General features: G+C 46.7%; 3 protein-coding genes across 3 annotated transcripts; 2 read left to right on the forward strand and 1 right to left on the reverse strand.

Moving 5' to 3' along the window:
- Window positions 1–46,346: 46,346 nt before the first annotated feature.
- On the reverse strand, window positions 46,347–55,032 carry LOC132569138 (autocrine proliferation repressor protein A-like). Its single transcript, XM_060235322.1, has 9 exons — window positions 54,726–55,032; window positions 51,834–52,008; window positions 50,140–50,188; window positions 49,813–49,932; window positions 48,566–48,658; window positions 48,322–48,411; window positions 47,609–47,738; window positions 47,254–47,374; window positions 46,347–46,458 (listed from the first exon to the last, which is right to left on the reverse strand). The coding sequence occupies exons 1-9, from the start codon at window positions 54,925–54,927 to the stop codon at window positions 46,347–46,349; spliced, it is 1,092 nt and encodes a 363-aa protein (XP_060091305.1). The 5' UTR covers window positions 54,928–55,032.
- A 46,890-nt stretch (window positions 55,033–101,922) lies between these two features.
- On the forward strand, window positions 101,923–153,011 carry LOC132569139 (autocrine proliferation repressor protein A-like). Its single transcript, XM_060235323.1, has 12 exons — window positions 101,923–102,218; window positions 114,995–115,172; window positions 118,141–118,189; window positions 118,367–118,486; window positions 120,723–120,815; window positions 120,966–121,055; window positions 134,456–134,585; window positions 134,812–134,932; window positions 135,970–136,096; window positions 140,813–140,901; window positions 141,420–141,482; window positions 152,849–153,011. Exons 1-12 carry the CDS (start codon window positions 102,017–102,019, stop codon window positions 153,009–153,011), a joined length of 1,425 nt encoding a protein of 474 aa, XP_060091306.1. The 5' UTR covers window positions 101,923–102,016.
- A 21,685-nt stretch (window positions 153,012–174,696) lies between these two features.
- On the forward strand, window positions 174,697–222,421 carry LOC132569140 (autocrine proliferation repressor protein A-like). The gene is made up of 13 exons (XM_060235324.1): window positions 174,697–174,898; window positions 182,018–182,195; window positions 185,117–185,165; window positions 185,343–185,462; window positions 187,687–187,779; window positions 187,930–188,019; window positions 203,760–203,889; window positions 204,116–204,236; window positions 206,754–206,880; window positions 216,864–216,952; window positions 217,057–217,141; window positions 221,977–222,042; window positions 222,299–222,421. The coding sequence occupies exons 1-13, from the start codon at window positions 174,697–174,699 to the stop codon at window positions 222,419–222,421; spliced, it is 1,473 nt and encodes a 490-aa protein (XP_060091307.1).
- Window positions 222,422–251,124: the final 28,703 nt, after the last annotated feature.

Genomic DNA, 251,124 nt, shown 5'->3' on the forward strand with positions numbered 1-251,124 from the left:
ATCCACGCTTGGCCTGGGCCGGACCCATAGCCACCCGAAATGACTTAACGAGGGGGGGGTGACTCTGTACCATCCCCCCTACAGCACATAGCGTTGACGCTTACGCCGTAACTCCCGGCCCCACACAGGGACGAATAAACGACAAGTGCCCAGTAACCATTGATCCGGTAGATCGGCATACCGGCAGCCCAACTCTTAGGAAATTTGACGTCGCCATGTGCCGTCCAGAGCACCAATCGATTCCGGGCAGCCAACACGGCCTCCACCCAAAGAATGTCAAAACAAAAGCAGGCGCGACTGCCGAAAATCGTGCCGTCACATGGCCTAAGCCGTATCAGGCAAACCCGATTAAACCTCCTAGTATGAACGGCGAGGAGGCTCGCCCTGCGCATCCTGCGCACCCAGCTCATGCAACAACCTTTCGACCACTTGGGACCCTAAATCCCGGACTGGATTTGAAACGCTAATCATCTTGCCAGAAGCCTCGGCGGCCAACTATGTCAGATAAGCCTAACCTTCAGGCCCGATATTATTCCGAAGCGCACAGAATGACATACAACCACCGCAACATAGGGCCGACTATCCCGGCAGCGCATATGTCTACCCGTCCTGCCTTGTCGAGTAATAAGTTCAGCACCCTCCATGTACCTGGGGACAAGGTAACAGAAATGCCCAGCCACTATCGCCTGGCGAGCTACCATGACTCCCCAGGAATTGGATCCAGCAGAAAATCTGCCTTCAACCACCGACATGAAGCTCGTCCCTTCAGACCGATTACCCACAATGGCAGATGAATTTCACCTGGCCGGCACTGTACCCCCATGCCCTTCCTGCCAGGAGAAAGAAGAAATGTACCCAGACCTTCGACAAGACCGCTACAGGGCCAGATTCGCCTTCCGTCCAGCCCGCCCGACCCCGCCGGGTCTCGAGCGACCAGCCAGACCAGTAGAATAGGCGCCCGGTTAGTCAGACTCCAGGCCACCACCACACGGTGGCCGGGGGCTCCGCCACCGACTTCACTGACAAGCAAAAAAGGGGGGGGCTGCCCCACCAACCGCGATCATTCCCTCCGAGGAGAATGCAAACAAAGGAAGGTACCCCGACCCCCCCAGGTCACCGCAGGACCGGTAAGCCAACAGACTGGCACGCTCGACTAAACCCGGCCCAAGCAGACAGCCGAACACTAAAGTGGCAGCCAGGTGAGTCGGACCCCAGGCCACCCCCACACGATGGCCCGGAGCTCCGCCACCGGCTTCAGACAAAATTGGGGGGGGGGGGGGAGGCTGTCCTTCCCGCCCCGCTCATTCCCACTGAGGTGAATGCTGACAAAGGAAGGTACCCAGACCGACCATCAAGGCCCATAATTGATGGCCAGAGGGGTCGGACTCCAGGCCACCCCCACACGATGGCCCGGAGCTCAGCTACCGCCTTCGGTAAAGGCGGAAGCTGCGGCCCGCTCATGAAAATGGTTGCAGGCCCTATACCAAGTCACCCGCACTTAACCCAGGCCAGGCCCATAACCGCCCGAAATGACTTAACGAGGGGGGGGGTGACTCTGCACACTCCCCCCCCTTCGGCCCTTAGAGTTGACGCTTACACCGTCACCCCCAGGCCCGTTCTGGGACGATTAAGCAACAAATGCCCAAAACCACTGCTCTGGTGGATCACCATACCTGCAGCCGAATTCTTCCAAATTTGGCGTCGCCATGTGGTGCACAGACCACCAAACGTTCCGGGCCGCCAAATTGTCCTCCACCCGACGGCCACTGAAAACAGAATTCGGTGCAAACCAGAAAAATTGTGTCGACTCCTGGCCTGAGCCGTCTCTGGCAACCCGGTCTGACACCCTAGTATGGACGGCGAGGAGGCTCACCGCGTGCATCGTTTAAAATGCCATCATTTTGCTAAAAGATAAGGTGGCCCACTGCGCCATATCATCTTCACCTTTAGGCCCCATATCCTACTGATGAGCCCAGAACGCCATACAGACCATAGCACCATTGGCCAACTATCACAAAGTCACATAAGAACATAAGAGAAACCGTGCTGGATCAGACCCATGGCCCATCCAAATCATCACTCTGTGTCACACAAGAACATAAGAGAAACCATGTGTCACATAAGAACATGAGCGAAGCCATGCTGGAGCAGGCCAATGGCCCATCCAAACCACCACTCCGTGTCACACAAGAACACAAGAGAAACCATGCTGGACCAGGCCAACAGCCCACCCAGTCCACCACTCCGTGTCACACAAGAACACAAGAGAAAACGTGCTGGACCAGACAAATGGCCCATCCAATCCATCACCCGTCGTCACAAGAACATACGAGAAACCATGCCGGATCAGACCAATGGCCCGTCCAAACCAGCACTCGGTGTCAAATAAGAACATAAGCGAAACCATGCTGGATCAGACCAATGGCCCCTCCAAACCATCACTCTGTGCCACAGGGGAACATAAGCAAAACCATGCTGGATCAGACCAATGGCCCATCCGATCCGTCACTCTGTGTCACACAAAAACACAAGAGAAACCATGCTGGATCAGACAATGTCCCCTCCAATCCAACACTCAGCATCACATAAGAACGTAAGCGAAACCATGCTGGATCCGACCAGTGGCCCATCCAAACCATCACTCTGTGTCACCCAATAACAAAAGCGAAATCCTGCTGGAGCAGACCAATGGCCCATCCAATCCATCACTCTATGTCACCCAAGAACATAAGAGAAACCATGCTGGATCAGACCAATGGCCACCCAATCCATCACTCAGCATCTCATAAGAGAAACCATGCTGGATCAGACCAATGGCCCATCCAACCCTCACTCTGTTTCACATAAGAACATAAGAAAAACCATGCTGGATCAGACCAATGGCCCATCCAACCCTCACTCTGTTTCACATAAGAACATAAGAGAAACCATGCTGGATCAGACCAATGGCCCATCGAACCCCCACTCTGTTTCACATAAGAGCAACTATGCGGGATCATACCAATGGCCCATCCAAACCATCACCCTGTTTCACATAAAAATATAAACGAGAACATGCAGGATCAGCCCAAAGGCCCATCCAATCCATCACTCTACGCCACAGAAAATCAAGATACGTCATGTCGGACCAGGCCAAAACCCCTCCAGTACATAACCGTTGACGGAGGGAGGTGGGGGGGGGAACCGTCCCCGACGAGCCGCGGCACGAAGCCACGGCCACCCGCCTGTATCGACAAGGGGGGGGAGCGGGCAAAAGCCTCGCCTAACCCCCCTGCAAGCCGGCCGCAGCTCGGCTCAGGCACGCCCACCCAGAGGCCCCCGGCCTACAAGCCGGAAGCCCCGCGGTCTGCTCCCGCGGGAGCGCGCCAACCAGACCGCCACGGCCGCCGCAGAGCCGGCCAGACCGACGCGGCCTGCCTCCGCTCCTGGCCCAAGAGGCCAGGCCAACACCCCGCAGCCGGCCGCCCTGGGAGCTCACCGGCCCGGCCGCACCGCGGCCGCCGCTGAGCCGGCCGGCCCGACGCGGCCCGACTACGCCCGCAGCCAAAGCCGCTGGCCAAACGCCCGGCAGTCCGCTCCCCCGGAGCTCACCGGCCCGACCGCGCCGCTGCTGCCGCAGAGCCGGCCAGCCCGACGCGGCCCGCCTCCGCTCTCGGCCCCAGGGGCCAAGAAACATCCGCCCTGGCCGAGAGCGGCAACGCAACTGAGCTGGGAGGGCGGGGCCGAGGCTACAAAGAGCCCCGACGCTCCGCCCCACTGCCACTCCCGGATGGAGGGAAGCTCAAAGGCAGCCTCCCCTCCTTCCAGGGAGGCAAAAGGCGGCCCCGTGGCGCGCAGCCGCTTTGCGGCGCGGCCTTTGCGGGTCCGAATTCCGGTGGTGGTTGTAGATCAGCTCAATAGCTTAAGTGGTGTATTGTAGATGGAATAATAAGAAAAAGGGTATGAGATGGAGACCTGTTCATTATGTAGCTCTAGAGGTTGTGAGGATTAAATTCATGGAGGATAAGTGTATCTGTGGCTATTAACTGTGGTGACTGAGGGAAATCTCCACATTCAAAGGCACTAATCCTCTGAATCCCAAAGCCAGGAGAGAATATCAAGGGAAATTTTCAGCCTGTATGTTCAGTTGTTAGCCCTCCAGAATAACTGGTTGGTCACTGTGTGAGACAGGATGCTGGACTAGAGGGGGTCACTGATCTGATCCAGCATGGCTCTTCTTATATTGGTGTGATAACCAGCTTCAGGGATGGAATTCTAGCAGGAGCTCCTTTGCATATTAGGCCACACCCACTGATGTAGCCAATCCTTCAAGAGTTTACTAATATTCAAAGGAGCTCCTGCTAGTATTCCACCTCTGACCAGCTTCATTGTAAAAGTTGTGTAAGCATGTGTGTTATTGTGGTTTGGATATTGGACTGAGGCTGGGGAAAACTTGGTTCAAGTCCCTACTTGACCATGAATCTTAGCTTGGGGACACTCTTTTGTCTCAATTTGATGTATTTTAAAGGGTTGTCAGAAGTACAAAAATTGCAAGTTGGATCTTGTATACTTCTCTGAGTTCATTGGAGAAGAGGTGAGATTAAAAAAATATACAACTGAATAAGAGTAAAGATGCTAATGACATAGATACCCATATTCCCCTTGAACTCCAGCCTCCATCTTCTCTCTGCCTTGTGTGGTAAATGATACTAAGAAAGACAGAGAGATGGAAAATGCTCCAGAAGGTCAGTCAACATCACCAGTGCACAGGGATCTGGACCTGAATTTCTTACTTCTCAATTCATCTCTCTGGTCAGTGCTCTTTACTTGCTCTTAACAAAGTCCTTTTCTGCCTTCTTTGGCTCTGCTGTTGGTTCTTGAAGTAGATGGGATGCTGACCTAGCTTCTTCGATTTGCAAATAGCACTCATGCAAGGAGAAGTTTCACACTTCCCCCCTGCCGTATCTCAATCCTACCTTCTCCATGTTTGCAAATCACTCTGCTGAGGGAAACATGCAGGATGTAGCCCTTGGGAGAAAATAGAAATTAAATTAATGGAGGATAAGTCTATCTGTGGCTACTAGCTGTGGTGACTGAGGGAAATCTCCACATTCAAAGGCACTAATCCTTTGAATCCCAAAGCCAGGAGAGAATATCAAGGGAAATTTTCAGCCTCTAATGTTCAGTTGTTGGCCCTCCAGAGGAACTGGTTGGTCACTGTGTGAGACAGGATGCTGGACTAGAGGGGGTCACTGATCTGATCCAGCATGGCTCTTCTTATATTGGTGTGATAACCAGACCACTAACAGGTGGTCCATACATGGCCACAATTTGCAAGCAATCATGGAAACCCACCTTGAAGTCACCACCAGTCTGTTCTTCAGTTGCCTTGACTGATATATATTGATTTGAAGTCATACGTGTGTGTTCCTTTAATTCTTGGTAAGTTGCAGAAGGACAAGGCAGGTGGGTGAAAGAGGGGGGTGAGTGAGGTGATTGGTAGGGGACTAAGAGAGTATGGGCGGAGCTAAGAAGTGTATGTGTGTGGAGAGAAAGCAGTTTTGAGTGTCAAACAGCAGCATTCTATAGAGCAGGGGTCCTCAAACTACGGCCCGCAGGCCAGATGCGGCCCGCTGAGGACGTTTATGCGGCCCGCCGGGTTATGGCAAAATCAGACCGGAAGTGATGTTCGACCTAAACTCGCATTAGCAACGCACACTTCCGGCACTGGGCTGAGGCGGCGGAGACAGAGTGTGAGGTGATACCGAGGTGAGGTGAGTTCCCAGGCCGGGGTGTGTGGTGTAGGGAAGGGAGAGAGATGCAGAAGACGGAGAACTGACGGCCCGCGGCCTTCTACAGTAACGGCAGTCCGGCCCTCCAACAGTCTGAGGGACAGTGAACTGGCCCCCTATTTAAAAAGTTTGAGGACCCCTGCTATAGAGTCTGAAACCACAGTCTTCTGGTTAGAAGCCCATTAAGTGCTGTGAAAGGCATTAAAGTTTCTAAAGAAGACATTGATAATGCTAAAAGGCAGGGGTCATTTCATAGAAAAAGAGGTGCCGGAGCTCATTAGCAGAACTCATTGAACATATGACGCTACCTTATACTGAATCAGACCCTTGGTCCATCAAAGTCAGTATTGTCTTCTCAGACTGGCAGCGGCTCTCCAGGGTCTCAAGCTGAGGTTTTTCACACCTATTTGCCCGGACCCTTTTTTGGAGATGCCGGGGATTGAACCTGGGACCTTCTGCTTCCCAAGCAGATGCTCTACCACTGAACCACCGTCCCTCACCATCCCTCATTTGCATATGCCACACATCCCTGACATCTCCAGAAGATGTAATAAATTATATGAGCCCAACATCTTCCTTAAAATGCTTCTTGAATTAGAATTGTCATAATGAAACCTGACTCCTGCTATACTTTTTAAATTACTTTCTCCCATGTGGCCACAGTGGCATGATGAAGATTTCCATCGGTCTGCTTTATATGCTGTGGATATTTTCCCATTTTTGATGGGGAAAAATATTAGGAAGTTTGTCAAATCGTAGAGTTCAGCAAAATTCTTACAGATGGGTTGAACTATGGAGCCCAGAAACAAGTACTTTTTATTTTGGAGCGGGGGTGGGGGGCTTAAGAAAGAAAAAGCACAATAAAATTCAGAAGTTCTAGAGCTTCTGCCCAAAATGAGACCTGCTAAGAGGACATATTAGTGGCTAAGGAGAGTCAACCCTAATACTGTCGAAGTATTCTAAGACTGTGAGAGAAGGAAGTTGACAGAAACTTGAGTTTAAGAAGGAAAGATTATACAAAGCAAAAATAAATTAAAAACTTTCAAAGTACATTCTGTAGAGAAAGCAAGAATTCAGAGTAAGGAGTGTTAGTGAAGTGATTGAATGTGACTCCTCAGTTAAAAAGGTAAAGGTAGTCCCCTGTGCAAGCACCAGTCATTTCCAACTCTGGGGTGACGCTGCTTTCACAACGTTTTCACAGCAGACTTTTTACGAGGTGGTTTGCCATTGCCTTCCCCAGTCATCTACACTTCCCCCCCCCAGCAAGCTGGGTACTCATTTTACCAACCTCGGAAGGATGGAAGGCTGAGTCAACCTGAGCCGGCTACCTGAAACCAGCTTCCGCTGGGATCGAACTCAGGTCATGAGCAAAGAGTTCAGACTGCAGTACTGCAGCTTTACCACTCTTCGCCACGGGGCTCTTTTGACTCCTCAGTTAATAGTTACTAATTTCCACTGTTTTGTCCACTGAAATTATAAACAGCGATACATCCTGAAACCAGTACACTTCATATACAAATAAAGTTTTATTTTGTTTTATGAAAACCTGGATTCATACATTAGCAGGGGTGGAATTCTCGCAGAAGCTTCTTTGCATATTAGGCCACACACCCCTGATGTAGCCAATCCTCCAAGAGCTTACAAGGCTCTTTTTTGTAAGGTCTTGGAGGATTGGCTACATCAGGGGTGTGCGACCTAATATGCAAAGGAGCTCCTGCTAGAATTCCATCCTATATTTTAGAATAACATTGGAGACTCATTATCAGAGCCACATTGTCCAATGAAGAAGAGCTTGGGCACAATTCAGCGAGGAACATTAAAGAAAGTATTTGGAATTAAATTCCTGGTGGCAGCATTATAGACATGAAGAGAGAAGACATGACAGACATGGTCTATCAAGCAGAGCAGGGGTAGCCCATCCCAAGCTTCACAAATGGGTCAAAGTTCAAATTCCAGCTCGGCCACTGATGCCCTAGGAAATTGGTGGATTTTGGCATCAGTTTAGTCAAACGCAACATCTGTCTTTATTGGCATGTTATGTGAAGAACCTACAAGGGTTCCCTTTATAGGACTGCTCCTGTCATCTTTTCATCTCCTGTACTCTTATGTATTCTTATAATAAATAAAGATTTTCTTTGAATGATATTGTAGTCATTGCCATTCATGCCATTGGACATGGTTGAAGAGGATACAGCAATGAGACAAAGAAAGACATGGGCTGGACAACAGGAGTGAAGGGCTTCCTGCCCATGCCCCACATCCCCAAACTGGGAAAAGACACCCCCCCCCCAAAGCTTTGATGGTCTGCTTGAAACAGAGCCATTTCAGACAGGGGAAATCCCACAACCATTTAGAACTATTACTCTTCCTTTTCCCAATCGGTAGAGACTGAACCATTTTGACAAGAACTCAAGCTCTAAGAAGCTCCTATCTGTCCATGCATAGAGAAATTGATTAAATGTAGCATGAATGGGAGCAGAGAAGGTGTTTCTTAACATCCAACCCAATGAAAAGTTCAGAAAACCCAAAGACTTGAAAACAATTTTCTGTTATTTGGCCTGGTCCAAGTAACAAGTTTTATGTGGCTTTTGGAGCTCAGCAATTGCTCTTGTGGGTATAGGGACTGGGCTTTTGTGTTTCGCTACAACTCAGTGGTAGAGAGATAGAAAGAGAGAGCTTAGCACAGAGACATTTTGAATCTGACCCCTAACGGAAGACTTGATCTTTGAGTCTCCAACTGCAACTGTCTATACAACAATTGTAAAAGCTGGAGAGTGTCTACATATAAATTTGAAGGAAACACTGAGTATTCCATTATTGAATTCAAGGCTTTACCTAATGTACTGCAGCCTGAAGAAGGCGAATGAAATGGATGGTTACTTAGGCAATCCATTGCTGCTGCTGCTGCTGCTGCTGTAACATCAATTCTCTATTGTAATTTTGCCAGTGTTGTTAAAATCTGGCATCTAATGTGTAGTGTTTTTCTGTCAATAATATGGATAATAAATTGTTTGTTTAAAAAAGTATAGCGTAGCAAGCCAAGACCCCTATCGACAGTTGTTACTTTCATACAGGTTTTTTTTTTCCCCCTTTTGTTACAATACAACTCAGTGGTCGGCTATCTCCCTTACATGCAAAAGGAACCAAAGGCCAAATGAAGACTGTTGGCAGAGAAATTAGCACAGCAAAGGTATAGAAACAGATTAAAGCAGGGTGCCAAATCAGGACCCTGGAGAGCTCCTATCAGGCCTGCAAGTAACTCAGACTGTCATCTGCTTCCTTCTCTCGCTTGCTTCCTTCTGCATCGCGTCAAACAATGCCAGGACCACAGAGGTTCAACAATCAGGAAATGACAGAAAAAAATACTCTCCGTGTTATAAAACAATATCAAAATATAATTACAATACTTTCCATTTACATCATTGTGTTACAATATAAATTCCAGTGATGGATGGTATTTGTCACTGGGATTTATATTGTAACACAATGTTGTAAATGGAAAGTATTGTAATTATGTTTTGATATTGTTTTGTAACACCGAGAGTATTTTTTCTGTCATTTCCTTCTGCATCACAGCTTGCTTTGCCAGGGCTTTTCAATTTCAGAGGAGCTACAGAGCAAAGCCTCTATTTTCTCCTTTGGCTGACCAGCACACAAAACAACTTACATAAAAAAGCTTGCAATGCCCAGTCATTTCATGTTTTCCCCTGGGTCTTAGACTAAAAACACTGCCCATGAGATTTCTGTAATGAATGTCAATAAATCAAAAGCAGATTTGCAACTGATGCCACACCTGAATGACACCTGAATAGCATACTGAAGATCGTTACAGCACAGACAGGGCCTCCAGATTTTGATGCAATAATTCAGAGCAAGAGGTGTCAGTTATCAGAAGTTGTTAAAGAAACAGAATATTGCAAGAGTGCTAATATTTTAAGCATAATTTTAAGTTTTCAAAAAATCTTTAATGTGTTTGTGTCCTTTATAAAGTTTAAATCTCTGCTGTCTGGCATTGCATTTTATGGCACACATGGCCCAGTCCGACAAGGGCTCATTTATGTTGGATCCACCCCTGGATTAAAGTGTAGCTAAAGACCAATTTCACACTAGACTTTTAATCCTGGTTTAGTGCTGTCCCCAAGCTGACATTCTACACTAAAATCAAAGAATCTTAGACTTGGTTTCTGTGATTCTATGATTCTAGTGTAGAATGTTAGTTTGGGGACAGAGTTAAACCAGGATTAAAGATCTAGTGCAGGGGTGTTGAACCTATTTGTTATGAGGGCCGAATCTGACAAAAATGAGACCTTGTTGGGCCGAGCCATGTCGCGCCGGGCTGTATGTGTACCTATTTAAGATTAGGTAGCAGAAATACATAAATGTTATAAAGGACGTAGACAAACACAATTAAAGATTTATTTATTTTTTTAAATTAAAACATGCTTTAAACATTAGCACTTGTTGGACTTAAAGGTGCTTTCTTTGTATCTCTCCTGTGGGATTCAGGAAACTGGGCAAAGGAAGACTCTTTCCTTCCTTCCCCAGGGGACCAAGAGGGGGAGGAGCCTCAGCCAACAGAAGGAATTATTTATTTATTTATTTATTTATTTATTTATTACGTTCAACTTATATCCCGCCCTCTCCGCAAGCGGACTGAGGGTGGCTCACAACATCATGTCAATACAATTAAACCAATAAAACATATAAAACCATAATTTACATATTTCATTTTTTAAAAAAACCATTCTATGGTGCTGCATCAGTACAATATAGGCGGCATTGAATTTTCGAACAGCGATCACCAGCATTCTATGTGATGTCCGGTGGCAGCCCTCTTTCAGTTAAGCATCGAAGGCCTGCTTAAACAATTCGATCTTACAGGCCCTGCGGAATGCAGACAGATCCCACAGGGCCCTTATGGCTTCCGGAAGGGTGTTCCAAAGTTCTGGTGCTGCCACTGAAAAAGCCCTAGATCTTGTCACACATAACCTGGCTTCTTTTGGTCTGGGGGCGGACAGTAAGTTTTTTGCCCCTGAACGTAGTGCTCTCTGGGGAATATATGGAGAAAGGTGGTCCCGTAGATAGATACCAACACCTTGAAGCGAACTCAGAACACAACAAGTAGCCAGTGCAGCTCTTTCAGCACTGGCTGAATGTGCTCCCATCGTAGCAGCCTCATTAACAGCCATGCCGCAGCATTCTGCACTAGCTGTAGTCTCCAGTTAGCATCAAGGGTAGCCCCATGTAGAGAGCATTACAGTGATCTATTCTTGAGGTGACCATAGCATGGATTACCATCGCTAAGTCATTGTGCTCCAGGAAAGGAGCCAGCTGCCGCACCCGCCGAAGATGAAAAAAGGCAGATCTAACAGTGGCTGCTACCTGGGCCTCCATTGTAAGGGAGGACTCAAGGAGCACGCCTAAGCTCTTGACCTTAGGGGCCGGTATTAATGGCACCCCATCAAGAGTCGGCAGTTGGATCTCTCCCCTTGGACAACCCCGACTCAGATAGAGAACCTCTAAGATGGAAGAAGAGAGGCTTGGCTCAGTAGCTCTGCTGTACAATTGAGAGAGCTGGGCAAAGCAGGCTCTACCTTCCCCCTTCCTCCCCAAGGGAGGAGCCCCAGCCAATTGTGATAATAGAGACATTGCTCTGTAGTTCCTGTGTGACTGAGCAAACCTTGCAAAACAAGCTGTTATGCAGAAGGAAGTGAGAGAGGAAGAAGATGGCAGCCAATTGCTCAGGGGCCTGATAGGAGCCCTCTGAGGGCCTGATTTGGCCCCTGGGCCGCATGTTTGACACCCCTGGTCTAGTGTGTTAGGGGAATTGCTATGGATCTCCTCTTTTAGATAGGGAATTAGCAGAGGAGATTCGTTGGCAGAGCATAGGAGGGATCTTTACCTATAATATGGAGGTGCAGCTTTCAGAATGAAACTCCAACAGTCAAATATATTTTAAAAAGGAATATGTTTACTTGGAAAAATACATAAAAATACAATCAAATATTAACACACACCAGAACTAAGGAAAAATAGAGATGAAACATATAAGGACATTAGGAATATTTCAGAGGGGAGGGGTGATGAGACCTTTTCCCATGGATCCTTGAAGCAGAAGACATGATGAGGCCTAAGGTCTAACTCATGGCAAGAGGCACTCTTGACAAAGATGTCTGTGAAGATAACACTGAGGGGTAGGGGATCACGGGGTCCCCCCGAGTCAGTGGCTGGGGGTGTCAATGCCGTGGGCAGATTCTGTGTTTTTGGAGGGGCAGGGTGGCATGTCCATTGTTCCAGCCCAAGAGCACCTCTGCTCTATTGAGGAGGGAACCGGGGTTCCGAAGGTGATGCTCCATGCCCCCACATCTGAACCAAACCCAGTGGCCCCCTCTCCTGCTCCTTCACTGGCAGGGGTGGTGCAGAAGCGTCCTCATCAATTTGGCTGGGAGGCTGGGAAGTGCACTCTCCGGTGAGCAAATGAATAGGGTGAAAACAAAAGAACATAAGCGAAGCCATTTTGGATCAGGCCAATGACCCATCCAGTCCAACACTCTGTGTCGCACAGGGGCCAAAAAAGGGGCCAAGTGCCATGAAAATAACCCCCCTTTCTCCTTCTGCCATTTGGTGACCTTGTGCCCTGTGAGGGCACTGAGGCAACTACGGATTCCTGTGGGGCAGACAGCTTGAACCCCTTCCCTACTATCAGGTGCTTGGATCCGCTGACAGGAGTTGGTCCCTTTAAGGCATTGTGGGGCTGCTCCCGACCATGAGTGGAACTCCTGTGTTGTGCCCCTCACTCAACCATGTCTCAGATGGATGCTGGTGTTAGGGAAACTGCTCTCAAAAGGAGATTGGGGAATTAGACTGAGAGACAGCTAGCCCAATAGGAATCTTTGTTATCTGTGTATACCAGGCTCAACCATTCAGATAGTCAATGCTCAATAAAAGGACTCTAATTTAATGAAAACCAATTGTAATTTATTTAGAATAATATTTCTTTCATACAAGGTAAAAATACAAAACAATCACACATTCACACAGGTCTATAGAAATATAGATAGATTGATAGGGGTAACATATATGGGTAGACAAACAGGGTCATATTTACCATCGTAGTCTTCCAGGAAGGTTTCCAATGGCGACTTAAGAGGACAGGGGAAATGGACCCAACACTGTGGCCAGAATTGGGGATGGATCTAGACAGCAGGTAATAGGGGTTGCTGAATAGAAAGCACACATGAGTGGAGTTGGGTCAGAGGTTAAATAGGCTTCCTCAGACCCTAAGGTACTGGGAGGTCTTGGGGAGGAGCAGGGGGAGGCTCTATGATGACCAAGGAGGCTGGACATCCCTTGCTGACACCTAATTGGATGCCAGTTTTGACCAATGAACTTCACCTTAGTCTGGTGAAGCTGGAAATTTCCAAGCTGCAATGCTGCCTGGGGCGGCTCCAAGGTATTAGACTGGGGTGAGAATGGGAATGGCTGGATACTTAAGTTTAAATGGGATTATCTGGGAGGGTGACAATAGGTAATCAAATATTGGCCTAGGTATCCCCGGTGTAGACAAAAGGCTTGATGAAGACAGGAGATGTTCTTCCTCTTATCTCATCTTCTGCTGGGCAAGAGTTATTGTTCTGGTATTGCTGAGCAATTAGGATCAACAGTTGAGCTATTAATCCATTCATAAAACAGATGGGTTGCTTGCAGGCTCAGGGTGTGTACGTGTGACTTTCCCACTAAGAAGGAATGAGTTCAGCCTGGCAGGGTATGCTTGGATCAGGAAAGCAAGATGGATTCTGCTGTTGTTAGCTCTAGGTCCATGGAGCCAGGCTGGAAACATGGTGGCCTGGCTTCTTCCACTGCAGTGGCCAAGACTGGGCACACAAGAAGCAGCTGGAGCAGGTCTGTAGTTCTGGCTAACACTCTTCAGAGATGTAGAATGCAAAGCTGCCATATAAGCCTTAGAAACTGTAAGCAAAGTCCACTTCTTAGAGCAGATGTGTGAGAGTCAAATCTCCAGGCACCCTGGCAACCACACTGGCGATCACGATGTCCACATGTATGAAAAGTAGGGGGCTTTTCCTCACACTGGACTCCACCCCCTTGCCACATGGCCTCTGATTGGTTCTGGCGACCCTGCCCATCATCGTGTCACTGCCTCCATACAATGCCTCTACTGACCACTGTGGTGTGGTTCCTGAATTTGTTTGCTAGCCACTCTTTCAGTTACATCCATAGGAAATACTCTCGTTCATGGGTAGCCAAACTGTGTCTCTTTCACATATATTGTGTGACCGCTGTGGTGTGGTTGCTATAGATGCTTCCCCAGTTATGATCAGAAAACTTCGCAAATCCCCTGAATTTGTCTGCTGGTCACTGTGTATCTTATGCTGATAGGGAATACACACACATACACAATGCAGCCAAAACAATTTGCAACTATAGTGCCACAGTTGCACAATGGCTAGATGCTGTGGTGCAGGGATTGGAACGGATCGCCGTTTAAAACATCCAGACAAGGTGATTCCTGCAGCCTTCAGTGCCTGGAAGGACTAGCTGAACATTTATGAAGATTTCGAGGAAGGATGTTTTCGTTCAGTCGTTTTATCATTTCAGTAAACAGAAGCACTAATTATATATGTTGAGTAATTTCCAGAAACAGGTTTCATCAGTTCCTGAATGAGTGAGTTCCCTGAAACCTTACAACTATTTTCCCTAAATACTTTTGGAATTGCGCCCATTTTAAGACTCTGAGAGGCCCTGGGGCCCTTTGCCCTCATTGTGGCCTAGGGTTGCCAAATCTAACTGATAAAATATCTGGGGACTTTGGGGGTGGAGCCAGGAGACTTTCACATTCCTTTAAAAATTAAATAAAAAGACAGCAGTGTAGTCCCTCCCTGAATAGTCTTCAGTTGCTTATTCCCCACAGCTGCATGTCCTCTCTCTCTCCCTCCCTCCCCCTCCCTCCCTCTCTCTCACCCTCCCTATCTCTTTCTCCTCCCCTCCTCCCCGACTCTCTCTCACACACACACACATACACAATGCAGCCAAAAAGAAACAATTTGCAAGCACACACTTTTGTGATCTTACTATGGCAATTTACTCATGGACTTGTTGAATATAACTGTCTGCTTTATGGTCAACCAAGTTCTTCAGACTAACACAGGGAAACCAAAGATTCTAGTTTATTATTTACTCTCTGTTTTACTGTGCAAACAACTTCTGAAAGGAATATAAAACAAACGGAGGAACTGGGCTAGTTTCTCTTTCTTACAGCTTCGAAGCTCACTGGGTGCAGCCACCGCTGTTCTGCCAGCTTGCCCCGTTCCCATTCTGCCTGGCTCCTACAGATTTAAAGGCACACACACCATCCAAAAAGCAAGCAGTTTCCAAGCTTCTTCCAGCCATTGGTGGTGGAAAGGAACATGGTGGTTGTTGGGGCAGGGCTTCCCCCGCAGGCCAGGGGGCAGGAAGGGGCCTGCAAAATCAGGGGATCTCCCACTGGGACCTGTGCTGATGGCATTTTCTTGGTGTGTGGGGCAGCTGGGGAAGGAGGCTATTTTGGCTCAAATTTCCTCATCTCTTCTCCTTTCCCAAGGTTCAAAATAAGAATTCTTGGCATAACATGCAGATGGCCTCTCTGTGCTGTGCCAGTTTTTAAGCTTTAGTCATCAGTGTACCCATCTAGATGAAAGTAGAAACTGCTACCAATATACTGTTCACCATGGCATACAGGTCACCACTGACAGCTGAATGAAATTTTACTGGTATTGTACTGAGCACCGTAAACGTAAGGAGTCAGCGTGGAAGAGGTGGGACCTGGCAACCTTACCTCTCTTGGAGGCTGGGGCATTGGGTTGTTGCCCCGTTTTCCTGTGCCTAGGATCACCTCTGAGTGCAAGAATCCCTTCTGGATGTTCTCTGTGAATTCTTGAAGTCTGTGGTTTTGAACGGAAAGCCTCAAGCTCAAGTTTCCCAATGTTTACATCCCTCCATGGGATCGTAGCACTGGGGGAAGCTCCAAAACTAGAACCCTCCTAACAGAAGACTGTAAAAAAGGTAAAGGCAGTCCCCTGTGCAAGCACCAGTCGTTTCCGACTCTGAGATGACATCGCATCACGACGTTTTCACGGCAGACTTTTTTACGGGGTGATTTGCCATTGCCTTCCCCAGTCATCTACACTTCCACCCCCCCCCCCCCCAGCAAGCTGGGGACTCATTCTACCAACCTCAGAAGGATGGATGGCTGAGTCAACCTGGAGCCAGCTACCTGAAACCAGCTTCCGCCAGGATCGAACTCAGGTTGTAAGCAGAGAGTTCAGACTGCAGTACTGCAGCTTTACCACTCTGCACCATGGGGCTCTTAACAGAAGGCAGTACACAGGGCTTTTTTGACAGAAAAAGCCCAGCAGGAACTCAATTGCAAATTAGGCCACACCCCCTAATGCCAAACCAGAACTGTGTTCCTGTACGTTCCTGCTCAAAAAAAAGCCCGGGCTGCACAACCTCCACTTGAAGACATCCAATGTGGAAAAGCAATGATCCTATTGTTGAGCTTCTCTTGCCTGTAGGAAATGTCTCTGTATGTTCACCAGAAATTGACCCCCCATTAACTGAAACTTGTTAGAAGATTTTGGGGCAGATGCAATGGGGAGGAGATAGCCTTGTGTTCTGCTCTGAGCTCCTGTAGGGAAGTTGGGGTGAGCATATATCAGATGACGAGACGACGGGTGCTTTCACATACACCAAATAATCCGTTTTGATGAAATTTGCTATTCGATTTTTGATGCGTGAAATGGAAAGATCCGCCTGTAAACCTTCGCTGCGTGAAAGCACCCAGCGATCGTAATAAGGTGTGACAGACATACCAAAAGTCCATGTAGGTTTCATCGAAGCTGTAGAAGCATTAGGAACATATGAACTAAGGTCAACTCAATATTGACCAGTGGTTCTGGGAATGATTCTGTGTCCATTATTGCAAGAAAAAACACATCCGAGGAAGATTCTTCCAATTCTGGCATGAGAAGCCAAACATTGACCAGATTCGTTAGTCATATATTTTGTTTGTGTTGACATCCATTGGAGGATTGTGTTTGAGTTGCTGACATCCATCGGAGGACTCGGATGAATTTTTAAGGCCTCCTGATGACTTGCCAACTTTCAGCTACAACAGAACTCACCGGAGGGACGGTGGCTCAGTGGTAGAGCATCTGCTTGGGAAGCAGAAGGTCCCAGGTTCAATCCCCGGCATCTTCAACTAAAAAGGGTCCAGGCAAGTAGGCGTGGAAAACCTCAGCTTGAGACCTGGGAGAGCTGCTGCCAGTCTGAGTAGACAATACTGACTTTGATGGACCAAGGGTCTGATTCAGTATAAGGCAGCTTCATATGTTCATGGTGGCTCAGTGTTAGAGCATCTGCTTGGTAAGCAGAAGGTCCCAGGTTCAATCCCTGGCATCTCCAACTAAAAAGGCTCCAGGCAAGAAGGTGTGAAAAACCAAACTGATAGCCAGTTTGGTGTATTGGTTAAGTGTACGGACTCTTACCTGGGAGAGTTGGGTTTGATTCCCCACTCCTCCGCTTGCAGCTGCTGGAATGGCCTTGAGTCAGTCTGAGCTTTTGCAGGAGTTGTCCTTGAAAGGGCAGCTGCTGTGAGAGCCCTCTCAGCCCCACCCACCTCACAGGGTGTCTGTTGTGGGGCAGGAAGATAAAGGAGATTGTGAGCTGCTCTGAGACTCTTGAGTGGAGGGCGGAATATAAATCCAATGTCGTCGTCTTCTTCTTTTCAACTTGAGACCCGGGAGAGCTGCTGCCAGTCTGAGTAGACAATACTGACTTTGATGGACCGAGGGTCTGATTCAGGATAAGGCAGCTTCATATGTTCATAATTTGGAATTGGGGCACTTTTGAACTTCTATAGTCTTTTCGGCCTGATTGAACCCAAATACATTGAGGGCAACTCAGGTGTTGTTATTATGTTTGTAACTCCTCATGATACTGTATAATGAGCAGTGGCTGCATGATGCTTTGGCAGCATCTCTTGTTCGGTATAGGTCTGGAAATAACGACACTATAAATCATAAATATTTTATTGTGCTCTAAACAGTTGGTTCTTTTTTGTTTTGTTGTCGGTATTTAAAGTTTGGATAAACATATGGAGCAGAGTTCCATCAGTGGTTATTAGCCACAAGTAAAAGATGGAACTCTGTCTGGGGCACGTGATACTCTTTTTTTCCTTGGTGCCTGCGGGGGGGGGGGGGAGCAGTGGGAAGGCTTCTAGTGTCCTGGTCCCACTGGTGGACATCCTAATGGCATCTGGGTTTTTTGGCCACCGTTTAACAGAGTGTTGGACTGGATGGACCACTGGCCTGATCCAATATGGTTTCTCTTATGTTCTTAAAGTTAGCCAGTTTGGTGTAGTGGTTAAGTGTGCGGACTCTTATCTGGGAGAACCGGGTTTGATTCCCCACTCCTCCACTTGCACCTGCTGGAATGACCTTGGGTTAGCCATTGCTCTGGCAGAGGTTGTCCTTGAAAGGGCAGCTGCTGTGAGAGCCCTCTCCAGCCCCACCCACCTCACAGGGTGTCTGTTGTGGGAGGAGAAGATATAGGAGATTTTAAGCAGCTCTGAGTCTCTGATTCAGGGAGAAGCGCAGGGTATAAATCTGCAATTCTTCTTCTTAACTACTGCAGAAGCACTTCTGCCTTTTGCACAAAGAGCGGCAGCAATCCCTGATGAAGCAACATCAAGAGTGACTGACCTTTTTTGTGAACTGGAGCCGGACTTAGATTTAGGGCACACCCCACTTTTCTTCCCAATGGAAACCCAAAGCAGCTTATATCATTCCCCTCTCCTCCATTTTTGCCCCCATAACAACAACTCTATGAGGCAGGCCTGGCTGAGAGCATGTGAAAGGCCCATCTTCACCCAGCAACTTTCAATGACACATTGTGGATTTGAATCAGGTTGGATCTGAATCCAACGTTCTAACCACTAAACCACACCCACACCCAAAACTCATTTGGTTTGTAAATGAGGGGATATTTTCACCCTCATTGTCTGTGCTACCTGTAACTTCTGGGCTTCTTGTGAGTAAATATTTGCTTGCATTGCAAATAGCAAAGAAAAGCGATAAATCCTGTGAAAGTTGTGAGTATCTTTTTGTTGACATAGCGTAATCAGTGAAGAATATGTGCTTGAAATATAAAAGAAGAATTTAACCTGATCTCTTTAGAACTCAGAAGATAAGAAGATGATATTGGATTTATATCTCGCCCTCCACTCCGAAGAGTCTCAGAGTGGCTCACAATCTCCTTTCCCTTCCTCCCCCACAACAGACACCCTGTGAGGTGGGTGGGGCTGGAGAGGGCTCTCACAGCAGCTGCCCTTTCAAGGACAACCTCTGCCAGAGCTATGGCTGACCCAAGGCCATTCCAGCAGGTGCAAGTGAAGGAGTGGGGAATCAAACCCGGTTCTCCCAGATAAAAATCCACATACTTAACCACTACACCAAACTGGCTCTTCAGGGTTGGCTCTCCAGGGTCGGCTATAGGCCCTCCACCTACACACTTCCCATACCCAAATTTCAGGGTTTAATTATTTTTCTACACAGATAAGGGTTGCCTAATACCCCCCAAATCTGATTAAAAAACACTTGTACTTAATTAGACTTTTATTGAGTAAAATGTGATTAGCGTAAAGGCAAATTGATTTTGAGACCTAATTATCTTGCTTTTACATAGAAAATTTCAGCAAAAAAAAAATCTTAAAACACAAAACAGCAAAAAGCAAACCCAAATGAAGGTATTTTTGAAAAGAATCAGAAAGAACAAGACTCCATCCCTACCCGTTAAACCTACCTGACACCTTACCAACTAAAACCCAAAGAAAAACTTGAAAAATAAATGTTTTATAAACAAAGTGTAAAGCACTCCAGTTCTGGAATGGGGTGGGGGGAAGTGTGAGATGTTCTTCCCAGGCAAGTAGGTAACAGAAGTAATCCAAAGCACAGACAGACCAGAGCAGCCAGAGGCACACCACCAGCACTCCAAAAGCAATGCTTTCTTCTGGAGCTGAGCTGCTATTATTTGCTCAATTCCCAGAATGTCCAAGTGTTTCTTGAGAATTCTAGACACTGCTCTAAGAGCGCCAATGACAGCTGTCACAATGGTAAACTTCTTCTCACAGAGATGGTGTAACTCTGTTTGAAGGTCTTGAGATTTTTGATCTTCTCCTGTTCTTTCTTTTTTTATTCCACTGTCTCTTGGAATTGCCCTGTCAATTATCCAAACTCTATGGCCGTTTTCCCACTTACCTTACCCGGAGCGACGTCCCTCTTCAACGTGCTGCGTCTGCGCGGATTTCGCACAAACTGCTGTGCAGCACCAGGAAGAGCCGCGTAGTCCTGGGGCTTTTGCGTCGCAAATGTAAACCGCCAAAGCAGGTTTACATTTGCGACGCAAAAGCCCCGGGACTACGCGGCTCTTCCTGGTGCTGTGCAGCAGTTTGTGCGAAATCTGCACAGACGCAGCGCGGTGAAGAGGGACGTCGCTCCGGGGTAAGGTAAGTGGGAAAACGGCCTATTTCTCATTTTTCTACACTTGTGATATCAGGGTTGTTATGCTCCAGGTATTTCACTGTTTATAATCAAAGGTTCCAAAGGATCTTTGCTTCCTAATCCTTCATAAACATATGAGGTTTGAGCTCAAATTAGTTTCTGACTGATGGTAACTCATACCTCTTGCAAAGATTCTAGTACAATATAGCTGCCACTCTATTGTGACATTCTTTATAAGCAGTTTCAGTAATTTTTCTACAAGCACTGACCAAGTGGTCGAGTGTTTCATCTTTTGTTTGGCAAAGTCAGTATTTTCTGTTAAAACTGGTCTTCTGAATCTTGGCTTTCATGTAATTGGTTTTGACTGCCTGCTCTTGTACAGCTAGAATGAGTCCTTCCATTTCTTTCAAGTGCCCATTTGAATCCACTTACAGGTACATTTCGCATCAGCTTTGTTTTCTATGTTTTTCAACTATTCCCCTTGCGAGTGCTTTGCCTTCCAGATGTTAAACATGCCCAGCCCATTCAACCGTTCTTCAGAGAACTTGGTCTTCAGAACTCTCACTATCTTATCTAATGAAAACACCAGGGCAGGAATCACCGTATGATTCTTCAGCAACTGAATGAGAGTGAAACGACTTTGAATCTGCTTGATTGGTTGTGCGCATACTCCAAGAAAAGAGCATGATAGCATTCAATACATCTGATAGTTCAACAACAGGACGATATTGGAACGAGTCACATTCTTAGATGCTCATCTGATCGGCCCTGTGTTGAATCAATATTCAGTGGTTCAAATTGGAGTGCTGCATACCCGCTTTTAATGTGACATGTGACTGCACCCTATATGTATTATTAAGCCTTCTATCTGGAAAGAGGAAACTTGGAGTCATAGAATCATAGAGTTGGAAGGGACCCCTAGGGTCATCTAGGCCAACCCCCTGCACAATGCAGGAAACTCACAAATACTCCCCATAAATTCACAAGATCTTCATTGCTGTCAGATGGCCATCTAGCCTCTGTTTAATAACCTCCAAGGAAGGAGAGCCCACCACCTCCTGAGGAAGCATATTCCACTGAGAAACCACTCTAACGGTCAGGAAGTTCTTCCTAATGTTGAGTCGGAAACTCTTTTGATTTAATCTCAACACATTGGTTCTGGTCCTACCTTCTGGGGCCACAGAAAACAATTCCACACCATCCTCTATATGACAGCCCTTCAAGTACTTGAGGATGGTGATCATATCACCTCTCAGCTGCCTCCTCTCCAGGCTAAACATGCCCAGCTCCATCAATCTTTCTTCATAGGACTTGGTCTCCGGACCCCTCATCATCTTTGTCACACTCCTCTGGACCTGTTTCAGCTTGTCTATATCCTTCTTAAAATGTGGTGCCCAAAAATGAACACAATATTCCAGGTGAGGTCTTATCAGAGCAGAGTAAAGAGATACCATCACATCACGTGATCTGGACATTATACTTCTGTTGATACAGCCCAAAATTGCATTTGCCTTTTTAGCCACCACATCACACTGTTGACTCATGTACAGTGTAGGGTTCACTAAGACCCCCTAGATCCTTTTCGTACATACTACTGCTAAGACAAGTCTCCCCCATCCTATAACTATGCATTGGATTTTTCCTACCTAAATGCAGAACTTTACATTTATCCCTGTTAAAATTCATTTTATTGGTTTTAGCCCAGTTTCCCAGCTTGTCAAGGTCTTCCTGTATCCTCTTTTTGTCTTCTACTGTATTTGCAACCCCTCCCAATTTAGTATCTGCAAACTTAATAAGCATTCCAACAAAAGAGGACCCATGACAGATCCTTGAGGGATTCCATGTCACTCCTCTCCAAGTGAATAAGGAACCATTCACAAGCACTCTTTGGGTGTGATCTGTCAACCAGTTACAGCTCCACCTAACAGTAACAGGATCCAAACCACATTTGAACAAAAGAGGACCCAGGACAGATCCTTGAGGGATTCCATGTCACTCCTCTCCAAGTGAATAAGGAACCATTCACAAGCACTCTTTGGGTGCGATCTGTCAACCAGTTACAGCTCCACCTAACAGTAACAGGATCCAAACCACATTTTACCAACTTGTCAACAAGGATAGTATGTGGAACCTTATCAAAAGCCTTACTGAAATCAAGATAAATGATGTCTACAGAATTCCCCTGATCCAGCAAGGTAGTCACTTTCTCAGAAAAAGAGATCAGGTTAGTCTGACATGACTTGTTCTTGAGAAATGCATGCTGGCTCTTAGTAATCACAGCCATCCTTCCTAAATGTTCCAGGACTGTCAGTTTGATGACTTGTTCTAAAACTTTTCCAGGTATAGAAGTCAAGCTGATGGGTTAGTAGTTACCAGGATCCTCCTTTTTCCCCTTCTTGAAGATGGGGACAACATTCGCCCATCTCCAATCTTCTGGCACCTCTCCTGTTCTCCAAGAATTCTCAAAAATAATAGCCAGAGACTCAGAAATTACATCAGCAAGCTCTTTTAGGACCCTTGGATGCAGTTTATCTGGCCCTGAAGACTTAGTTTCATTTAAAGAAACTAGTTGTTTATGTACTACCGCTATGCTGATCCTTAGTTGCAACTCCCTACCCTCATTATGTGTTCTATTTTTGCCATGTTGAGCACTGTTTCCCTCAGAAGAGAAGACTGAGGAAAAGTAAGAATTGAGCAGTTCTGCCCTCTCTTCATTACCTGTTACAATTTCACTTTCCTGCCCTCAAACAGGCCTACCACGTCTTTGCTCTTTTTCTTACTCTGAACATAAGAAAAGAACACTTTTTTGTTGTTTTTAGCATCTTTGGCAAGCCTAAACTCATACTGAGCTTTAGCTTTCCTAACTTTTTCTCTACAAGCACTGGTGATTTGTTTATATTCATCGTTGATTATAAGGGCCTTCTTCCAATGCCTAAAGGAGTCTTTTTTATTTATCAAGTCTTTAGAAAGATGTTTATGGAGCCCCTTAGGATTCTTTAGGCTTTTTCCATTTTTTCTTCTCATGGGAACCATCTGTGATTGCACTTTCAATATTTCACTTCTAAGAAATTCCCACTCCTCTTGAGCCCCCTTCTTCCTAAGTATTTCTGACCGTGGGATTTTACCCAGCATAGTTCTAAGTTAGTTGAAGTTTGCCTTTCTGAAGGCCAAACTATAAATCTGACCATGTATAGCTTTTTCCTTCCCTAAGACTGTAAATTCCAAAATCACATGGTCACTACTGCCCAGGATGCCCACTATTTCACACAGTTCCCTCCAACAGCAACGCTAGGTAATGCTCCTTAGCATTTTTAGAAAAGCAAATCAGCACTCACCTTACCAGCAGTTCTATCCCAGCTCCAAGCACCTTCCTTTAATGCAGCTGAGGCACTTCTGCCTCTGGCAAGGATGAACCTTTCAATTAAAGGCTCAAGCCCCCACCCACCTCTGGCTCAACAGCCAGAGCAACAGTAGAGTGGGGAGCCAGCAACCACCCCCAGGCAAACAAGTTCTCCTCTCTTAGCAACAGCTTACCAGCAGTTCTGTCCCAACTCCAAGCACCTTCCTCTAATGCAGCTGAGCCACTTCTCAATAATAATAAAGCTTATCTGCTATTAAGTGTGTATTAGCCTTCTGATAACTGCGGGTTGTTTTGTATGGGATACTGAAGATACAGTGAGGTGGACATAAGTAATCCCACAACAAGGTCTAACCAGAGCAGGGGTGGCCAAATTTGCTTCATGTAAGAGCCATGTAGACTAAATATCAGATGCTCAAGAGCCACAAGGTGACCACAGAAAAAGAGGTGGGTCTGAGAGTGTGGTCTGAATGTGACATCAAAGGATGAGGGGCTGATGCAGGATGTGACATCATTGCACAGAATACATCTGTTGATGCAGCCCTAATCATGTTTCCATTGTTAGCTATAACATCATACTGCTGACTCATATTCAATGTATGAGCTACTAAGACTCCTAGACCCTGAGTTATTGCAAATGGTTGCAAGTTTGAAGGTTATAGAAGTTATTAGTTTTCTGGACCCTTAACAAAATTGTCTCCTTCCCTCTCTTTTGACCTTTGTGCAGAAAAACTTTCTTTTTAAATTGGAAGTGGAAATACCAGCAAAAGGATGGAGGGGCGTCTTCATTCAGGTAGGTTATTAGTGTCTTCTGCTCTTCATTCCTTGTTCTGATGTCCAGATACAAGGCTGTTTCCTAACATAAAGGTTCATGTTCTTGAATTAGCTCAAAGCTTCTGAGGGCATAGCAAAAGCATAACTTTGTATTTGTGTACGCACAAAGTGCTTGGTCGACTCAGATTGAAGAGCCCTTAGTCCATTTCTCCACAGCCCTACTGTTTGGTGCGGTGGTTAAGTGTGCTGACACTTATCTGGGAGAACAGGATTCCCCACTCCCCTACTTGCAGCTGCTGGAATGGCCTTGGGTCAGCTATAGCTCTCATAGAGGTTGTCCTTGGAAGGGCAGCTTCTGTATGAGAAGTCCAATCTACCTCACCTGCCTCAATCCCACCTACCTCACAGGGTGTTTGTTGTGGGGGAGGAAGGTAAAGGAGATTGTGAGCCACTCTGAGACTTATGTCTTTTACTAGCCTATCAGATCTTTTCAAAGCAGCATTTTGAACAGAACTGCAATTTCTTCACAGACAGTCTTCACCCAAAAAGACAACGTACCCAAGCTAATAGTAACATCAGAGCTTCACTTCCTCCCAGACACTTTCCCATGTGCTGATTGCAACGATGATGGATGCCGTGGAACGTTGGTCTGATGATCACCAAGAAATGTTAATCAAGCAATTAATGTTTAATAATGGAATTCTGGTGGTGGTTGTAGATCACCTCAATATCTTAGGTGGTGTAACAAGGTGTATTGTAGGTGGTGTAACAAGAGAAAGAGTATAAGATGAAAATCTGTTCATTATATATCCCTACTGGTTGTGGGGATTAAATTCATGGAGGATAAGTCTATCTCTGGCTACTAACAGTGTTCAAAGGAACTATACCTCTGAATCTCAAAGCCCTTTAGGATAAAAAGCAGACTTCTGTTGTAGGTGTGAAGTGCCATAAATCTAGGTAACATTCTGGCTTTGTTAGCTTAAATAGAGGGTATGGTTTCTCAAAAGGTTATAAAGCCAGAATGTTACCTAGATTTATGGCACTTCGCACCTACAGTCTGCTTTTATCACCCTCCAGTGTTGTTTCAGCGCTGCTTTGTTCTAACACTAACCCACAGATCCCTATTTGTGATTCTTTTAATCTGCTAAAAGCATTCCCATGATTCTTCAGGCGAACTCACTGCCCACTTATATTAAGAATTGCAGCTTGCCATTCCCATTTTGTCTGATGAAGTCTGCTTGAGAGCATACGAAAGCTTACATTCCGAATAAAACTTAGTTGGTCTTAAAGGTGCACTTGTCTACTGCTTTGTTCTATCGCTTCAGACCAACACGGCTGCCTACTGGGATTTCTTATATTATGTTCATCCAAACTTTCTTTCAGCAACACATGTGCCTTCCTAGCAGGAGACCAGCAGGTGGCAGCAGAGTGCCAGACAGATTGTTTTAACTAAAAGAGACCTCTTCAGTAAATTTTTATACAGCAGCAGCCCTTCCTGGGTGAGGGGAAGGATATCGATGCTGTGCCATGGTCATGGCTTTCTGTGATCGTAACCCACTCTGAGCCCGCTTGCGGGGAGAGCAGGATAGAAATCAAAGCAAACAAATAGACTAGACTGCTGTAATGTGCTCTGTGTGGGGCTGGCTTTGAAGACTGTCCAGAAGCTGGAGTCGGTGCTGAATAACGCAGCCAGAATGTTGATTGAAGTGGGTCATAGGGACCAAATCACTCCAGTCCTGTTCCATTTACTCGCTCTGCATTGGCTTTTTGGGCCCAATTCAAGGTCTGCTGCTGACCTATAAGGCCATATCTGGTTTTGGATCAGCATACCTTATGGGCTATCTTCTCCCATATGAATTTAGTCATCCACTCCAGTCATCTTCAGAGGCCCTGCATTGGATACTCCTGCTATTTAAGGTTGCCAACTCTGGTTTGTAAAATTCCTAGAGGTTTTTTTTTTGAGGGGTGGAGCCTGACGATGGGGCTGTAATGCCATAGACTCCACCCTTTAAAGCAGCCATTTTCTCCAGGTGTACTGATTCGCTTACATCAATACATACTAAGCAGCCCCGTGGCACAGAGTGGTAAGCCGCAGTATTGCAGTCCAAGCTCTGCTCATGACCTGCGTTCGAACCTGGCGGAAGCTGGATTCAAGTAGCCAGCTCGAGGTTGACTCAGCTCTCCATCCTTCTGAGGTTGGTAAAATGAGTACCCAGCTTGCTGGGGGTAAAAGTGCAGATGACTGGGGAAGACAATGGCCATTTTTTGTTGTTGTTCAGTCGCACGGTCGAACAAACCACCCCATTAAAAAAAAGTCTGCCGTGAAAATGTTTTGATGCGATGACACCCCAGAGTTGGAAATGACTGATGCTTGCGCAGGGGGCTACCTTTTTATTGATTCTCTACAGTTTGGAGATCAGTTTTAATTCCGGGAGATTTCCAAGCCCCACCTGGAGGCATGAGACCCTACTGCCTCACAATGGGTGGTAACCCAAGAAAGGGCCTTTATATCACTGCACAAAAAACTTCAGAACACTAAGAACTGCTTCCTGCAAAGTTGATTGAGATGGGTAGCTATGTTTGGAGCAGCAGAAACGAGCAAGACTCCAGTAACATCTTAAAGACTAACAAATTTTGCGGTAGTGGAAGAGCTTTCAGGAGTTCTTGCTCCCTTCTTTTTTTTTGCCAATAGATTTTTATTAGTTTTTTCCTTATATATTACAACATTAAAATGACTAATAGAACCAATTATATTTCTCTTGGTTCTAGTTTGGTGTAGTGGTTAAGTGTGCGGACTCTTATCTGGGAGAACCGGGTTTGATTCCCCACTCCTCCACTTGCACCTGCTGGCATGGCCTTGGGTCAGCCATAGCTCTGGCAGAGGTTGTCTTTGAAAGGGCAGCTGCTGTGAGAGCCCTCTCCAGCCCCACCGACCTCACAGGGTGTCTGTTGTGGGGGAGGAAGTTCAAGGAGATTGTGAGCCGCTCTGAGACTCTTCAGAGTGGAGGGCGGGATATAAATCCAATATCTTCTTCTTCCCATCAGTTTTCTCAAATAGGTCATTTTGTAGAAACCAAATTATATTTACATACAGAGGTAGAGAATAAGCAATCACTCAATATCTTTTGTTGAGAGATAACGCTCCATTCTTCAATACTAGGACCAATTTGAATCCAGAATACATATACAACAAATTTTAAAAATTCTGTAATGATATCAACTAGTAGTTATAAAATCCATTTTATTCTTATTATTCTTATTATTTCCCCCACTCACATATTATATTTAGATGTTCTATGTTACTCTATTTTAGCCAATCAAAGAATTTCTTCCATTTAACGCCTCTTCCTTAGATTTACCATTTACAATATCAGTCAGAACATCTAGTTCTGCAATCTTTACAAATTTTTCAATCAGCTCTTCCTTTGTGGGTACATTGGTCTGTTTCCTGTGAGCTGCATAAAGAATTCTGGCTGCAGTTATAATATGTACCACAATATGTCTATCCTCTTGTTCAACCGTGCTAAGTAAAAAAAAATCTGTGGCGTAAAGGGTATAACTTTTTTCAACACTTTCTGTATCCATTCATGCACCTTCCCCCGATAGTTGCTAGCCCTTTTACATAGCCACCATGCATGAAAAAACGTGCCTGGTTTCTCTTGACATTTCCAACACAAATCAGAGGTTTTAGAATAAATTTTGGATAATCTGCTGGGTATTAAGTGCCAACGGTGAAACATCTTTACCAAATTTTCCTTGAGAGTTACTGATTTTGTCATTTTATAGCTTGTTCTCCCCAATTGAGACCATTGGTTAATGTTTATTTCAACCCCTAAGGAATCACTGCTTCCTTCTTCACACACAGCTTGAATGTGAGTCCATCTGTCTTTATATCTTGGAGAGTGGAATGATTTCAGATGGCAAATAACTATAAAAAGAGGAGGAGTAAAGGCAGGATATCTGACTCCCCCCCCCCCCATTTAACACTCAGATACTTGCTTCTCAACTCCATTGTTCAAATCCACTGTGAAAATTTTGCTGAACTCCTAAGATTCCACAGACTTTCCAATAGTTCCACTGGTGGGCCTCCTGACATCACCTGTTTTTTTGGCCACTATGTGACACAGAGTGTTGGACTGGATGGGCCATTGGCCGGATCCAACAAGGTTTCTCTTATGTTCTTCTTTTTATTTTGGTAATTTATTCTAAATGATATAAATACCAATATGTATTGATGTAAATGTATTTATTTTAACATTGGTCGATTTGATCCCCTGAAGAATCTTATTGCAAAACATGTTGGGACCCAAAAATTCCCCTGCCACCTTTTTTCCTCATCAAAGTTCCTCATCAAAGGCTCCTTAGAAAGCTTGAGAGTCATGGAGTAAAAGGACAGGTCCTCTTGTGGATCAAAAACTGGCTGAGTAATAGGAAGCAGAGAGTGAGTATAAATGGGCAGTCTTCGCAGTGGAGGACGGTAAGCAGTGGGGTGCCGCAGGGCTCTGCACTGGGTCCCATGCTCTTTAAGTTGTTCATAAATGATTTAGAGTTGGAAGTGAGCAGTGAAGTGGCCAAGTTTGCGGATGACACTAAATTGTTCAGGGTGGTGAAAACCAGAGAGGATTGTGAGGAACTCCAAAGGGATCTGTTGAGGCTGGGTGAGTGGGCGTCAACGTAGCAGATGCGGTTCAATGAGGCCAAGTGCAAAGTAATGCACATTGGGGCCAAGAATCCCAGCTACCAATACAAGTTGATGGGGTGTGAACTGGCAGAGACTGACCAAGAGAGAGATCTCGGGGTCGTGGTAGATAACTCACTGAAAATGTCAAGACAGTGTGCGTTTGCAATAAAAAAAGGCCAACGCCATGCTGGGAATTATTAGGAAGGGAATAGAAAACAAATCAGCCAGTATCATAATACCCCTGTAGAAATTGATGGTGCGGTCTCATTTGGAGTACTGTGCGCAGTTCCGGTCGCCGCACCTCAAAAAGGATATTATACCATTGGAGAAAGTCCAGAAAAGGGCAACTAGAATGATTAAAGGGCTGGAACACTTTCCCTATGAAGAAAGGTTGAAACGCTTGGGACTCTTTAGCTTGGAGAAACGTCGACTGCGGGGTGACATGATAGAGGTTTACAAGATAATGCATGGGATGGAGAAAGTAGAGTACTTTTCTCCCTTTCTTACAATACAAGAACTCGTGGGCATTCGATGAAATTGCTGAGCAGACAGGTTAAAACGGATAAAAGGAAGTACTTCTTCACCCAAAGGGTGATTAACATGTGGACTTCACTGCCACAGGAGGTGGTGGCGGCCACAAGCATAGCCACCTTCAAGAGGGGTTCAGATAAAAATATGGAGCAGAGGTCCATCAGTGGCTATTAGCCACAGTGTGTGTGTATATATAAAATTTTTTGCCACTGTGTGACACAGAGTGTTGGACTGGATGGGCCCTTGGCCTGATCCAACATGGCTTCTCTTATGTTCTTATGTTTTTTTTTTTCCCCACTCCTACCTACTGGTGCAGCCTTATTTGCTTCCCACCTCCACTGCAAAGAAAAGAAAAAATATTGTGGAGGGAAAATCTGTCAGGATGTTCCCACTGCCTTCCTTTTTGATGTTGCAGTGTTGAGACTCCAAGAACATAAAAACATAAGAGAAGCCATGTTGGATCAGGCCAATGACCCATCCAGTCCAACACTCTGTGTCACACAGGGGCCCAAAAAATTATATATATATATATATATATATATATATATATATATATATATAAATTTTTGGGCCCCTGTGTGACACAGAGTGCATATACATATATAGACACACTGTAGCTAATAGCCACTGATGGACCTCTGCTCCATATTTTTATCTAACGCCCTCTTGAAGCTGGCTATGCTTGTAGCTGCTACCACCACCTGTGGCAGTGAATGCCACATGATAATCACCCTTTGGGTGAAGAAGTACCTCCTTTCTAACAGCAAGCTTCACTTGCTGATGAGTTACACCTGCCAATGACAGACAGGGACTGATCAAGCATGCTCAGGAGGTTAAACTCATACAGCACAAGTTTTCTAGTCCTCTTTAAGGTTTGTCAAATGTTGAAATCCTAGTTAAATGCCTGGCTGCTGCTCCTGGAGAGATGATTTGCTAACCACCTGTGCCTGTGATTCAGACAAAGGAGATGGGATGATTATTTAAAGGAAGCAAGAGTGTTCAGGGTGGCATTCCTTCCCAAAACATTGTCAGCAAAACTCTCTGCCTTCTTGTCACCAGCAAGAGTCAGCAGACCTCTTGCCCAGGGTCACGCTACCCAGGAAAAACAGGCTAGGTGCTGGGATATGTATTCTCTCCACTGAGAGCCAGTTTGGTGTAGTGGTTAAGTGTGCGGACTCTTATCTGGGAGAACAGGGTTTGATTCCCCACTCCTCCACTTGCACCTGCTGGAATGGCCTTGGGACAGCCACAGCTCTCACAGGAGTTGCCCTTGAAAGAGCCCTCTCAGCCCCACCCACCTCACAGGGTGTCCGTTGTGAGGGGAGAAGATACAGGAGATTGTAAGCCACTCTGAGTCTCTGATTCAGGGAGAAGGGCGGGGTATGAATTTGCAATTCTTTTTCTTCTTCTCCCCAGTGTTCCCTCTAAGCTGAGTTAGTGTAAGCAAGTCCTCCCACTGGCCAGCTAATCGGTGGCCAGGGACAGGACCTGCTGGCAGGGGACCCCCATGGGTGAGGGGGTCTGACAGCCCTACCCTGAAGAACCTAGGAGACAAGGCTCAAAACAGGACCCCCCCTCCCGAGAAACGAAGAACATAATTTCACAGGGATGCACCCTCCTAGTTTTGACATGTCTCAGGTCTTTCCTGTCTTTGAAGGAACAAAACTTTAAGGTCCAAGTTTGCAATAAACTGCCCTGCGAGTTGCTCTAAACCTCAGCTTCAGCGGCTCCCTTTCTGCAGAAAGGCTCCCTCCACAGCTTAATGAGTGGCAGGTTTTTGCTGCCTCTGCAGGCAAGTGTTGCAGTTTTCTTAAGCACCCCTACATAGATTATAGATGTATGTGTATAACTCTTCAGCAAGTGTCACTAGGCAAACTAGACAATTGCCTAGGGCATCGGCACACCCCATGTGACTCAGTGGTGTTATCAGTGCAGGGGGTGGGGCCCTGTCCACTTCATGGTACATTTTATTGACTTCTCCACCCACAGACTGAATGGAGCTTACCAAAGCTTAGGTTCTGATTGTTGTAGCTCAGTTTCTACTGTGTAGAAAAAGGAATGATAATAGTTCTAACAGACTGTGGGTTTAGGGTTGCCAAGTCCAATTCAAGAAATATCTGGAGACTTTGGGGGTGGAGCCAGGAGACATTCGGGGTGGAGCCGGGAACAAGGGTATGACGAGCATAATTGAACTGCAAGAGAGTTCTGGCCATCACATTTAAAGGGACAGCACGCCTTTTTAAATGTCTTCCTTCCATAGGAAATAATGAAGGATAGGGGCACTTTCTTTTGGGGCTCATAGAAATGGACCCCCTGGTCCAATCGTTTTGAAACTTGGGGAGTACTTTGGGGAGAGGCACTAGATACTATACTAAAAATTTGGTGCCTCTACCTCAAACAACAGCTCCCCAGAGCCCCCAAAACCTCCAGATCAATTCCCCATTATACCCTATGAGAATTGATCTCCACATAATAATAATGAATTGTAATGAATAATAATAATAATTGATTAATAATGAATAATAATTGATCTCCACATAATAATAATGAAGTGCTCAGCAGATGTTTTCCTCCCCCCCGCCCCGTTTCTGGCGACTCTGAAACGAGGATTTTGCCTCTCTACTCACGAGTTGCTGCCAACTTCTTCACAGCAACACAAACACACCATCCCAAGAGGAAACCTTTCAATCCAAGACTGAAGCCTCCAGAGGTGGAAAGGCACATGGTCCTCTGGGGGTGGGGCTTCCCCCCACTGGCCAGCTGACTGGCGGCGGGAAGGAGTCTGGGAAAGTGGAAGAACCCCCACTGGGACCTGGGGATTGGCAAGCCTATGTGGGTTTCCCCTCAACGGCTTGAAATGGCTTGGGCCAAGCACAGCATCAGGGCATTTGGGTGGGAGGACTTTTCTTAGTTTGGAGATGTGGGGCAAAGGTAGCAAGAGCTTAACTCCTGCTGTTCAGCCCACTTCTTTCTCTGTCTCATTTCTTCCCCTTGTTCAGCCATGTCCATTTGCATGAACTGCAATTACTGCAATGTCATTCAAAGAAAGTCTTTATTAATTATAACAATAGATAAGAGTAAGCAGATGAAAATGATAACAGGAGCAAACCATATGAAGGGAATATTTGTGGGTTCCTCACACAACATGCCAGTAAGACAGATGTTGCATTTTACCAAACTGATGCCAAAGCCCTCAGGTGGCAAAGTTCACAGACTTCTTAAGGCATCTCTGGCAGAGAAGGAGTTTGAACTTGTACCCCTTTCTGAAGCTTAGAAGAGGCAACCCCTGCCCTGTTTGATGTACCTTCTTATTTTGGCCCCTGTGTGACACAGAGTGTTGGACTGGATGGACCATTGGCCTGATCCAACATGGCTTCTCTTATGTTCTTATGATCATGTCACTCAAGGCAACTCAGAAGTGAACTGGTGGGGGAACTCTGCAAATTGTGACCATGTATGGCTCACTTCAAAGAGCCCCGTGGCACAGAGTGGTGAAGCTGCAGTACTTCAGTCAGAGCCCTCTGCTCACAACCTGAGTTTGATCTCAGCGGAAGCTGGTTCAGATAGCCGGTTCCAGGCTGACTCAGCCTTCCAGCCGGTAAAATGTGTACCCAGGTTGCTGGGGGGAAAGTGTAGCTGGGGAAGGTAAAGGCAAACCACCCCATTAAAAGTCTACCATGAAAATGTTGTGAAAGCAGCATCACCCCAGAGTCGATAATGACTGGTGCTTGCACAGGGGACTTTTTGTTGTTTGTTGTTCTGTCACACAGTTGAGCCCTACTCTTTGAGACCCCATGGACAAAGTCACGCCAGGCCCTCCTGTCTTCCACCATCCTCCGAAATCTGCTCAAATTAGTGTTTGTTACATCAATAACGCTGTCCAGCCATCTCCTCTTTTGCCGTCCCCTTCTTCTTTTGCCTTCTGTCTTTCCCAGCGTCAGGATCTTCTCCAGGGAGTGTTCCCTTCTCATTTGGTGGCCAAAGTATTGGAGCTTCAGCTTCAGCATCTGACCTTCCAGGGAACAGTCTGGGTTGATTTCCCTTAAGACTGACTAATTTAATTTTCTTGCAGTCCAAGGGACTCTCAAGAGTCTTCTCCAGGGAGTGCTCCCTTCTCATTTGGTGGCCAAAGTATTTGAGCTTCAGCTTCAGCATCTGACATTCCAGGGAACAGTCTGGATTGATTTTCCTAGGACTGACTGATTGGATCTTCCACCTTTATGGCTCACTTCAACAAGCCTTTTTGGTAATTTCCATTTTCTCCCAAGGGCCACATCTTGCATGTTTTCCCCAGAGGAGAAAAAATTGAAATGACAGAAATGTCAGGTGAGGAAGCGCTAAGCTCATCCTTGCATGCATCCTATTTGCAAATCAAAAACCCTCAGGCCGCATTGCATTTGCTACAGGAGACAACATGGGAGCCAGAGAAGGCTGAAAATGACTTCATTAAGAGCAAGAGAGATGACTTGAGAGGTAAGAAATCCAGGTCATGATCTTGTGCAGCTGTGATGCTGACTGGCCTGGAAGAAAGTTTTCCCTCTCTCTGTCTCTCTCACTATGTCTTGCCACGCAAGGCTGAAGGAAGATGGAGACCAGAGTTCAAAGGGAATATGGGTATCTAGGCCTAGAAATATGTTAGCAGTGTCTTTGCTCTTATTTGCTCATGGTTTTTAAATCTCATCTATTCTCCAGCAGAATCAGAGTCTAATACAAGGTCCAATCTGCAATTTTTAGGGTTATGACAACCCTTCAAAATAGATCACATAGAGACATAGTAACGTCTCCAAGCTAAGGTTCATGGGATTTGAACCAAGTCTTCTGCAGCCTCAGTCCAATATCCAAACCATGACAGCACACATGTTTACATGACTTTTACAATGAAACTGGTTATCACGCCAATATAAGAAGCGCCCTGCTGGATCAGACCAGTGGCCCATCTAGTCCAGCATCCTGTTTCACACAGTGACCAACCAACTCCTCTGGAATGCATAGAGGTTGAGATCTTCCTTTGATGTTTCCTCCTGGCTTCGAGATTCAGTGCCTTTGAACATGGAGGTTTCCCTCAGTTAACATGGTTAGTAACCCCAGATAGACTTATACTTCATGAATTTAATTCTCACAACCAGTAGGGATATATCAAGAACAGATTCCCATCTCATACCCTTTTTCTCATTATTCCACCTACAATACACCACTTAAGCTATGGAGCTGATCTACAACCTCCACCAGAACTCCATTATTAAACATGAATGGCTTGATTAACATTTCCTGGTGATTATCAGACCAACTTCCCACGGCATCGATGGCATCGATCACTGTTGCAGTCAGGACAGGGGAAAGTGTCGGGGAGGATGAAAAGTTCCGATGTTAACGTCATTTTCATAAAGCTGTCATCGCCCAAGGGGACGGCCTGTGAATAAATTGCAGTTCTATTCAAAAGGTTGCTTAGAAAAGATCTGATAGGCTAGTAGGGCTGTGGAGAAATGGACGAAGGGCTCATCAACCTGAGTTGACCAAGCACTTTGCACGTACACAGATGCAAGGTTATGCGTCTGCTTTGCCCAAAAGGAGTTTTGCAATATATGCATCTGTTAAGAGTCAGCCTTGAATCTGGACAGCAGAAGAACAAAGAAAGAGCAAAACACACCAGGAACCTACCTGAATGAAGAAGCCTCTCCATCCTTTGGTTGGTATTTCCACTTCCAATTTAAAAAGAGCGCTTTCCTGCACAACGATGAAAGGAGAGGGGGATAGGCAACTTTTTTTAGGTTCCAGAAAACTCATAACTTCTATAACCTTTAACATTACAACCATTTGCAATATCTCAGGGTGTAGGAGTCTTAATAGCTCGCACACTGAACCTCAGCCAGCAGTGTGACGCTGTAGCTAAGAATGCAAAAAAATGAGCTAGGCTGCATCAACAGACGTATAATGTCCAAATCCTGGGTAGTGATGCTACCACTTTGCTCTGGTTAGACCTCTCTTAGAATACTATGTTCAGTTTTGTCTCAACTAAAGGCCTGGTGGAAAAGCTGCATCTTGCGGAACTGTAGTAGGTCCCACAGGGCCCTAATCTCTAATGGAAGCTCATTCCACCAGGTGGGGGCCAAGGCTGAAAAAGCCCTGGCCCTAGTTGAGGCAAGTTGGATGTCCCTGGGGCTGAGGACCATGAGAAGATGCTGATTAGTAAATCAACAAGTCCTGCAGCCTGCAGGGCTCCTATGGGGAGAGGTGGTCCTGAACGTATGCTGGCCCCTGGCCATATAGGGCTTTAAAGATATGAGACCAAGAAGAAATTAATTTCAGGAGTCTAATAGGTTAGCAGTGAGACCCTTAGAGAAACATTCTGCATTTTTCGTCCCACCACCCATTACACTTGCGTAGGAATTCGCCCTACGGTCAGTATATCAGGTTAAGGAGAAACAGTATGACTATGAAAGACTATAAAGATGCAAGTGAAAATCTGACAGTCGGTCTTTGTAAGAGGGGCTATCCTGTGGATGTGGTACTGGGGGCTAGATCTAGAGTAAACCAAATGAACAGACAGGAATTGTTTGAGGTTAAAGAACGGAAGGTAGAGAACAGAATCAAACGGGGATTAGAATACACTGGTAAGACCAATGGAATTGCTAACATCATAAGAAAGCATTGGCATGTTATTAGTGATTACACTGTGCAAATTACACCCCATTACTGGGATGAGGAGGTCTAACAGTATAAAGGATAGAGTAGTGAAATCCAGACTAGGAACAGAAGATCAATTTCAATCAATAACTGTTGTTAGCTGCTCTGAGCCCATTTGGGGAGGGCAGGATATAAATGCAATAAAATGAAATAAAAGAGGAAATAAGAGGACATTTCCCATGCAAAAGGTGTTTGATGTGTCCCCAATCTTTAGAAATTCAACAATTCCAATTTAATGATAGGCATCCACTGTTTATTCTTAAACATTTCTCAACATGTGCCACAAATGTTGTAATTTATTTAATTATTTGTGGGTGTGGCCTTTATTACCTGGGAAACACAACACGTCCCCTAAGAGTTCATATCCTGGAACACCGAAGTCGAATCAAAAATAAGGCAACAGATGTGCTGCTGGTGAATCACTTTGTAGAAAAAAAGCATGATGTTTCTGATTTTAATTTCTTTGTATTGTATGAGTATGTTCAAAAACTGTAAGGGAGAATGTACACAAGATTTTGCTACATAAAGAATGCTTTTGGATCCACAAGCTAAATAGAGTAATTTCAGCAGGAAAACTGATTGCTTTTCCCCCACCATTGGGAGAAATGGGCCTTTTTTGATGCCCCCAGAATGAGAACCCCTGGTCCAATCTTTTTGGAACTTGGAGGTTCTATAGGGGAGAGGCCCGTACAGCTGCCCTGCAGATTTGGGGGCTCTACCTCAAGCTGCCTTCCCTCTAGCTGCCTTTCATTACAACCTGTTTTGTCATTTACTTCAATAGTCCTTAGGGGATAATGGAAAAATGGGGGCATCCTCTTTGGGTGCCTACAGAATTGGACCCCCTAGTCTAATCTTTTTGGGACTTGGGGGTTCTGTAGAGGAGAGGCCCCTGCAGCTTCCTTGCAATTTTGGGGGCTCTAACTCAAACCCCTCACCTCCAGCTGCTTTTCATTATACCCTATTTTGCCATTGATTTCAATAGGGTATAATGGGGCTGTATATTTGGGACTAGCCGAACACATCCCGAATCAGATTTGGCTACCGAATCTGCTATTAAGAGATATACAGTATCCCAATTTTTTTAGCCCCAAACACCCCCCTCCAATTTGATTTCTTCCCGATTTTTTTTTCTTTTGCACACCCCTAGACTCCATATCAGGCTTCCCCAAGAAGCTGCCAAGCCATGCAGAACATCACTGCACTCCTGTCCCATTGAAGACAGTCTCTAAATGCAGCCTTAGCCAGAAGCCATGATGGAGGGATCCTGCATCCGTCTTGTTCCTTTAGAGCAGCCATGATGACACAGCAAGAGTAGCAGATACGCTGGGTGTGTCAATGCAGATGCAAATGGAGCAGCCCGCAGTTAAACAAAAGAGCTTGTTGCCACACAAAAGACTGTTCCTGCCAGTCATTAAAGAGATCGCTGGACACGAAGAAGAAGCCTAGGAAGATCACTGGCCAGGACGCAATCTTGTCATGCAGATAGTCCCCGTTGTGTTTGCTCTGGCGTTACAATGAGATAGAAATTTGGCTCCAAATTCCCATCTGTGTTTCTTTGTTTAAGCTGGTTTACGTGGAGAGCCAGTTTGGTGTAGTGGTTAAGTGTGCGGACTCTTATCTGGGAGAGCCGGATTTGATTCCCCACTTCTCCACTTGTACCTGCTGGAATGGCCTTGGGTCAGCCATAGCTCTGGCAGAGGTTGTCCTTGAAAGGGCAGCTGCTGTGAAAGCCCTCTCCAGCCCCACCCACCTCACAGGGTGTCTGTTGTGGGGGAGGAAGGTAAAGGAGATTGTGAGCCGCTCTGACACTCTTCGGAGTGGAGGGCAGGATATAAATCCAATATCTTCTTCTTCTTCTTCTAAACCCATCATGACTCACTAATCCTATCAAGCTTCTGGGAGCCTCCCCCTGTCTGCCCCTTTTTGTGACATAAGGAATCACATGTACTGGTGTCATGCAGTGTCATAAGTCACCTGACCTCTGGTCATGAGTCACTTGGCACTATTGCCTGGAGACACAAATTTGGTGATATGAGGCCATGTAGTCTGCCAGTTCTGTGTGTCTTGTCTTCCCCTCCCACAGACTTGCACCCCAAACTCTGTTAGGGCCACTTTCACATTCATGTCTTCTGCTTCAAGGATCCATGGACTAGGTAGTATCTCCCCCTGCAATAATTCCTAAAAATCTCTATTACTCACCCTTTATTTCCTAGTCTCTTGTTTATGAGTATTTGAATGCTTGAATGTGTAATTATATCTTTGCATATTTTTCTAAGTAAACATTTTATTTTACAAACAATTTTACTGTTGGAATTTTATTCTGAAACTGGACCTCCGTATTATAGACCTAAGATGCCTCCTACACTCTACTAGGGTCCTCCTCTGCTGATTCCCCCATCCACAGGAGATCCACAGCAACTTCCCTTACACCCCTCCTCCTCTGTTTCAGGGTGAGATCTTTTGGAGAAGAAGAAGAAGAAGACCATAGATATATACCCCTCCCTTCTTTCTGAATCGGAGTCTCATTTATCTTCTTCCCCCACAACAGACACCCTGTGAGGTGGGTGGGGCTGAGAGAGGTACCATACAGTTTTCCCTCCCAAGTGGTCAGAGCACCTGGGAAAACCATAGAGTTTTCCCGGAAATGCGAGTGGCAGCGCGGCATGATGACATTACTTCCGAGGTGATGTGTGTGACACTTTCGATTGTGTCGCACACATGCAAAACGCCCCCGCCGGGGAGCAGAGGGGACTTGGCAACCCTAACAGCTCTGCAAGAGCTATGGCTGACCCAGGGCCATTCCAGCAAGTAGAGGAGTGGGGAATCCAACCCGGTTCTCCCAGATAAGAGAGCTATGGCTGACCCAAGGCCATTCCAGCAGCTGCAAGTGGAGGAGTGGGGAATCAAACCCGGTTCTCCCAGATAAAAGAGCTCTGGCTGACCCAAGGCCATTCCAGCAGCTGCCAGTGGAGGAGTGGGGAATCAAACCCAGTTCTCCCAGATAAGAGAGCTATGGCTGACCCATGGCCATTCCAGCAGGTGCAAGTGGAGGAGTGGGGAATCAAACCCAGTTCTCCCAGATAAGAGAGCTATGGCTGACCCATGGCCATTCCAGCAGGTGCAAGTGGAGGAGTGGGGAATCAAACCCAGTTCTCCCAGATAAGAGAGCTATGGCTGACCCAAGGCCATTCCAGCAGCTGACAGTGGAGGAGTGGGGGAATCCAACCCGGTTCTCCCAGATAAGAGAACTATGGCTGACCCAAGGCCATTCCAGCAGCTGCAAGTGGAGGAGTGGGGAATCAAACCCGGTTCTCCCAGATAAGAGTCCGCACACTTAACCACTACACCAAACTGGCTCTCTCATGTGAGAGTGCTGGTAGTGTGCCTCTGGCTGCACTGGTCAACTTTTCCTTGGATTACTTCTGCTGCCGACTTGCCTGGGAAGACCATCACAGTCTTTATTTTCATGCCAGGACTGAAGTGCTTTACACTTTGTTTTAAAAGATTACATTATCATTCAAGTTTTATTTGGGTTTTCATGGGAGGAGCCAGGTGGGTTTTCATGGGTGGGGTGGGACGCTTTTTCTATTTGATTCCTTTCAAAAAAATGCCTTTATTTGGATTTGCTTTTTGCTGCTTTGAACTTTAAGATTTGTGCTGAATTGTTCTATGAAAAAGTAAGATTAGCTTCCAAAACCAATTCTCATTTAAATAATGTTTACCTCTTGCCTTTACACTAACCGCATTTTAATCAATAGATGTCTAATTAAGTACAAGTGTTTTAAAACCAGCTTTGGTGGTATTATGCCACCCTTATCTGTATAGACAAAGGAAGACCCTAGAATTTGAGTATGGGAAGTTCCCAGGTGGAGGACCTATAGCTGACCCTGTTTAGCTTCCAAGATCTAAAGAGATCAGGTTAATTTCTCCTTTAAATTTAAATTCCAAGCACATATGTCAGCAAAAAGATACTCACAATTCTCTCAATTCTCTCACGGTTTATTTTATTCCATTTTACTGGGTTGTTTTTAGTAGAGCTGCCAGATGCTATCCTCATCCTGAAGTCTCGCCTAGGAATATTAAAGGCAGAATGGGATGTGTGTTATCTTCTGAGAAAAACCTATGTCAGAGACCAAATATCTACTGCACTTCAATATGGTGAGAAGAACTCTACCTGGTACCCCCAACGGTGTCAGCATAGTAACCACAAATGTCACTGGCTACTCGATTTAACCTGAAATAGATGCTTCTCGTTGTATTTGTCTAGAAAGAGCAGAAGATGTTAATGAGAAGTGGTCTCAATGATCCCTCCACTTCTAAGAAGACTTGTGCCAGTTTGGTGTAGTGGTTTGACTACTGGACTCTGGGAGGACCAGGTTTAGAGCTTCACTCACCCATAGCATTCATTTGGATACTGTTGGGCCAATAACACTCTAGTGCAGAGGGGCACTTCATTTTCTGAAATTCACCATCATCCTGATGCTGGTGACCAATTTCCAAACACTTCTATTTTCTGATGCCTCATGTCTGCCAAAAAGAGCTGTAGCTTCTACTGTCAATATGGATTCTTAAGCTACTGCAGGTCGGAATGTTAAGAACATGAGCACCTAAGAGCCACGCTGAATCAGACCATCTAGTCCAGCATTCAGCTCACACAGTGGCCAATCAGCTTCCTCTGGAGAGCCCACAAGCAGGAAGACTGCAACAGCATCACCCTGCCTGTGCTCCCCAATAACTGATTTAAAGAAACACAGTCCAAAATAACCATAAGAACATAACAGAAGCCATGTTGGATCAGGCCAATGGCCCATCCAGTCCAACACTCTGTGTCACACAGTGGCCAAAAAAACAGGTGCCATCAGGAGGTCCACCAGTGGGGCTATTGGAAAGTGGCCCAAAAAACCAAAAACCAAAACAAAACAAGTGCCATCAGGAGGTATAAACTATGTCTCTCAGCTTAGTCCTGTCCACATGTTTACTGACACTTTCAATAAACACCGAAATGTTAGTTAGACAGGGCTAATCTTTGCAGAATCCATGCTCTTTTTTATTCAGCAGGGCTTGTCCTTCAATTTGTTTGATAATCTTAATTTTAAGAAGTTGTTCCATCTATTTACTTGGAATAAATGTTAAGCTAACTAGACTTTCTAAAATTAATATTAAATTGTCCACTCTCCAGTCCTCTGGTACAGAGGCTGATCTAGGAACAAGTTGAGTATCTTAGTTAGAATATCAGCAGTTTCACATTTTAGTTCTTTAAGAACTCTAGGGTGAACACTATCTGGTCCTGGTGAGTTTTTAGCTTGTAATTTGCCTGTGCATTCTAGAATGTCTTCCCTTTTCACAGCTATTTGCCTGAAGTCTACATCTTCCCATCCAGAAAACACCCATTCAGGAACAGGTATTTCAACTTTTGTCTGAAGCAGTGAGGGCAGACGAGAAGAACCCATTTAATTCTCAATATTCACCTAGTCCATCTTTAATACTCATTTAACTCCATTGTCATGAAATGGTGTAACCCAGGGGTGGCCGAAATGTGTCTGGGGAGCCACATGTGGCTCTTTCACACAGATTGTGTGGCTCTCAAAGCGGCTCAGAGAATGCATTTAAAGTTAAAAGTTGCTTTCTTTCCACCTCTCCCTCTCTCCCTCCCCATCTTTTTTCCTTCCTTCCTCTCTCAAACATCTGACATTCATGTCTTGAAGCTCTCAAATGCCTGGCATTTATTCTATATGTGGCTTTTACATTAAGCAAGTTTGGCCACCCCTGGTCTAACCACTTCCCTAGCCAGCTTCCTCTCTAATATGTAGATGACCTCTTAGGTATTTGTACTGAGACCGATTTCCCACTCACCTTCTGATGCTCCACTTCTCAGCAGGGCTTCCCTCCGATTTCACACTATCTGCTCTGGGGCTTCAACAAGCGTCAGATTTTTTGCATGGCAAACAGAAACCTCTAAAACTCAGTTTCTGTTTGCTGCACAAAAAAAGTCAACGCTAGTTGAAGCCCCAGGACAGATAGTGTGAAATCGGAGGGAAGCCCTGCTGAGAAGAGGAGCGTCAGAGTGGCGTAAGGCAAGTGAGAAATCAGTCTGACTTCCTGATCTGAGCCTCTACTACTGGGATTTCTCTGGAACTCCCAAGACTGATCAAGAGATCTGACCTTCTTGATTGTTCCTTTCAACTTCTTCTTTTGCCAGATTTGTCATCTTACTGAAGTTTCCATTTCTGAAGACAAATATGATGGCATTGGGAGTTCTTGTTCCCTGTCTCAGAAGGTTGTTATTGTGAGGATAAAATGGGGGACAAGAGAATGATGTGAGCTGTTTTGGATCCATTTTGAGGATACAAGCAGTGCATTCAGGGTAGATGGAAAATATCCCCTCCTGAACTTCCCTGAGCTACCAGAAATGATGGATAGGCAAACATAATTACATGCTTCCAGCTACCACACCAATCACATCAAACAAACCATTGTCTATAGCCAAGCCCTCCACCATAGTGGCATCTGCTCCAACCCCTCAAATACTGATACTGCTTTGAAGGATCTACACGCAGGCAATTTTGGAACAACACTATCCTCCTGATAGAGAGAGAAAGATGATTGGGAAGGCCAGAATGTCAGCCAAGGGACAGCAGGCTACAAGACAAACCCAAAGAAAATGTCCACAGAAGACCATTGGTGGTCACTTACAGCTCACAACTCAAACCAGTTCAATGTGTCATAAACATCCCGTATGGAATAGTGACACTTCCATGGCACGGGTACTGGGAGAGGGCAACTTGTTCTTGCTTACAGTCAGCCTGCTAACCTTAAGCAACTTCTTACCTGTGGTGACAAGCTACTTAACAGTAACATGGACTCTGGTATCAAGGCCTGTTTAACAAGCCAAGATGACAGCTTCGTTCCCATATAGATCCTCAATATAAATTAGTAGCATTCTGTGCTCTATGAAAATTTCTGTTGACTAAATGTACTTAAATATATAAACTTTCAAAAGTACTATAGGCAGACCTCGGATTCAGTGGGAGCTCACAGGAGCACAGCTCCTGAACCTTTCTGAGAGTTCCACCTCCTCCTTCTGAGAGTTCCATCTCCCTGTCCATTGAATAGTAGGTGCAGCTGCATAACATCCCTGGATGAGCTCCACCACCTATTTTTCTACAAAATGACCCCTGACTATAGGCAAGTTCACATTCACAACTACAGTGTTCTATTGGAATGTAAGAGCCCACTCACTTAGAGTCAAAACTATCCCATAACACTGCCAATTTCGCAGAAACAAAGGTCAAAAAAGCAGCAAATGCCTGCAGTTCATGTCTTGCAGGTCTGATGCAAAATTTAGAACAAGGACCCACAGAATATTATACTATACATCTGCCAGGGTTTATTACAGGGGTGGCCAAACTTGCTTAATGTAAGAGCCACATAGAATAAATGTCAGATGTTTGAGAGCCACAAGGAAGGAAGGAGTCATCTATTTCTGGGCTCCTATAAAGAACTTCTAGCTCCTTCCTCCCTATTAGGATTGGACATTGGGTCTCTAGCCCCTCACTACCAGTTTCCTTGGCCAGAATGGGCACATCAGCACAATCCAGTATCCTCCTATTTTTGACTGTGAGACATATTTTTAATACTCAGCAGAGCTCAAACACCATAGTGGTAAGACCTGCATGCTTTCAGGACAGCTTCAAGGTGTCTCAGATACTGAAGGAACTAAGAATTTTACTCAAATGTATAGCAGTGGGGTTTTTTGCAGGGCATTTATGGTTTAGGGGGTCAATTGGCACAATATCAGGAGACTGTGCTGTGGTATGTGATGAACATGCTAGTTTGGCTACAAAGTGATGGGTTTGTTTTGAATGCACAGCTTTCATCTTTAATATAACCTCATACCCTGCTTTCAAGGAGAAATACAATGAGGGTGCCAAAGGCAGCTAAGAGGCAATTCACAGATTGCTCTACAGCAGAGGAGGGGAATCTTTTTTCTGCCAAGGGCCATTTGGATATTTATAACATCATTGGTGGGCCATACAAAATTATCAAATTAAAAAACAGTGCTCTGTCAAGGGAAAACGATTCAGGCTGGCAAAATTAATGCAAATAATTGTTTTTTCTATTTGAAGTTATGTGGAGAGAGTCTAATTTGGCACACACACCTGACCCACCACCCTAGGCAACAGGAACTCATTAGCATATCAGACAACATCCCCTAATATTAGCATATTAGGTCACACACTCATTAGCACATTAGGCCACACCATCCAGGATAATCAAGTGCAAATTGAACTGGTGGTAGCTGGGTAATAAAGGGAAATGAAGACATGGGAGGCACTAAAGGGGAATAAAGGGAAATAAACAAATGGGAAGAAATTGAAAGAATTGAAAATAAAGGGGAGAAGAAAGAGAAATAAAGGAATGGGGGAATAAAATGGGAATAAAGGGAAATAAAGAAAGGTGGAGAAGAAATGGAAATGAAATGGGGGGAAGAAAGAATAATGAAGGAAAATGAAGAAGGGAAAGAAAGGGGAATAAAGGCAAATAAAGAAAGTGGAATTAAGGAAACAAATAAATGGGGAGAAGAAATAGAACGAAAGGGAAATAAAGAAATGAGGGGGAAACTTACCTTAACTGTGACAGTGACTTTTCTAGGCCCTGCAGTGATCGTGGCCGGCCAGCCTGGCTCCAGGGAGGCCGCCATGTGGCTCAGCTTGGCCCAGCAATCCCCATGGGCCAGACCAAGTGGTCTCGAGGGCCATAATGGCCCTCGGGACAGATGTTCCCCATCCCTGCTCTGCAGCTTTTCAGGGATGATTGTTGTATATAAATTTTTCTTACCATTGTTGTCTGCCAGGAAACTATGGGAAGTGGATAATCATGTCCTATGCGATAATGGAAACTAGCCATGGAGTCGAGTATTATTCCATACTTAACCTGAAATTGGTAATCAGTCTTCGGGATGATGCTGGAAAGGAATGGGAAGACATTCGTGAAACACCTTGATTGCTGAGAGTCAGATAAAAATAAATTCCCTCCAGAAAAATAGGTTTTAGGGGTGTGGTTCTCCTATCATCCTGAGATTCAAGAATTCTGGGAAACCACACCTTACGTTGCAACATAGAAAAAAATAAAAAAAAGAAAGAAATCCAAATCAACCCTTTGTATGCCAAAAATCATATTTTCTGTTATGAATGGCATGTTCTTAGAACTGAATTCCTAACATAAGAACATAAGAGAAGTCATGTTGGATCAGGCCAATGGCCCATCCGGTTCAACACTCTGTGTCACATAAGAACATAAGAGAAGCCATGTTGGATCAGGCCAATGGCCCATCCAGTCCAACACTCTGCGTCACATAAGAACATAAGAGAAGCCATGCTGGGTTAGGCCAATGGCCCATCCAGTCCAACACTCTGTGTCACATAAGAACATAAGAGAAGCCATGTTGGATCAGGCCAATGGCCCATCTAGTCCAACACTCTGGGTCACACATAAGAACATAAGAGAAGCCATGTTGGATCAAGCAAATGGCCCATCCGGTCCAACACTCTGTGTCACACAGTGGCCAAAAAAATCAAGTGCCATCAAGAGGTCCACCAATGGGGCTAGAAGCCCTTCCTAGGCATCCAGGGGCCACACTTGGGTCAGGAGGACTGTGGTGCAAAGCCATGTCCCCTACCAAAAAGTGTCTGAAGAGATTCTGCTTGCCCATTTTGAAACTTTACACTTGGCCTATCTGTGCAAATAGTCAGAAAACAGCACTGTGCAGAGGATTAAGCCCCGTCTCCCAGCAGTCCCAGTCTTTATTGCCTCCATCCCCCATGGCCCCAGGAATCTATTTCTGAGCCCAGGACTCCCAACACACTGGAAAGGCTGCCAGTCTTCAGAGTGCGTCCAAAGTGGGTGGACTTACTGACAGAATTACCGTATTTGCCGGCGTACAAGACGACTTTTTTGCCCAGAAAAACATGCCTCCAAGTGGGGGAGTCGTCTTATATGCCGGGTGCAGCAGCAGCCAGGTCTAGGATCCGTGGTGAGACGCCATCAGATGAACAGCCGTAGCGAGGCAGGGACAGGTGTTGCCGGGCTTCTTCAGCGCGGCCCCTTTCCCAGCAAACGGGGGAATGGGGTCAGGCAGGGTGGAGACTGAGGGAGGGAGGGAGCGAAGAAGGGGAATCCGAAGGTCCGAAGAACGGCTCTAACTCGGAGACGTGGAAACCCGCCCACGCGTTAGAGCAGATCCCAGGCTGCGAGGCGGGAAGCCGCCGACCTGTGCCTCTCCATGGCGGTCAAGACGGGGGTGCTCGGGCTGGCTGAATGCCTGGTGCATGGAGGGAAGAGGTCGGGAAGGCAACCCGGTGCCTCTGTGGAACAGACCCTTGCACCTTGGTTACAGCGAGAGAAGAGCAAAAGAAAGCAGCCATTGACTTTGCGTGAGGCGCTGTCGCTAGGAAGGCAGCTCGGCGAGGCGGCTTCCGCTGGAGCTCTTCTCCAGCGGAAGCCGCCTCGCCGAGCTGCCTCCCTAGCGACAACGCCTCACGCAAAGCCAATGGCTGCTTTCTTTTGCCCGCGCGGCCAGGCGGGGGAGCTGCTGCTCTCGTCGCTCTGTTTGGATCCTGCCGGCAAGGAATTCAAAAAGATACTCTATATTTTGAATGGAAATGTTGGGGGGTCATCTTATACGCCCAGTCGCCTTATACGCCGGCAAATACGGTAATTTGCTTGCTTAAAATATGCTGCTTGTTATAAGATTATTATTGACTCCAGCCAGTGACAAACTTCCTTCATTTTCAAGAGATTTGCCATTGACACACTACCACCACCTCCTCCCTTAGGAACCAAGGAAAAAAACCATAGCTTTCAGAAAGTAAAACTGGTTTGGGGGAAGTATTAACCTACCTGAGACATTTCACACCTTCTAGTTGATCAAAGTAATAACGAGAGTTGTCGGGCAGGAAGACTTCTTCTTCTGATAGAATAATTATAAATTTGGGGGTGTTTGTGTATCGCTCATTGTATTCTAGAAAGGGAAAATTGAAAGATTACTATCATGGGATAGACATGAAAATCCTGCTGTGACGCTCGCTCCACTTGAGCAGAATGGAGGAAGAGCCATTGCATGACACAAAAGCAGAGGCGCTGCTCTTTCGATCACAGCTGGGCTTCAGACAGTCCTGCTGAAATCCTCTTTTCCATCCCTGCTCTTTTCTCTCCAGAAACTCAGGGTGTATTAACCGAGAGAGCATTTGCTAACCCAGGGGGTCCACGTGTGAAGCCAGAAGAGCGAAACGGGAATCGTCCAATTTCTGCGTTATATTCAAGTCATAGAAAGGTTTCAGCCCGTAAGACCAACCACAATATGCTCTGTACTGGTGTTGGAAATTCTGTAGGGAAACAAAAATATATGCAGGGCTGAATTAGGGAGCCCAGTATTTTAGGAAGCTGAAGTTCCACCATGAGGTCAGCCAATACCACAAGCACCAAGCCATTGATGTAACTGCTGAGATCCCAGTTTGCCAACTTGGCTCAAATGGTAAAGATTTTCCTACTGGAAGGCACACTCGATATTTCTGGGACCTACAAAACGTTTTTCAACTACTTTGGGAGTTCCCAATCACAAATTGGCAGCTTGGTGAGGGAGAGAGTCGCAACATAGTGACAAATACAGCATGTCAGGTCTGCAGGGCTTGGAGGTGGGGGAGAAAATTATTATCCAGCACCACCAATTCCCTAAAAAAAACTTGTATTGCAGTGGGGAGGGATATACAGGTTTTTGTTGTTGTTGGAGGGTTCAGATAATGGGGAGGGAGACCAGGAACAGCTGTGGGAAAGAAGTATGAACACACCAAAGGAACAAAACTTTTGCTATACAGATCTTACAACAAAACACTGGCATTTCCTCCCAATTTGCAATCAGCCTAGGGTTTGTATAGATGTGCTCCAAGAGGACTGCAAACTGAATCTCACCTCGGTGAAGTTCAGAAAATCCATAGCAATGGGAACAATGGCAGCAACCCTCTGGTCAACGGCTGCAGTCAACCAAGTGGTCCATCCGTTCTGCCAGGAGGGGGAAACAGGCGGAGCAAAATGTTAAAGGTGGGGGGGGAGAAGAGCACAGAGTACACAGCAATGGCTTGAGATTCAGAGAATGGCATGCAGTGAGAAAGCCAAGTGGCAATGAGCAATGTTCCAATTCATGCCACATACGTACCATGCCAACACCTGTCAATGTGAACTTCGTAATGTTTTTCTGAACTGTTTTCATCATATAGTCTGTGATAGTGTCCATGGCTCTCACAGCGGCCTGCAGAGACAAAATAAGACAGTAGCCCTCTGGGAGATTGCCTATACCCCCTTTGATACGAAGAAAACTCCATCCCTTTCAATCTAGGACTCTATGCTATGCAACCCTCTAGAGAATCCACCAAGCTAATAATGATGGAAGAAGTGTTCAGAAGTCAGAACATTATTGTTTATTAACTATTGGGGGGGGGGATTTCGCTTGAAATGCCAGGTGCTTTAATTCTTTCTGCATGTTGATTATTGGAATATGATTCTTGCAAAGGCCTGATGGTAACATGATTACTTTCTACATGTTCCTCCTGGATTGTCTGAACAATTTCACTTTTTATCTTATCCTTATTCCTTCCTGCCCATAATACAAGATGATCTGGGAAACTAAGAGCTGCAGTTGGATCCAGTTTTCATCACATTCCAGGGTGCATTGGCCATTTAACGTACCAGGGGACACCCTGGTGGGCAGCGTCTGTATTGGTCAGAGTGCAAGCACAGTGGCCACTGAATCCTCATCTTTTTCTGAACAAGATATGGTGGCTGTTAAGGAGGTGGAGGCAGCAGTCACATCAGTACCTCCTATTGCCTTGTATGATCGTGTGATACATCCGTTCAAATGGTCCAGCCATGTCACAGGGGCTCAGGCAAATTTTGTCTTCATATTTTCCCCAAACACAATTACCTGCAGATGCATAACATAGGAAAGGCATTCCCATTGAGATGCCCATCGCTGCCACAGCACCTGCTGATGCCTTTCTTGGCACCTGCCAAGTGGTTTGGAAAGTTGGCATGGCCAGACGGAGCTGTTCTGAAACAAGATTTTTCATTGGCCATTGACGATTTGGTTGATTCTTGAGATTTTTAAATTATTGTTTTGGCAGTGGCAGCACTTGCTGCAGCACAAGTATCTTCACTGTGTGACTGAAGGTAAACTGAGGCAGCCATTTTTTGTGGCTGGCTCCACCTCCTGCAGCAGCCATTTTGTGACAGCCATTTGGTAGTTAGGCCCACCACACTGTTTCAGAATTTCAAAGGTGCTCATATGTTCAAAAAACTTGGGAATCTCTTACATAAAAAGACAGACAAATACAAGTACTTGTAAAAGAGGCAGTACATTTTCTGGATTCAATAGCCAGCATTTTAGGGCACAAAGGTGAGGGTTACCTTGACCATCGGGAATTGCACAAGCCACTCTGGTGGTACAGAGGAGTTACTGATAAACCTCCACCACGAATATGCCATTATATCATATCCTGTAATATTCTTCCGGCCTAGAGGGTGGTTCTGAAACAAAAGGAATGAAAGGAACAGACAGCCCAGATCACCTTTGGCAAAAGAAATTGGCTGCTCCTAATTGAATGGTTAACTGGACACCGGGCTTTCATCAGCCATGTAGTTGCCAGCAAACCCCACTGTCCGGCCCTTTTTTTTGCATTGAAACTAAAACCCATCAATATTGAAGCATTGTGGGTGAAATCCTTCCATACTTACGTAGAAGGTGAGTGGGTGGATGGGAACTGGGTGCAGCACAGCCACGACCCTGCAGAGAGGCAATAGTCACTTTCCTTGCAAATAGAAAATGAACTCTCAGCCTATTGACTGAAGATGTCTTTTCAATAAAAAAGGCAGTTGAATACAAGACAACCTGAACTGACAAGTAAGAGTCCTACTTGATTCCTAACATTCAACCATGTGCTGCTTAAGATCCTACAAGCAGGGAACAGAAGCCACCCCAAAAAAATTATTGTCCCCACCAATGTTCCCTCTAAGCTACAGAGTCTTGTGAGCAAAAATTCTACTTTGTGAGCTATTGGCATTAAAGTAGTGAGCTACTGACATTAAAATTGTGAGCTACTGCATAAATTAGTGTGCTCTGGAGCCATCCTTCCTGAGCTAAGACAAAAATGTGTGAGCTGGAGGCTAAAAACCTGTGAATTAGCTCACACTAACTCAGCTTAGGGGAAACACTGGTCCCCACCAGCTGTGCAGAAGGTGAGGCTGAGACCGCTTCACACCCCTTCATTACACTGAATGCTGTATTAAGTGTTTCTTTAGTGCCTAGAGACAATGCAGAGTGAAACACTATCATAATGCCCCCGTATAAATCGATGGTGCGGTCTCGTTTGGAATACTGTGTACAATTTTGGTCACCGCACTTCAAAAAGGACATTATAGCATTGGAAAAAGTCCAGAAAAGGGCAACTAGAATGATTAAAGGTTTGGAACACTTTCCCCATGAAGAAAGGTTAAAAATGCTTGGGACTCTAGCTTGGAGAAACATCGACTGCGGGATGACATGATAGAGGTTTACAGGATTATGAATGGGATGGAGAAAGAGAAAGAAGTGCTTTTCTCCCTTTCTCACAATACAAGAACTCATGGGCATTCGATGAAATTGCTGAGCAGTTGGGTTAGAATGGATAAAAGGAAGTACTTCTTCACCCAAAAGGTGATTACCACGTGGAATTCACTGCCACAGGAGATGGTGGCAGTTACAAGCATAGCCAGCTTCAAGAGGGGATTGGATAAAAATATGGAGCAGAAATCCATCAGTGGCTATTAGCCACAGCATATTATTGGAACTGTCTGGGGCAGTGATGCTCTGTATTCTTGGTGCTTGTGGCGGGGGGGGGGGGCGGAAAGTGGAAGGGCTTCTAGCCTACTTGTGAACCTCCTGATGGCACTTGGGGTTTTTTTGGCCACTGTGTGACACAGAGCATTGGACTGGATGGACCATTGGCCTGATCCAACATGGCTTCTCTTATGTTCTTAATCTCGAGCTGCCACATTTTTCTTTCCTTCTTTTTTTTTAAAAAAATAAAGTTTATTAATTTTCTTATTTTTAAAAAAAGAACATTAGCAGTAACAAAAGAAACCCCCACAAATGACAGCATCTAAAACTTAATATTGCCCTGTTGGACTGGGAGACCCAGCTTGAAATCCCCACTTGTGAAGGGTTCTGGAGAGGTTCAAACGGATGAGAGAAGAGACTGACTTCCTTGGAGGAAGGGAGGGGGGCAATGCAAGGAATAACTAAATAGATAGATGTATCTTTCTTGGGTGCTTCCTGCATCTTCTGGTTCTTCATTCTCTCACTGGGGACCCCCATGGCAAAAAAAAAAAAAAATCACACCCCTAAAATAGTATGAGCAGTTTCTGGTCACTCAGTGGGTCATTTCACGTACGATTTAGCTCTGGATGTTAAAACTGCCAGTTTAGCATATCTCAAACCATGCAGAATTGTTTCCGATGCGGTTTTTCCAGAGGTGACTATGAGAAGGCAGGATTTCCCAGTTTTAAGTCTTCTGGGATTAATAATTGTCAGTTCATGTGACCAAACCGGTTTGTCCACTTCAGTTTCTGGGAAGAGAAACATAGATTTCAGAACAGAGCTCTTCCGTATTCCCTCTAAACCAGTGGTCCCCAACCCTTTTGGCACCAGGGTTTTGTGAAAGGCAATTTTTCCACAGACCGGGAGGGTGTGTGTGATGGTTTCAGGATGATACAATTGTGCACTTTATTTTTGTGTGGTGGTTAAGTGCGTGGACTCTTATCTAGGAGAACTGGGTTGATTCTCCACTCCTCCACCTGCAGCTGCTGGAATGGCCTTGGGTCAGCCATAGCTCTCACAGAGTTGTCCTTGAAAGGGCAGCTGCTGTGAGAGCTCTCTCAGCCCCACCTACCTCACAGGGTGTTTGTTGTGGGGGAAGAAGATAAAGGAGATTATGAGCTGTTCTGAAATATGGAGTGGAGGGCAGGATATAAATCCAATGTCTTATTATTACCACTACATTGTAATATATAATGAAATAATTATACAAATCGCGGCCTGGTTGCTAACAGGCCACGGACCGGTACCAGTCCACAGCCCGGGGGTTGGGGGACCCCTGCTCTAAATCACACCCTTCTGCAGAAGTCACCCCTTTCTACCAGACACAAGATCCACAATGAAGCATTTCTCATGGAGCAAAACATGGTTTGCAGAAGGTGGGCGAGCATCTCACCCTGAAGCCTGTGTGGCCCTGTATCGAGGGGGAGGAGAAGGAACACCTGAAGTTGACTTTTAGGGCACTTCAAGGATAGCTTCAGAAAACTGTAACACTTGCCTCAAAAAGTAGCAAAGACCTGCCGGCCATCAAACCTCGGAGGGAGCCTTTCTGCAGAAAGGGAGCCGCTGAAGCTGAGGTTTAGAGAACACCTTCCAGGGCAGCTTACTGCAAACTTGCATCTTAAAGACCTGACACCTTTCAGAAGTTAGAGGAAGCATAGCATCAAAAAAAAATGTTTCAAACTGTTGTATAGGTGGTATATGACACCTAAAAAACTGGCAAAAATGAACAATCAGGTGTCAGATAGATGCTGGAAATGTAAAAAGCATGAAGGTTCTTTCTATCATATGCGGTGGACTTGCGAAAAGGCAAAACAATTTTGGCAAATGATTCAGCAAGAGATTTCGAAAATTTTGGGTTATGACTTTAAGAAGGCTCCAGATATTTTTCTGTTGGGATTACAAATGGAAAATTTTCCAAAACAAGATAGAACAATTATATGGTACTTACTTTCAGCTGCTAGGACATTATATGTGCAGTTGTGGAAGCAAGATAAAATACCAGAAAAATGGGACTGGATTTTAAAAGTTAAGTCTTGGAGTGAAATGGACAAGCTTACAAGAATCTTAAAAGACTATATGTTGGAGAAGTTTGAAATGGAGTGGGAGAAATTTCAAAAATATGTTGAAAAGTACTGGAAAGTAAAGGGATATTTGGTGATTTTTGATAATAGTTGAAGTTACTTTTTCAAAGCAATGGACTAATTTCTTTTTATCTTGGTTTTGTTTTTCTTTTGATAAGTACTAAAAGATAAGAATGAAGATGGATTATAACTATTTTGTTGGGTTTTGTTTTTTCTCTACAAAATGCTTTGTGGGGGGCGGTTTATAAGGTTTTTAACAAGAAGATTCTATAATGGATAAAGTTACCTTTTATTTTTAGCAATTTAAGTAATAAACACCGGCAGGGGACATGAAACTGGGGGAGGAGGGAAAGTGTAATGTATTGGTATTAATCTCGTATTATTTTTCATATTATGAATATTATTACAATATATTACCAAAATAAAATTGTTTTTCCACACAGAAGTTAGAGGAAGCATCCCCATAAAATTCTGCTCCTCCTCTTTTTTTTTCGGGGGGGGGGGAATATCTTGCTGCTGAGCCCTTGTTTACTAGGTTCTATGGAATAGGCTTGCCAGACCCTCCCAGTGGGGGGTCCCCTGTCACCAAGTCCTCCCCCCCCCAGCCACTGATCAGCTGGTCACTGGGAGGACCTACCTGGAGAAAGGCCCAGGGCTAGTCTTTCCATAGGCAATCTTGTATGCCCCTAATCACAGTCATTCCTGGCAAGCCAGAGGGTTGGACTGGATTTATCCTGTCGTCTCACCTTATTGCTCAGCAATAGATTAATGGGGATTCAAAGACAAGAGGGCAGGTTTTCTTGGTCTCTTCCTCCTCCTCTCCCACTTTACCCCCACCCATTTTGTATGATCCATGTGGGGCTCTGAGCCCTCCAGCACCATCTTTTTTGGCCCTGACAGGTGGCTCCTGGGTGAAGTCAAAGGAAGAGAAGGCCTGGCTATATCAGTGCTGTAGTACTGCATTGGAACAAATCAAAGTCTCTTAATGGGTCACTCCCACACAAAGGGAATTTCTGCTTCAGTGCATCTTGGCAAGTCAAATGTGATGCCCTTGTCAATTCCAGTTTGAGAGCCAGTTTGGTGCAGTGGTTAAGTGCATGGACTCGTATGTGGGAGAACCAGGTTTGATTCCCTATTCCTCCACTTTCAGTTTCTGGAATGGCCTTGGGGTCAGACATAGCTCTTGTAGGAGTTGTCCCTGAAAGGGCAGCTGCTGTAAGAGCTCTCTCAGCCCCACCCACCTCACAGGGTGCCTGTTGTGGGGAGGGGGAAGCTAAAGGAGATTGTGGCCGCTCTGAGATTCAGAGTATAGGGTGGGATATAGATCCAATATCTTCTTCTTTTCCTGCAGAAGACATGATTCCCCACCCTCCTTTGCTACTTACCATCCAGCCACTTCTGTGAAGTCATATTGATGGTGTAAATGGAGGCATTATCTGAGAAGACAAAAAGCATCTCCTGCTTCACAAAGGTATATCTATAGTGAGGGTCAGGGCGGTTCACAAATTCCTCCAGTGCCTTCAGGTCCTCCATCAGCTGAACGTTGGGCAAGCAGGATGCGAAGAGGACAAGGGTGAGAGGATGCATGTCCCAACACCTACCCAGACCCTCTGCCTGTTCTTTCCTGAGAAGCGTCTCCTGCCAATGGTGAGAGGTTTGCTGTCTATTGCTGGTAAGAAGGAAGAGAGTTTTGCTGGCGTAGTTTTGGGAAGGAATGCCACCCTGAACACCCTTGCTCCCTTTAAATAGCCATCCAGTCCCCTTGGGCTGATTTACAGACACAGATTATGATGCAATCATCTCATGAGCTCAAGACGCAGCCATTCATCTAATTGGGATTTCAATACTCAACAAATCCTAAAGAAATCTAGAAAACTTCTGCTCATTGAGTATAACCTCCTGCGGGTCTTTGATCTGTCCGTCTGTCATCAGCAAGTGTAATTCATCAACCTGTAGCGCCGAAAAGGAAGGCAATGGGAACATCCTGACAGATGTTACCTCCACAATATCTGCTGCTATTTTAAATGGAAGTGAGAAGAAAATAAGGCTGCACCAGTAGACAGGAGAAAAAAAACCACAAGGTGCAAGGGAGAGCAGTTCAGTTGAATTTTGGGGTCCCCAACACGTTTTGCAATAGGATTAATCAGGGGACAGGGGAAAAATTAGATGCACTTAACAGCAATACATATTAGTACCAATATTATATCATTTAGGATAAACTACCAAAATAAGAATTTAAAAGATTTTTAAAAAACCTCATTAAAATAATGGAAGACACATAGAAACATAGAATCATAGAGTTGGAAGGGACATCCAGAGACATCTCGTCCAATCCCCTGCACAATGCAGGAAACTCACAAACACCTCCCCCTAAATTCACAGGATCAGCATTGCTGTCAGATGGCCATCTAGCCTCTGTTTAAAAACCACCAAGGAAGGAAAGAAGAAGATGATATTGGATTTATATCCTGCCCTCCACTCCAAAGAGTCTCAGAGAGGCTCACAATCTCCTTTACCTTCCTCCCCCACAACAGACACCCTGTGAGGTCGGTGGGGCTGGAGAGGACTCTCACAGCAGCTGCCCTTTCAAGGACAACCTCTGCCAGAGCTATGGCTGACCCAAGGCCATTCCAGCAGGTGCAAGTGGAGGAGTGGGGAATCAAACCCGGTTCTCCCAGATAAGAGTCCGCACACTTAACCACTACACCAAACTGGCTCTCCCCGAGGAAAGCCCACCCCGAGGACGCCTGTTCCACTGAGGAATCCCTCTAACGGTCAGGAAGTTCCTCCTAATGTTGAGCTGGAAACTCTTTTAATTTAATTTCAACCCATTGGTTCTGCTCCTCCTCCTACAGAAAACAATTCCACACCATCCTCTATATGACAGCCCTTCAGGTACTTAAAGATGGTGATAATTTCACCTCTCAGCCACCTCCTCTCCAGGGTAAACATGCCAAGCTCCTTCAGTCTGAGCATGCTATAGGAAACCTACCATATTCTCTGTGATATAAAAAAATGGACAGTTTATAACCTGAAGCCTTATAAATATAAACTAAAAAAGACAATAAAACCTGAAAGTAAATATTAGTACAGGGTTTATATGAGAAAAGTAGACTATGCGGCAGCATCTTAAACAGAAAATTCTCTGGCTCCCACCTTGGACAAATGAAAACACTAGGTAGAGCTCAGTATAATTTATATTACCAGATATGACTCAAGACTCAGATTCCCACTTAACCCTTCAAGACCGAAGATCTGAAAAAATAGTTAGTCACTGTGACCTGAAAGGAGCTTCAGGACGCACGATGAGCTTCGGGGGCAGTTGCTGCTGGCCCCCTCCCCTCCCATGGAGTTCCCATGCTGAAGAGAAAGCTCTCCAAGCTTTCCCTTGGGGGTATCACTTCTGTGACACCCCTCCAATGACTAGACTCAGAGTTGCCGCAGGGAGCAGATCTGCAGGCAACTCTGAAGCCAAGATGACGGATCCAAGATGACTCACAAACACTTCCCCCTAAATTCACAGGATCTTCATTGCTGTCAGATGGCCATCTAGCCTCTGTTTAAAAACCTCCAAGGAAGGAAAGCCCACCCCGAGGAAGCCTAATCCACTGAGGAATCGTTCTAACGGTCAGGAAGTTCCTCCTAATGTTGAGCTGGAAACTCTTTTGATTTAATTTCAACCCATTGGTTCTGGTCCTACCTTCCAAGGCCACAGAAAACAATTCCACACCATCCTCTATATGACAGCCCTTCAAGTACTTGAAGATGGTGATCATATCACCTATCAGCCACCTCCTCTCCAGGCTAAACATCCCAACTCCTTCAACCTTTTCTCATAGGACTTGGTCTCTAGACCCCTCATCATCTTCGTCCCCCTCTTCTGGACCCATTCCAGCTTGTCTATATCCTTCTTATATTGTGGTGCCCAAAACTGAACACAATACTCCAGATGAGGTCTTACCAGAGCAGATGCAGAGACTCAGAGTGGCTTACAATCTCCTATATCTTCTCATCCCACAACAGACACCCTGTGAGGTGGGTGGGGCTGAGAGGGCTCTCACAGTAGCTGCCCTCCCAAGGACAGCTACTGTGAGAGCTATGGCTAACCCAAGGCCATTCCAGCAGCTGCAAGTGGAGGAGTGGGGAATCAATCCCGGTTCTCCCAGTTAAGAGTCCGCGCACTTAACCACTACATCAAACTGGCTCTCCATCAGGAATTGCACAAGCCAATGTGGAGGAGCAGTGTGGCGAGAAAGAAGGGATGGGGCAAAAGAGATGAGAATAGATTGTTTTTGATCTCCTCACCGCTCTGTAGCCTCTACCTAACAGCACAGTTGTTAATTATGCTTTGTTTTACAGTTGTAACTCTTTTACTCTGTATTGATTGGTTATAGTAATGTTATGCTTATTGAATGATTTATATAAATAGTTTAAATAAACCTTTACATTAACTCCATGGTGCAGATTCTGATTTCCACCCAGCAAATATGGCAACTATTGCCACACTTTTATATGCAGATGATACTGCTATCTTGTCAGAATCTGTAATAAGGTTGAAACAAGCCCCTTGGGCATTTTTAGTTCATTGTAATGAGAAGCACCTAACAATTATCTTTTTCTGAAAATTACATAATTAATTTTCCTGCCTGTGTCTGTGTTTGAATCCAAACTGGCAGCGGCTGATTCCTCACCTGCCAGCCTCTGCTCAGATGGTAAACAGAAAAGGGGTCATGTTCCCTTGCAATATAGAACGGCTGTAATAGAAAGTCCAGCCAAACAACAAACTTCAGTAAAATCGGTTTCATCATAAAATGTATCAGCTTGTAATAGAATGTCTAGCCGAATAATGGACTTCCCTGAAATGTGTTTCACCATAAAATGATGCAATGCACGTAACAAAAGGTGCTTGTGTTTGTGAGTGTGTGTGTTGGAACTAGACTTTTTGAGGACAAGTGGAGCTGAATGGCTTGAGAAGTCTGAGGAGCAGTCCCATTTGCCACTTCCTCGAGCTCCACAGACCCCTCTTGGGCAGGTGGATTCTGAGGAAGGGAGGGGTAAACAGGTCGCCCTCATAGCTGTTTCTCCTGGGGAAAGTGGGGGCGGGGGGAACCCTCCTTCCCCCTAATAGAATTTGGAACTGTATGGAATGGTGTGGAGGTTGTTAAAAGCTAGTTGTCAAGCATTGTGCATTTACTCTCCTTTCATGTTATTCTTGATATATTACTGTTACTAACTCCAAGCTAGTATAGGGCACATCAAAGTAGCAACCCCCACCTTTCTTTAGCTCTCTCACTAACAACAAATGCAGGAATGTCCTCTTTGAAGATAAGACTTCTTGGGACAGTTTCTCAGGCTCAGAGAGACCTGAATCCAGGATGTGCTAGCCTCAATATAGATAAGGAACCAAGCATGTGAATTTCACACGTGAATGTAGAATTGTTTATAGAACCTTTGATGTGCCTGCTTAAAGCAAGTATTCTTGTATTACAAAGTATCAGTTCCAATCTTCTGCTTGTATGAGACACATGGATTATCAATAAACCAAACTTTGTTTCAAAACCAAGGACTGGTTATTTGAAATCGCATGCTTGACATTTTGGAACTGATCCTTTTTTAAGGAGTTTATCTGACCTGGCAACATTCAAACCGGATGGCTGAAGGAGCACCAGCTAACAGAGAACCAACCAACCCATTCAAGGGAGTAGAGGTGCGGACCCCCCCCCCCGACATATCATGGGGACTTGGAGAGTCGGGGGGCGAGGATCCCCTCTGCACATACAACAACTGTACATCACCCCTCAAACGTGGGAGCCGCGAACCTCCACTGTGCTGATAGGCAAAGCACCGGCGCGCCACGAGGTCATCCTACCGAGACCATCGAGGGCAGGTCGAGGCGGTGGAAATCCCAGAGAGACAGGAAAATTGCCCCCTGAGGGATGAGGAAGAACGGGAAGAACCCCGGCCAGATGATGCTCATCCGACGGGGTCCGATTTGGAAGAGGAGGACGGGGGCAAACCGAAGGAGCCAGACATCCTGGCGACTGTGAGGGAAGAAATGACTACAATGGCGAGAGGGCTGCGGGACGAGATCCAGGCCAACGCGGCGTTCATGGCGCAAGAAGTGCAGAGGCAGATCAAGCGGCTGTTGAGATGTGATCCTGGGAGGGCCCCGCCAGCGCCACCGGGAGCTCCAGCCCCGCTGGCACTGCCTGTCGTGCCCGCACCACCGGCGCCGCCAGTCGTACCCGGGCAGCCAGTGGCCCCAGCACTCCCGCAGGGTCCCCTAGTACCCCAAGACTATGGAAGGGGCCGGGAACTGGATGCCACCTTCGAAGGTGCATCCAAGCTAACAGCTACATGCACTATTGGGGCAACCCATTCCCGGATGAGTTCAGTCGGGTGGACTACCTTGGATCGAAGTTGAAAGGAGCAGCCCGAAGATGGTATGTGAGCCTGTACGAGACAAGGGGTCCTAAACTAGACACAGTGGCCGGGTTCCTGCAAGCGCTGCTGACACAGTACGAAGACCCCCTCCAGGAGACCCGGGCCATCACCGCCCTATGTGAAATGCAGCAAGGGGCGAAATCTGTGCGCGAGTATGCAGCCGACTTCAGGGCCAACTCAGCGAAGGTATGGGGCTAGAGCGAAATGATGAAAATCGAGCAGTTCCAGAGGGGGCTGAATGCTAGCTTGCTGGATCGGGCCTGCAGCAAGCCCGCCTCACCACCCTAGTAGGGTGGGTGCAACTGGCGGGTGAGGTGGAAACCAACATGAAGCGGGTGGCCCTCCAGCATCAACTGCAGCAAGGGGGAAAGGGGGGATGTGAGGCTCGGTCAGGGGCTAAGTCAGAGGGGAAAAAGAGCGCGGCCCAGGGAGGAGCATCCAAACCTCCCCCAGTGCGCAAGTGCTATCGATGTGGCGACCCAAACCACTTGGCAGCCAACTGCCTGGAGAAACCTAGAGGCCCCCCTTACTCCGAAGCCGCCGGCGGCGGGTCCCAAGAAGGCATCGACCAGACCCAAAGAGTCGGTGAGAGGGAGCACTGCAACATCGACGGTGCTAGACAAGGAAACTATAATTTTGGATGACTCAAGCGAGGAGTCCTGGGGAACGGAGCCGGCGGGAAATGTGAGCGACCTGCACTGAGGGGTGCCAGAAGGCAGGTCGTGGATCTAATGACAACGCTGCAGGTGAGAATACCTGGATCTTTATTCTTTGTACCATTGACTTTGCTAAACCAGAAACTTGGTTTATCCATGCCCGAGCTCTAATTGACTCAGGGTGCATGAGGGAGATTATCACCCCTAAGCTAGTAGACGCCTTGGGGTTGGTGCGGAAGCCTCTGCCCCACCCGATCCAATTCAAGCAAATGGACAGGTCCGTGATGAAGGGTGATCCTTGTGTAGCAGAGACTCAGGGGTACCCGTGAGGATAGAAGATCACTGGGATGTAGAAATGTTCATGACCCTTGTCTTCCTTTGATGTAGTGCTAGGAGTCGGGTAGCTAGCTAAACATCAACCGGATATCCAATGGGGAGACCAAACTATAGACTTCACCAACAGAAGGTGCAAGCACCATCGTTGGTCGAGAACCTGGGGCCCTAACCCTCCCCCCAGGAATGAAAAGATGTGTGTGTTGGTGGAAGAGATCCAATCCATCCCCAAAGAGTACAGAGACTTGCGGAAAGTGCTTAGCGAGGAGGAGGCGAACGAGCTTCCCCCCCCCCACCAAAGCATGGACTGTGCCATTGAATTAATTCCTGGCCAGGAACTACCCAAAGCCAAACTATATTCCATGGGGTTGGCCGAGAAAGCAGAGCTGAGGAAGTTTATAGACAAAAACCTAAAGAGAGGTTTTATCCATCCGGCTATCGCCCCGCACGCGGCACCAGTGCTTTTCCGGAAAAAGAAGGACGGAAGCCTCCGGCTTTGCATGGACTTTCGCGGGATAAATGGGATTTCAATGTCCAACACTTATCCAATCCCCCTGATCAAGGATATCCTAAGTACGGTGTCCGAGGCCAGCCATTGCAAGGTGGACCCCTGAATCGCCTTGTCAACAAGGTGGTTAAACAGTAGCTGGTGGTCAACCATATCAAATGTGGCTGACAGATCTAATAGCCCCGCTTAGCCGCCATGATTCAGATGTCAAAGGAAGTCATCTATGAGGGCAACCAGAGTCTCCATCCTGTGACCTGGATGAAAGCCAGACTGGAACAAGTCCAGTGCAGAAGTGTCATCCAGAAACCCTTGTAACTGAGTCGCCACAGCACACTCTATAACCTTACCCCAAAAGGGTACCTACAGCTTCATTCTTTATGTACAGGCCACACCAAGGGCCAAAATACATATTGTGTGCATCACATGTTGGGACATGGGTGTTCAACCAGGCTCTTAGTTACATCTGCCTGCAGGGACTAGTGTCAAGCATGCGATTTCAAATAACCAGTCCTTGGTTTTGAAACAAAGTTTGGTTTATTGATAATCCATGTGTCTCATACGAACAGAAGATTGGAACTCAGACCCCTCTCAATTTGGGCTAGATCACAGAAAACTTTCCAAAACTCAGCAACAAACTGGGGCCCCCAGTCATTTATGACCTTGTCCGGGAACATTTGGATTCTCACCATGTGTTGAAAGAACAGAGGAGCTAGCTTTTTAGCTGTGGGGAGTTTAGAGCAAGGTATAAAATGGGCTTATTTGGAGAATGTGTCCACCACTACCAAAATCACAGTCTTCCCTTGTGAGGGGGGGAAGGTCCATTATAAAATCCAAAGAAACTATTGACCAGAGTCTTTGGGCTGTCTCTAACGGCTGCTAAGGCCTTCTGGCTTCGCCCTATGTTTTTTAACCATTACACAGATGGGGCAGGATGCCACATAGTCTGATATGTCCTTTTTCATGCATGGTCACCAGAATTGTCATTGCACCAGTTGTAGTGTTTTAACGCAGCTGAATTGACCCGCTATTTTATTGTCTTGACAGTATTGAACCACCTCTTTGGGGAGGGAGTCTGGTATGTACAGCCAATTATCCTTATACCCGGAGATGGTGGCAGTGGTGCTTGGGAACTATTGCAAGCCTAGAGCAGCTCCTAACATCTACTGTGATTGGAGCAGATGCCTGAAACCAGGCCCAGAGCAGCTCCTGGAGTCCACCTCTGCCTCCTCTGCAACACTAAGTGCCATGTGTAGACAACACAATTGTATTGTTAGGGGAATTAAACCCCCCTATAATATATGTGCAGAAAAAGCAACTTAGCCATCGGTGTGATGCCAATTCACAGATTTGAGCATTTGCGGGTGAGGGTCACACATTGCTATTACATTTATAGATGATGATAATTCAGAGTTGATCAACTTACACACACAGAGAGAGACTGGAACTTTAGAACATTGCAAAGGACATACAAAACAGATACATATTTCCAACATTCCGACCCCTTTCTTGTCCCCACTCATGAAGGGTTGTGGAGAGGTTAATATGGATGAGAGAAGAGAGTCATGTATAGATGACCCTGGCTACCTTGAGGAAGGGAGTGGGGAAATGAAAGAGAGAGAGGGAGAGATATATCTTTCTGGGGTGCATGGATGTTTTGGTTCTAAATTCTCACACTGGGGGCACCACTGGCAGAAACAATAGCATCCCTAAGACAGTGATTAACATGTGAAATTCACTGCCACAGGAGGTGTTGGTGGCTACAAGCATAGACAGCTTCAAGAGGGGAATGGATAAGTATATAGAGCAGAGGTGCATCAGTGGCTATTAGCCACAGCTTATTGTTGGAACTCTCTGTCTGGGGCAGTGATGGTCTGTATTCTTGTGCTTGTGGGGGGCAGTGGAAGGGCTTCTAGCCCCACTGGTGGACCTCTTGAAGGCCCTTGGGGTTTTTTGGCCACTGTGTGACACAGAGTGTTGGACTGGATGGGCCACTGGCCTGATCCAACATGGTTTCTCTTGTGTTCTTATGTTCTTATAGTGCGAATAGGTTCTAGTCCAGGAGTGGCCAGACTGTGCTCAGGAGTCACATGTGGCTCTTTCACACATATTGTGTGGCTCTCCAAGCCCCCACCACCCCATTCTGTTTTTGAATCACTTCTTCAAGCCAAGCCAGCCAGCCAGCAGCTTGGAGAATTCATTTAAAGTTAAAGTCATTTTTCCCACCTCTCTCTTCTCTCATCTATTTGCCTTCCTGCCTTTCTTCCTTCCATCTTGCAGCTCTCAAATATCTGACGTTCATGTCTTACGGCTCTCAAACATCTGGCATTTATTCTATGTGGCTCTTACATTAAGCAAGTTTGGCCACCCCTGTTCTAGTCACTCAGTAGCTCATTTTACGTATGATTTAGTTACAGCTGAGAAATAATTCAGATGAAGTGTTGAAAAATTGTGCCAAAATGTATCAGATGTTGCAGTTTGTTCAGAGACGAGTATGAGGAGGCAGGATTCCCCAGTTTTAATTCTTGTGGGCTTAAAAATCTTCAGTTCACGTGACCAAACTGTTTTGTTCACTTCAGTTTCTGGGAAAAAGAAACAGAGAATTCAGAACATAGCTTCTCAGTGTTCCCTCTAACCAAACCCTCCTGCAGAAGTCACCCCTTTCTACCAGTCACAGAATCCACGATGAAGCATTTGTCACGGAGCAAAATGTGGTTTGAAGGAGGTGGGTGAGCATCTAAACAGAAGAGAACGTAAGTACTCTGGCTGCTTCTTCACAAAGGTATATCCATAGTGAGGGCCAGGGAGATTCACAAATTCATCCAATGCCTTCAGGTCCATCAGCTGAACACTGGACGCCAAGAGGAAAAGGGTGAGAGGATGCATGTCCCACCACCTAGCCAGATCCTTTGCCTGTTCTTTCTTGGAAGCATCTTCCATCATATGAACATATGAAGCTGTCTTCTACTGACTCAGACCCTCGGTCCATCAAAGTCAGTATTGTCTTATCAGACTGGCAGCGGCTCTCCAGGGTCTCAAGCTGAGGTTTTTCACACCTATTTTGCCTGGATCCTTTTTTGGAGATGCCAGAGATTGAACCTGGGATCTTCTGCTTCCCAAGCAGATGCTCTACCACTGAGCCACCGTCTGGCAAGAGGTTTGCTGTCTATTGTAGGTGACAAGCAGGGAGAGAGTTTTGCTGACAAGGTTTTGGGAAGGAATGCCACACAGAACACTCTTGCTTTCTTTAAAAAACCATCCAATCCCTTTCATCTGAATCGCAGGCACAGATGGTTAGCTAATCACCCCATGAGCTCGAGGAGGAGCCAGGCATCTAACTGGGATTTCAACATTCAACAAACCCTGAAGAGGACTAGAAAACTTGTGCTGTATGAGTATAACCTCCAGAGCATCCTTGATGGGTCCCTGTCTGTCAATGGCGGTTGTAACTCATCAGCAAGTGAAGCTTGGAGTCTCAAAACTGCAACGCCAAAAAGGAAGGCAATGGGGACATCCTGACAGATGTTACCTCCACAATATCTTTCTGGTATTTGCAACGGAAGTGGGAAGAACATAAAGCCATACCAGTAGGTAGGAGAAAAAAACACAAGGTGCAAGGGAGAGCGTTTTGGGGTTCCCACATATTTTGCAATAAGATTCATCAGAAGACTAAGTAAACCAAAGTACAAATAAATACACTTACATCAATATTGATATTATATCATATAGAATAAATTAACAAAATAATAATTTAAAATAATTTCTTTAAAAACTCATTAAAATAATGGAAGACACAGTTTGACCATTACGTAGGAATCCTATTATCTAATGCGATATATAAATGGACCGTTTATAACCCGAAGCCTTGTAAGTATAGACTGAAAAAGACAGTGAAATCGGAAAGCAAACATTATTTCAGGGTTTATATTAGAGAAAATAAACGTGGCATATCTTAAACAGAAAATTCTCTGGCTCCCACCTTCGACCAATGGATACTTAGACTTCAATATAATTTATTGAGCCTGCTTCGGCGGGGAGGGAGGGATATAAATTAAAAATTATTATTACTATAACCAGATATGATTCAAGAAATTCTGGTTCCCTCTTAACTCTTCAAGATGGACGATCTGAGGGGGGGGAAATAGTCATCATGACCAGAGAAGTATAGAAGGTCCAGGTTCTCATTCAAGGTTTTTTTTTGGGGGGGGAGTGGAGAACTCAGTCTAAGGACCAATCTGTCTCCCTTCTCATTAGTAGCTTGTCTCTACTATTTGCAATGGAAGCAAAGATTTACACACAAGACGCCCAGAAGGAGCAGGCAGCACAGACTAGGGTTGCCAAGTCCAATTCAAGAAATATATGGGGACTTTGGGGGTGGAGCCAGGAGACTTTGGGGGTGGAGCCAGGAACAAAGGTGTGACAAGCATAATTGAACTCCAAGGGAGTTCTGTCCATCACGGACAGCACACTTTTTAAAATGTCTTCCTTCCATAGGAAATAATGAAGGATAGGGGCACCTTCTTTTGGCGCTCATAGAATTGGACCCCCTGGTCCAATCATTTTGAAACTTGGGGGGTATTTTGGGGAGAGACACTATACTGAAAATTTGGTGCCTCTACCTCAAAAAACAGCTCCCCCAGAGCCCCTGAAGCCTCCAGATCAATTCCCCATTATACCCTATGAGAATCGATCTTCACATAGGGAATAATGAAGTGCTCAACAGACGTTTCCCTCCCCCTAACCCCCGTTTCTGGTGACTCTGAAGCAAGGGATTAAACTCTCTACTCACGAGTTGCTGCTAACTTCTTCAAAGTAACACAGACACCTCATCCCAAGAGGAAGCCTTTCAATCGGAGACTGAAGCCTCTGGAGGTAGAAAGGCACATGGCCTTCTGGGGGTGGGGCTTCCCCATGCTGGCCAGTTGACTGGGGGTGGGAAGGAACCTGGGAAAGTGGAAGAACCCCCGCTGGGACCTGGGGCTTGGCAAGTCTAGCACAGACAGCAAGAGTGAAACATTAGTTGTAGGAACTTTCCTGACCTATCAAAGCCAGCATGGTTTACTGGTTAGAATGTTGGAGTCAGATCACATAGAACCTGTTTCAAATCCACAATGTACCACTTAAGGTTGCTAGGTAAAGTTGGGCCTTTCACAAGCTCTCAGCCAGGTCTGCCTCTAGGGTTGCAAAGTCCTTGGCTTGGCAATCGTACCATAGGGTTTTCCTTTCCAAATGGCTAGACCGTCCAAGAAAACTATAGTTTTCCTGGAAATGCTTAGAGTGGCCCCGTATGGGTGCCGCCATTTTGATGATATCACTTCTGGGTGACGTGATCACGTTAGCGATGTAGGGGGAGGTTCCCCCTGCTCAGTGGCGTAGGGAGGGGGGGCGGGGGGCGGGTCGCCCCAGGTCTGGGGGTCCCCGCATTGCCAAGAGGGGCCCCCGAACAATGGCCGTGTTGGGCTAAGGTGCTGTGAGGCGGGCCAGCGCACGCGGCATGGAGAAAGGGGGCTTGAGGAGGCTCGGCAGGCTCTTCCACAAGAGCGAGTCGGAGGACTCGGAGCCGGACACAAGCCGGGAGACGCCGCTCCCCTCGCCGTCTCCTCAGGAGAAGCGGCAGCATCGCCACAACAGCCCCCCGGCCGGCGGCGGAGAACGCAAGAAACGCTCGGCGTTTGGCAACTGGCGCTTGAAGAAGAAGCACCACAAGGAGCGCCAGGCGACGGCGGCCGAGGCCAGTAGCAGCAGCGGCAGCCAGCTCAGCGCCCCGGCGTCTCCCTCGCTCTCCCTGGCGTCCAGCGTCACGGCCACCGCTTCGGAGCCCACCACCCCCACAGACAGGTAAGCGCCCAGCCACAGGGGCTGCCTCCGGCTCCTCCCGCCTGCCTGTCCGCTCTCCAGCAGCGAAGGGAGCTCTCCCGCCTTTCCTGGACGGAACGAGAAGCCCTCCCCCCCCCCCCGAGCAGACAGGTGCCGCCGGCCTTCCAACCCGCACACTAGCCGAGCGTGCGGGTTGGCCCCCGTGAGGTGGGACTTGACAAAAAACACCGAGAAGAAAGCGCAGGACAGCTCCCATCCACGCGGCTTAAAGGCGCAGCGCTCCTATTATTATTATGTCTCCGACGCTGCTTATTCAGGAAAGTTGGCTTTGGGATTACTTTGTCTTGGCAGTGGCTGTCTCATCATGTACTACAGCCTCTCCCACTGCTCCTTAATTTGCTCTAGGGTTACCCGCTGGCATCATACTTGTGACCCAAGTGCAAAGCTGTTACGATGACCCACTGCGTTTAAAGTGCTATTTCGCAGTAACATATCATAGGACCCATCCCACATTTAACAGTGGTCCTTCTTCAGTGGCTTTTCAGAAAGGCTGTGTAAAGTGCTGAAATGTAAAGAAAAGTTTCTCATGGGAAGTCAAGGAAGAACTTTTCACCTTACATTTGTCAAGCTAGCAATTATGTGGTTCCCCTCCTTCCTCCTCCCATCCTTTCATCTTAGAACAGGCAGAAGACTTTTATTTTGGCTGGCTTTTGGTAGGTTAAGAATGAAATGAAAATCGGGTTTAAATATTTGCAAGGGTTTTGTGTTGGGGTGGGGAGGCTGCCCAGTTTGAGCTGAGTGCAGAATGGTGTGAAAGTGGGAGGGCTTCTGGAGTTCTGGCCCCACTGGTGGACCTCCTGATGGCACCTGGGTTTTTTGGCCACTCTGTGATACAGTGTGTTGAACTGGATGGGCCATTGGCCTGATCCAACATGGCTTCTCTTATGTTCTTAGGTCTGAGGCAGTGATGCTCCATATTCTTGGTGCTTGGAGGGGCACAGTGGGAGGGCTTCTAGTGTACTGGCTCCTCTGATGGACCTCCTGATGGCACCTGGGTTTTTTGGCCACTGTGTGACACAGAGTGTTGGACTGGATGGGTCATTGGCCTGATCCAATGTAGCTTCTGTTATGTTCTTATGTCTAGGGCAGTGATGCTCTGCATTCTTAGAGCTTGGGGGGCAACAGTGGTGGGGGGAGGCTTCTGGAGTTCTGGCCCTGCTTGTGGTAGACTTCCTGATAACCCCTGGGCTTTGCCCACTGTGTGGCACAGAGTGTTGAACTGGATGGGCCGTTGGTCTGATCCAACATGGCTTCTGTTACGTTGTTATGTCTAGGGCAGTGATGCTCTGCATTTTTAGTGCTTGGGGGGCAACAGTGTGGGGGAGCTTCTGGAGGTCTGGCCCAACTGGAGGACCTTTTGATGGCACCTGGGTCTTTTTGGCCACTGTATGACACAGAGTGTGTTAGACTGGATGAGCCACTGGTCTGACTCAACATGGCTTCTCTTATGTTCTTAGGGACACTGACTTGAAATGTACAGACACCAGTCACCTAGCTCTTGTAAGCAAGGGGTTTTTTATACAGAGAAAATGTCATGCATTATCAGGGCTTTTTGAGTAGAAAAAGCCCAGCAGGAACTCATCTGCATATTAGGCCACACCTCCTGACATCACTATTGTTTTTGCAGGGCATTTTTGGTAGAAGAAGCCCAGCAGGAAGTCATTTGCATATGAGACCACACTCCCTGACACCAAGCTAGTAAGCAGTAAGCAGTGGGGTGCCGCAGGGCTCAGTACTGGGTCCCATGCTCTTTAACTTGTTCATAAATGATTTGGAGTTGGGAGTGAGCAGTGAAGTGGCCAAGTTTGCAGATGACGCTAAATTGTTCAGGGTGGTGAGAACCAGAGAGGATTGTGAGGCACTCCAAAGGGATCTGTTGAGGCTGGGTGAGTGGGCAGATGAGGTTCAGTGTGGCCAAGTGCAAACTGCAAAGCAATGCACATTGGGGCCAAGAATCCCAGCTACAAATACAAGTTGATGGGTTGTGAACTGGCAGAGACTGACCAAGAGAAAGATCTTGGGGTCATGGTAGATAACTCACTGAAAATGTCAAGACAGTGTGCGTTTGCAATAAAAAAGGCCAACGCCATGCTGGGAATTATTAGGAAGGGAATTGAAAACAAATCAACCAGTATCATAAACCCCTGTATAAATCGATGGTGCAGTCTCATTTGGAATACTGTGTGCAATTCTGGTCACCGCACCTCAAAAAGGATATTATAACATTGGAAAAAGTCCAGAAAAGGGCAACTAGAATGATTAAAGGGCTGGAACACTTTCCCTATGAAGAAAGGTTAAACGCTTGGGGCTCTTTAGCTTGGAGAAACGTCAACTGCGGGGTGACATGATATAGGTTTACAAGATAATGCATGGGATGGAGAAAGTAGAGAAAGAAGTACTTTTCTCCCTTTCTCACAATACAAGAACTCGTGGGCATTCAATGAAATTGCTGAGCAGTCAGGTTAAAACGGATAAAAGGAAGTACTTCTTCACCCAAAGAGTGGAATAGATAAAGAACTGCTTTTAACAAATAGCTGACTGGCTTATTCTTACTTATGGGACATCCAGGGATCCCTGGAAAGATCTGATAGTAGCAACTAGCATAAAGGCAAGGGAAATCCTAGCTTGGGAGAAAATCTAAGTGATTAGACGTCCCATGGGGACCTCCTTATAGCTTTGCTTGTTGAAAACCACATCAGTATGCCTGTTTTTGTTTTCCTTGTTTTTCTTGTAAGCTTGCTTAATATAGAAGTCCCACAAGTTCAGGGCACAAGGGGAACAGCTGGGCCAGCAGGCTGCTTGTGGCATTTCTCCCTGTCACATGGTGTGGTGGGGTAATCAGGTTATCAATCACATGACCTAGATCGCACCAGCAGTGCCATCTTGGGGGGGGGGGTGCCGCCCGCAAAGTGACACCACTTCCTGTTTCCCCCCCACAAGTGGTGGCCATTTTGGGGAAGTTACATCACTTCCTGTTTCCAGCAGGGCTCCCTCGCAAGTGGTGGCCATCTTGCGGAGGTGACATCACTGGAAGTGACATCATATCCTGTTTCTGGCGGCGTGCACACACATAGGGGGGCCCACATAAATCTTGGGCCCCGGGCCCCCAAAGCCCTAGCTATGCCCCTGCTGGCCCAATGTGGGCTGTTTGCTCAGGGCTTTTGTTGTAGTAGGACCTCCTTTGCATATTAGGCCACACTCCCATGATGTAGCCAGTCCTTCAAGAACTTACAGGGCTCTTTGTACAGGGCAAGCAAGGCCTTCAGGCTACATCAGTGGTGTATGGCCTAATATACAAAGGACTTCCTGCTACAAAAAAAGCCCTATATTTGCCCCCTGAAGGCCTCGCTTCCTATCATTCAAGAAAACTGAATGGTTTTCCTGGATGCTCTAGCATTTTGGGAGGAAAACTCTAGAGTTTTCCTCCCAAATTGCTAGAGCATCCAGGAAAACCAAAGAGTTTTCTCAGAAGCTCCTCGAGTGCACAACGTCACTAGCACAATGACGTCAGCAATGAGTGATGTCATCGCACCGGTGATGTCGGGAGGGGATCCCCCTGCCACCCCACTATGGGCCAAAGAACAGTGGCAGCACAATATATGAAATACAAAAATACAAAAATACAAAATATTGTGCACAAACACTCTTAACTGGTGTATATAAAGTTCTATTATAATGAAATGAACAGCCTACAACAGTGGGCATACATTCATACAGTATAAATAGAAATAGAAAACAACAGTCTCAAAACAATATTCCAAGGAGGACCCCACACAGTCACAGAGTTTTCAAAATGAGTACAATGACTCAAAAATAAAGTTCCACAGGAGTCCCTCCGTTGTTTGTTGACTTCTGAAGGACAAATTCTAGCCTTCACGCAAACCCCGGATTTGATTGCGTTCCGCTGCTCCTGCAGCTTCACGCAAACCCCGGATTTGATTGCGTTCCGCTGCTCCTGCAGCTTCCTCGTAAGTCAACTGTAAACAACAAAAGTGACCGATAAAAACCACCCTAAACCAAAGTGATTTTAACAAAAACATACAGATACAGTACGTAAAACAACCTGAAAAATCCAGCCAAGTTCTTTCTCAAACGCCCATTTTGATATCTTAATTTGCAGCTTGGGCTGCCAGAGCCCACGGCTTTTTTTAAAGGGACGGACACAGCTGTTGTTACTTAACCATTTAAAAGAGACCACACCACACTCTCCAACATACCCAAGAAACACCAAACATTATATATAACAAGAGAAATCATTGTGTTGGTTAAGGCCAGAGGGTTCAATGGTGTTTAAACGATGTATCCACCGTGCCTCTTTTTGTAACATGGTCCTTTGTAAATCACCACCTCTACTATCACCAATTTTCTGAATCACAAAGAATTTTAAGGCTTCTAAGTTATGATCAGTCTCAGTAAAATGTTGAAGGAGAGGAACACCAGGAACTTGATGGCGAACCCTTGAGATGTGTTCCAAAACACGTGTCTTAATAGCCCTACGGGAACATCCTATGTACATTTTAGAGCAATCTCCACAGACCAGGGCATAGATGACCCCTTTAGAGTCACAATTAGTGAAACCTGTCAATTTAATGGTTGTTTGGGATCTAGGATCCACATACTCTTTTATTTGTAGAGAGTACTTGCACGCTTTGCAACCCTTGCAACGGAAATGACCAGGGGGCAATCGAGAAGACGTCTGTGCAGTATTCAAATCCGTATGCACCAAATAGTCCCTTAGATTCCTAGATCTACGGAAACCAATTATAGGTGGGGAGGCACATCCTGCAATGCTGGAAACAATACCCCAATGGCGCAAAATGATGTTTTTAATCGCTAATGCCTTCGGAGTATATTGTAATGAACAAAATAATCTTTGATTTTCCCTAGCCTCTCCATTCTGTTTGTTCGTACGCTGAAGCATAAGGGAACGTCCTTGTTTGGCAGCCCTCGTCTCCGCCCCTTTGATGACTGTTTCTGGATAACCCCGTTCCTTAAACTGCACTGTCAGTTGATTACACGATTTTTTATACTCAGTGACTGAGGTGCTGTTTCGTTTCATGCGTAAGAATTGCCCATAGGGTATATTATTCCGCAAAACGGGAGGATGGAAAGAGTCATAATGTAGATACCCATTCTTAGCCACCGCCTTTCTATGGTTCTTAATAGCTAGAGTATTATTGGCAGTGCGATACACCACTGTGTCCAAAAATACAATGGTGTCAGGATCTCTATTAAACGAAAACTTAATGCTAGGGTGACAAGAGTCCATCCATTCAACTAAACTCTCCAATCTTTCTGCATGTTTCATAATCAAAAAGATGTCGTCCACAAACCTAACAAAAAACAATATGTCTTCAAAGAAAGGGTTAACGTCACTGTTACAATAAAAATCATTTTCCAGCACAGCCATAAACAAACAGGCAATAGATGGCGCCAGAGCGCTGCCCATCGCAACCCCTTTACGTTGCAGAAAAAATTCTTGGTAAAAACGAAAATACACTTCTGGAGAGGAGGATGATACTGATCGTTATAGACCATATAGGAACACAAGAAGCAGATCTAGGGAGGGTCGGGATTTTTACAGAGGACCATCAGGAAGGAGGGGGAGACATCGGACTTAGTTATAAATTTATCATCCCACCATCTCTCTCATGATGAGCGTAGGGTTTTGAACCTGGGTCTTAGCTTTGTTCCCACTCCTTACTATGACTCTTTTTCCACTAGAGTTGATTTATTTAAATTATGTCGCCTGTTAAAATTGAAACATATGTTTGGACAAGATGAGGGGGGGGGTGAACAGAGGACACCTTTTAGACGTAGGTCTTTGTTTATTCCTACTAATGATGACCCACGAATTATTGTTTTTGAGAGAATGGTGCTTCAGGATCTTGAACAACTAGAGCGTCAACAAAACCCTTACTTCAACAATCTGAATAAATATGAAAGGGACATTTTATCCCAACTATCTGATAATCCCGATCTTGTAATTAAATCAGCTGATAAAGGAGGTGGGATTGTGATTCAGGACAGGCAGGACTATCTTTTGATGGTAGGTTCATTATTATCGGATGTGGAATACTATACACGTCTTAACACTGATCCAACTGAAAGAATATCTAAATTGGTGAGGATGGTACTTGTAGACGCTAGAGAAATGGGGTATATCTCCAAGAAAGAGTTTGAATTTTTGGATAACCCCCACCCTAAAGTACCTATTTTTTATGCCCTCCCGAAGGTACATAAAGAAATCAGACCCCCTCCTGGTCGTCCAATTGTGTCAGGAAAGGGTTTGTTACTAGAACCCCTATCTAAATTTGTGGATCACTTTTTGAAGCCTTTTGTTTGTAAGATTCCCAGTTTTATTAGAGACACGACAGATTTTGTCTCTAAGATTGAGGATTTTTATATCCCTGCAGATGCCTCATTAGTAACATTGGATGTTCAATCATTATACACTAATATTCCCTTTGAGGATTTGAGAAGTACAGCTCAGTGTTATTTGGATCAGAGAGAGGACTTGGATCCACCAACACCTTTTTTGTTGGAGCTAGTGGACCTGATTATTGAAAATAACTATTTTCGTTTTGACCAAGAATTTTTTCTGCAACGTAAAGGGGTTGCGATGGGCAGCGCTCTGGCGCCATCTATTGCCTGTTTGTTTATGGCTGTGCTGGAAAATGATTTTTATTGTAACAGTGACGTTAACCCTTTCTTTGAAGACATATTGTTTTTTGTTAGGTTTGTGGACGACATCTTTTTGATTATGAAACATGCAGAAAGATTGGAGAGTTTAGTTGAATGGATGGACTCTTGTCACCCTAGCATTAAGTTTTCGTTTAATAGAGATCCTGACACCATTGTATTGTTGGACACAGTGGTGTATCGCACTGCCAATAATACTCTAGCTATTAAGAACCATAGAAAGGCGGTGGCTAAGAATGGGTATCTACATTATGACTCTTTCCATCCTCCCGTTTTGCGGAATAATATACCCTATGGGCAATTCTTACGCATGAAACGAAACAGCACCTCAGTCACTGAGTATAAAAAATCGTGTAATCAACTGACAGTGCAGTTTAAGGAACGGGGTTATCCAGAAACAGTCATCAAAGGGGCGGAGACGAGGGCTGCCAAACAAGGACGTTCCCTTATGCTTCAGCGTACGAACAAACAGAATGGAGAGGCTAGGGAAAATCAAAGATTATTTTGTTCATTACAATATACTCCGAAGGCATTAGCGATTAAAAACATCATTTTGCGCCATTGGGGTATTGTTTCCAGCATTGCAGGATGTGCCTCCCCACCTATAATTGGTTTCCGTAGATCTAGGAATCTAAGGGACTATTTGGTGCATACGGATTTGAATACTGCACAGACGTCTTCTCGATTGCCCCCTGGTCATTTCCGTTGCAAGGGTTGCAAAGCGTGCAAGTACTCTCTACAAATAAAAGAGTATGTGGATCCTAGATCCCAAACAACCATTAAATTGACAGGTTTCACTAATTGTGACTCTAAAGGGGTCATCTATGCCCTGGTCTGTGGAGATTGCTCTAAAATGTACATAGGATGTTCCCGTAGGGCTATTAAGACACGTGTTTTGGAACACATCTCAAGGGTTCGCCATCAAGTTCCTGGTGTTCCTCTCCTTCAACATTTTACTGAGACTGATCATAACTTAGAAGCCTTAAAATTCTTTGTGATTCAGAAAATTGGTGATAGTAGAGGTGGTGATTTACAAAGGACCATGTTACAAAAAGAGGCACGGTGGATACATCGTTTAAACACCATTGAACCCTCTGGCCTTAACCAACACAATGATTTCTCTTGTTATATATAATGTTTGGTGTTTCTTGGGTATGTTGGAGAGTGTGGTGTGGTCTCTTTTAAATGGTTAAGTAACAACAGCTGTGTCCGTCCCTTTAAAAAAAGCCGTGGGCTCTGGCAGCCCAAGCTGCAAATTAAGATATCAAAATGGGCGTTTGAGAAAGAACTTGGCTGGATTTTTCAGGTTGTTTTACGTACTGTATCTGTATGTTTTTGTTAAAATCACTTTGGTTTAGGGTGGTTTTTATCGGTCACTTTTGTTGTTTACAGTTGACTTACGAGGAAGCTGCAGGAGCAGCGGAACGCAATCAAATCCGGGGTTTGCGTGAAGCTGCAGGAGCAGCGGAACGCAATCAAATCCGGGGTTTGCGTGAAGGCTAGAATTTGTCCTTCAGAAGTCAACAAACAACGGAGGGACTCCTGTGGAACTTTATTTTTGAGTCATTGTACTCATTTTGAAAACTCTGTGACTGTGTGGGGTCCTCCTTGGAATATTGTTTTGAGACTGTTGTTTTCTATTTCTATTTATACTGTATGAATGTATGCCCACTGTTGTAGGCTGTTCATTTCATTATAATAGAACTTTATATACACCAGTTAAGAGTGTTTGTGCACAATATTTTGTATTTTTGTATTTTTGTACCCCACTATGGGCCAGCAGGTTGGGGACCTCCAAAGTGGGAGAATCCCCCACCCAGGAGCCCGACAGCCCTGCTGTCATTCCAGGTCCAGAGCAATCAGTGCCATTCCAAATCCATTCTGCATTCATGATTACTTCCACATGTGGTGAGTAGTAGTGATATATTACAATGGAAACCACTGTTATTCCTGTATGTCAGTGTGCCCAAAGGACATCCCCCCAATGCCGCTCAAAAACATTGAGTCCACCTACTTCATTGGCTGCCTGCTATTGATTCCAGGGACCCTGTGACCCCTTCCCCCCTCAGTGTTATCTTCACAGATGCCTCCCCCCTGGTTGACAGAACTGCTCTTCTGTTAGAGAATTTTGCACGCAGCAGAAGAGCTGAAGGAGAGGGACAGGCAAACACAGGAATTAATAGACAAGAGAGACAACTGTATGCAATGTTAGAATATATTTACCAGGATAGCATCCAATATTCAGAGTCGTTGCCAGGCCAAGGTCATACACAGTAATCAGTACACACTTCAGTAGATAACAGTATACACCAGTAAGTATGCACAGCACGATCCAAGCACAGTAGCATAGGATCCAACACCAGCAGTGTTCGCTGCCACCCGGACGGTGAGTCTCACAGTACCCACAATCCTTACAGGCAGACAGAGCAAGCTCACTGAGCTTCCCTAAGTACACGTACCAATCATGCAAGCTCACCAGAGGTTGCATCAGCTCTGTGAGTCAGCACAAAGCCTAATTACAGGTGAAGTCATTTCACCTTACCTCAGTAACAGGTAACAGCGGGACCATGATGCAGCATGACTCAGCATGACATTGCAGAAACAACATTTACTATTACTAAGATGGAGTCAGTCAGCCATTTTAGGACTGAGTTCCAACATCTTCCCAGAGCAGACATGCAGTTACGAACTCCTTTCATTCATTCTATTTATTCCTGACCTAAGTGGTTTACAACATTTCCCTCTCCTCTGTTTTATGCTCAAAGCAACTCTGTGAGGTTGGTTAGGCTGAGAGTGGACATCTGGATCAAAGCCCCCCACCTAGCTTCCACGGAGCAAGTGGGGATTCGAACCTGGGTCTCCCAGATCTAGTCTCATGCTGCAACCCCCCGCTACATTGTATTAATTTCTCTACCCATAGAATGATGGAGCTTCATCAGAGCTTGAGTTCTGATCAAATTGGTTCAGTCTCTACAGACTAGAAAAAGTATCAGCAATAGTTCTTTATGGTTGTGGGTTTTCCTTTGTCTGAAATGGCTCTGGTCAAGCACAGCATCAGGGCTTGGGGGGTGTCTTTTCCCAGGTTGAGGATGTGGGGCACAGCAGAAAGCCGTTCACTGCTGTTGTCCAGCCCACATATTCCTTGGTCTCACTGCTGTTCCCTCTTCAACCATGTCAGAAGCATGAACTGCAATTATCACAAAGTCATTCAAAGAAAGGCTTTATTAATTATAAGAATACATAAGAGTACAGTAGATGAAAAGATTGCAGGAACAATCATATAAAGGGAATCCTTGTGGGTTCTTCACATAACATGCCAATAAAGACAGATGTTGCATTTTAGTGAACTGATGCCAAAGTCCATCGATTCTTACCTTTCAATTTTTCTTCCTGATCAGTGCTCTTTGTTTGCTCTTAATGAAGTCATTTTCTGCGTCCTGGCCTAACACTTTGACTCCCCTGTTGGTTCCTGAAGTAGATGGGACACTGACCTAGCATCTGTGATTAGCAAATAGCACTCATGAAAAGAGGAGTTTAGCACTTTCCCCTTGCCATATCTGTCCTCTCAATCCTACCTCCTCCATGTTTGCAGATCACCCCACTGGGGGAAACATACATGATGTGGCCTTAGAGTTTGGGCACAATTCAGTGGGGATCATTAAATAAAGTGTTTGGAGTTAAATTCCTGGTGGCAGCATTACAGACATGAAGAGGGAAGGCGTGACAGACATGGTCTATCCAGCAGAGCAGGGGTAGCCCCTCCCAAGCTTCACAAATGGGTCAAAGTTCAAATCCCAGCCCCTAGGAAATCGATGGACTTTGGCATCAGTTCACTAAAATGCAACATCTGTCTTTATTGGCATGTTATGTGAAGAACCCACAAGGATTCCCTTTATATGATTGTTCCTGCAATCTTTTCATCTACTGTACTCTTATGTATTCTTATAATTAATAAAGCCTTTCTTTGAATGACTTTGTAGTAATTGCAGTTCATGCTTCTGGACATGGTTGAAGAGGGAACAGCAGTGAGACCAAGGAAGATGTGGGCTAGACAACAGGAGTAAAGGGCTTCCTGCCCGTGCCTCACATCCTCAACCTAGGAAAAGACACCCCACAAGCCCTGATGCTGTGCTTGACAACAGCCATTTCAGACAAACCGTACAACCATAAAGAAAACCCACAACCATAAAGAACTATTGCTGATCCTTTTTCTAGTCTGTAGAGACTGAACCAATCAGAACTCAGGCTCTGATAAAGCTCCTATCATTCTATGGGTAGAGAAATTAATACAATGTAGCGGGGGTTACAGCATAAGACTCGATCTGGGAGACCCAGGTTCAAATCCCCACTTGCTCCTTGGAAGCTAGGTGGGGAGCTTTGAGCCAGATGCCCACTCTCAGCCTAACCAACCTGATTTGGGTCAGGAATAAATAGAATGAATGAAAGGAGTTCGTAACTGCGTGTCTGCTCTGGGAAGAGGAGTTCTGTCAGCCAGGGGGGAGGCATCTGTGAAGATAACACTGAGGGAGAAGATCTGATACATTTTGGCACAATTTTTCAACACTTCATCTGTATTATTTCTCAGCTGTAACTAAATCGTACGTAAAATGAGCTACTGAGTGACTAGAACAGGGGTGGCCAAACTTGCTTAATGTAAGAGCCACATAGAATAAATGCCAGATGTTTGAGAGCCGTAAGACATGAACGTCAGATATTTGAGAGCTGCAAGATGGAAGGAAGGAAGGCAAATAGATGAGAGGAGAGAGAGGTGGGAAAAATGACTTTAACTTTAAATGAATTCTCCAAGCTGCTGGCTGGCTGGCTGGCTTGGCTTGAAGAAGTGATTCAAAAACAGAATGGGGTGGTGGGGGCTTGGAGAGCCACACAATATGTGTGAAAGAGCCACATGTGACTCCTGAGCACAGTCTGGCCACTCCTGGACTAGAACCTATTCGCACTATAAGAACATAAGAACACAAGAGAAACCATGTTGGATCAGGCCAGTGGCCCATCCAGTCCAACACTCTGTGTCACACAGTGGCCAAAAAACCCCAAGGGCCTTCAAGAGGTCCACCAGTGGGTCTAGAAGCCCTTCCACTGCCCCCCACAAGCACAAGAATACAGACCATCACTGCCCCAGACAGAGTGTTCCAACAATAAGCTGTGGCTAATAGCCAGTGATGGACCTCTGCTCCATATTCGGGTGCCTGCAGCCCGCCGCGCAGCGGCTGGGCTGCAAAGGCACGAGTTTGCTTCCCCGGACGGGGAGAGACAGAGGGCGTCTGTTCTGGCGCGCAGGCTGGGAAGCGAGGTCTGGCTGATTGACAGCTAGACCTGCGCTCCTCTCAGTCTGCGTCGGGCGCGTCTTCGGCAGACGTCTTTTGGAGGTTCCCTGGCTTCGGGCTTTCCTGGAAGGGAAAGGCTTTCCTGGAAGGATCGGTCGGCAGCAGAGCGGAGGCGCAGGCAGCGTTGCGGGACGCATCGGGGGAAGCCTCGGCTGCTGTTGGAGTTTTTCTTCGCTCTGTGGCTGAGTCTTTCTGGGAGTTTGGAGGGTGGTGGTCCAGCTCGGGCACCAGGGATCGCGGTTTGTGCGGGGGCTGATTGTCAGGGTGGTGTTTTACGTCCCTGGGTGGTGTATTGATCTGAGCAGCGTTGGGTTATCCCCTTTTGTTGTTTTTTATTGCTCCCTGGTATCCTGGCTTAACTGGGGATAGTTGGGGGATTGGATTGCAACCCTTGAGGCAGCCCCTTAGGGGTTTTTTCTTCAAGGTTCCCCAGGGTGCAAAGTGTTAGGGCTTCAGTACAGCAGTCCTGAGCTCTGCTCACAACCTGAGTTTGATCCCCGGCGGAAGCTGGGGTTTTTTTTGTTTTTTTTTTAGGTAGCCAGCTCGAGGTTGACTCAGTTGATCCCCGGCGGAAGCTGGGTTCTTTAGGTAGCCAGCTCGAGGTTGACTCAGCCTTTCATTCTTTTGTTGGCTGGGGGGCTGGTTTGTGGCTTTTTAGGCAGCCCCCTTTAGGGTGTGGTCTGATGGTAACGTTAGAGCTTGCCAGGCGGGCATTGTGGTCCTTATTTTCTGCCCAGCAACAGGGCGGGCTACCATCTTGGGTCTATTCAATTGAAGGGGCGGCAGCAGCCATTTTAGGCAGCATTTTGCCCAGCAACTGGTCTGTCAGCCATCTTGGGCTTATTCAGCAGTGGGGGTGGCAGCAGCCATTTTAAGTTGCTGTTTTGCCCGGTAACAGGGCTGTCGGCCATTTTAGGCTCCAATTTGCCCGGTAACAAGGCATCAGCCATTTTGGGGCTCATACATTAGAAGGGTTTGTAAAGTTCTTAAGAGTTTTTGTGTTGTCATTATGGCTGGTGGTAAGGGGTCTGGGAAGTTTAAGGGCAAGAAGCTGGCGCCCAAGGCACCTAGGGAACCGCCTAAGAGACCTCCACCTCCTGCATCTTCGTCTGATGAGGAAGGTGACGGGGTGGTGGAGGCTAGTATTATGAGCAGACTGAGGGCGCTGGAGCAAGCGTCAGGTCTGCCTTGTCCTGGGGGGCTAGACGGTTCTGGGACATCCAGAAGGGGTCGCCAAGCTAATATTTTAACTAGGCTTTCTCTCCTTGAGGGCAGGTCTGCTGGTGCATCTATGGATGCTGGGTCCAGTGGGGCAGATGCGGCAGCAGCTGCTAGAGCGTTTGGTCTGGGGACGGCAGTTGTTCCTCCTGGATGGGCTGGTAAGTTGACCGGAAATTTACAGGTGGGTAGTGGTCAGGCTTGGCCATGTGGTCCTTGTGGCCCCACCATGTTGGCTGGACAAGGGTGCCCCTCGTCTGGTTCGGGGATGCCTTCTGCCTCTGGGTTCCCTGTTACCTGGCCTGGGTTTAGCGGGCAAGGGTGGCCTTGTGGGGCTTGTGCGGGTGCTGGTCAACTGGGTATGGCCAGCCCCTTCAGCAGGGCACCTTTCCTTTATGGGATGGTGCCTTTTGCTTCTTTGCCCTTTGGAGATGTTGCTCTACCACTGGGCGACCACCTGCTCCCCGCAACGCGAGAGAAAATATTAAAAGGGGAGTATGTAGATATATTTTCCTTGCTCTTTAGGGAATTGGAGAAAAAAGATAAGGAGGATTTAGACGAAAAAGAGAAGGAAAAATTGAAGAAGCGTAAGGTGGACAGAACCTGGGCCAATTGGCTTCCAGGGTTCTGTATATATGCAGGGGTGATCGCCCGGGCCCAGCCTTGGAGGGGTGCAGCCCTTTTTCAGTATTTAGATATTATATATAAGGGCTATACGGCCTTTAGTGGCCCAGCATGGCTGCAGTATGACCAAGAGTTTCGGATGAGGGCTGCCCTTTATCCGTCTCTTCCGTGGGACAGGATCCACCAGCAGCTTCGGCTGCAGGTTATGTCCCCTGCTAGGCATAATCTGGGTGACCGCTCTGACAGTGGTCATTTGGTAAATAGGTCCTCCGCTGTGTCGGCTTCGTCAGGCTCTCCCCACGGCGCTGCGGGGCAGGCGGTTCAACCCCGCTTGCTCTGCTGGGAGTTCGGTTCCCTCGGGGTTTGCAACAGGAAAGCGTGCCAGTTTGGGTATGAATGCCCCTTGTGCAGGGGCTCGCATTCCTTTGACAGCTGCCCCAGAGCCAGGGGACGTAAGAAACCAAAAAAGCCGGGGGGAGGTGGAGGTGCCTTTCCAGCTAAAAAAGGGCCCCAGCCCGATAAGGGTGGGACCTCTTGAATGGTGGCTGGCAGAGTATCCCAGAAGGGCTGATGGTTTGTATTTGTTGGATGGTTTTAAATTTGGTTTTAGGATCCCATTTCATGGGCCTAGAATTCTGTTTCTTTCTGGTAATCTTAAATCTGTGCTGGGTTTAGAGAATGTGGTTAGGGATAAAATTGCTAAAGAGTTAGGTGAAGGCAGGGTGTTGGGTCCCTTTTCATGTCCTCTAGTGAGTACTCTTAGAGTCTCTCCTCTGGGTGTGGTACCCAAGAAGATGCCTGGTGAATTTCGTTTGATTCACCACTTGTCTTTTCTGAAAGGAGCATCTGTGAATGATGAGGAGCTGGGGGTTCCACTAGCGCCTGAGAGGACTGAGGGATCAACCCAGAGGTTCACCTTTTTGGGGATTGAGATCTAGCCATTGCGCCTAGTACTTGGAAGTCTTATGAACGGGCTGTGCGGCAGTTTGAGGACTTTCGGGTAGAGGTCCTGCAAGGCGCTAGGTTATAGGGCATTCATTGGCATATAAGGCCTATGTGCGGCCTTTGCTTAGGCCGTGTATGAGTTGGGTTTTGGGAATGTTTGTTCGGCTGGTGTTTAACTGTTTTTTCTGTTTAGATGGTGCTGTTCCTGGCCAGAAGAGCTGGAGCCGAGTTCTCATCTGCAGCCATAGCCATGTGTTTTGGGCTGCTCTGCAAGCACAGAGAACTGCGGTGGGCTCTCGGCTGGGATTCAGCCAGCACACTGTTATTGAGTGACAGGGGTGCCGTGGCCTTCAATGGGCGGGCCTGCTGCCTTTTTGCACATTCAAGAGCGATGGCCGGGGACCATCATAGTGTGGTCAGCCATGCTGCACCGCCCGGCAGGGGTGCCGTGGCCTTCAATGGGCGGGCCTGCTGCCTTTTTGCACATTCGGGAGCGATGGCCGGGGACCATCATAGTGTGGTCAGCCATGCTGCCCCGCCCGGCAGGGGCGCCGTGGCCTTCAATGGGCGGGCCTGCTGCCTTTTTTTGCACATTCGGGAGCGATGGCCGGGGACCATCATAGTGTGGTCAGCCATGCTGCCCCGCCTGGTATGGCGTTGTGCTTTGGACCCCGCAGCCGTAGAAAGGGCCAGGTACAAGGCTAATAAGGAGCTTTTAAAAGTTGCTCGAGAAGGGGTTGGGCCACTATTTGCCCATCCGGACATTATGGTGAGATGTCTTGACCTCTACAGAGGGGATGGGGTCCATCTCTCGGAAAAGGGTAATATACTTTTCCTGAGAGGTTTGCAGCAAGGGTTGCGGGTGGCTTTGGGCCTCCCGGTGGGTGCTAAGCCCTAAGTAGAGACTTGGCCTTAGTAGTGGCAGGTTTTTGGGGTTTAGGGCACTATGCGGCCCGGGGAGGACTGTGAAGCATCCCCCTTTTGGGGACTTTGGGGTCTGGCATGATCAACCCTGGGGTTTGAAGACCCGGGTGGAGAATGCAGACTGTCCAGGAGGCTCGGCTAGAGGGTGCCTTTCCGGCGAGAGGTGCGTCTGGGTTTGGGCCCTCTGGTGCGGGCCTCCCTGCTGGGCCTGCCTGGAGGGAGCTGAGGCCCTCAGCTCTGGCCGGGGGGCTGGGTCTCTCGCCCGATATGGCAGGGGAGCGGTCGCGGTGACCCCTAGCCCTGGCCAGGCCGCCTCTGGTGGGGTACCCTTGCTGTTTATGAAGTTAATTAATAAAGTGGCCCAATTTTATTCCAACACTTGGTGTCTGTCTCGTTATTTCGTCCTTGGGGGGCAAGCTTATCCATTCCCCTCTTGAAGCTGTCTATGCTTGTAGCCACCAACACCTCCTGTGGCAGTGAATTTCACATGTTAATCGCTGTCTTAGGGATGCTATTGTTTCTGCCAGTGTAAGAATTTAGAACCAAAACATCCATGCACCCAAGAAAGATCTCTCTCTCTCTCTCTTTCTCTCTCTCTCTCTCTCATTCCCCCCCTCCCTTCCTCAAAGTAGTCAGGGTCATCTATACATGACTCTCTTCTCTCATCCATATTAACCTCTCCACAACCCTTCATGAGTGGGGACAAGAAAGGAATCTGAAGAGAGGGGTTGTGTCTTAGTGGAAGAGCCTCTGCTTGCCAGCCAGAAAGTCCCAGGTTCAACTCCTGTCTTTGCAACTTAAAAAAAAAAAAAAAAAGCAACAGCCAGAAGCACCTCCAATAGCATTTCTTTTTAATTATTAATCAATAATCTATACAGGACTTGTTTGGACATGATAATGGCTTGCAAAATTAGACTTGAGAAACAGAAAATGATACAGAAAACAACATTGACTTCCTCTCCTATTACGCTAGCATGCAGAGTCACAAAATGAAGCTGATGGGCAATACATTCTGGATGGAGAATCCTGTACTGTGGTGGTTACAATGTCAGACTATTTTATTTTTCTTTATTTATTTTACTCAATTTATCTCCTGCCTTCCCTGCAAAAGAAGGCTCAGGGCGGCTTATACATCCATGTACATCCATGGAACATTAAAACCACATTTAAAATACAAAAGGTACAAAAAGCATAAAACCGTTTCAGATGCTATAATGATCTTTAAATTTTCTAGTTGTTGTTCCAGCTGGATGTGCTATAGGAAGATCAATCTTAGGTTCATGTTCAAGACGGCCCAGTTGTTTCAGGGTCTGTTTCAGCCTGTGATCTTAATTTGCAAATGCCTGGTGGAAAGAGCTCCGTCTTACAGGCCCTGTGGAACTACGCAAGCTCTCACAGGGCCCTGACCTCCTCAGGGAGCTCGTTCCACCATCTTGGGGCTGCAACAGAAAAGGGCCTGGCCCTAGTTGTCATGAGCCTGGCCTCTTTAAGGCCAGGGATTGAGAGTAGATTTTGTGACCATGACCGAAGTGCTCTCCGAGGAACATGTGGATGAAAGGCAGTCCCTAAGCTATGCAGGTCCCCGGCCCTATAGACAAAGATTCGGCAGACCGAATTTTCAATTGGGTGATCTTGGCCAGTCACACATCCTGAGCCTGGTCTACCTCGCAGCTGGTGGGGACAATAGTTCGTTCTGGGCAGGGGTAGCTTCTGTTCCCTTCTTGTAGGATCTCAAGCAGTACATGGTTGAATGTTACGAATCAATGAAGACTCTTTCGTGTCAGTTCAGGTTGTCTTGTTTTTATTGAAAAGACTTCTCCAGTCAATAGGCTGAGGGCTCATTCTATACACACAAGTAAAGTGGCTATTGTCTCTTTGCAGGGTCATGGCTCTGCTGAACCCAGTTCTTGTCCAGCCACTCACCTTCTACGAAAGTACGGAAGGGCTTACCCACAATGCTTCAATATGGCTGGCTTTTAGTTTCAATTCAAAAAAGAACCCGATGGTGGGCTTTAGTTTAGTTTAGTTTATTTATGATTTGTATCCTGCCCTTCCCACCAAGGTGGTTCAACTACATTTGCTGACAACTACATTTCTGATGGAAGCCCAGTGTCCAGCTAACTATTAAATTAGGAGCATTCAGGGTTTTTTGCCAAAGGTGATCCCGGGTCTGTTTTCCCTTCATTCCTTTTGTTTCAGAAACACCCTTTAGGCCTGGAGAATATTATGGGATATGATATAGTGGCATATTCATGGTGGAGATTTTTTTTCCCCAACATTCATCATTTATTGAGATTAGTATATATAATAGATCCATAGTAATAATAAGTATTTAACAATTAAACAAACAAAATTACGTCGTTCATAATTATCCACTCATCCAACACCCTGTGACCCGTCACCCTTGTTGCCCATACTTATCTATCACTGCCTATTGTATGCCTAATACTTGATATAGCTCTCTGGACCACCTTGGCCCCCACAGCCTAGAGGGAACTATGTTCAAATTCACATCCCGGACCCTGTAAATTATTGACAGCCGCCAAAAATGGTGCCCAAATGTCCTCGAATTGTTGTTGCATCATTCGTCGGTAGGCCAGCCTTTCATCCACCGCCAATCGCAGCATGTCCTCTTACCATTGCACTACGGTTCCTGAAAAATCTGTTCTCCACGTCTGCATGATTATCCTCTTTGCCGTCATCAGTGCCCGAAATCCCCAATATCGCTGTGGGCGAGACAACACCCATGTTGACGGGAAGTGGTTTAAAAGAACTTGCATGGCTGTAAATCTGTGCTGACCTCCCAATACGCGGTTTATCCACCTGAGTATATCGCCCCAGAAATCAAGCAGCACCGGACATGCCCAGATCATGTGGCTTAGCCCCGCTTCACTTCCCTGGCATCGCCAACATGCTGGTGAAGTCAAGAGGTTAAATTTGTGTAGTCGAACAGGTGTCCAGTAAATACGGAAATGAATTTTTTGCTGAATTAATATCAAGCATTGATCTTTAGAAACTTTTCGGATCGCCCTGTTGATTGTGAACCATTGGAATGGTAAAATATTAAGGTTCAGTTCATCTGCCCATTTTACCCGTAATTCTTCAATTAGCTGTTGTTGTTGCGTCCCATATCGAAAGTGCGTGTACAGGGCTTGCACTGGATTATCTTGTTGCCATGTCCGCCTTAATACAGCTAAAAGGGATGGTGGATCAGGGGCAGCCAAGGCATCCGGACCCAGCAACTGCGTCAGCGCCATCTTTATTTGGTAATAATGTAGCCATTGGTTAGATTCAAGATTATACTTGTCTTGAAGCTCCTTAAATGTCCAGAATTCTTCTCTGTTTGGGTCTCGTAGATGATCAAGAGATGTTATCCCTTTTTCAATCCAACCCTTCCAGACCACTTGGCACCCTCCAATCCTCAATTCTGGGTTTCCCCAAAGAGTCATTGATCCATGTAAGAAGGCGTTAAAGCCTTGCTTGGTACCTATTAGCTGCCATAATCGCCTGGTGGCCTGAACTGCTGGAAGCAATACTTCCCCTTGGTGGTGCTTCGAACCCAAAACCTCTAGCGTAGAAAGAGGGGCCACTGTTGAAGCCTCGAGGGCCACCCAGTCTGGAGATTCCTTCCCTACATCTTGCCTCCACTTACTAACACTTGCCAACATATAGGCCCTATGGTATGCACTTAAGTCTGGCATACCAAAGCCACCTTGATCAATTGGGAGCTGGAGCCTAGCCAAGGAAAGTCGTGGCCTTTTCCCTTCCCATAAGAAGTTTGTTATTAGAGTATTGACTCTTTTAAACCACTTCTGTGGAATATACTGATGGAGACCTCGGAGAACATAAAAGAAGCGGGGGAAAGTAACCATCTTGAGGGCATTCACTTTACCCCACAATGACAATGGGATGGGTTTCCATCGGTTAAAGTCAGCTTGTGTTTTCTCCAGGAGCTTTCTAAAATTCATCCCCACTAAGTTTTGACTTCGATTGGGAATTTGTATTCCTAAGTATTGAATCGAGTCCTCCTGAAGTCTAAACCGCCTTCCCACTGCCTCAGGAGTCTTCTTACCGCCCACTTGGAGTACCTCTGTTTTCCCCCAATTCACTTTGTAGCCTGCAAGTTGGCCAAATTCTTCAGTAAGCTTAATAATTGCTGGAAAAGAGGACTCTGGCTCAGTCACCATCAAAAGGGCATCGTCTGCATATAACAGAATTTTAAATTCGCTGAGACCGTGCTTCATACCATATATGTTCGTCCTTTGGCGCACCGCCTGGGCAAGAGGCTCAATGCAGATGTTAAACAGGAGTGGGGAAAGCGGACACCCCTGTCTTGTGCCGCATGCCAGATCGACTACTCCAGACTGCTCTCCATTGACTCTAATTCTCGAGGTAGCATTCTGATATATCAACTGGGTCCACCGAAGGAATTCTACCGGAAAGCCCAGGTATGTCATCGTCTTCCTCAGGAACCCTCTGTCCACATGGTCAAATGCCTTCTCAGCGTCAATAGAGATTAGAAACGCAGATTCCGGCTTCTCATTATAAGTGGCTATTAAGTTAGTAATTAACCGAACATTATCAGCTCCCGAGCGACCTCGGATAAAGCCTGCTTGAGCTCTGTTCACCACCGAAGCTATTACTGATTGAAGGCGTTGTGCTAATATAGCCGTCAGTATCTTGTTGTCAACATTTAACAAGGATATTGGGCGATAGCTTGAACAGAGATATGCGGGCTTCCCCGGTTTAAGAATCAGTGTAATCCAAGCCACAGTTTTTTCAGAGTAATGAAGGATCGGTGGATCACTACTTAACCGTTTGGGAAGCATTTAAAGCAGTAATGAGAGGTCGTATAATTGCGTATGCCACAGCAAAGAAACGAGAACGAGCCCAACGGGAGGAAGAGCTAGAGACGGTAATTAAAGACTTATGGGAAAAGCACTTTCAGAATCCGTCTCCAGCCCTCTACACGGAAATTCAACAGTCAACTTTTCAACTGAATTTGCTCAAGTCACGCAAGTCTGAACTTATATATGCCCAGATAAAACACCAGTATTGGGAGTTCGGCGAAAGGCAGGGGAAAATATTAGCCTCAAGGTTAAAGGGCCAACAGGAAGAGAGATGGGTAACTCAGATTACTGATGACAGGGGAAGTCTTCATGCTACACCTTCTGGAATAGCAAACCAGTTTCGCCTCTTTTACCAAGAGCTGTACAAGGGTCATGTTAAAGAGGTAGATGACAAACAGGACGCCTTTATACGTCAGCTTGACTTACCACAACTGTCGGAAGAGGCTCAAAGGATCCTCTCAGCGCCCCTAAGATTGGATGAGGTAACGGCTGCAATAGAATCACTTCGACATGGTTCAGCCCCGGGGCCAGATGGGTATTCTCCGGTCTGGTATTTCCGATTCAGGGATATCTTAGCTCCTAAGTTGCTGAAGACATATCAAGCAATTTTTGACAAAGGTATGCCTTCAAAAGAATTCATGGTGGAGATTTATCAACGACTGTTCTGTGCCACTCGACTGGTTTGTGGAATTCCCAATGGTCAAGGTAAACCTCATCTTAGAGCCAGTTTGGTGTCGTAGTTAACTGCATGGACTCTTATCTGGGAGAATCGGGTTTGATTCCCCACTCCTCCACCTGCAGCTGCAGGAATGGCCTTGGGTCAGCCCTGGCTCTCACAGGAATTGTCCTTAAAAGTGCAGCTACTGTGGGAGCCCTCTCAGCCCCACCCACCTCACAGGGTGTCTATTGTGGAGGGAGAAGATATGGGAGATTGTAAACTGCTCTGAATCTCTGATTCTGAGAGAAGGATGGGGTATAAATCTGCAGTCTTCTTCTTCTTCATGTTTGGGTGAGGCTGACCTGTGTAACTGGGGGGACGGAAGCGTTTGCTTTCGCTTGCCTGGTACTGTTCATAGCACATATGTAATCTCTCGGCCTCACTTGGGAGGCCTTGGAAACCAAGGCTGCTTGGGCACCTCTGTAGAGACTATCTAGCACCTGAATTGTGACACAAAACTATGGGAGGAGGTGCAATTCATACCTGCATGCAAACTTGTAGTGGAGAAAGGGTAACTTGCCAGTCACCAGATCTGAACACAGAGTCATGCTGCTGCTTTTGTCTATCAAATAAACTACCTTATCTAAATCAACAGAGAGCCCTGGTTCTTGAGGACTATTGCTGAGCTGACACCCCCCAGGGCCGCGCCCTAGGTGACCGCCTAAGGTTGCTTAGTGGGTGGGCCAGCCCTGTTTGGTGATATTATGCGACCCTTCTCTGTGTAGACAAAGAGTTAGACCCTAGAATTTGGATATGGGAAGTGCACACATGGAGGGTCTATAGCTGATCCTATTTAGTTTTTGAAATGTAAAGATATCAGGTTAAATCTCCTTTAAATTTCAAGTATCTTCACTCATTAAACTATGCCAACAAAAAGATACTCACAACTCTCTCAGTAGTTCTTTGAATCCATTTTACTGGGTTGTCTTTAGAAAAGCTCCCAGATGCTATCTTCATCCTGAAGTCTCTCCTAGGAATGTTAAAGGCAGTATGGGATGTGTGTTATCTGCTGAGAAAGACCTTTGTCAGAAACCAAGTATCTGCTGCACTTCAGTGTGGCGAGAAGAACCCTACCTGGTACCATGAACGGTGTCGGCATAGTAACAAAAACATCTTTGGGGTTTGGGTTTGCATGGAAATGCATGGTTTTGGTCGTATTTGTCTAGAAAAAGCAGAAGATGTTAGTGCCAATGTGGCGTAGTGGTTTGATTACTGGACTCAGGTAGGCCAAGGTTTAGAGCTTCATTCATCCATAGCATTGATTTGGATACCATTGGGCCAATAACATTGTAATGCGAAGGGACATTTCTTTTTTTTTGAAATTCACCATCATCTTGATGCTAGTGACCAGTTTCTGAAAGGAAAGGAAAGATCCCCTGTGCAAGCACTAGTCGTTTCCGACTCTTGGATGACGTTGCTTTCACGTTTTCACGGCAGACTTTTTTCGGGGTGGTTTGCCATTGCCTTCCCCAGACATCTACACTTTCCCCTCAGCAAGCTGGGTACTCATTTTACAAACCACAAAAGGATGGAAGGCTGAGTCACCCTGGAGCCGGCTACCTGAATCCAGCTTCTGCTGCGATCGAACTCAGGTCGTGAGCAGAGGGCTCCGACTGCAGTACTGCAGCTTTACCACTGTGCACCACGGGGCTCTTCTTACAAGATATTCTTACAATTGTTTAAATACAGAGTATTTAAAAATATATCATTTTTCTATATATTGATGTACATGGGAATACATCATGTTCTGTGAGATATTCTATGATAGGAAACCAGATAACTATAACATGTGATTCATAAAATTTAGCAGTTGGCAGCTGAGTATTAATAGAAATGTTGTTTATTATAAAATGATCCCATAGTCTATGTTGCCAGAAGCTAACATACTTCACTGTGAAGAGCAGATATAGAGATAGGGTCATGGCTACATCAGCAGCTAGCAGGAAGAGAGAAACTTGAGAAACAAAGGATATTGCCCTAAGTGTGACACTCTGGTAATTAACATTTTATTGGACTTTTCCAATACAAAAAACAAACAAGAATGCAAAGGGAGAAGGGTGTAAATAACATTGCAGTGCAATAAATAATACTGACTATAGCTAAGCAAGAAGAATGTGTAAACAAGCTTTAAACCCTATTGGACAAGAACATAACAGCCACATTATATAGAAAAGAAAACAAAAGATAGAAAACATAGCAAGTAGATTAACATCAAGTTATGTAAGATGCCATAATCAATCAATTACGGAATTTAAAGAATATCAGGGCAAACTAATGTATGCTATTATTATTATAAAAAGAACCTTCTGCTAGACCACGACTAGCACAAACAGAAGAGGAAAGAAGATATTTCAAAGGGGGGGGGATTAGAGTAAATTGAGATATTCTGAATTGTATGGTTGGAGATCATGAGCTGCTACATAATCTACAAGTAAAGACCATTTCCCCGTGAAATGTGAGTTTTTTAGGGCAAACTTCAGAATGTTGTATGTGAGCAGTGATTTTTTTTCCCCCATGATAAGGATGTCCCAGATTTTGGCAAACCAGCTTGAGAGAGAAGGAGCCTGAGGCGATTTCCATGATGAGGCAATTGCAGTTCTGGCTGCTACTAGGAGACTCGAAATTAGATCTTGTTTATGACGAAGAACTTGTATTCCAGTCCAGAGGTTTAAGAAAAGTAATTGAGGTGAAAATGGAATTGCAAAGCATGTAATTAGTTGAATATGAGTAAGGACTTCTTGCCAAAAAGTTTTCATGATGGGACGCTGCCACCAGCAGTGGGCAAAAATACTTCTCCACAATTCCTCCAGTATAATGGTGAATGGTTAGATGACACTGCAGACACGGCAGATAAAGTGTGAGGTACCATTGTGTCAGGATTGTAATTTTATGTGTATTAGAGGACTCCCCAATAGCTTAGAAGACCATATTTCTGACCAGTTTTCCTCAGTAAGTGCTACTCCACAGTCCTGACATCGTTTGTGTTGATTGGGAGAAGGTTGTGTAGAATTAATGCACATCAGAATGTTATAGATTTTGGAGATTAAACCCTTACTGGAAGATTCTGAGTATTTAAGGACACGTTCAGAATCAGAAAGTTGGGCTGTCATAATTTTAGTTAGATTGAAATTTGAGACCACATGCACACCTTTTAAATTGGAAATACTGGAGGATAGGGGCACCTTATTTTGGGGTTCATAGAATTGGATCCCTACTGATGAACCTCCTGATGGCACCTGGATTTTTGGGCTATTGGGTGTACAGAGTGTTGGGCTGGATGGGCCATTGGCCTGATCCAATATGGCTTCTCTTATGTTCTTATGGTGGCCCTGTCTATAATCTCAATCAATAGCTTTATTGCATTAGCAAAAGTATTGCCATAGCAACCAACCAAATACAGCAATAAGACGAAAGGGAACGAAGAGAAAACACAAGGCAGCATCCAGCACCTCATTCCATACTACGATAAAAAATCATACAATCCTAAAATATCTAGAATAAAATGTCAATAAAAATTTTAAAACCTAAAAATCTATACATTCTAAACTTTTAGAACCTTAACAATCTAAATTTAAAATTTAAAACATCAACAAAATTTAACCAGGACTACACTAGAAAAGAACTGAGAGTGATAATAGGGAGCGATCAATGAGGGGCGGTCTTCATTTTCTTTTCCATGACGACAGCCGCAAACCTTGCAACTTGAAAAGTAGTGTATTTATCGCTATCAGATAGTAAAAAAACTAGTTTCTCCTGATTTGACTTCCCAAGAAGAGACAACAGAATAACACCCAAAAACCTATTCCATTCAGAGTTAAAATCAGGGCAATAAAACATGGCATGAGAAAGGTCCTCAGTAGAGGTTTGGTCACAAATACAAACTCTTTTCCGGTAAGGAATCTGCCTAAAGCGACCTTCATTAGCCAATAAAAGTAATAGATCAAAGCGAGCCCTCGTAAATCCTTTCAGAAGCTTGGGATTCACTAAAGTAACAAAATAGGAAGAAAATATCGGATACGATAAAGATAAGTGATTATAAATCACAGCTGTTTTCAATTCACCTATAGTTCCCATGTCAGCTTGAACAGATTGATCTAACAAGGCTTTAGCCGTGTCAAACCCAAGAGAACCCAAAAAATCAACTGAAAACCCAAGTTTGGCCACTATATTCTGAACAAAACTGCGCCAAGACCTATCCTTCATTTCCCCATACGCCAAGGTTAACAGTTCCGGAGCCATATGAAAAATGATCTTCAACCAAAAGTTGATAGTTATTTTATAAACTAAAGTAGTTATCTGAGGTAGAAAGAAAGAAAGATGGCGGCGGCGGTAGAAGCCCAGTGCTAGGGCTCCCGCTGGCTGATAACAATTAATAGCAATAACAACTACTATACTATAGCAACCAGTAGCACCAGCGAGCGAACTGAAAGAATAATCGAAGATAACAACAAACCATCAACAAAACTGAGAATGAGGCGGCGGCTGTCGGCAAAGCTGAGGTGCGAGAGTCGGGCGGCAGGGGTCCATCGAGCAGTCGAAACAGGGCCGAGACGCCGCTGCGGGCTGGCGTCGGGCAGAGGCCGGGAGAAATAACCGGTGCCGGGGAGAGGTCGTAGAGGTGCGGGGAGAACGGAGCGTGGAGCCAACTGGGGCCGCGGCGGGGCTTCGGCTGAGTTCAAGCCACGGAGGAGCGCTGCTGCCGAGAAACATCGCCGGCCGACGCCGAGACTAAGAAGGATCGGGCGCGGCCATAGGCAAATGGCAGGAGCAGGTCTTTTGCAAAGGACTGGGGTGTGGACTGATACAACGAGGAGGGAGAGGGGCAGCTGCGGAGGGAGACGGAGCTGAGGGGTGCGAGTGAGCGGAGGAGTGGACTGGCCCCGGGACGTAGGTCCCGGTGGACACCCCGGTCTCTGTCTTCGCCCCCCCTTCTCCCTTTTCTCTTCTGGCTTTCCCCCCTTGCCTCCTTCACACTCCCACACCCCCCCACCCCCCCCCCGCGACAAGGTCATCAACCAAGAAGCTCTCTCACCCATGCCTCTAAGAACTATATTAAGAACTGTGCTTAAAACGGTCCCTATACTAGAAAACAGCACCTGCACTTTAAAAGCCGCCATGAAGCACAAAAGACGCCTAAAACCTGGACATTCGATTTTGAATACTTATACCAACCACCAGCACTTTAAGAACTAAACCCTACCCCACCTCCAACTTTTATCCCCACTGCCCATTGACTATTGATCACCACTAGAATTATTATTAACAATGAATTAGATTTAAATTGATTAGAAATTGGATTTATTATGTATTTATGTTTTTAAATGCATATAGAATTAATTAATTCAACTGATTATTTATTCACGTTAGCACTTTAAATTAGTCAGGAATTGGATTTTATTATAGTGCTAAGTAGGAATTATTTACTAATCAAATCGGAAGATTATGGTGAACTAGACAACTGGGAAGAGAGGACGAAGGTGGGCAAGAGATCTATGCTGTGTACCAATACTAATTAGTCAGTGGAATACGATCATTGGGAGAATAGGTCGGGATGTCCGGTCAGGGGATGCCAGTGCTCCTGGGGAGGGGAAGATATGACGGTGGGAATAGACGGAGATGTGAGAGAAGGAGGCTGAGACAAAACAGTGCTCGGCCCCCTTCTAGTCTACTTCCCATCCCAACGGTGACAAGTAGTGGGACCAAGAGAAATTGCCCGCGTCCGACACTGGTGTTATGCAACGCCAGGTCTATAAATAATAAGACCGAAACCATTAGGGACTTCCTGCTTCGACAGGACGCAGACCTGGCTTGCGTGACCGAGACCTGGGCTCAAGAGGGGGAGACGACGGCACTCTCCCAGATGACCCCCCCAGGTTACTCGGTCTTTCACCAGTCCCGGATTAGCGGGCGGAGTGGCGGTACTCATATGGAAGGGTTACTCCTTCCGGGCTCTCCCGGCCCCAAAGATCGACGGTATTGAGTGTGTTGGCCTTGCATGGGACGTCGGGGAGAGGTTGGCGATCTGGCTGGTGTACCGTCCGCCTAACGCACCGGCCAGCGCCTTACCATCCCTGATGGAGGCGGTGTCCGGCTGGGCGCTGGAGTACCCAGGGCTTCTGATCCTGGGCGACTTCAATGTCCATGCCGATGACGCGGCCTCCACTCAGGCGATGGACCTAGTGTCTTCCATGGCGACACTGGGACTCTCCCAATTTGTTACGACTCCCACGCACCAGGCTGGGCACACATTAGATCTGATCTTTGCGACCGGGATTCAAGTGAACGAAATCGCAACGGAGACGATACTATGGTCGGATCACTTAGCCCTCAAGGCTCGTATGGAGACGCTACCACAACCCTGTAAGGGCGGAGAGCCTATTTTGGCTCGCCCGCGGAGCCTGATGGACCCGGAACGGTTCCAAATGGCTCTTCGGGATCCTTGGCCCCCTGGCGATTCCCTTGATGCCCTGGTTGATGCCTGGCAAGACCGGCTATCCGGGGCAATCAACGAGATCGCACCTCGACGTCCTCTGCGCCCTCGTTCAAGGCTGGCTCCTTGGTATACCTTGGAGCTACGCCGGTTGAAACAGGGACTCCGACGACTAGAGAGGCAGTGGCGGCGCACTCGTGACGAAGCGGCGAGAACATCCTATAGAACGTTTATGAGGTCTTATGAGGTGGAAGTCAAGGCCGCGAAGAAGAAGTACTTCGCGGCCAAGATTGCGTCTGCAAATTCGCGCCCAGCACAATTGGACAGCTAACCACACTGCCCCAAGGCAGACCAAACGTTAGAGAATTGGAAATAGGCTGTGAGGCTTTCGCGAAATTTTTTGCAGACAAAATCACGTCGCTCCGCCAGGACCTGCCCATCACCTTGGATACAGTATGTGAGCCCGAGGCCCCGTACCTGTCTTCCGATTTAATCCTGGATCACTTCGACCCGCTCAGCCTGGAGGAAGTTGACGGAATTCTCTCCTCTGCACACCCTACAACTTGCAATTTGGACCCATGCCCCTCCTGGCTAATTAAATCCTGCCTGAGGGAGCTTGAATGTCCTTTACGGGACATCATAAATAGATCCCTCTCGGAGGGGTGCTTTCCATCATCTCTAAAAAAGGCTTTGGTCCGTCCCCTCTTGAAAAAAAGTACAGCGGATCCAGCCGAATTGGCAAACTACCGACCGGTCTCTAATTTACCGTTTTTAGGTAAAATTATAGAGAGGGCAGTGGCGTCACAGTTGCAGGGCTTTCTGGATGACGCTTCCATCCTAGACCCTTGCCAGTCCGGCTTTCACCCGGGTTACGGGATGGAGACAGTACTGGTCGCCCTGGTAGATGATCTCCAACGGCACCTGGATCGGGGCGGTGTGGCGGTGCTGATGTTGTTGGACCTGTCGGCTGCGTTCGACACGGTTGATCATCGGCTACTGACCCGCCGCCTCGCCGATGTAGGGGTGAGGGGGTCTGCCTTACAATGGCTTGCCTCCTTCCTCGAGGATCGGGGACAAAGGGTGGCAATTGGGGGCGAGCTGTCCCAGAGGCGCACACTGGACTGTGGAGTGCCTCAGGGGGCAGTTCTCTCACCAATGCTATTTAATATCTATATGCGCCCCCTTGCCCAGATTGCCAGGAGACATGGACTTGGGTGCCATCAATATGCAGATGACACCCAACTCTATCTGCTAATGGACGGCCGGCCTGACTGCGTCCCAGAGAATTTAGACCGGGCCCTGCAGGATTTGGCAACCTGGTTGAGGAAGAGCGGGCTGAAACTGAATCCAGCGAAGACAGAAGTCCTTTGTCTGGGTCGGGGTGCTCGGGGAGGGGAAATACCTCTCCCAGTCTTCGACGGGGCGCCGTTGAAAGCGGCGCACCGGGTTAAGAGCCTGGGAGTTTTACTGGAGCCTGCATTATCAATGGAGGCCCAGATTGCAGCCACTGCCAAGTCAGCCTTTTTCCATCTAAGGCGGGCAAAGCAGTTGGCTCCCTTCCTAGAGCGCCAAGATCTGGCAATGGTGCTTCATGCAACGGTCACCTCGAGACTGGATTACTGTAATGCCCTCTACATGGGGCTGCCTCTGTACCGAACCCGGAAGCTGCAGCTGGTGCAGAACGCAGCGGCTAGACTGTTGCTGGGACTCCCTAAATGGGAGCACATACAGCCTGGGCTGCGCGAACTGCACTGGCTGCCAGTTACATACCGGGTTCGTTACAAAGTGCTGGTCATTACCTTTAAAGCCCTATATGGTCGAGGACCTGTCTACCTTAGGGACCGTCTCTCCCCATATGAACCCCAGAGAGCACTGAGGTCAGCCGGGAAAAACTTGCTGACTATCCCCGGACCGAGAGAGGTGAAGTTGCAAAGCACCCGTAACCGGGCCTTCTCCTCTATAGCCCCGAGCCTATGGACCCAACTTCCAGAGGAAATGCGGGCCCTGCGGAACCTAGAACAGTTCCGCAGGGCCTGCAAGACCTTCCTCTTCAGACTGGATTTCGCTGATGAAAATGGAAATTGCGAAGGAAACCGCCATCAGAAAAAGTAAACATAGCATTAGCACTTTTAAAAATTAATTAATTTAATTTTAAAACTTAACCAGATTTTAATTAAACGCGTATAATGTTTAATGTAATTTTATCCATTTGTATAATTCAACCCTGAACTATGTTGTTAGCCACCCTGAGCCTGCTCCGGCGGGGAGGGCGGGATACAAATAAAATGTGTTGTTGTTGTTGTTGTTGTTGTTGTTGAGGTAGAGATAGCTCCAGTCTAGTCATTGGCGAAGGTGTTGAAGGGGGACCTGTCTATAATAATGCCACCTCCTCCACACAATGCCTCCACTGACCACCAAGGCTGAGTTTTTATAGACGCTACCCCGGTTACAATCAGAAAACACTGCGAGCCTACTGACTTTGTGTTGGAATGCAAGTTATTTATATTCCAGTCATTATAGAGTTAACAGTTGCTGTTTACCTAAAAGAGGAAGTGATGCATTGTAGCCTAAAGCCTATTAGGTCTGCTGCTTGAAGGGCACTTGGTGCAATTAGTCAACTGATCAAAGCCACCAATTATTACACCATTTTTCAGTTTGCAAAAATATATTATAAGGATTGTGTACAACACATAATAGACAATACAATAATGATAGCGGCTGGCAGTGCTAGGGCCTTTTAAAGTAACAGAAAATTCAGCTGCATTGAAGCTACACTCCTCAGGAGCACCCACCTTGTTAATATCAGTTGGACTATTTCCAAGTTTGGACTTATATCTTTTCATTTGGAGACGGGGGTTTTTTGGCCCCTTGGAGTTTTCTGTTACATTAAAAGGCCCTAGCACCGCCCGCCTCTATCATTATTGTATTGTCAATTATGTGTTGTACACAATCCTTATAATATATTTTTGTAAATTGAAAGATGGTGTAATACTTGGTGGCTTTGATCAGTAAACCCACTTAGGGGCTGGGTCTTCTAAGCTGGGGAAAATGTAAACACTGCATTGGTCAGTTGGCATCTTGTGCCTGAAACTCCATTGATGTTCTATGCAAGCTGAACTGCTCTTCTTTCTGGCACAAAGTTCTCTGCGAAGAAGAACCAGCGAACAAAGAGTTGCATTTGTAGCCATGTAGCGGATAAGACCTAGTTAGCCATGCTAGAATTCAATGTTTATTTTTCTTTTATCCCAACTACCTTTTCCTAATGTTTTTATAGTAAACCTTGTTTCTTTTGATAAGCTTAAGCTTCGTCACCAGTTATTGCCACACCTCTGAATCTTAAAATGCATTTCCCAACACTGTCTGTTGGCCACTGTGTAATGTATGCCCATAGGGGATAGACTAGTGCCGCAGTTATGAAATGGCTAGGCACTGCAGCGCTGGCATGGCAAAGGATTGCTCTATAAGGCAGCCATATAACCTTCAGTGCCTGGAAGGACCAGCTGCACATTTACGAAAACTTCAGGGAAGGGCATTTTCATTACTAGTTCCCAGAAGTAAATGATGTGGCGTTTCTCCTTGCTATGTCTCTAAAGGGAGAAAGATCTTATTCGCTACTAAAGCACAAATCATATAAAAGTTTTCTGTCACACATTAAGTTGTCTGTCACAAGAAAAAGGTTTCATCAGCTCCAAATGAGAAGAGTTCCCTGAAACCTTCCAACTATTTTTCCAAGGCATACTCTTGGAACTGGGCCCATGTTAAAACTCTGAGAGACCCTGGATCCCTTTTTCTCCTCATTGTGCCTTGTGCTGATGAGATTTTTTTTTTTTTTTAGGGGGGGGGGTGTCTTTTCTCTATTCTAGAGACAGCTGAGAAAGGAGACTGTTCTACTTCCAGTTTCCTCATCTCTTCTCCATCCCCAAGGTTCAGTAAAAATTCTAGGCATAAGTTGCAGATGGCCTTTCTGTTCTGTGACAGTTTCTAAGCTTCAATCTCAAGTGTGGCACATCTAAATGGGAGTAGAAACCACTACCAATATACTGTTCTCTATGGTATATGGGCCACCACTGACATTTTGATGCAATGTTACTGATATTGTACTGAGCATCAAAAAGGTAAGCAGTCAGCATGGCAGAGGTGGTGACGTTCCTTGACGTTCGTTCAGAAGGGGGAATTGCACTAAGTACATGTGAACACTGTATGCTTGATCATGGTTGCAGCCCAGTATTAGGGGTGTGCAAAAAAACAAAAATTCAGAATTAAACAATTCTGAAAAAAAAAACAAAAATTCAGAATTAAACCGATTCGGATATATATGGGGCCAAAATATTCAGAATACCATATATTTCTGAATACCGGTATTCAGAATAGCCGTATATATGGGAGATATATGGCTATTTCTGAATATACGGCCCAATTATACCCTATAGGCCATTGAAATCAATGGCAAAATAGGGTATATTGGAAACCACCTGGAGGGGAGAGGGTTTGAGGAAGAGCCCCCAAATTTGCAGGGGACCTGCAGGGGACTCTCCCCTACGAACCCTCCAAGTCCCAGAAATGTTGGGCCAGGGGTTCGTATTCCAGGAGAACCCAAAGAGGGTGCCCCTATCCCACCATTATACCCTATGGGCCATTGAAATCAAAGGCAAAATAGGGTATATTGGAAGCTGCCTGGAGGGGAGGGGGGTTGAGGGAGAGCCCCCAAATTTGCATGGAACCCTCAGACTCCAAAAATAGCTCTATAAAAATATGAAAGTGACCCATCCCATGCAACCCACACACGAACCCCTTCACACCAACTAGAGATAATTAAAAAAAAATCAAAACGTGACAGAAAGAAACTTAACTTTTAACACACACACCCCCAAAAAACAGAACCAGGAAAAGGGACAACAGGATAAGATGCAAAACCAACTGCAACAGATCCAAACAAATTCAAGAAAAGGCCAACAAACTCAACTGTTAAAAAACTAAACTTTTTAACAATAAAAATTAGGCAAAACAGCTCCCCCCCACCACAAGAACCAGAACCAGAAGAGAAAAGGAACAACAGCAGCACAACACAGCAGCAACAAATCAAACACAGAATCCTTTTAAAACAGTAAAAAACCCTTGACTTTTAACAATACAGGAACTTTACCAACCCCTCCCCCCCAAAAAAACCTTCACTCTAACCCCAAGAAATCCAAGCCACCCAAATCAGAAGACGTAAAAGGACACTGCACTTTTAAAAGTCCTCTCACTAAAGTAAGATATAGGCAAATTGGCAAACCCCCCAGGCCCTGAAGAACTGAGCAAGACTCCGCAGGGCCCGCACCTCCTCTGGTAATTGAATCCACCAGTGGGGAGCCATGATTGAGAAGGTCCTTTCTCTTGTAGTTTTCAGTTTGGCCTCCTTTGGCCCGGGGATTATCAGTAGATTTTGTGAACCTGATCTCAGCAGCCTCTGGGGTACATATGGGGAGAGACGGTCCCTAAGGTAGACAGGTAAAAAATTTGACTTTGGATAAGTAAAGGGACTCTTAGTCTTAAAAAGTCCTTTTGCTTTTATCCTAACTAAAATAAAAACAAGAACCCCAAGACTGTCTTACCTTAGATGTTTTCTTCAGGCAGGTCAGGCAAGACTGAGAGAGAGCAGCAGCAGCTGAGGCCAAGGGTCCCCACAGCACAATCTCTCTCACACACCAACACCAACACAGCAGCAATGGAATGGAGTCCACAGAGCAGTTTCAAAAAATACCACTGCTCTGTGATTGGCCAGAGAACAGTGTTTACTTAGATACCCAAGTAAACAAAAAAACAACAATGTTGCTGATGGCTGGGGGATTAGCTCAGCCATCAGCTACACAACAGCCCTGCAAAGCATGCATTTGCAATGAATTTTGCAAATGCATGCTTTGAATTGGCTGCTGGGGCTCCTCTCCCCCTTCCCCTCCCTCCCTGATCCCAGGGAGGCTATGGGAGAGGCGGGAAAAGGCTTCCAAAGGCGGGAAAGGAGGCAAGCAGCTTCCCTGAGGCTGCAGAAGCTCCTTTCCCGCCTTTTACATTGAGTTCCATATACTTCTGAATATTGATTCGGAAGTATACGGGGAGCCATATACAGCTCCCATATAATAGCTTCTAATTGGATTCGGAAGTATACGACACCATATACTTCCGAATCAGGGGGTATTCGACGGTCTATTCGGTTCACCCGAACCGAATGCACACCCCTACCCAGTATCTGTTACCAGCTAGCCTTCCAGAAGGGGGGATTATACCGGCCAGGTTGAACCATGGGTGCTTTTGATGATTCTGGGGCAAGGGCAAAAATCATAATAAATACCAACCACCACCCTGACTCTGCCCACCTATGCTGCAGTTTACCACTTTGGACTGAGGCCACCATAGGCCCAAGCAATGGGCAGCCCTTCCCCCATGCAAAGGAAGGAGAAGCTGTCTTCATCGAGAGAGAGTTCCAACCCTTTAATCATTCTTGTTACCCCTTTCTGCACTTTTTTCAATGCTATAATATCTTTTTTGAGGTGTGGTGACCAGAACTGTTCACAGTACTTCAAACAAGAAACTAGAATTGTACGCAATACTCCAAATGCCACATTGTCTACTTTTCTAATATGTTAATATTTACTTTGAGTATTTTCGACTTTTTCATTTTATATTTACAAGGTTTCAGGATATAAACTGTCCATTTTTGTATCATTTTAGAGAATGTTAGATTTCCTATATCATGTTTAGGCTATTTCTTCTATTATTTCCATAAGACAGACAGTGGATCAAGGATGCTCAGGAGGTTATACTCATAAAGAAGAAAGTTTCTAGTTCCCCTTAGGATTTGTTGAATGTTGAAATCCTTGTTAGATGTCTGGCTCCTTCTTGAGCTCATGAGATGATTGTGTCACAACCTGTGTCTGTGATTCAGCCCAAGGGGACTGGATGGGTATTTAAAGTGAGCAAGAGTGTTCAGGAAGGCATTCCTCCCAAAAACTACGCCAGCAAAACCCTCTTCCTTCTAGTCACCCATAAGAGACAGCAAACCTCTTGCCATTGGCAGGAGACGCTTCTCAGGAAAGAACAGGCAGAGGGTCTGGGTAGGTGTTGGGACATGCATCCTCTCACCCTTTTCCTCTTGGCATCCTGTTTGCCCAACGTTCAGCTGATGGAGGACCTGAAGGCACTGGAGGAATTTGTGAACCGCCCTGACCCTCACTATAAATATACCTTTGTGAAGACAAAGATGCTTCCCTTTTGGAGCGACGTTACCTTCCAACACTCTATCAACATGACTTCACAGAAGTGGCTGGACGGTAAGTAGCAAAGGAGGGTAGGGGATCCTCATGACTTTTTCAGGCAAAGTGAAAAGGGCATTGCATTGTTCTTGCTGAAAGGCACCTAGAAAACCCCTTTGTGTGGGAGTGACCCATTAAGGGATTTTGACTTGGATCCTATACAGTAGCAAAGCACTGATATGGACAGATGTTTCTGTCCTTTGACTTTACCCAGGAGTCACCTGTCTGCGGCAAAAAGATGGTGCTGGAGGGTTGAGAGCCCAAAATGGATAAAATGGTTTACAAAATGAGTGAGGGCAGAGTGGAGGAGAGGGAAGCAGGGCCAGCCCTGCCACAAGGCAAACTAGGTGATTGCCTAGGGCAGGGGTCCCCAACCACTGGGCTGCAGACTGGTTTGTGGCCTGCTAGCAACTGGAATGCGGAGCAAGGGAGAGGTGCTGCGCCACCCCTGCCCACCTGGGACCCGGGCGGACAAAAGAGGCAGTGCAGCCTCTCTCCTTTCCTGCAAGGGGAGGCAGCCTTGCAGCAAAGCAGAGAAGCCCCCCCGCCCCTGCAGCCCCTTCCATCCACCCAGGACTCGGAGAGACAAAAGAGGCAGCATGGTCTCACTCCAAAGCTTCCACCCCTTGTCGGGGAGGCAGCCACACTCTTTCATCCACCTGGGTCCTGGGCTGGCAGAAGGGGCAGCACTGCTGTGACCATAGCCTATCTCTCATTTATAGATCCCTGCCAATCAGTTGATCAGCGGGGGTCTTAAGAACATAAGAACATAAGAGAAGCCATGTTGGATCAGGCCAACGGCCCATCCAGTCCAACACTCTGTGTCACAAGGTGACAAAAAATTTTATATATACACACACACACTGTGGCTAATAGCCACTGATGGACCTGTGCTCCATATTTTTATCTAAACCCCTCTTGAAGGTGGCTATACTTGTGGCCGCCACCTGTGGCAGTGAATTCCACATGTTAATCACCCTTTGGGTGAAGAAGTACTTCCTTTTATCCGTTTTAACCTGTCTGCTCAGCAATTTCATCGAATGCCCACGAGTTATTGTATTGTGAGAAAGGGAGAAAAGTACTTCTTTCTCTACTTTCTCCATCCCATGCATTATCTTGTAAACCTCTATCATGTCACCCCGCAGTCGACGTTTCTCCAAGCTAAAAAGTCCCAAGCGTTTCAACCTTTCTTCATAGGGAAAGTGCTCCAGCCCTTTAATCATTCTAGTTGCCCTTCTCTGGACTTTCTCCAATGCTATAATATCCTTTCTGAAGTGCGGCGACCAGAACTGCACACAGTACTCCAAATGAGACCGCACCATCGATTTATACAGGGGCATTATGATACTGGCTGATTTGTTTTCAATTCCCTTCCTAATAATTCCCAGCATGGCGTTGGCCTTTTTTATTGCAAACGCACACTGTCTTGACTTTTTCAGTGAGTTATCTACCACGACCCCAAGATCTCTCTCTTGGTCAGTCTCTGCCAGTTCACACCCCATCAACTTGTATTGGTAGCTGGGATTCTTGGCCCCAATGTGCATTACTTTGCGTTTGGCCACATTGAACCGCATCTGCCACGTTGACGCCCACTCACCCAGCCTCAACAGATCCCTTTGGAGTTCCTCACAATCCTCTCTGGTTCTCACCATCCTGAACAATTTAGTGTCATCCGCAAACTTGGCCAATTCACTGCTCACTCCCAACTCTAAATCATTTATGAACAACTTAAAGAGCATGGGACCCAGTACCGAGCCCTGCGGCACCCCACTGCTTACCGTCCTCCACTGCGAAGACTGCCCATTTATACTCACTCTCTACTTCCTATTACTCAGCCAGTTTTTGATGCACAAGAGGACCTGTCCTTTTACTCCATGACTCTCAAGCTTTCTAAGGAGCCTTTGATGAGGAACTTTATCAAAAGCTTTCTGGAAGTCAAGGTAAACAACATCTATCGAGTCTCCTTTGTCCACATGTTTGTTCACCCCCTCAAAGAAATGTAACAGGTTAGTGAGGCAAGATCTTCCCTTACAGAACCCATGCTGAGTCTTCCTCAATAACCCGTGTTCATCAATGTGCCTACTCATTCTGTCCTTGATAATGGTTTCTACCAACTTCCCCGGTATTGAAGTCAGACTGACTGGCCTGTAATTTCGCGGATCTCTTCTGGAACCCTTTTTAAAGATGGGGGTGACATTTGCTACCTTCCAGTCCTCGGGAACGGAGGCAGATTTCAATGAAAGATTACAGATTTTTGTTAGAAGTTCCACAAGTTCAACTTTGAGTTCTTTCAGAACTCTCGGATGTATGCCATCCGGACCTGTTGACTTATTAGTTTTTAATTTGTCTATCAGTTGTAGGACCTCCTCTTTTGTCACCTCAATCTGACTCAGGTCTTTCAACACCCCTTCCAAAATTAGTGGTTCTGGGGCGGGCAAAAAGTTCTCGTCTTCCACAGTGAAGACGGAGGCAAAAAATTCATTTAGCTTCTCAGCCATATGGTCAAAACCCTTGGGGAAGCTTGGAGACTATTTAAAACTATAATCCTAGAAGCTCAGATAAAATAAAATCCTCCTTCAGTAATCCTTTTACCCCATGGTCATCCAAGGGCCCCACTGCCTCCCTGGCTGGTTTCCTACTTCTAATATATTTGAAGAAATTTTTATTGTTGGTCTTTATGTTTTTTGCAATATGCTCCTCATAGTCCCTTTTTGCCTGCCTGTCTTGCATTTGATTTGCCACAGCCTGTCTTCCCTTTTACTAATCTCACTTGGACTGGTTTTCCACCGCTTAAAGGAGTCCTTCTTACCTTTTACAGCTTCCATTACTTTGTTTGTTAACCATGCAGGCCTTTTCTTATGCCTGTTCGTGCCTTTCCTAACTTGTGGTATGTATTTTATCTGACCTTCTAGGATTATAGTTTTAAATAGTCTCCAAGCTTCCCCAAGGGTTTTGACCGTATGTACCTTTCCTTTCAATTTCCTCCTCACATGCCTCCTTATCTCAGTGTATTTACCCCTTTTAAAGTTAAACATGGTTGTGGCGGTCTTTTTGAACAACTCCCTATTTATACAAACGGTGAAATCAATAACATTATGGTCACTGCTTTCAAGTGGCGCAATCACTTTTCCATCTCTCACCAAGTCTTGGGCATTACTTAGGACCAAATCCAGGATTGCCCCACCCCTGGTAGGTTCTGAGACCATCTGCTCCATAGCACAGTCATTGAGAGCATCAAGAAACTCAATCTCTTTCTCTCGACCAGAACACATATTGACCCAATCAATCTGCGGGTAGTTAAAATCACCTATTAGGACACAGTTTTTATGTTTAGCCGCTAGCTTTAAGCCTTCCATCATATTATAATCGTCCTCTCTCTTTTGATTTGGTGGGCGATAACAAACTCCCATAGCTATATTTCCTTTTGGGCCCTCGATTTCAACCCAAAGAATTTCTAAAAGTGAATCTAATTCTCTGACTTCAGTCTTACTGGACCGTATATCCTCTCTGACATACAGAGCCACCCCACCTTCAACCCTTCCCTCCCTATCCTTCCGATATAGCTTATATCCAGGAATCACCGTGTCCCATTGATTCTCCTCATTTCATCAAGTTTCTGAAATTCCCACAATGTCTATGTTTTCTCCCAACACTAAACATTCCAATTCACCATTTTACTTCGAACACTTCTAGCATTTGCATACAAACATCTATAATTTCCCAGGCAAGCTAGGCCCGCCACCTTCCTCCTGCCACCTCGAGACTGTGGCAGACAGTCCATACTGTTTGTCACCTTCACAGTGGACAACTCTGGTCCGTTACCTGGTAGAAAAATAGCAGCTAACCCTTCATCTCTTTGAGACGAGTCCTCCCGAACCAGAGACATTTCATCTCCTGTTGGCTTTCCCCAAAGATTTAGTTTAAAAACTGCTCTGCCACCTTTTTGATTTTAAGCGCCAGCAGCCTGGTTCCATCCGGGGACAAGTGGAGACCGTCTCTTTTATACAGCTCCAGCTTGTTCCAGAAAGCATCCCAGTGCCTAACAAACTTAAACCCTTCCTCCTTACACCATCGTCTCATCCACACATTGAGACTTCTAATTTGTGCCTGTCTCTCCTGCCCTGCACGTGGAACAGGTAGCACTTCTGAGAAGGCAACCTTGGAGGTCCTGGCCTTAAGTCTCCCGCCTAGCAGCCTAAATTTTTCTTCCAGGACCTCACGACTGCATTTCCCCACATCGTTGGTGCCAACATGCACCACGACCGCAGGCTCCTCCCCAGCACTGTCTATCAGCCTATCTACTACACGCGTAATGTCTGCTACCTTCGCACCAGGCAGGCAAGTCACCATACGGTCAGTACGCGGTTTCGCCACCCAGCTGTCTACTTGCCTAAGGATCGAATCACCAATTACCACCCCCCCCCCTCCTCCTGCTCAGGGATGGTTCCTTGGCACGAAAGGATTTCCGCTCACCAACCGAAGAAGAGGTCCCTTCTGAGGGCGCATTCCCCTTATCCTCAGCACAGTGCCCTGTTCCCTCTCAACACTCACGCTCTCTGGCAGCAACGGGGCTGCTACGTTCAGAGCGGGGCTCATCTAATACGCCCCCGAGAGTCTTCCCCAAGTGCCTAACTGACCGTCTCTGCTTCTCCAGGGCGTTCACCTCGGCCTCAAGGGTACGAACTCATTCCCTGAGGACCAGGAGCTCCTTGCATCGAGCACACACCCAAGACTTCTGTCCTTTGGGCAGATAGTCATACATGTGACACTCAGTGCAAAACACTGGAAAGCCCCCAACTGTCAGAACTTGTATCTTTGCTGCTGGTCCCCTATAATGTGACCAATGCTGTATGGTAGTTTTACTGTGTCTTAGAGTTATATTATAACTGAACCAAACTGACTCCATGTTGTAACCTCTGTCTAACCCAGAGTGCCTGAATAGTAATTAACCTTGCCCCACTGGTATCCAAAATATTTGGGGCTGTAGAGTGAATTATGTCTTGTCTCTGCACATTCTCACACTGGGACCCTTTGAAGCCGAACAGCATGGCCTTCGAAGTAGGGAGGCATCCTCTCTACTGATAGTGATGGTGAGAAGACAGCTGCGCCCTACAATGTGAATTGTGGCTTTGTGAGATGTTTGCTTTACGTGTATAAAATCAAGCTGATGCTGGCTCTCGCCATTACTGTTATCTTGCCTTTTCCAGCACCTAGTTCTCTTCAATAAAATCCTAGCTTTGCAACTGAGTATGGGATCCGTTTGAAGTTCATTGAGTTCTGACATTATAACAGTAATCCCATTGTTCGTGGCTTATCTGTACTGGAGGCTTGGCCCGATGGCGGCAAAAGTACCAGACGACGGAGAGCCCACCACCCCATCGGAGGACCCGCCACTCGACCCAAACGTGACGGGGGTCTGACGCAAAATTAAGGTTCCAGCGCCCTTCTCGGTCGACGCCGCTTTCCCGGCCCCGCGAACCTGGAGCCCACGGAAGTCCACGGCAGCAATCGACGCCGCGGAGCAGCGGTACCGAAGCATGTTGGGCGAAGGAGGGGCAGGAGACGACGACGAGGGCCAGGCGGAGGGTACGGAGCCCCGAGGGGGGGAAGACCCGATCCGGACCCTCCGCAACGAATTATTCGACTGGGTGCGGGAGATCCACGGCGATGTGCACCGCTCCCGCGTGACGATGGCCGAGGAGATGCAGCAGAACCTGGGCGCTATCCACGACCAGCTCCGCACTTTGCAAACCACGGTCCTGGGGATACCGTATGGAGTGCTGCCACTGGGGCAACCGCCCGTCGCCCCGCCGGCCCCCGCCCCGCAAGCTCCGGCTGCCCCGGCGCCGCCGGCCCCAGTGGGCCCAGCAGCCCCGGCACCTCCGGCTCCGCCGGCTCCAGCCGCCCCGGCACCACCGGCGCCACCTGCACCAGGGGCCCCGGCCGCCCCGGCGCCGCCTGCACCGGCCGCCCCGATCCCGCCGGCCCTACCGGGCCCCGCGCCGCCGCCTGGGGTGCCGCAAGCGCCTGGTGGGGCCGAGGGCCGGGGAAGAGAGTTGAAGATTACGTTCGATGGGAACCCGGAGGACGTGGAGTACTTTACTATTCAGTGCGACACGTTCTTCACCCACTGGGGTGCCGACTACCCTACCGAGGCCAGCCGAGTGTACCACATCGCGTCTCGACTGAGAGGGGCGGCCCGCAAGTGGTACGTGGGGCTTTTCATGGGAAGAAAGCCCGAATTAGCTACCGTGGCAGGGTTCCTGCACGCGATGCTCCGCCAGTATGGAGATCCTTTACGGGAAGAGAAGGCGGTCGCTGCCCTCCAACACATCGAACAGGGCAACCGCTCCACCCGCGAGTACGCCACCGAATTCCTGGGGTACTGCGCGGCAGCAAGGGGATGGAACGAGGTCATGAAATACACCGCGTTCATCAACGGGCTGAATCCAAGCATCCTCGACCGCTGTTACAGTCAGGGGAGGCCCGATACGCTGGTCGGCTGGATCCAACTGGCCGGGGAGGTGGAAACCAACCTCCAACACGTGGGGATGAGGAGACAGCAACTAGCGAGGAAGGGAGCCAAACACACCCCAACTAAATCGGAAGGGAAGAAGGCCCCGACGACCTCCACCCCGTCTCCCGCCCGCAAATGCTTCCAATGCGGGGACCCAAATCATCTTGCTGCTAACTGCCCTGGGAAAGCGGGATCCACACCACCCACGGCGCGGCCAACCACCCCGGGCCCGAAGAAGAAGAAGAGCAGCCGATCGAAGGAGCCCAGTCGGGGCTCCGTCGCCACTTCCTTGGCGACTGACGAGGATTTTACCACCAGCCTGGCGGCAGTCGAAGAATCGACCGAGGAGTCGGACGACACCGAGTCGGCGGGAAACGACAGCGACCTGCTTTAATGGGTGCCGCAAAGCAGGTCCAGCAACAGCCGGCACTCCTCACGGTGAGAGCAACTGGGGGTTTACTTTTTATGGCCGTTACCCTCCTAAACCCGAACCTAAAGAGATTCATGCACGCCCGAGCACTAATCGACTCAGGGTGTAACAGGGACTTGATCACCCCCCGCCTAGTTGAGGCGCTGGGATTAGCCACTTCGCCCCTGCCACAACCGATGCAGTTCCAGCAAATGGACGGGGGGCCCATGAGGGGGGAACCATGTGTTTTAGAAACTCAGGCGGTCCCGGTAGGGACCGAGGAGCATTGGGGAATTGAGACTTTCGTAATTGCCCCCTCCTGCTCTTTCGACGTGGTAGTTGGCTCAGCCTGGCTCGCCCGCCACCAACCCGACATAAGGTGGGAGGAACAGATCGTCCGGTTCCCAGATTGGAGGTGCGAGCATCACCACTGGCGCCCCGAATGGGGGCCGCACGCTCCCCCCCAAAACATGCGGGCGTGCCTCACACTTGAGGAAGTCGCCTCCATCCCCAAGGAGTACCGAGACTTAAAACTGGCATTTAGCGAGAAGGAAGCGGATGAGCTACCGCCCCACCGCCCTACAGACTGCGCCATTGAGTTAATCCCCGGGCAGCAGCTTCCCAAAGCGAAACTGTACTCCATGGGTTGGGCGGAGAAGGCGGAACTCCGAAAGTTTTTGGACAAAAATCTAAAGCGTGGTTTTATTCGACCGGCCACAGCCCCCCATGCCGCCCCCGTTCTATTCCGAAAGAAAAAGGACGGGTCGCTTAGACTTTGCACAGATTTTCGTGCGATAAACGGGATTTCCATGTCCAACGCCTACCCGATCCCGTTGATAAAGGACTTGTTAAACACTGTAGCAAGGGGGAAAATATTTACCAAACTCGACCTCCGGGACGCGTACTTTCGCGTTCGCATCAAAGAGGGGGACGAATGGAAAACCGCCTTCAACACCCCACTGGGACAATTTGAATACCTTGTCATGCCGTTTGGGCTACAGGGAGCCCCGGGCGTTTTTATGAACTTTATCAATGAAGTGCTGCGGGACTTCCTGTTCAAGGGGGTGGTGGTGTACCTTGATGACATCATTATCTATTCACAAGATCTAAAGTCTCATGTGCCTTTGGTCAGAAAAGTGTTAAGCACCCTTTGTAAACACAAACTGTATGCCAAACTGTCGAAATGTGAATTCCACAAGACCGAGCTTGATTATTTGGGCTTCCGGGTGTCGGGGGAGGGATTGTCCATGGACCCCGCAAAGGTCCAAGCGGTGTTAGACTGGGAACCCCCTCGAACCCGCAAGCAATTACAAAGTTTTATCGGGTTCGCTAACTTTTACCGCGACTTCATAAAGGGGTTCGCCACGGTCATGCTCCCCCTTACAGAACTCCTCAAAACCAAGGGAAAAGGTGACGAGGCTAAAAAACCCGGCGCACGCCTAACGTGGACGCCGGAGTGCCAAAAAGCTTTCACTGAGCTAAAACGCCTCTTCACCTCCGAACCCGTGCTGGCACACCCTGACGAACTAAAGCCCTTCGTGGTCCAATGCGACGCCTCCGACGCCGCTGTGGGAGCCATATTGATGCAGAGGGGGGAAAATGGGGCGCTCCGACCATGTGCCTATATTTCCAGGAAATTTTCCAATGAACAGAGAAATTGGTCAGTCTGGGACAAGGAAGCGTTTGCAGTCATGTTTGCCCTAAAGACCTGGCGCTCCTGGCTTGAAGGAGCAAGAGTCCCCTTCGAAATTTGGACCGATCACAAAAACCTGGAAGCCCTCACTGGGCGTCGCAAAATGACTGCAAAACAGATCCGGTGGGCAGGCTTCTTCGCTAAGTTTGATTTTGTGCTGAAACACATCCCAGGCTCAAAGAACTTTTTAGCGGACGCCCTTTCCCGCCTGCCCCAACACGACAGTCTTAGAGAGGAGGTGGTAGACTCACTAATTTCCCCCTCAGCCATCGCGGGGGGAGTCACCACCCGCTCCGGCAAACAGACCGACCCTCCGGACTTAGAATTGCTTGCTCGATTCCTCTCGGAGTACAAACAAGAAGCTGACCGCCCCCCCAACTTGGTCAAAGCCGAGAACGGGCTCCATTTACATAATGAAAAAATCTATGTGCCCGATCCCCTCAGAAAAGAGGTTTTGGACCGCTGCCACTCAAGCCGCTTGGCCGGCCACTTTGGCTATGTTAAAACGCTCAACTTGCTCACCCGCCAATTTTGGTGGCCGAAAATGAAAAAAGATGTTTCGGAATTTGTACTGTCATGTCCCACGTGCCTCATGGCAAAACGGAGGGGGGGCAAACCTCTGGGCCACCTAGTCCCCCTCCCTACAGCAACCCGACCTTGGTCGGTAGTCTCCATGGACTTTATTGTAGAGCTCCCGCCTTCGCAGGGCAAGACAGTCATCTTGGTCGTAGTCGATACCTTTTCAAAGCAGGCTCACTTCATTCCTTGCAATCAATTACCTACCGCCAAGAAACTTGCCCAGCTCTTTTTCACTCACATTGTACGCCTACACTCATTCCCAGACAAGGTCATTAGTGACCGCGGAACACAGTTCGTTGCCAACTTCTGGCGGGAGTTCTGCAAACTGGCTGGTATTGAGCAAGGATTGAGTTCTGCCTACCACCCCCAGTCGGACGGACAGACGGAGAGGGTTAATGGCCTTCTAGAGCAATACCTCCGTTGCTTCATTAATTTCCAACAGTCCAACTGGGTAGACCTCCTCCCCTTTGCAGAGTACGGCTACAACAATAGCCTCCATAGCTCAACCAAAACCTCCCCTTTCCAAATCATCAATGGTTACGAGGGCAAGCCGTTCCCCACGCTCGCCCTCCCAGCTAACCCATCCCAACCGACATCGTGCCAACAATGGTGGGAGGGACTTCGTGAAGGCTGGAAGGGAATTCAGGAAAACCTGGAGGAAGCGAAAAAAGCATACAAAAAACAATTTGACAAAAAACACTCTCCGGAGTGGGACCTAAAGGTGGGGGATACAGTTTTCCTGTCAACAAAAAACCTCCCCCTTCCTCAGTCCTGTCGCAAACTGGCACTGAAGTTCCTCGGACCTTTCAAAATCAAAAGGGTGATAAATAAAGTAACGGTAGAACTCGAACTACCCAAATCTCTAAGTAAGATCCATCCTGTTTTTCATTGCAGCTTGCTTCGGAAAGACCCTGGTGCTACGTCCTTCCATCCCAGGGCCCCACCGCCCCCTCCGACGACAGTGAGGGGTCAGAGTCACCATGAAGTCCAGGAGATCCTGGACTCCAGAGTCAAACGGGGGAAACTGTATTATTTGATCAGGTGGAAACACTTCCCCCCGAGCTGTGACGAGTGGGTCGAATCTCAGAACGTAGTGGCTCCGCAACTGCTAAAAAAGTTTCACCTACTGTACCCACACAAGCCCAAAGCCGATCCCGCGGGAGGGGGCGCTTAGGGGGGGCAGTATGTCAGAACTTGTATCTTTGCTGCTGGTCCCCTATAATGTGACCAATGCTGTATGGTAGTTTTACTGTGTCTTAGAGTTATATTATAACTGAACCAAACTGACTCCATGTTGTAACCTCTGTCTAACCCAGAGTGCCTGAATAGTAATTAACCTTGCCCCACTGGTATCCAAAATATTTGGGGCTGTAGAGTGAATTATGTCTTGTCTCTGCACATTCTCACACTGGGACCCTTTGAAGCCGAACAGCATGGCCTTCGAAGTAGGGAGGCATCCTCTCTACTGATAGTGATGGTGAGAAGACAGCTGCGCCCTACAATGTGAATTGTGGCTTTGTGAGATGTTTGCTTTACGTGTATAAAATCAAGCTGATGCTGGCTCTCGCCATTACTGTTATCTTGCCTTTTCCAGCACCTAGTTCTCTTCAATAAAATCCTAGCTTTGCAACTGAGTATGGGATCCGTTTGAAGTTCATTGAGTTCTGACACCAACCCCCTGCTGGCATTCTATCTTATAGTCCTCTTTAAATGCTGTTTGTTTAAGTGGCTCCCCTTCTGGAGGGTCAACTTACCTTACCTTACCTTATTGGGAACTTACCTTATTGGGAGAACAAGGAAATCAGGGATCTGGGTTCCTGGTCCTTAGAGAGCCCCTAGGCGAAGAGCCACAGGCCAAGAGCCCTTTAGATCTTGCCCTTTGGCAAGGCGCAGCTTAAAATGCAAAGAGGGTGGAGCAGAGGCACTCCTCAGCAATCAGCAGCAATCACTCTCAATCTCTTTCACCCTTAGCCCAGTCAACCAAACAAAGAGCAGTCAACCAAACAAAGAGCAGTTCCCCAGCTATCACACCTCAGAATTTTAGGCAGCCCCAGAAACCTCAGAATGAAGTCCTTCAAAACTCAGAAATTCTCAGCAATTTCTCCAGCTGTCTCAGCTATCAGAGCTGCTCTGCTCCTCTCAGACCTCTGTGAGATCTGCTCAGCCTTTGGCAAGGCGCAGCTTTAAATGGGAGAGGGAAGCAGGGTGGCCTTCTGCCACCTGGCCACCTGGTCTCTTTACCCCAGTCTCCCCATTTAAAGACCTCCATGGGGGTAGGGATGGGCAAGGATGGGGGGCAGCCTGGGGGGCCAAAACTCCAGTGCCAACCCACCCCAGTCAGTGGAAAATATGTCTTCCACAAAACCGGTCCCTGGTGTCAGAAAGGTTGGGAGCTGGTCTCCTGAGGGTGCAAATTGGGACCCCCCCCCCAATGTGACTCAGTGATGTAATAAGGATGGGGGGACGCCAGAATTTATCCACACTTTGGGTACCAGACAGTCTAGGGCTGGCCCTGTGGAGAACCCAAGGCACCCTGGCTCCTGTCTTTGAATCCCCATAAGCCTTTTGCTGAGCAGGAAGGTGAATGGACAGGATGCATCCAATCCAACCCTCCACCTTGCCAACAATGACTGTGATTAGGGATGTACAAGACTGCCCACTGAAAGACTATGCCTGGGCCTTTCTCCAAGTAGGTCCTTCCAGTGACCAGCTGACTCGTGGCTGTGGGGGCAGGACTTGGTGACAGGGGATCCCCACTGGGGAGGGTCTGGCAACCCTACTCTGCAGAACCTAGTTGACAAGGGTTCAGCAGCAAGACTCTTACCAAAATGAAGAACAAAATTTACAGAGATGCTTCCTCTAACTCCTGGAAGGCGTCAGGTCTTTCTTGCCTTAGAAGGAACAAAACTTTAAGGTCCAACTTTGCAATAAGCTGCCTTGGAAGTTGCTTGAAATCTCAGCTTCAGTGGCTCCGTTTCTCCATAAAGCCTCCCTCCAAGGTCTTTGCTGCTTCTGGAGGGAAGTGTGCAGTTTTCTGAAGCTACTCTTTAAAAGGTACAGGTGGTCCCCTGTGCAAGCACCAGTCATATCCGACTCTGCGGTGACATCGCATCACGACGTTTTCATGGCAGACTTTTTCACAAGGTGGTTTGGCTTAGCCTTCTTCAGTCATATACACTTTCCCCCCAGCAAGCTGGGTACTCATTTTACTGACCTCAGAAGGATGGAAGGCTGAGTCACTCTTAAGCTGAGACTGCCTCGGCGGGGAGGGCGGGGTATAAATAAAATTTTATTATTATTTTATTATTTTACCTGAACCCAGCTTCTGCCATGATCGAACTCAGGTCATGAGCAGAGAGCTTGGACTGCAGTACTACAACTTACCATTCTGCACCATGGGGCTCTTGAAGCTACTCTTGAAGTTGCCCTAACCCTCCGCTTCAGTCGTTCCTTCTCCTTCCTCTCGAAACAGGGCCGCAAAGGCCCAGTACTCAATACTTGCCCACCTTCTGGTAGAAAGGGGTGACTTCTGCAGGAGGGTGTGGCTTAGAGGGAATACAGAGGAGCTCTGTTCTGAGATCTGTTTCTCTTTCCAGAAACTGAAGTGGACAAACCGGTTTGGTCACATGTACTGGATATAATTATTCCCAAAAGAACTAAAATTGGGGCATCCTGCCTCTTGATAATCAATTCCGGGAAAACTGCAGCATCGGAAACAATCCTGAATGATAAAGGAAACCTTAAACTTGCATATTTATCAGTTACAACTAAATCGTACGTAAAATGACCCACTGAATGACCAGAAACTGCTCATTCTAATTTAGGGTTGCATTTTTTTTTGCCATGGTGCCCCCCCCCCTCCCCGCTTGTGAGAATGAAGAACCAGAAGATGCATGAAGCACCCCAGAAAGATACATCTATCTATTTATTTAGTTATTCCTTGCATTTCCCCCTCCCTTCCTCCAAGGAAGTCAGAGTCATATACATGGCTCTCTTCTCTCATCCATTTTAACCTCTTCATGATTGGGGATTTGAAGCTGAGTCTCCCAGTCCAACAGTGCAATCCTAAATTTTATATGATGTAATTTGTTTTTTGTTATTGTTTAGGTTATTTAAAGGGAGGGGAAAGAATTAGTAATGTTTAAGTTTTTTTTAAAGAGTGTGGCAGCTCAGGATTTCACTGAAAGTCTTTAGACACTAAGACAACACTGAATACAGAGTTCCGAGTAATGAAGGGGTGTGAAGAAAGGGGTTGGGGCTCAGTGGAAAAGTCTCTGTTCGCCAGCCAGAAGGTCTCAGGTTCAACCCCCATCATCAAAACTTAAGAAAAAGCAATGGCCAGAACCACATCTGTGTTTATTTTTAGTTAATAATTTAATTAATAAATGCCAGTTTATTTTTATTTTAATATAATGTTTAATGGAAATGTAAACTGATTTTAATTAATTAATAATCGCCAACTGTGTGTCGGTAAATCCTCAGTAAGAGCATAGTCATAGTTGTCTTTAAGAACATAACATAAGAGAAGCCATGTTGGATCAGGCCAATGGCCCATCCAGTCCAACACTATGTGTCACACAGTGGCCAAAAAAAAAAAACAATCCAGGTGCCATCAGGAGGTCCACCAGTGGGACCAGGATACTAGAAGCCCTCCAACTGTGCCCCCACTCCCAAGCACCAAGCATACAGAGCATCACTGCCCCGGACAGAGAGTTTCTCCTTGATGCGAGGGAAGAATTGGCAGGGAAACCATCGCCCCTTCCTCCTCAAAGGAAAACGCTGGTGTGACACAGTGGTTAGACAGCTGCCCACATGTCCCTTGCCATTTTATAGAAGATTCAATATAGAATCCTTTCTCATAGGATACCCCTCTTTGTACTTTGCCAGCCCAGGACATGGCTCTGACTCTGAATCATGTTGCTTTATGAGGAAGGGGTCGGAGCACCGTCCCTGTGAACAAAGGCTAAGGAGGACTTCTTTGGACATGATTTTTTAAAATTAATATTTCATTAACTGTGCATATATCAACATATTTATACATCTCATATAAATACGCTTCGTTTTTGCTTATTGTCTTCTACCAATCAAACTGAATACTAACAGATAAATAAACTCCTTCCTCTTTATCTTATTTCCTTTCTTTACCCGATCCCAACTGATCCTCATACCACTTATCCTAATTCTAATTTTAATCATAATTATATATATTTTTTCTTTTTGTTTCCAAAACTTCTTTACTTCTTTCACGGACTTCCATCTTTACACACTTAACTTTTTAGTATCTTCTCTCATGCCTGCAAAGGAAAGCTGGACAGGGTAACCTCCAGAACTGGGTGCTGCAGAAAAATTTCTACAGTCGGAGTTCTTGGGAGGCACACCCACCACCACCTTGCTAATCCATTGGCTTTAACAGTTCAATTTCCATTTTTCATTCCCATTTATCATATCTTTATCCTATCTTGTAACTATATACATATTCTCCTTTTTATTGCTCTCAACTTCTCTTCAAGAAAACATCATTTCCCAAATTCAAACTCTTCCAGTCTTTTGTTTAGTTGCATTATCTATTAATTCCAGGCTGATGCATCATCATATGCAGTAAAAGTTTGATTTTCCATATTGGCCACTAGATGGCCTAGCGGTAACCATATATACCGAATTCCTTTATCACATAGAATCTTCATTGCTTCTCTCAGTCTCCTCCTTGCATTAATTACTTCAGCTGGAATATCAGGAAATAAAAAAAACTATTGTGTATTCAAGGCACAGTCCCTGTTTTTCCCTGGCAATTTAAAAAAGTTTGTTCGTCATCTGTAGTTGTTTAAATTCAACAACAATGTCCGGGGAAACGTTATCAGGAGCCTTTTTGGAAATGTTAAGATGGAAGATAGAGGTAAATATCGTTTGGGAAGACTCTGCTTCTCCTTCTGTGAGAAGAATCTGGCTCAGTCATCTATTTAAAGCCATAGTAAGGTTTTCCGTCTCTCCAAAATTTACAGATATTCCACAAAGCTTGGCCTTTCTTTCTCTCAATGTTAACTCCTGAAGTATGAGCTTATTTTTGGCCAAGGACTCAAAATCCTTAAAGTCTTTCAAATCCTCTGCTGTCTTTTTTGCCGTCTTTCGACATGATAATGGCTTACAAAACTAGACTTTGGAAACAGAAAATGCTACAGAAGACAGCATTTTCTTCTCCTATTAAACTAACATACAGAGATCCAAAAACAAGCTGATGGGCAATAGGTTCATGATGGACGATCCCAGGTCTTTTTTGTGGAAAAAGCCCAGCAGGAACTCATTTGCATATTAGGCCACACCCCTGATGTCACCATTGTTTCACACAGGGCCTATTGTAGAAAAAGCCCAGCAGGGGCTCATTTGCATATTAGGGCACACACCTTGCACCAAGCCAGCCGGAACTGTGTTCCTATGCATTCCTGCTCAACAAAAGTCCTGGACAATGGTTACAGTGTCAGGCTAACTCCACTGGCAGACTCAAAGTTTGGATTGGGTGACCTTGGCCAGTCAGACATTCTCAGACACACAGCTGGTGGGGACAACAGATTTTTGGGGTGGCTTCCATTCCCTGCTTGTAGGATCTTAAGCAGTACATAGTTGAAATTCCTTGTCAGTTAATGTTGTCTTGCTTTCAACTGCCTTTCTTATTGAAAAGATTTATCCAGTCAATATGCTGAAAGCTCAATTTATAGTCACAAGGAAAGTCACGATTGTCTTTCTGCAGGGCCGTGGCTGTGCTGAACACGGTTCCCGTCCAGCCACTCACCTTCTACGTAAGTATGGAAGGGCTTCAATATGGATGGGCTTTAGTTTCAAAGCAAAAAAGAGCCAGGCAGTGGGGTTTGCTGGCAACTAGCCCAGTGTCCAGTCAACTATTCAATTAGGAGCAGCCAGTTCATTTTGCCAAAAGTGATCTGGGCTGTCTGTTCCTTTCATTCCTTTTGTTTCAGAACCACCCTTTAGGCTGGAAGAATATTAAAGAATATGATATAATGGCATATTCATGGTGGAGGTTTATCAATGACTCTTCTGTACCACCAGAGTGGCTCGTGCAATTCCCGATGGTCAAGGTAACCTTCACCTTTGTCCCCTCAAATGCTGGCTATTGAATCCAGAAAATGTACTATCTCTTTCACAAGTACTTGTGTTTGTCTTTCCCCCTAAGTCACGGATCCCCAGGTTTTTTGAACCTGTGAGCACCTTTAAAATTCTGACACAGTGTAATAGGCCTAAGCACAAAATGGCTGTCAGAAAATGGCTGCTGCAGGAGGTGGAGCCAGCCACAAAAATGGCTTACGTTCAATTGCAGAGTGAAGATACTTGTGCTGCAGCAGGTGCTGCCACTGTCAAAACAATAATTTAAAAATCTTCAGAATCAATTAAATATGCAATGGCCAATCAGAGACCTTGTTTCAGAAAAGCTGCATGTGGCCATGCCAACTTTCCAAAATCACTTGGCAGGTGCCAAGAAAGGCATTGGCAGGTGCTATGGCACCCATGGACACTTCGCTGAGAATGCCTTTCCTACACTATGCATCTTCAGAGAATTGTATTCCGGGATGGAATAGGAAGACAAAATTTGTTTGATCCCCCTGTGACATGGCTGGGCCATTTGAACAGGTGAATCACATGGTCAGTCATTATCACATCAGGAGGTATTAAGGAACACTTTCATGTAACTGCTGCCTCCACCTCCTTAACAGCCACCATATCTTCTTGAGAAAAAGGTGAGGACGCAGTGGTCACTGTGCTTGCAGTCTAACCAAACCGAGAAGCAGCCCCCCATAGTGTCCCCTGGTAGGTTAAGTAGCCAGTGCACCCCAGAGTGTGATAAACCCTGGAGCCGCCTGCAGCCCTTAGTTTCCCAGATCTTCTTGTGTTATGGGCAGGTCGGAATGAGGATTAGATAAAAAGTGAACATGTCCAGACACTCCAGGAAGAATACACAGTGGGATCATGGTACCAGCCGGCCTTCACAAGACATGTGCAAATCATCAACATGTGCAAAGAATTAAAACCACTGGCATTTCAAGAGAAATGGGTTACCTCTCCCCCATCTTGGGGAGGAAGGGGGGATGAATAGCTTGCTTTGCCAGGCTCTCTCAGTTGCACAGTGGAGCTACTGAGCCAAGCCTCTCTTCCTTCTATTGGCTGAGGCCCCTCCTCCCCCAGTCCCCTGGGGAAGGAAGGAAAGAGTCAGAACTTCCTTTGCCCAGTTTCCTGGATCCCATGGGAGAAATACAAAGGAAGCATCTTTAAGACCAGTGAGTGCTAATGTTTTCAGTTTTTTTTAAAAAATAAACATATATTTGTGTTTGGCTGTGATCTTTATAAAATCTGTATCTCTGCTACCTAATCTTAAATAGGTACACACATGGCCTGGCCCAACATGGCTCGGCCCAACCTGACATGGCCCGGCCCAACCTGGTCTCATTTATGTCAGATCCAGCCCTCATCACAAATGATTTCGACACCCCTGATCTAGAGGGCTGCATAACATAGGGCCCTATATTGAAAGGGAAGGAGTTGTCAAGTGCCTTGTCGTGTTCACACACATTCCACTGGGGGTTTTTTTCTATATTGCTCAGTACACTTTGCCGTTCTGTCTTGCTTATCTATGAGTTGCCAAGACTTTTTCTGCTGGCCTAGGGAACCCAAGGTCAAACGGCTGATTAAGAAACATCTGCAAGAAGAGGGGACTGGACAGTTGGGGGAGGGATTATAGAATAACTGCACTTTGATCCTGCTTTGCGCTTCCCACTTCTGCTTGAAAATATAACCATTATACTAGAATATATAAAGGGGTTCCGGGGACTGTCTGCCACTCTTTGCAAAACCTGTTTTGCCTCCAGAACTGCCAGAAGGGAATAAACTGCCATTTATGAAGTGGACTGTTTGTCTTTCTTGAACTGCTGGGGTCTTGACAGGACTTTTCTTTCTGTCATTGGGGAACTAGGCAACCTCTGTGCAACATCTCCTGTTCCCCCCTCCCAGGAGGCTACTGTCTTGTTTGGTGTAGTGGTTAAGTGCGTGGACTCTTATCTGGGGGAACCGGGTTTGATTCCCCACTCCTCCACTTGCACCTGCTAGCATGGCCTTGGGTCAGCCGTAGCTCTGGCAGAGGTTGTCCTTGAAAGGGCAGCTGCTGTGAGAGCCCTCTCAGCCCCACCCACCTCACAGGGTGTCTGTTGTTGGGGAAGAAGATATAGGAGATTGTAAGCCGCTCAGAGTCTCTGATTCAGAGAGAAGGGCGGGGTATAAATCTGCAATTCTTCTTCTTCATTGCTTCTTGTTTTATCTCTGCAGGCCACTGTGAGAGCCATGGACACTGTCACCGACTACATGATGGAAACATATCAGAAAAATATTACCGAGTTCACATTGATAGGTGTTGTCATGGTACGTGCGTGGCATGAGTCAGCACATTGAGCATTGCCGCATGGCTTTATTGCTGCATGCCACTCTACGAATCCCAAATAGTCACTGTGTCATCTCTTCTCCTCCAGAATCTTTAATGTTTTTCTCCCCTTGTTTTTTTCCTCCTGGCAGAACGGATGGACCACTTGGCTGACTGCAGCCGTTGACAAGAGGGTTGCTGCCATTATTCCCATTGCCATGGATTTTTTGAACTTCACCGAGGTGAGATTCCGTTGGCAGTCAACTGTAGGTTGATTGCAAATGGAGAGGAAATGTCATTGTTTTGTTGTAAGGCCTGTAGAAGCAAATGTTTTGTGCCTTAGATGTGTTCATGCTCTTTCTCACAGCTGTTCCTGGTCTCCCTCCCCATTATCTGACCTCCCCAACAACAACAACAAACGTTCAGCAAAAAAAAAAAAAAATGTATTGCATTATTTGGCTGTATTGCAATGCAGTTCAGAGGAACGTTATAAGTCCACTGAAATCAGTGGCTTTATAAGAGGGTAACTCTGGTTAGAATTGCAAGGTCTGCTGTTTTGGATGAGAGGAAGTTGCATGGCTGGTCTCACTAGCGATTCCCCTTTGAACATTTTGCCTGCCACCAGGGCTTTTTTTTGTAGCAGGAACTCCTTTGCATATTAGGCTACACCCCCCCCCCCCATGTCGCTAATACTCCAAGTGCTTACAGGGCTCTTCTTACAGAGCCTACTGTAAGTGCTTGGAGGATTGGCTGCATCAGCGGTGTGTGGTCTAATATGCAAAGCAGTCCCTGCTAGAAAAAAAAGGCCTGCTGGCCACAAACACCATCTGGGTCCTGAAAGATCTGATGCAATTCTGCAGGGCCTGCAGGACAGAGATGTTCTGCTAGGCTTTTGGCTGAGGACAGTGATGGTTTCCATCTGGCTGGCAACCTCCTTTTCTATTTACAGCTATCTTACCCTCTTCCCCCTCCCCATAAAAGTAGCCAGCAATTGGAATTGGGATTATTATTGTTTCCCATCGGATTGTTAAAATGTTCTGCTAATTCACTTTAAATGATTTTTATCTTGGCATCGCTGCGCATCGCACACTTTCCATCTGCCTCCTCCCCCTTCAGGCATGAACACACTCCCCTTTCTTGTGGACGTGTAATATAGTGGGTTCAAAGCATCGAGGAGATGAGAGAACAGTGATAACAGCTCTTCATTAGAGGCAGTATGTTAGATGACTGCACTAACAAGATTCGTGAATGGGCCCATGGGCCAAGACTATATACAACTCCAGGTTCCCGTGCAAGCATGCCATTGGTTCATTCAAACAGGCAGGGGGCCTGTGATTGGTGTAGGGCAGCAGGTATTTGGATCCTGCTGTCCCTTGTTCCCAAGTCCCCAAGCTCTGCTCTCCTGGCTCCAATGAGCCCTGCAGGAATCATATACTATAACCTTATACATAAGGTTATAGTATATAACCGCAGGGCCTGCAAGACTTTCCTCTTCCGACTGGCTTTCGATGATGTAGAAAATTAAGTACTAATGATACCGCCATCATAATAAAGAACAAATAGCAATAGCATTAGCACTTTTATAACTGTAATTAATTTTAAATCTATTAGAATTTTAATGTTGAATGTAACCTTGTTTTTATACAATGGAATGTTACTGTTACTGTTAGCCGCCCTGAGCCTGCCCCGGCGGGGAGGGCGGGATATAAATAAAATTATCTATCTAAATTATCATAACATCCCGCCCTCCCAAATTCACAAGCCTTATTGCAAATAATCCTATAGTTAGCAGGCTTGCGGTGCTCACGTGTCAACCATCTGAGTGCTGCGGCTGCCGGGGGAGCGGTTGTGACCTCGGGTGCTGCAAGAAGGGGTACGATGACGTTGGTGCCTTGGCTGGCGGTTCAGGTTCTTCCAGATGTCCCAGTTCCCCCCGATGTTCGGGTGGTGGTTGAGCTGTGGCAGCGGAGGCTTCAGCTTTTGTTGTCTCCGACTCCAGGATGTCAGTCAGTGGGTCGTCTGGGCTCACCTCCCTGCCCTCTGGTGCCTCATGTGATTGCAACTGGTCCACATGTCGCCTCATTGTGAATCCCCCGCTGATGTCACCTCATACATTACCACCCCCAGGACTCTGGACACTCGGGCCAGTATCCATGCTGCCCCCCCCCAAGTTTTTAGCAAACACCAGGTCCCTTGTGTCAAAACATCTGGGTCCCCGGACCGTCTCTGGTAACTCCTGTAGGTTTAGGGCCCAGTCGGGGTGCATGCGGTCTAGTAGTGTCTTAAGCCTCCTACCTAGTAGGCATTCAGCTAGGTGGCTTCTCAGCCGCCCCGGATGATGCGGCAGAGTGATTCCTTCATTGCCTGCATCATCCATTCAGCTTGGCTGTTTGTGGCTGGATGGAAGGAGGCCGACCTTATATGTTTTATTAAATTGTGGCTGAAAAAGTCTTGGAACTCGGCCGAAGTGAATGCCGTCCCGTTGTTTGAGACAAGATTATCAGGCAAGCCGTGTGTGGTGAAAGCCCTTCAGAGTGCCCCTAATGCCACCCTGGTGGAAGTGGATGCTGCCGGGATTACCGCTAACCACTTGGAGTGGGAGTCTACAATCAAAAATAATATCTGCTCCTGGAAGGGCCCTGCAAAATCTAGGTGCAGGCGGGACCAAGGGTTGTTTGTGTGTTCCCACTGTTGGGCGAGGGCTCTCGGAAGAGCTGGACATGTCTCCTGACGTGGCAGGCAACAAGCTACCCAGGACTCAATGGGATCATCTATCCCCAGCTACCAAACATAACTGCAGGCCAGCGCCTTCATTCACACTATTCCAGAATGGGTCTCATGCACCTGCCTGGGCCACCGTGGGCCTCCGGGAGGTTGCTCCCCCCAGGGCTCTCCCCAGCTGAACCGTCAGGTCTCGGACCTCATCCTTCAGGCTCCCCAGGGCCTCATCGATTTCTTTGCGGACCATCGAGCGGAACATCTGGTAGTCCTCCTCGTACGGGTCCTTGGGCTTCGGCTCACCGCTGTCCACCCCCCGGCGTCCTGCTCCACCATCCTCGTCCTCCCCGACTCGCACGACGAGGATGCTGTCCGTCTCGCCCGTCTCCCCTGAGCTCGGGTTTGCGGTCTCCGTCCCTGCCCCCTGGATCGGCCTGGTGTGGCGGTTCAGGATGGCTTCCCAGCGTAGAGGGGCCTGATCCATGATGGTGGTCGAGGTCCTTGGTTGATACTGCCAGGGGGACAACACCAGCTGGAACTCGGGGGGAGATCCCGTGGCTCTTCTCGGATCTAAGACGTGCCACGGAGTAGCTCCCTCCAGTCCCGTGTCGGGTGGGAGTTCTCCATTGTCCGGAATCTGGTCGGCCATCGGGCTTTTCAAGTTGCCGGAAAGGTTGAACTCCAAAAAGGTAGTCTCTCAAAATGTCAAGTCTGATGTTTCAATAATGAGACCTTCTTGATAAAAAAGTTTCTAGTTTATTGTAACATGTTGCAAGACTGTAGAAGCAGATTGAGAGACTGGCGAGCATGCACAAAGAGCAAACATTTAAGGTATACATCAAAGGGATTCCTGAGGGTGGGGGCACTCTTTGCAGGGCACATTCACACATTGTTATTGTTTTATCATTCTCAAGCACCGGCTGGCCTTGGGCGCTTTCTTAGCACCGGCTATCTCTGAGAAGGCACCACAATCTTGTTCCCATATTCCCATTTCCAAGCATTGCTGCATAACAAAGGAGGGGAGGGGAGGAAGGAGAGTTTGAGCTAGCAGCATCTGAATACAGAGTGGTTTTACCCAGGATCCTTTTCCTGAACCAAAGTTTGGAACTAAACTACTCAGACATTATAGCAGACTTGACATACTGCCCCCCCTAAGCCCCCTCCACCGCAGGGGAAAGGAGTTTGGTTGGTTTACACTCCGGGGTGTCTTGTGCAATGCGGCAGCGGTCGACCAAGGCAGGGGTGGACCCCTGGGGTGGAGGGTGCCAACTGGACGGCCCGGGGTCTCGACGAATCAAGCTGCAATGAAACACAGGGTGGATTTTACCCAGGGAGGCTGGCAGGTCTAGTTCCACAGTCACAGGGTTGATTATTCTCTTGATCCTGAACGGTCCCACAAATTTGTAAGCCAATTTCCGGGAGGGTTGGTTAAGGGGGAGGTTTTTGGTTGACAGATACACTGAATCCCCCACCTTGTATTCTCCCACTGGGTGTGGGACTTATCATATTGTCTCTTGTAGGATTTCTTGGCTGCCTCTAGGTTTTCCTTTATGACCGGCCACTTGTTGCTGGCCCCCCCACCACCATTGTTCGAAGGCAGTGGGAGCGTCTTTGCTGCCCCCCCCCCCCGGGTAGTAAAGGGAGAGGCTTCCCCTCATAGCCGAACACAGTAGAGAAGGGGAAGGCTTTGGTGGAACTTTGCATGCTGTTGTTATAGCAGTATTTGGCAAAGGGGAGCAAGTCCACCCAATCTGATTGGCGCTGGTTTACGAAGCACCTTAAATATTGCTCCAGCACCCCGTTCACCCTCTCCATCTGGCCGTCCGTTTGGGGGTGATAGGCAGAACTCAGGCCTGTTCCATCCCCACCAATTTGCAGAACTGCCGCCAGAAGGTGGCAACGAACTGCGGCCCCCGGTCGCTAATGACCTTGTCTGGGAATGAGTGTAGTTTTATCACATGGTCAAAGAACAGGGCCGCTAGTTTCTTAGCTGTGGGTAATTGGGGGCAAGGGATGAAGTGGGCTTGTTTGGAGAAGGTGTCCACTACTACCAAGATGACTGTTTTGCCTCGGGAGGGGGGTAATTCCACTATAAAGTCAATGGAAACTATTGCCCAGGGACGTTTGGCTGTCTCTAGGGGTTGCAAAAGCCCGGGTGGCTTCCCCCCCCCCGCCGTTTAGCCATTATGCACACTGGGCAACCTGTGACAAATCCGGACACGTCCTTGCGCAGGGAGAGCCACCAGAATTGGCGGTTCACTAAGTGCAGCGTTTTCACATAGCCGAAGTGCCCCGCCAGCTTGGAAGAGTGACAGAGCTGCAATATTTCCCTCCTCAGACAGTTGGGGATGTACAGTTTTCTTCCCTTGTACCACAGTCCGTCTTTTCCCTTCTGCACCCCCTCGGGTCGCTCCTTTCCCTCCCTCTCGGTTTCTAAGGCGATGCGCTCCCGGCTGATCTCGTCCAGCTCTCGCTTCTTTTGGGAGCGGGTGGTGACCATGGCCGCCACTTGGGACGGGGAGATTAACGAGTCCACCACCTCCTCCCTCTGGCTCTCGTGCTGCGGGAGCCTCGAGAGCGCATCGGCCAAGAAATTCCTTGTCCCAGGGATGTGCTTCAGGGTGAAGTCAAATTTGGAGAAAACCCCGGCCCACCTAATTTGCTTCTCGCTCAGCTTGCGCTTTCCAGTCAGTGCTTCCAAATTTTTATGATCGGTCCATACCTCAAAGGGGAGCTTCGCCCCCTCTAGCCAAGATCTCCACGTTTTCAGAGTGAACATGACGGCAAATGCCTCTTTGTCCCAAACTGACCAATTGCATTGTTCGTCTGAAAATTTGCGGGAGATAAAGGCGCAGGGTCGCAGTTTCCCCTCCCCATCCCTCTGCATGAGTATTGCTCCTACAGCCACGTCGGAAGCGTCGCATTGGACCACGAAGGCCCTCTGCTCGTCCGGGTGGCTTAGGACCGGCTCACTCGTGAACAGGCGCTTCAGATGATCGAACGCATTCTGGCACTCGGGTGTCCATTTTAGCCCGGCCCTGGGCTGTTTGGCCTCCGGACCCTTGCCTTTGGTCTTTAGGAGATCGGTCAAGGGCAGGGCGATCTGGATGAACCCCTCTATGAATTGTCTGTAAAAATTTGCGAACCCGAGGAAAGATTGGAGCTGTCTACGTGTCCTCGGGGGAGCCCATTCCAGTACTGCTTGGACCTTGGCTGGGTCCATGGCCAGACCCCGTTCAGACACCTGAAACCCCAAGTAATCTAGTTCTGTCCGGTGGAACTCGCATTTGGACAGTTTGGCATACAGTTGGTGCTCCAGCAAGGTGCTGAGGACCTCCCGCACCAATTTTACATGTGACTGCTCATCTTGTAAATAAATAATGATGTCATCCAGGTAAACCACCACCCCCTTGTACAGGTATTTCCGCAACACATCATTGATAAAGTTCATAAACACCCCTGAGGCTCCTTGTAGCCCAAACGGCATCACCAAATATTCAAACTGTCCCATTGGTGTATTGAAAGCCATTTTCCACTCATCCCCCTCTTTGATGCGCACCCGGAAGTATGCGTCTCGTAAGTCCAGCTTGGTGAAAATCTCCCCCCCCCCCGCCACCATGCTTAACAAGTCTCGGATGAGGGGGATGGGGTAGGCATTTGACATGGAGATCGCGTTAATCCCGCGAAAGTCAGTACAAAGTCTAAGCAAATTGTCCTTTTTCTTCCTAAACAGGACGGGGGCGGCATGGGGGGCCGTGGCTGGTCGGATGAACCCCCTAGCCAAGTTCTTGTCTAGGAACTTGCGGAGCTCCTTCTTTTCCGCCCACCCCATCTGGTACAGTTTGGCGCGGGGCAAGGTTTCCCCCGGGATCAGTTCTATCGCACAGTCCGTGCTGCGGTGGGGGGGTAATTGGTCGGCTTCCTTCTCACTAAACACCTCCATTAAGTCTCGGTAAACTTCCGGGATCGGGTGTCTCTCCTCCACCGTCACGCACGCCCTCTCCTTCGCGGCGGGGGCTTTCGGTCCCCACGCCGTGTTCCAGAGATGGGTTTTGCAGCCCGGATCCAAGAACCTGATGGTCTGTGCCCTCCACCGGATCAGGGGTTTGTGCTTTTCTAGCCAACCCACCCCCAACACTACCGGGTACGAGCATGAGGGGGCTATCACGAAGAACTCCTGATCCCAATGTTCCTCGATCCCCATGGGGCATGGTTGCGTCTCCCGTGTGCAGGGCTCTCCGCACATCATGGACCCATCCATTTGCTCAAACAGCATCGGGTGGGGCAGCTGTGAGCTTTCTAGTCCCAAGGCCTCCACCACTTTGGGGGAGATCAGTTCTCTGTTACACCCCGAGTCTAAGAGGGCTCTTATCTGCAGGAACCTCCGTAACTTGGGGTTCAGCAGTTTCACAGTCACAAAATACAATTTCGCCGTCACTCTCACCGTCAACGGTGCCTCGTCTCGATCGACCTGCTGGTGGGCACCCTCAGAGCAGCAGGTCGGGCTCGTTTCCCGCCGGCTCTTCTAGCCACGCGAGGTCGGCCAGCTCCGCGGACAGAAGCAACTCCTCTTCTTGTAGCTCCTCTTGCACCGCCACCGCGCTGCTTTTCGCCGCATCCTTAGGGCGGCCGGGGGCTTTTTTCGGGGCAGGCGTGGTTGGCTTTGGGGGCCCGGCTGACGCTCTCGCCGGCGGGGGCTGTGGGCAGTTGGAGGCCAGGTGGCTCGGGTCCCCGCATCTGAAGCACCGGCGGGGCCCCACCGGTACTGTGGCAGCTGGTTTCTTCCCCTTGGGAGGTTCGGCTTTTGCGGGGCTCCCCCTCGCTTGGGCCTTCCCGGACTGGTGCTGGCGCAGCATAGCCACCCGCCTGAGGTTGTTCTCTACTTCCCCAGCCAGCAGGATCCACCCCACTAAGGTAGCGGGTCAGGCTTGAGTGAGGGCCCGATCCAGGATACTTGCATTCAGTCCATTCGTGAACTTCTCTATCTTCATCACCTCGTTCCATCCTCTCACCCGGGTTATGTTAGCTTGGAAGTCAGCTGCGTATTTGTGGATGGACCTGGCCTCTTGCTGCATGTCGCGCAGGGCCGCCAATGCCCGCGACTCCTGTAGCGGGTCTTCATACTGGGTCAGCTGGGCTTGCAGGAAGGTGTGCACGTCGTCCAGGATCGGGCTCCTGGTCTCGCACAAGCTCACGTACCACCTTTTCGCGGCTCCCCGCAGCTTTGAGCCTAAGTAGTCGACCCGGCTGAACTCGTCGGGGAATGAGTGGCCCCAGTAGTGCATGTAGCTGTTCGCCTGAATCCCGAAGTAGTTCACTTCCTCCAGGTCCCCATCGAAGGTGGCATCCAGCTCTCGCCCCATGTGGCGCGGCCCCGCTGGTGGGGCTGGTGGCTGGGGGGCAGGCACTGGTGTGGCTCCTGCCCTGGCAGGGGCTGGCGCCGCTACTGGCTGGCTTGGCTGGCTCCTGGCCCCTGCCTGGGCCACCGTGGGCCTCTGGGAGGTTGCTTCCCCCAGGGCTCTCCCCAGCTGAACCATCAGGTCTCGGACCTCGTCCTTCAGGCTCCCCAGGGCCCCGTCGATTTCTTTGCTGACCATCAAGCAGGACATCTGGTAGTCCTCCTCGTACGGGTCCTTGGGCTTCGGCTCACCGCTGTCCGCCCCCCGGCGTCCTGCTCCACCATCCTCGTCCTCCCCGACTCGCACGACGAGGATGCTGTCCGTCTCGCCCGTCTCCCCTGAGCTCGGGTTTGCGGTCTCCGTCCCTGCCCCCTGGATCGGCCTGGTGTGGCGGTTCAGGATGGCTTCCCAGCGTAGAGGGGCCTGATCCATGATGGTGGCTGAGGTCCTTGGTTGATACTGCCAGGGGGACAACACCAGCTAGAACTCGGGGGGAGATCCCGTGGCTCTTTTTGGGTCTAAGACGTGCCATGGAGTAGCTCCCTCCAGTCCCGTGTCGGGTGGGAATTCTCCGTTGTCTGGAATCTGGTCGGCCATCGGGCTTTTCAAGTTGCCGGAAAGGTTGAACTCCAAAAAGGTAGTCTCTTAAAATGTCAAGTCTGATGTTTCAATAACGAGACCTTCTTGATAAAAAAGTTTCTAGTTTATTGTAACATGTTGCAAGACTGTAGAAGCAGATTGAGAGACTGGCGAGCATGCACAAAGAGCAAACATTTAAGGTATACATCAAAGGGATTCCTGAGGATGGGGGCACTCTATGCAGGGCACATTCACACATTGTTATTGTTTTATCATTCTCAAGCACCGGCTGGCCTTGGGCGCTTTCTTAGTACCGGCTATCTCTGAGAAGGCACCACAATCTTGTTCCCATATTCCCATTTCCAAGCATTGCTACATAACAAAGGAGGGGAGGGGGGGAAGGAGAGTTTGAGCTAGCAGCATCTGAATACAGAGTGGTTTTACCCAGGATCCTTTTCCTGAACCAAAGTTTGGAACTAAACTACTCAGACATTATAGCAGACTTGACACCTTGTATACAGATAATTTGTCTCAGCAGGATGCAAACGCAGAAAATTCTGATCCCACATGGCCTGTAGGCCATCCCTTCCGCACCGAGTCCAGAACCTGAGAGAGGGTCTTGTCTTTCCTGGAGCAGCGGGAAATGTCCGTGGCGTACACCAGGTGGTCCAGAAGGGATTCCAATTACATGATCTGGTACGCTGGAGCCGGATCAGGGTCCATGGAAGGCAGAGGCAGCTGGTACAATGCATCCGTGTGGCCCATCGCCTTCCCCGGTCGGTATGGAAGGTCATACTGGTACCCCGCAAAGAAGATGGACCACTGTAAGATCCATGGGGAAAGCATTTGCGGCGTCTGGCGGTCGGGGGTGAACAGTCCAAGAAGGGGCTTGTGGTCCATGTGTATGGTGAAGGGCCAGCCATACAAATAATTGTGAAATTTTTTAACCCCTGCTTCAATAGCCAGGCCCTCCTTGTCAATCTGCGCATAATTGTGCTCCGGTTTTTGCAAAGTCAGGAAATAGTATGCTACCGGTACCTCGCAGCCGTCCAGAAGCACATGTGCCAAGACCGCCCCCACCCCATATGGCGATGCATCACAGGCCAAGACAATGGGCAGCCACTTGTCAAAGTGTGCCAGCAAGCTATTTGAAGTTAAAATGTCTTTTACTGCCTGAAAGGCAGCAGCTTGCAGGCGACCCCAAGCCCACAGGGCTCTTTTGTCCAAGAGGTGATGCAAAGGTTCCACTACCACCACCTTGTGAGGAAGGAAGGCATGGTAAAAGTTGAGGAGTCCCAGAAATGACTGTAGCTCCGCCTTGTTCTTGGGGGCCGGCGCATCACATATCGCCCTGATTTTGTCCTGTGCTGGGTGAATTCCCGCTATATTCACCATGTACCCCAGGAAGTCAATGGTGGAAACTCCCAACTCACACTTTTCACTTTTTACTTTCAACCCCACCCCATCAAAATGCTGCAATACGGCCTGGAGTTGGGATGCGAACTCTTCTGTGGCTGCGGCGATCAGCACATCACTGAAGAATGGCTGGACCCCGGGAATCTCTTTAAGGAGAGAGTCCATTAAGTTCTGATAGATCCCGGGCAACGCTGATGCCAAACTATAGCTGTTTTACCTGAAAAGTCCCCTGTGCGTGACAATTGTCGGTGCCTCTGCTATGGCAGCATCCACCGGAAGCTGCTGGTATGCCTGAGCCAGATCCAGCATTCCAAAAATCTTAGCCTCTGCTACAGAGGCTAACACATGACTGACCGCTGAAACCAGATAAGTGTCGCCTTGTTAATTGTGCATTTGTAGTCTGCACAAATGCGCACACTGCCGTTGGGCTTTACTGAGGTGACTATAGGGATTTCCCATTTGGTTTTTGCCACCAGCTCCAGGACCCCTTGGGCCACAAGGCGGTCTAGCTCCTCCTCAATCTTGGGTCTCAGAGCTAGGGGCACAAGCCTGGTCTTCAGCTATATGGGCTGCACATTCTTATTTAGTTGTAAGGTCACAGTGGGTCTGGTGTACATTCCCAAGGTGCCATCATACACAGCATGAAATTCTTTGCAATGCTTCTGGAAGTCCTTCCAGGCAGGGGCTTGATGTATACCCATTACCCAGATTCCCAGGGCCTCAAACCAAGACCGCCCTAGTAGGCTACACAGATCCCCCTCCACCACGATAAGGGGAAGCTTTCCCGAGAACTGGCCATATCTTACATGGGCCTTTCCCACCCCAAGGGCAGTGACCTCCCTTTTCTGAAAGTCACAAACTACGAACGGGGACGGGCGTAACTGCGATTCTCTCCCTGGGCACATTTCCCTGAATGTGCCAGCTGAGATGACCGTCTGGCTTGCCCAGGAGTCTACCTCCATTTTGCAGTGACTGCCTTCTAGTAGCACAGTCACTTTGTATTTGTCAGGGGAAGGCATGGGAAGCTGGCATACCTGATCCCCCACCATGGTGAATGCCTGGATGTCTTCCACGAGTGCGACCTCATGGTGGTGGCCATCTTTCTGATGCAAGTTGCACCCTTGGCACAGCGACTTCAACCGACAGACGTCCAGAACTCCCACACGTGTGGCAGACGGCGTTCTGAAACTTGCAGGACCAACGCTTGTGGGTTTCCCTGCAGCTGGCGCATCCTCTCGTCTTGACAGGCTCGGTTGTGTTGGAAATATGTAACTGTTCTGTATGGCCTTTGCAATATTCTAAAGTTTCAGTCACTGTGCCTGATTCCCTATTGTCTGCATGACCTAGGAAGAAGATACTGACTGCTGTTAATGAAGGTCTAAAAGCGGGAAAACCGGTTTTGTTTGTTTGGTCAGTTAGTCAGGTGACTTCCTTTGTTCAGGCAGAGAGGTCAAGAAGGAGGAAGTAACCTTCATTAAGCACATGATCTTCTAGTGTAAGCATATAGTTCTATAGTGTTTGTTATTTTCACCTCCCAGTAACCTTTCCCTGTAGAAATAAATATGTTTTTGCTTTTTCATGTTAAATGCCTCTAAATGACTATTTGATCCAGTGATCCATCGCACTGTTTGAGATAAAGAAAAAGAATTTCAAACAGAATTCCCTAACAGGTTGCACATGGTTGTTGGCGCTACTGGGCCTGGTGCATCTTTAGCGCGTCCTCCACACTGGAGTCTTCCAAGTGGGACTCGCTGGCGACCTGGTGTGCTCCTGTTGTGCGCCGCTCTTTATGCGATTTTTCTTAATCGGTTGCCTCACTCAGGGCATCTGCCAGTGTGAGGGTCTTGGGCCTCGTCAACTTTGCCTACAGCTTCTCATCTCTGAGACTGGCCATGAAACAGTCCAGAAGAGCTTTATCGAGGCTAACAAAGGTGCACTCCTGGGCAAGGTGGCACAGCTCTGCCAGGAATGTGGCAACAGGCTCACAAGCCTTTTGGACCCACTTGTGGAAGTCCAGATGCCTGGACATCCATGTTGGCTGAGGGGAGAAGTGCTCTGTCAGCCTCTCCGTGATGACCTGGTAGGTGGCTGCATTGTTGGTCAGCGACACTGGCAACCTCAGGTTCTCTGCAAGCTCCAGTGTATCCTCCCTGCAGAAGCTAAGCAACAGCTGTTTCCTCTTTAGCTCGCTCGTGATGTCATGGTAGAGGAGACAGAAGTTTAGTCTCTTCTCCCATCTCTTTCACCACTCTGGGTGACTGGGATTGAACTCCAGAATGTGTCCATGCGGGGCTGGGCATTGCGACATGGTCGGAGCTGGGCCTTGGAGATGCAGCTGCTGGTGTGGAGATACCAGAGGAACTGTATGCTTGGTCTTCACTCAACTCCATTCCTGGCTTGGTGACCTACTTCAGCGATGGTGGTGCGATGCGCGCAGTGGGAACAGGTGCTGCGAGGCGCAGTGTAGTGCTGGTCGCTGGAGCACCTACCAGGATCCCATCCTCGTCACCACTATAATATGGTGGGTTCAAAGCATCGAGGAGACGAGAGAACAGTGATAACAGCTCTTTATTAAGGGTAGCATGGTGGAAGGTTGCTCCTACAAGCCTCATGAAAGAGCTCATCGGCCAAGCCTACATACAACTCCAGGTCCGCGCACTAGCATGCCATTGGTTCATTCAAACAGGCATGGGGGCTGTGATTGGTGTAGAGCAGCAGGTATTTGAATCTTGCTGTCCCTTGTTCCCAAGTCTCCAAGCTCTGCTCTCCTGGCTCCAATGAGCCCTGCAGGAATCGTATACTATAACCTTATACATAACAAGAGGGAAAGACCTGTACTATAATTCTTCCCTCCTGCTGTTTGTCTCTTCCTAAGAGAATACAGAGGAAGTAGTATATTTTCCCAAAGCTTTCTTTGTTGCATGAACTCCTTTGTATATTAGGTTACACCCCCCTGATGTAGCCAATCCTCCTGGAGTTTAAAGGGCTGTTCTTACAAGGCCTACTGTAAGCTCCAGGAGGATTGGCTACCTCAGAGGGGTGTAGCCTAATATGCAAAAGAGTTCCTGCTATCAAAAAAGCACTGTATTCCCCCTTCTCCACAAGACAAGTTCCTATTTGTGTTGGTGGTGCTGGATGACTTTGGGAAAACAGTGGTGAAAAGTTTCTCCCCCTACCCCGAGCCCCGCAGATCTGTTCTGAAATGCTGTATTTGTCACTATCTCCAACCACGAAGCCACTATTTTGTGACTTTCTCCCTCACCAAGCTGCCAGTTTGTGATTGGGAACTCCCAAAGAAGTTGAAAAACATTTTGCAGCTTCCAGAAATATGGAGTATGCCCCTTCTACTAGGAAAGTCTTTATCAGTTGGGCTAGGCTTTGAAACTGGAGTCTCAGCAGTTACATCATTGGCCTATACTTGCTGTCTTAGCTGACCTGATTGTGGAACATCAGCTTCCTAAAATGCTGGGCTCCCTAGTTCAACCTCGCTGATTGTGCCCTCATATTCTTTTTTTTTTTTCCCCCTGTAGAATTTCCTCCACCAATACCGAGCATATTGCGGCTGGTCTTACGGGCTGAAACCTTTCCATGACATGAATATAATGCAGAAGATGGACAATTCCCGCTTCTCTCTTCTGGCTTCACTCCTGGACCCCCTGAGTGAGCAGATACTCTTTGAATTTCTTGACAGAAAAAGAGCAGGGAATGGGATAGAAAAGAGGATATCAGCAGAACTGGCTGAAGCCCATCTGTGATCGACAGAGCAGCACCTCTGCTTTTGTGTCATGCAATGGCTCTTCCTCCATTCTGCTCAAGTTGAGTCAGGATCAGAGCGGGACTTTCATGTATATCCCATGATTGTAATCCTTCTCTTTTCCCTTTCCAGGTTACAATGAACAATACACAAACATATCCAAATTAATAATTGTTGTATCAGGGGAAGAAGTCTTTCTGCCCGACAACTCTCGTTATTACATTAATCAACTAGAGGGCCCGAACCTTCTCAAGTAGGTTAATATTTCTCCCATACCAGTTTTACTTTCTGAGGGCTACATTTCCCCCCCCCCCCTAATTCCTAATGGAGGTGGTGGTGGTGGTGTGTCAATGGCAAATCTCTTGAAAATGCTGACTCTGTCTTTTTATCTTGTAAGAATCTCCCCCTGAACCAACCGTCAAAGAAACTGGCTTATAAATATTTGGAACCTTTCAAATAAAGAAAGTTATAAATAATGTGACTGTAGAGTTGGACTTGCCCAAAATGTTTAATAAAGTGCACCCTGTCTTCGATTCTGGCTTCCTCAAATTAGACTCTGGTGGGTCGATCTGCAGAGCCTGACCCCATAGCAGAGGGAGTCCAGAATCATCACGAAGTTCAGGAAATTTTGGATGCCAAAATGAAACGGGTGACTCTGTACTTTCTGATTAAATGGCTGCACTTCCCTGATTCACACAATGAGTGGATTTCCTCAGAATATGTCCAAGCCGCCCTCATTGATCCGTACATTTTATAAGAAATTCCCTCTGAAACCCCAGTGAGCCATTTAAGGAGGGCAGAATGTCAAGTCCCTTAACTGCTGTCTGTTATTTTACTATTATTTATTGCCTGTGTCTGGTGTGTGTACCTGAAGGAATGTGTGAGTAGAATCGAAACCTAAACTGCTGTGCCTTCTCCAAGGTCAGACCGCCAACTTGAGAATGTTCTTATCTATGGCTTGAGTTTTGTAGTAAGAATGAGGGTGAGAAATGATTTGTAACCAATGTAGCTTTGGGTTGTTTGAATTGCTTGCACGCCCAAAACGAGGCACACGTTTAACTTCTGGTGGTAGACTATATAACCTTTGCCATTTTGAAGCAGGTCAGATTCAACACTGACCCAGTATGATCTTCTATTAACAGCTTATCTTAAACCACGGAGAGGCTCTTTATTTGAAGAAACCTAGGGACTTGACATAACCCCTAAAGCCTATTTTTCTGGAGGGAATTTATTTTTATCTGAATCTTGGCAATCAAGGTGCTTCACAAATGTCTTCCCATTCCTTTTCAGCATCATCCCAAATTCTGATTTCAGATTTCAGGGTACCGATAAAACAATAATGAATCCAATCACTAGTTTCCAATATCGCATAGCAAATGATTACCCACTTCCCACAGTTTCCTGGCAGATAACAACGGTAAGAAAAATTTACAGTGGAATAGAGGGTCAAGCTGCCTATACACAATGCAAAAAATGTAAAACATTTAATATAAAATTACATACACAAAAATGAATTTTAAAACATTGTTTGAATGTCAGACTGCATAAAATATGTAAACCATATATAGTTACTCATATACATTTGATGGATTTACAATCAACACAAGGACCATACGCATTTTGGCCTCTAGCGGCCTTCCTCAGTGGTCAATATATACAATGTACAGAGACTCACATTCAGGAATAAAATTATAGAGAGCAATGAGTTACTTCTTATATGATGTGTGGTGTGCTTACTAAACATTATATAAAACAAGTCATGTCTGGATAATCCTGAAGACTTCCCCCACACATCCGAAGAATCACATTATGGTTCTCTGGTGCAGAATATCAAATATCACTGGATGTGAGGTAACACCATCAAAAGTTGCATACTACAGTCTGAAGCTGTCCAGAAAGCATGCAGGTTTTATCAGTATGCTGTTTCAGTTGTTGAAGCTGTGGGGCATTACATCCTGTGAGTTGTTCTGAATTTTGCATCATGTCATGAAAGACATGCACTATGGGCATTTGCTGCTTTTTAAAGCTTTGTTTCTATGAAATTGACATTGTTATGGAAAAGTTTTTTATTCCAAGTGAGCGGGCTCTTACATTCCAAAAGAACACTGTGGTTGTGAATGTGAACTTGTATTGCCTATAATGCTGTTGAAATTTATATATTTAGGTACATCGAGTCAACAGAATACTACTAATTTATACGGAGGTTCTTTGTGAGATCAAAGTTGGCATCTTGGCTTGTTAAGCAGGCCTTGATACCAGAGTCCATGTTACTGTTATGTAGCTTATCATGGGTAAGAAGTTTTTTAAGGTTAGCAAGTATGAAAAGGTGGCCCCGCTCTAGTACCCATGTAGAAGGAAGTGTCACTATCCCACACAGACTGAAGGTTATTTATGATGTTGTGAGCTGTAGGTGACCACCAATGGTCTTCTGTTGACATTTTCTTTGGGTTTGTCTTGTAGCAAGCTGTCCCTTGGCTAACATCCTGGCCTTCCCAATCATCTTCCTCTATATATCAGGAGGATATATCAGTATTTGAGGGGTTGGAGCAGATGCCACTATAGTGGAGGGCTTGGATCATCCGATGGGATTGTTGTGATAGCTGGAAGCATGTAATTACATTTACATATCTGTTATTTCTGGTGGCTCAGGGAAGTTCACGAGGGAATATTTCCCATCTACCCTGACTGCATTGCTTGCGTCCTCAAAATGGATCCAAATCAACTCACACCATTCTCTTGTCCTCCATTTTATCCTCCCAATGGCAACCTTGTAAAGCAGGGAATAAGATCTCCAACACCATTCTAGTTCACCAGAAAAGGAAACTTCAGTCAGATGAAAAATCTGGTAGAAGAAGAAGTTGAAAGGAACAGTCAAGAGTATCTAATCTCCAATTCCAATTTGAAAAAACTAAACTCCAATTATCCTTTATGGGTAGGATCTTGGCACTGAAAATGACCATTTTCCCAAAATTAATGTTTTTATTTCAAGTTATCCCAGTTCAGTTAAATAAGAACTTTTTTCACTCTCTTAACAAATTAACAAGGGATTTTATTTGGCAAGGAAAGAAGGCAAGGATCAACCGTAAACTTTTGCAGGACACTAGAGACAGAGGGGGGTCTCTCAGTGCCCAACTGGGAAATATATTATAAAGCATACTTATTTGGATAAAGGAATGGGTCAAATTAGAGAACAGGAGGATACTAACAATTGTAGGACATGATTTAAGAATTGGCTGGCATGCATTCATATGGTACAAAATCGAAGGCCACAAATATTTTAAGAATCATCTAATAAGAAAGTCATTAATTACAATGTGGGAGAAAATAAGGGGAGTTTTATGTAATAAAATTCCGAACTGGGTGGCTCCGTTAGAGGCATTTACGCAGCCACATTTGTCAATACACAAGGTCCCATTAAGATATAAAGATCTGCTGAATAAGGATAGGATAATGAGGTCAATTAGTGAGCTGTTAGAACAGAATATTACTTTGAACTGGTGGAGAATGGAGCAATTAAGGTCAAGATATAATAAGAAAAAAGAAAATGGTTTTTAGTGGGAAGATAAGTTTTTTTAAAAGATAAGTTCGATAAGTTTTTTTTAAAAAGACTGATGTTAAACAGATTAGTAAGATCTATGCTCACCTCCTCCAGTTAGAAATGCAAGACGAGGTGGTCAAAGAGGTAATGAACAAATGAGCCAGGAACATTGGGCATACCATTCATCTGGAGCAATGGTCCCAGATCTGAGAAACAAATATAAAGATTACTAAGTCAACATCTTTTAAAGAGAACATTTACAAAATGATATACAGGTGGTATATGACCCCAGCTAAACTATTTAAAATGTTTCCGGGCTTCTTAAATAACCTTTGGAAGTGCGATGGTAACCTGGGAATGTTCTTCCATGTCTGGTGGTCCTGTAAAAGAATTAAGGAATTCTGGACAAAAGTCCATGAAATACTAAAAAAAAAATGTTAAAAACTGTTATTCCTTTCATGCCAGAGCTTTTTCTTCTACATTTGATGCTGGATAAACTTGGAAAAACAAAAACACTTGATAATCCATGTTAATACTGCTGCGAGGTTTTTGTTAGCACAGCATTGGAAAAGAAAAGAACTGCCAACAATTGATGACGTAATTGTCAAAATAATAGACATAGCGGAGATGAATAATTTTTTTCATTTGTTAAGAACCAAACCTGAGAAATATTTTGACAAAAACTGGACCTTATTTTATGATTGGTTAACGAAGTGTTGAAATGTCAATAAAGACAGGATAGAAGAGGGTTTTGCCAATCAAGAGTTAGTATTTATCTTCTCCCCCCCCCACCCTCACATATTTGTGTGTGGTTGTATGTAACATGTTCCATACAAGTTTTACCATGTTCTCTACATTCATTTTTATTTGTATTGTCTGTTGTTTGTTGTCTGTTATGAATAAATAAAAGGTAAAGAGTGAAAAAAAAGAGTTCCTAATCTCAGGCTCAAATCAGGAAATTACTACAAAATCTGAGAGATCACCAACATATAATGTGAGGGAAGCAATTAGAGTTAAAATAGCAAGGCAAAGAAAAACCAACACAAAGTTGCATAAAAGAAATGCAAGCAGAGAATTATCAATGCAACTTTTAAAGGAATAAAAGCATAAAGACCAACAATTTTAAAAATATCTTTAATTATATTAGAGCAGGAAACTGGCTAGGGAAGTAGGTTATACCATTTCATGACATGGAGTTAAAGGATATTAAAGAAGGCTGAGGTGAATGTTGAGAAGCTTCTCTACTTCAGATATAAGGGAAGTAGGAAAGGGATGACATGCGGAGTGACATGATAGAGGTTTTCAAGATAATGCATGGGATGGAGAAAGTAGAGAAAGAAATACCTTTCTCCCTTTCTCACAATACAAGAACTCATGGGCATTTGATGAAATTGCTGAGCAGTCAGGTTAAAACGGATAAAAGGAAGTACTTCTTCACCCAAAGGGTGATTAACATGTGGAATTCACTGCCACAGGAGGTGGTGGCAGCTACAAGCATAGCCAGCTTCAAGAGGGGGTTAGATAAAAATATGGAGCAGAGGTCCATCAGTGGCTATTAGCCACATTGTGTATGTGTGTATGTGTATATAATTTTTTTTTGGCCACAGAGTGTTGGACTGGATGGGCCATTGGCCTGATTCAACATGGCTTCTCTTATGTTCTTATGGGAGGACATTCTGTAATTTACAGACAAACTGAAAAATCACCAGAACCAGATAATATTCACCCTAGAGTTCTTAAAGAACTAAAATGAGAAACTGCTGATGTTCTAACTATGACACTCAACGTATCCCTAAGATACCAGAGGACTGAAGAGTGGGCAATCTAACATCCATTTAAAAAAAAAACTGATTAGCTTAAAATTTGTTCCAGGTAAACTGATGTGCAGCATTTGTAAAATAAAGATTGTTAAGCAAATCGAAGAACAAGCGCTGCAAAAAAAAAAAAAAATTAAAGCATAGCTTCTGCAAAGGTAATCCTGTCTCACTAACATTTCAGTGTTTATTGAAAGTGTTGAAAGTGTTGATATACATGTGGACAGGAACAAGCTGATAGACATAGTTCATTTGGATTTTGGTTAATTTGGACTGTGTTTCTTTAAATCAGTCACTGGGGAGCACAGCAGGATGATGCTGTTGCAGTTCTCCTGTTTCTGGGCTCCCCAGAGGAAGCTGATTGGCCACTGTGTGAATAGAATGCTGGACGTGAAAGGCCCTTGGTCTCATTCAGTGTGGCTCTTCTTATGTGCTCCTGTGCTTAACATCCTGCTCTGCAGTAGTTTGAGGATCCATATTGATAGTGGAAGCTACAGCTCTTTGTGGCAGGCATAAAGCATAAGAAAATAAAGGTAGGTGTTCAGAAATTGGTCACCAACATCAAGATGATGGTGAATTTCAGAAAAAGAAGTGTTCCTTCCCATTACAATGTTATTGGCTCAGTGGTATCCAAATGAATGCTATGGGTGAAAGAAGCTCTAAACCTGGGCCTCCCGAAGTCCAGTAATCAAACCACTACACCAAACTGGAACAAGGCTTCTCAGAAGTGGAGGGATCATTGGGACCACTTCTTCTCAATAACATCTTCTGCTCTTTCTAGACAAATATGACCAAAATCATCCATTTCCGGGCAAAGTCAGACCCCAAAGATGTTTTTTGTTACTATGCTGACACAGTTGGTGATACCAGGTAGGGTTTTTCTCACCACATTGAAGTGCAGCAGATACTTGATCTCTGGCAAAGATTTTTCTCAGCAGATAACACACATCCCATTCTGCCTTTAACATTCCTAGGAGAGACTTCAGGATGAAGATAGCATCTGATAACTCTTCTAAAAACAACCCAGTAAAATGGATTGAAAGAACTACTGAGAAAGTTGTGAGTATCTTTTCGTTGATGTAGCTTAATGAGTGAAGAATATGTGCTTGAAATATAAAGGAGAATTTAACTCAATCTCTTTTCATCTCGGAAGTTAAACAGGATTGGCTATAGGCTCTCCACCTGCTCACTTCCTGTATCCAAAGTCTAAGACCGATTTCGCACTCACCTTACTCCGCCCTCACGTCCGTCTTCTCCATGCAGCGTCCTCCCGATTTCCCACTATTTGCGTCAGGACTGCAGCAAACATTGCAGTTTTCATGCAGCAAACAGAAACTGGTTTCTAGCAGTTTCTGTTTGCTGCACGAAAACCTCAATGTATGCTGCAGCCCCGGTGCAAACAGTGGGAAATCGGGAGGATGCCGCACGGAGAAGACGGACATGAGGGCAGAGTAAGGTGAGTGCGAAATCGAACTAACTCTTTTTCTACCCAGATAAGGGTTGCATATTATCTCCAAAGCTGGTTAAAGAACTTGTACTTAAGAGATTTATTGACTAAAATGTGGTTAGTGTAACGACAAGAGGTAAAAGTAAATTAAATGAGAATTGGTTTTGAGACATAATTATCTTTCCTTTTCATACAACAATTCAGCACAGGTCTTAAAAGTCAAAACAACACAAAGTAAATCAAAATAAAAGTATTTTTGAAAAGAATCTGAAAGAAAAAGTGTCCCCCCCACCCGATAAACCCACCTGACATCCCCCAATGAAAACACAAATAAAAACTTGAATAATATTTTTTTTAACAAAACAATGAAGTGGAAACCACTCCAGTTCTGGCAGAGGAAAAGAAAAGTATGTGAGGGTCTTCTCAGGCAAGTAGGCAATAGAGGTAATCCAAGGCACAGACAGACCAGGGTAGCCAGAAGCAGACCACCAGCACTCCAAACGTAATGCTGTCTTCTTAAGTTTTGAGTTTTCAGGACCCTTAACAAAATTGCCTATCCCCACCCCCCTTTGATATTTCTGCAGAAACCTGGTCTTTATAAATTGGAACTGGAAATACCAGCAAAAGGATGGAGGGGCTTCTTCTTTCAGGTAGGTTCCTGGTGTCTTCTGCTCTCCATTCCTTCCTCTCCTGTCTCCTGACATAAAGGTTCATGTTCTCTAATTAGCTCAAAGCTTCTGAGGGCATAGCAAAAGCATAACCTTGCATCTGTGAAAGTGCAAAGTGCTTGGTCAACTCAGGTTGATGAGCCCTTAGTCCATTTCTCCACAGCCCTGCTAGCCTATCAGATCTTTTCTAAGCAACCTTTTGAATACCAATTTCTTCACAGGCAACCTCCTTCAAAGATGGAAGTCATGCTGCGTTGACAGTAACATCAGATCTGCACATCCTCCCAGACACTTTTCCCTGTCCTGACTGCAATGGTGATGGATGCTATGGAACGTTGGTTTGACGATCACCAAGAATATTAACCAAACAATTCAAGTTTAATTATGGTGAAAGTTGTAGATCAGCTCAATAGCTTAAGTGGTGTATTATAGGTGGTATAATAAGAAAAAGGGGTATGAGATGGGTTCATTATGTATCCCTTGTGGTTGTGAGGATTACATCCATGGAGGATAAGTTTATCTGTAACTACTAGCTGTGGTGACTGAGGGAAACCTCCACATTCAGAGGCACTGATCCTCTGAATCCCAAAGCCAAGGGAAATTCTCAACCTTAATGCCCAGTTGTTGGCCCTTCAGAAGAACTGGTTGTTCACTGTGTAAAACAGGATGCTGGACTAGAGGGGTCACTCATCTGATCCAGCAGTGCTCTTCTTATATTGGTGTGGTAACCAGCTTCATTGTAAAAGTCATGTAAACATGTGGGTTGTCATGGTTTAGATATTGGATTGAGGCTGGGGAATACCTGGTGCAAATCCCTACTTGGCCATGAATCTTAGCTTGCGGACATTACTATGTCTCTATTTGATGTATTTTAAAGGGTTGTCATAAGCACAAAAATTGCAGGTTGGATCTTGTCTACTTCTCTGAGTTCATTGGAGAATAGATGAGATTAAAAAATAGACAACTGAATAAGAGAAAGACGCTACTGACATAGATGCCCATATTCCCTTTGAACTCCAGTCTCCAGTCTTCTCTCAGCCCTGTGTGGTATATTATCCCGAGAGAGACACAGAGAGAAAACTTTTCTCAAGGCCAATGAACATCACAGCTGTACAGGAAACTGGAACTGTATTTCTTACCTTTCAATTTTTCTTTCTGGTCGGTGCTCTTTATTTGCTCTTAATGAAGTGATTTTCTGCGTCCTTTGACTCCTCTGTTGGTTCCTGAAGTAGATGGGACACCACTGACATAGCATCTTTGATTAGCAAATAGTACTCATGAAAAGAGGAGTTTAGCACTTTCCCCCTGCCATATCTGTCCTCTCAATCCTACCTCCTCCATGTTTGCAAATCACCCCACTGGGGGAAACATATATGATGTGGCCTTAGAGTTTGGGCACAATTCAGTGGGGATCATTAAATAAAGTGTTTGGAGTTAAATTCCTGGTGGCAGCATTACAGATATGAAGAGGGAAGGCGTGACAGACATGGTCTATCAAGCAGAGCAGGGGTAGCCCCTCCCAAGCTTCACAAATGGGTCAAAGTTCAAATTCCAGCCCCTAGGAAATCAATGGACTTTGGCATCAGTTCACTAAAATGCAACATCTGTCTTTATTGGCATGTTATGTGAAGAACCCACAAGGATTCCCTTTATATGATTGTTCCTTATATGATTGTTCGGAGAGCCAGTTTGGTGTAATGGTTAAGTGTGCGGACTCTTATCTGGGAGAACGGGTTTGATTCCCCACTCCTCCACTTGCACCTGCTAGCATGGCCTTGGGTCCACCATAGCTCTGGTAGAGGTTGTCCTTGAAAGGGCAGCTGCTGTGAGAGCCCTCTCCAGCCCCACCCACCTCACAGGGTGTCTGTTGTGGGGGAGGACGGTAAAGGAGATTGTGAGCTGCTCTGAGACTCTTCGGAGTGGAGGGCGGGATAGAAATCCAATATCATCTTCTTCTTCTTCTTCCTGCAATCTTTTCATCTACTGTACTCTTATGTATTCTTATAATTAATAAAGGCTTTCTTTGAATGACTTTGTAGTAATTGCACTTCATGCTTCTGACATGGTTGAAGGGGGGACAGCAGTAAGACCAAGGAATACGTGGGCTGGACAACAGCAGTGAATGGCTTCCTGCTGTGCCCCACATCCTCAACCTGGGAAAAGACACCCCCCAAGCCCTGATGCTGTGCTTGACCAGAGCCATTTCAGACAAAGGAAAACCCACAACCATAAAGAACTATTGCTGATCCTTTTTCTAGTCTGTAGAGACTGAACCACTTTGATCAGAACTCAAGCTCTGATAAAGCTCCATCATTCTATGGGTAGAGAAATTAATACAATGTAGCGGGGGTTACAGCATAAGACTAGATCTGGGAGACCCAGGTTCAAATCCCCACTTGCTCTGTGGAAACTAGGTGGGGAGCTTTGAGCAAGATGCCCACTCTCAGCCTAACCAACCTGACTTGAGTCAAGAATAAATAGAATGAATGAAAGGAGTTAGTAACTGCGTGTCTCCTTTGGGAAGAGGAGTTCTGTCAGCCACGGGGGAGGCATCTGTGAAGATAGCACTGAGGGGGAAGGGGTCACAGGGTCGCTGGAATCAATAGCAGGTAGGAAGTCAATGAAGTGGGTGGACTCAATGTGTTTGGGAAGCATTGCGGGGGTGTCCTTTGGGCACACTGGCATACGGGAATAACAAATGTCTTGCATGGTTTCCATTGCAATACATCACTATTACATCACCACACGTGGAAGTAATCATGAATGCAGAATGGATTTGGAATGGCACTGATTGCTCTGGAACAGGCCAGTCAGTGTGACTTCAATACTGGGAATGTTGGTAGAAACCATTATCAAGGACAGAATGAGTGGGCGCATTGATGAACACAAGTAATTGAGGAAGACTCAGCATGGATTCTGTAAGGGAAGATCTTGCCTCACTAACCTGTTACATTTCTTTGAGGGGGTGAACAAACATGTGGACAAAGGAGACCCAATAGATGTTGTTTACCTTGACTTCCAGAAAGCTTTTGATAAAGTTCCTCATCAAAGGCTCCTTAGAAAGCTTGAGAGTCATGGAGTAAAAGGACAGGTCCTCTTGTGGATCAAAAACTGGCTGAGTAATAGGAAGCAGAGAGTGAGTATAAATGGGCAGTTTTCACAGTGGAGAACGGTAAGCAGTGGGGTGCTGCAGGGCTCAGTACTGGGTCCCATGGTCTTTAACTTGTTCATCATCATTATTATTATTATTATTATTATTATTATTATTATTATTATTAAATTTTATTTGTATCCCGCCCTCCCCGCCTGGGCAGTCTCAGGGTGGCTAACAACATTCAATAAGGCATTATATAAATTACAATGAATTCATTAATGATTTGGAGTTGGGAGTAAGCAGTGAAGTTGCCAAATTTGCGGATAACACTAAATTGTTCAGGGTAGTGAGTACCAGAGAGGATTGTGAGGCACTCCAAAGGGATCTGTTGAGGCTGGGTGAGTGGGCGTCAACGTGGCAGATGCAGTTCAATGTGGCCAAGTGCAAAGTAATGCACATTGGGGCCAAGAATCCCAGCTACAAATACAAGTTGATGGGGTGTGAACTGGCAGAGACTGACCAAGAGAGAGATCTTGGGGTCGTTGTAGATAACTCACTGAAAATGTCAAGACAGTGTGCAATTGCAATAAAAAAGGCCAACGCCATGCTGGGAATTATTAGGAAGGGAATTGAAAACAAATCAGCCAGTATCATAATGCCCATGTATAAATCGATGGGGCGGTCTCATTTGGAGTACTGTGTGCAATTCTGGTCACTGCACCTCAAAAAGGATATTATAGCATTGGAAAAAGTGCAGAAAAGGGCAACTAGAATGATTAAATGTTTGGAACACTTTCCCTATGAAGAAATGTTAAAACGCTTGGGGCTGTTTAGGTTGGAGAAACGTCGACTGTGGGGTGACATGACAGAGGTTTACAAGATTATGCATGGGATGGAGAAGGTAAAGAAAGAAGTACTTTTCTCCCATTCTCACAATACAAGAACTCGTGGGCATCCAATGAAATTGCTGAGCAGTCAGGTTAAAATGGATAAAAGGAAGAACTTCTTCACCCAAAAGCTGATTAACATGTGGAATTCACTGCCACAGCAGGTGGTGGCGGATACAAGCATAACCAGCTTCAAGGGGAGATTGGATAAAAATATGGAGCATAGGTCCATCAGTGGTTATTAGCAACAGTGTGTGTGTGTATTTTGGCCACTGTGTGATGGACTGGATGGGCTATTGGCCTGATCCAACATGGCTTCTCTTATGTTCTTATGAACTGGAATGACAGCAGGGCTCCTGGGTGAGGGATTCTCCCACTTTGGAGGTCCCCAACCTGCTGTCCCACAGTGGGGTGGCAGGGGGATTCCCTCCCGACATCACCGGTGTGATGACATCACTCATAACTGACGTCATTGTGCTGGTGACGTTGTGCACCAGCCACTCGAGGAGCTTCAGAGAAAACTCTATGGTTTTCCTGGATGCTCTAGCAATTTGGGAGGAAAACTGTTGAGTTTTCCTCCCAACATGCTAGAGTGTCTGGGAAAACCATAGAGTTTTCCTGAATGATGGGAAGCGAGACCTTCAGGGGGCAAATATAGGGCTTTTTTTGTAGCAGGAAGTTCTTTGTATATTAGGCCACACACAACTGATGTAGCCTGAAGGCCTCGCTTGCAGTAGTGTGAGAAAATGACCCCTCTGTCACAAACATGGTTGCCAGGGCGCCTGGAGAAGTAAGCTTGCATCCGCCTGGCCAGTGAATGCGAGTGATGCTACCCAGGAACTACATAAGACTCCCGTGTACCTATTAACAAGAACATAAGCGCTTGAGTCAGACACCGAGTGTCTGCAGCCGCGCTCTGACGTTTCCCCGCCATCGCGTGGAACCCGCCATGGCGAGGAGGAGGCTACGCCGCCACGGAGCTGTCCAGGCGAACGGTGTTGAAGCGCTAAGCATGGAAACCACTGTGTTTCGCTAACACCACATGTAGCCATCTTCCTGCCTGGCTGGGTTTCATTCCTTCTATGTGGGAACCTCACGTACACACTTTGAGTCATTCCTAGCCCGCAAGCAACCCACCTAGTCTATGAATGGATTAATGGCTCCACTATTAATCCTGACTGCCCAGTGATTTCCTAAACAACTGTCTTCACCCCAGAGAGTTGAGAAAGAGGAAGGATCTCTCCTGATACAGCCAAGCCCTCTTGTCTACACCGGAATACCTAGGTGCATATCTGATTCTCTATTGTCCCTTTCCCAGTTAATCCCATCTCCTCCCAATCACCCAACCATTCCCACATTGATACCAACGGAGCCGCCCCAGGCCCTGTCGCAACCTGGAAGTTTCCAGGATGCCCAGGATGAAGGTGATGTTCATTGGTTGAAGCACACACCCAATCAGGTGTCGCCATTGACTCGCCATTGGTCCAGCCGATGTCCAGCCTTCTTGGTCATCAGCAGAACCTCCCATTACCACCCCCAGTCACCTCCCATCCCCTCAGGACTAAGGTGACTCTATATAACCTGTGGACTAGCTACCCACAGGTGTGCCCTCTACTCAGTAAACCCCCATTCCCGCTGGGTAGTAACACCCCCGATTCCTGATCAGTTTCGGGACCTTTCCCCCCATTTCCTCATTCGTCGCCATCGGAGCCTTCCATTGGAGTCTGCGAGAGGTAGTATTACCCTGTATGTCCATTCCTTTTATGTTCCCCTATCGATCTCTCTATATTTCCTAGACCTGTGTGAATGTGTGATTGATTTTGTACCTTGTGTGAACTAGCTATTGTTTCAAATAAACCACAATTGATTTTACTAAATTAGAGTCCTTTATTGAGCATTGACCATCTGAACGGTTGAGCCTCGTATACACAGATAACAAAGATTCCTTTTTGGGGCTAGCTGTCTCTCAGTCTAATTCCCCAAGTTATTTTGAGAGCAGTTTCCCTAACAGTAGGCCCTGTACTAAGAGCCCGGTAAGCTCTTGAAGGATTGGCTACATCATGGGGGTGTGGCCTAATATGCAAAGGAGGTCCTACTATAACAAAAGCCATGAGCAAACGGCCCACATTGGGCCAGCAGGGGGAACCACCCCCTGCATTGCTGGTGCGATGACATCACCCGGAAGTGACGTCATCAAAATGGAGATGCCTGTGCAGGGCCGCTCTAAGCATTTCTGGGAAAACTGTGGTTTTCCTGGATGCTCTAGCCATTTGGGAGGGAAAACTCTATGGTACAATTGCCAAGCCGAGGATTTGGTAACCCTAGAGGCAGGCCTGGCTGAGAGCTTGTGAAAGGCCCAACTTTACCCAGCAATCTTCAATGGTACATTGTGGATTTGAAACAGGTTCTATGTGATCTAAATCCAACATTCTAACCAGTAAACCGTACTGGCTTTGATAGGTCAGGAAAGTTCCTACAACTAATTTTTCACTCTCGCTGTCTGTGATGCCTGCCCCTTCTGAGCGTCTTGTGTGTAAATCTTTGCTTCCATTGCAAATAGTACAGACAACCTACTAATGAAAAGGGAGGCAGGTTGGTCCTTAGACTGAATTCTCCACTCCCCCCACCCCCCAACAACTGAATGAGAACCTGGATCTTCTATACTTGTCAGGTCATGGTGACTATTTTTTCCCCTCAGATCATCCATCTTGAAGAGTTAAGAGGGAACCAGAATTTCTTTAATCATATCTGGTTATAAATTATATTGAGGTCTAAGTATCCATTGATCAAAGGTGGGAGCCAGAGAATTTTTTGTTTAAGATACGCCACGTTTTTTTTTCCTAATATAAACCCTGAAATCAAATCAAATCAATCAAATCAAATTTTATTCTTATATCCCGCCCTCCCCCACCAGAAGGCGGGCTCAGGGCGGCTCACAGACATGACACGTCATGATTCAATTAAAACAAATAAACAACATTTTAAATATAATACAGTTACATAAATATATTAAAATAGATAAAAATAGGTGCTATAAATTCTGTCGTCCCAATTACATACTATCAAACATCAGTTACAATTGCACATAAGATGGCTAAAGTTACGATGATTTAATCAGTTTAGTCTGGTCCTAATTCAAATGAGAGCCAGAAAAGAGAGGTTTTGCAAGCCCTGCGGAACTGGTTCAGGTCCCGCAGGGCTCGCACCCCCTCTGGGAGTTGGTTCCACCAGCGAGGGGCCATTAATGAAAAGGCTTGCTCCCGAGTTATCTTCATTCTGGCCTCTCTTGGCCCAGGGATTTGTAGGAGGTTTTGGGAGCTAGATCTTAACGCTCTCCTGGGGATATATGGGGAGAGGCGGTCCCTAAGGTAGGCAGGTCCTCGGCCATATAGGGCTTTAAAGGTAATAACCAGCACCTTATAACGAACGCGGTAGACGACCGGTAGCCAATGCAGATCCCGCAGCACAGGCCGCACATGTTCCCACCTAGGTAATCCCATCAACAGCCTGGCCGCTGCATTCTGCACTACCTGAAGTCTCCGCGTTCGACACAAGGGCAGCCCCATGTAGAGGGCATTGCAGTAGTCTAATCTTGAGGTGACTGTTGCGTGGATCACAGTTGCTAGGTCGTCGCGTTCCAAGAAGGGAGCCAACTGCCTCGCCCTCTTGAGGTGGAAGAAGGCGGATCTTGCGGTGGTGGCTATCTGGGCCTCCATTGATAGCGAGGATTCCAGCAGCACCCCCAGGCTCTTGACCCTGCGCACTGGTATCAGTGGCGCACCGTCAAAAGCCGGCAGAATAATCTCCCCTCCCGGTCCGTCCCGACCCACGCAAAGGACCTCAGTCTTCGTTGGGTTCAACTTCAACCCGCTCAGCCTGAGCCAGCCAGCCACGGCTTGTAACGCCCGGTCCAAATTTGTAGGGACATCACCAGTCCGGCCTTCCATCAGTAGATAGAGCTGGGTATCATCAGCGTACTGATGACAGCCAAGCCCATACCTCCAGGCAAGCTGGGCAAGGGGGCGCATAAAGATATTGAACAATGTCGGGGAAAGAACTGCCCCCTGAGGCACCCCACAATGAAGCGGGTGTCTCTGAGACAGCTTCCCCCCAATTGCCACCCTTTGTCCCCGATTTTCAAGGAAGGAGGAGAGCCACTGTAAGGCTAGCCCCCGGATTCCTGCGTCGGCGAGGCGGCGGGTCAGCAGCCGGTGGTCGACCATGTCGAACGCCGCCGACAGGTCGAGCAGCAGCAATACCGCCGAGCCGCCCCGATCCAGTTGCCGCCGGAGGTCATCCATGAGGGCGACCAAGACTGTTTCCGTCCCATGGCCCGGGCGAAAGCCGGACTGGCATGGGTCCAAGGTGGAAGCGTCCTCCAGAAAGTCCTGTAACTGCAACGCCACAGCCCTCTCTATAATTTTGCCCAAAAAGGGCAAATTTGAGACCGGGCAATAATGTGCCAATACGGACGGGTCTGATGTAACTTTTTTCAAGAGAGGGCGGACCACTGCCTCTTTCAGAGATGTTGGGAAAACACCCTCCGAAAGAGATCGATTTATAATGTCCCGTATAGGACATTTCAATTCCTCCTGGCAGGCCTTAATTAACCAGGAGGGGCATGGGTCCAGGTCACAGGTTGTGGATCGTGCAGTGCCAAGAATTCTGTCAACTTCCTCCAAGCTGAGCGGGTCGAAGCAGTCCAAGATTACGTCCGAAGACACGCATTGGGCCTCAAGTTCACTTACTGCGTCTAAATTGGCGGGGCAGTCATGGCGGAGCGATTGGACCTTATCTGCAAAGAACTTCGCAAAAGCCTCACAGCCTATCTCCAATTCCTTAGCTTTTGGGTTGCCCTGTGGCAATGAAGTGAGGTTCCGAATTATTCTAAACAATTGAGCTGGGCGCGAATTTGCAGATGCAATCTTGGTCGCAAAGTATGTTTTTTTTGCAGCCTTGATTGCCATCTCATAGGTCTTCATAAACGTCCTATAAGATGTTCTAGTCGCTTCGTCACGGGTACGCCGCCATTGCCTCTCTAGCCATCTAAGGCCTTGTTTCAGCCGGCGCAGTTCCGGGGTATACCACGGAGCCGGCTTAGTCCGAGGCCGCAGAGGACGTCGAGGTGCAATCTCCTTGATGGCTCTGGAGAGCCGATTATTCCAGGACTCAACCAGGCCATCAAGAGAGGTGCCAGAGGGCCAGGGATCCCGCAGAGCCATTTGGAACCGTTCCGGGTCCATCTGGTTCCGCGGGCGAGCCATAATAGGCTCCTCGCCTAAACAGGTTTGGGGAGGCATGTCTACACGGGCCTTGAGGGCAAAGTGATCCGACCATGGCACCGCCTTGGCGGTTATATCGCTCACTACAACCCCGGCCGCAAAGATCAGGTCCAACATGTGACCAGCCTGGTGAGTAGGGGTTACAACAAGTTGAGAGAGTCCCAGTGTCGCCATGGAAGACACTAGGTCCGTCGCCTGACTGGAGGATGGGTCATCAGCATGGACGTTGAAGTCACCCAGGATTATCAACCTTGGGTGCTCCAACGCCCAGCCCGTCGCCGCCTCCAGTAGGGATGGTAAGGCGCTGGCTGGTGCGTTAGGCGTACACTACACCAGCCAGACCGCCAACCCCTCTCCAGCCTCCCACGCCAGGCCGGCACACTCAATACCTTCAATCTTTGGGGCCGGGAGTGCCCTGAAGGAGTAAGCCTCCCGTACAAACAGTGCCACCCCTCCCCCCCGCCCGCTAGTCCGTGATTGATGTAGGACTGAGTAACCTGGAGGAGCTGTTTGCGCGAGGGCCACTGTCTCACCCTCCCGGGTCCAGGTTTCAGTTGTTTACTTTCCGATTTCACTGTCTTTTTCAGTTTATACTTACAAGGCTTCGGGTTATAAACTGTCCATTTATATATCACATTAGATAATAGGTTTCCTATGTAATGATCAAGCTGTGTCTTCCATTATTTTAATGTTTTTAAAGAAATTCTTTTAAATGATTATTTTGTTAATTTATTCTATATGATATAATATCAATATACCAACATGTATTGATGTAAGTGTATTTATTTGTACTTTAATTTATTTGGTCTTCTGATGAATCTTATTGCAAAGCATGTGGGGACCCCGAAATGTAACTGAGCTGCTCTCCCTTGCACCTTGTGTTTTTTCCTTCTACCTACTGGTGTGGCCTTATTTTCTTCCCACTTCCAGTGCAAATAACAGAAAGATATTGTGGAGGTAACAACTGTCAAGATGTCCCCATTGCCTTCTTTTTTGGTGTTGCAGTTCTGAGACTCCAAGCTTCACTTGCTGATGAGTTACAACCGCCATTGACAGACAGGGACCCATCAAGGATGCTCTGGAGGTTATACTCATACAGCACAAGTTTTCTAGTCCTCTTTAGTGTTTGTTGAATGTTGAAATACCAGTTAGATGCCCGGCTCCTCCTCGAGCTCATGAGGTGATTAGCTAACCATCTATGCCTGTGACTCAGACGAAAGGGATTGGATGGTTATTTAAAGAAAGCAAGAGTGTTCAACATGACATTCCTTCCAAAAACATTGTCAGCAAACTCTCTCCCTGCTTGTCACCTACAAGAGACAGCAAACCTCTTGCCATTGATGGAAGATGCTTCTGAGCAAAGAACAGGCAGAGGGTCTGGCTAGGTGGTGGGACATGCATCCTCTCATCCTTTTCCTCTGGGCATCCTGCTTGCCCAGTTTTCAGCTGATGGACCTGAAGGCACTGGATGAATTTGTGAATCTCCCTGGCCCTCACTATGGATATCCCTTTGTGAAGAAGCAGCGAGAGTACTTCCAAGCAGATAATATCTTCATTCATACCCTCAATATGACTTCGCAGAAGTGGCTGGATGGGAAGTAGCAACGGAGGGTGGGCAATTCTTGTGACTTTTGGATGGAGGGGAAGAAGGCGTCACATTGGACTTGCTGAAAGACACTGACATAATCATTCCTTTCATGTGGGAGTGACCCATTAAGAGACCTTGACTTGGATCTTATGCAGTTCTAAAGCATTGATATGGGCAGGCCTTCCCTTCCTTTGACTTCACCCAGGAGACACCGATTAGTGCCCAAAAGGTGCTGTTGGAGTATTCAGAGCCCCACAAGGATACAACAGTTTACATAAGAACATAAGAGAAGCCATGTTAGATCAGGCCAATGGCCCATCCAGTCCAACACTCTGTGTCATACAATGGCCAAAAAAAAAAATGTGTGTGTTATATATATACACACACCCACACCCACATATATATACACACTGAGGCTAATAGCCACTGATGGACCTCTGCTCCATATTTTTATCTAACCCCCTCTTGAAGCTGTCTATGCTTGTAGCCACCACCACCTCCTGTGGCAGTGAATTCCACATGTTAATCACCCTTTGGGTGAAGTACTTCCTTTTATCCGTTTTAACCTGACTGCTCAGCAATTTCATCAAATGCCCATGAGTTCTTGTATTGTGAGAAAGGGGGGAAAGTACTTCTTTCTCTCCCTTCTCCAGCCCATGCATAATCTTGAAAACCTCTATCATGTCACCCTGCAGTCGACATTTCTCCAAGCTAAAGAGCCCCAAGCGTTTTAACCTTTCTTCATAGGGAAAGTGTTCCAACCCTTTAATCATTCTAGTTGCCCTTTTCTGGACTTTTTCCAATGCTATAATATCCTTTTTGAGGTGCGGTGACCAGGATTGCACACAGTATTCCAAAATGACAAAATGGTTGAGGGCAGAGTGGAGGAGGGGGAGGCAGGACTGGCCCTGCCACTAGGGTTGCCCTGAGCCCGCCTTGGTGGGGAGGGCAGGATATAAATCGAATAAATAATAATAATAGGCAAACTAGGTGATTGCCTAAGGTGCTGGCTTTCTGGGGGAACCAAATTGACTCAGTGATGTAATCATCGTCGGGGGGGGGGGGGGGCAGAAGCTAGCCTCACCTACGGTACCAGAAAGTCTAGGGCCAGCCCTGGGGGGAAGCCAAGGTACTCTGGCTCATGTCGTTGAATCCTCACAAGCCTCTTGCTGAGCAGTTGACAGGATGCATCCAATCCAATCCTCTGGCTTGCAAGGAATGACTGTCATTGGGGCTTACAAGTTTGCCCACTGAAAGACTAGGCCTAGGTCTTTCTCTTTCTCTGGGTAAGTCCTCCCACTGGCCAGCTGCTGGCTGGGGATCTCCACTGGGGGTGGGTGGGGAGGATCTGGCAGCCCTACCCTGAAGAACCTAGGAGACAAGGCTCAGCAGTAAGATCCCCCTGAGAAACTAAGAACAGAACTTCACAGGGATGCTTCACAACTTGTAAATTAGACCCATGCCCTTCCTGGCTTATTAAATCTTGCCAGGGGGATCTTAGATATCCCGTGCGGGATATCATAAATAGATCCCTAATGGAAGGGCACTTTCCAACGCCACTCAAAGAGGCTGTGGTCCAACCCCTCCTAAAAAAGCCATCTTTAGATCCGGCCCAATTGACACACTACCGGCCGGTTTCAAATTTGCCCTTCCTGGGTAAACTCATTGAGAGGGCAGTGGCGATGCAGTTACAGACTTTCCTGGAGGACACTTCCGTCCTTGACCCATTTCAGTCCGGCTTTCGCCCGGGACACGGGACGGAGATGGTGTTGGTTGCCCTAGTGGATGACCTTCAACGGCATCTGGATCGGGGTGGCTCGGCGGTGCTGATGTTGTTAGACCTGTCGGCTGCGTTCGACACGGTCGACCATCGGCTACTGACGTGCCGCCTCGCCGACACGGGGATTCAGGGGTTGGCCTTACAGTGGCTTTCCTCTTTCCTGGAAGGTCGGGGACAAAGGGTCGCAATTGGGGGGGAGCTATCCCGGAGGCGCACACTCGATTGTGGTGTGCCCCAGGGGGCGGTTCTCTCCCCGATGTTATTTAACATCTACATGCGGCCTCTTGCCCAGATTGCCCGAAGGTATGGGCTGGGGTGTCACCAGTATGCTGATGACACCCAGCTCTATCTACTGATGGACGGCCAGCCTGTCTGCGCCCCGGAAAATCTTGACCGGGCATTACGGGCCGTGGCTGAGTGGCTCAGACTGAGTGGGCTGAAGCTAAATCCTACAAAGACAGAGGTCCTTTGCTTGGGTCGCCGTTGCCTGGGGAGGGGGATCCCCCTGCCGGCTTTTGACGGTGCGCCGCTGATGGCGGCGGACAGGGTCAAGAGCTTGGGGGTGCTATTGGAGCCTTCCTTAAAGATGGAGGCTCAGATAGCAGCCGCTGCTAAGTCCGCATTTTTTCATCTTAGGCGGGCAAGGCAGCTGGCCCCCTTTCTGGAGCGCGACGACCTAGCAACAGTGATCCATGCTACGGTCACCTCAAGGTTGGACTACTGCAATGCCCTCTACATGGGGCTGCCCTTGTCTCGGACCCGGAAACTGCAGCTGGTGCAGAATGCCGCGGCCCGGCTGTTACTGGGTCTCCCAAAGTGGGGACACATCCGGCCGGGTCTCCGGACTCTGCACTGGCTTCCAGTGATATACCGAGTCCGGTACAAGGTGCTGGTTATCACCTTTAAAGCCCTATATGGCCTGGGACCTGCCTACCTGAAGGACCGTCTCTCCCCACATGTTCCCCAGAGAGCACTGAGGTCAGGAACACAAAATCTCCTCACTATCCCTGGGCCAAAAGAAGCCCGTCTGAAAGCCACCAGAGAAAGGGCTTTCTCCGTTATGGCCCCCGTATGGTGGAATCAGCTGCCGGAAGAGGTGAGGGCCCTGCGGGACTTGGCGCAGTTCCACAGGGCCTGTAAGACGACCCTCTTCCGGCTAGCCTATACCTAGCCAGAATGACAACTGATGTAACTGGCCAGCCATCTGTTTACAGTAAATTGAAATATTCTGTTTTAAAGTTTTAACTGTTTAAATATTTACCGTATTTTTTGCTCCATAAGACGCACCTGAGCATAAGACGCATTAGAGCTGTTTGTGTGAATTTAGAGGCATTTGTGTGAATTTTTTGCAGTATTCGCTCCTTAAGACGCACACACTTTTCCCTCCACTTTTTTTTTGGGGGGGGGGAAGTGAGTCTTATGGTGCAAAAAATACGGTAATTGTTTTTATACCTGAAATTGTTTAAATTTTATGTTGATTAATTGTTGGAAGCCGCCCTGAGCCATCCGTGGGAAGGGCGGGATATAAATCCCAAATAAATAAATAAATAAATAAATAAAAAATGCTCCCTCCAAGTTTTGACATGTGCCAGGTCTTTCCTGCCTTAGAAGGAACAAAAGGGTCCAAGTTTGCAATAAGCTGCCCTGCATGTTGCTCAGCTTCAGTGGCTTGTTTTCCGCAGAAATGTTTCCTCCAAAGCTTAATGGGTGGCAGGTCTTTACTGCTATTGGAGGCAGGTGTTGCAGTTTTCTGAAGCTACCCTGGAAGTTTCCCTAAACCTCAGCTTCAGCCACTGCTTCTGCTTCTCTAGGCAAAGGACCACACAAGTTTCAGGCGCAGGAATTCACTGCCATAGGTGGCAATTACATGTATAGATGGCTTTAAGAGGGGATTGGAGAAACCTATGGAGCAGAGGTCCAGCAGTGGCTATTAGCAACAGGGTATAGATGGAATTCTCTGTCTGGGGCAGTGATGCTCTGTGTTCTTGGAGCTTCGGTAGTAACAGTAGGAGGGTTTCAAGTGTTCTGGCCCCACTGGTGGACCTCCCGATGGCACCTGTTTGTTTGTTTGTTTGTTGCCACTGTGTGCCAGAGTGTTGGAGTGGATGGGCCATTGGCCAATATGGCTTCTCTTATGTTCTCTTATATTTAGATATTCACCCACCTCCTGCAAACCACATTTTGCTCCATGACAAATGCTTCATTGTGGCTGGTAGAAAGGGGTGACTTCTCCAGGAGGGTTTGGTTAGAGGGAACACTGAGGAGCTACGTTGTGAGTTCTCTGATTCTCTTTTTCAGAAACTGAAGTGAACAAACCAGTTTGGTCACATGAACTGAAGAGTTTTAAGCCCACAAGAATTGGAATCCTGCCTCCTCATACTCGTCTCGGAACAAACTGCAACATCTGATACATTTTGGCACAATTTTTCAACACTTCATCTGAATTATTTCTCAGCTGTAACTAAATCATACGTAAAATGAGCTACTGAGTGACTAGAACAGGGGTGGCCAAACTTGCTTAATGTAAGAGCCGCATAGAATAAATGCCAGATGTTTGAGAGCCGTAAGATATGAACGTCAGATGTTTGATAGCTGCAAGATGGAAGGAAGAAAGGCAGGAAGGCAAATAGATGAGAGGAGAGAGAGGTGGGAAAAATGACTTTAACTTTAAATGAATTCTCCAAGCTGCTGGCTGGCTGGCTTGGCTTGAAGAAGTGATTCAAAAACAGAATGGGGTCGTGGGGGCTTGGAGAGCCACACAATATGTGTGAAAGAGCCACATGTGACTCCTGACCACAGTCTGGCGACTCCTGGACTAGAACCTACTCGCACTATAAGAACGTAAGAACACAAGAGAAACCATGTTGGATCAGTCCAGTGGCCCATCCAGTCCAACACTCTGTGTCATACAGTGGCCAAAAAACCCCAAGTGCCTTCAAGAGGTCCACCAGTGGGGCTAGAAGCCCTTCCACTGCCCCCCACAAGCACAAGAATACAGACCATCACTGCCCCAGACAGAGTGTTCCAACAATAAGCTGTGGCTAATAGCCACTGATGGACCTCTTATCCATTCCCCTCTTGAAGCTTTCTATGCTTGTAGCCACCAACACCTCCTGTGGCAGTGAATTTCACATGTTAATCGCTGTCTTAGGGATGCTATTGTTTCTGCCAGTGTAAGAATTTAGAACCAAAACATCCATGCACCCAAGAAAGATCTCTCTCTCTCTCTCTCTTTCTCTCTCTCTCTCTCTTTCTCTCTCTCTCTCTCATTTCCCCCCGTCCCTTCCTCAAAGTAGTCAGGGTCCTCTATACATGACTCTCTTCTCTCATCCATATTAACCTCTCCACAACCCTTCATGAGTGGGGACAAGAAAGGAATCTGAAGAGAGGGGTTGTGTCTTAGTGGAAGAGCCTCTGCTTGCCAGCCAGAAAGTCCCAGGGCCAACTCCTGTCTTCGCAACTTAAAAAAAAAAAGCAACAGCCAGAAGCACCTCCAATAGTATTTATTTTTAATTATTAATCAATAATCTATACAGGACTTGTTTGGACATGATAATGGCTTGCAAAATTAGACTTGAGAAAGAGAAAATGATACAGAAGAGAGCATTGTCTTCCTCTCCTATTACGCTAGCATGCAGAGTCACAAAATGAAGCTGATGGGCAATACATTCTGGATGGAGAATCCTGTACTGTGGTGGTTACAATGTCAGACTATTTTATTTTTATTTATTTATTTTACTCAATTTATCTCCTGCCTTCCCTGCAAAAGAAGGCTCAGGGCGGCTTATACATCCATGTACATCCATGGAACATAAAACCACATTTAAAATACAAAAGGTATAAAAGCATAAAACCGTTTCAGATGCTATAATGATCTTTAAATTTTCTAGTAGTTGTTCCAGCTGGATGTGCTATAGGAAGATCAATCTTAGGTTCATGTTCAAGATGGCCCAGTTGTTTCGGGGTCTGTTTCAGCCTGTGGTCTTAATTAGCAAATGCCTGGTGGAAAGAGCTCTGTCTTACAGGCCCTGTGGAACTGCGCGAGCTCTCATAGGGCCCTGACCTCCTCAGGGAGCTCGTTCCACCATCTTGGGGCTGCAACAGAAAAGGCCCCGGCCCTAGTTGTCATGAGCCTGGCCTCTTTAAGGCCAGGGATTGAGAGTAGATTTTGTGACCATGACCGAAGTGCTCTCCGAGGACCATGTGGATAAAAGGCAGTCCCTAAGCTATGCAGGTCCCCGGCCCTATAGACTAAGATTCGGCAGACCAAATTTTTAATTGGGTGATCTTGGCCAGTCACACATCCTGAGCCTGGTCTACCTCGCAGCTGGTGGGGACAATAGTTCGTTCTGGGCAGGGGTAGAAGAAGAAGAAGAAGATATTGGATTTATATCCCGCCCTCCACTCCGAAGAGTCTCAGAGCGGCTCACAATCTCCTTTACCTTCCTCCCCCACAACAGTCACCCTGTGAGGTGGGTGGGGCTGGAGAGGGCTCTCAGAGCAGCTGCCCTTTCAAGGACAACCTCTGCCAGAGCTATGGCTGACCCAAGGCCATGCTAGCAGGTGCAAGTGGAGGAGTGGGGAATCAAACCCGGTTCTCCCAGATAAGAGTCCGTACACTTAACCACTACACCAAACTGGCTCTGTTCTGGTAGCTTCTGTTCCCTTCTTGTAGGATCTCAAGCAGTACATGGTTGAATGTTACGAATCAATGAAGACTCTTTTGTGTCAGTTCAGGTTGTCTTGTTTTTATTGAAAAGACTTCTCCAGCCAATAGGCTGAGGGCTCATTCTATACACACAAGAAAAGTGGCTATTGTCTCTTTGCAGGGTCGTGGCTCTGCTGAACCCGGTTCTTGTCCAGCCACTCACCTTCTACGTAAGTATGGAAGGGCTTACCCACAATGCTTCAATATGGCTGGCTTTTAGTTTCAATTCAAACAAGAACCCGAAGGTGGGCTTTAGTTTAGTTTAGTTTAGTTTAGTTTAGTTTAGTTTAGTTTAGTTTAGTTTAGTTTAGTTATGATTTGTATCCCGCCCCTCCCACCAAGGTGGCTCAACTACATTTGCTGACAACTACATTTGCTGACAACTACATTTCTGATGGAAGCCCAGTGTCCAGCTAACTATTAAATTAGGAGCATTCAGTTTCTTTTGCCAAAGGGGATCCCGGGTCTGTTTTCCCTTCATTCCTTTTGTTTCAGAAACACCCTTTAGGCCTGGAGAATATTACGGGATATGATATAGTGGCATATTCATGGTGGAGATTTATCAACGACTCTTCTGTGCCACTTGACTGGCTTGTGGAATTCCCAATGGTCAAGGTAAACCTCATCTTAGAGCCAGTTTGGTGTCGTGGTTAACTGCACGGACTCTTATCTGGGAGAACCAGGTTTGATTCCCCACTCCTCCACCTGCAGCTGCTGGAATGGCCTTGGGTCAGCCCTGGCTCTCACAGGAATTGTCCTTAAAAGTGCAGCTACTGTGGGAGCCCTCTCAGCCCCACCCACCTCACAGGGTGTCTGTTGTGGGGGGAGAAGATATGGGAGATTGTAAGCTGCTCTGAATCTCTGATTCTGAGAGAAGGGTGGGGTATAAATCTGCAGTCTTCTTCTTCTTCTTCATGTTTGGGTGAGGCTGACCTGTGTAACTGGGGGGACGGAAGCGTTTGCTTTCGCTTGCCTGGTACTGTTCATAGCACATACGTAATCTCTCGGCCTCACTGGGGAGGCCTTGGAAACCAAGGCTGCTTGGGCACCTCTGTAGAGACTATCTAGCACCTGAATTGTGACACAAAACTATGGGAGGAGGTGCAATTCATACCTGCATGCAAACTTGTAGTGGGGAAAGGGTAACTTGTCAGTTACCAGATCTGAACACAGAATCATGCTGCTGCTTTTGTCTATCAAATAAACTACCTTATCTAAATCAACAGAGAGGCCTGGTTCTTGAGGACTATTGCTGAGTTGACACCCCCCAGGGCCGTGCCCTAGGTGACCGCCTAAGGTTGCTTAGTGGGTGGGCCAGCCCTGTTTGGTGATATTATGCGACCCTTATCTGTGTAGACAAAGAGGTAGACCCTAGAATTTGGATATGGGAAGTGCAGACGTGGAGGGTCTATAGCTGATCCTATTTAGTTTCTGAAATGTAAAGATATCAGGTTATATCTCCTTTAAATTTCAAGTATCTTCACTCATTAAACTATGCCAACAAAAAGATACTCACAACTCTCTCAGTAGTTCTTGGAATCCATTTTACTTTAGAAGAGTTCCCAGATGCTATCTTCATCCTGAAGTCTCTCCTAAGAATGTTAAAGGCAGTATGGGATGTGTGTTATCTGCCGAGAAAGACCTTTGTCAGAAACCAAGTATCTGCTGCACTTCAGTGTGGCAAGAAGAACCCTACCTGGTACCATGAACGGTGTCGGCATAGTAAGAAAAACATCTTTGGGGTTTGGGTTTGCGTGGAAATGCATGGTTTTGGTCGTATTTGTCTAGAAAAAGCAGAAGATGTTAGTGCCAATGTGGTGTAGTGGTTTGATTACTGGACTCAGGTAGGCCAAGGTTTAGAGCTTCATTCATCCATAGCATTGATTTGGATACCATTGGGCCAATAACATTGTAATGGGAAGGGACATTTCTTTTTTTTTGAAATTCACCTTGATGCTGGTGACCAGTTTCGGAAAGGAAAGGAAAGGAAAGGAAAGGAAAGGAAAGGAAAGGAAAAGGAAAAGGAAAAGGAAAAGGAAAGGAAAGGAAAGGAAAGGAAAAGGAAAAGGAAAAGGAAAAGGAAAAGGAAAAGGAAAAGGAAAAGGAAAGGAAAGGAAAGGAAAGGAAAGGAAAGGAAAGGAAAGGAAAGGAAAGGAAAGGAAAGGAAAGGAAAGGAAAGGAAAGGAAAGGAAAGGAAAGGAAAGGAAAGGAAAGGAAAGGAAAGGAAAGGAGAAGAAGAAGATGATGATATTGGATTTATATCCCGCCCTCCATTCCGAAGAGTCTCAGAGCGGCTCACAATCTCCTTTACCTTCCTCCCCCACAACAGACACCCTGTGAGGTGGGTGGGGCTGGAGAGGGCTCTCACAGCAGCTGCCCTTTCAAGGACAACCTCTGCCAGAGCTATGGCTGACCCAAGGCCATGCCAGCAGGTGCAAGTGGAGGGGTGGGGAATCAAACCCGGTTCTCCCAGATAAGAGTCCAGACACTTAACCACTACACCAAACTGGCTCTCCCAGAGACCGGAGACAGGGCCTTTTCGATTGCAGCTCCCTGTTGGTGGAATCAGCTCCCGGAGGAGGTGAGGGCCCTGCGGGACCTTGAACAGTTCCGCAGGGCCTGCAAAACAGCCCTCTTCCGGTTGGCATATAATTAATTGTTATCGGAATGCCTGAATATTCAAATCTCGAACATCAGATTATTGAATACTGGAATATTGAAGAATTGATTTAAGGAAAAGTAGCATAGTACATATTGAAGTGAGTTTTATGTGTTTTTATGTATTTTATTGTATAATTATTAATGTATTTTAAACGGAAAGGAAAGGAAAGGAAAGGAAAGGAAAGGAAAGGAAAGGAAAGGAAAGGAAAGGAAAGGAAAGGAAAGGAAAGGAAAGGAAAGGAAAGGAAAGGAAAGATCCCCTGTGCAAGCACCAGTTGTTTCCGACTCTTGGATGACGTTGCTTTCACGTTTTCACGGCAGACTTTTTACGGGGTGGTTTGCCATTGCCTTCCCCAGACATCTACACTTTCCCCCCAGCAAGCTGGGTATTCATTTTACCAACCTCAAAAGGATGGAAGGCTGAGTCGACCTGGAGCCGGCTACCTGAATCCAGCTTCCGCTGGGATCAAACTCAGGTCGTGAGCAGAGGGCTCCGACTGCAGTACTGCAGCTTTACCACTCTGCGCCACGGGGCTCTTCTTACAAGATATTCTTACAATTGGTTAAATAAAGAGTATTTTAAAATATATCATTTTTCTATATATTGATGTACATGGGAATACATCATGTTCTGTGAGGAAACCAGATAACTATAACATGTGAGTCATAAAATTTAGCATTTGGCAGCTGAGTATTAATAGAAATTTTGTTTATTATAAAATGATCCCATAGTCTATGTTGCCAGAAGCTAACATAGTTCACTGTGAGGAGCAGATACAGAGATAGGGTCATGGCTACATCTGTAGCTAGCAGGCAGAGAGAAACTTGAGAAACAAAGGATATTGTCCTAAGTCTGACACTCTGGTAATTAACATTTTATTGGACTTTTCCAATACAAAAAACAAACAAGAATGCAAAGGGAGAAGGGTGTAAATAACATTGCAGTGCAATAAATAATATTGACTATAGCTAAGTAAGAAGAATGTGTAAACAAGCTTTAAACCCTATTGGACAAGAACATAACAGCCACATTATATAGAAAAGAAAACAAAAGATAGGAAACATAGCAAGTAGATTAACATCAAGTTATGTAAGATGCCATAATCAATCAATTACGGAATTTAAAGAATATCAGGGCAAACTAATGTATGCTATTATTATTATAAAAAGTACCTTCTGCTAGACAAAGACTAGCACAAACAGAAGAGGAAAGAAGATATTTCAAAGGGGGGGGGGATTAGAGTAAATTGAGATATTCTGAATTGTATGGTTGGAGATCATGAGTTGCTACATAATCTACAAGTGAAGACCATTTTCCCATGAAATGTGAGTTTTTTATGGCAAACTTCAGAATGTTGTATGTGAGCAGTGATTTTTTCCCCCCATGATAAGGATGTCCCAGATTTTGGCAAACCAGCTTGAGAGAGAAGGAGCCTGAGGCGATTTCCATGATGAGGCAATTGCAGTTCTGGCTGCTACTAGGAGACTCGAAATTAGATCTTGTTTATGATGAAGAACTTGTATTCCATTCCAGAGGTTTAAGAAAAGTAATTGAGGTGAAAATGGAATTCCAAAGCATGTAATTAGTTGAATATGAGTAAGGACTTCTTGCCAAAAAGTTTTAAAGATGGGACGCTGGCACCAGCAGTGGGCAAAAATACTTCTCCACAATTCCTCCAGTATAATGGTGAATGGTTAGATGACACTGCAGATAATGGTTAGATGACACTGCAGACACGGCAGATAAAGTGTGAGGTACCATCGTGTCAGCTTAAAGGATTAGAATTTTATGTGTATTAGAGGACTCCCCAATAGCTTAGAAGACCATATTTCCGACCAGTTTTCCTCAGTAAGTGCTACTCCACAATCCTGACATCGTTTGCATTGATTGGGAGAAGGTTGTGTAGAATTAATAAGCATCAGAATGTTATAGATTTTGGAGATTAAACCCTTACTGGAAGATTCTGAGTATTAAAGGACACGTTCAGAATCAGAAACTTCGGCTGTCATAATTTTAGTTAGATTGAAAGTTGAGACCACATGCACACCTTTTAAATTGGAAATACTGGAGGATAGGGGCACCTTATTTGGGGGTTCATAGAATTGGATCCCTACTGATGAACCTCCTGATGGCACCTGGATTTATGGGCTATTGGGTGTACAGAGTGTTGGGCTGGATGGGCCATTGGCCTGATCCAACATGGCTTCTCTTATGTTCTTATGTGACACAGAGTGTTGGACTGGATGGGCCATTGGCCTGATCCAACATGGCTTCTCTTATGTTCTTATGTGACACAGAGTGTTGGACTGGATGGGCCATTGGCCTGATCCAACATGGCTTCTCTTATGTTCTTATGGTGGCCCTGTCTATAATCTCAATCAATATCTTTATTGCATTAGCAAAAGTATTGCCATAGCAACCAACCAAATACAGCAATAAGACGAAAGGGAACGAAGAGAAAACACAAGGCAGCATCCAGCACCTCATTCCATACTACGATAAAAAATCATACAATCCTAAAATATCTAGAATAAAATGTCAATAAAAATTTTAAAACCTAAAAATCTATACATTCTAAACTTTTAGAACCTTAACAATCTAAATTTAAAATTTAGAACATCAACAAAATTTAACCAGGACTACACTAGAAAAGAACTGAGAGTGATAATAGGGAGCGATCAATGAGGGGCGGTCTTCATTTTCTTTTCCATGACGACAGCCGCAAACCTTGCAACTTGAAAAGTACTGTATTTATCTCTATCAGATAGTAAAAAAACTAGTTTCTCCTGATTTGACTTCCCAAGAAGAGACAACAGAATAACACCCCAAAACCTATTCCATTCAGAGTTAAAATCAGGGCAATAAAACATGGCATGAGAAAGGTCCTCAATAGAGGTTTGGTTACAAATACAAACTCTTTTCCGGTAAGGAATCTGCCTAAAGCGACCTTCACTAGCCAATAAAGGTAATAGATCAAAGCGAGGCCTCGTAAATGCTTTCCGAAGCTTGGGATTTGCTAAAGTAACAAAATATGAAGAAAATATCGGATACGATAAAGATAAGTGTTTATAAATCACAGCTGTTTTCAATTCACCTATAGTTCCCATGTCAGCTTGAATAGATTGATCTAACAATCTTTGCTTGACCAAGGCTTTAGCCGTGTCAAACCCAAGAGAACCCAAAAAATCAACTGAAAACCCAAGCTTGGCCACTATATTCAGAACAAAACTGCGCCAAGACCTATCCTTCATTTCCCCATACGCCAAGGTTAACAGTTCCGGAGCCATATGAAAAATGATCTTCAACCAAAAGTTGATAGTTGTTTTATAAACTAAAGTAGTTATCTGAGGTAGAGATAGCTCCAGTCTAGTCATTGGCGAAGGTGTTGAAGGGGGACCTGTCTATAATAATGCCACCTCCTCCACACAATGCCTCCACTGACCACCAAGGCTGAGTTTCTATAGACGCTACCCCGGTTACAATCAGAAAACGCTGCGAGCCTACTGACTTTGTGTTGGAATGCAAGTTATTTATATTCCAGCCATTTTAGAGTTAACAGTTGCTGTTTACCTAAAAGAGGAAGTGATGCATTGTAGCCTAAAGCCTATTAGGTCTGCTGCTTGAAGGGCACTTGGTGCAATTAGTCAACTGATCAAAGCCACCAATTATTACACCATTTCTCAGTTTGCAAAAATATATTATAAGGATTGTGTACAACACATAATAGACAATACAATAATGATAGAGGCTGGCGGTGCTAGGGCCTTTTAAAGTAACAGAAAATTCAGCTGCGTTGAAGCTACACTCCTCAGGAGCACCCACCTTGTTAATATCAGTTGGACTATTTCCAAGTTTGGACTTATATCTTTTCATTTGGAGACAGGGGTTTTTTGGCCCCTTGGAGTTTTCTGTTACATTAAAAGGCCCTAGCACCGCCAGCCTCTATCTTTGTTGTATTGTCAATTATACGTTGTACACAATCCTTATAATATATTTTTGTAAATTGAAAGATGGTGTAATACTTGGTGGCTTTGATCAGTAAACCCAATTAGGGGCTGGGTCTTCTAAGCTGGGGGAAATGTAAACACTGCATTGGTCAGTTGGCATCTTGTGCCTGAAACTCCATTGATGTTCTATGCAAGCTGAACTGCTCTTCTTTCTGGCACAAATTTCTCTGCGAAGAAGAACCAGCTATCAAAGAGTTGCAATTGTAGCCATGTAGCAGATAAGACCTAGTTAGCCATGCTAGAATTCAATGTTTATTTTTCTTTTATCCCAAGTACCTTTTCCTTATGTTTTTATAGTAAACTTTGTTTCTTTTGATAAGCTTAAGCTTCGTCACCAGTTATTGCCACACCTCTGAATCTTAAAATGCATTTCCCAACACTTTGTCTGTTGGCCACTGCATAATGTATGCCCATAGGGAATAGACTAGTGCTGCAGTTATGAAATGGCTAGACATTGCAGCACTGGCATGGCAAAGGATTGCTCTGAAAGGCAGCCATATAACCTTCAGTGCCTGGAAGGACCAGCTGCACATTTATGAAAACTTCAGGGAAGGGCATTTCCATTACTAGTTCCCAGAAGTAAATGATGTGGCGTTTCTCCTTGCTACGTCTCTAAAGGGAGAAAGATCTTATTCGCTACTAAAGCACAAATCATATAAAAATTGTCTGTCACACATTAAGTTGTCTGTCACAAGAAAAAGGTTTCATCAGCTCCAAATGGGAAGAGTTCCCTGAAACCTTCCAACTATTTTTCCAAGGCATACTCTTGGAACTGGGCCCATTTTAAAACTCTAAGAGACCCTGGATCTCTTTTTCTCCTCATTGTGCCTTGTGCTGATGAGATTTTTTTTTTTTTAGGAGGGGGGGGTGTCTTTTCTCTATTCTAGAGACAGCTGCAAAAGGAGACTGTTCTACTTCCAGTTTCCTCATCTCTTCTCCACCCCCAAGGTTCAGTAAAAATTCTAGGCATAAGTTGCAGATGGCCTTTCTGTTCTGTGACAGTTTTTAAGCTTCAATCTCAAGTGTGGCACATCTAAATGGGAGTAGAAACCACTGCCAATATACTGTTCTCTATGGTATATGGGCCACCACTGACATTTTGATGCAATGTTACTGATATTGTCTCTCTCTCGGCTTGACTTTGCGAACGAAGATTTAAGAAAGGTGCAGTAGTCCACATCTGCTGCAGGCTCGCTGGTGGCGGACAAGACCAATGCGGGACAGGCAGGTCCGGCCACAGTGGCTGCAGGGAAAAGTCTGATTTGGGGTTGGTGCTGTAGCAGTACGATTCTTCCTCAATCTCCTTTTATCCTCAAGTCCAGCTATGCGTACGTTCTCAAAGGAAAAAACAGCCTGGTGGATGGTGTGCCTCCATGCTTTGCGATCTAAGGCTAGGTCAGACCAGTGGTGATGGTTAGTGCAACAGGTACCAAGGGATTTTTTCAAGGAGTCCTTGTACCTCTTCTTTGGTGCCCCTCTATTTCGATGGCCGGTGGAAAGTTCGCCATACAGGGCAATTTTGGGAAGGCGGTGGTTTTCCATCCTGGAGATATGCCCTGCCCAGCGCAGCTGCGTCTTCAACAACAATGCCTCGATGCTTGTAACCTCCGCCCGCTTGAGGACTTCAGTGTTGGTCACAAAGTCACTCCAGTGGATGTTGAGGATGGTGCGAAGGCAGCACTGATGAAAGCGCTCAAGGAGTCGCAGATGATGACGGTATAAAACCCACGATTCAGAGCCGTAGATGAGGGTTGTCATCACAACCGCTTTGTAAACATTGATCTTTGTGCCTTTTTTTAGATGCTTGTTGGTCCACACTCTTTTATGCAGTCGGCCAAATGCACGGTTTGCCTTTGCCAGTCTATTGTCAATCTCCTTGTCGATCTTGGCGTCTGAGGAGATGATGCACCCCAGGTAGCTGAACTGCTGGACTGTCTTCAAAACTGATTCACCCACAGTGATGCAAGGAGGGTGATAATCTTCCTGGGGTGCAGGCTGGTGGAGAACTTCTGTCTTCTTCAGATTAACTTCTAGGCCGAATAGCTTGGCAGCCTCTGCAAAGCAGGACGTCATATGCTGCAGAGCTGATACCGAGTGGGAGAGAAGTGCAGCATCATCAGCAAACAGTAGCTCTCGGATAAGTTTTTCCATTGTCTAGGAGTGGGGCTTTAGTCGCCTTAGGTTGAACAGGCTGCCATCGGTGCGATAGCAGATGTAGACACCATCATCGTCATCTAAATCTACTGTGGCTCTTTGAAGCATCATGCTAAAGAAGATCGTAAAGAGAGTTGGTGCGAGAACACAGCCTTGCTTTACACCTGTGCCTATTGGGAAGGGCTCCGAGAGATCGTTGCAGTGTCTGATTTGGCCTCGCTGGTCTTCATGTAGCTGGATGACCATACTGAGGAACCGTGGGGGACATCCTAAATGTTCCAAGATATGCCACAGGCCGTTCCTGCTAACAGTATCAAAAGTTTTGGTAAGGTCGACAAAAGTCACATATAGACCCTTGTTCTGTTCCCTGCATTTCTCTTGGAGCTGCCTGAGAACAAATACCATGTCGGTGGTTCTCCTGTTAGCCCTGAAGCCACTCTGGCACTCTGGGAGGAGTTCTTCTGCAATGGTGGGCACCAGTCTGTTCAGGAGTATTCTAGCAAGGATTTTGCCTGCGATGGAGAGCAGGGTTATCCCCCAGTAGTTGGAGAAATCTGACTTTTCCCCTTTGTTCTTATGTAGAGTAATGATGATTTCATCGCAAAAGTCCTGTGGTAGTTCCCAGCAGGTGACAAGTACTTTGTGAAGTGTGCTATGTAGTACTATGCCCCCATGCTTCCAGATCTCTGGTGGGATTCCATCAACTCCCTCTGCCTTGCCTCTTTTCAGTTGCTTGATGGCTTTAACAGTCTCTTCTAGGGTGGGGATCTCATCCAACTCTGTTTTCACTGGTTGAAGTGGGGTGAGGTGGATTGCTGAATCTTGAACTACGCGATTGGCACTGAAGAGAACCTGAAAATACTCCGACCACCGGTTCAGTATGGATGCCTTGTCTGTGAGGAGCACTTGGCCGTCTGCACTATGCAAGGGACTCTGAGCCTGATATGATGGACCATATACTGCCTTCAGGGCTTCGTAGAACCCTCTTAAATCACCAGTGTCTGCACATAGCTGGGTTCTCTCAGCAAACTTGGTCCACCACTCGTTCTGAATGTCTTGAAGCTTGTGCTGAAGGTTGCTACATACAGCGCCAAAGGTTGCTTTTTTCCCGGGACAGGAGGGCTGAGCAAGATGTGCTTGGTAGGCAGATCTCTTTTTCGCCAGTAATTCTTGGATCTCTTGATTGTTCTCATCAAACCAGTCCTTGTTCTTCCTTGTGGAGAACCCGAGGACTTCTTCAGAGGTCAACAGGATGGTAGTTTTTAGGTGTTCCCAGAGTGCTTCTGGAGAAGGATCTGTGAGGCGACTGGGGTCCTCAATTCTTGTCTGGAGTTTTGCCTGGAAGGCAGCTTTAACTTCGGCTGACTGAAGGCTGCCAACCTGAAACTTCCTCCGGGGGATACCTCCTCTCCTGGGTGTAGATTTAAAGTGAAGATGGAGATTGCAGCGTACAAGACGATGATCCATATGACATTCTGCACTGGGCATTACTCGAGTGTGTAAGACATCTTGAAGGTCTCTCTGGCGCACCAGAATATAGTCAATAAGGTGCCAATGTTTGGACCATGGGTGCATCCAGGTTGTCTTCAGACTGTTCTTCTGCTGGAAGATAGTGTTGGTAATGGTGAGCTGATGCTCCGTGCAGAATTCTAGCAGGAGGCGCCTGTTATCATTGCAGTTGCCAATGCCATGTTTGCCAAGTACTCCTTTCCAGGCATTCGAGTCTTTACCTACTCTGGCATTGAAGTCGCCAAGGATGATCACCTTGTCCTCTGTAGGGGTCTTCCGTACGAGGTTACGTAGATCAGCATAGAACTTGTTCTTTTCTGCAGGATCTGCTTGAAGGGTTTGGGCATACACACTGAAGAGTGTTGCTTGCTGCTTGTTTTGAAGTGGGAGGCGCATAGACATGATGCGATCTGAGTGACCTGTTGGCAGGTTTTCGAGTTTAGAGGCAATGGAGTTCCTGACCATGAAGCCAACGCCAGAAAGGCGGCTCTCAGCCTTTGACTTACCTGACCAGTAAAGGGTATAGCCAGCACCGTGTTCTTGAAGACTACCTTCCTCAGGGAAACGGACCTCACTGAGAGCTGCTATGTCAATATTCAACCTGAGAAGTTCGTGGGCAACTAGAGCAGAGCGTCGTTCAGGGCGACCACTGTCTACTGTGTCAAGCATGGTTCTGATGTTCCAACATGCAAGCTTTAGTCTTTGCACACTTTGTGAGGCAGGTGCATGCCGTTTCTTTGTTGTTATTTTTCGACCGCAAGTAAGGATGCCCGTTGACCGCGGCTAGCCAACTGGGGGTGGGGAGACGAGCTTTGTTTAGGCCACATTTTCTAGGCCCATCTCCATACGGAGCACGCAGTGCTGTCCCTAAATAAGGCTGCTTGGTTGTTCAGGGTGCTGCCGAAAAATGCTTTCGTCTCCGGGTCAGCATCAAGCGACCAATACCCTAAACCGCCTACATGCAGGATCGGGACTGCGGCTTCCAGTGGCATCTTCCACCTGCCATTTCGCCCCTTGCCCATCGCTGCAGGACTTGGTATGTTGTGGGTTGTGGATGTGGATACCTTTCAGGCCTGCGCAGAGGAATTTTTAGGTGAAGCGCAGTGTGCGCAGTACTGGCTCCACCCTTTCGCCATGGGGTCATCTGCCATGGCCCAGTAAGCCGGGACGCCGGCAGCGAGTCCTCCAGGTGGTAGATGTTACATTAACGAGCTCTGTCTGCCCGGGCTTGATGTTAGAGTTTTCCTTCTCTTGTCTGGTGAGGTTGGTGAGCCCAACCTGCCCATCCGGTTATACCGCCGGACATTCAGTCGCATCATGACGTGGCAAACTCTGTGAAAACAGGGGGGGACCAGCGAGAAGGTGTTGCCACGGATGCAGTGATGTAGGAGAGGCCATTGCAGTGACCATCTGCCAGGCATAGCCAGACAGTGACCACGCAGCGTTCACTACACCGGGAAAGGATAGGCGATGTATTGCGCATGCACTTTCCCTGGGGTGGCAGGACACCCGGAGGTAGCCCACCCCCCCACCCACCCCCACTGATATTGTACTGAGCATCAAAAAGGTAAGCAGTCAGCATGGCAGAGGTGACGACGTTCCTTGACGTTCGTTCAGAAGGGGGAATTGCACTAAGTACATGTGAACACTGTATGCTTGATCATGGTTGCAGCCCAATATTAGGGGTGTGCAAAAAAACAAAAATTCAGAATTAAACTGATTCGGATATATATGGGGCCAAAATATTCAGAATACCGTATATTTCTGAATACCGGTATTTGGAATATTCGTATATATGGGAGATATACGGCTATTTCTTAATATACGGCCCAATTATACCCTATAGGCCATTGAAATCAATGGCAAAATAGGGTATATTGGAAGCCACCAGGAGGGGAGAGGGTTTGAGGAAGAGCCCCCAAATTTGCAGGGGACTCTTCCCTTATGAACCCTCCAAGTCCAAAAATGTTGGGCCAGGGGTTCCTATTGCAGGGGAACCCAAAGAGGGTGCCCCTATCCCACACATTATACCCTATGGGCCATTGAAATCAATGGCAGAATAGGGTATATTGGAAGCCGCCTGCAGGAGAGGGGGTTTGAGGGAGAGCCCCCAAATTTGCATGGAACCCTCAGACTCCAAAAATAGCTCTATAAAAATATGGAAGTGACCCATCCCATGCAGCCTACACACCAACCCCTTCACACCAACTAGAGGTAATTAAAAAAAATCAAAACGTGACACAAAGAAACTTAACTTTTAACACACACACCCAAAAAAAACAGAACCAGGAAAAGGGACAACAGGACAGAATGCAAAACCAACAGCAACAGATCCAAACAAATCCAAAAAAAGGCCAACAAACTCAACTGTTAAAAAACTGAACTTTTTAACAATAAAAATTAGGCAAAACAGCACCCCCCCCCCCAAGAAACAGAATCAGAAGAGAAAAGGAACAACAGCAGCACAACACAGCAGCAACAAATCAAACACAGAATCCTTTTAAAACAGTAAAAAACCATTGACTTTTAACAATACAGGAACAACCAACCCCTACCCCCCAAAAAACCTTCACTCTAACCCCAAAAAATCCAAGCCACCCAAATCAGGAGAAGTAAAAGGACACTGCACTTTTAAAAGTCCTCTCACTAAAGTAAGTTATAGGCAAATTGGCAAACCCCCCATCCCAAGCCCCCACCCCCAGCAGAACCCCCTAACCTTAACCCCAAATAAGCTACCCACCCACCCAAATAATAATAATATTTAATTTATATCCCGCCCTCCCCACCAAAGCAGGCTCAGGGCGGCTCACAACACAATATAAAATACAAAGATTACATAATTAAACAACAATCTACAACATTATACAATTTCCTTAAAATTCCCTTAAAACCATCTAATTAAACCCAACAATTTCATGCGATCGTATTCGGTGCTACATTTTCAAATATTTCCGATCTTACGCATTTACAGATTTTCATAATGATGGTACAGCAGAATCTGCATTAAGAAAAGGCCAGCTGAAAGAGGGTGGTCTTGCAGGCCCTCCGGAACTGAGCAAGACTCCGCAGGGCCCGCACCTCCTCTGGTAATTGATTCCACCAGTGGGGAGCCATGATTGAGAAAGTCCTTTCTATTGTAGTTTTCAGTTTGGCCTCCTTTGGCCCGGGGATTATCAGTAGATTTTGTGAACCTGATCTCAGCAGCCTTTGGGGTACATATGGGGAGAGACGGTCCCTAAGGTAGACAGGTAAAAAACTTGACTTTGGATAAGTAAAGGGACTTAGTCTTAAAAAGTCCTTTTACTTTTATCCTAACTAAAATAAAAACAAGAACCCCAAGACTGTCTTACCTTATATGTTTTCTTCAGGCAGGTCAGGCAAGACTGAGAGAGAGCAGCAGCAGCTGAGGCCAAGGGTCAGCACAGCACAATCTCTCTCACACACCAACACGAACACAGCAGCAATGGAATGGAGTCCAGCCAGGCAGACTGCTTAAAAAGGTTCTCTGGCCCTACATAGAGCAGTTTCAAAAAATACCACTGCTCTGTGATTGGCCAGAGAACAGTGTTTACTTGGATACCCAAGTAAACAAAAGAACAACAATGTTGCTGATGGCTGGGGGATTAGCCCAGCCATCAGCTACACAACAGCCCTGCAAAGCATGCATTTGCAATGTATTTTGCAAATGCATGCTTTGAATTGGCTGCTGGTGCTCCTCTCCCCCTCCCCCTCCCTCCCTGATCCCAGGGAGGCTATGGGAAAGGCAGGAAAAGAGGCAAGCAGCTTCCCTGAGGCTGCAGAAGCTCCTTTCCCGCCTTTTACATTGAGTTCCATATACTTCTGAATATTGATTCGGAAGTATACGAGGAGCCATATACAGCTCCCGTATAATGGCTTCTAATTGGATTTGGAAGTATACGACACTGTATACTTCCGAATCAGGGGGTATTCGGCTGTCTATTCGGTTCACCTGAACCGAATGCACACCCCTACCCAGTATCTGTTACCAGCTAGCCTTCCAGAAGGGGGGATTATACCAGCCAGGTTGAACCATGGGTGCTTTTGGTGATTCTGGGGCCAGGGCAAAAATCATAATAAATACCAACCACCACCCTGACTCTGCCCACCCATGCTGCAGTTTACCACTTTGGACTGAGGCCACCATAGGCCCAAGCAATGGGTAGCCCTTCCCCCATGCAAAGGAAGGAGAAGCTGTCTTCATCGAGAGAGAGTTCCAACCCTTTAAGCATTCTAGTTACCCCTTCCTACACTTTTTTCAATGCTATAATATCTTTTTTGAGGTGTGGTGACCAGAACTGTTCACAATACTTCAAACGAGAAACTAGATTTGTACGCAGTACTCCAATTGCCACATTGTCTACTTTTCTTATATGTTAATATTTACTTTGAGTATTTTCGACTTTTTCATTTTATATTTACAAGGCTTCAGGATATGAACTGTCTGTTTTTGTATCATTTTAGAGAATGTTAGATTTCCTATATCATGTTTAGGCTATGTCTTCTATTATTTCCATAAGACAGACAGTGGATCAAGGATGCTCAGGAGGTTATACTCATAAAGAAGAAAGTTTCTAGTTCCCCTTAGGATTTTTTGAATGTTGAAATCCTAGTTAGATGTCTGGCTCCTTCTTGAGCTCATGAGATGATTGTGTCACAACCTGTGTCTGTGATTCAGCCCAAGGGGACTGGATGGGTATTTAAAGTGAGCAAGAGTGTTCAGGAAGGCATTCCTCTCAAAAACTACGCCAGCAAAACCCTCTTCCTTCTTGTCACCCATAAGAGACAGCAAACCTCTTGCCATTGGCAGGAGACGCTTCTCAGGAAAGAACAGGCAGAGGGTCTGGGTAGGTGTTGGGACATGCATCCTCTCACCCTTTTCCTCTTGGCATCCTGCTTGCCCAACGTTCAGCTGATGGAGGACCTGAAGGCACTGGAGGAATTTGTGAACCGCCCTGACCCTCACTATAAATATACCTTTGGCAAGAAGGAGGAGCTTCCCTTTTTCACAGACATTGCCTTCCAACACTCTATCAAGATGACTTCACAGAAGTGGCTGGACGGTAAGTAGCAAAGGAGGGTAGGGGATCCTCATGACTTTTTCAGGCAAAGTGAAAAGGGCATCACATTGTTCTTGCTGAAAGGCACCTAGAAAATCCCTTTGTGTGGGAGTGACCCATTAAGGGATTTTGACTTGGATCCTATACAGTAGCAAAGCACTGATATGGACAGATCTTTCTGTCCTTTGACTTCACCCAGGAGTCACTTGTCTGCGGCAAAAAGATGGTGCTGGAGGGTTCAGAGCCCCAAATGGATAAAATGGTTTACAAAATGGGTGAGGGCAGAGTGGAGGAGAGCGAAGCAGGGCCAGCCCTGTGTCATGGGTGCTGGGGACCCTTCAGAGGAAGTTGAGTTGTAACAGGATCCTGGCTGCCTCCCTGAGCCAGCAATTAGCCCAAACGGGCAACAGCCAGCAGAGGGCTATATAGCTGTGGGCTTTGGGAGGAAGCTTTGTGGAAGCAACTAGTCATCTCCCTGACATTCTAGCATCCACTCCGGCTTGACTTTGGTTCCTGACTCCCTGACTTTGGCTTTGGACTTCTGGACTCCCTGACCTCGGCTTCTGGACCTCGGACCTGCGATACTTCTACAGTGATTCGGATTTGGCGCCTCGGACCCTCCTGCTTACTGGCTACAGACCTCGGACTGCCTCTGGACTTTGCCTGACCCGGCCCCAGCCGTGACAGATTGCTTCCACCGAAAAACACCCACTCCACAGGATGGATGCTGAAGCAAGTGAAACCACAGAACTACTGGCTGCGCTCCAAGCCCAGGTACAGCAGCTAACACAGGCAGTAGTGCACTTGCAGCAACAACCTGCGGCCAGTGCTCCAGCCAAGTGCCCAGTTCCCCCACCTGACAGATTTGGGGGTGCCGTGGAAGAATTTCCAGCCTTCCTAGCACAGTGTCGGCTGTACTTTGAACTGAGAGCACGGGACTTCCTCAATGACAAAACCAAGGTGTGTTTCGTCATCAGTCTGTTAAAGGGGCAGGCGGCAAAATGGGCCACACCCTTACTGGTCGCGTCCTCTCCCCTACTGACTGATTACCAGGGGTTTGAGGCCCACCTGTCTGCTGCTTTCTCAAACCCAGTCCAAGCAGCCACAGCCAACCGGAAGATCAGGGCACTGAAACAAGGCAACTCCTCGGTGGCTCAATATGCCACTGAATTCAAGCTCCTGACCCAGGACTTGGCGTGGAATGAGGCTGCCCAGATGGACCAGTTTACTGAGGGGTTGGCAGAGGAGGTCCTGGATGAACTGGCCAGGGTGGAGCAGCCACCCACGCTCCAAGGACTTATCACCCTCTGCCTCCGCATCGATGGCCGCCTGGAAAGTCGCCGCCAAGCCAAGACCAGAGGGCGCCAGCTCCCTGCGCCGTGCTACCTGGCTCCTCGCCCGTCCCCAGCTAGTACCAGCACCAAGGATGAGCCTATGCAGCTTGGAGCTGCTCGACCCCGCCTGACCCCAGAGGAAAAGACCAGACGCCGCACGCAGAATCTGTGCCTCTACTGCGGCACGGCAGGCCACTATGCCTCTGGCTGCCCTGCTAAGCATCGGATACCTGGACCTTCGCTGCCACCGCCGCCAAAAGGGCAGCCCCAGGCGTAAGTGGACCCCCCAGCCTGGGGCGACTAGCTGGGTCCTCCGAACAGCGGGCTGATACCCCAGGGCCATTCCTGCTACCAGTCAAACTCTGTCTGCCTGACGAACGCTGGCTGTTCGTGTATGCCATGCTGGACTCGGGAGCGGCCCACTGTTTTATAGATGCCACCTTTGTGAAGCAGCACCAGATCCCTGTGCAGACAAAAGGGATTCCGTCGCTGGTGGAGGCTATTGACGGGCGCCTCCTCCGTTCTGGCCCCGTCACCCAGGAGACCTGTCCCATCACCTTCCACGTCCAGCAGCACCAAGAACAGCTGCGGTTTGATGTCGCCCGCATGCCTCGCTTCCCGCTGATTCTAGGCCTTTCCTGGCTGAAGCTGCACAACCCCATCGTGGACTGGGCCCAGCAGGAACTACGCTTCCGAGACCCATGCCCCCATCTGACTCCTCCCACCACTCTAGCAGCTGGCATCCCGAGTGGTGGTCCTCAGCTCCCTCAGAAGTATGTGGACTTTGCTGATGTCTTCGAAGAGACAGGAGCTGATCAGCTTCCCCCTCACCGGCCCTACGACTGTGCCATTGATTTGGTACCTGGGGCACCACTCCCGGTGGGGCGTCTGTACCCAATGTCGGAGCCGGAGTTGGCAGCTCTGCGAGACTTCCTGGACAAGAACCTGAAACGCGGATTCATCCGACCCTCAACCTCTCCCCTATCTGCTCCAGTGCTCTTCGTGAAGAAGAAAAGTGGGGAGCTCCGGCTGTGCAATGACTACCGGGCCCTGAACAAGATCACCATCCGCGACCGGTACCCTCTACCACTGATCCCTGAACTCTTGGATCGCCTAAAGGGGGCCCAAATCTACACCAAGCTGGACCTCCGTGGAGCGTACAATTTGGTGCGCATACGGCCCGGAGACGAATGGAAGACCGCGTTTGGGACCCGATACGGGCAGTACGAGCACCTGGTAATGCCCTTCGGACTGACCAATGCCCCCGCTGTCTTCCAGAGGTTCATGAATGACATATTCCGGGACCTGCTCGACCGCTTCGCGATCATATACCTGGATGACACCCTAATTTACTCCCGCAATCCTGCCCAGCACGCCGAGCACGTCCGCCAGGTCCTGCAGCGCCTACGAGCCCATGGTCTCTACGCCAAGCTGGAGAAGTGCGACTTCGACCTGCGCTCCGTCGAGTTCCTTGGGCACATCGTGTCACCGCAGGGGATCCTCATGGACCCGAAAAAAGTAGAAGCGGTCCTGACCTGGCAGGCTCCTCAGAATCGCAAAGACCTGCAGCGGTTCCTCGGTTTTGCCAACTACTATCGGCAATTCATCCCGGCCTACGCATCCCTGACCACACCCCTGACTCAACTACTCCGCCCCAAAGAACCCTTCCACTGGTCCCCAGAGGCCGATAACGCCTTCTCCACCCTGAAGACTCGCTTTGCCACCGGGCCACTCCTGAGATACCCCGACCCCCAGCTTCCCTTTACGGTGGAAGCTGATGCCTCCAACGTGGCCCTGGGAGCAGTGCTGTCCCAGCGCGAGGAGCCGTCCCAGCCACTACAGCCCTGCGCCTATTACTCGCGGCAGCTCACTGCTGCAGAGAGGAACTATACCATCTGGGAGAGGGAGTTGCTCGCGATCAAGGCGGCGTTTGAGGTTTGGCGACATTACCTCGAAGGGGCTCGCCACCCTGTTCAAGTGCTCACCGATCACCGGAACTTGGAACACCTCCAGACCACCCGCCGTCTCAACCAGCGCCAGATCCGGTGGTCCCTATTCTTCTCTCGCTTCGACTTCCGGATCTCCTACATCCCCCATACCCAGAACCGGAAAGCAGACGCGCTCTCCCGGAAACCGGAATACGCCCCTGCCTCAACTGAGACCGCGCCCGCTGCTCCAATCCTGCCGCCCTCAGTATTTGCAGCCACCTCCACTTCACCAGCACTCGTGGAGGACATTCGGGCTAGCCAGGCCAACGATCCCTGGGTCCAGCAACACCTCCAGGCTCTCCAAGATGACCCAACAGGGGAGTTCACGACTCGAGGCGGCCTCTTGCTACACCGCGAACGCCTCTATGTGCCGCCCGGGCCCTTGCGGGCAGAAGTGCTACGCCTGACCCACGACTCGTTACCCGCCGGGCACTTTGGACAGCATAAGACCACCCACTTGCTGACAAGGGAATTCTGGTGGCCACGAGTTCGCGCTGATGTTGCCCGCTATGTCAGCTCCTGTGACGTCTGCCGACGGGCCAAAGACATCCCAGCCAAACCCTCAGGGTTGCTGCAGCCCTTGCCCACATCTTCAGGACCCTGGGATACCATCTCGATGGACTTCATCACGGAACTTCCACGCTCCAAGGGTCAGACTTGTATCTGGGTGGTCGTCGACCTATTTACCAAGATGGCCCACTTTGTTCCGTGCCCGAAACTCCCCACAGCTCAGGAGACGGCCCAGCTTTACCTGCAACACATCTTTCGTCTGCATGGACTCCCAGCCCATCTGATCTCCGATCGGGGCCCTCAGTTCTCCTCTCGGTTCTGGCAAGCCCTCCATTCCAGCCTGGGTACTCGAGTGCACCTGTCCTCGGCCTACCACCCACAGACAGATGGCCAGACAGAGCGCACCAATGCCACGCTAGAGCAATATCTCCGCTGTTACACCTGTTACCAGCAGGATGACTGGACCACTCTATTGCCCCTAGCGGAGTTTGCATACAACAACGCGGTCCATTCATCCACCCAAATGACCCCGTTTGCTGCAACCTACGGGTACCACCCTCGGTTCTTCCCAGCGATCCTAGCACCCACGAATGTCCCCGCCGTCGATGCCTACCTGCAAGAACTCCGTGCCAGCCAAGACTTGCTCCGAGAGCAGCTACAGCAAGCCAAGGAGGCATATAAACGGGCTGCGGACCGAAAGAGGCAAGAAGGCCCTCCAGTGCAGCCGGGGGATCAGGTATGGCTCTCAACTCGCTACCTGCGCCGGCCTGGTCGGTCTCACAAGCTGGATGCACGGTTCATTGGACCCTACCCCGTCGTGGAACAAATAAACCCCGTTGCCTTCAGGCTCCAGTTGCCACCCCACCTCCGCATTCACCCCGTGTTTCATCGCTCCCTCCTTGTTCCGGCTGCACCCCCTGACCCAGCTCGGACTCCTTCCCCACCGCCGCCACCACCAGTGTTGGTGGATGACGAGGAAGAATATGAGGTGCGCCAGATCCTGGACTCCCGGTACCATCGTGGAGGCCTCCAGTACCTGGTGGACTGGGAGGGTTACGGCCCAGAAGACCGGTCTTGGGAGCCCGAGGACAATCTTCATGCCCCGGACTTGGTGCACCGGTTCCACAACGACCACCCCGACCTTCCAGGTCCCTCGACGGAGGGGGGCCCTGGGGGGGGGGATAGTGTCATGGGTGCTGGGGACCCTTCAGAGGAAGTTGAGTTGTAACAGGATCCTGGCTGCCTCCCTGAGCCAGCAATTAGCCCAAACGGGCAACAGCCAGCAGAGGGCTATATAGCTGTGGGCTTTGGGAGGAAGCTTTGTGGAAGCAACTAGTCATCTCCCTGACATTCTAGCATCCACTCCGGCTTGACTTTGGTTCCTGACTCCCTGACTTTGGCTTTGGACTTCTGGACTCCCTGACCTCGGCTTCTGGACCTCGGACCTGCGATACTTCTACAGTGATTCGGATTTGGCGCCTCGGACCCTCCTGCTTACTGGCTACAGACCTCGGACTGCCTCTGGACTTTGCCTGACCCGGCCCCAGCCGTGACACCCTGCCACAAGGCAAACTAGGTGATTGCCTAGAGCAGGGGTCCCCAACCACTGGGCTGCAGACTGGTTTGTGGCCTGCTAGCAACTGGGATGCAGAGCAAGGGAGATGTACTGCGCCACCCCTGCCCACCTGGAACCCGGGTGGAGAAAAGAGGCAGTGCAGCCTCTCTCCTTTCCTGCAAGGGGAGGCAGCCTTGCAGCAAAGCAGAGAAGCCCCCCGCAGCCCCTTCCATCCACCCAGGACTCGCTCCAAAGCTTCCACCCCTTGTAGGGGAGGAAGCCACACTCTTTCATCCACCTGGGTCCTGGGCTGGCAGAAGGGGCAGCACTGCTGTGACCATCTCTCATTTATAGATCCCTGCCAATCAGTTGATCAGCGGGGGTCTTTAAATGGGAGAGGGAAGCAGGTTGGCCTTCTGCCACCTGGTCTCTTTACCCCAGTCTCCCCAATTTAAAGACCTCCATGGGGGTAGGGATGGGCAAGGATGGGGGGCAGCCTGGGGGACCAAAACTCCAGTGCCAACCCGCCGCCCCCCCCCACTGGTCCATGGAAAATACGTCTTCCTCAAAATCGGTCCCTGGTGTCAGAAAGGTTGGGAGCTGGTCTCCTGGGGGTGCAAATTGGGCAAACCCCCCCCATGTGACTCAGTGATGTAATAAGTATGGGGGGACGCCAGAATTTATCCACACTTCGGGTGGCAGACAGTCTAGGGCTGGCCCTGTGGAGAACCCAAGGCACCCTGGCTCCTGTCTTTGAATCCCCATAAGCCTTTTGCTGAGCAGGAAGGTGAATGGACAGGATGCATCCAATCCAACCCTCCACCTTGCCAACAATGACTGTGATCAGGGGTGTACAAGACTGCCCGCTGAAAGACTATGCCTGGGCCTTTCTCCAAGTAGGTCCTGCCAGTGACCAGCTGACCCATGGCTGTGGGGGCAGGACTCGGTGACAGGGGATCCCCACTGGGGAGGGTCTGGCAACCCTACTCTGCAGAACCTAGTTGACAAGGGTTCAGCAGCAAGACCCCCACCAAAATGAAGAACAAAATTTTACAGAGATGCTTCCTCTAACTCCTGAAAGGCGTCAGGTCTTTCTTGCCTTAGAAGGAGCAACTTTGCAATAAGCTGCCTTGGAAGTCGCTTGAAATCTCAGCTTCGGTGGCTCCGTTTCCACATAAAGCTGCCCTCCAAGGTCTTTGCTGCTTCTGGAGGGAAGTGTTGCAGTTTTCTGAAGCTACTCTTTAAAAGGTACAGGTGGTCCCCTGTGCAAGCACCAGTCATATCCGACTCTGCGGTGACGTCGCATCACGACGTTTTCATGGCAGACTTTTTCACAGGGTGGTTTGGCGTAGCCTTCTTCAGTCATCTACACTTTCCCCCCAGCAAGCTGGGTACTCATTTTACTGACGTCAGAAGGATGGAAGGCTGAGTCACCCTTAAGCTGGCTACCTGAACCCAGCTTCTGCCAGGATCGAATTCAGGTCATGAGCAGAGAGCTTGGACTGCAGTACTACAACTTACCATTCTGCACCACGGGGCTCTTGAAGCTGCTCTTGAAGTTGCCCTAAACCTCCGCTTCAGTCGTTCCTTCTCCTCCCGCTCGATACAGGGCCACACAGGCTCAGTACTCAATACTCGCCCACCTTCTGGTAGAAAGGGGTGACTTCTGCAGGAGGGTGTGGTTTAGAGGGAATACAGAGGAGCTCTGTTCTGAGATCTCTGTTTCTCTTTCCAGAAACTGAAGTGGACAAACCGGTTTGGTCACATGTACTGGATATAATTATTCCCAATAGAACTAAAATTGGGGAATCCTGCCTCTTGATAATCAATTCCGGAAAAACTGCAGCATCGGAAACAATCCTGTATGAGAAAGGAAACCTTAAAATTCCATATTTACCAATTATAACTAAATCGTACGTAAAATGACCCACTGAATGACCAGAAACTGCTCATTCTAATTTAGGATTGCATTTTTTTTTTGCCATGGCACCCCCCCCCCCCACCCTGCCATGTGAGAATGAATCACCAGAACATGCATGAAGCACCCAAGAAAGATACATCTATCTATTTATTTAGTTATTCCTTGCATTTCCCCCTCCTGTCCTCCAAGGAAGTGAGAGTCATATACACGGCTCTCTTCTCTCATCCATTTTAACCTCTTTATGATTGGGGATTTGAAGCTGGGTCTCCCAGTCCAACAGTACAATCCTAAATTTTATATGATGTAGTTTGTTTTTTTGTTATTGTTTATGTTATTTAAAAAGAGGGGAAAGAATTAATAATGTTTAAGTTTTTTTTAAAGAGTGTGGCAGCTCAGGATTTCACTGAAAGTCTTTAGACACTAAGGCAACACTAAATACTGAGTTCCAAGCAATGAAGGGGCGTGAAGAGAGGGATTGGGGCTCAGTGGAAAAGTCTCTGTTCGCCAGCCAGAAGGTCCCAGGTTCAACCCCCAAGATCAAAACTTAAGAAAAAGCAATGGCCAGAACCACATCTGTGTTTATTTTTAGTTAAAAATTTAATTAATAAATGCCATTTTATTTTATTTTAATATAATGTTTAATGGAAATGTAAACTGATTTTAATTAATTAATAATCGCCAACTGTGTGTCGGTAAATCCTCAGTAAGAGCATAGTCATAGTTGTCTTTAAGAACATAACATAAGATCATAAGAGAAGCCATGTTGGATCAGGCCAATGGCCCATCCAGTCCAACACTCTGTGTCACACAGTGGCCAAAAAAAAAAAAACCAGGTGCCATCAGGAGGTCCACCAGTGGGGCCAGGATACTAGAAGCCCTCCCACTGTGCCCCCACTCCCAAGCACCAAGCATACAGAGCATCACTGCCCCGGACAGAGAGTTTCTCTTTGATGCGAGGGAAGAATTGGCAGGGAAACCATCGCCCCTTCCTCCTCAAAGGAAAACGCTGGTGTGACAGAGTGGTTAGACAGCTGCCCACATGTCCCTTGCCATTTTATAGAAGATCCAATATAGGATCCTTTCTCATAGGATACCCCTCTTTGTACTTTGCCAGCCCAGGACATGACTCTGACTCTGAATCATGTTGCTTTATGAGGAAGGGGTCGGAGCACCGTCCCTGTGAACAAAGGCTAAGGAGGACTTCTTTGGACATGATTTTTTAAAATTAATATTTTATTAAGTGTGCATATATCAACATATTTATACATCTCATATAAATACGCTTCGTTTTTGCTTATTGTCTTCTACCAATCAAACTGAATACTAACAGATAAATAAACTCCTTCCTCTTTATCTTATTACCTTTCTTTACTCGGTCTCAACCAATCCTCATACCACTTATCCTAATTCTTATTTTAATTATAATTATATTTTTTTCTTTTTGTTTCCAAAACTTCTTTACTTCTTTCACGGACTTTTATCTTTACACACTTAACTTTTTAAAAAACTTTAAGTATCTTCTCTCATGCCTACAAAGGAAAGCTAGAGAGGGTAACCTCCAGAACTGGGTGCTACAGAAAAATTTCTACAGTTGGAGGTCTTGCTAATCCATTGGCTTTAACAGTTCAGTTTCCATTTTTCATTCCCATTTATCATATCTTTATCCTATCTTGTAACTATATACATATTCTCCTATTTATTGCTCTCAACTTCTCTTCAAGAAAACATAATTTCCCAATTCAAACTCTTCCAGTCTTTTGTTTAGTTGCATTATCTATTAATTCCTTGCCTGATGCCTCATCATATGCAGTAAAAGTTTGATTTTCCATATTGATCACTAGATGGCCTAGCGGTAACCATCTATACCGAATTCCTTTATCACATAGAATCTTCATTGCTTCTCTCAGTCTCCTCCTTGCATTAATTACTTCAGCTGGAATATCAGGAAATAAAAAAAAACTATTGTGTTTTCAAGGCACAGTCCCTGTTTTTCCCTGGCAATTTTAAAAAGTTTGTTCGTCATCTATAGTTGTTTAAATTCAACAACAATGTCTGCGGAAACGTTATCAGGAGCCTTTTTGGAAATGTTTAGACGGAAGATAGAGGTAAATATCTTTTGGGAAGACTCTGCTTCTCCTTCTGTGAGAAGAATCTGGCTCAGCCATCTATTTAAAGCCATAGTAAGGTTTTCTGTCTCTCCAAAATTTACAGATATTCCACAAAGCTTGGCCTTTCTTTCTCTCAATGTTAACTCCTGAAATATGAGCTTATTTTTGGCTAAGGACTCAAAATCCTTAAAGTCTTTCAAATCCTCTTCTGTCTTTTTTGCCATCTTTGGACATGATAATGGCTTACAAAACTAGACCTTGGAAACAGAAAATGCTACAAAAGACAGCATTTTCTTCTCCTATTACACTAACATACAGAGATCCAAAAAAAGCCCAGCAGGAACTCATTTGCATATTAGGCCACACCCCTGATGTCACCATTGTTTCACACTGGGCCTATTGTAGATAAAGCCCAGCAGGGGCTCATTTGCATATTAGGCTACACACCCTGCACCAAGCCAGCCAGAACTGTGTTCCTGTGCATTCCTACTCGACAAAAGTCCTGGACAATGCCATGCTGTGGTGGTGACACTGTCAGGCTAACTCCACTGGCAGACTCAAAGTTTGGATTGGGTGACCTTGGCCAGTCAGACACTCTCAGACACACAGCTGGTGGGGACAATAGTTTTTTGGGGGTGGCTTCCATTCCCTGCGTGTAGGATCTTAAGCAGTACATAGTTGAAATTCCTTGTCAGTTCAGGTTATCTTGCTTTCAACTGCCTTTCTTATTGAAAAGACTTCTCCAGTCAATAGGCTGAAAGCTCAATTTATAGTCACAAGGAAAGTCACGATGGTCTCTCTGCAGGGCCTTGGCTGTGCTGAACACGGTTCCCGTCCAGCCACTCACCTTCTACGTAAGTATGGAAGGGCTTCAATATGGATGGGCTTTAGTTTCAAAGCAAAAAAGGGCCAGGCAGTGGGGTTTGCTGGCAACTAGCCCAGTGTCCAGTCAACTATTCAATTAGGAGTAGCCAGTTCATTTTGCCAAAAGTGATCTGGGCTGTCTGTTCCTTTCATTCCTTTTGTTTCAGAACCACCCTTTAGGCTGGAAGAATATTAAAGAATACGATATAATGGCATATTCATGGTGGAGGTTTATCAATGACTCTTCTGTACCACCAGAGTGGCTTGTGCAATTCCCGATGGTCAAGGTAACATTCACCTTTGTCCCCTCAAATGCTGGCTATTGAATCCAGAAAATGTACTGTCTCTTTCACAAGTACTTGAGTTTGTCTGTCCCCCTAAGTCACGGATCCCCAGGTTTTTTGAACCTGTGAGCACGTTTAAAATTCTGACACAGTGTAATAGGCCTAAGCACAAAATGGCTGTCACAAAATGGCTGCTGCAGGAGGTGGAGCCAGCCACAAAAATGGCTCCCTCAGCTTACATTCAATTGCAGAATGAAGATACTTGTGCTGCAACAGGTGCTGCCACTGTCAAAACAATAATTTAAAAATCTTCAATGGCCAATCAAAGACCTTGTTTCAGAAAAACTGCATGTGGCCATGCCAACTTTCCAAAATCACTTGGCAGGTGCCAAGAAAGGCATTGGCATGTGCTATGGAACCCATGGACACTTCGTTGAGAATGCCTTTCCTACACTATGCCTCTTCAGAGAATTGTGTTCAGGGATGGAATAGGAAGACAAAATTTGTTTGATCCCCCTGTGACATGGCTGGGCCATTTGAACAGGTGAATCACATGGTCAGTCATTAACACATCAGGAGGTATTAAGGAACACTTTCATGTAACTGCTGCCTCCACCTCCTTAACAGCCACCATATCTTCTTGAGAAAAAGGTGAGGACGCAGTAGTCACTGTGCTTGCAGTCTAACCAAACCGAGGAGCAGCCCACCATAGTGTCCCCGGGTAGGTTAAGTAGCCAGTGCACCCCAGAGTGTGATAAAACCTGGAGCTGCCTGCAGCCCTTAGTTTCCCAGATAATCTTGTGTTATGGGCAGGTAGGAATGAGGATTAGATAAAAAGTGAACATGTCCAGACACTCCAGGAAGAATACACAGTGGGATCATGGTACCAGCCGGCCTTCACAAGACATGTGCAAATCATCAACATGTGCAAAGAATTAAAGCAACTGGCATTTCAAGAGAAATGGGTTACCTCTCCCCCATCTTGGGGAGGAAGGGGGGAGGAATAGCTTGCTTTGCCAGGCTCTCTCAGTTGCACAGTGGAGCTACTGAGCCAAGCCTCTCTTCCTTCTATTGGCTGAGGCTCCTCCTCCCCCAGTCCCCTGGGGAAGGAAGGAAAGAGTCAGAACTTCCTTTGCCCAGTTTTCTGGATCCCATGGGAGAAATACAAAGGAAACATCTTTAAGACCAGTGAGTGTTAATGTTTTCAGTTTTTTAAAAAAATAAACATATATTTGTGTTTGGCTGTGATCTTTATAAAATCTGTATCTCTGCTACCTAATCTTAAATAGGTACACACATGGCCTGGCCCAACATGGCTCGGCCCAACCTGACGTGGCCCGGCCCAACCTGGTCTCATTTGTGTCAGATCCAGCCCTCGTAACAAATGAGTTCGACACCCCTGATCTAGATGTTGCATAACATAGGGCCCTATATTGAAAGGGATGGAGTTGTCAAGTGCCTTGCCATGTTCACACACATTCCACTGGGGTTTTTTTCTATTTTGCTCACTACACTTTGCCGCTCTGTCTTGCTTATCTATGAGTTGCCAAGACTTTTTCTGCCGGCCTAGGGAACCCAAGGTCAAACGGCTGATTAAGAAACATCTGCAAGAAGAGGGGACTGGACAGTTGGGGAAGGGATCATAGAATAACTGCACTTTGTTCCTGCTTTGCGCTTCCCACTTCTGCTTGAGAATATAACTGTTATACTAGAATATATAAGGGGGTTCCGGGGACTGTCTGCCACTCTTTGCAAAACCTGTTTTGCCTCCAGAACTGCCAGAAGGGAATAAACTGCCATTTATGAAGTGGACTGTTTATCTTTCTTGAACTGCTGGGGTCTTGACAGGACATTTCTTTCAGTCATTGGGGACCTAGGCAACCTCTGTGCAACATCTCCTGTTCCCCCCTCCCAGGAGGCTACTGTCTTGTTTGGTGTAGTGGATAAGTGCGCGGACTCTTATCTGGGAGAACCGGGTTTGATTCCCCGCTCCTCCACTTGCACCTGCTGGAATGGCCTTGGGTCAGCCGTAGCTCTGGCAGAGGTTGTCCTTGAAAGGGCAGCTGCTGTGAGAGCCCTCTCAGCCCCACCCACCTCACAGGATGTTTGTTGATGGAGAAGAAGATATAGGAGATTGTAAGCCGCTCAGAGTCTCTGATTCAGAGAGAAGGGCGGGGTATAAATCTGCAATTCTTCTTCTTCAATTCTTCTTGTTTTATCTCTGCAGGCCGCTGTGAGAGCCATGGACACTGTCACAGACTACATGAAGAAAACATATCAGAAAAAGATTACCAAGTTCACATTGACAGGTGTTGTCATGGTACGTGTGTGGCATGAGTCAGCACATTGAGCATTGCCGCATGGCTTTATTGCTGCATGCCACTCTACGAATCCCAAATAGTCGCTGTGTCATCTCTTCTCCTCCAGAATCTTTAATGTTTTTCTCCCCTTGTTTTTTTCCTCCTGGCAGAACGGATGGACCACTTGGCTGACTGCAGCCGTTGACAAGAGGGTTGCTGCCATTATTCCCATTGCCATGGATTTTTTGAACTTCACCGAGGTGAGATTCAGTTTGCAGTCAAATATCCTCTTAGAAAGTGACTATACAAACTGTAGGTTGATTGCAAATGGAGAGGAAATGTGATTGTTTTGTTGTACGACCCGTAGAGCAAATGCTTTGTGCCTTAGATGTGCTCATGCTTCTTTCCCACAGCTGTTCCTGGTCTCCCTCCCTATTATCTGACCTCCCCAACAACAACAACAAACATTCAGCAAAAAAAAAAAATGTATTGCATTATTTGACTGTATTGCAATGCAGTTCGGAGGAACGTTATAAGTCCACTGAAATCAGTGGCTTTATAAGAGGGTAACTCTGGTTAGGATTGCAAAGTCTGCTGTTTTGGGTGAGAGGAAGTTGCATGGCTGGTCTCACTAGCGATTCCCCTTTGAACATTTTGCCTGCCACCAGGGCTTTTTTTTGTAGCAGGAACTCCTTTGCATATTAGGCTACACCCCCCCCCCCCTGTCGCTAATACTCCAAATGCTTACAGGGCTCTTCTTACAGAGCCTACTGTAAGTGCTTGGAGGATTGGCTACATCAGAGGTGTGTGGTCTAATATGCAAAGCAGTCCCTGCTACAAAAAAAGCCCTGCTGGCCACAAACACCATCTGGGTCCTGAAAGATCTGATGCAATTCTGCAGGGCCTGCAAGGCAGAGATGTTCTGCTAGGCTTTTGGCTGAGGACAGTGATGGTTTCCATCTGGCTGGCAACCTCCTCTTCTATTTACAGTTGTCTTGCCCTCTCCCCCCTCCCCATAAAAGTAGCCAGCAATTGGAATTGGGATTATTATTGTTTGCCATCGGATTGTTAAAATGTTCTGCTAATTCACTTTAAATGATTTTTATCTTGGCATCGCTGCACATCGCACACTTTCCATCTGCTTCCTTCCCCTTCAGGCATGAACACACTCCCCTTTCTTGTGGATGTGTAATATAGTGGGTTCAAAGCATCGAGGAGCCGAGAGAACAGTGATAACAGCTCTTCATTAGAGGCAGCATGTTAGATGACTGCACTAACAAGATTTGTGAATGGGCCCGTGGGCCAAGCCTATATACAACTCCAGGTTCCCGTGCAAGCATGCCATTGGTTCATTCAAACAGGCAGGGGGCCTGTGATTGGTGTAGGGCAGCAGGTATTTGGATCCTGCTGTCCCTTGTTCCCAAGTCCCCAAGCTCTGCTCTCCTGGCTCCAATGAGCCCTGCAGGAATCATATACTATAACCTTATACATAGCATCCTGCACTCCCAAATTCACAAGCCTTATTGCAAATAATCCTATAGTTAGCAGGCTTGCGGTGCTCACATGTCAACCATCTGAGTGCTGGGGCTGCCGGGGGAGCGGTTGTGACCTCGGGTGCTGCAAGAAGGGGTACGATGACGTTGGTGCCTTGGCTGGCGTTTCAGGTTCTTCCTGGGTCTCGGGTTCAGCCAGATGTCCCAGTTCCCCCTGATGTTCGGGTGGAGCTGCGGCAGCAGAGGCTTCTGCTTTTGTTGTCTCCGACTCCAGGATGTCAGTCAGTGGGTCATCTGGGCTCACCTCCCCGCCCTCTGGTGCCTCACGTGATTGCAACTGGTCCACATGTCGCCTCATTGTGAATCCCCCCTCTGATGTCACCTCATACATTACCACCCCCAGGACTCTGGACACTCGGGCCAGTATCCATGCTGCCCCCCCCCCAAAGTTTTTAGCAAACACCAGGTTCCCTGTGTTAAAACATCTGGGTGCCTGGACCGTCTCTGGTACCTTCTGTAGGTTTAGGGCCCAGTCCGGGTGCATGCGGTCTAGTAGTGTGTTAAGCCTCCTACCCATAAGCAGTTCCGCTGAGCTTAAGCCAGTAACTGTACTGGGCAGGTCTGGCCACAGTGGCTGCAGGGAAAAGTCTGATTTAGGGTTGGTGCTGTAGCAGTGTGATTCTTCCTCAGTTTCCTTTTGTCCTCAAGACCAGCTATGCGTGCGTTCTCAAAGGAAGAGACAGCCTGGTGGATGGTGTGCCTCCATGCTTTGCGATCTGAGGCTAGGTCAGACCACTGGTGATGGTTGATGCGACAGGTGCCAAGGGATTTCTTCAAGGAGTCCTTGTACCTCTTCTTTGGTGCCCCTCTATTTCGATGGCCGGTGGAGAGTTCACCATACTGTCAAGTCTGCTATGGGTTACTCAATATCTGTATTAAGGTTGGTTCTGAAGTGAAGGAGTCTGGGTACTTTACAGTGTACACCGGGGGCTGCTAGCTCACTCTCCTGCCCCCTCTCTAGAAATGCCTTTGTTGTGTAACCTGCTTTGAAATGCTAACCTGTGAACAAGATAGTGGCGCCTTCCCAGCCTTGTTCTCTGTGGGGAGTATGGGGTGTCAAGACTTCGGTCTGGGAACGAAAGAAGTAGCATCCTAGTGTGAAGATGTGTTGCATAGATTGCCCCCCGTAGGAATCCTTTAGATTCATACTTTAAATACTGGATTAGTGCATATGTGTTTCAGTCCTTCAATCTCTGCCATGGTCCACAGTTCTGATTACAATAAACTTGCTACTTTATCAAGAGACTCGTTATTGAATTCAGCCGACTTGACATTTTGAAGGACTCCCTATCTTGGAGTTCAACCTTTCCGGCAACTGAAAAGGCGATGTCCGAACAGTCTCCGGAGAATGGAGGATTCCCAACCAGAGTGGAGGGGGCCGAGACACCCTGGCACATCCATACTGCCAGAAGGACCGCGGCCTCCCCTCCACAGTTTCAGCTGGTGGCGACCCCACGGCAATACCAGCCAAGAACCTCCACTACGCTGATGGATCAAGCCCCGGTCCGTCGGGAGGCGATCATGACCCGCCACACCAAGCGGGTCCAACTGGCCGAGGCCGCCGCCGTCCACCCGGGCGAGGCGAGCGAAGGCGCCAGCGCCGCGGGGGCGCAGGACCTCGAGAGTGGAAGCGAAGGGGCCGAGTGCGGAGCGGAGGACGGAGGGGCGAGCCCCAAGGACCAGACCGATGAGGAGTACGAGACGTTTCGCGCGATGGTCCGCAGGGAGATCGACGGGGCGGTGAGAGACCTAAAGGACCAGATGCAGACCCTGACCGCGCAGCTGGGCAGAGCGCTGGGGGTGACCGGGGCTCGCCAGCAACAGCCAGCCCCGGCGGGTCCGCGGGGACCCCCGGCTCGACAGGGCCCCGCCGCTCCTCCACCCGGAGCAGCCCCGCAAGCCCCAGCGGCGCCCCCCCCTGCCCCGGTCAGACAAAGAGACCTGGAGGGGGCCGGGAGCTGGACGCCACGTTCGACGGGGACCCGGAGGAAGTGAACTACTTCGCGATCCAAGCAAACAGCTACATGCACTACTGGGGGGACTCATTCCCCGATGAGATGAGCCGCGTGGACTACCTCGGGTCGAAGCTACGGGGCGCAGCGAAGAAGTGGTATGTGAGCCTATGCGAAACCAACAGCCCGGTCCTCCATTTCGTAAACACTTTCGTGCAGGCCCTGCTGACCCAGTACGAGGACCCCCTGCAAGAAACCCGAGCGCTGGCGGCGCTGCGGAACATGAAGCAAGGGACCCGATCCATCCGGGAGTACGCGGCCGACTTCCAGGCCAACGCCGCCCGGGCTCGGAACTGGAACGAGGTGATGAAGATCGAGCACTTCACCAATGGGCTGAACCCGAGCATCCTGGATAGAGCGCTCACGCAAGCCCGCCCCGATACCCTGGTGGGGTGGATTCAGCTGGCGGGGGAGGTGGAGACCAACCTGAAACGAGTGGCGATGCTGCGCCAAGCACTGGCCGCCGGCAGGGGAACGCCGAAAGCAAGCCCCGGGAAGGCTGAGCCACCTAAAGTCAAGAAGCAGGCAATGGCTGCCCCGGGGGGGCCCCGACGTTGTTTTCGGTGTGGGGACCCCAACCATCTAGCCTCCGGCTGCCCCCAATCAGCCACCGGGGCCGCCCCACCGCAGGGAGCCACCCGCCCGGGCACCCCCGGCCCCAAGAAAACCACCGGCCGCCCTAAGGACGCGGCGAAGAGCAGCGCGCTCCTGGTGCAAGACGACCTACAAGAGGAGGAGGTGCGTCTGTCAGAGGAGCTGGCCGAGCTGGCGTGGGAAGAGGAGCCGGCGGGAAACGACGCCGACCTGCTTTGAACGGTGCCAACCAGCAGGTCGACCGAGAGGAGGCACCGCTCACGGTGAGACCCACGGGAAGGTTGTACTTTATAGTGGTCAAATTGTTGAACCCAAAGCTAAAAAGGTTCCTACAGATCCGGGCCCTCATAGACTCGGGCTGTAATAGAGAGCTGATTTCCCCCAAGGTGGTGGAGGCTCTGGGATTGAAACGCTTACAACTGCCCCACCCCATGCACTTTGAACAGATGGATGAGTCAGTAATGGGGGGGGAACCCTGCACGCAAGAGACTGAGCCGTGCCCCCTGGGGATTGAGGATCACTGGGACTCAGAGACGTTTGTGATCGCGCCCGCCTGCGGCTACCCCGTGGTCCTGGGAGTGGGGTGGTTGGAAAAGCACGAGCCCCTCATCCGCTGGAGAGCCCAGACCATCAGATTTCCCGACCCAAGTTGCAACCAGCACCTTTGGCAGGCAGCATGGGGGCCACGAGCGCCAGCCGCTCGGGAGAGGGCGTGCGTCCTGGTGGAAGAGGTGCACCATGTCCCGGACGCCTACCGCGACCTGATGGAGGTATTTAGTGAGCGGGAGGCCAACCAGCTACCCCCCCACAGGAGCACAGACTGTGCGATAGAACTAATCCCCGGGGAAAGCCTTCCCAGGGCCAAGCTCTACCAAATGGGGTGGGCTGAGAAGAAGGAGCTGCGAAAATTCCTAGACTTGAACTTGAAAAGGGGGTTCATCAGACCCGCGACGGCCCCCCACGCGGCCCCCGTGTTGTTTAGAAAGAAAAAGGACCACAGTCTTAGGCTTTGCACGGATTTTCGTGGGATTAACGCGATTTCCATGTCAAACGCCTACCCCATCCCCCTCATCAAAGATTTGCTAAGCACGGTGGCGGGGGGGAAGATTTTCACAAAGCTTGACCTGCGGAACGCGTACTTCCGAGTGCGCATCAAGGAGGGGGATGAGTGGAAAACGGCGTTCAACACCCCGATGGGGCAATTTGAATATTTAGTCATGCCGTTTGGATTGCAAGGGGCACCTGGGGTGTTCATGAATTTCATAAATGATGTATTGCGGGAATTTCTGTACAAGGGGGTGGTGGTGTACCTTGATGACATCATTATTTATTCGCAAGACGAACAATCCCATGTGAAACTAGTGAGGGAAGTGCTGGCCACCCTGCTGAAGCACCAGCTCTACGCCAAGCTGTCTAAATGCGAGTTCCACCGCACGGAACTAGACTATTTGGGCTTCCGGGTGTCTGGGGACGGGTTGGCCATGGATCCAGCCAAAGTTCAGGCAGTTCTAGAGTGGGCCCCCCCGAGGACACGTAGACAGCTCCAAAGTTTCCTCGGATTCTCCAATTTCTATAGGACATTCATTGAGGGGTTCGCCCAGATCGCTCTGCCCCTAACAGACCTCCTGAAGACGAAGGGGAAGGGGGAGGAGGCAAAGCGACCAGGGGCCAGGCTGAATTGGACACCGACTTGTCAGGCGGCTTTCGACCGGCTTAAACAACTGTTCACAAGCGAGCCGGTCTTAAGCCACCCAGATGAGCGGAAGGGGTTTGTGGTCCAATGCGACGCCTCCGACGTCGCCGTAGGAGCCATTCTCATGCAGAGGGATGAGGAGGGGAAGCTGAGACCCTGCGCTTACATTTCGCGAAAGTTCTCGGAGGAGCAGAGGAACTGGTCAGTGTGGGACAAAGAGACTTTCGCTGTCATGTTTGCACTGAAAACTTGGAGGTCCTGGTTGGAGGGAGCCAGGGTGCCCTTTGAGATATGGACGGACCACAAAAATCTAGAGGCACTAACAGGGAAAAGAAAATTGAGTGAAAAGCAAATCAGGTGGGCGGGCTTCTTCTCCAGATTCGACTTCACCCTGAAACACATCCCGGGGACCCGCAATTTCCTAGCAGACGCCCTGTCCAGGCTCCCACAGCATGAGAGCCAGAGAGAGGAAGTGGTAGATTCCCTGATCCCCCCCACACAAGTGGCGGCTATGGTCACTACCCGCTCGCAGAGGAAAAAGGAATTGAGCGGGCTAAGCAAAGAACGAATCACCCTAGAGGCCGAACGGGAGGGAGGTGGGCGGCCGGAGGGGTTGCAGAAAAGAAAAGACGCTCTTTGGTACAAGGGGGAGAAACTGTACATCCCGGAAATATTAAGGAAAGAAATTCTCCAACTATGTCACTGCTCCAAATTAGCTGGGCACTTCGGCTATGTAAAAACCTTGCACTTGGTGCACCGGCAGTTCTGGTGGCCGTCCCTAAAGAAGGATGTGTCGGACTTTGTAGCTGGTTGCCCGGTGTGTGTGATGGCAAAAAGGAGGGGGGGGAAACCCCCGGGACTCCTACAGCCTCTGGAAACAGCAAAACGGCCATGGGCCATGGTGTCCATGGACTTCATAGTCGAGCTACCCCCCTCCCGGGGGAAAACAGTCATACTGGTGGTGGTGGACACGTTTTCAAAACAAGCCCACTTCATCCCCTGCAGCCAATTACCCACGGCCAAGAAACTAGCGACTTTATTTTTCGACCACGTGGCCAAACATCACTCCATCCCTGACAAGGTCATAAGTGACAGGGGGCCTCAGTTCGTTGCCACCTTCTGGCGGGAGTTTTGTAAGTTACTAGGGATGGAACAGGGGCTAAGTTCTGCCTATCACCCCCAGACGGACGGACAGACTGAGAGAGTGAACGGGGTGCTAGAGCAGTACCTACGGTGCTTTGTGAGCCTACGCCAGTCGGACTGGGTGGACCTCCTCCCCTTCGCTGAATACGCTTACAACAACAGCGCTCACAGTTCCACAAAAGCATCTCCCTTTGCAACAGTGTTCGGGTATGAGGGAAAGCCGATTCCCATGCTGCCAGGGGGGGAGGGATTGACGGGCTCAAGTTTCGAGCAATGGTGGCAAGGTCCCAGCCAATGTTGGCCAGCCATTCAAGAAAACCTGAAGCTGGCCAAGGAGGCGTATAAGAAACAGTACGATAAAAGCCATGTGCCAGTCTGGGACTTGAAGGTGGGGGACTCCGTGTACCTGTCAACAAAAAACCTGCCTCTGGCACAACCGTCTAGGAAATTGGCTTTTAAGTTCTTAGGGCCATTCAAAATCAAGCGGGTAATCAACCCGGTGACAGTAGAGTTAGACCTCCCCCCTGCTCTTGGTAAAGTCCACCCTGTTTTTCATTGCAGCCTACTGCGCAGATCTCCGGGGCCGTCCAAATGGCATTCACAAGATTCACCAACCCTCCCCTCGAAGGGGGAGTGCCGGAGCCTCTCGGGGCCCGAGTTCCGGAGCCATAAATGTGACTCGCCCTCCTTGCAAGGCCGCCCGGCAGGAGGGGGATCCTAGGGGGGGCAGTATGTCAAGTCTGCTATGGGTTACTCAATATCTGTATTAAGGTTGGTTCTGAAGTGAAGGAGTCTGGGTACTTTACAGTGTACACCGGGGGCTGCTAGCTCACTCTCCTGCCCCCTCTCTAGAAATGCCTTTGTTGTGTAACCTGCTTTGAAATGCTAACCTGTGAACAAGATAGTGGCGCCTTCCCAGCCTTGTTCTCTGTGGGGAGTATGGGGTGTCAAGACTTCGGTCTGGGAACGAAAGAAGTAGCATCCTAGTGTGAAGATGTGTTGCATAGATTGCCCCCCGTAGGAATCCTTTAGATTCATACTTTAAATACTGGATTAGTGCATATGTGTTTCAGTCCTTCAATCTCTGCCATGGTCCACAGTTCTGATTACAATAAACTTGCTACTTTATCAAGAGACTCGTTATTGAATTCAGCCGACTTGACACATACAGGGCAATCTTGGGAAGGCGGTGGTTTTCCTTTTTTCTCTATGTATATTTTTATTGTTATTATACATTATTCGTTTCTTTTCATGGTTTCTGATATCCATAATACATTTTCCCCCAACCCACCCCCCTTAGTCTATACATCCTTTTTTTCTTCCAGCCAGGGGCAAAGGACTTTAAGCTTCCACTGAATGTCCACTCTCCTTTCTTCCTTCGCCTATTTCAGATAGGTCTGCCACTTTTCTTTAATTCTTGATCTCCTTTCTTCCCATGATTTTTCTTGTGACATTGTAGCAGCTATATCTGACTGGACAAAATCAAAGAGGTAGTTATGCCAAGTACTTTCCTTCCATTTACTTTTATCCTTCCATCCTGCCGCTATTACTGCTTTACCCGCTGATATCATTGCTTTTAGTAAATCTTGATTGTTCTTCCCTATTTTTTCATTCCCTAATAAACTCATCTGCATTAGTTCAAAGTTAATTCTCGGCTCTACCTGAAAGAATTTCTTTATCATTCCCACTACCATATCCCATAGTTTCTTGGCCTCAGGACACTCCCACCACATGTGGGAATACCATCCCTTCTCTTTCTTGCAGTGCCAACACTTAGGGCTCAACCCAGGAAACATATTGGCTAAAGTGGCCGGAGTTCTATACCATTTGGTAAAAAATTTCAATTCCATTTCTCTAACCTTATATATCTTAACTTTTTTTAAACCTTCCATTATCTTCTCCCCTGTTGGTTTTGGTATTTGACCTTCTAGACTCCATAAGCGTTGAAGGTAGCTTATTGCTCCTTCGTTGCCTGAATTCATACTCCTGTATAGGATGCCTACTAAACCGTTTTTTGTTTTACCCATTAATTTATAAAACTTTTCCATAGGTTCTTCTTCATTTAAATTACTCTTCTCCACTTCCTTCTTAACTTTAGTATACAATCCTGTAGCCTTAAGCCAGTATTGTATTCCTACGACTTCTTGAAACTCATGTAATGGTTTTAGCTTATCTAGTATTAACAAATCTTCTACCCTTCTAAATCCTTTAGCCTTAAGTAGTTCACTCCACCTATGCTCTTTATCTCCTTCCATCAACATTTCTAATGGCGTCCATCTAGATACCCAATTCAGCCATTTCGGTTGCCATTTCTTCCAGACATTTAGCCCATTTTTCCTTGGTCCCACATTTAAATTAAGTTCCTTCGCCTCCATGTTCGTAAAGATGCCATGTTTTCCTACCCCATTATTAGCTTCATTCTCAAACCTTATCCATTTCTGATTCCCTTCCTTCTCTATTTCTAATAATGCCTTAAGCTGAAATGCTTCATAATAATTGACTATATCTGGGACTCCCCATCCAAGTTCCGATTTATGATTGTATGCCAATTTTTTGGGGAATCTAAGTTTCTTACTACCAAATATCCATTCCCTTATTTTAGTATTCCAGTTAGTCATTTTTTGCTTATCTAACTCCAATGGTATCGTTTGAAAAAGATACAACAACCTTGGCATCCAAAACATCGACACACTCTTTATTCTAGTGGTCAGGGTCATCACCTTTTTCCCCCACTGCTTCATATCCCTCTCTATCTTCTCCCAGATTTTATGATAATTTCCCTCCACTATCCTGTTAATATTTTTATAAATTTCTATCCCTAGATATTTAAATTTCTTAACTCCCATCCCCATATTAGTTATCCTATTAATCTCTTTCCTTTCTTCCAAACCAACATTAAAGTACATTATTTCAGACTTTCCCATATTTATTCTTAAACCTGACACGACTTCAAAATCCTCTAAAATAATTTTCGTTTCCCTAATGGCTTCTTTCGGGTTAGATATTGTCATGATTATATCATCTGCAAATAAATTGATTTTTATTTCCTCCTGTCCCATTCTACATCCTTCTATTCTCCCTGAATTCCTGATCCTTTCCGCTAGTTGCTCTATCGCCATTATAAACAGAGATGGGGAAAGTGGACACCCCTGCCTCACGCCTCTCTCAATTGGGATCTGATCCGTATGTTCATTATTTACTCTTACCACTGCTGACCCCTCCCTATAGACCTCTTGAATGGCTTTTAAGAATAGTGGCCCAATCCCACACTTCTTCATTATGGACCATAAGAATTCATGGCACAGCGTATCAAATGCCTTGTATACATCTAATTTAAGTAAAGCAAGTTGCCCAGAATGTCTATGGTATAATACATTAAATATATTCCTTATAGAATGTGCAATACTCCTATTCTTCACAAAACCATATTGATCTTCTTTTATTAAATAAGGTAATATGTTCCTTAACCTGTTTGCTAAAACTTTAGCGAATATTTTGTAGTCCTGGTTAAGTAGACTTATTGGTCTATATGAACCTACTTCCCGAGGATCTTTCTGGGGTTTTAATATTACGGTTATTTCAGCCATTCTCCAAGAGTCGGGAGCTTTCCCTCCCTTCAATATAGCATTAAACACTTGTTGTAATTCGGGGATCAGTGACTCCTTCATCTCCTTATAAAAATCCGCAGTAAAGCCGTCTGGCCCTGGGGATTTACCCACTTTTAAATTGTTCACAACTTCCTCTATTTCTTGAACTGTTATTTCCTTCTCCAAACTCTCTTTATCTATTTCTTTCAGCTCTTCTCCACTTTCTTCAACATGTTCTGTTATATCCCTCCTAGCGTATAACTCTTTGTAGAATTCTTGAAACGCTTGCCTAATTTCTCTCGGGTTCTGCGTAATCTTTCCTTGTCTCTTTATACTTTCCACCTTTTGCTTTTCTTTCCTAGTCTTGAGATAATTAGCCAGTCTCCTAACTGAGTTTATTGAATCTCTTTGAAACTCATTTCTTACCATGGTTTGTTTTTTCCATAACGCCCTCGAGTCCATAAAGTCCAATTGTTTCCTAATCTCCTTAATCTTTTTTTTCCTATCAGGGCAGAATCTAATACCTTGACTGCTCTGCAGTGCACCTAATTCCTGGAGTTTCTGTGTCTTGTTAGCATACCATTCTTTTTTTATTTCTTTCTCCTTCATCATACAATGACCTCTTAACACTGCCTTTGCTGCATCCCACAAGATATTTGTAGCCACTGTGTCGGCTTTGGAACCAAGCCTAAGGCCTCATGCGCTTCTACCAAATTCCTTTTCCACCTAGCCTCCCTCTCCTTGGTCATATCTATGTTAAAGTCTCCTGCTATAATGACTTCCCCCTCTGAGAATTTCTGCCCTTTTTGCATTACTTTATTCAAAAATCTCCTCTGTCCTGTATTTGGGGCAACGTTATTACTCTGTTTTGAAACCTACCTTTGATGAACAAATATCTCCCTTCCCTATCACTAATGAGATCTAGTATCCTAATATCAATCCTTGTGTGTACTAATATTGCTATTCCTCTCGTCTTAGTTCTACTTCTTGCTTCAGCCAATACTTTCCACCCTGGGTGTTTAATCAACGGTTTAATGTCATCCTTTGCCTTATGTGTTTCCTGTAAATACACTATATCTATATTTTGTTGTTTTGCCATTCTTGTTAATCTATATCTTTTCAGGTCTGAACTTAGTCCATTGACATTCAGTGAGAGCACTTTCAAAGTTTTAGCCATAGTCACTCACCTCCCCTCCCTTCCCTGGCTGGATAACAAGGTCTATTATGCTTCTCCCCTTTCTCCCTTCCTCCCTCCCACCCCCTTTCCCCCCACTCTTCCCCATCATCCCCCCTCCCCTCTTCTGGTATAGGGCTCGCGTTGGGGTTGATCTCTCCACCCTCCCTATACCTTTAGGTGGGCGCACCACCACCACCCCTCCTGGATCTTTTTGTTTGTTTGTTTGTTTCCTTCCTTCGCTTAAGACCGTAATATCCCCTCCCTTTTATTTGTGGGGTACTTCCCCTTTTTTTAGAAGTTCCTTCTTTTCCTTGGACGTCTTATAGTCTCGTCCTCTGTCGTTTCTCCTGACGTGTAGAGGGCCCCTGCTCTGGTTCGTCGACATTAAGCTCTTCTTCTGGTTGAGTTCCTGTTTCTCCTGGGTCCAGACCCATCTTCTCCAAGAGTTTCCTTGCTTCAGCTGGGTTCCTTGCTGTGAGTCTTTTGCCTTCTTTGTAGATTACAATAGTGGCTGGGTAAGCCCATGTAAACAATATCTTGTTCTGAAAGAGTTTATCTGCAAATGGCTTCATTTGTCTTTTTTCTTCCAGTGTCTCACTGCAAAAGTCTTGTCTCACATATACCCTTTTCCCTTTAAATTCCAGTGCCGTCTTCCTCTTCAAAGCCAAAAGGACTTGCTGCTGCACTTTTTCTCTTGTAAATTTAACTATAACTGGTCTAGGGTCTCCGCCTGATCTTCTAGATCTAAGCCTATGAACTCTCTCTACCTGGTCAGCATTAATCATAACACCTGTTTGCTGTTCTGAGAGCCAGTTTATTATCCCGTCTTCCAAGTGTCGTGAGTCAATGTCTTCTGAAATTCCATGAACAATAAGGTTTGCCCTTCTTGCTCTGTCGGAGAGGCTCTTAATCTGCTCCTTTAAATGAACTATTTCCTTTCTGTTTGTTGAAGCTGCCTTATCTGCTTTGTTGGCCAGCTGCCTAATATCTTGCAGTTCCTTGTTTATCTGGCTAACTTCATTCTTAATTTCAGCAACAGTCTCCTCTATTTTGTTATGAGAATGCATCATTAAAGCTTGAAACTGTGCTATCTGTTCGGAAAGCTGTTTCACTGTAGTGGCAGCCATTTTAACAGTGCTAATCACTGCCTCTGCTTCTTATCTGTTTTGCCAAAATACTCCCTTTTTCTCAGTGCTAGCTCTCTTCTGAGCACGCCTTTCACTTCTTTGACTCTCTAGCTTCACTGCCAAATATTATGACCCCAAAAACTTCAATATTTACTTATCTTACGGTCCTATTCTCTTTTCTTATCCGGAGAGGGGCGAGCCGAGGCTACTTCTCTTCAGAGCATGCGCATTCCACCTCAGTCGGAAGGCGGTGGTTTTCCATCCTAGAAATATGCCCTGCCCAGCGCAGCTGCATCTTCAACAGCAGTGCCTCGATGCTGGTAACCTCCGCCCGCTTGAGGACTTCAGTGTTGGTCACAAAGTCACTCCAGTGGATGTTGAGGATGGTGCGAAGGCAGCACTGATGAAAGCGCTCAAGGAGTTGCAGGTGATGACGGTATAAAACCCACAATTCGGAGCCATAGATGAGGGTTGTCATCACAACCGCTTTGTAAACATTGATCTTTGTGCCTTTTTTCAGATGCTTGTTGCTCCACACTCTTTTGTGCAGTCGGCCAAAGGCACGGTTTGCCTTTGCCAGCCTGTTGTCAATCTCCTTGTCGATCTTGGCATCTGAGGAGATGATGCACCCCAGGTAGCTGAACTGCTGGACTGTCTTCAGAACTGATTCACCCACAAGGATGCAGGGAGGGTGATAATCTTCCTGGGGTGCAGGCTGGTGGAGAACTTCTGTCTTCTTCAGACTAACTTCTAGGCCGAATAGCTTGGCAGCCTCTGCAAAGCAGGACGTCATATGCTGCAGAGCTGATACCGAGTGGGAGACGAGTGCAGCATCATCAGCAAACAGTAGCTCTCGGATGAGTTTTTCCATTGTCTTGGAGTGGGCCTTTAGTCGCCTCAGGTTGAACAGGCTGCCATCGGTGCGATAGCGTACGTAGACACCATCGTCATCATCTAGATCTACTGCGGCTCTTTGAAGCATCATGCTAAAGAAGATCGTAAAGAGAGTTGGCGCGAGAACGCAGCCTTTCTTTACACCTGTGCCTATTGGGAAGGGCTACGAAAGGTCATTGCAGTGTCTGACTTGGCCTATAGAGTTCTATAGTGTTTGTTATTTTCACCTCCCAGTACCCTTTCCCTGTAGAAATAAATATGTTTTTGCTTTTTCATGTTAAATGCCTCTCAATGATTATTTGATCCAGTGATCCATCGCACTGTTTGAGATAAAGAAAAAGAATTTCAAACAGAATTCCCTAACAGGTTGCATGTGGTTGTTGGCGCTACTGGGCCTGGTGCATCTTTAGTGCGTATTCCACACTGGAGTCTTCCAAGTGGGACTCGCTGGCGACCTGGTGTGCTCTTGTTTTGCACCGCTCTTTATGCGATTTTTCATAATCGGTTGCCTCACTCAGGGCATCTGCCAGTGTGAGGGTCTTGGGCCTCGTCAACTTTGGCTATAGCTTCTCATCTCTGAGGCTGGCCATGAAACAGTCCAGAAGAGCTTTATCAAGGCGAACAAAGGTGCACTCCTGGGCAAGGTGGCACAGCTCTGCCAGGAATGTGGCAACAGGCTCACCAGCCTTTTGGACCCACTTGTGGAAGTCCAGATGCCTGGACATCCATGTTGGCTGAGGGGAGAAGTGCTCTGTCAGCCTCTCCGTGATGACCTGGTAGGTGGCTGCTTTGTTGGTCAGCGACACTGGCAGCCTCAGGTTCTCTGCCAGCTCCAGTGTATCCTCCCTGCAGAAGCTAAGCAACAGCTGTTTCCTCTTTAGCTCGCTCGTGATGTCATTGTAGAGGAGATAGAAGTTTAGTCTCTTCTCCCATCTCTTCCACCGCTCTGGGTGACTGGGATTGAACTCCAGAATGTGTCCATGCGAAGCTGGGCATTGTGGCATGGTCGGAGCTGGGCCTTGGAGATGCAGCTGCTGGTGTGGAGATACCAGAGGAACTTTATGCTCGGTCTTCACTCATCTCCATTTCTGGCTTGGTGACCTACTTCAGCAATGGTGGTGCGAAGCGCGGAGTGGGAACAGGTGCTGCGAGGCACAGTGTAGTGCTGGTTGCTGGAGCGCCTACCAGGATCCCATCCTCGTCACCACTATAATATGGTGGGTTTGAAGCATCGAGGAGACGAGAGAACAGTGATAACAGCTCTTTATTAAGGGTAGCATGGTGGAAGGTTGCTCCTACAAGCCTCATGAAAGGGCCCATCGGCCAAGCCTACATACAACTCCAGGTCCACGCACTAGCATGCCATTGGTTCATTCGAACAGGCAGGGGGGCTGTGATTGGTTTAGAGCAGCAGGTATTTGAATCCTGCTGTCTCTTGTTCCCAAGTCTCCAAGCTCTGCTCTCCTGGCTCCAATGAGCCCTGCAGGAATCATATACTATAACCTTATACATAACAAGAGGGAAAGACCTGTACTATAATTCTTCCCTCCTGCTGTTTGTCTCTTCCTAAGAGAATACAGAGGAAGTAGTATATTTTCCCAAAGCTTTCTTTCTTGCAGGAACTCCTTTGTATATTAGGTTATACCCCCCTGATGTAGCCAATCCTCCTGGAGTTTAAAGGGCTGTTCTTACAAGGCCTACTGTAAGCTCCAGGAGGATTGGCTACATCAGAGGGGTGTAGCCTAATATGCAAAAGAGTTCCTGCTATCAAAAAAGCACTGTATTCCCCCTTCTCCATAAGACAAGTTCCTATTTGTGTTGGTGGTGCTGGATAACTATGGGAAAACAGTGGTGAAAAGTTTCTCCCCCTGCCCCGAGCCCCGCAGATCTGTTCTGAAATGCTGTATTTGTCACTATCTACAACCACAAAACCACTATTTTGTGACTTTCTCCCTCACCAAGCTGCCAGTTTGTGATTGGGAACTCCCAAAGAAGTTGAAAAACATTTTGCAGCTTCCAGAAATATGGAGTGTGCCCCTTCTACTAAGAAAATCTTTATCATTTGGGCGAGGCTTGCAAACTGGAGTCTCAGCAGTTACATCATTGGCCTACACTTGCTGTCTTAGCTGACCTGATTGTGGAACATCAGCTTCCTAAAATGCTGGGCTCCCTACTTCAACCTCGCTGATTGTGCCCTCATAATTTTTTTTCCCCCTGTAGAATTTCCTCCACCAATACCGAGCATATTGCGGCTGGTCTTACGGGCTGAAACCTTTCCATGACATGAATATAATGCAGAAGATGGACGATTCCCGCTTCTCTCTTCTGGCTTCACTCCTGGACCCCCTGAGTGAGCAGATACTCTTTGAATTTCTTGAGAGAAAAAGAGCAGGGAATGGGATAGAAAAGAGGATATCAGCAGAAGTGGCTGAAGCCCATCTGTGATCGACAGAGCAGCACGTCTCCTTTTGTGTCATGCAATGGCTCTTCCTCCATTCTGCTCAAGTTGAGTCAGGATCAGAGCGGGACTTTCATGTATATCCCATGATTGTAATCCTTCTCTTTTCCCTTTCCAGGTTACAATGAACAATACACAAACATATCCAAATTAATAATTGATGTATCAGGGGAAGAAGTCTTTCTGCCCGACAACTCTTGTTACTACATTAATCAACTAGAGGGCCCGAAACTTCTCAAGTAGGTTAATATTTCTCCCATAACAGTTTTACTTTCTGAGGGCTACATTTTTCCTAATTCCTAATGGAGGTGGTGGTGGTGGTGTGTCAATGGCAAATCTCTTGAAAATGTAGGAAGTTTGGCGCTGGTTAGAGTCAATAATAGTCTTATAACAAGCAGCACATTTTAAGCAAATAAAGTAACTACGTCAGAAAGCTCCCTTCTTCACACACTCCCTAACAGTTGGCAGTCTTTCCTCTGTGGGATGTGTGCTGGGAGCAGACCTCATTTTGGGCAGGAACTCACAGCTCCGGAATCTCTAAGTTTTTATTATGCTCTTTCTTTCTAACCTGCCCCCCCCCACACACACACACACAAACACACACACAAAAACCTCTTGCTTCTGGGCTCCACTGTTCAAACCCCCTGTGAGAATTTTGCTGAACTGTTAAGATTTGACAGACTTCCTAATATTTCCCCCCTCAAACAAATGGGAAAATGACCAAAATATAGAAAGCAGACAGATGGAAATCTTCATCCTGCCACTGTGGCCGCATAGCAGAAAGTAATGTAAAAAGTATGATGGGAGTAAAGTTTTATTATTGACAATTCTAATTCAAGAAGCATTTTAAGACAGATGCTGAGCTGATATAATTTAGTCCACCTTCCAGTGATGCCAGGGGTGTGAGGCATATGCACACGAGTTATGCAAATAAGTTGTGCTAATGAGCTCCGACAGGGCTTTTCTTGTAGAAAAAGCCCAGCAGGAACTCATTTACATATTAGGACACACACCCCTGATTTCACCATCATTTCACACAGGTCTTTCTTGGTAGAAAAAGCCCAGCAGGAACTCATTTGCATTTTAGGCCACACCCCCTGATGCCAAGCCAGCCGGAACTGCGTTCCTGTGCGTTCCTGCTCAAAAAAAGAAGCCCTGAGCTCCAGTACCCTTTTTTCTACGAAATGACCCCTGGCTGGGAGTCCTGTGCTCAGAAATAGATCCCTGGGCCCACGGGGGATTTAGGCAATAAAGACTGGGATTGCTGGGAGACAGGGCTTAAGCCTCCATGCAGTGCTGTTTCCTGACTAGTTGCATTATGTGTACAGACAGACCAAGGATATAGGTTCAAAATGGGACCAATAGAATCTCCTCAGAGATTCCCTCCTTTTGGTAGGGAACATGGCTTTGCATCACAGCCCTACCCAAGTATGGGCCATACGTGCCTGGGAATTCAGTCCTAAGAACATTCTGTTCAGAACAGAAAATATGCTTATTGGCACATCAAGGGTTGATTTGGATTTCTGATTTTTTTTTCTGTGTTGCAGCATAAGGTGTGGTTTCCCCAGAATGCTTCAATCTCAGGGTGATTGGAGACTTAACTTGGTCCACCATTGTGCACAGTTCCACTAAAGCTTCCCCACTAGCCATCATCAATGGCTATGAAGGGAAACCTTTCCCCCTACTGCCAGGGGGTGCACAAAGCGACCCACCTTCGGAATTTGCACAACGGTGGACTAAGTTAAGTAAATCCTGGGAACTCATACAACTTAACCTGGAAGCAGCCAAAGAGACTTACAAAGAATACCATGACTCACCTACTTGGGATTTTAAAATTGGTGACTCTGTCTTTTTATCTAGTAAGAATCTCCCCCTTAACCAACCGTCAAAGAAACTGGCTTATAAATATTTGGAACCTTTCAAATAAAGAAAGTTATAAATAATGTGACTGTAGAGTTGGACTTGCCCCAAAGGTTTAATAAAGTGCACCCTGTCGTCCATTCCGGCTTCCTCAAATGAGACTCTGGTGGGTCGATCTGCCGAGCCTGACCCCATACCAGTGGGAGACCAGAATAATCACGAAGTTCAGGAAATTTTGGGTGCCAAAATGAAACGGGTGACTCTGTACTTTCTGATTAAATGGCTGCACTTCCCTGATTCACACAATGAGTGGATTTCCTCAGAATATGTCCAAGCCCCCTCATTGATCCGTACATTTTATAAGAAATTCCCTCTGAAACCCCGGTGAGCCGTTTAAGGGGGGCAGAATGTCAAGTCCCTTAACTGCTGTCTGTTATTTTACTATTATTTATTGCCTGTGTCTGGTGTGTGTACCCGAAGGAATGTGTGAGTAGAATCGAAACCTAAACTGCTGTGCCTTCTCCAAGGTCAGACCGCCAACTTGAGAATGTTCTTATCTATGGCTCGAGTTTTGTAGTAAGAATGAGTGTGAGAAATGATTTGTAACCAATGTAGCTTTGGGTTGTTTGAATTGCTTGCACGCCCAAAACGAGGCACACGTTTAACTGCTAGTGGTAGACTATATAACCTTTGCCATTTTGAAGCAGGTCAGATTCAACACTGACCCAGTATGATCATCTATTAACAGCTTATCTTAAACCACAGAGAGGCTCTTTATTTGAAGAAACCTAGGGACTTGACATAACCCCTAAAGCCTATTTTTCTGGAGGAAATTTATTTTTATCTGAATCTTGGCAATCAAGGTGCTTCACAAATGTCTTCCCATTCCTTTTCAGCATCATCCCAAATTCTGATTTCAGATTTCAAAATAACTTGAAAACACTAATGGATCCGATCGCTAGTTTCCAATATCGCATAGCAAATGATTACCCACTTCCCACAGTTTCCTGGCAGATAACAACGGTAAGAAAAATTTACAGTGGAATAGAGGGTCAAGCTGTCTATACACAATGCATAAAATGTAAAACATATAATATAAAATTACATACACACAAATGAATTTTAAAACATTGTCTGAATGTCAGACTGCATAAAATATGCAAACCATATATAGTTACTCATATACATTTGATGGATTTACAATCAACACAAGGACCATACGCATTTTGGCCTCTAGGGGCCTTCCTCAGTGGTCAATATATACAATGTACAGAGACTCACATTCAGGAATAAAATTATAGAGAGCAAGGTGTTACTTCTTATATGATGTGTGGTGTGCTTACTAAACATTATATAAAACAAGTCATGTCTGGATAGTCCTGAAGACTTCCCCCACACATCCGAAGATTCACATTATGGTTCTCTGGTGCAGAATATCAAATATCACTGGATGTGAGGTAACATCATCAAAAGTTGCATACTACAGTCTGAAGCTGTCCAGAAAGCATGCAGGTTTTATCAGTATGCTGTTTCAGTTGTTGAAGCTGTGGGGCATTACATCATGTGAGTTGTTCTGAATTTTGCATCATGTCATGAAAGACATGCACTGTGGGCATTTGTTGCTTTTTAAAGCTTTGTTTCTATACAATTGACATTGTTACAGAAAAGTTTTGATTCCAAGTGAGTGAATGTGAACTTGTATTGCCTATAATGCTGTTGAAATTTATATATTTAGGTACATCGAGTCAACAGAAATTGTCATAGAATACTACTAATTTATATGGAGGATCTTTGTGAGATCAAAGCTGGCATCTTGGCTTGTTAAGCAGGCCTTGATACCAGAGTCCATGTTACTGTTATGTAGCTTATCACCATGGGTTAGAAGTTTTTTAAGGTTAGCAAGTATGAAAAGGTGGCCCCGCTCTCGTATCCGTGTAGAAGGAAGTGTCACTATCCCACACAGACTGAAGGTTATTTATGATGTTGTGAGCTGTAGGTGACCACCAATGGTCTTCTGTTGACATTTTCTTTGGGTTTGTCTTGTAGCAAGCTGTCCCTTGGCTAACATCCTGGCCTTCCCAATCATCTTCCTCTATATATCAGGAGGATATATCAGCATTTGAGGGGTTGGAGCAGATGCCACTATAGTGGAGGGCTTGGCTATAAACAATGGATCATCTGATGGGATTGTTGTGATAGCTGGAAGCATGTAATTACATTTACATATCTGTTATTTCTGGTGGCTCAGGGAAGTTCACAAGGGAATATTTCCCATCTACCCTGACTGCATTGCTTGTGTCCTCAAAATGGATCCAAATCAACTCACATCATTTTCTTGTCCTCCATTTTATCCTCACAATAGCAACCTTGTAAAGCAGGGAATAAGAACTCCAACACCATTCTAGTTGACTTCAGAAAAGGAAACTTCAGTCAGATGAGAAACCTGGTAAAAGAAGAAGTTGAAAGGAACAGTCAAGAGTATCTAATCTCCAATTCCAATTTGAAAAAAATGGCAGAGGTTATATATTCCAACCAAAAGGCTAAGATAATAGTAAACTCCAATTGTCCTTTATGGGTAGGATCTTGGCACTGAAAATGACCATTTTCCCAAAATTAATGTTTTTATTTCAAGTTATCCCAGTTCAGTTAAATAAGAACTTTTTTCACTCTCTTAACAAATTAACAAGGGATTTTATTTGGCAAGGAAAGAAGGCAAGGATCAACCGTAAACTTTTGCAGGACACTAGAGACAGAGGGGGTCTCTCACTGCCCAACTGGGAAATATATTATAAAGCATACTTATTTGGGTAAAGGAATGGGTCAAATTAGAGAACAGGAGGATATTAACACTTGTAGAACATGATTTAAGAATTGGCTGACATGCATTCATATGGTACAAAATCGAAGGCCACAAATATTTTAAGAATCACCTAATAAGAAAGTCATTAATTACAATGTGGGAGAAAATAAGGGGAGTTTTATATAATAAAATTCCGAACTGGGTGGCTTCGTTAGAGGCGTTTACGCAGCCACATTTGTCAATACACACGGTCCCATTAAGATATAAAGATCTGCTGAATAAGGATGGGATACTGAGGTCGACTAGTGAGCTGTTAGAACAGAATATTACTTTGAACTGGTGGAGAATGGTGCAATTAAAGTCAAGATATAATAAGGATAAAGAAAAAGGTTTTTACTGGGAAGATAAGTTTTTTTAAAAGATAAGTTCGATAAGTTTTTTTTAAAAGACTGATGTTAAACAGATTAGTAAGATCTATGCTCACCTCCTCCAGTTAGAAATGCAAGACGAAGTGGTCAAAGAGGTAATGAATAAATGAGCCAGGAACACTGGCCATACCATTCATCTGGAGCAATGGTCCCAGATCTGAGAAACAAATATAAAGATTACTAAGTCAACATCTTTTAAAGAGAACATTTACAAAATGATATACAGGTGGTATATGACCCCAGCTAAACTATCTAAAATGTTTCCGGGCTTATTAAATAACTGTTGGAAGTGCGATGGTAACCTGGGAATGTTCTTCCATGTCTGGTGGTCCTGTAAAAGAATTAAGGAATTCTGGACAAAAGTCCATGAAATACTCAAAAAAATGTTAAAAACTGTTATTCCTTTCAGGCCAGAGCTTTTTCTTTTAAATTTGATGCTGGATAAACTTGATGCTGGATAAACTTGGAAAAACAAAAACACTTGATAATCCATGTTAATACTGCTGTGAGGATTTTGTTAGCACAGCATTGGAAAAGAAAAGAACTGCCAACAATTGATGACTTAATTGTCAAAACAATAGACATAGCGGAGATGAATAATCTTTTTCATTTGTTAAGAACCAAACCTGAGAAATGTTTTGACAAAAACTGGACCTTATTTTATGATTGGTTAATGAAGTGTTGAAATGTCAATAAAGACAGGATAGAAGAGGGTTTTGCCAATCAAGAGTTAGTATTTATCTTCTCCCCCCCCCGCCCTCACATATTTGTGTGTGGAGCACAGGTCCACCAGTGGCTATTAGCCACAGTGTATGTGTGTATATAACATTTTTTGCCACTGTGTGACACAGAGTGTTGGACTTGATGGGCCGTTGGCCTGATCCAACATGGCTTCTCTTATGTTCTTATGTTCTTATGTTGTATGTAACATGTTCCATACAAGTTTTACCGTGTTCTTTACCTTCATTTTTATTTGTATTGTCTGTTGTTTGTTGTCTGTTATGAATAAATAAAAGGTAAAGAGTGAAAAAAAGAGTTCCTAATCTCAGTAATAGAGGCTCAGATCAGGAAATTACTACAAAATCTGAGAGATCACCAACATATAATGTGAGGGAAGCCATTAGAGTTAAAATAGGAAGGCAAAGAAAAACCAACACAAAGTTGCATAAAAGAAATGCAAGCAGAGAATTATCAATGCAACTTTTAAAGGAATAAAAGCATAAAGACCAACAATTTTAAAAATATCTTTAATTATATTAGAGCAGGAAACTGGCTAGGGAAATGGGTTATACCATTTCATGACATGGAGTTAAAGGATATTAAAGAAGGCTGAGGTGAATGTTGAGAAGCTTCTCTACTTCAGATATAAGGGAAGTAGGAAAGGGATGACATGCGGGGTGACATGATAGAGGTTTACAAGATAATGCATGGGATGGAGAAAGGAGAGAAAGAAATACCTTTCTCCCTTTCTCACAATACAAGAACTCGTGGGCATTCGATGAAATTGCTGAGCAGTCAGGTTAAAACGGATAAAAGGAAGTATTTCTTCACCCAAAGGGTGATTAACATTCACTGCTGTAGCAGGAAAAGTCCTGTGTTGTCCAATCAATATTAAATCATACTTACAAATGAGGTCTGAGGCGAGATCAGGAAAACAGCTTTCTTTATTTAACGTGCACACGCGCCCTGTACACGGGCTTCAGACCCTAGAGTCTGAGCCCTGAATGCAATTAACTGCTGCCTTTTATACCATTCCTCAACTCATCTGCCCACCTTAGTACATTTCAGCTTCCCAGGTCCCTGGGTCATTGGTAACCACAAACATATCTTTTGCCCATTCTTGTACCTGACCTGCCTGTGGTTAGGTCCAGGCCTGTTTGTCCATCACTCTGCCTGCCTTTACCTTATATGGGCCTCCCGCTGCTGCCTGCTGTAACTTCCGCTTTCCTAAATAGCATCATGATTGTTGCTGAAACACACTCTTTATTTCTTATGCGTTTCCTACGCCTAAAACACTCTAAAACTCTACTGAAAACTCTTCTAACCATGATATTTCTCTCTTATAGTTTTGTCTTGCTGTGTTGCATAAAAGAGGAAGTGCTTCTTAGCAGCCTGCCGCTTGTGTCTCTTAGCAACCCTGCCGTTTTGCGGTTTGCTTAGGAAGTTACAAATTTTACTGTGTGTCCTCTCCACTTGTCAGCCGGCTGTTCCCCTTTTGCTCAGGTAGAAGCACACAAAGATTCCTAAAAGCATTTCTGTTGGCCTTATTGATTCCACCCTTCTCTAATACACCATTTCCAATTATCCATCAATCCATATTTCCCTTTATCAATATTCCTTCTTGCCCTGCCGTCTCATTCCCCTCTTTCAGGCTTTTAGCCTGACTCTTCAGGCTTAAGCCTGACCAACATTTTAATCCACATTCACAAATTCTCATACACATATCAAAACCATCATAACAAACCCACTTCCTTTACATTTTGCTACTTGCATTTCTAGCGTTAACAAGCATGTACAAATTGTTCTGCAACAACTTTATTACACATTTTCTCCCTTTTCTTCTGGTGATGTTTTCATAAGCTGCCTGTGAAACCCTGCCGTTCCTGTAGGCAAGGGTCCAGAGGTGTTATCTGTGAGTTCCCACCGTTTCCGGTAGGTGGGACCCAGAGGTTGGTTTTTCAGATGACCAGATCCGAGAGCAAACTGCACCTGGAAAGCCTATCGTGGAGAAACCTCAATCAAACTGCATAACCAAAACGATACAAAGCTCAATACAACCCTACAATTCAACATAACATATAATATTTCTTCCTGGGGGCTGGATTTTCTTATTTCCAGGAGGCACAACCTTTCAACAATCACTCTGGACAACCATGGCAGCCTAGGCAAACCAATGGGCAACATATAATTAATTAAAACCAAAGTATTCTCTATCGGCTGGGGCAAAAAGATTATAATTGCCCCTCTTCGTTACTCCACACAAAAAGATGGTATGCCTGTGGAAAGAGAACCTCCAACACGGATCCAGACGCAATACACATAGCGTCTGAATATGTGCTGGAACACTTCCAACACAGATCTGCCTGTAACATATATAATTCCTTCTTACCAAATTAAATCTCTGGAGCCCATATAAAACTCCTTTTGGGTCCTGTTTCCTCATGAACAAAATCTTTACTTACTTGGCTAAACATTCCATTTAGCTAAACATTTCAGTATGAACAAGGCACTGGGCAACGTGTCAGGCTAAAACTAGCTTTCTGACACATTCTAACTACTTACCCCTAGGGATCATCCTATTTTCTTCCCTTCTTCTGAGGCTACTCGAATAACTTGAAATACAACGCTGGGCAAACAAATCTTCTACTATGCAAAATAACTGCTGCTTAGCAAGAAAAGTTGCTTCAAAACATTAAAAAATTCAAAATAATCCAAAGATTACTTAATAGGGAACAAAAGAGTCCCCTCTTTGTAGCTTCACACAAGGCTCTAGCAAATGGGACTTTCTCCCGAGCTTTCTTCTTCTCGGAAAAGCTTTTGGAGGTCCAAAAGGGCAGAAGCAGCTACTTCCATGGCTTTTTCATCTCCGTGGTCATCTCTTTCTGGCGCAATCTTGGCCACAGCCTTCAGGCGCGAGACTTCCTTGATGCCAGTCAGTTCCCCTTTGTGGATCTGCTCGATCTGCTTCGCTGCTGGGCAGCGTTCTTTCTGCCAGCTGCTTGGCCTTTCTGTAGACACCCAGGAGCTCAAGCGTCGCAGACATCGGGACCTTCAGATGACCCTTGGTTTCCTTATCTGGATCGGCCCTTCTGCTAGGGTTTTCTCTCTTATCTTTTGCAGCAGCAGCAAAGGAAAAGCTATTAAGGAAGCTCTTCAGCCCACAGTTTCCTCCACCGGCCCTCCACTTCTCGGGCCGGCTGTTTGGCTTGATGCTCATAGCCTTGCATCTTACTGACTGAACAGCAACTTTCTAATCTCCTTCAGGCTGGACTCAGCTTCCTGCTGCCTTCGCCTGATATCTGAAGCCGACTGAGCCGCAAAGGCTGATCACCTGCAACTTCGTGGTTGGTGGGCAAAAATAGATTTGGTGGGCTGCACACAGGCACTTCTACAAGACATCTGGTTTCTGGAGGACTTCTGCTACCTCACACGTCTTAATGGCTTTGTGCCTGCTGGTAGAGCTTGTTGGCATCGGCTTACTAGGCAGATGGGAGCCTCCCTGCCGGCATCTCACTCGAGGGCAGTCGTTTTTCACTTCCGCAATCTTGGAGGATTATTTCAGAGACACTCAGCAAGCACTTTAAAGGTCTCTTTTCCCTTGTGCCCAATGAATACATTGTAGCCTGTCATGGGCCGGGAATTGGGAGCCCTGGATCTGCTGGAGGGACATCACATGGCTGACGGGGATTTCTTCTGAGAAGGTAAGCTGACCAGAGGCAGGGGACTTGCTTCTGGAGAACTTCTCTCTGGGAGAGCCCATAGATCTGGAATTCTTTGGTCTCAACCGATGCAGGGGGCGAGGATAGAACCTAAGTGAATCTAAATGGCAAGAGGGAGGGGCTGGGAGCTTTGTGTTGGGCTTAAAGGTCCAGCTCCCTACAAGGGTCAGCAAAACGCTGGGCTATGTCCCGTGGGTACCTTGACTAAGAGTGCCTTGCCCACGAATACTGCTCCAAACTGCACATCAGCCGCACCAACCGAGCTAGGAAATAATTGATGCCGCTAATGAACAGCCCCAAAGCAGCAGAAAAGAAACACACAAATGGGAACATCATCAGCTCTTTCAGATGATTTTTCACACAAGGCTTTACAACCCTGGCAACATCATGGTAATCGTACAGCAACCTAAATCACAGTTTTCCTATTTAATAATCTGGGGTTGTCTCCAGGAGTTTTCTCCCGGGGTAAAATGCATTGTTTCATTACACTATATGGCACAACACCAATCTGTTAGCTAGCTTAACCACTTCCGTCTAGCACCCAAACGTGCCGACCCATCGATTTACACTAAAATTTTCAATTGTGCAGCCAAGGGCGTCCCTCCCAGACTGTAATCACTTTAAACTTGACAGACAGACAACTAAAACACAAGAACGGGGAGGGGGTCACATATATAGGATCCTATTCAGCCGCTTCTCTGCGGTCCCGGCCCACCGTGCTCGCGCAGGCGGGAATCACGGTACTGGCAGATCCACTGTTGAGTCGATACAAAGTATCGTCTCAAGCACACGTCATGCACACATCATACAGTCCAGACGAATATGGTTCTGTTTGCAATGCTTCCTTACTCCCTTTTTTTTGTGTGTGTAACACTGGAATTTACCCAAACATTGTTAATTGTTTTCCAATACACAGCTTTGTATCGCCGTGGGAGCGAGATAGAGCTCCAATGAGGGCACCCCCAACGTGTCCCTCCCAAGCAAGCACAGTTTCTAGGGCACCGCAGGGGAGAACAATAAGCAAACCTCCCCCAAAGCGGTGGGCTATACTAGTGTGCTGCTGCGGGCTGATCAGACCTGCCGTCCCTCTGAGGCAGGGCGTATGCCACAGTCTCCTATACAGGGGAAACAACAGAAAAACCTACAGAAAACATTGTGCACAAGGCTCAGTACTTACAGTTTGAAATTGCCGAATTGTGGCTGGTTCCTGTTCCTCGCCGGTTCGAGATTAGGCCATCGGTCAGGCCAACTGAAGACAGGGTGGGCCAAAAGGACGGTCGGCCAAAAGGAAAGACCAGGAGCGCTCCTACCGTGGATCTGCTCCTCCCCCGCCAACAGCAGCACTCGGCCGGGCTAATCATCAGGGGCAAAAGGCCCCAGTCCCATCTGGGTCGCCAAATTTATGTAGCAGGAAAAGTCCTGTGTTGTCCAATCAATATTAAATCATACTTACAAATGAGGTCTGAGGCGAGATCAGGAAAACAGCTTTCTTTATTTAACGTGCACACGCGCCCTGTACACGGGCTTCAGACCCTAGAGTCTGAGCCCTGAATGCAATTAACTGCTGCCTTTTATACCATTCTTCAACCCATCTGCCCACCTTAGTACATTTCAGCTTCCCAGGTCCCTGGGTCATTGGTAACCACAAACATATCTTTTGCCCATTCTTGTACCTGACCTGCCTGTGGTTAGGTCCAGGCCTGTTTGTCCATCACTCTGCCTGCCTTTACCTTATATGGGCCTCCCGCTGCTGCCTGCTGTAACTTCCGCTTTCCTAAATAGCATCATGATTGTTACTGAAACACACTCTTTATTTCTTATGCGTTTCCTACGCCTAAAACACTCTAAAACTCTACTGAAAACTCTTCTAACCATGATATTTCTCTCTTATAGCTTTGTCTTGCTGTGTTGCATAAAAGAGGAAGTGCTTCTTAGCAGCCTGCCGCTTGTGTCTCTTAGCAACCCTGCCGTTTTGCGGTTTGCTTAGGAAGTTACAAATTTTACTGTGTGTCCTCTCCGCTTGTCAGCCGGCTGTTCCCCTTTTGCTCAGGTAGAAGCACACAAAGATTCCTAAAAGCATTTCTGTTGGCCTTATTGATTCCACCCTTCTCTAATACACCATTTCCAATTATCCATCAATCCATATTTCCCTTTATCAATATTCCTTCTTGCCCTGCCGTCTCACTGCCACAGGAGGTGGTGGCAGCTACAAGCATAGCCAGTTTCAAGAGGGGGTTAGATAAAAATATGGAGCAGAGCTCCATCAGTGGCTATTAGCCACAGTGTGTATATGTGTGTGTGTGTGTGTGTGTATGTATATATATATAACTTTTTTTTTTGGCCCCTGTGTGACACAGAGTGTTGGACTGGATGGGCCATTGGCCTGATCCAACATGGCTTCTCTTATGTTCTTATGGGAGGACATTCTGTAATTTACAGACAAACTGAAAAATCACCAGAACCAGATAATATTCACCCTAGAGTTCTTAAAGAACTAAAATGAGAAACTGCTGATGTTCTAACTACGACACTCAATGTATCCCTAAGATCAGCCTCTATACCAGAAGACTGAAGAGTGGGCAATCTAACATCCATTTTAAAAAAGCTGATTAGCTTAAAATTTGTTCCAGGTAAACTGATGTGCAGCATTTGTAAAATAAAGATTGTTGAGCAAATCGAAGGACAAGCCCTGCAAAAAAATTTTTAAAGCATAGCTTCTGCAAAGATAATCCTGTCTCACTAACATTTCAGTGTGTATTGAAAGTGTTGATATACATGTGGACAGGAACAAGCTGATAGACATAGTTTATTTGGATTTTGGTTAATTTGCACTGTGTTTCTTTAAATAAGTCACTGGAGAGCACAGTCAGGATGATGCTGTTGCAGTTCTCCTGTTTCTGGGCTCCCCAGAGAAAGCTGATTGGCCACTGTGTGAATAGAATGCTGGACGTGATGGGCCCTTGGTCTCATTCAGCGTGGCTCTTCTTATGTGCTCCTGTGCTTAACATCTGCCCTGCAGTAGCTTGAGGATCCATATTGATAGTGGAAGCTACAGCTCTTTGTGGCAGGCATAAAGCATAAGAAAATAAAGGTAGGTGTTCAGAAATTGGTCACCAACATCAAGATGATGGTGAATTTCAGAAAAAGAAGTGTTCCTTCCCATTACAATGTTATTGGCTCAGTGGCATCCAAATGAATGCTATGGGTGAAAGAAGCTCTAGACCTGGGCCTCCCGGAGTCCAGTAATCAAACCACTACACCAAACTGGAACAAGGCTTCTCAGAAGTGGAGGGATCATTGGGACCACTTCTTCTCACTAACATCTTCTGCTCTTTCTAGACAAATATGACCAAAATCATCCATTTCCGTTCAAAGCCAGACCCCAAAGAGGTTGTTTGTTACTATGCCAACACCATTCGTGGTACCAGGTAGGGTCCTTCTCACCACATTGAAGTGCAGTAGATACTTGGTTTCTGACAAAGGTCTTTCTTGGCAAATAACGCACATCCCATTCTGCCTTTAACATTCCTAGGAGAGACTTCAGGATGAAGATAGCATCTGGCAACTCTTCTAAAAACAACCCTGTAAAATGGAGTAAAGGAACTACAGAAAAAGTTGTGAGTATCTTTTTGTTGATGTAGCTTAATGAGTGAAGAATATGTGCTTGAAATATAAAGGTGAATTTATCCTTATCTCTTTAGATCTCAGAAGTTAAACAGGGCTGGCTATAGGTCTTCCACCTGCGCACGTCCCATACCAAATTCCATGGTCTAACTCTTTGTCTACACAGATATGGGTTGCATAATACCACCAAAGCAGTTTTAAAAGTCTTATACTTAATTAGAGTTTTATTGACTAAAACGTGATTAGTGTAAAGACAAGAGGTAAAAGTAATTTAAATCAGAAATGATTTTGAGACCTAATTATCTTGCTTTCTCATACAACAATTCATTACAGATCTTAAAATTCAAAACAGCAAAAAGTAAATCCAAATAAAGGTATTTTTGAAAAGAATCAGTAACAAAAACAGACCCTCCCCACCCATTAAAACCCACCCAACATCCCCCAAAGAAAACCCAAATAAAAACTTGCATAATAATTTTTTGTAAAACAAAGTGGAAACCGCTCCAAGTCCTGTACAGAGAAAAAAAAAGGTGTGAGAGGGTCTTCCCAGGCAAGTAAGCAGCAGAAGTAATCCAAGGCACAGAAAGACCAGAGCAGCCAGAGGCACACCACCAGCAATCGAAAAGCAACACTGTCTTCTGGAGCTGATCTGATGTTATTTGCTCAGTTCCCAGAATGTCCAGGCGTTTCTTGAGACCTCTAGATATTGCTCTCAGAGCTCCAGTGACAACTGTCATGATGGTAACCTTCTTCTCCCAGAGATGCTATAATGCTATTTGTAGGTCTTGAGATTTGTGATCTTCTCCTGTTCTTTCTTTTTGTTTTCACTGTCTCCTGGGATTGCACTGTCAATTATTCAAACTTTATTTCTCATTTCTACAACTGTGATATCAGGTGTGTTATGACCCAGGTATATCCCTGTTTGCAATCAAAAGTCTCAAAGAATCTTTGTTTCCTAATTCTTCATAAACATGTGGTTTGTGCTGCAATGAGTTTTGGACTGATGGTAACCCATACTTCTCAGAAAGATTCCAGTATAACATAGTTTTGCCTTTCAGTTCTCAAAGTGAGTTTTGATTTTGACCTTTTTGTAATCTTCTTTAGTCTCTGTAACCTTAAATATTGTACTGTCTTGGTATACTTCAGCTAGAAGCTTCTCTTTGCTTTTCTTGGTATAGTCATTCAGTTCTTCTTCTTCTCTTCTTCCTCCTCCTCCTCCTCCTCTTCGTCTTCTTCTTTCTGCTTGCTTAGCTTTCTCGAGACCTCTTCCACTTCTGCATAATGCTAGAAATTCACAACTACTTCCGCTCTGCATTACCCATGTCTCATCAGCTTTATGCTCAGAGGAATGGGGTGGAAATCTTCAGGATCCATGAACCAGTCTGGCCTTCAGGAAGGCCTGATCCTCAAATGATGTTTGAAAATTACCCGGGGCATATAAAGAAGGAGGAAGAAAAATAGGGCTACACACAGCAATGTGCCAGTGAACCAAGAAATGGAAAAGAGATGCTAGGTGACAGCTAAGGAAACTTAGAACTTAATTGCTGTGGAAAAACTCAGTGCAAAGTGAACTTCCTTATCCCCCTGATGAGTTTTTTAGAGGAAATGGGTAGAGGTTTTGTACAATAATAAAGCTGTTGTCTAGCATCTGTTTTCCATATTAGAAGGGCCACAGGCTCATCTTTTCCTTCTCTCTCGCTCATGATCTGCCTATATTCATAGCGAGTCATAGAATCAGCAATGCTGTCAGATCAGATGGCCATCTAGCCTCTGCTGAAGAAGAAGAAATTGGATTTATATCCTGCCCTCCACTCCGAATCTCAGAGCAGCTCACAATCTCCTTTACCTTCCTCCCCCACAACAGACACCCTGCGAGGTGGATGGGTCTGAGAGGTTCTCACAGCAGCTGCCCTTTCAAGGACAACTTCTACCAGAGCTATGACTGACCCAAGGCCATTCCAGCAGGTGCACGTGGAGGAGTGGGGGTTCAAACCCGGTTCTCCCAGATAAGAGTCTGCACACTTAACCACTACACCAAACTGGCTTAAGGTGCTGATGTTTACCTTTAAAACCCTATACGGCCAGCGGCCAGCATAACTTCAGGACGGCCTTTCCCCATATGAGCCCTGCAGAACTTTGCAAATTACTAACCAGCATCTTCTGGTGGTCCCTGGCCTCAGAGACATCTGACTTGCCTCAATTAATGCCAGGCTTTTTTGGCCTGACCCCCAGACTTACGATAGGTCTGCAGGGCCTGCAAGATGGAGCTTTTCTGCTAGGTCTTTAATTGAGGCAGTGGGCACCAACTTTTATTAGGCTTCCCCTTCTGTGACCTCAAAAAAAGTGACCATCTTGGGCCCAACTGGCTCTTTGTCTGTTGAGGCATTGGTTAAGCGTTGTGCTAATATGCTGAAATGTAGATGTATTTTAGCTTGCTAATTTGTTTTTGATACTGTGCATTTTATGATGGAACCCGCCCTGAGCCTGTGGAGGGTGAGTTACAAATGGAAATAAATAAATAAATAACTTCCAAAGAAAGAGAGCCCGTCACCTCCTGAGGAAATCTATTCCACTGAGGAACTGCTCTGAGTTTCAGGAAGTTTTTCTTAATGCTCAGCTGAAAATTCTTTTGGTTTAATTTCAACCCATTGGTTCTGGTACAACCTTTTGGGGCAACAGAAATGAACTCTACTCCATTCTCTGTTTGACAGCCTTTCAAATACTTCAAGATGGTTCTCATATCACCTCTCAAGATGTCCTCACCAGGCTAAACATGCCCAGCCCATTCAACTTTTCCTCAGATAACATGGACTCCTGAACCCTCACTATCTTTCTCAACTTTCTCTGAACACCTTAGCAACAGTTTTCTTAAACTGTGTTTCCCAAGTATTCCAAGTGAGGTCTAACCAGAGCAGGAGTGGCCAAATTTCCTTCATGTAAGAGCCATATAGACTAAGAGCGTTTTCACACTTACCTTATGCCGGAGCGACGTCCCTCTTCTCCGCGCAGCATCTGCACGGATTTCGCACTAATTGCTCCACAGAACCCGGAAGAGCCGCAAAGTTCCGCGGCTTTTGCATCGCAAATGTAAACTGGTTTTTGGCGGTTTACATTTGCGACGCAAAAGCCGCTGGACTTTGTGGTTCTTCCAGGTTCTGCAGAGCAATTAGTGCGAAATCCGCACAGACACTGCGCGGTGAAGAGGGACGTTGCTCCGGCGTAAGGTAAGTGCGAAAACGCCCTAAATGTCTGCTGTTCAAGAGCTGCAAGGTGACCTCAGAGAAAGAGGTGCGTCTGTGGGAGTGATCTGAAAGTGACATCACAGGATGAAGGGTTGGTGCAGGATGTGACATCATTGGAAAGGGTGGAGCTCAGGAAGTGACATCACCTGATCCTTGACCTAGAAGTGACCTCACAGGACATCCCTTCCCAAAACAAAAATCCAATTCTAATATACCTTCCTGAAGTTTTTGAAATCATGTGTGTGTCTCTCTCTGACATGTACAAACTTATTTCCCAGAGAGATGCATCACCCCACAAACATGACTTGCAATAAATTCACAAATGCAGGCAATGACAAGGCTTTGGAGGAGTTTTGCTCCAAGGAAAAAACATGTGTTAAAGGCAGAAAAGAAGGACCAAAAATTTGATCAGGAGCAGAATGTGCGGAACTCTTCACTAAATGTGGTGCACAATCCTGACCTGATATGGAGTAGTAGACTGTGCAGAAAAGGCCTAATAGAAAAAAAGGAGACTCGCCTACCAGTGCACTGCAGTGGGGACTACCAAGTGCTTTCACTGGGAAAATGGAAGCCAGGTCTACCAATATGCTGTAATGGGAACCAGAGGCCAGATCTTCTAATAGGCCACACTGGGAAAGCAGAAGTTGGGTTTACCAATTAACTTCAATGAAGAACTAGAGGCCAGGTTTACCAATAGGCCTAGGGTTGCCAAGTCACCTCCACTCTTTGGCAGGGGACTTTCATCTGGAAGTGATGTCATCACACCAGCAACAGTGCTCACAGACGCTCTAGGCGTTTCAGGGAAAACTCTATGGTTTTACTTATAGTACCATAGAGTTTTCCCTCCCAAATAGCTAGAGCATCTGGGAAAACCATACAGTGGGCCGATGGGTTGGGAACCTCCCAGACGCAGGGCTTGGCAGCCCTTAAATAGGCCACATCAGGGAATCAGAGACCAGGTCTACCAATTTAAAAGTCCTCACATGCAGGCTGTGGCACTCTCAGGCCCTCTCCTCCCCCCCCCACATAAGAACTCCCACCCGCCCACTGAGCTGGAGCTGAAGCACCCAGTACACATACAGCTTGGGTGCTCTTGGGTCCTCTCATCCCTCCCTCCCCCATTAAAGAACTCCTGACCACTTACCGAGCTGAGCTGGAGAATCCAGTGTGCACACATCCTGAGCTCTCTCTGGCTGTCTCCTCCCTCCCCCCCGTGAAAGAACTCCTGACCACCCACTGGGCCAGAGTGCCCAGTGGGCATGCAGCCTGCCCAGTTAAGACGGGGAGGGCAAACATCACCACCTTAAAAGCAGGGGGACATGGGAGAGGGAGCCAAACTTTGTCCACCCTTGAGCCAGAGCAATGTTCACAGGATTTGGACACTATACATCTATTGATGCACCCTAATCATGTTTGCATTGTTAGCTACATCATCACACTGCTGACTCTTATTCAGTGTATGAGCTACTAAGATGCCTAGACCCTGAGTTATTTCAAATGGTTACAATGTTGAAGGTTATAGAAGTTATGAGCTTTCTGAACCCTTAACAAAATGGCCCACCCCCTCTCTTTTGATCGTTGTGCAGAAATATGGTCTTTATAAATTGGAAATGAAAATACCAGCCAAAGGATGGAGGGGATTCTTCCTTCAGGTAGGTTCATAGTTTTCTTTTGCTCTCCATTCCTTTTTCTGCTGTCCAGATACAAGGCTGTCTCCTAACATAAAGGTTCATGTTCTTGAATTAGTGCAAAACTTCTGAGGGCATAGCAAAAGCATAACCTTAATTCTGTGTAGGTGCAAAGTGCTTGGTCAACTCAGGTTGACGGGCCCTTAGTCCATTTCTCCACAGCCCTGCCAGCCTATCGGATCTTTTCTAAGCAACCATTTGACCCTGGATTTCTTCACAGGCAACCTTCCACAGTGATGGCAGTTATGTTGAGTTGATAGTAACATCAGATCTTCACATCCTCCCAGACACTTACCCCTGTTCTGACTGCAACGGTGATGGATGCCATGGAACGTTGGTTTGACAATCACCAAGAATGTTATCCAAACAATTCATGTTTAATTATGGAGTTCTGGTGGTGGTAGTAGATCAGCTCAATAGCTCAAGTGGTGTATTGTAGGTGATATAATAAGAAAAAAGGGTACAAGATGGAGATCTGTTCATTATGTATCCCTAGTAGTTGTGACCAGGGCTTTTTTTGGCAGAAAAAAAACAGCAGGAACTCATTTGCGGATTAGGCCACACCCCTGACATCACCATTGTTTCACACAGGGCTTTTTTGTAGGAAAAGCCCAGCAGGAACATATTTGCATATTAGGCCACACCCTCTGACACCAAGCCAGCCAGAACTGTGTTCCTGTGCGTTCCTGCTCAAAAGAAACCCTGGTTGTGAGGATTAAATTCAGGGAGGATAAGTTTATCTGTAGCTACTCGCTGTGGTGAATAAGGGAAACCTCCACATTCAAAGGCACTGATCCTCTGAATCCCAAAGCTGAGAGGCAATATCAGGGGAAATTCTCAGCCTCTATTCCCTGTTGTTGGCCCTTCAAAAGAATTAGTTGGTGACTGTGTGAAACAGGATGCTGGTCTAGATGGGCCACTGGTTTGATCTAGGGGGGCTCTTATATTGGTGTGATAACCAGCTGCATTGTAAAAATCACACAAACTGTGTTGTCATAATTTGGATATTGGACTGAGCCTGGGGGAAACTTGGTTCAATTCCCTGCTTGGGCATGAATCTTAGCTTGGGACACTACTGCATCTCAATTTGATCTATTTAAAGAGTTGTCATAAGCATATAAAATTGCAGGTTGGATCTTGTATACCTCTCTGATTCCATTTTAACAGAGATTAAAAAATACACAGCTGAGTAAGAGCAAAGATTCTACTGACATAGATGCCTGTTTTCCCTTTGAACTCCAGTCTCCAATCTTCTCTCAGCCCTGTGTGGTAAGTTGTACTGAGACAGACAGAGAGAGGGAAAACTTTCCTCAAGTGCAGTCATCAACATAGCTGCACAGGAATCTGGACCTGAATTTCTTACCTCTCCGTTCATCTCTCATCAGTGCTCTTTACTTGCTCTTAATGAAGTCCTTTTCTTTCTCCTCTGGTTCCCATGTTAGCTCCTGAAGTAGACGGGATGCTGACCTGGCATCTTTGCTTTGCAAATAGTACTTATGGCAGGAGCAGTTTAGCACTTTCCCCCCTGCCATATCTGTCATCTCAATCTTACCTCCTGCATTGCTGCATTTCACCCCATTGGGGAAAACATACAGAATGTGGCCCTTGGGAGAAAATGGAAATTGCTAAAAAGTGGCCCATACATGGCCACAATTTGCAAGCAGCCATAGACAGCACCAGTCCGTTCCTCCATTGCCTTCAGTGACATTATACTGATTTGAAGTTATATGTGTTTGTTCCTTTAATCATTGGTAAGTTGCAGAAGGACAAGGGGGTGAAAGAGGGGGGTGAGTGAGTGAGGTGATTGGTTGAGAGCTAAGAGAGTGTGGACAAAGCTAAGAAGTGTGTGTGGAGAGAGGGAGAAGGGGAGGGAGAGAGGCATAGAGAGAGAGAGAGAGAGAGCAGTTAACTCTCCTTATTGTCAGCAGTTTTGAGTGTCAGCTGTGTTGTTGTTGATGATGATATTGGATTTGTATCCCACCCTTCACTCTGAATCTCAGAGTGGCTCACAATCTACTTTATCTTCTTCCCACACAACAAACACCCTGTGAGGAAAGTGGGGCTGAGAGGACTCTCCCAGCAGCTGCCCTTTCAAGGACGACTCCTTTGAGAGCTATGGCTGACCCAAGGCCATTCCAGCAGCTGCAAGTGGAGGAGTGGGGAATCAAACCTGGCTCTCCCAGATAAGAGTCCATGCACTTAACCACTTCACCAGATGGCTCAGTCTATAGTTTCTGAAATGACAGCCTTCTGGTTAGAAACCCATATACTGCTGTGAAAGGCATTCAGGTTTCTAAAGAAGAGACTGATAAAGCTAAGTCATATTAGTGGCTAAGGAAAGTCAACCCTAATGCTGTCAAAGTATTCTAAGAGTGTGAGAGAAAGAAGCTGATGGAAACTTGAGTTTAAGAAGGAAAGATTAAACAAAGTGAAAATAAATTAAAGCCTGGTCAAATTACGGTACATTCTGTAGAGGAAGAAGGACCTCAGAATGAGGAGTGTTCGTGAAGTGAATGAGTGTGACACCACAGCTGGTAGTTACTAATTTCCACTGTTTTATCCTCTGAAAGTATAAGTAGATATATACAGTACATCCTGAAACCAATATGCTTCACATACAAATAACGTTTTGTTTTGTTTTATGAAAACCTGGATTAATATATTAGTATAATTAAGAGTCTCCTCAGGGCTGCATAGTCCAATGAAGGAGCCTTAGAGCTTGAGCTCAATTAAGTGAGGAACATTAAAGAACATGTTTAGAATTAAATTCTTGGTGGCAGCATTACAGACATGAAAAGAGAAGCCCTGACAGACATAGTCTATCAAGCAGAGCAAGGGTCGCCCTTCCTAAGCGGCACAAATCGGTCAAAGTTTAAATCACAGCTCTAGGAAATCCGTGGACTTTGTCTTCAGTTCAGTAAAATGCAACATCTGTCTTATTGGCATGATATGTGCTTCTGAAATCTTTTCATTTACTGTACTCTTATGTATTCTTATAATTAATAAAGACTTTCTTTGAATGATAATGTAGTTATTGCAGTTCATGCCACTGGACGTGGTTGAAGCAGAGTTAGCAATGAGACAAAGAAAGATGTGGGCTGGACAACTGGAGTAAAAGGCTTGCTACCTGTGCCATGCCCCACATCCCCAAACTGGGAAAAGACACCCCCCCCCCCAAGCCCTGATGGTATACTTGACCAGAGCCATTTCAGACAAGGGAAAACCCACAACCATTATTACTCTTCCTTTTTCCAATCTGTAGTAGAGACTGATCCACTATGATCAGAACTCAAGCTCTAATCAGCTCCCATCAGTCTATGGGTAGAGGAACCGATAGAATGTTGCACGAACAGTGGCAGAGAAGGTGTTTCTTAACATCCAGCCCAATAAAAAATCCAGAAAACCCAAAGGCTTAGAAACAATTGTCTGTTATTTGTCCTAGCTCAAACAACAAGCCTGAAGAAGAAGAAGAATTACAGATTTATGCCCCGCCCTTCTCTCTGAATCAGAGACTCAGAACGGCTCACAATCTCCTTTATCTTCTCCCCCCACAACAGACACCCTGTGAGGTGGGTGGGGCTGAGAGAGCTCTCACATCAGCTGCCCTTTCAAGGATAACTCATACAAGAGCTATGCCTGACCAAGGCCATTCCAGCAGCTGCAAGTGGAGGAGTAGGGAATCAAACCCAGTTCTCCCAGATAAGAGTCCGCACACTTAACCACTATACCAAACTGGCTCTCACAACAAACTTTGCTTTAGGAGCTCAGCAATTGCTCTTGTGGGTATAGGGACTGGGCTTTTGTGATCTGCTACAACTCAGTGGTTGGTCATCTCTTTTACAGAAGGAGCCTAAGGCTAAATGAAGACTGTTGGCAGAGAAATTAGCACAGCAAAGGTGTAGAAGCAGATTAAAATGCAGATAAAGTGTTATTCAGGAACTCACATACTTTGTTGTTGTTGTTGTAAACACTTCTGTTCATTTTCTGTGGAGGAGTGGCTTCTGCAGTTGTCCTGCAAATATGGAGCATCTACCTCAAACTCCTCCCCCCCAGCCATCATTCATTATACTCCATTTTGCCTTTGACTGCAGTGGCCCATAGGGTATTATGGAGCCGAATGGCCGCCGAATTTCGGCAGTCATTTGTAACTGCTGTATTCGTGCAAATCTAAGCATTTGTCAGTCAATCAGTACCTATGGAACTCTGCTAGATGGGTGGGGGGGAAAAGCCTCATTTTTAAAATGAAGAAAAACTCTGCTGTCCTCAGGCAAGGGGACAGGGTTCCCAATTCCTACGTGGGGGCAGGGTCTCCCCCCACTTCAGGGTCATCAGAAAGCAGGGGGGGGGGAAAGAAAAATTATCACAATTTGATATCCACAGGTAACTTGGATTCGAGGGGGGGTGTTTTGGGGGTTTGAAGCACCAGATTTGCAGCATTGCATCCAGTGCCTCTCCCCAAAATGCCCTCCAACTTTCAAAAGGATTGGAACAGGGGATCCAGTTTTATGAGCCCCAGAAGAAGGTACCCCTATCCTTCAATATTTCCAATGGAGGGAAGGCATTTAAAAGGTGTGCCCTTTAAATGTGATGGCCAGAACTCCCCTTAGAGTTCAGTTATGTTTGTCACAACCTTGCTCCTGGCTCCACCCCAATGTCTCCTGGCTCCACCCCTAAACTTCCCAGATATTTCTTGAATTGGAATTGGCCACTCTACAAGGGGATAAGAGTGTCAGTTATGCCAGCGATTTATATTACTTTTTAAGAGGCAATTTAGGTCAGTTTAGAGAAGAATGCTTGTTTTATGGAGGAAAATAAGTATCTGGCTGAGGTTCTGAAATGCCGGATTCATATGAGCAGGTTCTGTGAACAGGAGTCTGCTGAGAAAGCAACCTCCGACCTAAGGAGGGATCTTCTTGTTTGTTTGATTTTGAAACGTCAAGAAAGGAGTGAGCAGAGACAATATGAGTTAGAGCTGCTTAGAAGGCTTCAAGACAAGGGGCTGAAGATGGTAGAAATGCAGTCCCTGTCTCAAAGGGCTTAGACACAGACACTCCAATGAGAACAAATCAGATGATGAAGTGAGCTAGTGCTGTTCCAAAAGTGCCATGATAAACATGAATCAGTCCTCTAAATTTTAGAAAGGCAGTAGGGTAGAAGCTTTTTAAATTCGTTGTTGGAGAGCGTCTGATGACTTTGGAACTTGCCATGACAATCACACGAAGTACCAAAATACTCGGATTTCTGGAAATTTTTAGAGGTCTATTCATTAATGAAAACAGATTAAGCAAACTATTATTATTATTATTATTATTATTATTATTATTATTATTATTATTATTATTATTATTATTGTGATTCCCTCACAGGGAATTGGGGTTCTGAGGGTGACTCTTCATTCCCTCACATCTGAGTCTACCCCAGTGGCCCCATCTTCTGGACTGCCACTGGCGGGGTGCCGCAGGAGTGCCCTCGTCAATGTTACCAGGCTGATGGGAATCATGCCCTCTGGTGAGCAAATGCATAGTATGGAAATGAGAACTCCCCTTTCTCCTTCTGCCCTTTGGTAACTCTGGGCTCTGTGTGGGCACTGAGGCAGCTGTGGATATCTGTGGGGCAGACAACTCAAACCCTTTCCCCGCGATCTTTAAAAGGGTCAGGGGTTGCTCTTGACAATGAGCAGAACAAGAGGTCATTTTGTAGAAAAAATAGATGGTGGAACTCATTAGCATAGTTCATTAGCATAGGCCTCCCTCTCACCAGCCAAAACCAAAACGACGCAAGAAAAGAGAGCACCGGACGAGCAAGGCCTGCTTGGGGTGGCTAGAGATCCAGCCAGCCCAAGCAGGCCTCACTCACCTGGGGCTCTTCTTGGCCGCCCCACCTAGTCAAAAGGCCAGCAAGCTACCCGCTACCCAAAATCACATAAGAATTGGAGAAAGGGTGGCACGAGCTTCTCCAGGGGTTAATGAGGGCTGCTGGGGGTGTGGCAAAGCTCCTGGTGCCTGCCTGGCTGCCCATTCTCCTAATTCAGGGATTGTTATACAGCTACACATACTTTTCAATGGACAAGGTAGGTGGGGAGGAGGAGGGGCATCAGAAAGGTTCAGGAGCTGCGCTCCTATGAGCTCCTGCTGAATTCAAGGCCTGAGCAGAACTATTGTAGACCGCCCCTCTCCACCCCCTGCTTGAGATGGATGCTGGACTCCACTCCCTTGCCACATGGCCCGTGATTGGTTCTGGTGGTTCTGTCTATAATTGTGCCACCTCCTCCACACAATGCCTCCACTGACTACCAATGCTATAATAGATAGGATTCCCAATTCCCAGGTCCCAGTGGGGGATCCCCCGGTTTTACAGGCTTCCCCCCACCCCTAGCCAGCTGGCCGGCGGGGGAAGCCCTGCTCCCACAGCCACCATGCAACTCTAGATCTTAGGCAGGCTTAGAAACATGCAAACAGGTCCGTTTCAAAATGTGTGTGTGTCTGTGTGCCTTTAAAGTTGAGCAGTAAGTACTTCATGGGAAGGGTCAGCAACACAGTCCCTACATTTGGTTTGCTTTTGTTTCAAAGCAACTAAGTGTGTGTAAGGGGGGGGGAGCAGCGTAGCCCCTGTTCTTTTCAGATGTCATTGTGGAGGAACCACACCCAGTAAGTGTGTGTGTGTGTGTGAGAGAGAGACAGAGAGTGAGGGGGGGTTGCCAATCCCCAGGAGGCCTCCTGGGTTGTCAATCCCCAGGAGGCCCTCCCCTCCCCACTTTAGGGTAATCAGAAAGCGGCGAGGGGGAGGGAAATGTCTACTGGGCAATTATTCCCTATGAAAAACAATTCCCATAGGGGATTATGGGGAATTGACTCGCAGGTATCGGGGGCTCTGGGAGGGCTGTTTTTTTAGGTAGAGGCACCACATTTACAGTTTAGCATGCAGTGGCACTCCCCAAAATGCCCCCCAAGTTTCAAAACAATTGGACCAGGGGGTCCAATTCTATGATCCCCAAAAGAAGGTGCCCCATCCTTCATTATTTCCTATGGAAGGAAGGCATTTAAAAAGATGTGCTATCCCTTTAAATGTGATGGCCAGAACTCCCTTGGAGTTCAATTATGCTTGTCATACCCTTGCTTCTGGCTCCGCCCCAATGTCTCCTGGCTCCATCCCCAAAGTCCCCAGATATTTCTTGAATTGGACTTGGCAACCCTAATAATAGAAGAAATGTCAGGGTGAAACTATACTGTCAAAAGATATATTACAGGGAAAAATTATGTGATAGAAAAGACCTAGTGGCCTCTACTTCTGAGTAGTAGGGTGGCCAGACCGTCCCGGTCTCCCGGGACTTTCCCGGTTCTGGCCCCCAATTCCCGGCTCCCGGGCTGGGTATACCGGGACCATTAAGAGGTCCCGGTTTAGCCAGCCAGAGAGCCGGGGGCCGCGCGACCGGGCGGGGAAGGCGGCGAATGAGGGAGGGAGCGACCCTGCGCGTGCGCAGATCACCCTGCGCACGCGCAGGGACGCTCCCTCCCTCCCTCGCCGCCTTCCCCGCCCGCGCACGGGGCCTGGCGGTGGCGGCGGAGGCCCGGGAGAGCGTCGGAAAGGCCCGCGGGGGTTGCTGGAGGCCCTCCAGCGACCCCCGCCGGCCTTTCCGACGCTCCCCGGGGCTCGAAGCTCCCACCCCCCGTCCTCCTCTGCCCGGGAGGGCGTTGGAAAGGCCCGCGGGGGTCGCTGGAGGGCCTCCAGCGACCCCCGCCGGCCTTTCCGACGCTCCCCGGGGCTCGAAGCTCCCACCCCCCGTCCTCCTCCGCCCGGGAGGGCGTCGGAAAGGCCCGCGGGGGTCGCTGGAGGGCCTCCAGCGACCCCCGCCGGCCTTTCCGACGCTCCCCGGGGCTCGAAGCTCCCACCCCCCGTCCTCCTCCGCCCGGGAGAGCGTCGGAAAGGCCCGCGGGGGTCGCTGGAGGCCCTCCAGCGACCCCCGCCGGCCTTTCCGACGCTCCCCAGGGCTCGAAGCTCCCACCCCCCGTCCTCCTCCGCCCGGGAGAGCGTCGGAAAGGCCCGCGGGGGTCGCTGGAGGCCCTCCAGCGACCCCCGCGGGCCTTTCCGACGCTTCCCCGGCCTCTACCACCACCACCCCCCGTGCTGGCGGAGGCCCGGGAGGGCATCGGAAAGGCCTCTCCGCCGCCGGACTCGCCGCCGCTGCCGCCGCTGCCGCTGGACTCGCCGCCGCCGTAGGTAAGGGGGCCGAAAGCGGGGGGGGGGCTGGTGGTTGGGGGTGGCCTTCCTTTCTTCCCTCCCTCCCTCCTTCCTTCCTTCCTTCCTTCCTTCCTTCCTTCCTTCCTTCCTTCCTTCCTTCCTTCCTTCCTTCCTTCCTTCCTTCCTTCCTTCCTTCCTTCCTTCCTTCTGTTCTTATGTGACACAGAGTGTTGGACTGGATGGGCCACTGGCCTGATCCAACAGGGCTTCTCTTATGTTCTTATGTGACGCAGAGTGTTGGACTGGATGGGCCACTGGCCTGATCCAACAGGGCTTCTCTTATGTTCTTATGTGACGCAGAGTGTTGGACTGGATGGGCCACTGGCCTGATCCAACAGGGCTTCTCTTATGTTCTTAAGTGTGACACAGAGTGTTGGACTGGATGGGCCACTGGCCTGATCCAACAGGGCTTCTCTTATGTTCTTATGTGACGCAGAGTGTTGGACTGGATGGGCCACTGGCCTGATCCAACAGGGCTTCTCTTATGTGACAATACTGACTTTGGTGGACCCAAGCACTGATTCAGTGTAAGGGAGCTTTGTGTTTGTGTCTTCTAGTGCAATTTTGTTCTCAGATCCTGTATTTACTTCATCAGTATATGGGATAAGGCACTTTCTCAACTGTGCTGCATAAATCAGCCTATTTATTTTGTCCTGTTGGCTCTGTTGGCTCTATCTGCGCCACCTTCATCACTTTCGGGGTGTGGATCCCCCAGTGGAGTGGTCTCCCGACCCCCTCCGCCGGCTGTTTCTGATAGCCCTGCGCCCCCTCTTTCATTTGATATGTGTCCCGTGCGGGTGCCACCCTCCCGCCGGGAGATGCCGCAAAATGAGCCCCCTTGAGGCTTATGGCGGCAGGGCTCGGGGGAAGCGAGCTAGACTGCTGTTCTTTTGAGGGGTTATAGAGTGTTTCGAGCCCGTCCCTGTGGCATCGGTCCCATCATTGTGGGGCCCAGGGGGCCAGCGCAGCGGCACGCTGAAGCAGCCTGTCGGTCACTTCCAGGTTCCTGTCCTGCATCTCGACCTGTGTTATTAGTGACAGGCTGCTTCGGCGTGCCGCTGCGCCGGCCCCCTGGGTCCCACAACGATGGGACCGATGCCACAGGGACGGGCTCGAAACACTCTATAACCCCTCAAAAGAACAGCAGTCTAGCTCGCTTCCCCCGAGCCCTGCCGCCATAAGCCTCAAGGGGGCTCATTTTGCGGCATCTCCCGGCGGGAGGGTGGCACCCGCACGGGACACATATCAAATGAAAGAGGGGGCGCAGGGCTATCAGAAACAGTCAGCGGAGGGAGTCGGGAGACCACCCCACTGGGGGATCCACACCCCGAAAGTGATGAAGGTGGCGCAGATAGAGCCAACAAAGCCAACAGGACAAAATAAATAGGCTGCATTATGCAGCATAGTTGAGAAAGTGCCTTATCCCATATACTGATGAAGTATATACAGGATTTGAGAACAAAATTGTTTCCGGCGGTGATATTTGGGGGATTTTTGGGGACGTCACAGGAAGTGCTGTGAATTCACTTCCTGTTTCCGGCAGTGGCATTTGGGGGAAATGATGTCATTTGGGGGAAATGATGTCACAGGAAGTGATGTCACTTCCCGTTTCCGGCAGGTGACGCGGGGAAAATGATGTCACAGGAAGTGATGCCACTTCCTGTTTCCGGTGGTGGCATGACGTCACCGGAAGTGACGTCACCGGAAGTGACGTCACTTCCTGTTTCCGGCAGTGGCATTTGGGGGAAATGATGTCATTTGGGGGAAATGATGTCACAGGAAGTGATGTCACTTCCCGTTTCCGGCAGGTGACGCGGGGAAAATGATGTCACAGGAAGTGATGCCACTTCCTGTTTCCGGTGGTGCCATGACGTCACCGGAAGTGACGTCACTTCCTGTTTCCGGCAGTGGCATTTGGGGGAAATGATGTCATTTGGGGGAAATGATGTCACAGGAAGTGATGTCACTTCCCGTTTCCGGCAGGTGACGCGGGGAAAATGATGTCACAGGAAGTGATGCCACTTCCTGTTTCCGGTGGTGGCATGACGTCACCGGAAGTGACGTCACTTCCTGTTTCCGGCGGCGCGCGCGCTTCGCGCGAGCGCACCCCTGCCTCCCCCCCCCCCCCCCCGTTGTCCCTGGCTGGCCTTCAGACATTATGGTCACCCTACTGAGTAGACTCTATGAAATAATGTAAGATGAAACCCAAGTGCACACAGGCACTTTGACATGACCTCTTTTCCCAAACAGGCAATCTCATTGAAACTATAGTGGAGTGAATATGCAAGACTGTGAAGTGGGATAATTTGTTTGTTAAAGTGCCTGTGTGCAATCTGGATGAAAGAATTCATGACAGACTGCTTTCTCATGATTTTGGTTTATGAGTCAAAAGCAGCCTCTTCACCTTTAAAAAGTGCCTGCATGCACTCTGATTTATTTTTCTGCAGACTCTTTGAATTCATTTTAGTGAAGACTGTTTGGGAAAAGAGGTTATGTCAAAGTGTCTGCGTGCACTCTGGTGTTTCATATTGCAGTCTGTTTAAAGGTAGAAGCCTTGGAATATTAAAGTGCCTGCGTGCACTCTGGTGTTTCATACTGCAGTCTGTTTAAAGGTAGAAACTTTGGAATATTAAAGTGCCTGCGTGCACTCTAGTGTTTCATATTGCAGTCTGTTTAAAGGTAAAACCCTTGGAATATTAACGTGCTTGTGTGCACATTTATATTTTTCATTTTAGATTATTTAGAAGTAGAGTCTACTCAGAAGTAGAGGCCATTAGGTCTTTTCTATCACATATTTTTTTCCCCCTGTAATATATGTCTTGGCAGTATAGTTTCACCCTGACGTTTCTTCTATTATTAGGGTTGCCAAGTCCAATTCAAGAAATATCTGGGGACTTTGGGGGTGGAGCCAGGAGACATTGGGGGTGGAGCCAGAAGACATTGGGGCGGAGTCAGAAGCAAGGGTATGACAAGCATAATTGAACTCCAAGGGAGTTCTGGCCATCACATTTAAAGGGACAGCACATCTTCTGGCCATCACATTTAAAGGGACAGCACATTTAAAGGGACAGCCTTCCTTCCATAGGAAATAATGAAGGATGGGGCACCTTCTTTTGGGGATCATATTCCTGGAATTAGGCCCATTTTAAGACTGTGACAGATCCTGGGTCCCCTTTTCTCTTCAATGTGGCCTGTGCTGATGGGATTTTTGGGGTGTATGTGTGTCTTTATGCTAGAGGCAGCTGATAAAGAAGGAGGTTGTTCTACTTCGTTTCCTCATCTCTTCTGCTTTCCCAAGGTTCAGTCAGAATTCTAGGCATAAGTTGCAGATAAGTTGAAAGAACTGTTGAACAATGTGACTGTACTCTTCAAATACCTGAAAGGAGGACTTGGAAGAGGGCAAAGACTAATTCTTTGCTGTGTTGGAGGACAAGAGAAGACCTAACAAGTTTAATTTAATGGGGGTCAATTTCTGGTGAACATTCAGAGACATTTCCTACAGGCAACAGAAGTTCAACGATGATGGAACCGATTTCCTAAGGAGGTCATCACTTTTTCCACCTGGAGGCTGCACAGCCTTCTGTAGGGAAGATTCTAGTTAATGCGAAGGGAGCCACAGTGGATCCTTAGGTAGAGTTATCCCCCCCCCCCGCTTGGATTGAATGACAACTTAGACCATTTGTAGTTGTCAAGTCACAGTGACTAAATATTTGTTTCAGTCTCGAAGGGTTAAGCAGGAGCCTAAATTTCTTGAATCATACCTGGTTATAAATTATACTGAGCTCTACCCAATGTATTCATTTGTCCAAAGTGGGAGCCAAGGAATTTTCTGTTTAAGATAATGCCATAATCAAGGCTTTGTTTGTGGCAGGAACTTTTTTGCATATGATGCTCTGTATTCTTGGTGCTTGGGGGGAACAACAGTGGAAAGGCTTCTAGTGTCCTGGCCTCACTAATGGACCTCCTATTGACACCTGTTTTTTTGGCCACTGTGATGAAGTGCTGGACTGGATGGGCCATTGGCCTGATCCAACATAGCTTCTCTTATGTTGTTATGGCCAGGCTTTTTTTGTAGCAGGAACTCCTTTGCATATTAGGCCACACCCCTCTGATGTAGCCAATCCTCCTGGAGTTTACAGTAGGCCCTGTAAGAAGAGCCCTGTAAGCTCTCAGAGGATTGGATTCATCAGGGGTGTGTGGCCTAATATGCAAAGGAGTTCCTGCTACAAAAAAAGCCTGGCCATAACAACATAAGAGAAGCTATGTTGGATCAGGCCAATGGCCCATCCAGTCCAGCACTTCATCACAGTGGCCAAAAAAACAGGTGTCAATAGGAGGTCCATTAGTGAGGCCAGGACACTAGAAGCCTTTCCACTGTTGTTTCCCCCAAGCACCAAGAATACAGAGCATCACTGCCCCAGACAGAGTTCCATTTATACCCTGTGGCTAATACCTGCTGATGGACCTTGGCTCCAGATATTTATCCAATCCCCTCTTGAAGCCATCTATGGATATAGCTGCCACCACCTCCTGTGGCAGTGAATTCCATGACCGTTTTCGCACACAGCTAACCTCGCAGTCACAATCCTGTTCCCTCCGCAGCGTCCGGTTGGATTTTGCACCATCTGCACCGGAGTTACAGGAAGTGCCGCGGCTTTTGCGTAGCAAACGTAAACCGCTAAAACCCAGTTTACGTTTGCTACACAGAAGCTGCGGCACTTCCTGTAACTCCGGCGCAGATGGTGGGAAATCCAACCGGATGCTGCGGAGGGAACAGGACTGTGAGTGCGAGGTAAGCTGTGTGCGAAAACGGTACATGTGTTAATTACTCTTTGGTTGAAGAAGTACTTCCTTTTATCTGTTCTAACCCAACTGTTCAGCAATTTCATCAAGTGTCCATGAGTTATTGTATTGTGAGAAAGGGAGAAAAGTACTCCTTTTTCTACCTTCTATGTCCTTGCATAATCTTGTAAACCTCTATTACATCAGTCCTCCGTCAACATTTCTCCAAGCTAAAAAGCCCCAAGCTTTCTTCATAGGAAGAGTTCCAACCCTTTAATCATTCTAGTTGCCCTTTTCTGCACTTTTTCAAATGATATAGTATATTTTTGAGATGTGGTGACCAGAATTGTTCACAGTACTTACTCTAAATGAGACACCAGAATTGTACACAATACTCCAAATGCCATTGTCTTCTTTTCTAATATGTTAATTTTTACTTTGAGTATTTTTGACTTTTTCATTTTATATTTACAAGGCTCCAGGATATAAACTGTCCATTTTTGTATCACAGTACAGAATATGTTCGATTTCCTATATCATGCTTAGGCTGTGTCTTCTATTATTTCCATGAGGTTTTTTTTTTAATTTTTTAAAATTATTTTGTTTTTGTTGTTGTTGCTGTTCAGTCACACAGTCGAGTCCAGTTCGTTGCGACCCCATGGACAAAGTCACGCCAGGCCCGCCTGTCTTAGTTTATTCTAAATTATATAACAGTGGTACCAATATGTATTGATGTAAGTGTATCCATTTTAACTTTGATTTATTTAGTCCCTGAGGAATCCTATGGCAAAATGTGTTGGGACCCAAAAATTCAACTGAACTGCTCTCCCTTGCACTGTGTGTGTGTGTTTTTTTTTCCTCTCCTACCTACTGATGTGGCCTTATTTTCTTCCTGGAAGTTACATGATGTTCCCATCACCTTCATTTTTGGCACTAAAGTTTTCGGACTCTTAGATTTTTTCTGGTGACTTACGCTTGCTAATGACAGACAGACCAATCAAGAATGCTCAAGAGGTTATACTCATATAGAAGAAATTTTCTACGTCCCCTTAGGATTTGTTGACTATTTATATCCTACTTAGATGTCTGGCTCCTTCTTGAGCTCAAAAGATTATAGTGTCACAACCTGTGCCTGTGAATCAGCCCAAGGGGACTGGATGGGTATTTAAAGGGAGCAAGAGAGTTCAGGATGGCATTCCTTCCAAAAACTACGCCAGCAAAACTCTCTTCCTTCTTGTCACCAATAGGAGACAGCAAACCTCCCGCCATTGGCAGGAGACGCTTCTCAGAAAAGAACAGGCAGAGGGTCTGGGTAGGTGTTGGGACATGCATCCTCTCACCCTTTTCCTCTTGGCATCCTGCTTGCCCAACGTTCAGCTGATGGAGGACCTGAAGGCACTGGAGGAATTTGTGAACCGCCCTGACCCTCACTATAAATATACCTTTGTGAAGAAGAAGATGCATCTCTTCGATGGAGATAATGTCTTCCAACACTCTATCAAGATGACTTCACAGAAGTGGCTGGACGGTAAGTAGCAAAGGAGGGTAGGGGATCCTCATGACTTTTTCAGGCAAAGTGAAAAGGGCATCGCATTGTTCTTGCTGAAAGGCGCTTAGAAAATCCCTTTGTGTGGGAGTGACCCATTAAGGGACTTTGACTTGGATCCTATACAGTAGCAAAGCACTGATATGGACAGATCTTTCTGTCCTTTGACTTCACCCAGGAGCCACTTGTCAGTGGCAAAAAGATGGTGCTGGAGGGTTCAGAGCCCCACGCGGATAAAATGGTTTACAAAATGGGTGAGGGCAGAGTGGAGGAGGGGGAACAGGGCCATCCCTGCCACTAGGCAAACTAGGTGATTGCCTAGGGCAGGGGTCCCCAACCACTGGGCTGCAGACTGGTTTGTGGCCTGCTAGCAACTGGGATGCAGAGCAAGGGAGAGGTGCTGTGCCACCCCTGCCCACCTGGGACCCGGGCGTTACAAAAGAGGCAGTGCAGCCTCTCTTCTCCCCTGAAAGGGGCAGCAGCCTTGGAGTGAAGCAGAGAAGTCCCCCCCCACCACCACAGCCCCTTCCATCCACCTGGGACCTCTTTCATCCACCTGGGTCCTGGGCTGGTGAAAGGGCAACACTGCTGCGACCATACCCTACCCCTCATTTATAGACCCCTGCCCATCAGCTGATCAGCGGGGGTCTTTAAATGAGAAGGGGAGGCAGATTGGTTTTCTTCTGCCTGGCCACCTAGCGGTAGAAACAGCCCCAGTCTCCCCACGTCCCATTTAAAGACCCCCATGGGAACATGGATGGGTCATGGTGGGGGGCAGCCTGGGATGGCAAAAACCCCAGTGTCACCCTCCCCACACCGGTCCGTGGAAAAAATGTCTTCCACAAAACCAGTCCCGGGTGTAAAAAAGGTTGGCAGCCACTGGCCTAGGGCACCGGCCTTCTGGGGGGAGCAAATTGGGCAACTCCCCCATCTGGCTCAGTGATGTAATCAGCATGGAGGGGGGGGGCACCAGAAGTTAGCTTCACCTAGGGTGCCAGACGTTCTAGGGCTGGCCCTGGGGAGAAGCCAAGGTCCTCTGTCTCCTGTCTTTGAATCCCCATAAGCCTTTTGCTGAGCAGTAAGGTCAGTTCACAGGATGCATCCAACCCAACCCTCCACCTTCCCAAGACTGATTGTGATTAGGGGCACACAAGATTGCCCACTGAAAGACTAGACCTGGGCCTTTCTCTGGGTAGGTTCTCCTGCTGACCAGCTGATCAGTGGCTGGGGGCAGATGACCCCCACTGGGGAAGGTCTGGCACCCCTACTCTGCAGAACCCAGCAGACAGGAGCAAGACCCCAGCTGAAAGGAAGAACAAACTTTTACTGGGATGCTTCTCTAACTCCTGAAAGGTGTTAGTCCTTTCTTGCCTTAGAAGGAACAAAACTTTAAGGTCCAGCTTTGCAATAAGTTGCCTCGGAAGTTGCTCGAAACCTCAGCTTCAGTGGCTCCCTTTCTTCAGAAAGGCTCCCTCCAAGGCTCGATGGGTGGTAGGCAGGGCTCTTTTTCTAGAAGGAGCTCCTCTGCATATTAGGCCATGCTCCCCTGATGTAGCCAATACTTCAAGAGCTTAGAGGCTCTTAGGACATGGCCTACTGTAAGCTCCGGGAGGATTGGCTACATCGGGGGGGGGGGGGGGTGTGGCCTGCTAGAAAAAGAGCCCTGGTGGTAGATCTTTGCTGCTTTCGGAGGGAAGTGTTGCAGTCTTCTGACGCTACTCTTTAAAAAGTAAAGGTAGTCCCCTGTGCAAGCACCAGTCTTTTTCAATTCTGGGGTGACGTCCCGTCACAACGTTTTCATGGCAGGCATTTTACAGGGTGGTTTGCCATTGCCTTCCCCTGTCATCTGCACTCTTTCCCCCCCCCCCCAGAAAGCTGGGCACTCATTTGACCGACCTTGGAAGGATGGAAGGCTGAGTCAACCTTGAGCCGGCTACCTCAACCCAGCTTCTGCCAGGATCGAACTCAGGTCATGAGCAGAGAGCCTGGACTGCAGTACTGCGGCTTTACCACTCTGCACCACTGGGCTCCTGACATTACTCTTGAAGTTGCCCTAAACTTCAGTTTCAGTCACTCCTCCTCCCCCTCAATAAAGGGCCACACAGGCTTCGGTTGCAGACGCTCGCCCACCTTCGGCAAACCACTTTTTGCTGCATGAGAAATGCTTCATTGTGGATCTTGTGTCTGGTAGAAAGCGGTGATTTCTGCAGGAGGGTGTGGTTTAGAGGGAATACGGAGGAGCTCTGTTCTGAGCTGTATGTTTCTCTTCCCAGAAACTGAAGTGGACAAACCAATTTGGTCACATGTACTGGATATTGTTATCCCCAAAAGAACAGAAAATGGGGAATCCTGCATCTTGATAATCAATTCCGGAAAAACTGCAGCATCGGAAACAATCCTGAATGAGAGAGGAAACCTTAAACTTGCATATTTATCAGTTACAACTAAATCGTACGTAAAATGACCCACTGAATGACCAGAAACTGCTCATTCTGATTTAGGGTTGCATTTTTTTTGCCATGGCGCCCCCCCCCCCCCAAATGTGAGAATGAAGAACCAGAAGATGCATGAAGCACCCAAGAAAGATACATCTATCTATTTATTTAGTTATTCCTTGAATTTCCCCCTCCCTTCCTCCAAGGAAGTCAGAGTCATATACATGGCTCTATTCTCTCATCCATTTTAACCTCTTCACGATTGGGGATTTGAAGCTGGGTCTCCCAGTCCAACAGTGCAATCCTAAATTTTATATGATGTAGTTTGTTTTTTGTTATTGTTTATGTTATTTAAAGGGAGGGGAAAGAATTAATAATGTTTAAGTTTTTTTAAAGAGTGTGGCAGCTCAGGATTTCACTGAAAGTTTTTAGACACTAAGACAACACTGAATACAGAGTTCCGAATAATGAAGGGGTGTGAAGAGAGGGGTTGGGGCTCAGTGGAAGAGCCTCTATTCGCCAGCCAGAAGGTCCCAGGTTCAAACCCCATCATCGAAACTTGAGAAAAAGCAACAGCCAGAACCACATCTGTGTTTATTTTTAGTTAATTATTTAATTAATAAATGCCGGTTTGAACATATGAACATATGAAGCTGCCTTATACTGAATCAGAGTCTTGGTCCATCAAAGTCAGTATTGTCTTCTCTGACTGGCAGCGGCTCTCCAGGGTCTCAAGCTGAGGTTTTTCACGCCTACTTGCCTGGACCCTTTTTGGAGATGCCAGGGATTGAACCTGGGACCTTCTGCTTACCAAGCAGATGCTCTACCACTGAGCCACCGTCCCTTCCCAACGGTTTATTTTATTTTAAAATAATGTTTAATGGAAATTTAAACCGATTTTAAAACTGATTTTAATTAATCAATAATCACCAACTGTGTGTCGATAAATCCTCGGTAAGAGCATTGTCATAGTTGTCTTTGATGCGAGGGAAGAATTGTCAGGAAAACCATCACCCCTTCCTCCTCAAAGGAAAATGCTGGTGTGACAGAGTGGTTAGACAGCTGCCCACATGTCCCTTGCCATTTTATAGAAGATCCAATATAGGCTCCTTTCTCATAGGATCCCCCTCTTTGTACTTTGCCAGCCCAGGACATGGCTCTGACTCTGAATCATGTTACTGAGTCCGCTTGCGGAGAGGGCGGGATATAAATGTAAAGTAATAAATAAATAATAAATAAATAAATAAACTTTATGAGGAAGGGGTTGGAGCACCGTCCCCGTCAACAAAGGCTAAGGAGGACTTCTTTGGACATGAAAATACTAGACCAGGGAAACAGAAAATGATACAGAAGACAGCATTTTCTTCTCCTCCTATTATGCTAACATACAGAGATCCAAAAACAAGCTGATGGGCGTTAGATTCATGATGGACAATCCCAGGGCTTTTTGGGTGGAAAAAGGCCAGCAGGAATTCATTTGCATATTAGGCCACACCCCCTGATGGCACCATTGCTTCACGCAGGGCTTTTTGTAGAAAAAGCCTAGCAGGGGCTCATTTGCATATTAGGCCACACTCCCTGACACCAAGCCACCTGGAACTGTGTTCCTATGCATTCCTGCTCAACAAAAGTCCTGGACAATCCCGTGCTGTGGTGGTTACAGTGTCAGGCTAACACAACTGGCAGATTCAAAGTTTGGATTGGGTGACCTGGACCAGTCAGACACTCTGGTCGTTTTCGCACTTAGCGTTTGCTACCGGTTTTCGCCGGAGCAATTATGTCCGGACCATTTCCCTCGTTTTCGCACTAGTGACTCTTTTGCGGAGTCGCTTTCCATGAAGCCCCAGCTCAAATCGTTTCCGCACTGGCATCGACTTGAATTCGATGCCCTGTCAATCATTTTTTTTTTAAGCGGAAGTCTGGTTGCATTACTACGTAACAACGTAACAATGAGCGGTCACAGCTGTTCCTTCCCCTTCTTTTTGTGGGCAAACCGCATCACGTGTGCTGCTTCTGCTTATGGATTGGCTGCAGCTGTAGCATCCTCCACAGCCCTTTATGTATTGACAGAAGCATTCACAGTGGAGAATCTGGATAATGAGACTGTGGCATGTCTTTATTCCAGAGTGGAGGTTTTGCTTTTGTGTCTGTACGCCGGACGCCAACTGATTAATACATATGCAAGGAGTCTCACTTCCATGAGAAGCCTCCCAGCACTAGATTCCCCCCCAAACACTTATGTCCGCAGGGATCGACCCTGATTCCGTAGTTCCGTATGACCAAATTCTGAAGTTGCGAAATATCGCAATAACGCTGACAGCCTGAAGAGAGAGAGGGAAATCAAGGGGTAATTGAGAGAGAGGGGGGGTGTTTGTGTGTGCGTGTGTGGCAGCTTCTTCCCTTCCCAGCCTCGCTCCCTCCTGGCCTTTCCACAAGACGCGCCTGTTGAACACATTAAAACTGCTGGATGCGAAGGTTGGGCTTGGAGAACCCTCTTTGGCTCCCCCTTTCCCCATCCCGGTCTCAGAGATGTCATGGGAGGGAGGTATAAAATTTCAAGGCAGAGGAGTAGAGAGAGGCAGTGTGTGCTGTGAGCCAGCGATTAGCAGCTGGGCAGCAGGAGTGGCGGCGGCAGTAGAGCCCAGGTGAGCGAGCAGGGGGCCAGAGTTCGCCTCGAGCTGCGCGACCGCGGAGCAGGCGAGGAAGGAGGCCAGGCGCTCCTGGCGCTCTCCCTCCCCTCTCTCCATGAAGCCGAGGCGTAGCTCTTGAGGGGCGAGTCCGCTCAGACGCTGCTGCCGTCCCGAGGGGCATGCCAAGCCTGCGGGAGGCATGAGTGGGGCGCGGCGGCCGCCGCAAGTGCACTCCGGGGCCCGCCTGGCACGTGGGCTCCCGGCTGTGCCTCTGTCACGCCTGGCTGGGGAGCTGGCCGGCGCAGCGTAAATTCAGAGCGCAGACGGGGCCGCCCAAGCTGGCAGGTTCTCCTGGCCCCGGCGAACCAAGCCGCTGCTTTGCTTTGGCCCGCGCCGGCACTAGATTCCCCCCCCAACACTTCGTTTTATCCTCTGAAAGTATAAGTAGATATATACAGTACATCGTGAAACCAATATGTTTCACATACAAATAAAGTTTGGTTTTGTTTTATGAAAACCTGGATTAATATATTAGTATAATTAAGAGTCTCCTCAGGGCTGCATAGTCCAATGAAGACGCCTTAAAGATTGGGCTCAATTCAGTGGGGAACATTAAAGAAAATATTTGGAATTAAATTCTTGGTGGCAGCATTACAGATATGAAAAGAGAAGCCTTCACAGACATAGTCTATCAAGCTGGGCAAGGGTCGTCCTTCCCAAGCTACACAAATGGGTCCAAATTCCAGCTTGACCAAAGATGCCCTAGGAAATCTGTGGACTTTGCCTTCAGTTCAGAAAAATGCAACATCTGTCTAATTGGCATGATATGTGCTTCTGTAATCTTTTCATTTACTGTACTCTTATGTATTCTTATAATTAATAAAGACTTTCTTTGAATGATATTGGAAACTCTATAATGGGATAAGAGTGTCAGTTTTGCCAGCGATTTATCTTACTTTTTAGGAGGGATTTGGGGTCAGTTTAGATAAGAATGCTTGTTTTATAGTGAAAAATAAGTATCTGGCTGAGGTTCTGAAATGCCAAACTGACTTGAGCAGGTCCTGTGAACAGAGTCTGCTGAAAAAGCAACCTCGGACTTTCGTAGGGATCCTGTTGTTTGTTTGATTTTGAAACATCAAGAAAGAAGTGAGCAGAGACTATATGAGTTAGAGCTGCTTAGAAAGCAACAAGACAAGGGGCTGAAGCTGACAGAAATGCAGTCCCTTTTGATGCATGTGAGAGCAAACTCGGCAAGGATGGATTAGGGAGCCCAACATTTTAGGAAGCTGACGTTCAACAATCAGGTCAGCCGATACAGCAAGCACAGTCCAAAGATGTAAACTTGAGACCTTGGTTTACAAGCCTGGCCAAAATGGGAAGGATTCTCCTAGCAGAAGGCACACTCAGTATTTCTGGAAGCTACAAAGTGTTTTTCAACCACTTTGGGAGTTGCCAGTCACAAAGTGGCAGCTTGGTGAGGGTCGCAAAATAGTGGCACTGTGGCTGGAGCCAGTGACAAATACAGAAATCACAGCATTTCAAAACAGATCTGCAGGGCTTGGGAGCAGAAACCTTTTGCCAGTTTTCCCAAGGTTATCCAGCACCACCAGTAGTAGATAGGGGGCCCCTATCATCATCAAAGTGACAGCTGCTCTGCCCACACATGCGCACACACACACACAAAAAACGAACGCCGTATGTTTCCTTATGGGGGAGTGATGCAACAGTCCCCGATGGGAGGCTAGGGATCCACCCACCCCAAGGAATGCCGAATGTTTCCTAAGGGGGAAAGGAGGGTCAGCCACAGGTGTAGCAGGCTTCATATTGTTTGGGGAAAGTGTGTTTTGCAACACAGACATTATTTAGAGAATTGTGGCGATGCAACGGTTCTAAGCGGACATAGTTTGGAGAGGAGACATACCCAACGGATAAAATGATGGCTTTAAAACTGAACACGGCTAACCTTATAAGTGTAACACGTCCCTTTAACATCAGGTTGCATGTCGATGCAACTCATGCTCTTTAACTTGTTCATTAATGATCCGGAGTCGGGAGTAAGCAGCAAAGTGGCCAAGTTTGCAGATGACACTAAATTGTTCAGGGTGGTGAGAAACAGAGAGGATTGCAAGGCACTCCAAAGGGGTCTGTTGAGGCTGGGTGAGTGGGCGACAACGTGGCAGTTGAGGTTCAATGTGGCCAAGTGCAAAGTAATGCACATTGGGGCCAAGAATCCCAGCTACAAATACAAGTTGATGGGGTGTGAACAGGTAGAGACTGACCAAAAGAGAGATCTTGGGGTCATGGTAACTCACTGAAAAAATGTCAAGACAGTGTGCACGCTTAAAGTCACTGTTACTTATTTGAGCCCTTTTTAAGATTGGCAATGTGTGGTGATTAACGTGATATTCACCGCCGCAGGAGGTGGTGGAGGCTACAAGCATAGCCACAGCATTTTATTAGAACAGTCTGGGGCAGTGATGCTCTGTATTCTTGGTACGGGGGGGGGGGGGCAAAGTGGAAGGGCTTCTAGCACCACTTGTGAACCTTCTGATGGAACATGGGTTTGGTTTGGTTTTGCCTCTGTGTGACACAGAGTGTTGGATTGGATGGGCCATAGGCCTGATCCAACACAGCTTCTCTTATGTTCTTATCATGATCTGCAACTTGTGTTTCACAACTTGGTGCACGCTTAAAGTCACTGTTACTTACTTGAGCCTTTTTTAAGATTGGCAATGTGTGGTGATTGACATGTGGAATTCACCGCCGCAGGATGTGGTAGAGGCTATAAGAATAGCCAGCTTCAAGAAGGGATTGGATAAAAATATGGAGCAGAGGTCCAACAGTGGCTATTAGCCACAGTTTATATGTGTGTGTGTGTATGTACACACACATATATTGGGCACTGTGTGACACAGAGTGTTGGATTGGATGGGCCATAGGCCTGATCCAACACGGCTTCTCTTACATTCTTATGTTCTCAGTGTGTTTTACAGGGGGAAACTGTTGCAAAGACATTCATGACTAGTTCTGCAACCCATTCTAATAACACTGCCCTGTTAATTATTAATTGCAAACACCTACAGTTTCTTATTAACTTATCTTTCTAGCAGCTTCAGCAACCTGTTCTCAGACGATCATGAAAACTGTCTCTCGTTCTCTGCAAGCACAGGGAGGTTACCAGTCTCCAGGCTGGAGAATCTAGCTCTGGCTGTAAAAAGAAGAGTTCTCACAGAACCGTGTCTGGCAAACTGGTATCTCCCAAGGTATCATTTCCCACCTAATTTGATCGATCTAATATATTGCTAATTGTGAGACAAAAGTATTTAACCCCTCAAACTGTCCTAAAAGGTCAACTGCTCAAGACCAGTGATTTTATGGTGAGAAGTGCAGAAATGTATACCTCTCACACTTAGGAGAGTATACACTTGATCATTTCCTTTATCAGGATATGCAGCATAATTATTTCTTATAAGCACTTGGCTTGAAAGTAAATTCTCAATTGATTCAGGTGCATAAGCTACATTTTTCAGTCTTACTGGCATTAAATCTCCATCAATGGTAAGCAATTTCATTTTGATCTCACCCACACCACAAACTTGTAAGGGTTTCTGGTTGGCATCTATCATTTCAGGTTTCTGACTTTCATCCAACTCTGAAAACATGCCCTTATATTGACAAATATGCATAGAAGATCCACTATCAATCAAAAATCTTCCTCTTTCACCAATAAAATTCACATTATTAACATGCATAGTACTTTCTCTGTTCTTTTCTTTGTTCCCACCTGGGCCATGTGGCTTGGAAAATTTCTGCTTTAAAAATTTCTGGCTGCTATTATTTCTGTGGCCACAAGATGGTGTCCATGTTCCCTCATTTGAAACATGTACTTTAACATTGTTATTTCTTTGTTCAGTAGCAGCATCACAATTATTACAATATCTTGCGATATGGCCTTTTTGCCCACATCTATGGCATATTATATCTCTTCTTGACTTATTCCTATACTGTGGTTTCAGGCTTAAAGCAGACATAGAATCAGACAGTTCAGTGTCCTTGTTCCCAGATCTGGAGCCTGCTTCTTCCTTGATAGCATTTAACAGGCCTTCCAGACTCAAATCCTTTTGCAGTCTCAAAATCATCTTAATTGGCTTGTAAATACTGGGTAGAGCTTTCAATATAGTTGAGATTAAGTCTCTTGCTGCAATAGCCTAACCAAGCTCCTGTAGTCTGGATTGCATGCACATAAATTCCTTCAGACTTTTAGTCACATTCTCCCCTTATTGCACTTGAAAACCAAATATTTTGCCCTTTAAATCATGAATAGTGCTTATGGGAGTTTTGTTATATTTATCTTTAAGGCATTCAAGCATTTGTTTTGCAGTTTTAAGAGTGGGCAATTCAGAAATTTCATATGCCTCAAGAGATTCTAAAATGCGAGTTTTTGCAAAACCATCTAGCCATTTAAAATTTGATTTTTCTTGCTCATTCTCAGGAGGATTTTCAGACAAAACTCTTTCAGATCAATAAATCTCAAGTCTTTGCATTAGGAGCAAGAGCCAGAATGAGAAATTATTCTTAGTTAACTTCAGGGTACTAAATCCTATCACTGGTAGGTTACTCACGGTGCCAAAACCAAGATTTGCAGTGGCTGTTCCTGAAGATGTGGAAACAGAAGATCCAGCGGCTCCTCTCTCTGGGTTCGACATTTTTTCACAGTAATCAGGCAGGGCAGGGGTAAAGATTCTTTCTTCCACACTGGAGGAAAAAGGCAGCTGAATGCGCATGCACATGGCTGCAGCAAGGCTCTTCCAAGGTCTCCAACCTAATCCACAGAAAAAGGGTTAAAAAGCTCCAAAAATTCTCTTTCTAGTACATCTGAGGCTTTTAGACAAAAGTAGCAGTGTTTCCAGATTGAGACAATCTGAATTCAAAGTTCATTTAAGTCAGAATGCTCTCAGTAATGGCAAGAGGAAAAAAAGGTGTCGTTTTAAAATTGAGGCTTGTCTGCACAGCATAGCAGCTTTTTTTGCCTATTGCTTTCTAAATGCTCTCAACACGATCCAGATTTTAAAAAATCATTTAGAGTTCAAAAAAACAGTCCATGTTATAATCAGGTTTGTAGTGAAAACAACCGTCGACTGCTACCAATTTTGTTAGGGAATTCTGTTTGAAATTTTATTTCTTTATCTCAAACAGTGCGATGGGTCACTGGATCAAATAATCATTGAGGGGCATTTAACATGAAAAAGCAAAAACATATTTATTACTACAGGGAAAGGATACTGGGAGGTGAAAATAACAAACATTATAGAACTACATGCTTACACTACAAGATCATGTGCTTAATGGAAGACATTTCCTCCTTCTTCTTGACCTCTCTGCCTGAACAAAGGAAGTCTCCTGACTAACTGACCAAACAGACAAAACAGGTTTTCCCGCTTCTAGACCATGATTGACAGCAGTCAGTATCTTCTTCCTAGGTCATGCAGACAATAGGGAATCAAGCACAGTGTTAACCCTATAATGACTGGCACTTTAGAACATTGCAAAGGACATACAGAACAGATATATAATCCAACAGTTCTACCTTCTGAGGCCACAGAAAACAATTCCACACCCTCCTCTATATGACAGCACATCAAGTACTTGAAGATGGTGATCATATCACCTCTCAGCCGCCTCCTCTCCAAGCTAAACATGCCCAGCTCCTTCAACCTTTTTTTATAGGACTTAAGTCAGAGGGTTAGATCAAATTAGATTGATGGTTGGCTGTGAAGAAGAGAGGGATACCAACTCCAGGTTGGGAAATTCCTGGAGATTTGAGAGGTGGAGCCTGGAGACAGTGGGGTTTGAGGAACAGTGGGAACTCAGGAAAGATACAATGTGATAGACTCCACCCTCCAAACCAGCCATTTTCTCCTGGGGTATCATTTTTGCTAATCTCCAGGTGAGGCCTAGAGATCACTTAGAACTACAACTGCTCTCCAGATACACAGATATCAGTTCTCCTGGAGAAAACTGTACACTCTGTCGTTATAACCTGCTGAGGTCACCTCCCCATGACAGACAGTGCCACGTGGCAATTCAGAGAAGGGTTTGCCAGAAGCTGACTGGGTGATTTTGGACCAGTCACAGACTTTCAACCTAACCTACCTCACAGGGTTATTGTGCAGATCAAAAGGGGGAGAGGAGAATTATGTAAGCTACTTTGGTCCCCATTGCAGAGAAAGACTGTATTTTTCTTAGGTAGAGGCTGCAGAGGGGGGAGTAAATGGGAAACAATCTATTCTCATCTCTTTTGTCCCATCCCTTCTTTCTCTCCACACTGCACCTCCACACTGGCTTGTGCAATTCCTGATGGAGAGCCAGTTTGGTGTATTGGTTAAGTGCGTGGACTCTTATCTGGGAGAACCGGGTTTGATTCCCCACTCCTCCATTTGTACCTGCTGGAATAGCCCTGGGTTAGCCATAGCTCTGGCAGAGGTTGTCCTTGAGAGGGCAGCTGCTGTGAGTGCCCTCTCAGTCCCACCCACCTCACAGAGTGTCTGTTGTGGGGTGAGAAGATAGAGGAGATTGTAAGCATCTCTGAGTCTCTGATTCAGAGAGAAGGGCGGGATATAAATTTGCAATTCTTCTTCTTCTCAATCTATTCCCCTTTTTTGAAAACCTACCCCACATTTCCCCCACTTTCTTCGTTTCCCTTTTCCAACAGCTGTCTTCTCAGCATGACACTCTTCTCTTTGTCACACCCACAGCAAATTTCTAGTATCTGTTGTATTTCTCTTCACAACAGGCCTTATTACTAGTTATATTGATGGTCCGATATCTTTTAACTAGCATATTTCCTTTCCCAAAGCTGATTCCACATTTATATTTCTTTTTATTGCTTTTGTTCCAGGATCATCCTTTAGGGCACAAGAACACCACTGGATATTATACTGTTGCATATTCATGGTGGAGGTTTATAAATGACCTGATGCAATTCCCAATGGTCAAGGTAACCCTCACATCTTGTCTCATTCAGGGCTGGCTCTCAGACGCAGAGAGTCCACTCCATCTCATTCAAGATTGCCTTATCTTTGCATGTTCTTCTGGGTCTGTAGATCAGTGTGCTCATGGATAAAAAAAGATAAGTAAAAATGGTTTGGACCTCTTGTGATGTGACTGACTCATGTCTCCTCTAAACCAAGCCAGATGACGGCTTAGAGAATGCATTTAAAGTTGCTTTTCCCCTTTCCATCCCTCCTCCCCCAGTCCCTGATTGAGTAGACTGGTAAAGCAAACCTCACCCCCAGCAGAGAAGCTCTTTTGCATACTAATGCACTTGCTACATCCTGAATGACTGTTCCCCAAAAGGAATTCATGCTCATCAGACACTTGTATACATCACCCCCTCCCATTGCAAGAGGGAAGAGAACTCTGTTATTGGCTAGCAGCATTGGCTGTCAACAGCGATGGAATTCTAGCAGGAGCTCCTTTGCATATTTGGCAACACACCCCTGATGTAGCCAGTCCTCCAGGAGCTTACAAGGCTCTTTTTTGTAAGCTCTTGGAGGATTGGCTACATCAGAGGTGTGTGGCCCAATATGCAAAGGAGCTCCTGCTAGAATTCCTCCCCTGCCTGTCAAGCTTTGAGAGTCCCAGTTTGTGTTTCCAAAGCTGGAATATCACCACCCCCACCATTGCTTAACATTTTTGCACCAGACTTTGTGGATGCTGCTTTCTGAGCTGCTGTAACCCATGCCCAAAAGCTTGGAAATTTGTTCAATGAACAGGTGGGTGAGGTTGCAAGTCTCAAACCGGCAAAGTTCAGTTCAGATTTCGGCTCATGACCTAGTTCATGTCCATCCCTACTTCTGAGCATATTTATCTGAACAAACCTGCACACACTTACCAAAGAAATGCCTCTGGTTTGCAGCGAATCGCTTGTCCCATCAGTGTTAGCCCAACAAATCCTGCAGAGTTCTAGAACAACATGGGGCCCTAAGTAGAAACATTTCCTAAGATTCTGTTTTTCTTGTATCTGTGAAGATGTGCCATACAGACAACCTCTGTGCCAGGAGTGGCCAAACTCTCTTAACATAAGAATCACATAGAAGACATTTGAGAGCCACAAGGCATGAACATCAGATGTTTGAGAGCTGCAAGACAAGGAAGGAAGGAAGGAAGGAAGGAGAAAAAAGAAAGGGGGGAAGAAAAGGGAATTAAGGGAAATAAAGAAATGAGGGGAAAACTTACCAGAACTGTGACAGTGACTTTTCCTGGCCCCACAGCGATCCCGGCTGGCCAGCCGAGCCCCGGGGAGGCTGCTGCACAGTGCAGCTGTGCGCCACAATCCTCAGCAGTCAGCTAACCGGGCCCCAGGGAGGCCACCATGTGTCTCGGCTCAGCCCACCAACCCCCGAGGGCCAGATCAAGTGATCTTGAGGGCCATAAACAACCCTTGAGATGGTTATTACCCATGCCTGGTATAGCTGAATCAAAAATATACTAAGAAAACCCCCCACTTTACCATTATTTGTACAGGTATATTCAACATTCCAGGCAAGCTAGGCCCGCAACCTTCCTCCTGCTGCCTTGAGACTTTGATAGACACTCCATACTGTTTGTCACCATCTCAGTGGACAACTCTGATCCATTACCTGGTAGAAAAGTAACAGCTAACCTTTCATCTCTTTGAGATGAGTCCTCCCAAACCAGAGACATTTCATCTCCTATCAGCTTTCCCCCAAGATTTAATTTAAAAACGCCGACTGTGGGGTGACATGATAGAGGTTAACAAGATTATGCATGGGATGGAGAAAGTAGAGAAAGAAGTACTTTTCTCCCTTTCTCAAAATACGAGAACTCATTGGCATTCAATGAAATTGCTGAGCAGTTGGGTTAAAACGGATAAAAGGAAGTACTTCTTCACCCAAAGGGTGATTAACATGTGGAATTCACTGCCACAGGAAGTGCTGGCGGCTACAAGCATAGACAGCTTCAAGAGGGGATGGGATAAAAATATGGAGCAGAGGTCCATCAGTGGCTATTAGTCACAGTGTGAGTGTGTGTGTATATATATATATACACACACACACTATATATATATATTGGCCACTGTGTGATACAGAGTGTTGGACTGGTTGGGCCGTTGGCTTGATCCAACATGGCTTCTCTTATGTTCTTATGTCCATTGAATAGTAGGTGTAGCTGCATAACAATCCCTGGATGAGCTCCACCACCTATTTTTCTACAAAACGACCCCTGCAGGCCACACTGAGGTCCAAAATACACATTGTGTCCATCACAAGTTGAGTCATGGCTGTCTAACCAGACACTCAGTTACATCTTCCTGCAGGGACTAGCTAACAACCTCCACACCATTCCAAAAAGTTCCAAATTCTACAAGGGAGAAGGAAGGGCTCCCTCACAC

Source organism: Heteronotia binoei, chromosome 3 (assembly GCF_032191835.1).
Source record: "Heteronotia binoei isolate CCM8104 ecotype False Entrance Well chromosome 3, APGP_CSIRO_Hbin_v1, whole genome shotgun sequence".
NCBI lineage: Eukaryota > Metazoa > Chordata > Lepidosauria > Squamata > Gekkonidae > Heteronotia > Heteronotia binoei.

Coding starts and splice junctions, on each gene's coding strand:
- LOC132569139 (XM_060235323.1), top strand. CDS start 102,017: ATGCATCCTCTCACCCTTTTCCTCTTGGCATCCTGTTTGCCCAACGTT. Junction 134,933..135,969: donor GAGGGCCCGAACCTTCTCAA/GTAGGTTAATAT, acceptor ATTCCTTTTCAG/CATCATCCCAAATTCTGATT. Junction 141,483..152,848: donor AAGACGGACATGAGGGCAGA/GTAAGGTGAGTG, acceptor CTGCTTGCCCAG/TTTTCAGCTGATGGACCTGA.
- LOC132569140 (XM_060235324.1), top strand. CDS start 174,697: ATGCATCCTCTCACCCTTTTCCTCTTGGCATCCTGCTTGCCCAACGTT. Junction 182,196..185,116: donor TTACCAATTATAACTAAATC/GTACGTAAAATG, acceptor GTCTCTCTGCAG/GGCCTTGGCTGTGCTGAACA. Junction 222,043..222,298: donor GGAGGGGATTCTTCCTTCAG/GTAGGTTCATAG, acceptor ATTTCTTCACAG/GCAACCTTCCACAGTGATGG.
- LOC132569138 (XM_060235322.1), bottom strand. CDS start 54,927: ATGCATCCTCTCACCCTTGTCCTCTTCGCATCCTGCTTGCCCAACGTT. Junction 50,189..51,833: donor TTAACATCCAGAGCTAAATC/GTACGTGAAATG, acceptor GCCTCTCTGCAG/GGTCGTGGCTGTGCTGCACC. Junction 48,412..48,565: donor CATTGACAGGTGTTGGCATG/GTACGTATGTGG, acceptor CCCTCCTGGCAG/AACGGATGGACCACTTGGTT.